Source organism: Apodemus sylvaticus, chromosome 7, assembly GCF_947179515.1.
Source record: "Apodemus sylvaticus chromosome 7, mApoSyl1.1, whole genome shotgun sequence".
In the NCBI taxonomy this organism is placed as follows: domain Eukaryota; kingdom Metazoa; phylum Chordata; class Mammalia; order Rodentia; family Muridae; genus Apodemus; species Apodemus sylvaticus.
In genome coordinates, this window is record NC_067478.1 from 17,498,666 (window position 1) to 17,787,023 (window position 288,358).

The following is a 288,358-nucleotide window of genomic DNA, read 5'->3' on the forward strand; positions in this document are numbered from 1 at the left end:
TTGAGTCTCAATAAATTCCCCAGGAAGGGCCTGAATTTGTGGTCCTTCTACCTCAGCCTCCTAATCAGCTGGGATTGCAGGCCTGTACCACTGGCTTGGCTACCCCTTGTGGCCTAAAATGCTGCTTCAAAGGGTCACTCGCCTCCTCCATCCCCCCAGTTAGCTGTGTGTCTTCACCCCCAACCCCCGCCGCCCAAAAGCCCCTCACCTCTCTGTTCCTTGGCCTCCTCATTACAGGAAACAGAGGAATTACTCTTTTTGTCCTCTTTTGATAGTGATCTTGGAATAGGAAAGTTCTGCCTGTTCACACCATCAGCTGGGTCCAGTGCAGCTTTGGTCTCTTCTCAGGCAGGGTAGCCTAAAAGATAGCACTAGGGGTAACTGTGCGTCTGTGTGTGTGTGTGTGTGTGTGTGTATGTGCCTGTGTGTGTGTGTGTAGAGGGGGCATCCCTGCAGGTGTTGTCTGTGGTCCCTGCTTTGCCCCCTCTCTGGGACCTCTGGTCCTTAAGGCTCACTCCCCGCAGACAGGCCTCCTTCCTGAGTGTCCCTTCTGTAGGAGGGGGAGGTGGCTGCCATTGCCACCGCTGAACCATCCTCCAGGTTCACACTCCTTCATGCCAAGCACATTAGTGGATAATTAAGTAAAAATAGGCCTTCCGACCAGTGTAGCTCATTAAGACCTAATTTAGTTAATTAGTTCCAGGTGTGGATGTCGAGGCTCAAGCGAGGCAGGCGGCTGTTGTTTGCTGTAATTGCGTTTTCGAAGCCAGAGCAACGGTGGCGGCGATGATGCTGTGGCAGAGGCAGTCGATTCCTCGGAGGCCTGGAAGGCTGCCAGGGTGCTCAAGAGGCTGGCCCTGAGCTGGGAGGGCCTGGAAGAAGCAGTTCCAGGGGGCTGGGCGCCCACCCACAGAGAGAGTGGCTGGAAGTTGGCCGGGCCCAGAGAGCACTGCCCCTCGCACTTGTGCACTCTGCTGGGTGAGAGGAGGTGGTGGTGGTGGGGTTGCTGGTCTTTGAGACTAGCGTTTGATTCTCTTACCCACCCATTGTGGAGTCAGGATAGTCTGTAAAGTGGCTGTTCTGAAATGGAACATGTGTCCAGGGCTGAATGAGACTCTAGTCATCAACCTAGGTTCCCTCCTGCCCACCTCCATTTAGCTAGACTCTCCAACTTTGGTCTCTTTGCAGGTATGTGAGTCTTAGAGATGTCCCCCTTTGTGGCTCAGGGCAGAAGTAGGGGTGGGGCATACACATTTGCAGAGCCTCTGTATCTACTGGCCCAGTCTGCCTCTTGCTCCAAAGCTCTCCCTGAACCCATTTTCTCCAATGGCTGTCAGAGGACAGTCCTGAGGACGATGGGTGGGACAGCCTCCCAGTCTTGACCAGTGTAATTTGTCCATTCAGCTGTGCATGTGCTACGTAGGGAGTGGGGAAGAGGAGGAGACTGTCATTTCCTCAAGGAGTATGAAGGAAATAGGAGGGGGCTCTGAGCCGTCCCTAAAAGGACTATGGTGTGGTAGGCCAAGTATTTGGGAGGCAGAATTTGGGGTGCTCATTCCTAGGCTTTTATTTCTGCTCGTGCCCTCTCACACAGCTCCTGAAAGTTATCATTAAAGACACATGGAGCTGGCTGATGGTGACACATGCCTGTAATCCCAGCACTTGGGAGGCAGAGGCAGGCAGATCTTTGAGTTCGAGACCAGCCTGGTCTACAGAGCTAGTTGCAGGACAGCTAGGACTACACAGAGAAACCCTGTCTTGAAAAACAAACAAACAAAGCCCCATCCAAAACCAACCAACCAACCAACCAAATAACCCACATGAGCATCGGGGAACTGGGGAACTGGGGAGACACCTCAGTTGGTAAGGTGTTTGCCATATAAGAATGAGGATGGACCTGTGACTGATCCCCAGAACCCATACGAAAATGCCAGCATGGTGGCAGGTACTTATTCCAGGGAGGAGGAGGACGGGGAGGAGGGGCTGAGGGAGGAGGGGAAGGAGGAGGGAGAGGAAGAAAAGATTTATTCAGGAGGAGGGATAGGCAGATCCCACAGACTCCCTGACAAGCCAGCTCCAGGCCACTAAAAAGCAAACCAACATGAAAAGCCCCCTATACCCAAGGTGGACAGCATGTGAGGTATGGCAAGTGGGTTGTCCTTGGGCTTCCACACGCATACATATACATGCATGTAGGAGAGTGTGCACACACACGAAAGGCACATGGCTGGCTAGGCATGTAGTTCAGTGGTAGCTCAGCCCAAGGCCCTGGGCTCAATCCCTAAGCGCGCGCACGCACGCGCACGCACACACACACACACACACACACACACACATACACAATGACACCTAGTGACTGAGGTGGTCCACACCTGTAATCCTAGCATTTGGGAAGTAGAGGCAATAGTGTGAGGAGTTCAAGGCTTAGTGAGTTTGAGCTTGGGGCTCATGGACCCCAATCTGAAAACAAAACAAAACAAAATCCTGGAGCTGGGTGTAGTAGAAATCTCAGGGCAGGAGGACGCAAAGTTTGAAGCTAGCCTGGGCTACACCCACCTTGAGTTACTTAGTGAGACCTATCTCAAAACATCCAGAAGGGAGAGGAGTCCCTTCTCCCCAGGGTCAGCTTTGCTCAAGGTTCTTTGTTTTTAAAATGGTTTTTGTGGTACGTGGATAGAACCCAAGATGTCACACACGGTAGCAAGCGCTCTGCCACTGAACCAACATCCCCAGCCTAACTGAAGGCGTTTTTAAAGCTTCCTCGAAGACAGGCTATATAGAGACAACACTCCCTTTTTCTGAGAGTGATTTCAGACTTGTTGAAAGAGCAAATGAGCCGTACTTGCTGCCAGAAGTACGACCTTTCCACCCTGTGACCTTTGACCTTAACTTGTTACTGTTCCTTGCTCACCCATAAACCCCAGCGGTGAACCTCAGAAACCAGCCTACGGTTTTATTTACAAAAGACACCCTGTAGGATAAGAGAAATAAGTTAAGCCAGCTCGTGTTTAATTTAATTTTGAAGCTTTGCCTAGTCTTCCAGAGTCTGATTGTAAATCACGTCCTTTGAGTGACATAGCTTCAAAAATCACACACACACACACAATTATACAACTAATAGCACTCGTGTAGGTGGGCAGGTGTGAGTGGAAGTGCTTGTTATCTGAAGATGCATGCTGGATGTCCTGAGTTCGATCCCCCAAACCCACGTTAACGGTGGAAGGAGAGACATATTTGTCCTTTGTGTCCTCAAATAATATAAAATGAAAAGATATCTTAGATCTATCCTTGTGTGCATACTGTTTTGTTTTTCTTTTTATGTTTTTGTTTTGGCTCACTTAATGACTTGCTCTGGTATTCCAGAGTGTAAGTCAAGACCATGGCCACGGGTAAGGAGGAGTAGTCCCTGAGAAACTCATATTATAGTCCATAGTATCAGGCTTCCTCTTTTGCTAATGCTCAGGAAGCAGAGGCAGGAGGACTGCTGGTTTGACGTGAGTCTGGGTTATACACTAAGACACTATTTTAAAAACAAACAAGAATGAAAAATAAAAAAGAAGACAGATACATCTCTGAAACTGGAGCCACTTCTGGAGATAGAGCAGAAAGGCCAAGGTGTACCTTACTGCTGTCAGCTGTACAGAGCCATTCTGGGGTGTCATGCCATCTGGTAGGAACTTGACTTTGATCAACATGAAGTTTCTCTCCAAGCTGAGTGGGGAGGGATTCTGGTGCTAGCCAGATCCTGCTCCACCTACAGTGGAGCTCTCAGAGAGAAGGTGAAGTTTCCTGTTCCTCCAGGTCTATGAATTCCTGAATTAAGCAGGTGACCCACCCAGCTGCCTGAGCAGTGGAGCTAACGCCCAGTGAACAGCCAGAGCAGTTCTCTGGAACACCTCCTGGAATTTGGGGAAGGGTCTTGCCCCATATATATATATATATTGAGACCTCCATTATACTTGGGGCCTCAGCAATTGGATTGTCCTCGCCTCCGTTATTTTTCCGCAGTCCCTCCTTCCCATCATCCTCAGCTTCTCTTCCAGGGACCCGGTTTGCTGTGGCTGCGGGCAGTTACAGTCAGCTCTCATCGGGGAGGCCTCGCCTCCCGCTCTTACCTCCGAGGGAACAGATGGCAGGATCTTATACTCTATGACTGAACTGAAGACCAGAGACCTGCTCCGCAATAGTCCAACTATGTCAAGAGATAAGGAAGATAACTCTGTTAAAACAAACAAACAAACAAACAAACAAACAAACCCTACATACCAGAAAGTGATGCTGGAGACATGGCTCAGCAGTTAAGAACACTGATTGCTCTTCTAGAAGACCAGGCTTCGTTCTCAGCACCTACAGGGTGGCTAACAACTGTCTACAACTCTCTCTCTTCTAGGGCCACTGCACAACATGGCGCACAGAAACACACGCAGGCACCCCTTCCCCCACCCATATAAACATTTTTTTTTTTTAAAAAGCATCTAGAAAAAAACTAGGGTTAGGGGCCTCTAATGCCAGCACTGGGCAGGCAGAGACAGACAGATGTATGTGATTTGGAAGCCAGTCTGTTCTGTAGCCAGGGCTACGTGGTGAGACATTGTCTCGAAACCACCACCACCACCACCACCACCATCACCACCACTTGGCCAGTCAAACTGGGTATATGCCTGCAAGCCTAGCTCTTGGTAAGTGGAAGCAGGAACGTCTGGAGTTTTTGTTACATAACCAGTTAGAGGCAAGTTTGAGCAACATGAGACCTTGTCTGAACAAACCAAACCAAATGAAACAATAAACAGCCCCCCCCCCTCCCGCACCCCCAGCTAATCAAGAGGATGATGGACTGTTGTCCAAAGCCCATCTGCTGGAAGGTCATTTAGAGGTGATTTATATTGATATAGAAAATAGGTTTTTGTCTAAAATTATTCCTAGGGAGATATGAGCAAATATCTATTCTTCTAAGATAGGGAACTGATGATAGACCAAAGTAAGGATACCACTGAAGTCCAACTTGGTGAATCAATGAGTTTATTAAGGACTACTTCAAGAAGCAGAAAACGGGGCTGGAGAGGTGGCTCAGCGATTAGGAGCACTGACTGCTCTTCCAGAGGTCCTGAGTTCAAATCCCAGCAACCACATGGTGGCTCACAACCATCCTTAATGAGATCTGACACCCTCTTCTGGTGTGTCTGAAGACAGCTACAGTGTACTTACATACAATAAGTAAATAAATCTAAAAAAAAAAAAAAGAAAGAAAGAAAACAGGTCTGAGAGATGGCTGTTCTCTTCAGAGAACTGACTGTTCTTCCAGAGGTCCCGAGTTCAATTCCCAGCAACCACATGGTGGCTCACATCCATATGTAATGGGGTCAGATGCACTTTTCTGGTGTGTGTCTGAAGACAGCTACAGCATACTCATATAAATACAAATAAATCTTTCAAAAAAAAAAAAAAAGAAAGAAGCAAAACCACTCAGAAACAGCTGCATCACCAAGGCCCTCCCTTCCCCCCACTGTGTGTCCTGGCTCTGGAGAGCTGGATGCCTGGAGCTCCTGGCCCAGTTACCTGGCAACTTAATAGCTGGAAAGTGTGTCAGACAGCTGAGGTGGGCAAAGCCGTTTCCAGTCAATCAGCTGTGTGGTTTGGTGACTCTTGGGCAGCTTAGTCGGTCTCTGCCTCTTCCGGGAAACTTGTGCTGATCTCCCTCCTCTAGGTAGCTGGTTTGGTCTGAGAATGTCACAGCTACAGCTTCTCTATGCCCGGAAGGGCGGAACCCATTGTATCTGGTCAGTTTCAGGGACTTCCTGAAACTTTTTTAAAAAAAGATTTATTTATTTATTATATGTGAGTACACTGTAGCTGTCTTCAGACACTCCAGAAGGGGGCATCAGATCTCATTACAGATGGTTGTGAGCCACCAAGTGGTTGCTGGGATTTGAACTCAGTACCTCAGGAAGAGCAGTGTTCTTAACCACTGAGCCATCTCTCCAGCCCAAACTTCCCTTCTTAACGGAATGTTTTAACTTAGAGCAAACTGTTTTATGACTTGCCTGATGGTGCCTTCTATAATGAAAGAACAGAAAATACAACCTAACTCCAGCCTTCTAAGGAGCCCCAAATACTTCTTATTCCAGAGCCCACTCTTTGTTAGAAAAGGTCACATTCCTGAGCCCGCCCTTTAAGACCAAGGCAAAAAGGCCTTGAATAGGTGATCCTGGCCCCACAAGGTTACTGGAAATGAGCTGAGCTTATCTTGCTTCTGTAAACTGCTTACGCCAGTACCTATCCAGGAGTTCACGCAGGTATAGACTCCAAGAAAATAAGAAACTAATTGGTCCACTGAGCATGGGGCTCTGATAATTTAAACTGATTGGCCTAAAAACTATGGATGGTACAAATCAATTGGCTCGCATTTCGTGGGCTCTCGATGCTAAGGAATGATTGGTTGGTGATTCGCAGGCTTCGTTGTGAACTTACAAAAGCTGTCCCAGTTCTGCACTCAGAGTCCACAGTGCTCTACCCCTGCGCGGTGTATGACTGTGGAACCCAGAGTTCTGGAATAAAGAAATCCTCATGCTATTGCATTGAGACCGTTCCTTGAGAGTGATTTGGATGTCGCCTTCCGAGGCATGGGGTGCTGGGGCACCCTCGGTTTTTGGGGGTCTTACACTATCAAGTATAGATTTGTGGTCAAATGGCAGATATCACATCCTAACTGCTTCTCAGGCCTGCAGACCGCAAGAACAAAGACCATATTATTTCCTGGGACTATTCCTATCCGTGATTATTTTGGCCATGTGCACAATCTAGAGGGTGTGGCTTCCCTGAGGCCCTCTCTGGTCACCAGACTCACAGCGTTAAAAGAAAATACATGCCAGCCAATTACTGAGCAAGACCAGTGTCAGGTGATCTGGTCTCAATGCTTCAGTTTCTCACCATCAAATGTCTGTTCCTCCATCTTGTAGCATTTGGATTGATACCTTAAAATAGGACACTTCTCGCTGAATGGGGACATTGCGAGGTAAAAGGGGAGTGGCACAGCCTGACCTGCACCAGAGGGACTTGAACAAGGGTCACATTGTCCTTCTGCACAGCAGAATGACCACATAAAGCAAATGAAAACATACTTTTATGGCAGTGAAGTCACCCATTGTTTTTAAGAAACAGTTACCTTGAGGATTAACTCACCTCCCTGGTGGTAAGGTTTTTGTTCCTCTCCAGGTCTTGAGCAGCTTTGGTCCGTGGTGGAGAAAGGTTGAGGGGGTGTGCCTGATGGAGGTCTGGACCTAGAAGAAACAATCTGCTGCCTGCTATTATTTGACTTTAGTTCTGGATATATTTAACATGTTCTTTTTTTTTTTTTTTTTTTTTTGAGACAGGGTTTCTCTGTGTAGCCCTGGCTGTCCTGGAACTCGATTTGTAGACCAGGCTAGCCTTGAGCTCTCTGAGATTTTGCTTGCCTCTGCCTCCTGAGGGCTGTGATCAAAGGCATGTGCCACAACATGTTATAAAAAAGTATTCAAAGTGAGGAGATAAGGAACTTATTGTAGTTGTCCAAAGGATAGCAAAGGGGCGGTGGGGACTGCTCTGACATGGAGCAGGGTAAGGGGCAGATCCAAGGGGACACTGGACTATGTTAAAGTTCTTTTTTTTGAAGATTTATTTATTTTTATCTTAATGTGTATGAATGCTTTGCCTGCTGTTGTGCCTATGCACCCACCGTATGTGCGCCTGGAGCCTGCCGAGCCAGGTGAAGGTGTCAGATCCCCTACAGTTGGAGTTTAGAGACATTTGTGAGCTACCTCGAGGGTGCTGGAAACTGAGCCCAGGTCCTCTGCAAGAGCAGCAAGCTGTCTTAAGGCCAGAGGTGTTTCTCCAGCTCCTTTTGTTTGTTGAAAGCCTGACTCCTCTTTCCAGTCTTTCCAGTGAACTGGGTCACCAAGGTGAATGAAGTCTTTGTTTTACTCTGGATTTGATTAGCTAAGCTTTTCCAGGAATCACTCTTTTAAGAAGGTCCAACGACCTCGACCTTTGCCCAACTTCCTTTTTTTTTTTTCTTTTTTGAGTCAGGATCTCGCTGTGTAGCCCAGGCTAGCCTTGAGCATTTGGTCCTCCTGCTGGAGCCTTCTGAGTGCTGGAACTGCAGGAGCTGTGTACTTGGGCTCTTACATCTCCTGGCCACTTGCTAGACTGGAGTCTCTGAAATCTGAGTCTCAACCACTTCTCTCAGGTGTTGCCACGGCGAAGAGAAACTGAGAAACACAAGGTCTGTAAACTCAGGGACAGTTTTTGAAGAAATTGGTCGTCATACTCAGGAATGGCATCCATTTCCTTTGAGATGTGGTCTCTGGAGTTTACCAGGTAGGCCTCTGCCCTCACCCTCACAATCTGCCGGTCTTTAGTTCCCCGGGGGCTGAGATTACAAGCTCATGCCACCACGCCCAGTGTTTTTATGTGGCGAGCTTTGGGGATTGAACCCAGGTCTTCACGTTTGTGCAGGGAAGGCTTTATCACTTGAGTCTCATTGCCCAACCCTGGAGGAGCTCATATCATACTTACCCTGGGGGAGAAAGAACTAGTCTAGATTGTAGGTTAGACCATGGCCCAGGAGAAAACGTTCAAAACTGTGTCTTCTGATCACCTGATACTCCAGTGGCTACAGAAATCAAGTGTTCTGCTTTTCTTCAGAGACCTCGTTGACTGGAGTCAGGTTATAGGTGGTGTCGGTCATGACTGAAATTCAAATTCAATTAGGATGCTCTAGCTGTGAATACCTGCTAGGCTCTGAGGGAGAAATGTAGATTGATTCCCAAGGAGCTTCTGGGAGCCTCCTATGGTCCTCGTGAATGTCCTGACCCATAGGTACCTCCTTGCCCATACTAGGGTCCCCATCTGGTGCAGGAGTTTGATACCCAATCTACTGTTTTAACTGTCTTCTCTTTTTAATTCTCTTCACCAAGACAGAGATTCATAATTTCCTTTATATTCTGCTCCCTCCTCCTTATTGGAGTCCCTTTCTGTCTTATTTTCATCCTTAAATTTACATTTTGTAACAATACTTACATGACTTCTGAATTTAGGCTAAATTACTTTTTCCTCAATAAATGCATTTATGCTTTTCTTCTAATTTTCTTCTCAAACCATAGCTTAATATCTTTTTGTATTCTGGGCATATAGAATCACACTTGCAAATTGGTTTTTCATATACCAACAGCTTATGATAACACTTTTATGAACAGATCAAAATACATATTGTTTTCCTAAATGTATTTGAAATTAATTTAACAATTGATCTAGCAGTTTTCTAATTACTTGGAAATAACTGGATTTTTTTAAGAAAAAAGATTTACTTATTTTTTTTATGTGTATGAGTGTTTTGCCTGCCTGTATGTACGTGAACCCTGTGTGTGCCTGGTGCCTGCAGAGGCTAATTGAGGATATTAGATCTCAGGAACTAGAACCAGTGTGTGAATGCTGGGAATCAAACCTATGTTCTGTGCAAAAGTTCCAAGTGCTCTTAACTCTCCTGGCCATCTCTCCAGTTGTTCAGATAAATCTATCTATCCACCTGTTTGTCCGACCATCTATCTGTCTATCTACCGGTCTATTTGAGACAAGGTCTTGTTGTATATCCTAGCCTGAAACATTCTTTCCTGTGGGCAGCTTATTAAGATGAGACATGAACAACTCAATATAGTTTCAGGAAGTCCCTGAAACTGACCAGACTTAAGAGGTCCCTCACTCCCCAGTAATATACAAACAGAAAAGATTGCTAAGAATCACTCTCCGAGGAGGCAGGCTGTAAAGACGCTGAGATAAGCCTGGAAGAGGCAGAGACCAGCTGAACCGCCTAGAAGAGGTTTAGACCACTGGAGCGATCTGGGAAGGACACTCTTCAACCTGTCTGCAGGCTGAGTCCTGTGCTATGACGACTTCCAGCTTTTCTGGTGACACTCTCTTTGAATCATTTCTGTTCCTATAAGTAACTTCCAAAAACCTCATTTTGGTTTGCCAAGTTGAACTTTGGTGGTATCCATAGTTTGGTCTGTCATGGGCTCTCTATTTGAGGTAAATAGACAAGTATGTGTTGTGTCCCATACAAAAGTCACAACTTTGTGTGAAAGTCCCAGGAAAAGTCACAACAACGTCACATTGTACTTTCATTTACACACCTGTTCTTAAGTCTTCAGTGTCTCATAGAGATGATAGAATCCTGTTGGGGTGAGTCAGGCATCATGATGCTACCCTGCACATCTATAAAGGAGTTCACGGTAATCTATGGTGGCTTGACCTACCTGGACTGGTTAAAAAGCAAACTGGCCAGGAAAATGGATCAATGGGTAAAGTCTTTGCTGTGCAATCATGAGGACCTGAACTAAGATCTCCAGTACCTAAGTACACCTGTAACCACAGCATGGTGGATGTGGGGAGAAGGCTGGCCAATTTAGCTAAAACGGTGAACTCTGGCTTCAGTGAAAGACCATGTCTTCACACACACACACACACACACACACCATGAAATAATCCAGGTAAAAGAATATACTAACAGCCCTGAAGACATCATCATCTCTATATTACTAGCAAATTTAAATTAACTTATTTGTGACTAAAAGACATCCAAATCAATTGAACAGTTTGAATTTTTGTGACTAGTTTGTAAAATGACAGTTGAGTCTGAATTCTGTTTAAGGTTGTTGACTGTCTTTGTCAGTGTTTCTTTTTTTTTTTTTTCTGTCTTTCTTTCCTTTTTTTTTTTTTTTTTTTGGTTTTTTGGATTTGTTTTTTCTTTTTTTTCCTCCTCCAAGACAGGGTTTCTCTGTATAGCCCTGGCTATCCTGGAACTCATTCTGTAGACCAGGCTGGCTCGAACTCAGAAATCCACCTTCCTCTGCCTCCCAGAGTGCTGGGATTACAGGAGTGCGCCACCACTACCAGGTTAGTGTTTCTATTCCTGCACGGACATCATGACCAAGAAGCAAGTTGAGGAGGAAAGGGTTTATTGAGCTTACACTTCCACATTGCTGTTCATCACCAAAGGAAGTCAGGACTGGAACTCAAGCAGGTCAGGAAGCAGGAGCTGATGCAGAAGCCATGGAGGAATGTTCCTTACTGGCTTGCTTCCCCTGGTTTGCTCAGCCTGCTCTTATAGAACCCAAGAATACCAGCTCAGAGATGGTACCACCCACAATGGGCCCTCCCCACTTGATCACTAATTGAGAAAATGCCCCTCAGCAGGATCTCATGGAGGCATTTCCTCAACTGAAGCTCCTTTCTCTGTGATAACTCCAGCCTGTGTCAAGTTGACACACAAAACCAGCCAGTTCAGTGACCAACACTTTTCAGGCAAAATAGCTGACGTAGCAGCTTGAGTAGACTTTTGGGTTTATGTGTGCTCAAGTTCGTGTTATATCGATACAGCAATTGTGTCGGGGACAGAGGTCAGAGGCCAGAGGTCAGAGGTCAGAGGATTGATCTCAGCTGTTAGTTTTCTCTTCCACCCCATGGGTCCTGGAGATTGAGCTCAGGCCGTCAGGCTTGGCACAGGCTTGGCACAGGCGTGGCTGACAGCACCTTTACCTGTGAGCCATCTCAATGGTCCAGCAGCTTGATTTATTTATTTTTTATAAAGAATTATTTGTATGTTGACAGGTGTTTCCCTGCACGTACGTCTGTGTCCCGCCTGTGAGCCTGGTGCCTTGAAGGCCAGAAGAGGGCGTCGGACGCCCTGAGACTGGAGCTCCGAATGGCTGTGGGCCTCCCTGTGCGTGTCGGGGATTGAACCCGTCAGCTCCTGAGCCAGTCTGTTAGCCCTGAGCAGCTCTTTTTGTTTGTTTGTTTTTTTTTTTTTTTTTTTTTTTTTGATTTCGTTTTTTTCGAGACAGGGTTTTTCTGTGTAGCCCTGGCTGTCCTCACTCTGCAGACCAGGCTGGCCTCGAACTCAGAAATCTGCCTGCCTCTGCCTCCCAAATGCTGGGATTACAGGTGTGTGCCACCACCGCCCTGCTCGAGCAGCTCATTTTTAAAGAACCCTTTTACTCACCTCTCCTATCTTCTTGGTCTAAATTCATTTAGTTAAAAAACAAAACAAAACAAAAAAAACAACTCAAAAGGCTTTAAATGTTTTTAAATTCAGCATGTTGATCAAACAAAAATATTACATTAGGCTCACAGAAACTAAGGTGGACTCATTATAAAAAGGCTATAAAATGTCACCATGAGCTTGGTCATGTTTAAAGGCACAGGAGAGGGCTGGAGGGGTGGCTCAGTCCGTCTGAGTTCAGGTCCCAGAATCTTTCAACTGCCTGTTATTCCAGCAGCAGGAGACCTGACATCATCTTCTAGCTTCCTTGGATACCTGCTCCCATATGTACATAGCCAAATACACAAACACACATGTAATTAAACTGTAGAATAAAGCAAAAATGCAGGGAAAATCTTTGTGGCCCACCCCCACCCCAGGTACCTCCGTTAGAGCTGAATGACATTTTGCCCAATATTGTCTCTCCAACCCAGTTAGTAAACTCTCATCTCTTGTGTGGGTGTGGTGGCATACTCGTGTAATTCCATCTCTTCGGAGACGAAGGCAGGAAGCTTCCCGACTGGAGGTCAGCCTGAATATACAGTGAGTTTGTGGTCTGTCTTTTGAACTGAAACCAAAACCAAAACCAAGCACGTGGTCTGGGGAAATGGCTCAGTGGATAAAACCAAGCACGTGGTCTGGGGAAATGGCCCAGTGGATAAAGAACTTTCCACCAAGGGTGAGGACCGAGTTCGGATCCTTAGAACCCACGGAAAAGTTGGGCAGGCGTGGTGGCTACCTGTGACGCTGACGCTTAGGGGCGCGGGTGACAACGGACAGGAATCCAGGAGAAGCTGGCTAGCGGGACTAGTCAGAATTGGTGAGCTCTGGGTTCATGGAGAGAGACTACTTCAATAAATAAAGAAGAAGACACCTGATGTATGCCCTGAGCTTCCACAGGGACATGCATACGTGTGCACTTGCATTTCTGCATGTGTGTGTGCACGTGCAGTCATAGGTGAGTAAAGGGTTTTCTTTAAAAAATGTTCTATTCCTGGCATGCACAGGGAGGCCCACAACCATCCATAACTCCGGTCTCAGGGTGTCTAATGCCCTCTTCTGGCCTCTAAGGCACCAGGTTGGCAGGCGGGACATAGACACACGTGCAGGGAAACACCTATAAACATACAAACAAGTCTTTATTAAAAATAAATAAATCAAGCTGCTTGGCCATTGAGATGACTCACAGGTAAAGGTGCTGTCTCATGCCTTTCAGAGAGAGAGGTGAGTCACGAATTCAGTATATATTTACTCTGTGTCCAAGGGGGCGATTGGGGAGACAGATGTTGAGTCTTCCATCTTTGATTTATGCACACAAGCCCACAAACATAAGCTCAAAGCTACTCCACCACAGATACAACACCGAGCACAAAACCCAACAACTGTCTCTGAGCTTAACGCTACTACTTTCAGGTGCCAGAGAAAGAAGTGTCTGACATGCATACCACAGTGTTTTTACTCAGGGCAGGAACCTTTCTGCCTACCCACGTCTCAGTTTTTTCCATTGGGGTGTGTGTGTGTGTGTGTATATGTGTGTGTGTGTAGGGAGTGACAACTGGGTATCCTGTGTTGTAGTAGGGAGGGCAAGAGAGTCCTTGGAACAAAGTATGCTAGAGATCACAGGGCTCACTCACCTCAGGCGGCAGTCCTCCTGGCTGGCTCACCAAACATCATGCACAGACCAAAGTCCACTTGCTTGAAGCCAACAGTCTAATTAAGAGACAAAGTGTTGATACAAGTCTGACTTTATTAGTTTTTAAAATATTTATAATTTTAATTTGTGTGTGTGTGTGTGCTCGCCTGTATGAATTTATGTGTACCACATGTGTGTAGTTACCCATGGAGGCCAGGAGAGGGCGGCAGCTTCTCTGGATCTGGAGTCATAGTGCTCTTTTTTTCCTTCTTGCTCTGGCCCCACTCGCTCACTCTGGCCCAAAGATTTATTTATTTATTATATCTAAGTACACTGTAGCGGTCTTCAGACACACCAGAAGAGGGCATCAGATCTCATTACAGATGGTTGTGAGCCACCACATGGTTGCTGGGATTTGAACTCAGGACCATTGGAAGAGCAGTCAGTGCTCTTAACCGCGGGGCCATCTCTCCATCCTGAACTTAGGTCCTTACGATTGCAAGGCAAGTGCTTTTCTGACTGAGCCATCTTCCCAGCCCTCAAGTTTGCATCCTATTATTTCTGGGACAGGGCAGTCATCGGCTCTGCTTCTTGCTCGACTCCACGGATGTGTCTTCTGAGTGGCTTCCCCAAGGTGCCTTCAGCTCTTTCAGCTCCAGCATTTCCAGCCATAGAAGCGGGGGACAATAATAGCCATTGCCCTCTGTCTTAGTTAGGGTTCTGCTGTTGTGAACAGACACCATGACCAAGGTAACTCTTATCAGGAAAAATATTTAACTGGGGCTGGCTTACAGGTTCAGAGGTTCAGTCCATTATCAGCATAGTGGGAAGCATGGCAGAGCGCAGGCAGACATGGTGCTGTAGGAGCCGAGTTCTACATCTTGATTAGAATGCAGCAGAGGGAGACTGCCCTGGGTTCCACACTGGGAGGAGCTTGAACACATGTGACCTCAAAGCCAGCCTCCACAGTGACTCACTTCCTCCAACAAGGCCACACCTCCTGATATTGCCACTCCCCTTGGGCCAAGCATTCAAACACATGAGTCTGTGTGGGCCATACCTATTCAAACTACCACACTCTTCTAGTATGAGGATGAAATGATATTATGGTTATGGACCTTTTGGCATACTGCTAAAATCTCAATAACCAATCTCGGGCTTACAGTACCAGATAGTGACAGAGGTAGACCTTGTCCTCTTCTGGTCTGGGTCATCCAGTGATAGAGCCTTAGTCGAGGGCTAAGAACTACTTTCGACTTGGCTATTGCCTCCTTATACCCAGCTTAGCTGTGTGGCCAGTCATAGAGGAAGAGGTTCATGAGAAGAGGAAGTGACATTATTGGACAGCACAGCTGTGATGAAATGCAGAGGCCACTCTGATGGTTTCTAGAATCTGGTTTCCAGTGGGTTCTCTGTGTTGCATCCACTCCCAGGTACAGCAGCAGGGTCAGGCCCAGACATTTGCTCTGCTCCAGGGGGAGCTGAAGACAGTGCAGGTAGGTTCATACTGAATGAAGTGTGTCCACAGGGATCTCTGGGACAAGGCAGTAGACCCTGGCATGTGTGTCTGGCATCTCTGATGTTATGGGTTCTTCCTGAACTGATGAGAGAATTCCTTGCCTGGGAAGACAGGGATGTCGACCCGTGCCTCCTCAGGTCTTAGTGACAGACCAAAGGATGATTCCATGAAGCCAGTAAGTTTATTAGGCTTACTCACAGAGCACCTATGAGGAGCTACTGACAGAAATATGGGTGACCTCTAGAGCAGACACACTGGAAAGTTCACCCAGCATGAATAGCGGATTCCTCGTGTTTGCACAGTAGTAGTTTCCTCAGTTAACTTTTCCCAGTTTCTACAGCTGCTCTAGCACCTCCTGAGACTGGAAGGAATGTGCATTTGGGGCAGAATTATATGTACACATATGGCTCAGAGGACCAGCTGGGATCTCAGGTGAGGGTCTGGTGACCCTTCCCATCCCCTCCTCTGAGGCCTGCTTCAGATGGTCATTTGCACCAGGTGGGGCGGGGGGGGGGGGAGGAAGGGAGGGAGGATGCTGATCTGAAGAAGATGCTGGCTCTGCTCCGAGGACCACATCCCACAACATGAGCCTTGCAGGGTGATGGACTCTGCGGATCACTGTGCAGGATGCCCAGAGTCCTTCCTTCCACGGCACCGGATGGGTGCTGAGCTCAGGACAGGAGGCTTGTGGGGTCTCCTGGATCCCCCCCTCTAAGCACAGAAGGTGCAATCCAGGAATGAACAAAGGGGAGCAGGGTGTGGTGGCGCAGGCCTTTCATCCCAGCACTCCAGAGGCAGAGGCAGGTGGATCCCTGTGAGTTTGAGGCCAGTCTGTTTTATGAACCAGTTCCAGGATAGCCAGGACCTTTACACAGAGAAACCCTGTCTCAAAAAACAAACAAACGAACAAAGGGTTCATCTCAATAGCTACCCTGTCGCCCTGCCCTGTCCCATCCCAGGAGCCCGCATCTGCTGGGCTGTGGCTTCCCTCCTGCTTCAGCTCAGGGATACTCTAAGCCAGGGCCATCCTAGGGGACTTTTAAGGACTCAGACAGTACTGATCTTTTCTTTACCTCTCCCAGTGACTCAGGCCTAGAGAAGGGAGAAAGCATCCACGTACGTGTGTGGGGGTGGGGCTGGGGGGTGGGGGTGGCCTGCAGAATCGTGCAGGGGTGAGGTGAGGGCAGAAGAGCCGGAAGGTAAAGGGAGGCCTCACTTGTTCTCTCCCCAGATGAGAGATTCTCTTGTTTATCACACATTGATGGGGGCTGGGTTATGATGGGAGGCAGAGCACCACAGGTCTCTCCACTCATTCATCAAGTTCTTGTATCCTCCCCAGGGAGAAACACCTGTCAATACTGTGGGTGAAGCTGGGGGGCCTGAGCCCCTGAGGACCTGGACGCCCAGGAACTCTGGATCTGTCCTCTGCTCACTGTGGGTCTGATTCAGACCAGGGCCCAGCTTTGTTTTATGCCTCAGTTTCCCCACTTGTATCGGGAGTTAAAATGCTCATTCAGCCCATGCTCATTTGCCTCTCAGAGCCACAGTGCACCATGGGAATGGGGTGATCCGTAGCTCCATTCACAGATGGGAAAAGGAGGCTGGGAGGTGGGACAGGAGAGCCTGGGCCTGAGGTCATTCCCAGGCCGGAAGCTCTGGCCCTGAGAATGTGGCCAAGCAGCTTGAGAAGAGGCTCCAGGGGGCCCCTGGGCAGCAGAGCCCAGCCTTTCTCCATCTCTAATTTTCTTTAGTCTTACCCTCCAGTCCCTTATTGCCTGGGGTTCACAACTCCACCCCAGCTGAGGCTGGTCCCTTCCCCCCACTTCCCAATTATGGTTGTTCACAAAAGCTGAACCATGACCAGACAAAGGGACAGGGATGAAAGTGTTGGTTGTCATGGCAACCTGGTAGGGTTGCTGGGACCCAGGGGAGGGGCCTGGCTGTGTGCCTGAGCCCATGCATCCTGAGGACCTCTGAGCATGAGCCAGGGTGGCCCAGGGGCTCACTGGAACTCCCCTTCTGCCCCGAGCCCACCAGAGCTGGCTGTACAATGACGACTTCACCCCTCACCCCCCCATGGGCAGCACCTGCTCCCTGGGTCTCCCCTGGTGGCCCCATTATCCTGCACCTGCTGTTCCCCACCTGCTCCCTATTCTTAGCCCCTCCCCATAGCACACCCTGTTCATCACTCGGCCCAGCTGCCTGCTCTGACAGCCAGCCAGGAAGGGGTGTAGAACCAGGAGACATATAGCCCAGAGGGCCCTAGGACAGAGGGTCCAGAGGCCAGTCCAGCTCCGTAAGACTAATAGTGTGTATGCTTCCAGTGGACTCCATTTTAGGGCCTCAGTCTCCCCACCTGTGAAGTGGGAGCAGCAATCCTCGACCTCAAGTTTTTACAAAAATCTTACTGCTTGGAAGATCTTAGGCCATCGTGTTCCAAGATCTGGGTTACAGTGGACAGCCAGGTTGGGGAGAGGAGGGAGGTGATGTGCCTTAGGCTGTATTCTCAGGGCCACGTCTGTTAGACTACACGACAGGAGGGACACTTCTGATTACGGAAGAGTCCCTGGTAGGACTATTTACACCAAGGTATGGACCCAGCCTGGGTGCCAGGCAACAGGTGAATGGGTAAGGAAAATGTGGTATGTTATGTATACACTGTGGAGACTTATCCACCCACAAGAATCAGTGCTTTTGCAGGAACAGAGGAGCTGGAAAGCCTTGTGGTACATCAAAGAAGCCAGATGCAGAAAGACAGAAGCCATGATTTCTCCCATATGGGATATGTATATATGTATATGTATATATAGAGAAAAAGAGACAGGGAGAGAGAGTAGAAAGGGGACTTATGTGGGGAGGAAGGTGTCTAAGGGGGAGGGAACAAGAGAGGATGACAGGGGGGTCAAAAGAGACATAGCACATGTTTTCATATATAAAGCCTAGATTTTAAAAGTGCATGTGAAAAAGGTATCTCACGCCAGGCAGTGGTGGTGCACACCTTTAATCCCAGCACTTGGGAGGCAGAGGCAGGTAGATCTCTGAGTTCGAGGCCAGCCTGGTCTACAGAGTGAGTTCCAGGACAGCCAGGGCTACACACAGAGAAACCCTGTCTCAAAAAACCATAGAAAAGAAAGAAAGAAAGAAAGAACAAAAACGAAAGAAAGAAAGAAAAAGGTTACTTATAGGAAGGAAAGACATGATGAAGACTGGGAGTGGGATGAGGGAGGGTGACACAACCTTCACGAGCATGAAGATGCTAAAGACCCATTATTTTATATGCTGAAGAAAAAAATCAAAAGGACTAAAACAATTCCCATAGTTAAAACAAAACAAAGCAAAACAAAAAAAGAATCATTTCTGGGGCTGGAGGTGATGTTTCTCAAAAGGGTCCCGAGGAATTGGAACTACAGCGATGTGTCACAGAGAAATGGCACTCAGCTGTAAGTTGTCACTAGCTTAATGCTCTGATGTTAAGATTAGGTGGAAAATGTGACAGGAGCTGGTATTTACCTTTGGTTGTGACAGACATGACAGTAAAACTTATCTAATGCTTTATTTTCTTGGTAAGGAGAATTCGCTAGACAGTTTGGAACTCAGTGGCCTAATAGAATAAGGTATGATGCTGTATAGATGCTGATGAGGAGGAAGTAACTGATGGATGCAGAGGTGGTGATGATGGAGGAAATGATGGTGACAATGGTGGGTGACTCCCTGGAGAGACATGAACAAGCACCTGGATAGGGCAGTGATGAGACACCATAGTCACAGTTCCATCTAAGTCCAGCTTAGTGAACCAGAAAGTTTAATGTTTCTACTTACAAGGAGCATGAATGAATCAATGCATCTGCATGGCTGAAAGGCCTGCTCCAGGCAGCTGGGCGTGGAGATTCACAAAGGCTGCATCCCTACAGCCCTCTGCACAACTCAGCATGTAAAACTTTGGGGTGGAGCCTTGTGAATCCTGTAGGTTTTAGGAACTTCCTGTGCCCTGTAAGTTTTGTTTACTTCCTGAACCTTGTGAACTTGGCTCCTCTCTCCAGGAGGCAGTGTTCAGTGGGTTGGAAATAGGAACATCAAATAAGCATCCCAAGAGTGATAGAAGGGGTGGCTGTGATGGTACTGAGACTGATGGGAGTTCTGAAGGTAAGGGCCAAAGTGGGAGCATTAGTGGTGAATATGGGAGTGGAGGGTATAGAGGTGATAGTAGCAGTGATGGTGGTGCTTGTGATGATGATATTAGTTACAGTGTTCTGGTGGTGGGGAGTGATGGAGATGATTATGGTGAAGAAGGTGAAGGTATTAATGATGGTCTTGGTGCTAGTAGTGATGGTAACAATGGCATGAAATATGGATGGTGGTGACGGTGGAAAATATGAAGCTGGTGATTTTAAAAGAAATTTTAAAAAATGGGCCATGGTCATTGTTTTAGTCAGGATCCTATAGAGAAACAGAATTGATAAAATGAATCTATCTATCTATCTATCTATCTATCTATCTATCTATCTATCTATCTTTCTATCTATCTGTGTATGTATGTATTTATGTATGTACCTATGTATATATGTATTATCATCTATCTATATATGTATCTATGTGTGTGTGTCTCTCTGTCTCTGTCTCTGTCTCTCTCTCTATCCATTAAAAGGGCTTTTACTAGAATGGCTTACAGGTTGTGCTCCAGCTGGTCAAACAATGGCTGTTAACAATGGAAGGTCGAAGAATCCAGTAGTAGTTTAGTTCCTGAGGCCGGTTGTTCAGCTGGTCTTCAGTATATGCAAGAATCCTGAAGAAAGTAAGCGCTGATGCTAGTGAAGGAGGGGACTTGCGAGGGAGAGTGAGAGCAAGCTTCCTTTCTCCATGCCCTTTATCTAGTCTGCCAGTAGGAAGTGTGGCCCTGGGCTGGAGAGATGGCTCAGCGGTTAAGAGCGCTGACTGCTCTCCCAAAGGTCCTGAGTTCAATTCCCAGCAACCACATGGTGGCTCAGAACCATCTCTAATAAGATCTGATGTCTTCTTCTGGTGTGTCTGAAGACAACTACAGTGTACTTAGATATAATAAATAAATATTAAAAAAGGAAGGCATGGCCCAGATTAAAGGCAGGATCTTCCCACCCTAAAGATCCTGCTTAAAAGTAGGTCTTTTGCTGCTTCAAATAATTTAGTTAAGAAAAAAATCCTTCCCAGGGGTACCCAGGCACTTGACTCTTAGTTAATCCCAGAGCTAGTCAAGTCAACAATGAACTATTCATCACACTTGCAAAACTTCAAGGGCTGGAGATGTAGGTTTGTAGTTTAGTTGGTAGTGTTTGCTTAGCATGTGAGAAATCCTGGGCTCCATCTCCAGCCCTGAACAAACTGGGCACGGCGGACCAATGCTGTAATCTCAGCCCTACAGAGATGGAGGTAGGAGGATTAGGAGTTCAAGGCCATTCTTGGTCACATAGACAGACAGTTGCAGGCTAGTCTGGGCTACCTGAGACCTGTCCAAACAGAACAGAGCGGAACAGAACAGAACAGAACAACAGAACAGAACAGAACAGAACAGAAATCAAACCACTGGTTTGGGTTTCCTACATTCTGCTGCCCCAAGATCTGTCCTCTAGCTTTGCTTGCACTCAGTGTGGGCTTGTGGTGGCCTCTAGGTGGCACTAGTGGACTTTGCACGGGGCTCCCACCCGTGAGGCTGATTGGGCCACAGTCAGTCTTTATGAAAAGGATGAGCAGCATTTACCAGCCCTTAATAAAGAGAAAGCTAAAACAACATTTGGAAGACTATGCCGAATAAAAGGTGTCTTTTTAGTTCCCATTGCCTCTTTCTATAAACGCTCTCTGATGTGTTCGCTATAAAAACAGCCACTAGTTGCCAGTCTCTGCAGACAGCGTGGGCTCGGGACATTGTCTGCGATGCAAGCAGGTGGGGAAGCCTTCTTGTTTGTTTGTTTGTTCTTTGGATATAGTGTCTTGGTATAGAATTCAGGCCGGTCTTGGACTTCTTACCTACAGACTACCAAGTTCTGGGATCACAGGTAACGGCTGTATTCCCAGCTGGGAAGGAAGGCTTGCTTGAAGTGTACATCAAGGCCCACCTGTGTGAGAAGCTTTTTAGAAGGTGGGATTGAAGATCCCTGAGGTCTTCCCGACCCACAGTATTAGATTCACTTCAGAGGCTATATTTGGCACCTCACCAGGGGATTAAAATATATTTGTTTATTTTTATGAACGTGTATATGTTAATATCACATACATGCATATGTTCGAGGAAGTCAGGAGACAGTGTTAGATCCTGGAGACCTGGAGTAATGGGCAGTTGGGAGGAGCCTGGTGTGTGTGCTAGGAAAGGAATCTGGATCCTTTGCAAAAGCAGTAAGTGCTGTTCACCACTGAGCCATCTTTCTAGCCTCAGACACCATTTATTTATTTATTTATTTATTTATTTATTTATTAAATCTTACTAAGAAATCTAAACATTGACTCTAGGTGATGTTGCTCTAAAAGGCTAACACATCCACACTTTGCCCTTAGTGGTCTCTCTTATCTAACTGCTACCAGAGTTTTCTGAACAGACCGTTGACAAAGTTGCCATTTGGGATAGAACCTAGGCCTTCTGGAAGAGCAGCAGTTCCCTTAACCACTGAGTCACCTCTCCAGCCCCAGGACTGCCATTCGAATGCCTCCTCTTCTCTTCAACAGCTGTTTTAAAAATCAGCAACTAGTCAGAGTTAATTGACCGTTTGCCCACCTCATTCTTCCACTCATCCTCATTTATAGCTGGCTCCGCCTTAGAACCTTCCAGATCCAGGGACTAGAAAGATGGTTCCGTCAGTAAAGTCTTAATGGATAAAAGCATGAGGGTGTGTTGGATTCCCAGCATGCGTGTAAAAAGCCAGGGGTGGCCATGTGTGCCTGCAGCTTCAGTTCAGAGACAGTGGATTGCTGACGTTTGATGATAACCCCAGCTCCAGGTTCAGGGACTGTATCAAAGGACTAAAGATAGGACTGGATAGTGGGCGTCATCCTCCAGCCTCTGCCTGCACAAGGACACACATGGACGATGGCTATCCACATATACAGTGGTTGCATTAGTCCATGTAGAAGGGTTATGCTCTTAGGGTAACCTAAGATCCTGCTTAGCTCAGGATTTCACCAACTCTGGCATTCTTTTACAAACTCTTGTAAGAAAAACAATGTTAAATTGGTTTTGCAATTACTTGTGGTGGTTTGCACCAGATGCCCCCCACAGTTCAGGCATTTGAATACTTGGTCTGTGGTTGATGCTGCTTTGTGAGGCTTGGGAGGTGTGGCCTTGCTGGAGGAAGTATGTGACTGGGAGTGGGGGGAGGGGCTTTGAGAGCTTAAAGACTTGAGGCATTTGGGGTTTGCTCTCCCTGTTTCTTGCTTGCAATGATGAGAGCTCTCAGCTGTCTCTGCCATTATGCCTGCTGCTGCTGCCCTGATTCCTAACTGTAACGGGGTGGGGTGGAGTCCTATCTCTCTGAACCATAACTCCAACGTAAATCCTCCCTTCTGAATGTTTTCTTGGTCGTGGCATTTTATCACAATAAGAAAGTAACTAGTATACTTATTTTCTTAGGCTTCCATAAGATTCCTGCCTCTGAAGAGCAAAAGTAAGACAGTTTGGGAAAACTGCAGCCTTTCTTTCCCATCTTGCAAGATGGCAGCCAAAAAAGCGAAGAAGCCCAACACAAAGGAGAAGAAACCCGCCAGGTACTCCCGAGCTGCTCTGTGTTCCAGAGATGCCTGGTACAAAAAAGGAGCTACTCAGCTGCAAAATCCAACGTGCTGTCTCCTGTCACAAGCCACTTGGTGGCAACAAGAACGGCGGCGGTACCCGGGTGGCTAAGCTTCACAAAACGCTTAGGTATTATCCTACTGAAGACAGGCCTCAGGAGCTGCTGAGCCGCGGCATAAAGGCCTTCAGTCAGCACGTGAGAAGACAGCCTGTGAGCATCACCCCTGGGTCTCTCCTGATCACACTCACCGGGCACCACAGCGGCAGGACAGTGGTTTTCCTGAAGCAGCTGCGCAGCGGCTTGCTTCTTGTGACTGACCTCTTGCTCTCAACCGAGTTCATCTGTGCAGAACACACCCGAAGTCTGTCATCGCCACCTCTATAAAAGTTGATATCAGCAAGGTTAAAATCCCCAAACACCTAACAGATGCATCCTGCAAGAAGCAGCTGCACACACCCAGGTACCAGGAGGGCGGGATCGGCCTCCCAGAGAAGGAGGAATACAAGATTCCGGAGCCCTGCAAGGCTGGTCAGAAAACCGTGGACTTGCAGATTTTGCTAAAGAGGAAAGCCGTTGCTCAGCTCCAGGGCTACCTGTGGTCTCCATTCTCTCTGACAAATGGGATGCAAGCTTACAAACCGATGTTCTAAATTGTAACAACCCAACCAAACAGCTTCGTATGTTGCAAAGCAAAGAAAGCAAAGCAAACAGAAAACCCCAGGAAGATATTTTGACTTTTGCCAGTTACTAGAATTGACATTAAAGTAATATTTCACATATTCCTAAGCCTAGCCGTTAATGGTTGAGCCACCTTTTCAGCCTTAAAGTAACCTTTCTGTAGAGTAACCAGTTAGAAAATAGATATCTTCACTTGGGATTTGAATCAATCACAGCTGTTAACAAATCAACATAGGGGCTGGAGAGATGGCTCAGCAGTTAACGCCACTAGCTGTTCTCCTAGAGGACCACGGTTTGATTCCTGGCATCCACATGGAGGTTCATAAACATCTGTAACTCCGGTCCCAGGGGATCTGTCATCTTCTGATCTCATCTCTGCAGGTTCTAGGCTTGGGGTGAAAGGATAGAAAATAATACAGCCTAATTCTAACCACCCCAAGAAATCAGTAGTTTAAAATGCTATCTCGCTTTGTTAGAAACTAGGTAAAAGGTCACATTCCAGAGCCCGCCCTTTGCTTAGACCTAGCAGAAAGGCCTTGAATAGGTGATCCTGGCCCCATAGGGTAACTGAAAATGGGCTAAGCTTATCTTGCTTCTGTAAGCTTACGCCATTACCCCTAAGCAGGAGTTCACGCAGCTGTAGACATTATAGGAAACTAATTGGTTCACTGAGCGCGGGCTCCGATAATTTAAACTGATTGGCCTACAAACTATGGAGTGGTACAAATCAATTGGCTCGAATTTCGAGGGCTCTCCATGCTAAGAAATGATTGGTTTGTGATTCGAGGGCTCTGTCGTAAACTTATAAAAGCTGTCTCAATTCGGCACTCGTGGTCCATAGTCATCTGACCCTGCGTGGTGCACGGCTATGGAACCCAGAATTCTGGAAATAAAGAAATCCTCATGCCATTGCATCGAGACCGTTTCTCGCGAGTGATTTGGGTGTCGCCTTCCGGGGTGTGGGGTGCTGGGGCACCCTCGGTTTTTGGGGTCTTACAGGGGCAGACATATGCACAGACAAAACACAAATATATAGAAGACACAGCTCACAGAGAGCACTGGAGAAACCAGAACTGTTAAACATGCAGACCTATTTTCTGCAAGGGAAGGAGATAACACCTTTTCACCCGGAAGACTGGAGTGGATGCCGTCTGACAACCTGGTAATCTTTTGCTGTTCTATGGAGCCAGCTGTTTTCTTGAATCCTCCACTCCACCCCCACCGCAAGTCCTGAGCACCGTTAAGGCTCTAATCTAGAGCTTTCTCCCTCAGTGAATAGAACCCTTCCTTATGAAAGAGGTCCCGTCTACTCTGCATCCTCAGAATCATGTGTTTATTATAAATCCCTTTACCCTGAGCTCTTGTTTATCAGTCAACAGAACTCATCATTACTGTGAAGGCTGCAGGTGCTTTGCTATAGAGATTTACTTTGCATGGGAGTCTTAATGTAGCTATCCCTGAAGCTTTTTGTGATAACTGTCATGTGGAAATCCACCCCCCCCCCCCAATTTTACGCTACTTAACTGTGCAAGGAAAATAAACCGTGATGTCAGACTGTGGAGTTTTGACCCAGCTCCTACTGAAGTGGTGCTGACCCCTGCATGGTCCATCCTTCACCTCTCAAGGATTGTCTCCCTGCTGGCCCTGACACCTGCAGGGACCCCAAACCCATACACGTAAAGTAAATAGAATTTAAAAACAAACAACAACATCAACGTAGGAAAATCAACAGCTTCGCTGGGCTTAGTGGTGCACACTTTTAATCTCAAGAAGCAAAGGCAGAGGGATCTCTGAATTTGAGGCCAGTCTGGTCTACATAGTTCTAGGCCAGTTGGGGCTGCATAGTGAGGCTCTGTCTCTAAATCAAACAAAGAAATAAACTCACAGAACAGTAGCTTTTTCCTCTACCAATAATGTAGAGGAAAAGGACTAGGGGAAAACCAGCTCATTTGCAGTAGCTTCAAATGCAATTAAAATAGGTACACTAAACCTAACCAAGAAGGTGAAAAAAGTCTACAAGGAAAATCTTAAAGTGCTTAAGGAAGGGACTGGAGAGATGGATGGCTCAGCGGTTAGAGCACTGACTGCTCTTCCAGAGGTCCTGAGTTCAATTCCCAGCAACCACATGATGGCTCACAACCATCTGTAAAGGGATCTGATGCTCTCTTCTGGTGTGTCTAAAGATAGCTACAGTGTACTCATATACCTAAAATAAATAAATAATTCTTTTAAAAAAATGCTTAAGGAAGAGTTTGAAGACACTGGAAGATTGGGAGACTTCCCATGCTCATGGATTGGTAGATTTAATGTTGTGAAGACAGGTCTTAAGACCTAAAGTGAATTATAGATTCATTGCAATCCCCAACAAAAATCACAGTGACCTTTTATATGGAGGCTTGAAAGACCTCCAACCAACCAAGGCGATCCTACACTAAAGAACAATGCTGGAGTTGTTATAATAAACCGATCTCACACAACACTACAGAGCCAGAAGTGAGAAGCAGGTGGGAGCCTACAGTGTGCTGGATAGTGTTCCGCCAACTCGACATGAGCTAGAATCCTTTGAAAAGTGGGAGCCTTAACTGAGAAAAAGCCACCACCAGCCAAGCTGATGAGAGTTCACGGGTGTAGCTAGCATCCCTGACATTTCTAAGGGAAGTTCCAGCCCCCTCTTTCTAGGACCCTGAAAATTGATTTCCATAGTAGCTGTTCCAATTCACATAGCTACCAGCAGCATATAAGGGGTCCACTTTTCTTACATCCTCACCAGTATTTGTTGTTCACTGGGCCGATGGTTTCCTGTGTGGGGAAGAAGTTTTGAATATCCTGCCATCCTATTCTTCAGTTCCTGAAATTATTTCCTGGAGGCCCAGGGCGTGGAGGGAGGCTGCCTACTGTCTTGCCCCTCATGGCTTCCTCAGCCTGCTTTCTGATGCTGTCCAGGGAGCACCTGCCTAGGATTACAGATGTGTGTCACCACAGCTGGCCGTGGATCTTTGAAGTGACTTTGTAGCAAATAGACTGAGGCCAGGAAATGCTAAGGGACTTGTTTCCTTCCTCTGCTCCAGTCCTTTGTACACCACAGAACCCAGGCCGCAGCCTCAGAGTCATCTAGGACGTGTCAGATGTACTGACCCAGGCACTCGGACTGGGCACAAGCAATGTATCTACAGCTCTCCAGCTAGGCTGGATGGCAGATACCTGTAGCTCCAGTACTTACAGAGTAGAGACAATGGGATTAGGAGGGTCACTGTGGTTTGGCAGAGGAGATGCCTGAAGGCCTGTGTGTTAGTGGTTGGGCATGGTGGAACCCTTAAAAGGAACAGCCTAGAGGAAGGAAGCTAAGCCCCGCCCCCCGGGGGTGTACACCTTTGAGTGCAGTATGATTGAATCCTCTGCCTCTCTTCTTCCTGCTCTTTGGCTTTCCGGTCACCTTAAAGTGAGCATCATTGCTTCAAGACGTGTTCCCCACCACTGCTTGCCACAGGTCAAAACATATGAGCCAACTCAACATCGACTGAAACATCTGAAATGGTGAGGCAATACAACCTTTCCTTCTAAGAAGCTGTTTGTCTCAGGCATTTTGTTACAGTAATGAAAAGTTGAAGCCCCTGAAATGGTGAGGCATGAACCTTTCCTTCTAAGAAGTTGTTCATGTCAGGCATTTTGTTACAGTAATGAAAAGTTGCCTGACTCAGGGATACTGAATGATCCTTATTTAGATTTAGGCCCAGAAGGGGAGGTAGAATTAAGAACAGCAGAAGGAAGCTGAGAGAATATAGTTTGGAAGACAAAACACACAATAAAGCTTGGTGTGTGTGTGTGTCTGTGTGTGTGTGTGGCAATAAACTTGTTTTAGGTGAAGCAGAGAAGGAAAAAAAAGTGATACTTTAAAGTTCCTTCCTCTTAGCCTCTTTTTCTTTCTCTCCCTCTCCTCCTGTCCTTTAGAAACGTAAGAGGTGCAAACATGCAGTCTCTACTTCCTTTGTGGAAGCTTTGTCTGCAATTTGTTCAACACACATCCCCAGAGGCGGGGTCTATGTCCCTTCCTTGGGATGTTGTCTCAGTGGCTTCTATGGACAGTTGTGGGCAGGTGCGATGCTGCAATATGATTTTTGAAGGTTCATCTGTTTTGTTTTGTTTTGTTTTTTTCAGAATGTCACTATGAAGGAAGTCCCACTGCCTGAGGCTCCCGCCAGGCTGAGTCTGTCCCCTCCTCCTCCCAGCTTTGATTTGCTCTTTAACTCCATGCTCCTCCAATTCTGCCTTGTCAATCAGAGGCCTCCCTCCCGAGCCCCAGCCCGGGGTCCCCTCACCCTCTGCCGGTTTCCTGTCAGTAATTACTACCTGGCAGGGCTGAGTTTGGTTTTGTTCCTCCCGCCCTGGAATAGAAGTGTAGCTAATGATTCTTTTGAAATTGCAAATTGGCAATTTACAGTTGTATAAATTGTTGGGGCCCCAAGTGACCGGAGAGTATGTGGATACAGTGGGCAACAATTAAGCTAGTTACATTGAACGTGGCTGTAAACTCTTTGTTCGGAGAACATTTAGAACATTCCTCAGTATTGAAATGTATCCATCTCTCCTCTCAATGATTATTCAGTATGAGGTTTGGAAGAACTAAAAAGAATAACCCCCTGGCCTGAGATGCTGCCTTTAGACAGCACCTCCAGTTCCCCGTGTACTCCAGCCTGGGTAACCACCTCGCCACTCTCGGCCTTGAGTCTGAATACTTCAGATTCCTGGTCTAAGCACCATTGTGTGTCTGGTTTATTTCAGTTAGCAAAGTGTCTCCAGGCCCATGCAAGTCATTTCAAATGCCAGAGCTACTTACTCTCCTGCCCCCTCCTCCTGCCCTCTTCTGCCCCCTCCTCTTGCCCTCGTCCCTTCCCTTTTTCTCCTCCTCTCCTGCTCCATGACTTTCCCTCCTCCTGTTCCCTCCTCCTCCCCCCCCTCTTACTATTCGTCTCACCACCTCCTTTAAAAATCTTAGCATACTTTCGTGTGTGTGTGTGTGTGTGTGTGTGTGTGTGTGTGTGTGTGTGTGTGTGGGTGGGGATAGAGGGGGGCTCGGAGCACAAATTTTAATAGTTCTCCGTTTGCGACTGGCCTGTCTTCTTAAAATCAATGTTTAAAATGTACTCATTTATTTAACACACATATGTGTTTGTGCCTGAGTGTGCATGTGTGGACCACATGTGTGGAAGCTGCAGAGATACAAAGGAGTCCAATTTCCTGAACCTGGAGTTACCTGTGGTTATGAGGCTTCACGCAGGTGCTGGGAGTTGAACCCGGGTCCTCTGCAAGAGCAGCAGTCACTCTGGTTGGACTGGACTATCCTTTGGCCTGAAAGTCATCATTTTCAGGAATTGTGTTTGTGATTGTCACAGCTGGACCTCTTAGAAGGGGGTTGTGGGGGAGACTCAAGGGACCCTCAGCTGAGTACCCCACGCAGGTGTATACAATTTCCTCTTAATTGCTTGTGGTCTTAGGGGAAAGGCCAGAGGACATAGTGGAGAACAGTGAGGGGAGGGGCTCCCCTGCACAGCTGTGGGGACACTGGCGGCCCTGCTGGATGCAGGCCTTCCGGAGCCGGTGCACTGTCTTAAGGTTACCCACACGCACGGCCATTACCCCACACCTTCTGCTATTGAAAAAGTCATTGGTTCTCCTGGGTGAGCTTTGGTGGGATTTGGCCTTAGGAGGAAGGGTAGACATTTGTCTTTCAAAGAAGGAATTTTAACAGTAGCTCCTAACTGCTGAGCCATCTCTCCGGCCTCCACGTCCTCCCTTTTAAGGCTGAAAGATATTCCATTGTGCATACAGGTTTTTGTTGTTGTTGTTGGTTTTTGACACAGGTCCTCACTATGTAATCTTTGCTGTCCTGTAATTTGCTAGTTTATGGACAAAGCTAGCCCTGACATTAGGTAATTCTGTCTCTGCCTCTGGTGTATGAGATTACAGGCTAGTTCTGTCACATGCAGTTTGGCTAATGATTCTTAAAATGTGACCTCCTGGGCCAGCAGCCTCAGTGGCGCCTGAGGTGGGGGTGTGGGGGGGAGGGGGGGTCCATGATGGCCGTGCAGGATTCCAAAGGCTCAGAGACCCTGGAAGTGGGACCCACTCCCCTGCGCTTTAGGAAGGTCATGGGGTTGGGGTTGGTAGCTCAGGGGTAGAACACCTGCCTAGCATGTGTGAGGCTCTGGGTTAAATTCAACAGTCAAAGATTAAACAAACAACCGATCGTCCTCCAGGTGATTCTGAGCCACTTACGCTAGTGAGACTCTGGCAGAGAGCAAAAGAGAGGGAGGGGCCTTACTGATTGTTGTTGCATCCTAGGACGCAGCTGCTCAGGGAATATTCGCTGAGTGAATGCTGAAGTTTATGGAGTGCTGCTTTCTGAGCTAGGATGACCTTTTATATAATTTGAAAGTACGTGCTTGGCTAATCCTTGTGCACTGTGCTGAGTAAGGTCCTAGGGCTATTTCCTTTAAAAACTGGGGAACCACAGAGAGACTGGGTGATGAGCTCAAAGTCAAAGTTTAATCACCCTTTTTCCTGGTGGTGCAAGATTGGTAGATAACACACTCACATACTACAGACTTCTGTAAAATGGGAAGGAGTCTGGAAAATTGGCACCACACAGGACTGTGGGCAGCTCACACAGCCTAGGACAGACATAGCTGTGTGTAAAACCACTTCCCCTGGGCTTTCAGAGGGAGCCAGATGCACAGAGGCCTGTCTCAGCCTCTTCTTGTCATTCTCTGAGGCATCCTGTCTGCCGCTCTGGGTTTGCTGCACTGTGGGATGGAGTTCATATTAGCTGAGACCCGTCTTCTCCTCATATTCCCGGGATCACCTCTAGGATGAAACACCGGTCTCCAACTTCTTGCATCTAAGGCTCTGCTGTAAGAATACACCTGTATTCTTCCAAATTGGAAAAGGGGAAAAGGAGGTGTTGGGGGAGACATTGAGGGAGGACACGTCCTCTGCTATGCACAATATGGCCAGCAGATGGCAGTGTGTCCATGTCCTTGCAACTGCGCCTAGCAGTCTGAGTTCTGGTCCAAGCTCAAATCAGATAAAGAGAGCTTTCCTCTTGTTCCCCGGGGTGACCAGCTCTTCCATTCCAGCTTTTGAATGAGCTTTATAGAGAGGTGGACGTCTTTTGTGCTCAGAAGCCCTGGCGAGAGGCTGGAATTTGCTCGAAATTTAGCCTTTATCTTTTGGACTCGGAAAAAGCCTGCCTAGAAAACTCTGCCAGTGGCCTGTGCTGGTTAGATCACAGAGATACTGCAGCTGCTGGGTCCCATGGCCAGCTGACCTTTCATCTGGTCAGAACCACCTCATCTACCAATGGAAAAAAAGAGAAGCAAACAGCTTTGCAAGAGCAAGGACGACTTCTTTGAAAAGGATCTTGAGATTAGTTCTGTCTGGCAGGGTTACCTGATTTTTAACATTTTATTAATAACCTGGAATGTGAGGTTTTGTTTTTTGTTTTTTGGAGACAGGTTTCACGTAGTCTAGGCTTTTCTGAAATTTGCTATGTATCCTTAGGTGACTTTGAACTCATGATTTTCTTGCTTTGGACTCTTGAGTGCTAGCTAGGATTATAGACATCCACAGCCCCATTTGTCTATGGAGTAGTGTTCTGTGCAATGGAGAAAGTTAAGAGAGAACTTTGGTTAGGTAAGAACATTTGTTAAGTAAGCTGGTCATGAAGGTGGCTGACTATAGATGGGTAGATGTTAGGGACTCAACTTCCTGCCAAAGAACAAAGTTAAAAAACAGTTCTGGGGCTGGCAAAAGATGGAGTTTGTGGGCCAGCCCCCACCTTGGGCAGCTCATAACCACGTGCCCTCTGGCTCCAGAGAATCTCATGCCCTGGCCTCCCAGGGCTTTGCACTCATATGCACACACCTGACAAATAATTAAAAAATAACCAAAGTAAATTTCAATTTAGCTTTTAAAAACAGATTTGTTTATTTTAAAATTCTATTTGTGTAAGTACTTGCTTGTGTATTATGTGTACTATGTGCATGACTGGTGCCTGCAGAGGCCAGAAGAGGGCATTAGATATCTTGGGACAGAAGTTGTAGGTGGTTGTGAGCTACCAGGTGGGTGCTGGGAACTGAACCCAGGTCTTCTTGGACAGCAGTTAGTGTTCTCTATCTCCATAAAAATAAAACTTAAAAAGCAAGCAAACAGAGCTGGAGAGATGACTCAAGGGTTAACAGCACTGAGTGCTCTTCCAGAGGTCCTGAGTTCAATTCCCAGCAACCACATGGTGGCTCACAACCACCTCTAATGGGATCCAATGCCTGCTTCTGGTGTTGAAGACAGTGACAGTATACTCATATACATAGAATAAATAAATAAATAAATCTTAAAAAAGCAAGCAAGCAAACAAAAACACAGAAGTCAAGACAGAAATGAAATATGTACCTCCTGTAGTCCCGCTGAACCAGTGGGGTAACATGGATGCCAATTTGCTTATGATGCTAAGAAGTTTTGTCTTTTGCAAACCGAAGGATGTCAAGTTGTATATTGAGTGTTTTTAGGTCTGAGACAATGAATGGTAAGCCAGTCAAGAAGATGGAGTTAAATGATTCTATATCAAAGACTTATCTGTGTTAACTCACTCCAAGGTCATGGTGAATTTATGCGATTGATTAGAACTATTACTTTCACTGCAAAAGTGGGGGCTGTGGGGGAGAAGGTACAGGTAGACCAGTTGGCCCAGGATCACAGAGCTTAAAGCTTAAAGAGTTCCTGTTCTCAATAACCTTTCTATAGATTTTTTCTCTCAGTGTCATTTTTTTCCCCCTAAAATTCCTCTATCTGGCTGGTAGGGAATTCAACTGTAGGTAATTACTGGAATTCTGTTTTCATCTCCTGAGGCTGAATTGGAAGAAGGAGTGGGTCTTGGGCTCAGGTTGTTTCCATGTGGGCTGTAGCTGCCTGGTTCCGTAATAGGGGCCACACTCAGAGCTGCTTCTCTCCCCATACCCCTGTAAAATGAAGAAGTGCTCCTCGGACTGCAAAGATCTGACCTCCAGATTCCCCATCCCTGGGCACATGACACATAACCCGTGGATGGTGTCCACTCTAAGGATGCTTCTGTCTCTCTTTTCAATCCCAAGTCATGGCCTTTGCTACTGATGAATACTGAATCTCCTTCAATTGTATAGATGCAGGATTTAAAAATAATTCCTAGGAAGAAGAAGGAGATGTTTGAGTTCTGGCCATTCCTGTTAGGGAGGGAGTTGAGAAAGGACAGTGTGTTTGTAAATCCTTTACCCAATTATAAATTTTCACAAATCAACCTAGGAAGGAAGTAAGTCACAGATGGCTAGAACCAGAAATGTGACAACTTTGTTCTAGACCTAGAACCACTGGGAGAGAATTGTTATGAAAACAGTGAACTGTATTTTAAGGCTGGGAATCAAAATACCCCAGAGGACTTGATAAACACTCAAATGTGAGATCCTTGAGTCTGTAGAGTCCAAAACTGTACTTCATGTATGAACTGGCATCTGACAATTGAAAAGTTAGGTGATCTATGAAGTCCATTAGGAGACACCTGGCAAGCCTGATGGATATGCCCATTGGTAATTAAGTGTTTGTATGTGGGGTCTATCTGCTTGTCCATCTATCCATCCATCCATTTATCTTTGTATGTATATAGTTTTTTTGGGAGGGGGGTTTGGTTTTTTCAAGACAGGGTTTCTCTGTATAGCCCTGGCTGTCCTGGAACTCACTCTGTAGACCAGGCTGGCCTTGAACTCAGAAATCCGCCTGCCTCTGCCTCCCAGAGTGCTGAGATTACAGGTGGGTGCCACCATCGCCCAGCGTATGTAGTTTTTTTTAATGTACATGGTTGTTTTGCCTTCATGTATGGCTATATATTACATGTGTGGCTGGTGCATGTTTAAGCCAGAAGAGGGACCTCTTAGAACTGGAGTTACAGATGGTTGGTCAGAAACTGGGAACTAAACTCAGGCTCTCTGGAAGAGCAGCTACCTCCAGACTGTTTTAGAGGGGATTTTTTTTGAAACTGTAGTCTAGGCTGGCCTTAAACTCTGCTTCTACCTCCAAAGTGTTCAAGGTGCAGTCATGTGCTTCCATGTCCAGTTTATGGGCTGCTGGGGGTCTTACCCATGGCTTGATACATGCTAGGCAAGTGCTTGCTTCTGTATTAGTACTTTACTGCCGCTGTGATGACACACCATGACCAAGGCGACTTATAGAAGAAAGTGTTTCATTGGGCACGTGGTTCCAGAGGGTTAGAGGGAATGTGTGTGGCTTTTGAGATCTCAAAGCCCATTCCCGGTGACACACCTCCTCCAGCAAGGTCACACCTCCTAATCCTTCCCAAACAGTTCCATCAGTCGGAGTCTAAGTATTCAGACACATGAACTTCTGGAGGCCATTCTTAGATAAACCACAACTAGCAACAGAACTGTATCCCCAGACTCTGTAAATAGAATTTCCCCATAGTAGTGTTTTAGGGGAGCATATTTGAAAAAAAAAAGAGAAAGGAAGAAAAAGGAAATTGCCAAGTAAAGTTACATAAAATGTGGGGATGAAGTATTAGGGTAAGTGCTTGGCATTTTAATGCCACGCTAGAGTGCTTTCCAACAAGCCTGCTTTAGGGCACTCTGACTCTTAGGAATGTCATTTTCTTTGAATTACCATCCACAATTGATTAGATCTCACATGTTTTACAGCTCTGAAGACTTAGAGATTAAATTGAACCAAAAAGGAACCTTTTCTTTTGGTCCGGTAGCGAAGCTAACCCTACAGATTAGGGCTTTGTGGTCTTATAGGAAATTAATCAGTACTGTGTCTGACTTACTCTTTGTTCATTATTCTTTTGGCCACTGATTATATACAAGTCAGGTTTCTCAGACCTACACGGAATTGCTCATGCCTGAACTAATAAGTGGAGTAACACTTTGACATGTGCTTATCAACCATGAATATGAGAATTATGTCTATTAATAACCAAAGATCGTGCTTTCCAGAAGCATCCTGAATGCTCCTAGGTTTGAGAGGTAAGTTGAGGCAATAGAAACTAGTCAAGGGACAGAATTATATTGCTAGGAATAGCTTGAGAGCTGGAATTTGGTAAAGGTTGAATGAACAGTCAGGATGAAGGTCTCACATCAGACCAGGCTGCTGGACTTCATTCTGGTCAGGCGTGGCCCCACTGGGGTCCACCGAGATGGTCTAGAGCAATCACACAAAACATTGTGAACATTCTTGTTCATTCTGTTAGAAGCCCAGAGCTAACGGTTCATGCCTGTAATACCAGCATTTGGGAGGTAGAGGCAGGAGGATCAGGAATTCAAGGTCACCTTCCACTACACAGTGATCTCAAAGCCAGTCTGAGCTACATGAGACCCACCCAAAGAAAGGAAAAAAAGCTCAGCACTAAGTCTTGGCTCACTTGCCATTTCTCCTGTTGTCAGCGGCTTCTTCTGTCATTTCTTGATTTCCTGTTACTTGGTGTTCTGTGGCTCTTTCCTCAGGGTTGTCTTGAATCAGAGCAGCTATGGTCTGATACATGGGACCCTCATAAAGTTAGGTCCACCACCACTCCCTCATGGAAGAGGGAGTGCTCTCTAGACAGATGAGGCACACAAGCCCTGCCTCTTTCCTATGGATATCTAAGTTATTTGCTATTGCTAGGAAAGGGGAGATTTTTATGAACTATGGTCCCCTGTAAGTTGACCATGCTCCTTTAAGTAACCCCAATTAAACTCATTAGTTCTCCAAGCTAGTCTTGGGAGGAATTGTCTCCTTGGTCTATCCTTGTCCCGAGTGGTATGCACTGGTGTGTGTCTTGCTCTGGCGGCAGCCATGAGGCTCTGTTAGATGTAATAAAACATGTAACTAAGGCTGAGCCACCCGCAGGTAGAGTATCTGCAGGAGTTTGGGGGTGACACTGGCTACTTTCTTTTATAGAATGGAATGATGTGGTTCTTTGGTGAATGGGGTCTATCACGTGAGTCCAGAGATACCTTGAAAAGGGCCGAGGGACTGGAGAACATATTGCTATCCCTGGAAGTCATGTGAGATGAAAATGCATGCTAGCTAAACTGTGGCCTTTGAAATGGGGGAAAAGACATATAATTGAGGCTGAGCTGTCGTGTGGATTTTATGTCGACTTGACACAGACTAAAGTTATCTAAGAGGAGAAAACCTCAGTTAAGAAGATTGGTCTGCAGGCGAACCTGTAACACACATTCTTCATTAGTGATTGATGGGGGAGGGCCCATTGTGGGTGGTGCCATCCCTGGGCTGGTGGCCCTGAGTTCTATAAGAAAGCAGTCTGAATAAGCCATGGGGAGCAAGCCTGTAAGCATCACCCCTTTATGGCCTCTGCATCAGCTCCTGCCTCTGGATACTATCCCTGAGTTCCTGTCCTGACTTCCTTTGATGATCTGTGATGTGGACCGGCAAGCTGAACAAACCCCGTTCTCTCCAACTTGCTTTTTGTTCATGGTGTTTAATCATAGCAATAGAAGCCCTAACCAAGATGGCTACCTACCCAGAAAGAACTTGCAGGGAGGAAACATAATGGAAAAATGACATGAAAATAATACTTTCATGTTGGCCTTGGAGTTGGCAGGAAGAGTGGACAAAGGCAGAAAAGAGGAAACTGAGGCAGAATTGATAGAAGGAAGCCTTCTTTGACCTTTAATACAGGGGAAGGGAAAATGATTATCATCATCATCACCACCACCATCACCACCACCATCATCACCACCATCACCACCACCATCATCACCACCATCATCACCACCATCATCATCCACCATCATCATCCACCACCATCACTACCACCATTATCACCACCATCACCACCACCATCACCACCACCATCATCACCACCACCACCATCATCATCCACCATCATCATCCACCATCATCCCTACCCTACAGAAATTCTCTACCCACCTCAAGATTCAGGTTTATTAAGGGCATGAAGGGTGCTACTGAGAGCCTGTGGTGTCTTGGGGTAAGGCTTAGCTTGTGCCTGGGCAGGTAGGGAGGGTTTTCCCAACCTACGGCTATTTGTAAGTATATCTCTCAGCTTTACCTCACCCGACTCTTCTGGTGTGAACACGGCTGAGTAGCAGGGATGGCTGAGGACTGTTTGCCTTCCCAGCCTCCAGAGGTCAGTGTCTCTCCACATTTCTCACACCTCAGGTAGGGCTGATGCTGGTCCTTGTCTGCTGGGATGACTCACTCCATCAGTAAGCTACACTTGTCACATTTGACGTCATGTGGTGTGGCCAGCCTAGTTCTGGATGAGCGGCTGCAGCTCAGAGGAAGCAGGATGTGGGCTCTGTGCTCCAGAAGAGAAGTATTTAACAGTGGCGGAATACTCTGCCTCTGGACTGCTTAGGTTAGAAAAGATGTTTTTAAAATAAAAAAATTAAGTTGCATGTAAGTATGTATGTATGTATGTATGTGGACAAAGACTTTCCACAGCACATATTTGGAGGTCCATGGGTAATCTGCTGGAGTTGATTCTCTTTCCCCATCGTACCAGTCCTGGGGATTGAACCTGGGTCAGCAGGCTCAGTGGCAAGTGCCATCTTACTGGGCCAGGACTTAAAAAGATTTTATTTTTAGCTCTGTGTGTGTGTGTGAGTGTGTGTGTGTGTGTGTGTGCACATGTGCACATGCGCATGCATGTCAGGTGGGGTATGTGTACGGGATTGGAGACCATGCATAAAGGGACCAAGAGGGCCTCAGATTCCCTGGAGCTACAATCATAGGCTGTTTTGAGGATGTCTTCTATGGGTGTTGGGAACCAAAATCAGGTCCTCTGAAGCAACAAGCATTCTTTTTTTTTTTTTTTGGTTTTTTTGGTTTTTTGGTTTTTTTGGAAACAGGGTTTCTCTGTATAGCCCTAGCTGTCCTGGAACTCACTCTGTAGACCAGGCTGGCCTCGAACTCAGAAATCCGCCTGCCTCTGCCTCCCAGAGTGCTGGGATTACAGGCATGCGCCACCACCGCCTGACTAGCAGCAAGCATTCTTAACCACCGAGCCATGTCTCTGGACCACACCCCCACCCCTAACCCCAAGGAAGACTTAAAGAAGAAAGGAAAGAGCCTCTCAAAGCTTTGCCTGGGAGACCGTGATCCTCGGACGGGTGGGATCCGTCTGATTGCTTTTGGAAGGGAAGGAACGGAGGGTTGGGACGACTTGAAGCACAGGCTGAGTACCCGGAAGCAGTTTGAGGCCCTAGTGTGGGAGCTGTGGGTGTGGCTGTGTTTAATGGATATAGTGTGCCTGTCAAATTGCCTACTAAGCATTTATACTTAGCCCGCGATATGATTGCGGAGGTCAGCCATGGTCAGAGACACTTTCTGAAGTGGGTCGTGGCCACAGCAGAGGCGCATTGCTGGAGTCAAGCTGCCAGGTCTAAATGACCATCACTGTGTCAAAGCGGTCCAGTGCTCAGCCTGAAAATAACCCTCCATCTCTTCACCCTCCCCGAGGCTCAGGGAACCTTGACAAACAGAGGGCTAGAAAACAAGGGCCAAGTGGGAGGAGAGGATTCAGTTGGCCGGCTGTTTCCTCCAGGCTGGATGTGATCGCTGCCACCATAAATCAGAGCAGCTGGGACCACTCAGCTGAAACCCCTCCACAGGACCAGGTCTGCGGACATTGTCACGGAATCAGCGAAGCTCAGCATGCCCCTCCCTCCCTGGGAATGAATGCATGAGCAGTTAACATCTGCAGGAAGGGAGGGCTCTTTGGCAGTAAGGCCGTTTGTTGCCCATGCTCTGGTGAGCAACTCCAAATGGTTCTCTGTGCTATAGACTTGAAGGAATCCTTTCTTTGATCTTTCAGGAACAGAGGGTGACATGACAGTATTATATCTCTGATCACTTTGTAGGGTTGGGAGGCCGTGCGAATGAGACGCTATCAGGGACTTGGACAATGAAATCTCAGGCATTCCCAAGGAACCCCGGGCGAGCCTCAGGCAGGCATCTTGAAGCACGATGACTATTAATTGCCTGTGTGTGTACCCTGGGCAACTTCTTACATTCCATTGGTATAAAGATGGGGGAACATCTCTAGTGGCATCAAGTCCACAGATCCACAACCTCACTGATTTTATGAAAGAAAATTAATTTCCGGTGGCCACTAAGTTAATTTTCAAATTCCTTATATTAGCTGGCGATGGAGGGAGCTGACAGACTGTGGAGACCATATGCCATGTGGGCGTGTGATGAAATGCTGCTTGAGTCCCTCAGATTTGAGCAATGTGCTTCTCCTAGGACAGTGGGTCTCAGACTTCCCAATGCTGTGACCTTTTAACATAGTTCCTCACAAGAACTATAACATTATTTTGTTGCTACTTTATAAGTGTAATTTTGCTACTGTTATGAATCAGAATGCAAATATCTGTGTTTTCTGATGGTCTTAGGTGACCCCTGTGAAAGGGCCATTTGACTCCCCAAAGGGGTCATGACCCACAGGTTGACAAGGGCTGTCCTATGGCATAGATGAGATCTAAGATCCACATGTATTATTTTGGGTAAGTGTTTTTAAAGAACAACATGAGTAGCTTTTTTAAAGTGATTTATTTGTTCGTATTTCATGTGCATTCGTGTTTTGCCTGCATGTATGTCTGCGAGGGTGTCAGGTCCTCTGGAACTGGAGTTACAGATGTTTGTGAGCAGCCATGGGGGAATTGAACCCTGGACTTCTGGGAAAGCAGCCAGTGCTGATAAGCACTGAGCCATCTCTTCAGCCCCATGGGTAGTTTTCTTTTGATAGTAAAAACTAAACCTATTAAGTTTACTTAATGTTAACTTCAGAGAGACCATTGACTGGTTGTCTCGGGTCACGTTGTCACAGGCGGTCATGATTGTTAAACTACCATTACACTTGTTATGTATCTAGGGATGGTCTTGGGCTTCTGATCCTCTTGTTACCAAAAGCTTCCCAGAGGCTGAGATTGCAGACATGCACTGTCATGCTCAGTTGTGGGTGGTGCTGGGGACTGAAGTCAGAGCTTTGTGGATGCACAGTAAATACTCTATCAACTAAACCACATCACCAGCACTGAAGAGTCATCTTTGTCACTTTCTCTTCTTTGCTGGGAGTGGGGGGCTTCCCACACGATAAAGTAGTCTGTCACTGAGTTATAGAACAGCCTTTTAAAAATTTTTTATTTTAAGCTGGGTGGTGGTGGCGCATGCCTGTAATCCCAGCACAACCTTTTTTTTCTTTTCTTTCTTTCTTTCTTTCTTTCTTTCTTTCTTTCTTTCTTTCTTTCTTTCTTTCTTTCTTTCTTTCTTTTTTTTTTTTTTGGTTTTTTGGATTTGTTTTTTTTCAAGAAAGAGTTTCTCTGTGTAGCCCTGGCTGTCCTGGAACTCACTCTGTAGACCAGGCTGGTCTCGAACTCAGAAATCCGCCTGCCTGGCTAAAATTTTTTTTTTTTTTATTTTTGAGGTAAGGTCTTGTACTTATTTGTTCTTTGAGATAGGGTCTCACTATGCAGACCAAACTGGCCTTCAACTCATAGAGCCCTCCCTGCCTCTGCCTCTGGAGTGCTGGGTTTAAGGTGTGCACCACCAGAGTCTGACTGAACTTATACATTTGTGACCAGCATTGTCTGATTTGTTTTAAATATAGATCTTTATATTCCAGAGATTGAGGATTATAACTGAATCTTAGGAATTATCTGTAGACTTAATGAATACTCTACCTTTTCTGAAGTGGGTGACCCTTCTGGTGTGAAGCCCAGGCTCTGAAACGATTTCAGTAGCATCACTGCCTTGGTAACGTCCCATTATCTTTCCTCATTTTCCTCCCTCCGTCCTGGAGGTCATCCTTCCATTCTGCACAGTCCTCTTCCTATCAGTCAAGGATGGTGGAGTTGTTCTCACCAGAGGCAGTTTCTAGGTTAAGGGACACACTGAATGGGAAGGGGTCAAATCCAGTGGACCGCAGTTACTCAGAGAGCTCCTCTGTGAAGGGCTCATGTGACGAGACTCAGGCAAATCAAACCACTATTTTTTTTTACTATTATTTTTTACTTTTTCCTGTCAAAGGTTTTGACTACATAATCTATACATCAGTTCCGGAGCTAAATTCTGTGACCATAAATGTATTTTCCTCCCTAGGTGCTGGGTCTTGACTTCAGGAGTCCTGGCAGTACAGGACGGGCTGAGGCCATGCTGTTTTATGAGGTTTGTGGCTTAACAAGAAGCATCATAACCATGCATTTTCAGGGATGGCCTGGATAGCAAGCCAGGAATCGTGATTTGCAGTCCTGCAGAAAAAGTTTCATTGCATCTGTGCAGAAATCAGATGGTGATCACTGATGGTGAGCTACCAAAATTTACTTTGATCCAGTTTAAGCAGATAAGGTCATATGCTCACTCTCATAAACAATACCACTCCCTAATAAAGACCGAACAAAACAGCATTAGAATGAAATGAAATCAAGACCTCAGAAAGGCCAGAATCTAGGATTTCAGCTCCCCCTTTTCTTCTGCGCTTTAGAGTCAGAGACCAAACTGAAACCATGGTAACAGGAAATATCAGCATGCATCTCTAAAACTTCATAGCATGAAGTGTGTGTGTGTGTGTATGTGTGTGAGTGCATATGTGTGTGTGTATGTGCCTGTGTGTGAGTGTGCCTGTGTATATGTGAGTATGTGGGTATGTGTATATATGAATATGTGTATATGCATGTGTGTGTGAGTGTGTGTGTGTGTGTGTGTGTGTGGTGGTGGTGGTGGTGGTGGTGGTGGTAATGGTAGTGGGGGTGACTAATGCAAGATTGTTATTGGCCAGCCATGACCACATGCTGATTCTCGGATCAGGTGAGCTATGGACTGTTTTCTGTGATTGGTAGTTCCTCATGATGCTGAAGGTAGAGTTTCCCATTGGTAGAGCGGTTAGCACTGTGTAGCACTGGCTGGCCTGAAGCTCGTGATGTAGATCATGCTGGTCTTGAACTCAGAGATCTGCCTGCCTTTGCCTCCTGAGTGCCTCTTTCATAAACTCATCAGGTTGTACATAGGGGCTCAGGTTTGTAAGCCCATCACATGGAAGTCTGAAGCAGGGGGACTGCTGTAAGTTCCAGGCAGGCCTGTACTTCAGAGTGACTTTGTCTCAAACAAAATGAATCATGGGCTGGATAGGTGACAGCTCTGCAGTTAACAATGGCTACTGTTTTGCAGAGGGCCCTGAGTATGATTTCCAGCACCCATGCTGGGCAGCTCACAGCTACCCATAACTGTCTCCTTAGGGATCTGATGCCTCTGACTTTGTGCCCCGCCCCCTCCTCTTCCTCCTCCTCCTCCTTATTCTCCTCCTCCTCTCACTCAGCAAGGCAAAGGAAAACAACCAGTAACAACATATTTGAAAGCCCCATGCAAATGAAATCAAAGCCTATTATACCTTGAAAGTTTATGTCTTTAAAAAATAACCCTGACTCGTTTCTGATTGACATTTACCTGCCCATTGTGTGTGTGTGTGTGTGTGTGTGTGTCTGTCTGTCTGTCTGTCTCTATCTGATTTTCATGGCAACGACTAGCAGACTAGATCCAGTCAACCATGCTGCACCCAAACTGGTTAGAGAAAAAGAAAAAAGTTCATCAGATAAAGACCATGCTGATGTCTAACAAAATTAGATTAATTTGAGGAGCCAGAGGGATCCCCCACCAGAGAGCAGAGAGGCCTTGGGGCACCTAGCCAGTTAGAGGGAGACAAGGCTTGTCAAAGCACTGGGGAGGTTTGGATGAAATTGCAGCAAAGCAGTGTGTGCTAGCTCAGGGCAAGCTGGGATGTGTATACAGAGATTGACATCAGACTTAGGCTGAGATGAGAACTTCAGATCTTTGTTTCCTTGGAAACTACAAGGTGAAGACACGAAAGCTGGGTGCCAATTCGTATCTGGTGCTGTGCACCTGCGGTGGAAATCCAGACTGTGTTAAGATGGCTTGTATGCTCTGTGCAGGAGGGAGGTGTTTCATTCTCACTGGGATTTTTAACGCTTGAGTTTCTGACACCATATTTTTTGAACACAAGTTTCTTCATGTCCTTTTGTTAATTAAAAAAAAAAAAAAAGAACGTTTTAAAGAAAAGCTTCCCAGAGGACAGCCTCCTTGGTAGAAATCAGATGTGGGGGGCACCAGGGACTCATGGAAACAGCAGCCTGGCTTCCCTAGCGTGACACCAGGAAGTGACTTGGGGTGGAAATGTCCCGACAGCTACAAGAATATGGAGAGTTCCTAAGGTGAATATCTGTTCACCTATTTGCTCTGGGAATATTTATTGAGAGCCTACTGTGTGCCAGCCATTGTAAATGAGATAATTTTTCTCCTTGAACAGCTTACAATCTGTTTCCGAGGAAACCCGAAGCAGGGAACAAGCACATGACGCCCCCAAGAGGCCAGTGGTGGGTACTGGCATTTTCAGCAGCAAAAGGTGAAGGCTGTGGACTCTAATCTGGGAATTTGGTCTCAGGCCTGGTGAGACTAGACCGTGTGAGCAGAAGGAGGAAGCTCTGAGAGAACATTTGTTTTGAAAACAGCAAGTGTGAGTATGCTGATGATCCACGATCCGGATCCTGATCTCAGAGCGTCCCTGAAGTCACTGGCCTCCCACTGGCGGCCAGAACAAGTCACAAGGATGCAGCTCCTGCCTTGAGCTTCCACACCACAGCGCCAGGACTTTCTCCATTGTGCAAGGAGTTTACTAAGCCTACTCATAGGGTAGCTTGGAAACTCCAGGCTTTACCCTTGTGGAGCAATCAGTGAGAGGCAGCAGTTGTTCCTCAAGATGTGGCCTCCGAGGGCCATTCTGTATAATTTCTCAGAGGGTTCCCAGAAGGACTGAGCATGGTAGCTCCAGGGGCGAGGAGGGCGGGGCATCATGCGCATCCCCAGATCGAGGCTGAGTGTTGACAGGCCCAGTTTTGAATGCAATGGCCACATCCTGCCTTCCAGGGTGCTCCCTGAGCTCTGGACGGGTAATATAGATGGATGCTCAAACAGTCACTCACTCTCGGCACCTTGACCAGCTGCCGAGTCTCCTGATTTATCATATTTGCTGAGAAGAAGCTTCGTGGAGCAAGGCTGAGAACCAGACTAGTGTGCAGGCAGCACAAACATTATGTATTTGGCCTTAAGTATCTGAGCCTAACTGTCTGGCAGGACTTTAGACACTGTAACTTATTTCTCTCAGGAATTCGGGGCACTTAATGAGCAATGGCTCTGTCTCACCTACATGCTAAGTAACCCTGGTCCCAATCAGAGCAGCATCCTGCTCCTCTTAGCCCCATGTCACAGGTGATGAAGGATGACCCGTTCCATCATTTGGGGCTAATTCTCCGAGTAGGAGGCTCTCTAGGTTTCTGTCAAATTTATCAAGTCTGAAAAAAAATTGAGAAATGAGAATTCAACTCTCTTAACGACAGGCTGTCTTTCAAGTGACAGTTTATTTCAGGAAACGTCATTTGACCCCATTTTCTCAAATAGTTATGCCAGAGACTAAATAGTACTTCATGCTGAGCATGCGCCCTTAGGTCCTAAGATAATGGTGATACTGATATGTCCAAACTGTAATGGTGATGACATCCAATTCCCTTGGCCCTTGTATAACCTCATGCCTCTCTCACATGATAACAGAACTGAGGCGAGAACAAGTCCCACTAATTCCTTTGTAGCTGGATGTGGTAAGTGTCCATTCTTTGACTAACAGAACAAGAGTGGAAACCATGGACTTCTGCTTTTCTTGTCTAGGGAAGTCTCTGGGCTTAGCCCTTTGACCCTTCTCTTGGCTACCTAGGTATCGCTTGTAAGACTCTTAGGTAGCAGCTGTCGAGCACAGCAGTCTGCATTAGCGTCAGTTCTTGAATGCCCTGGCTATGCCAGCCACAGGCTGACTGTCACACCTACCTGTGATGCTTCGAAAATGCTTGACCCATGGGAAATGACAGTCGGAGGAAGTGTGGCTTCCTGGAGGAGGTGTAGCCTTATTAGAGGAAGTGTGTCACTGTTGGGGTGGGTTTTGAGGTCTCCTCCTATGCTCGGTTCTGTCCAGTGTGGAATGGTAGCCTCCTCCTGGCTGCCTGCAGAAGTGAGTCTCTTCCTGGCTGCCTTCAGATCAAGATGTAAACCTCTCAGCTCCTCTCCAGAACTGCTGCCTGGATGCTACCATGCTTCCCGCCATGATGATAATGGACGGAACAGATGACACCAGCCAGCCCCAGTTAAATGCTGTCCTTGGCCATGGTGTCTCTTCATAGCAATAAAACCCTAACTAAGACGCTACCTATGTGAGAAAGAAACAAATCTTTCTCCTTTAAGCCAGTTGTTAGGTCTTCTATCAAAGCAGTTTAATTCTGTACTTTTTTTTTTTTTTTTTTAACTCACCATCCTCTGAGAAGACATTGAGAAAATGTCTTCATCAGATTGACCTGTAGGCAAGGCTGTCAGGCATTTTCTTGATTGAAGATCGCTATGGGAGGGTCTGGCCCACTGTGGGCGGTGGCGTCCCTAGGCAGGCGGTTCTGGGTTGTATAAGACAGCAAACTGAGCAGGCATGTAGGTAGTATTCTTCCATGGACTCTGATTCAGTTCTTGCTTCCAGATCCCTCAATTCCTGCCCTGACTTCCCTTCCTGGTGAGTGTAAACTCTAAGATAAAATTAACCCTTTCCTCCCCAAGTTGCTTTTGGTCATAGTGTTTATCACAGCAGCAAAAATTGAGCTGGAACAATCTAGTATAACTCATGCACACATACATGTGCACATGAATCTATTTCTTTTGACTCTGTGTGCCTCTTAACCTGATTGTCATGTATTTTCTTTTTAGAGCAGTCAAGTGAATGCTGATATTCCCTAGGCCAATGTTAGAAATGCAGGCACTGCTTGTCCTTGTCCAATTTATTATTTTTCTTTTTTTGGGGGGGGGTTGGTTCTTTTCAAGACAGGGTTTCTCTGTGTAGCACTGGCTGTCCTGGAATTCACTCTGTAGACAAGGCTGGCTTCGAACTCAGAAATCCGCCTGCCTCTGCCTCCCAAGCGCTGGGATTACAGGCTACCTATGTGAGAAAGACGCTACCTATGTGAGAAAGAAACAAATCTTTCTCCTTTAAGCCAGTTGTTAGGTCTTCCATCAAAGCAGTTTAATTCTGTATGTTTTTTTTTTTTTTTTTGTCAACTCACCATCCTCTGAGAAGAGGGAACCGGCTATTATTCTTTTTCTTTATCCATCCATTATATCATCGTGCAGAGATCAAGGATGCACAGGATTCTTTGCTAGAGGGTATGTGGGTTTATGGATGATGCAACAATGGATGCTTTCAAGAAACTTGACAAGCTTAGAGACTTCCTGGAAAGTAAAAAAACCATTAAACTAGTAATAGTTGTGATGAAATTTTTTTTTTCCTTCAGAGTTTAATTAGAATAGAAAAAAAAAGTTGGATTCATTTGTGTTATTTTCCCCATTATTATTCTTTGGAGACCGTTCTCCCTGGTATTTTGTGTATTCGTTTTTCAAGGCCGGTGTTTCCAGGGCCAATGACCATTTTTGGTGAATGGCAATAAAGCATGCACGAGTGCAGGCCCTGCATCACAGCATAAACAGCCGCTCTCCGCCCCTCTCTGGAGAGTCTTAAACACTGGGAAAGCTGGCGTGTCAGTGCTCCTCCAGGCTTCCTGTGTGCTCGGGGATTCCCAGGCTCTCCCAGGCTCTGCAGTGATGAGGATAAGGAGGGACTGAAGAAGCCAGCCTCTAGGGTGTGTCAGGTAAGAACCAGCTCCTTTTCCTAGGCTAGGCTCATTGATGTACACTTTATTTTGTTTTAGTCCCCTCCCCCCACACAAAATACCTTTTATTATGAATTACACAAAACAAAACCCGAAATCAGTAGTTGGTGAGGGTCTACAGATGTCCTATTTTAAATGACTGCAATAGCTTTATCTTCAAATTTGTCACACTATCACGTTTTACCCAACACTGAATGTAACTGCCTCGTTGGGATATTGAACAGTTATTGAAAGGGATTGCACGGAAGTTTTGACTGAATGCTGTTCCGAATCTAGGTTTCACCAGACATCACACTCTGGCTAAGTATTGATGTGGATGTAATTGTTTTCATTTGGTTTTACAAATGTTCTCTCCCTTTTCTCTCCTCTTTTTGTCTTTCTTTGCAAAGTTTGTTTATTTTGATTTTTTTTTCTTTTGAGATAGTCTCACTGTAGCCCAGGGTGGCCTTGAACTTGCTATGTAACACAGGCAAGCCCCGAACACCTCCTGATCCTTCTGCTTCCAAAGTCCCAGGTTTACAGGCCAGGTACCATGCCACCTGTGCTTGGCCTATAAAAGTATCGCTTTCATTCATGGGCAAAGAGGCGTACGGGAACAGAGGAGAGTAACTTCAGATAGCAAAGAGGTGGACAGAGGGAGAGGCGGGGTGAAGGCGCAGAAGCAGAATCCGAAATTATACCTGTCGGAGAAAGAAAGGAAGCAACGAGCGCAAAACTGTGGTAAGAAGGAACCTGCAAGTCTTTGAACTTTTATTTAGCAAGAAGATATGAAGGAGGATGGGGGTCACCCAGAATTTATCCCCTGTGTGGAAGGGGTCCCCAACTTAGTTATGGGTCTGATGTGCGTTCGGTGATTATTCAGGCTTTTGTGGATTTAGAAATTGCAGATTGGGGTTAGGTGGTAAAACCAAGGGGAGAAGAAAGCACTGACAACTTAATGATTTTAACTGGTGCGGTCAGGATATGAAACTCAGGGGAAAGACTACTGCTCTTTACTGAGCATGTTGGGGGGAATGGTGGCAACCTTGAATTAGATACTGGAGTGATTTTCTTATGTTTAGCTTATCAAGATTCGTGTGTGTGTGTGTGTGTGTGTGTGTGTGTGTGTGTGAGTTTTGTTATGAGACAGTTTCTTTTTTTAATTTTATTTTTATTTTATGCATATAAGTGTTTTGCCTGCACTTATATCCGTGTATCACTTGAGTGCCTGGTGACTGCGAGGACAGAAGAGGCCGTCAGATCCGCTGGAACTGAAGTTTTAGGCAGTGTGCATTGCCATGTGGGTGCTGGGTACTGAACCTAGGTCTTTTGGAAGAGCAGCTGATTTTTTTTTAAGTGCAGATCCATTTCTCCAGCCATCCTCTTAAAATCTACATCTTAAAAAAAAGGGTTATTAAGCCGGGCGATGGTGGTGCACACCTGTAATCCCAGCACTCTGGGAGGCAGAAGTAGGTGGATTTCTGAGTTCCAGGCCACCCTGGTCTACAGAGTGAGTTCCAGGACAGCCAGGACTACACAGAGAAACCCTGTCTCGAAAAAAAAAAGTTTTATTTTTATTTTATGTGTGTGAGTGCTTGCCTGCGAGTGTGTCTGTGTACTGTGTTTGTGTGCCTGTGGCCCGAGCAGGTCAGAGGATGGTTGTGGGTGGCCATGTGGGTGCAGGGAGCGAAACGCAGGTCCTTCAGAAGAACAGCTAATGCTCTGAACCACTGAGATACCTCTCCAGCCCCAGGCGACAGTTTCTTACACATATGTAATAGGTTTTGATCGCTCTCTCCCCTCCCCCTCTTAAGGAGTTATATATTCTGACTACCATTTAACTCTCTATTTAGCTACCATGCATAATTTGAGCAAGTAAGTTAAACAATTTTAATTTTTTATCAAAATTTCGAGGCACAGTAACATTTAACTTAGAGACTATTCATAATTTGGATTCCATGGTTTATTACTATTTAAATTTTCTTATAGTACTGGAGACAGGATTGTACCGAGTGAACTACATTCATACTGGCCTCTTTAAAGCTTTTTATTGCGAGGCAGGGTCTCAATAAGTCGCTCAGGCTGGCCTTGAACTTGCAATTCTCCTGCTTCAGCAGTCCCACATAGCTAGGGTCATAGGCCTGTGCCACAAGGTCTGGCTCATTTTATTATTATTATTTTAAGAAATCTAAAACGAAATGGTAGAGACCTTCATTGTAATCACTTGGCATTTGCTAAAGTTGAAGAAAATGATTATTTTTTTTATAAAGTACTCTAAGGAAATTTAAAGTTGATAAGAATTTGATTTTATGTATATATTTTTTAGATGATTTGGGGGAAATCCTTTCACTTCTTTCTTTTTTATTTTTATTTATTTAATTTTTTTGGTTTTTCGAGACAGGGTTTCTCTGTGTAGCCCTGGCTGTCCTGGAACTCACTCTGTAGACCAGGCTGGCCTCAAACTCAGAAATCTGCCTGCCTCTGCTTCCCAAGTGCTGGGATTAAAGGCGAGCACCACTACTGCCCGGCCACATATTTCTTAACATTTATGCTTATATTGTTTGTGTTGTGTGTGTGCGTGGAGGCCAGAGGACAGCTTACAAGAGTTGAGGGGAGCCTTTCCTTCTACCCTGTGGTTCTGAGGGTTGGACTTGAGTCACCAGGGTTGGTGAGCAGTGGCACCATGCTGGGTCCCTCAGTTTAAGTTCACTGAGTTCACAGAGAGATGGTGGGACTGTTAGGATTGACTCAGGTGGGTGAGAGCATCTAGTCCTGGCAGAGCTGTTCTACTGCATTCACAGTAGGACTAGGTATTGTCCTCTCTCTGTCTCTGTCTGTCTGTCTGTCTGTCTGTCTCTGTCTCTCTGTCTGTCTGTCTCTCTTTCTCTCTCCTTCCCTCCCTCTCTCCCCCCTTTCTCCCTTCCTCTCTCCCTCCATCCTTCCTTTATTTTTGTTTTTATTTTCAGATGCTAAGAAACCAGGGGCTACAAAAACGCAGAACGGCCATTTTTGTTTGTTTGTTTTTGCCTCTGACCCCTGAAGCCCAGTGGTTTTTGCAAAGTCTGCTCTCACGGAGTAATGCCAGGTAGTTTCCAATCTCAGAAATGGGCTTCCAGGAAAGAACTTTTGAGATGTTTATTTTGTCCTTGCCCAAGAGGAGTGGAGTCCTGTGTCTGCTCTGCAGCAAGTGCAGCATGCGGTTGCTGGGGACATGAAGGGATGACAGTTGTCTGTGGCTGCTTTGGCCTCGACTACTCTGTCTTGCTCTGACATCCCTGGTTCATCTCATGCCTTCTGTGTGAGGAACAGTTTATTACCTTACTGAATCTTGTGGTTCCTCATCCTGGCCGTATCCCTGATCCTCCTTGGTCATAGGTTGCAATGGTAGACTGATTCCTCTTCAGTGTTTGCTGGGCTCTTAAACTAAGCTCCCTTAAAATAGAGTTTCTCTATGTGTCCTGAAACTTGATATGTAGACCAGGCTGGCCTTGAACTAACATAGATTCACCTGCCTTTGTCCCCAAGACTGCTGTGATTAAACACATACATACACACACTATACATACATATACATATACATAATATACACACATATACATATATATGTATAATACATATATATGTATGTATTTATTTGAGACAGGGTTTATTTTTGTGTGTGTGTAGCCCTGGGTATCCTGGAATTCACTCTGTAGACCAGGCTGGTCTCACAAATCACAAAGATCTACCTACTTCTGTCTCCTGAGTGCTGGGATTAAAGGCATGCACAGTCACTAAGGGTGTGATTATATTCTTAATACAAATGACTTTAAAATTTAAAATTGTAGCTAAAGTATTAAAGAGGACCCAATAGGCTTCATATTTTCTGCTTACCAAAATGATGGGCGGGGCACCTCAAACTTCCCCCAAATACCTTTAAATCATTAATGTCGATTATTCTGTTTTAGCAAGAGGAGCACATTTAGGCAGGCACATTTGGAAGTCCAGCATGGGAAGGAAAGGATTCCAGTGTGCTCTGGAGAGAGAAGAAGGTGTAAAAACAGTTAAGGACCGCAGTGAGTGTCATAGCGTACATCAGCTGGTGACAAATGTGGGGTGTGACAAAGGGAAAGCGTGGCAGGGAAGGAGGGCAAGGGAGCAATTATACACAGGTGGTTTGAGGGTAACATTTGAGCACAGGTGTGCATGAGGTGAGGGGCTTGGCCATGGAGCCCTATTGAAAACAGTCCAAGCAGAGGAAACAGGAAGTGCAGAGCCTGTAACCCCCACAGGGAGTGCCTGACTGATTTGAAGACCAGCAGATAAAATGATGAGTATAAACAGTGAAGATGAGGGATGGGATGAAGGCTTAGTTGGTGGAACACTTGCTGGGCACACGTGAGGACCTGAGTTCAGGTCCCAGAACCAGAGTAAAAATTGGGTCTAGCAGTGCACACTTGTTATCCCAGTGATGGGGAGAAGCAGAGACAGGCGGATCCCAGGGTCTTACTGGCTTAGTTTATCTAACTGGCAAGCCCTGGGTTCTAGTGAGGGACACTGGCTCTTGATCTCTGGCCCCGTGTGCACACACACACAAGCACTTGTCCACACCGCGGCAAAGACCCCCTCCCTCTCCCCCGTGCTATGTTAATGAGAAACCATAGTGAGAGACAAATGAAAAGCTAGGGCCAGATCAGGTTCTCCATCTTTTCCTCCCTAGACCAGCGAGCCTCGGGGAGGTTTTGGGTAGAAGTGGCTTGCATTTCACAGCACTCCCTCATAAGTGTTGAGAACAAATATCAGGGGAAAGGGCAGAACAGGGACCCATGAAAGATGTTGCAGTCATCAGGCACGAGAGACAAGGGTGTCTTATACCAGGGTGTTGGCAAAAGAGACAGTGATGGCTAGGCCATTTCTAGATAGCCTCTTCAGAGCAGAGCAGACAGGCTTTCCTGTGTGTGGAGGAGTGTGTGGGGAAGGCTTTCGTCTGTCCAAGGAGGAGGCTTTAGCTGTCAGGAAGTTAATTATGGAGGAAAAAAGGGAGCACATTCAGGAGCGATCCACTGTGAATACTGAGTGTTATAAACAACAAAGAAAACCTGACAAATTTCGGTTATTCATTGAAATAAGTGTATAAGGTTTGGAGTCAAAGTGCAACAGGGAGTGAGTGACCCTCCAGGCGTCACCCTCCAGGTGAGGAAGTGTCCTGTGCACTGAGCTCTGGACTGTGCTTAGGAAGGAGCTTGCCTGGTGCACACATGCTCACATTAGGGAGTCCTGAAGGCTCTAGGAGAGGGAAGGGAGTTCACAATGCTTTATCCATCTGCAAAGCCGGAACCCAAACTTGGCAAATGTGTTATCTTGCAATTACCACCTCCCTGGGGTTTGTTTCCCCCTAGTGAATCTCGTGATAGAAAATGAAATATCTTATTTTTTCCAGCAGCAGACAGGTTTGTGCTATTGCATGTTTTCCTAATTCCATTTTTAGAAAGGTATTTAAGATATCGAAAATTATATCAAAAGTAGTTCAGTGTTACCGAGTTCCTTTAAGCTGAGATTCTTGAGATAGAGATGAAAGTCATTGCAAAGGCGCAGACGTCAACAGCCAAGGAGCTTACTTTCCTTGGGTGGCCTGGGACTTCCTGCGTGGTGTTGTCACACGGGACACCTGAGCCATTTTGGTGAATCTGAAATCTCACGTCCATCAAAAACACCGCTCTTTCCTGGACTGACCGAGTGGAAGATGTGGCCAATCCTTTGACAGAAAGAAAGCAATTCTCTTTGAGTAAAAAACACTGGCCTTTTGTCCCACCAGTGAGAAAGGACTCAGTTTGGGGGGATTTTATTTCATAGATTGTCACAGCTTTTTATACATCTGTCCTCTTCCGAGGTTCCAGTGTCCTCACACTGACCCTGCCACGTGGTGCTGGCAAAGAAACACACACTCCAATTTGATGGCTGAGAAACCCGAGGTGTAGAACATTCTAGAGATGTGCAGGGATCCATGAAACGGGAATGCAGGAAGACTGACGCGTGAGCGGAAAGCTTCAGCTAGCTTTGTGCGGTTCTTACTGCACTTGCCTTTCCTTCATTTCTGGAGGAAACTTGGGTCCTAGGGTTTTAGCTGCCAGTATGGATCATCACCATCACCATCACCATCAAAATCACCATCACCATCACCATCATCATCACCATCCCCATCCCTATCCCCATCATCATCACCATCACCATCACCATCACCATCAAAATCATCATCACCATCACCATCAAAATCACCATCCCCATCCCCATCCCCATCACCATGGCACTATGGTGATCTGGCACTGGGAAGATAATATGATTAGTCTTTTACACCTAGGTTCTTCCCCCTTTTCCCTTCTTCCTCCTCACCCCTTTCTGGTCTCAGGTAGTCCAGGCTGGCCTCAAATTTGTTATGTAGCCAAGGCCTTGAATTCCTTGCCTCTTATCTCCAAGTGCTGGGGTAACAGGTATGTACTGTCATGTCTATCTTACAGGCCTAGGTTCTGAGTAGTCAAGGACAGGGCCCAATACCAAGTGGCTGGGAAGGAGACAGCAACCTATTGTCCCCAGGGAACACAGAGCCATCATAGGTAGGTTGGCATGGGGATGATGAGTTACCGTGTGTGTGAGTGTAGTGCAATGATGACAAAGGCTTGGTGATAGAGGTGTAGGAATTAAGGTTCCCTGGGACAGGACACATTATAGCAGCAGCTTCAACTTCAAGGTGACACAGATAGGAACAGCTTGGGTCACAGATGGATGGCAGAATACACTATAGGCTCCTTCCCTGGAGTTGTGTAGCTATGAGACCTCTCTGCTGCTTCCCAAGCTGCAGAAGGCCTGTGTGGATTTCAGTGTTCTCTAGTGACAAAGACCACGGATGTCTGGGTGCTGCTTGGGGCCACTGAGGGCTTCCGTACTTTTTCCCACAGGGAGAGGTGTATCCTCGATTTGACTAGGAAAACAGGGTGTAGAATTGAGCTGCTCACTCCCATCTCCAAGTGACCATCTTGAACTTCTGTGTTCTGGAACTTCTGCTGTCCCCTCACCTGTACCCCAGCATGACACCTTAGTCACTTGGATTACAATGGAGGTGTTTGTTTATCGCTCTGGTCACTTTTATGTGTGGAGGTGAGCCGGCGACACCTCTAGTTGGTCATCATGCTGATGCCATTTTCAGCAAATGGCCAAACTGATGTCTGAACTAGACATCACAAGGACCGAGGTAAGTCAGCCTGTGGAGAAGACCTTGGCCGGCTACAAGTGGCCCATCCCACTCCAAAAGTTTAGACCCTTCACCAGTTGTGTGGTAGTCTTTGGATTACCAGAGGTGGCTGGCCCATGGTGGGGATTGGTGGGTACTTACTACTCCACAGAGAGCTAAGCCGTCTCCCCTCCCCCCTTGCTGGTAGGATGCTCTACATCTTGTTGATTTTTGGAGTCTAGGGAGCCATTAATTGCCATTGAGATGTTTGACACTGCTTCCCTCAAATGTTTTACAACAGAGTTGTATTTATGTCTGAGCCAAGCGTTGAGACCGGGCACAGGAAGTGGGTGTTAGTGTTTGTGCGATCTTTGTAGGCTCCACTTTAGGTTCCTTCCTGCTGCCAAACATACCAGTTGGATTCTGATGTGATGTGTGCACGTGAACCCCCTCACTGCTCCCAATCATTTGCTTTCCGGAGCTCACAGGTGTATGACACTGCAAGTCTATGCGGTAAGAAAGTTCCAGATCCAGTGCTTGTGGTAAGCCTGTGAATGTGAAGAGAGAGGGAGAATACAGAAAGAAAATGGGAAACTATGCTAAATTAATTGTGTGCACTTGCACTGTCTAGTTTGTCCAAGTATTTTGAAACTGACCTTTGACTACTACAGTCTCTCTCTCACATGCACGTATGTGCACACATACTCACACACGCTCACACACACGCACACATACTCAACACTGTGACTGTTTATTTAGCATTTTCAGTCTTTCAGCATATGGATATCTTCAAGGAACCCAGGCCATTAGTTTTCAGAGTGCCCTTAAAGTGTAGTTTATGCAATTGTCTCCCCACGATGAGATTCTTGGAAGGAATGGAATATAAGGAGTGGCGAGGCTTCTCACGCACAGTTCCAGGAACATGATGTTGCCCCATCCTTCTTCACTGAGGTTAATTGTCACCATTTGATTGTCTGCCTGCCAGGTTTCTCCATTAAAAAGGTTAGTCGCTTTTGTCCTTTGTAACTTTTTAAGAAGAGATACTTCGAGATTGTATTATTGTCTTGGTTAATTTTCTATTGCTGTGACAAAACACTGTGATCAAGGCAGCTTATAAAAGGAAGGGTTTGGCTGGGTTTATGGTTTTAGAGGGTTGGAGTTCATGATGGCAGAGCACAGGCATGAGGGGGGACAGGGAGAGCTGAGAGCTCTGTGCGCACATCCACAAATAGGCAGCGAGCGCACACTGGGAAGGGCGGTGTCTCCTGAAACCTCAAAGCTTGCAGCCTGTGGCACCCTTCCTCACCAGTCTGACCCATGCAGCCACCAACTGGGACCAACTATTCAAGTGCCCAGGATCTGTGGGAACATCTCTTTCAGACCGTCACAGTTATCATCTTGTGTCTCAACAAAACTTTATCCAATGGTTTCAGCATCCTTTGATGCATCCACTGGGATTATTTGTTCTGGTGGTGGTTGCAAAATAATTTAAGAAATGTTTTAATTATGTGTGTGTGTGTGTGTAGGTATGTGCATGTGAGTTCAGGTACCTGTGGAGGCTAAAGGCATGGCATCCCCTAGAGCTGGAGTTACAGATGGTCATAAGCTACCTGGTGTGAGGACTGGGACCTAAACCCAAGTTCTCTGCAAGAGCAGCAAGTGCTCTTAACCACTGAACCCAACAATGTAAATACAACCTTATAAGTATGCTTAGTGTTGCATGTGTATATGATTTCAGGGCTGATCACTTTGTATTGGATAGCCAATCAGGGATCACTTTGTATTGGATAGCCAATCAGGAGATTACTTTGTATTCACTACCCAATCAGGGGCTCCTCCCTGGTAGAAACTAGTTCTTCATTCAGCAGTAACTAGTTCCAAGTAGTTCTTTGTTCAGGCTTTGGTGGGCTATCATGGGTGCATCCCTGTTATTTCTAGGAGATATAATCTCTCAGCAGATTTCTTGTTTCTCTGAATCTTGTGAGCTTTCTGTTCCCTCTTCTGTGATGCTCCCCGAGTCTTAGGAACTTTAGTGTGGGGTGTAGCTGGCATCCTGTGACCAGCTGACCTTTGTATTATGTGGTTTTCTGCGATGGCTTCTGTAGTGGTCTACATTTGCTGTCAAGGGAAGCTTCTCTGATGTGGGGTGAAAGCTATGGTTATCTGTGGCTAGATTGGTTTCGGAGCATAGTTAGGAATTATGTTGGTCTAGTGTCATCTAAGGCTAAGACCCATGACCTCCCTGGTCCTGGCTGATTGGCTAGGTTTCTAGTTTCAGATATGGTTTCCTTCCTATTGTTGGGTCTTAAGTCCAATTAGATGGTTGTTGGTTACTGCCAATATTTGAGTGCCACCATTGCATCTTTAGGGATATCCAGTCATGCCACTGTCATGGTGTCTTGGCATCATGACTGTGCAGGACTATTATTGATTGTTCCTCTCCCTTGGCAGCTTGCACAGAACCTTCTGGTATTATGAAAGCTGGACAGCAGGCTTTCAGGTCAGATTCAGCTAGAATCTTCTGAGTCCTGTATTCAGAGTGTGTGGTGTCTTTAGTTATAAGACCTACCTTTCACCTTGGTGTATTAGTCGGGGCTCTCTAGAGTCACAGAACGTATGGGTAGTCTTTATATAGTAAGGGAATTTGTTGGTGACTTAAAGTCTGTAGTCCAACTCCCAACAATGATCAGCAGCAGCTGTGGATGGAAGTCCAAGGATCTAGCAGTTGCTCAGTCCCACAAGGCAAGCAGGCGAAGAAGAAAGAGTGAGTCTTCCTTCTTCCAATGTCCTTATGTAGGTCTCCAGCAGAAGGTGTGGCCCAGATTAAAGGTGTATGCCACCATACCTGGATCTGGGACTTGCTTTGTCCCAGATGACCTTGAGCTCAGAGATTTCCTTGCCCTAATCTTCTGGGATTCATAGTCACTATGCCTCAAGATCTCCATGCTGAGATCCAGGTCAAAAACTTGTATCTTCCAGCCTCCAGATTAGGATCATAGGTGTGCCTTCCAAGTGTGGATTGTAGTTCATTCCAGATATAGTCAAGCTGACGACCAGGAAGAGCCACTACACTTGGGGAAGTAGCTGCAGGCAACAGCAATAGACTATATTAACAGTTTTAGGGACCACTTGGATACCCTGACCAACACCTTAAAGGAGGTTTCTCATGCATGACCCTGGGGTTTTGTTAAGTCTGAGGCATTTGTGGGGGACATTATCAGTTCAAGTGGCACACTCAGACTCTTTATTTTTCTGTCATGGGTGTTTTGTCTGCATGCATGTCTGCACACTATGTCTGTGTGGTCCATGGGGGCCAGACATGGTTCAGATCCCCGGGGACTGGAGTTACACATGGTTGTGAGCTGCTATGTGGGTTCTGGAAATTGAAGCTACGTCCTCTGAAAGAGCAGACATCTCTCTGATGCATCTCTGATGCTGAGTTCCTCCAGCCCCCGAGGAACTCAGTTTTGGCCAGGTCACCTGAAGTGCCGTGGGTTCATGTGAGTCAACTGTCTAATACACTTTGAGAAAAGTCGTTCTCTTCTGCAATACCTTAGTTGTTATTAGACTCAATAGCCTTTGCTATTGGAATAGCTTTCCCAAACTATTCATACTTCACTTACTGGTTTTATATCCTGTTCCCATGATGGACGCTGCATGTTTAAATGCAAACTATCAGACTTAAACAGCTTCCTGAAATACTACATATAATGTAAATAAAGTCATTAATGCATAGATGAGAATTTCAGCAACACAAGCACAGCTGTCAAATGTTTATAAATGTTGACTTACTAACTAGATTTTATTTACAATTATCTGAAAATTCTTCTTTTTGTAATAAGGAGGACACAATGGGATATGAATGTAGATGCCTTCTTGGAAAGTTTTATTTTACATATAACTTTATTAGCTCCAATTAAAAATATTGAAGTACAGCTTTTTATTTTCTTTCCTTCTTTCCCCCTCCCCCTTCCTTCCTCCCTCCCTTCTTCCCTTCCACAAGATCTCACTCCATAGCCCAGGGTGTCCTGGAATTCACTCATGACCACTTTTCTGTCTTAAAAACTCCTGGGTGGCTAATTATTTCCTTATTTTGAGACAAGGATTTGCTGTTAGCCCGGGCTGGCCTAGATCTCTGCACCTTTCCTCTGGTTTCCAGGGTGTTAGGAATGAAATGTCATATGTTTTACAAACATATCTTTTTTTTCCAGGAAAGATGAGGAAAGGCTCATCTTTCCTTGTCCTTTTCATGGATAAAATGTTTTATAAGGACAGACTCACTCAATCTTGATTACGACACTTTGAGTAGGTGCTATTGGGAAAACTAAGGCACAGAGAAGAAATACAATCTGCCCAAGATGCACTGTTTAGTGGGTTTGTGATCGAAACACAAACAACCTACTGTCTAGAGTTTTATGGTTGTGAGATTGATGGGCTGAGAACGTAAAGGTGAGATGTCACCTTCTCTGCTCGGAGCCTCACATCCCATGTGGTCCCTCCACTGTTCTTACAGTAAAAAAGAATAGAGTCGAGATTTGATATCTTCTATGGATGCTGTTGGACATAGGTCCAAGCTCAGGGGGAAGAGGTTATTTTATGTTCCTTCCAGGGAATATAAAATATGTTCTGGCTAAGCTGATTTTTTATCAGGAAGATGTCCTCTAAGATAGTAGATGAATTCTTGATGCTGCAAATGTTTATCGGGTCATCTAACTCTTGTATATAAAAATACAAGTAAAATCACCCAGAGATGTTTATGCTCCACCAAATGAATTCAGTGTGCGAAGTGGGAGTTCTCCCTCCGCCCCTTAGGCTTCCCCTATCCACAAACCACATCCGCACAGCTATCAACAGCAAGTCTGAGGTGAACACTCCAGTGTTTACAGAATTCTTCCTGATCAGACTAATGGGGGCAGTTTTCTTACACAATCGAAGCAACGTGGTGAGGTTTATCATCATCATCACCATCACCACCATCATCATCATCACCACCATCATCATTATCATTTTACATATATGTGTGTGTTGTGTTAGGTGTACTTGCCTACATAGGCGTGTGTAGAGGACAGAGGTTGAAGTGAGGGTTTCTTCCTCAATCATATTTCCACATTACTTTACTTACTTATTTAGTGCGTATGTGTCTGTCGTGTGCACTCACGTGCTATGGTGCAGCTGTGGTGGTCAGAGGACAACTTGCAAGTGTTGGTTTTGTCCCTTGGTAATGTGGGTTTCGGGGATTGAACTCAGATTGTTGGGTTTGGGAGCAAGTAGCTTTACCCACAGAACTATCTTGCTGGCCCTTCCACTTATTTATTTATTGATTTATTTTTGAGACAAGGTCTCTTAATGACCCTGCACTTGCCTTTTTGGCTAGTCGGGCTGGGCCCTGAGCCTCGTTCTCTCTTTTTCCCCTTCTCTGAGGTAAGGTTGGGTTTACAGGCTACACGCTCATACCTGACTACATGAGATCCTTCCTGCCTTCCAATTTTTTTTTTCAGTAGTACTGAGGTCTAACTTGCATACAGCGTGATACACTCATTTTAAATGAAGACATACTTTTAAATTGTAAGGTCTCTTTCTTTTCTTTTCTCTCTAGGATCACATCTAGCATGGGAACTTGGAAGACATTTTGGTTGATCATCTCCCTTGCAGCAGCTGGTTTGGGCTTTGTCGAGTCACAAAGGACTGGTAATACGTGATTTTTTTTTTTTAAGATTTATTTATTATTATATGCAAGTACATTGTAGCTGTCTTTAAGACACTCCAGAAGAGGGCATCAGATCTCATTATGTCAGATCCCATTACAGATGGTTGAGAGCCACCATGTGGTTGCTGGGATTTGAACTCAGGGTCTTCAGAAGAGCAGTCAGTGCTCTTAACCACTGAGCCATCTCTCCACCCCCATGAAAAAATTTAAAAGTCCAAACGCTTGCTTGCCAGGGAGTGTGTAGTAGCGACAACCTTAATAGGAAATACATCACGAGCAGCATCGTAATAATGAAAGGGAATCTCCTCCTTGAAGGAGAATTTCCTTGGAGTCTGGACATGCTAAGTGAGGGGCGGGTACTTGATTTTATAAAAAAGTACTTAACCCCAAGCGGTAAGACAAATAGATGTATGGAAGGCACCGTGCTTCATACTGTGCTTCCAGGCTCTAAGAAGCCCGAGTTACAGGGCTTTGGAAGAGTGGCAGGCTCTGCTCTGTCTCCACGACAGAGCTGTTCTGAGGTGATTGCCATCCTGTGAGTACTTTGGCCCAAAGCTAGTGATGCTTCTGTAATTTCTTGCAGTCTTTATGTGCATATGGGTTTGTTGACACGGTGCACATAAGTGTGTTCATGTGTGCTTTTGGGTGCTTGTGCACACGTAGGAAAGTGTAGACGCTAGAGGTGTGTGTTCTTCAATCACTTCACATCTTATTTTTTGAGTCAGGGCCTCTCACTGAAGCCAGAGGCTGACTCAGGTAGGCCGGCCAGCCAGCGAGCTTCAGAGATCCCCGTCTCTGCCTCCCTCCCTTGGACTGGGTTTTCAGGCCTGCACTGCTGCACCCTGTTTCTACACAGGGGCTGAGGATATGAACTCAGGACCTTATGGTTGCAAACGCTTTACTGACTTGAGTCGTGCCTCGAGCCCGTTTGGCAGCCATTTTAATAGGCTGTGTGGAGTTTTCAAGATGAACATCTTGTCAAGGGAGCGTTGACTGAGTGCCTGAAGCCCCACCGAGATGCCTCTGAGGTTGGAAGGCTCAAAGGCTCTTGCACAGACTGGCATTTGGTGGAAATCTCCCAAGCTCTCTCCATTTTCCCCTTGGCTCTGTCTCCCCTTCTCATGACAGCAAGTCTTGTCATGTTTCAAAGACCTTCTAAAGCTGGAGAGACCTAGGGAGACAGGATGAGGAAAGTGTAAGGTAGAGCCATACTGGGAAAAACAGGCTCCAGCCAGAGGTGGTTTCTTCAGCATAGAAGGACCAAGGAAAGCTTGTTTGCTGCTGTGTGAAGTGTGTATTAGTCAATGTTCTTTAAAAAACAAAAACAAACAAGTAAAAATGGATAGAACATTTAGTGTATCTACTAAAACAGGACACGTGAGAGTGAGCGGCTTGTAGGCTGTGGTTCCAGCAGTCCAGCAATGCTGTCTGTCTCCTGATGGCAAGTCCACGAATGGGGGAGGGGGTTTAAGTCCCTAAAAACAAAACAAAACAAAACAAAACAAAACAAAACAAAACAAAAAAACAAAAGCAAACAGCTGCCTCTTCCTCATCCTTCTATAAGGGCTGCAGGCAGAAGGTGTGGCCCAGATTTAGGGTGGGTCTTCCAACCTCAAATTATCTAATCAAGAAAATCCCTCACAGGCATGCCTAGCTTCTTGGTTTTAGTTAATTCTAGATGTTGTAAGATTGACAACCAAGATTAGCCATCACCAGGGCAGAAACCGATTAGGCATTTCTGGACTTGGTGGCTGAGTCCTCTCTTCCCCGTGCAAGAGCCCAAGAGCAACAGTTCTGAAGGCCTGAGGTGTCTTACTTGTCTGCCCTTTCTATGGTCAGACGCCATCTGGCTTTATGTCAGGCAAACTTCTACAAGGTATGTCCCAGGACTCTAGAAGAGACATGGGGATTTGATGTCCTTGGATTTTACCGAGTCCCCCACAGCTGTTCTCTGATTCTGCTTGTCTTGCATCTTTGCTTTCTACAGTATGGGCTTATAATTTAACTTTTATGGGTTGGATGTTGGAAGGGCTGGGCTCTGTGTAGCTCTTTGGAGGAATGCCAGTGGGATGTTATGCAGGTCGGTTTCATGTCACCGTGACACAGGTTACAGTCATTTTGGAAGAGGGAATTATCAGTTGAGAAATGTCACTACCAGATCAGCCTGTGGCCAGCTCATTGTATATTTTCATGCTTGATGGCTGATGTGGGTGGACCTATCCCACAGTGGGTGGTGACGCCCCTGGGTGAATGAGATGTCTTATTTTATACACAATGGCTGCTAGCTGCCTGCGACTATTTGAGGTGTCTATTCATAGTTTATTGTGACTATTTGATCATGTGCATATAAAAAGGCAGTAAAAGGCAGAGTTCCATTTCTCCTTTACACTAGCTGTGTTCCTCTAGTTCAGTGATCACATGTGGCTAGTGGCTACACTAGTGTATTGGTTACAATAGTTTCTAGTTCCAAAGTGTTAATTTCTTCATTTGTTTTCATGATTGTTCAAGAGTTCTGGGCTAACAAGATGGCTCAGTGGCCATCCAATGGTGCAAGTCTGGTGAACCCACGTGATGGTGGAAGGGGAGAAGTGACTTTGAAGTCGTCCTCTGACCTCCACACTCACGCTGTGGCTCACACATACACAACATGCTGCTGCTTCCAATAGCAGAGCTCCTTCCTTGTCAATGCTGTCTTCTCTCTCCCCTTTCCTGTCTTATCACAGACGTAGACGTGCAGCCATTGTAGCAGCGAGAGGGATATGTGGGTCAGACCTCCACATAAAGGAGGTCTGCGTGTTTTCTAGCAGCGCCCACTACTGGCAGAAAGCTGGGTTTTCTTATTAAGTGTGCAGGAAGTATGGAGAACCTGGGGTGGGACCCAATTACAGGTCACGTGTCTGAGGAGAGGAGGGGAAGGTGGCGGGTGAGCGAGGGAAGGAGCAGTGTGTCTGCACTGCCTATCATCAGACAGTCACACCAGCACACCCATAAGGAGGAGGAGGGCACTGCGCTGGGTGAAACTGGCTCTCAGCTGGTAGTTGTTAACGCGTACTTCTTAACTCAAGGTAACTCTCTTTTGAAGTCTGCAGGGAGGCTTCTGTGGGAGACATCGTGTTTCTGGTCCACGCCAGCATCAACCCCCAGTATGCCCCCACTGTGCGGAACTTCTTGTACATATTGGCCAACAGTTTCCAAGTCGGCAGAGAGAACATCCGTGTGAGCCTGGCCCTGTATGGAGATACACCTACTTCCGAGTTCCTGCTTTCCGCCTATCACCGCAAGGTCGATGTGTTGAAACACATCCGTGGACTTCAGTTTAAGTCCAGAGGCAACAGGATGGGCCAGGCCCTGCAGTTCATCCTAGAGCATCACTTCCCGGAAGGAGCCGGGAGCCGGGCAAGCCAAGGGGTGCCCCAGGTGGCCGTGGTGATGAGCAGCGGTCTAGCCGAGGACCAGGTTCGCGAACCTGCCGAGGCTCTCAGGAGAGCTGGAATCTCGGTATACGCTATTGGGGTCAAAGACGCAGCTCCGGCTGAACTCAGGGAGACCGCTAGTAGTCCCAAGGATAACTTCACCTTTTTTGTTCCCAACTTCTCTGGCTTGCCGGGCCTCGCCCAGAAGCTGAGGCCAGAGCTCTGCAGTACATTAGCGAAGCTGGCTCAAGATACCGAGCAGGAGTCTCCAGGTAACTTCTCCTTCTTTCTCTGCTGGACATCAAAGAATTCCAAGCTTTGTCGTTCTCATATCCCTTTACTATATGTGTGTATAACTAACTCAGAGCTTACAAATTTCGCCGACAAGATGTATCTGTTTCCCCAACCACTGAGGGCCTGTGGTGGTGCCAATACACAGGAGTGTAGGCCCATTTTTGAAGGAAGGATTATTTGTTTCTAGAATGGTTTTATCCTTCATGGGTTTGCCTGCCTATCTTGCCTGGCCAAGGGGCAGGAGGTGAGTAGACCAAGGGTCCCCAGGGCCCTTGCTTGTTTCATTGTCAGCACGCTACTTAAGAGGACATGTTTTAGAGAGAATAAAGACCCAGCTTAGATCCTGTCTTTCATGTCAGGAGTCATCTTGGACAAGCCATTTAACCGCTCCAAATCTGAAATTTCTTCCTAGGATGATAACACCTGTATCAGAGAGTCAGAAGCATTAAACAAAATTGTCTAGTCACGAAGCTTGGCACAATGGCTACGTAACCTAGGGCTACCCGTGTGCACTACCTGCTGTTTTGCCTGTTGGTACCTGTGAGAGGTCACGCCTGTCTCCGACTTCCTTCTGCCCTCGATAGGACTCGAACAAATGAAAATCCTTCATAAGCTGGTACTCAGCCATATTGGAAAACACGCAACTTTGTTTTTTCAAAATTCTCTTAATGCATTCATTTTAGACTTGTGGACACTGGCACAGGATTTCCTTAAGGCATAAAACTTCAAGTAGAGAAAGAGATGACTGTGTACGGTCCCATCAAACTCCACAAGAGGACAGGCCTCCATTATGTCTTTTTTTTTTTTTTTTTTTTTTTTTTTTGGTATTTCCCTTCAAGAGCACATGATGTGGAAGATGTGCTAAAACCTGACAGTGTGTCATAGAACAAAGATCATATACTTTAAAAATAGCACTTCAAGGTTTACAAAGATGTCTTATATATGTAGTCATAACTATTACCAGCTTGCTGCTTTATGGTAGTGTGTTTCAACCTTCCTAATGCCATAACCTTTTAATATACTTCCTCATGTTGTGGTGACCTCCCAACCATAAAATTTTCATTGCTACACCATAACTGTAATTTTACTACTGTTATAAATCGTAGTATTAATATCTGCGTTTTCTGGTAGTCTTAATAGACCCCCATGAAAGGGTCATTTGACCCCCCCCTGGAGGGGTCATGACCCCCAGGTCAAGCCTTGCTTACATTTCTCCTTTGGATGGTCTACGGTCTCCAATTTATCAGTAAGCAGGATGGTTAGTGTCACTGCTTTTGTGTTTCTCAGATAAGGAAGCTGAGGTTGTTGGCACCACAAGGGTGTGGTAGAGCTAAAGGGTTGTTTCCAGGACTCTTAGACCCATTGTCTCTAGCAGGTCTGTCAGAGTGTTTCCAGAAGCAGAGCCCACGGCAAGGGCTGGAATGACATCATTTGAGGAGGGTTCCCTCTGGGGGGACAGTCAATAAGGCTATGCTGACAGAGACATGCAGAGGCAAATAAGGAAGGGTGTGAACTCTGCCAAAAGCTTCACACAGCCAATGCTGTCCTGACCCTTCATGGGACCCTAACAGCACATGTTTTGTGGGAACTTAAAGCAGATGTTACATCTCGGGGTTGTCTTGACCCTGAATCTAGGCCCAGCAAGAATCTGGCTTTTGTAAAATTGAGAAAAAGACAGTAGCTGGAGGGAAGTTCTCCAAAGAGCAACATTCAGAAATGGTCAGAAGGAATCAGCAGGACCTGGGCAGCATCATGTTGTCTGATATAGTAGATGGTCATTAAAATGCCCATGAGCAGGTAGGGACTGGTGTAAAGATTGCAGTGACACAGAGAAGAAAAATCTCAAAGAGGGATGGATCACAGAGTCACTAAGTGCTAGATGGGCAGTAATGTCTTACTAAAGAGAATGGGATGGTTGTAGCTCTTTGACCTGTCTGTTGGTCCCAGTGTGTGCCTGGAAAGGAGGTTTTCATCACAAGAGGGGAGACAGGAAGTAAGACCATCCCTCTTTCAGTATGCTGTTAAAATTGCAAAAGGCTTACCTTCTTGACATGAGATATCTAGAAGCATCTAGAAGATGAGGGGCGGAGGGGAAGGGATACACTCCAGCACACCTCTGTTCTCCCTCCTTTCTGTTCAGCATGGTGCTTTACTGACTCTAGGTATTTAGAACAAACCCCTCTGAGACTCCCTTCCAATTACCTCCTTTCTTACAGCATGCACAGAAGCATCCCTGGCAGATATTGTGTTTTTAGTGGACAGCTCAACTAGCATTGGACTCCAGAACTTCCAGAAAGTAAAGAATTTCCTTTACTCCGTTGTCTCGGGGCTTGACGTCAGAAGTGACCAGGTGCAAGTAGGGCTGGTCCAGTACAGTGACAACATCTACCCGGCCTTTCAGCTGAAGCAGTCCTCTCTGAAGAGCATGGTCCTGGAACAGATCCGGAATCTGCCCTACAGCATGGGGGGTACAAATACTGGAAGTGCCCTAGAATTCATCAGGGCCAACTACTTGACTGAGCTGAGTGGCAGCCGTGCCAAGGATGGGGTTCCTCAGATTGTCATCCTGGTGACAGATGGGGAGTCCAATGATGAGGTCCAGGATGCGGCTGACCAGCTGAAAAGAGATGGAGTCTTTGTGTATGTGGTAGGGATCAATATTCAAGATGTTCAAGAGTTGCAGAAAATAGCTAGTGAGCCGTTTGAGGAGTTTCTCTTCACCACAGAAGACTTCAGCCTCTTGCAGGAGCTGTCAGGAAGTCTCCTTCAGACTCTGTGTCCCACGGTGGAGAGACAGACAAAAAGTAAGACCCGCTCAGTCTATCACTGAATCTACTGCTGAACTGCAATGGAGTAATGTGCTTCCAAAGGGGAAGGAGGGTCTATTATCATGGGAGCATCTGGGGTGCTTCCTAGAGGAGAGGAAGTCCTAGCTGGCCTTGAAGGACGATTAGAGAACTCGTAGGTAGAAAAGAACGGAGAGGACGTGCTGCTGTTGTTTAGAAGAGGCAGCACGGGCTTAGGGGTGCAGAAGACATACTTTTAAAATCTTGCATCTGCCGCATCTCCATTACTGTCAGATCCAAAGAAAATTCTAATTTTCCAAACTCCAGAAGGCAGTCCATACATCCAGAATGAGCTCAACCTGGACTATAGGAAGATTCCTGGCGGTTAGATGAAAGCCAGCATTCTCCAGGAACTCGTGAAACTGGTTCCCATCTGCCAAGACGAGTCATTTCCCTTACTTCTGGCAGAAGGGACAGATGGCTGGCTACTCGTGGCGCCTATTAGTGCATCAAAGCTTCTGCTGGCCTCCAGACTCCCTCTGTATCGCAAGCACCTGTTACACATTTCAAAGTCCACGCATCCTAGCCCTTCCTCCCTCCCATCCCCTCCCCTCCATTCTACTCTCTCTGGCTCATGGGCTCCCATCCCCAGCTACTCACCCTTCTTATAATCAGCTGTTCTTACAACCCTGTGCTCTGGCTGGTGTCGCTGCGTTCTCTCTGTTCTCTCTCTCCTAGCTCCACCGTCCCACTACCACCACTATCCTCTCCCACGCTCTGCTTCCATAGCCCCAGCCATGCCAGGTCTGCTGGACACATCCAGTCTACTTTCTCCCTCTGCTCTGGATTCTTCTGGATGCCTCTAGATATCTTCTCCCCCCCCCCCTTTTTTTTTGCTTTTTTGTTTTTTTGTTTTTTGTTTTTCGAGACAGGGTTTCTCTGTGTAGCCCTGGCTGTCCTGGAACTCACTCTGTAGACCAGACTGGCCTCAAACTCAGAAATCTGCCTGCCTCTGCCTCCCAGAGTGCTGGGATTACAGGTGTGAGCCACCGCACTTGACTTCTTCTCTCCCTTTTATCCAATAAAATCCTCACCCCCCAAGCCCCAAGACAAAGTAGGTCATTTGGGTAGTTATATGAGCATTGAAATAGCTCCTCTTCTCTTCAGTGTCTTCGCCTGCATGGTGGAGCCAATGAGCTTGGAGAAGAACGCTGTGTAAGGATCAGCTGAGACAATGTAGGAAGAGCTGTGGCTCACAGAAGCCACACAGTAGGGCTTCAATTCTTGCCTTCTCCATTGGGGGAAGATAAAAATCAGATAGTAAAGAAGCAGGCTGGAAGAGGAGGAGGAAGAGAAGGGAGAGGTAGAGAAGAAAGGAAGAAGTGGCAGAGGAAGAGGGAAGGAGGGAGGGAGGGAGAGAGGGAGAGAAAGAGAGAGCATGAGAGAGCACCTGTGACAGAGTTCCATGCAGGGGAGGGTCACGTCCCGGGTGTGCACTATTGTGTAAACACACTGCCTGTCTCTCATTGCCCACAGCAAACCATTCTTGTACTCCGTTCTTCACAAGAATTTAATTTGATTCCTCTTCTCCTTTGTCTTCTCTTACCTCTTTCCTTTGCCTCTAGAGTCTACCAAGACCTACGCGGACGTGGTCTTTCTTATTGATACCTCCCAGGGGACATCACAGACCAGTTTCCAGTGGATGCAGAATTTCATCTCTAGATTTATTGGCCTCCTGGAGGTTGGCAAGGACAAATACCAGATTGGGCTGGCTCAGTATAGCGATCAAGGTCATACTGAGTTCTTGTTCAATACCCACAAGACCCGGAATGAGATGGCTACGCATGTCCATGAGCACTTGGTGCTCCGAGGTGGCTCCAGGAAGACAGGCCAAGGTCTTCGGTTTCTTCATCGGACTTTCTTCCAGGAAGCAGCAGGAAGCCGGCTCTTACAGGGTGTCCCTCAGTATGTGGTAGTCATTACCTCAGGGAAATCTGAGGATGAGGTCCAAGAAGTCGCACAGACCCTGAGGAAGAGAGGCGTGAGCATCGTGTCTGTGGGCTTGCAGGACTTTGACAGGACAGAACTGGAGGGCATAGGGCCTGTAGTGCCTGCGTCTGACCTGCAGGCAGAAGATGGAGTCAGACAGCTAATGCGGGATGTGACTATGCTGATCCAGGGGAGTCCACAGCCTCCACAGGTCATGATCGAGGTTGCGAAGGAAGCTGTAGAAGAAGGTAAGCAAGCCTTGATCCATGGCTATATGAGTTACCAGGAAGTCATAGTGTATGAAGAAAACCTAGGGGCTTGGGAACGTAGTTCAATTGATAGGATACTTGCCTAGCATGCATGAAGGTTTAGGTTTGGTGCCTGGCACCTCACATAAACTGGTGCAACCATGCATGCTTGTACCCTCAGCATTCTAGGTGTAGAGAGGCAGGAGGATCTGAGGATCGAAGTCAGCTTCGGTAGCTGCATACTGTGTATGGTGCTAGTGTCACTCCATGAGGCCATGCTGTCTTATTTTGGTTTTCTAAAAGAAGAGAACAGGAGGAGGAGGAGAGGGGGAGAGGTGAGGGGGGAGGCGGAGGGGCAATGGGGAGGGGAGGGGAAGGGGAGGAAATAGTTGGGAAAGAGCAGACGGGGCAGAGGATGCATTCTGCATCCCTCAGTAGGAAGGACTTTTCCCTGTAGACAGGGAAGTGAAAGCTGACAGGACATGGGAATGCCTCAGTGAGACATCTTGTGGTACCTGTGGTTACACTAATATGCTGCTCCAGCCGTCTGTGTCAGTGGCCGGAAATGATGATTTATCCTCACAGGTCTGGGTTAGCTGTGGTGTCCAGCGGTGCCGTCTGTTGACCTTACCTGGGCTTATTAGCAGGTCCGAGGCTTAGCCGGGGTTGGTTCTGCCCCCAATGTCACCCAGCTACTCTGAGCAAATCTCTCTGTGCCAATTGTGGAACCATAGAGAAAGGTCCAACTGTATAAGCTCTTCTCAGATCTCCCAGCATCTGTTGACATACTATTAGTGAGAGCAAGTCACATGACTGTCAGCATCCACGGAGGAAGAAAGTGTATTGTTTCCATGGGAATGAGGAGCGGGGAGAGAATATTTCTGAATAATAACCCAAGCTAACACATACCTTTTCTAGATGGACCATCAACCTTTCATTTTAGTTTATGTGCGTGGGTGTTTTGCCTGCATGTGTGTCCATGTACCACGTGCATGCCTGGAGCCTGTGGAGGCCAAAAGAGGACGTCGGATTGGAGTTACAGATGACTGGGGGCCACCCGTGGGTTCTGGGAATCAAACTTAGATTTAGGAAGAGTAGTGAGTTCTTTCAACTGATGAGCTGTCCCTCCCTCAACAAACCCCTGTTGTTTATTATTTTTATTTATATGTGTATGTGCCTGTATGAGTTTGTGTGTACCACATATGTGAAGGAGTCCCCAGAGGCCAGAACAGAGCATCGGGTGATCCCTGGGTCTGGAGTCACAGGTGAATGCGAGCTGTCATGTGGATGCCTGGAACTGAGCCTAGGTCCTCTGCGAGAACAGAAAGTGCTCTTAAGCACTGAGCCCTGTCTCCAGCCCCTCTTTTCTTTTCTTTTCTTTTCTTTTCTTTTCTTTTCTTTTCTTTTCTTTTCTTCTCTTTTCTTTTTTCTTTTCTCTTCTTTTCTTTTCTTCTCTTTTCTTTTCTTTTCCCTTCCCTTTCCCTTTCCCTTTCCCTTTCCCTTTCCCTTTTCCCTTTTCCCTTTTCCCTTTTCCCTTTCCCCTTTCCCCTTTCCCCTTTCCCCTTTCCCCTTTCCCCTTTCCCCTTCCCCTTTCCCCTTTCCCCTTCCCTTCCCTTCCCTTCCCTTCTTTTCTTTGTTTCTTTGTTTCTTTGTTTCTCTCTTTCTCTCTCTCTCTGAGACAAAGTCTCACTAGATAGACCAATATGGCCTTGAACTTGTTACTTTCTGCCTTAGCCTTCCAAGGGCTAGGATCATAGGCATGCCTTACCATATCTAGTTAGCCCAATATTCGGGGAAAGATTTTCACAAAACTTGAAGAATTTAATTTTGTCTCTGTTAAAATTACATGAGGTGGTGGTGGGAGTGATTAAATAAAGGATGTTTCAGACCCATATAGAGAATTTTGACTCCGAGTCTTCTTAAAGGAAGAAAAGCGACAGAAAAAGCCAGCCACTACCCAGAGTTTCTCAGATTGTGAGATGAACCTGAAGGTGATCTTGGGTGGTTTTATGGTGGGTGTCCATATTGGTTTTTTTGGCGAGACTTTTGGGGAAAAAAGACTTCCTCTAAATTCTAAAGCACCCAAGTAGAAGTTAGCATAATGTAGCTTCAAACCTTAGATGCATTACTGTGGCAGATGACCGCGTCCCAGCAGTACCTTTGTATACGAGTGTTTTCTTTATTCCTCCGTTCTCAGGCTGAAAACCTCTGTCTTTTGGTTTTCAGCATGTCTGGCTCCCTTCCCAGCTGACCTGGTGTTCCTTGTTGAGGACTTCAGCAGTGTTGGGCAACCCAATTTCCAGCAAGTTGTCCGTTTCTTGAAGACCACTGTCCACTCTCTCAACATCCACCCCAATACCACGAGAGTCAGCTTGGTCTTTTACGATGAGAAACCACGGCTGGAGTTTTCCCTGGATACGTTTCAAAATGCTGCCCAAGTCTTACGCCATTTGGACAGATTAACTTTCCGAGCAAGAAGAGGAAGGACGAAGGCAGGTGCTGCCTTGGATTTCCTGAGGGGAGAAGTGTTCCTTCCAGAGAAGGGCAGCAGGAGCAGTCAGGGTGTACAGCGGATAGCTGTGGTCATCATGGAAAGTCCTTCTCTAGACAATGTGTCTACACCTGCTTCCCACCTCCGCAGGGCCGGGGTCACCATCTATGCTGTGGCCATCCAGCCTGCCTCTGAGAGTAGGGACTTGGAGAAGATTGTCACATACCCTCCCTGGAAGCACGCTGTCCGCCTAGAGTCCTTTCTGCAACTCAGTGTTGTGGGAAACAAACTTAAAAAGAATCTCTGCCCTGAGATTTTGAGCAGAATGCCTCCTCTGATGAGTAGCTGCACTCCTCCACAAAACACACCACAAAGTAAACGAAAAGGTAGGAGGGCTTATCTGCATTTGGTGTGTGTATGTGTGTGTGTGTGTGTGTGTGTGTGTATGTGTGTGTGTGTGTCTCCTTCCTGTCTCTTTCCCACCATGAAAAAAAAATAGGGGTCAACTCATTAAAAAAACAGAAACCTGAACTTTGAAAATCTTAATTTAGTCCTGATTCTAAACACAACAGAGGACCTTAAGTTCCTAGTAAATAGCTTACTTTTTGAGAAAGGGTCTCTCATAAAACAGGCTGGCCTTAAATTTACTACAACCTGATAAAATCCCTAGCCTCCTGCCTCTACCTCTCAAGTTCCAGGACTACAGCCTGCATTACCACCCCTGGCTTGAATGTGTAAAATTTAGATGCCTTAGTTGTTATGAAGGTCTTTGTGTCTGCTTCTCTATTTTTCTTCTACCCTACTGGTATTTCTCAGACTCAACTTAGAAGAATAGATTTAAATTCAAATCAGTGAAATGCAAATAATTGACTTAAAATTCAAGCCTGTGATTATATCTTCAGGGGGAAAAATCACTGAAGTTCTATTTTTAAAACATACTGAATGATTTTTACATTTTCCTGATTTCTTGTCCCGAGGTTTAGAAATATGAATCATACAAATGAGTCTCCATCTTTCCCACTGACCTGTGTTTTCAGTCCCCCTCTTTCTGTTCTAGTAGTGAGAAATTTGTTAAAGAAGGCTTTCATTTCCTGGACCATTCCCCGCTTATCTCCTATTGGGCAGAAGAGGAGAAAAACTAATTCACAAACGGACTGAAGAGTCTGAGAGGTGACTTCTGTCCCAGGCTGCACAGCAGCCTAGATGATGCCTGCAGTCAGGAAAATCATCCCAAAGTCTAGAGTTTGGAGGATGCTTGTATATTAACAGAAACTTCCAAGATTTTTTTTTTTTTTTACCAGAACTCTTCCTGGATAATCATAATGATCAGAATATCTACCAGTTATGGACCAGTATGTATATATCACATATACACAGAGGCATACATGCATGCATACACATGCATGCACATGTGTGTGAGCCTTTTAAATACTTGGTGTGTGTAATACATGTAGGTGCTCAGTAGAAGCCTGACTCTAAGGAATGTCCTCCCCACCCTTGACTGAGAGTTACATGTATTTGACCAGATTGGTAAGAATGTATGATTCTATGTGGGGTTCAGGGCCCTGGGCTCCTCAGAACCCCTCGAAGAACCTGGCTCTGCTGCTATGTAAGATGCATGCAGACATTCCTTCCTGCACAGTGGTCCTTCTCTCCATCTCTGGACAGCTGTCTGTCCTTCCTTCACCTCCCGTAGGGGCATGCATCTTCCTGTAAACCACATGCCAATACAAAACCACACCTCTCATTTTAATGGTGAGATATTCTGTTCTGGAGCCAGATATGAGTAAGAATGACACAGTGTCTTAGTTATTGTTCTGTTGCTGTGAGGAGACATCATGACTTATCAACTCTTATAAAGAAAAGCATTTGGTTGGGTCCTGGCTTATGGTTCCAAAGGCTTAGCCCATGTTCATGGGGGTGGGGAGCGTGGTAGCACCCAGGCCTGCATGGTGCTGGAGTGATGGCCGAGGGCTTTTCCATCATGATCAACAGGCAACTGGCACAGAGAGAGAGAGAGAGAAAGAGAGAGGGGGGAGAGGGAGAGAGGGAAAGGGAGAGGGAGAAAAAGAGAGGGAGAGGGAGAAAGACAGAGACATAGAGACACAGTGAGACACTGACACAGAGTCAGAGAGGGACACAGACAGTCAGACAGACAGTCAGTCAGACAAACACATTGGGCCTGGTGTGTGCTTTTTGGAACCTTAAAGCTCACCCCAGAGACACACCTACTCCAGTAAGACCACGCCTCCTATCCTTCCCAATAGTCATCCAGCTGGCAACCAAGCATTCAAACAAATGAGCTCGTGGGGGCCAGCCTTACTCTAATCTCCACACACGGGAATGCAGATTTAAGCTATCCCAAACTCCTTGTTCCAACATGGTAGTGATCTGACAAATAAAGGAAGTCATAATCACAGCACTTTTCAGATACAATGATGGAAGGAAGCCTTAGGAGGGTGGGACAGAGCAATGGAGGAATCTCTGCCAAGGGTCGAAGATGCTATCTGATGACATTCTTGGGCTTTTGGATACCAGAGCCTAGTGATCCATCTAGTTAACACATTCAAAAGGTTTTCACCTGAGGCCTGGAGAGACGGCTCAGAGGTGAGGAGCACTGGGACATCATGGCTTGTCTGCAAGGCTGACCTCAGCAGACGCTGGGAGGGTGTGGGTGCTGTGGCCCCTGGTGGGGCCAGGGGGTTGGTACAGAAGGCTTCTGCATAGCCCTAATAGTAGGAGTGCCCATGTCCACTGGCATACCTCGTGACACAAAATAGAGGATCCTAGCAAACTAGTGAAACCTCAGAATGGAGGAACGGGTGGCTGCTTCACCCTTCTTTACAGAAGTCTTCTCGGTGCTGGCAGCCTGGCACCTCCCCACAGTGACCGTGGGGTAGTCGGCTACTCTGGAGCTAGTACTGCTCCTCCATTGTTCCAGAGGCTGTGTAGGAACTCTTGCTGCTGTACAATACAGTAGATCTGCACCCTGACGCTGGTCTCCGAAGTGTTTCCTCGGTTGATGACTCTTCCTCCCTCACCCCTTCCTGGATCCAGGTTCCCACACTGGAGGGGATTAGAGATTTGGGAGAATAAGAGAATAGAGTGAGTGGGGAGAGGGAGGTAGCCTAAGGTTTGGCTGCAGGAAAATTCAGACCCAGTTCTGCTGTAGCCTCAGAGAAACTATGGAGAACTCACTTAAGAGTTGTCCTACCCAAGAGTGAGGAAGCTGGGGTATGTATGTATATATGTATGTATGTATGTATGTATGTATGTATGTATGTATGTACGTATTTATATATGTATGCTTTTTTTTGTTTGTTTTTGTTTTTTTGTTTTATTTGGTTTTTTGAGACAGGGTTTCTCTGTGTAGCCCTGGCTGTCCTAGAACTCATTCTGCAGACCAGGCTGGCCTTGAACTCAGAAATCTGCCTGCCTCTGCCTCCCAAGTGCTGGGATTACAGGCGTGTGCCACCACTGCCCAGCTATATATGTATACATTTTTTTGAGGCAGGGTCTCAAACTTATGTATATCAGACTGGCCTTGAACTCTCATACCTCTGCCTCCTGAGTGCTGGGATTAAAGGGACACACCACTAAACTGTGCTAAGAGTTCGGGCATTTAACCAACTCTCCCAACTATTGGCTAGTGGCTGTGACTAGTCCCCCTCTAGCATTGTGTTCTGTCCAGGATGAGGCTTACGATGCCCCATGCCCAGGGGATTATGGGTGCTGAGGGAGCAGGGTGGTAGTCAGGATCAGTGGCTTTGGCTACATACCTCCTACTGACATTCTGTTCTAATGGGTTCTTCTCATTGGCCAGATTGCATGACAGTGGAGAAAGCAGATATTTACTTCCTTATCGACGGATCTGGCAGCATCAGACCAAATGACTTCACTGAGATGAAGGACTTCATGAGGGAGGCGATAAGGACGTTCCACATTGGGCCTGACAGAGTACGATTTGGAGTCGTTCAGTACTCAGACAAAATTATAAGCCAGTTTTTACTCGACCAGTATGCCAGCATGGCAGAACTGAGCACAGCCATTTACAGCATCCAGCAGGGAGGAGGCGGGACCACCACCGGTGAGGCCTTGCGCAAAATGGCCCCGGTCTTCGAAAGCACTGCCAGAACCAATGTTTCCCAATACCTCATCGTTATCACTGATGGTCAGTCTTCAGACCCAGTGGCTGAGGCCGCACAGGGACTGAGGAACATGGGAGTCAATATTTATGCCATTGGAGTAAGGGATGCTAATACGACTGAGCTTGAGGAAATCGCGAGCAGCAAGATGTTTTTCATATCTGAGTTTGACTCCTTGAAATCCATCAGGAATGAAATCATTCAGGACATCTGCTCCTCAGAGAGTAAGAATTAAAAAGTGATCACATATTGATTATGAATGACTGGGTTTCATTATATTCTATATATGGATATATTTTGATCATATTCACCCCACTAGTCTCTCTTGCTCCCCTCTTCTTTCCGCTGATCCCCCTTTTCCTTTCTATCTGACTGCCTCCTTTATTTTTGTGGGTTTTTTCTCCCTTTTTCTTTTTTCCCTTTTCCTCCATTTGCAACCCAGTGGATTTCATGAAAGTTGCTATGGGAACACGGGTGAGAGGTTACTTACAGGAGCACGGGCACCTTGCCATGGCCTCTACCGCTGATAGAGTAAGATTTTTAAAAATCTATTTAGTGGATCTTTAGTTACTTGAATGGTGTTTATTTGCTTATGTAAGTCACTGGCTACTGAGCGATTTTTGAGCAGAATGACAGTGACCTGGCCTAAACGAAGCTGGTCAAATTTTATGTCTCTATCCCACGGCTGTGTCTTATTTTGAGACTAGTTTGTGCTGAGTTGCAGAAAGTTTATTGAGCACTTATTATTCCCTTTAAAAACATTTTCCCACTGTGTGTATGCTACTCTTGGTTGTCCCTGGGGACTTGTAATCTGCAGGCTCCAGGTGCTGACCAAATGTCCTCTTGTGTTGCCCCTACCCCCAGACTGTAAGAAAGCTGACATCATCTTCTTGATTGATGGCTCAGAATCCATCGCTCCTAAAGACTTTAAAAAGATGAAGGACTTCATCGAGAGAATGGTGAACCAGTCTAATATTGGTGCTGATGAAATTCAGATTGGACTTCTGCAGTTCAGCTCCGCTCCCCGGGAAGAATTCAGGCTCAACCAGTACTCCTCGAAGGTGGACATGTGCAGAGCCATCGTGAATGTCCAACAGATGAACGATGGTACCCGTACTGGGAGAGCCTTGAATTTCACTCTGCCCTTTTTTGACAGTTCAAGAGGAGGAAGACCCAGAGTTCATCAGTATTTGATTGTGATCACTGATGGGGTCTCCCACGATAATGTAGCTCCCCCAGCCAAAGCCCTCAGGGACAGAAACATAGGTATTTTTGCTATTGGGGTAGGAGAGGCTCAAAGAGCCCAGCTTTTGGAGATCACTAGCGACCCACGCAAAGTATACCATGAAGAAAATTTTGAGTCCCTGCAGAACCTGGAAAAGGAAATTCTTTATGAGGTCTGTAGTTCCCAAGGTGAGTGACAGGTTATTTGGTCTGCAAGCTATAAGAGATGTCGGGGACCCTGCTTGCTCTTTTAATAATGTAGAACTCTGATCCTTCTAGCTGGGCAGGAGGTGGATGGGAAGATATCTGCAGGCTCTGAGCTCCTGACACAACAGTGGCTCAGGTTTCCCTGGGAACTCTTAGTTATTCCTGTGCTGCCCCTACCATGGTCACCTGAGACATGAACATTCTTAGAACTGTCACCGCAATTTCTTACCACTCGGCCCTTATAGCATAGACGAATCCAGATAGGAATGTGTGCACAGCTTCCTGAAGGTTTGTGGCTCTGACAGGGCAGGAGCAGAGAGACACCTCACTGAGACAGGCTCTCAGGAAGCTGAACACACTGTCTTTTCTGTAAAACTCCTGCCCACGACGACGGCAAGGTTCAGAGACAGTCTAACCCTAATTGGTAGCCTGCACCGATTCTTCTCTTCTTTCCCTAAGACTTGACTTTTAGGGGGTGATAGAGATAGGGAAAAAAACCTTCCTGAATGACTCTACAGTAAGTGAGAGGCTATCACATACACTTTCATCATCACAGGGGATGATACATGTACATGCTGATGCACATACAGATACACACACACACACACACACACACACAGACACAGATACACAAACAGACACACAAACATGGACACACATACATAAACACAGATACACACATAGATATACACACAGACACATACACATGGACACATGCACATAGACACAGATATACACACAGACACACAAACATGAACACACATACATAGACACAGATACATGCACAGATACACACAGATACATACATAGACACAGATGCACACATAGATATGCACACATGGACACACACACATAGACACAGATATAACACAGATACACACAGATACACACACACACACACACACACACACACATGCACACACACTCACACACTTATCTCCCCTACACTGCAGCTTTGAGGACTCAATTCAGGGTCTTGAGCTTTCCAGGCAAACTATTCTGCCATTAGATTCCATCTCAATCCCCTAGAATTCTTTTTTATTTTTCAAATGTTTATTTTTATTTTGTAAGTATGTGTGTCCGTGTACCACAAATGTGCAGTGCCCATGAAAGCCCATGAAAGAGGGCACTGGATTCCCGCTAGGACCGGAGTTACAGATTGTTGTGAGAGGTGGGAATTGAACCCAGGTCCACAGATGCTCCCCACCCCCCACCCCCCACCTCCACCGAATACAAGGCTTTGGGAATGCTAAGCAAATGCTCTACTACTGAACTACATCCTCAAGGTGGATGGCTCTACAGTCTGTGTGGGGCCTTTTATTTTATTATTTTTTGATGCAGGGTTTCTTTAAGCATCTCTGGGTGGCCTTGAACTTGCTATGTAGATTAGGGTGGCCTTGGTTTCCAGAGATCCACCTGCCTCTGCCTCTTGAGTGCTGGGATTGAAGGTGTGTGTACCACCTTGCAGGGCCTCTAGTTTACCTTTTGATACAGTATAATATAGCCCGGCAAGGTCTTACAAGCTTAAACATGTTGGAATCATCTGGGACAGTGTTAAAATGAAGGCTGGGAAGTCAGGGTAGGAGTCTTCATTTTAAACATTAATTAACTAATTAATTTTATCCATGTCTCTAATGCAAATAATCATTTTTATGCCATCACCCCTTTCATTCCCCTCCACTCCTGACAAACCTACTTTTCTTTCTAATGAATATCACTGTACACACGTGTGTGCATGTGCATATATGTATGTGCATGCATGTGTATATGTGTGTGCATGTGTGTTTGTGTATGGGAGTGTGCATGTGTACATGTATGCACATGCATGTGCATATACATGTGTGAGACCCACTGAGTTCAATTCAGGGGATGGGGAGAGAGGGAGAAAGGGGTCAGGGAGAGAAGAGAATCAGAGAGTATAAGAGAGTAAGAGAGAGAGGAGGGGCAAACATCTCTTTTATAGTAAGCCAGAAGTCCCTGGCTGTTGCCAGGTGACTGTGGGCAGAGCCTAGAAGGAACGCTTACATTCTCTCTATCCTGTTAACTCTTGAACATCTGCTTTTGTGAAGTGTCTTTGCTTATGCTGTTTACAGATGATCATTGCTTTGTGGTAGCCCAGTGAATTTGGAAATCATTTAAAACAAAATATGGGTGCAGTTGGGTACCCAAAATATGGGTAAAGATGGAGGATGAGGTGTAGTTTAGTGGTAGAACATACTTGCCTCAAACAAAACAAACCAGACAATACAAAACAGACCCCAAAATGGCAACGCAAAACAAAAAAGCAAGGAGCATGGGATACCCCATATGTTGTAGCTCAGATTCCTCAGGTATTAAAGTCCTATATTTTTTCTTTGCAGGTGAACAGCACCCACCTTTTCTTTGTATTTTTTTTTCAGTTGGATTGGAATTTTTGCTCATTCCAGGGTTTCTTTTAACTTTTTGATGAGATTGCACTGGACACTTTAATAACAGCCAGGAACTAATTAATTACAGAAATCTAGAGTCACAAAGCTGAAAAAGACCTTGGAGATTGTCTGCTAAGAGCCAACCTTCTCCATTAACAGAAAAGAAAATGGCTCCTCACTTTTGTTACTTATTGAATAAAACCAGCTGGGAAGGTTCTAGGGGCATGTAAATTAGAAACACAGTAATAACCATGGACAAAGAAAAAACTCTCTTGTATAAAATTGGGTCTAACATAGAAATGGGATTTATATCTGTGAGAGTGTCATTTTGTGAACCTGAACTATATTTAAAAACAAGTTATTGGATATGAAAGCAGGAGAAAGACACTTTTCATCGTGCTAGTTTCAGACACCAGCTAGTATGGGCATGCCCTCACATCTCAGCCCAGGATCTCAGATTTTGGGGAAACATTTTATTGGTGAAGGGACAACTACATACTTATTCCTCCCCAAATTGTATCCCCTAATCTGTAGTTTTAATTTTTCTGAGTCAAGTATTCTTAGGCATGAAGATTAAATAATTACATTTATTTGTGTGTGTGTGTGTGTGTGTATGTGTGTGTGTGTGTGTGTGTGTCCAGAGGATAACTTACAGCAATTTGTTTTCCTTCTATCATGAAGGGTCTTGAACTCAGGTCTTCTGGCTGGACAACAAACACCTCTTTACCTACTGAGCCATCCTACCATGTGTGAAGATTTAAGGAGGAAATGCCCACGTATCTAGCTTGTCTAAAGTAGTTTTAACTATGCATTGCCCCTGCTGAAGTAATTAATAGTACTAGCTCTTTCATCTACATTCTAAACTAGATGTTATCTGTGAGCATCAATTTCATGTTCTCAATGGAATTTTGTAAATGGGCTTATTATACACTAATTACAGCCTGGAATACCAGTGGACCTTTGAATTCTAGATTTAGTTTCCCCAGAGGTCCTTGCAGTTTTTCAGGCAGAAGAAACAGAAAACAGAGGATACCATTCAGCTCTGACCTTTTCTAATAGTTTCCTTTCCCACACACCCAAGCATGACTGATGTATGGGCGGTGGATGAGGAAGAAAATTCCCAGGGCTGCAGGTGACTCAAGACTTACTTATAGGCTCCCCTACCTGTCAGACAGCCAGTGCTGCATTAGGTCTTGGGAGAACAGATTCCATAGCTCCCACTCATAAAGACTCCTGTTTAGTAGGAGAGAAGTCTAAGCTTCAATAGACACACGGGATGTTAAGTACTCGATCAGAGGAGGTGCAGGTAAAAATAGAACACCTGGGAGGAGGGTCAGGGATTGCATGGGAAAGAACACTCCAGGCAGAGGAAATGGGATCTGCAATGACAAAGGCAAGGTACGATGTACTTTGTGTCGATGTACTTTGTATTAGTTAGCTTTTACTGTGTAACAAATAAATAATCCATATGGTGTACTTTGTATCAGTTAGCTTTTACTATGTAACAAACAATCCCCCAAACTTAACCCACCTTTATTTAAGTTTGGACTTCTGGGAGTTGCATTGAGGGCTTTTTTTTTTCTTCTGGTGTACTATCTTCTGCAGCTGCAGACAACTGATCTTGCTTTTCCATTTTCAAAGGATGCGACATGGATCTGTCCATAGGAGTGGATACCTCAACCTCTTCAGAGCGAGCTCAGCAGGAACTTAGAAGGTTGCTGCCGGGGCTGATGCACCAGCTGGCCCTGCTCTCTACCATCAGCTGTGAGACTCCTGGCCATTTGGAGCCGAGGTTCCGTTATGTGGTTCCAGGCTTCAGCGACCAGTTTGTCTTTGACTCTGGCTTTGATAAATACAGTGATGAGACCATCCAGAAGTTCTTGGTGCATCAGGGTTCTGTGAACAACCATATGGATGTAGACTTTCTACAGTCCCTGGGAGAGACTGCCATCCACCAGTCTCTTGCGAAAGTGAAGGTACTACATGCCTAGGATACATGGCATGGGGCAGGGTAGGATACAAAAGCAATTGTAACTGAAGCCAAAAGAACTGTCAAGAGGTGACTTCCATTCAATAGGCATGTTTTCATTAAGCCCTGGAGGCTCTATGCTAAACAAGGAGGGACCAAAGAGTAAAACCCTGTCTTCCAGCTGCTCACTGGTTAATTATCCAAATCCTTCCATGGCTTGATTCCTTCTTTTGCCTGTTTGAGACAGGGTATCTCTATGTAGCCCAGGCTGGCCTTGACTTTACAGAGCTCCACCTGCCTCTGCCTTACCAGTGCTGGGATTAAATGGTGTACCACCATGCGCTACCCGCACAGTTCATTCTTGAGACACCCAGAGGATGCTGTATGACCCCCTAATCTCTTATGCTCACTCACAGCTATTCAGAGCTAAACCGTTACTTTTCTGATCATTACCTTGAGCAAGCCCAATCCCCCATGAAGCGTCTTCCATTTTCCTGTTGTCTCCCAAGTGGTATAATTCAGGCTTAACTTCCACTCAGTTTTTCCCCCTCCATTCACAATGTCCCCCACCTACTTTCTCTCCTCTTGTTAATGGCACTTTGGTATTTTTTTGAATGGATAAAAGACAGAGGAGACAACTTTTGTAAAATATCTTTAAGTGGATACTTTAGACTGTTTCAACTCCCCCCATTCCCCCCCCCCCCCCCCCCCGTCAATGGGAGGGAAAGTTAAAATAAAAATAGAGTTGTAATTTAGTAACAAAAGGATAGGTCAAAAGGAATAGAGTAAAAGGCTGGGCGGAGTAAAAAAAAAATTCACTTGTATTTTAAGAATGGCCAGGTAGTGGTGGTGCATACCTTTAATCTGAGAGACAGAAGCAGGCAGATCTCTGAGTTTGAGGCCAACCTGGTCTACAGAGCAAGTTCCAGGATGGCCAGAGTTACACAGAGAAACCCTGTCTCAAAAAACATATATATATATATATATATATATATATAAATACACACACACTCACATATACATATATGTATATATATGTATACATATATTATATATCATTCATATATATATGAATATATACATATATGTTTATATATAAATATATACTGCATCATATAAAATTATATATAAATTAAAAATATAAATATATTTATAAATATATATTTACATGTACATAAAATAAAAAAGAATTGTGCATTTATAGCATATGCTTCTGCCTTCTCTTTTCTTCCTCCTTTCATCTCTTCCATTCTTCCTGCCCTCTTCCCTTCCCTTTCTTATTCTCTCTCCACTTCACCTCTGCCACCCCAGGTCCTTTTAGTGTTCACAGACGGACTTGATGAAGACCTAGAGAGGCTGAGGAGAACCTCGGAGCTCCTTCGCAGCAGAGGTAGGTGCTGTGTGCCCTGAATGGGCTGGCCTCCCCCACCTAGGCTGAGCCTCCTTATGCCTGGTGGGAATGGACTGCAGGAAGCTCCTGCCCCAGTGGGTGAAGCACAGTCCCACAGGGCTGAGGCCCGGTGTCTCGGGGGTGTGGAGCATCTCCCACTCCTAGCATTCCTGATGCTCACATGTTAATTGCCAAGAATATATATTTAAGGAATAACTGGGAATATGTACAAGATTATCAGTGGCTTGTTCAGTAGCAAAAAGCTGACTGTGGATATGATGAGTTTACTGATCTAAATATCAATAGTAATACTTGTTGTTCAACAGGCACAGCAATTCCTGGTTGAATTTCTTAACTGCCTATGTCCAGCTGGTCTTGTGTGAGCAGACTCTGCTCACCTCTCAGTGTCAATTTCATCAGTCGTTTAAATTCTGTCCAAATGCACACAACCCCGAGTCTCGCGGCTCAAGGAGGCCAGGAGATGTGCACTTTATGCCTCCCACTCACGCTCAGGCTCTCAGGGACTTTTTAACCAATGTGGCCTGGGAAATGGCAGAATTGTACACTGTCCCGTAGAGTTGTCCCTGGGAGTGACATGACTCACATCTTATTTGATGAAGCAACACTGCCACTTTGAACTTAAAACATTTTTCAAGGTAAGGAATTGAGGCTTACTCAAGTTTATAACTGTCCCTAAGAAATCAAGTCCCAGGGCTGGAACAGTGGCTCAGTGGTCAGGCATGCCGTTGCTTTTAGAGCGGACCTGGGCTTGGCTCCCTGCGCCCACGTGGTGGATCACAACTGTCTGTAACTCCAGGTCCAGGGGGTTCTGGAAATCCCTCCTCTGACTTCCAAGGGTACCTGGCATATATTTGGTACATGGACATATATGTAGGCAAAGCACTCATACATCTAAAATAAAATAACTCTAAAATTTAGAAGTACAATCTTACTGTCCATCTTCAAGAAGGGGATCAGAATATGCATAAGCAGTCACATGATTACCTGAATTCTTCCCTTCTTTCCTTACCAGGGAGATACACACACACACACACACACACACACACACATATGCATATATATATACACACCCACATCCCACCTACACATATATATGTATATATATACATACCCACATCCCACCCACACATATATATGTATATATACACACCCGCATCCCACCCACACATATATATGTGTATATATAAAATGTGTTAAGTAAGTGTTCTATCATGTATATGTATATATACATATGTATGTATATATACACACCCACATCCCTAGACATTATTTATTCATTTTAACATTTAGCATTTAACATTCATTTTAGCTTGCGTGTATTCATGTGTATGTGCACTGTCAGGTCCTAAAGAAACTTGGAACAAGTCTCACTCAGTACCTGTGCCTCCTCCCAACAATTCTCACCCCACCCCACCCTAAACCTCTCCAGCTCAGGGCTGGGCTTCCCTCCCCAGCTTCTAATTCTTATATAATCCTAAATAATCCAGCCATTTTGGGCCCCATCCTTGGGCCTCTCCTCTCTTGGTTCTGTTCCTTGTTCCTCTGGTACTCTCTTGGTCCTTCCCCTTTGGTCTGCTTGCCTTCCCCCTCTCCTCCTTCCCTCCCCTTCCCCTCCCCTCCCCTCCCTCCCCTCCTCTCCCCTTCCCCTCCCCTCCTCCCCCCTTCCCCTCCCCTCCTCTCCCCTTCCCCTCCCCCCTCTCCCCTTCCCCTCCCTTCCTCTCCCCTTCCCCTCCCTTCCTCTCCCCTTCCCCTCCCCTCCTCTCCCCTTCCCCTCCCCCCTCTTCCCTTCCCCTCCCCTCCTCTCCCCTTCCCCTCCCCCCTCTTCCCTTCCCCTCCCCTCCTCTCCCCTTCCCCTCCCTTCCTCTCCCCTTCCCCTCCCCTCCTCTCCCCTTCCCCTCCCTTCCTCTCCCCTTCCCCTCCCCTCCTCTTCCCTTCCCCTCCCCTCCTCTCCCCTTCCCCTCCCCTCCTCTCCCCTTCCCCTCCCTTCCTCTCCCCTTCCCCTCCCCTCTCCTCTCCTCTTTTCTCATGGTCTGGTCCAGTCTGGACCCTCCCTGATGCCTCTGGCTGTTCTCTCCTTCAGATCCACAGTAAAACCCATCTCTTCAGACATACCTTGGAGCAGTCACATCCTCACACAACACACATGTGGAGGTCAGAGGACCACATGTGGGAATCAGAGCTCTCTCTCTCCCACGTGGGTCTGGGGATTGAACTCAGGTTGTTGGACTTGGCACCAAGTGACTGTATTCACATCTTACCAGTCCCTTGTCAAATTTCCAAGAGTAAACTTCAAGTCAACCTCAGGGGTGGCTTTAGAAGGATGCAACATTACAAAAAAAGGCACCGGACGGCCTGGAGAGCTGGTTCTGTGGTAAGGAGCACTGGCTGCTTTTCCGGAGGACTTCAGGCACTCACATGACAGCCCACAGCCATCTGTGACCCCATTTCCTGGGAGACTTGACACCTTCTCTGGCCTCTGTGGGTACTATATGTGGTGCACATACATGTATTCAGACAGGTACTCATACGTACAAAATAAAATAAATAAACCTAAAACATACAAACAAACAAACAAACAAAGGAAGTTGGGTGGACTTGAAGGAAAGGCAGGACGAGCATTGATAGTTCAAGGTCTTGAAAGCATTGGGACAGCCAGGGCTGCATAAGTAGAATCTCAATGAAAAACAACAATAACAACAACAACAAAACCAAACAGAACCAAACCAAACAACAGCAACAAAAACAGTCCTCCTCCTCCTCCTCCTCCTCCTCCTTCTTCTTCCTCTTCTTCCTCTTCTTCCTCTTCTTCCTCCTCCTTCTCCTCTTCCTCCTCTTCCTCCTCTTCTTCTGTTAGATTCTTGCTGTCTAGCTCAGTCTCAGCAGCCCAAGTGGGCCTTGAACTCCTGATCTTCTTGCGTCTGATTGCATGCTGTGAGGCTACAGATGTAAGCCACCCCACCTGGCCTGGGAAGTGATTTTGATTTCAACAAAAATGCAGCTTGAGACAAGACAGACTGAGGATGTGGCAATGGTGGGACCGTGGGTGACCAACTGAGGCAGAGGCAGAGACAGACGGATTCTAAAGATGGGTAATAAACCTCACTATTGACATTTTGAAGGTCTCTCTGGACTCCTGCTCATCGGCCTGGGAGGTGCACAGAAGTTAGAAGAGCTGCAGGAGCTGGAGTTTGGCAGAGGGTTTGCATACAGGCAGCCTCTGAGCTCCAGTCTGCCGTCCCTCCCAAGTGTCTTACTGAAGCAACTTGTGAGTTCTCTTCCAAAGCTTTGTTCTTCACTTGCTCCTGATGATGATGATGATGGTGATGATGATGATGATGATGATGGTGATGATGATGATGATGGTGATGATGATGGTGGTGGTGGTGATGACTACAACTTTGAAAACTTGTGGGGGGTGGAATGGGGGTGGGGAGAGGAGATCTTTGACTGTCTAGTGTGTACTGTGACCCAGAAGGAAAAACCATATGTGACACAGGTTCTACGTTTCAGGACACAATTGTGGAGAGGACATGCTGTAAGGTGTGTGCCAAGTGTTATGGAGATGATGGGGCCAGAGGTGATCCTGGGAGTCTCGGGGAGGAGGTGAGAATTCTTGGGTGAGGATGGGGAAGGGAGAGAAGTGACAGCACCCAACTCACGCCAACCAACTCTTACATCCTCACAGCCTTCTTTCCAACTCTCCAGGCCTAGCAAACCTTTCAGGGACCTTGTTATTTTACACATGTGACCCTGACGTCTGAGATTGGACTGCACTCTTCCCAGATTGCATGAAAGGGAGTTTGGAAGCTGAACGCCTGTGTTTATCTGACGTCAACATAGTCTAGTATTTCTACCATATAACCTTCGTTGCCTTTTTATTTTTTAATTTGATTTTTACTGTATCTATTTATTTGTGCACATGTGTATGTGCACACGTGCAGGCTACAGTGCTCATGTGGAGCTAGGAGGACAGTCTTTGAGAATCACGCCTTTCTACCATGTGTGGCCAGGGATCAAATTCAAATTCATTTTTATTTTCTGTATGTGTTTAATTTTTCTTTTCTTTCTTTTCCTTCCTTCACTCCCTGCCTCCCTTCCTTTTTTCTTTTTTGAGAAAGGGTTTCACTATACAGTCTGGCCTAGAGCTTGTTCTGTATACTAGGCTGGTCTTGAACTCACGTAGATCTGCCTGCCTCTCTTTCTCAAGTGCTGGGCTTAATGGTATGAACTATGTCCAGACCAGGTCATCAGTTTGCTCATCACTTTTAACTATTGAGAAAGTCTTTTTCTGAACCCAGTGTTTTCCCATTTGGCTAGGCCAGCCAACTGGCCAGCAAGCTGCAGAGATTGCAGGCGTGTGCTGGGTTACCCAGCCACCCAGATGCTGAGACTCAAGGTCAGGGCTGTGGGGCAAGTACTTCACTTGCTGAGCCATGCCCTGCCCCTTCTCATGTTCATTTGACAAACACAGTTACAGAGCCGACCTCTGTACAGGAGTCTCCACTTGCAAAAGATTTAACCTTTCCAGTATTTTTTCCTTCCTTCCTTTCTTCCTTCCTTCCTTCCTTTCTTCCTTCCTTCCTTCCTTCCTTCCTTCCTTCCTTCCTTCCTTCCTTCCTTCCTTCCGTAAATTACTTTTCCCCCCAACATTCTTTTCACAGCATCAAACTTTGAGAAAAGATAACAGCCAATGGTTTCATGCACAGATGACTTCCATCCGTGTTAATTCCAACCTAACTGAGAGGAAAGTTCAGCACACTGAAGGAAGAACAGCACATGGAGATGTTACCTAGGTATTCAGGACTGGCCAGGTTCCAAGGCTCATGTTTTGTGACAGGTACACAGCCTCGAATCTGAGCCACCATCTTTGGACACGGTCCTTGAGCTCTCCAGGCAGCTAGGATGACTTTGAGCTGAAAATAATTACAGGTGTGGGCCACCATCCCTGGCTGGCATGAGGGTTTTTGTTTTAAATGTTTATTTTTTATTAGTGGTATGTGCACCCCCATGCCTATGTATGGGTGTGTGCAAACAAGAGCTGGTGCCTGCAGAGATTGGAAGAGGCTGTCTCATCCTGTCTGTTGTGGGTGTTGGGAACTGAGCTTGAGTCTTATCAAAAGCAGTCTGCTCTCTTAACTTAGAAGCCATCACTTCAAACCCTGGGATGAGTTCTTAATGGGTTTGCAGATCAATCAGTCTGATCAATTTGGAGCAGTGCAAAGTATGCAATGATTTTTGCTTTATTGATTTATTTATTTTTAAAGATTTACTTATTATTATATGTAAGTACACTGTAGCTGTCTATAGACACCCCAGAAGAGGGCATCAGATCTCATTACGGATGGTTGTGAACCACCATGTGGTTGCTCGGATTTGAACTCGGGACCTTTGGAAAAGCAGCCAGTGCTCTTAAATGCTGAGCCATCTCTCCAGCCCTATTTATTTATTTATTTATTTATTTATTTATTTATTTATTTATTTGAGACAAGGTCTCACATGGCCCAGCCTGGCCTTGAATTTCGTATGTAGGTGAATATGACCTTGATGTTTTGATTGTGCTGGCTTCAGTTCCAAGTACCAGGCTGAGCGGGATGCATCACCGTGCTTGCTTCATGCAGTGCTAGGGTTTGAACCCATGGTTTCATGCTTGTCGGGCGATCGCCCTGCCGACTGAGCTACATCCCTGGTTCTATAAAGACTTTTTGAAAAAGAAACTGAAGCTAGTCTTTAGCAACAGGTTTCTCTCTCATGTTCTTTAGACTGGAGGGTTGAATTTTGGAACCTCTTACTGTGTGTGGCAACTGAGTCACCAAGTTGCCAGTGCTAGCTAGCATCTGGAGGGTTAGAAAAGATCGACTTCCCTGCTTGGTTAGAACTGAGTGCTTGGTTGCATTGAATTTTACAAATAAAACATGTTTCACTGATTTTATTGGTGAATTTTAGGCTAAATAGACAAACCTACCTTTCAAATGGCAAGGGAACATTCCTTAGGATGTTAAGCTTAAAACTGAAAAGAAAAAAAAAAACAAACACAAGAACATTAAACAGTTGAGTCAGAAATAAACCCTTCCTTATGAGTAATCCGAAGCCTGAGCTTTTGCAGATTTTTTTGTTTTGTTTTTTTTATTAAGAATTATTTATTTTATGTACGTGAGTGCTCTATCTGTATGCCAGACAGAAGATGGCATTATAGATGACTGTGAGCCACCGGGTGGTTGCTGGAACCATGAACAGTCCTCTCCAGACCCTGTAGATTATTTTAAAAGTAAGTTGAAGACCTGCTGAGGAATAACACTTTCCTTCCCCTTAAACTTTAAACTAGAAACTGGTCTCAGTCTGAGTTTCATGGTAGAATGACTTAAAAAGCACAGCAGTAATCTGATGAGCCAGACATGTTAGCGTCCCTTTGCTCCCTGCACTGCAGGCCAAGGGTCTCCATTCCCATGCACTTCCTCCAGTAGCTGCTAGATTTTTTTTTTTTTAGTAACATGTGGACACAGTGAGACAAGGCTATCTCATAGTAGCAATTAAATAAACTATTTGGCATAGACTTGAGAAATGACAAAGGATCTAGAGTCTGAGTTACCTATTTCAGTTTCTTGTTTTCTCAGGGCGAGAGGGGTTTGGACGGGCTCCCTGGCCATCCTGGCGAAGAGGGAGACCACGTGAGTACTGGATCTTTCCTGTTCTCAGCCTCCCTTCCTTCCTCATCCCCTCTCCTCCGTGTTAACCATTGGCTAAACTGAGGAGATTTGTTACCGTTGTCAAGCCTCCATGATTATGACTGGTGTAACAAGATGAGCTGAAGAGAGAGACCATGTCTGTTCTTAATATATAACACAGTCAGTGCTTTCTTGAGTGGCAGCGAAGGTTCTGGAATTATGGCGAACCCACTTAAGGTTTGCATAAAACCCCGGCTATCTCACCCTACCCCCCAGGTTGTGCTTCAAGAGAAGCACATCTGTGAACAAAAATGTGTGTTAGCGAGAGAGTTGTAAGGCAGGAGAGCAGAATGTGGTGGGCCATCTTCATCCCAACCCAACAATACGAGGAAGACACAAGGATTCCATGGGTTTCAGTTGATTTTTAAAGTCCTTTGTCCCAGGAGCCTGTTTTAAAGTTGATTTGCAGGCACACCCCTGGTTGTCAACCTTTCTGGTCTGAAGACACTGGCCTACTCTTTATCACCCCAGCGTTATTGAGATTTAATTGACAGATGCCTGTCCTAAGGTGCATAAGCTCAAAGCTTTCATATACGCTGGTGCTGTGAGATCACCATACGGTTGAGGCCATTGGCAGGCTGGTCACGTAGCAGTCAGCCCTTTTTCTCGTGTGTGGCAAGAACATTTTGGATCAACCCCCTTAGAGAATTTTGTGGTCACTGTGGCCGCCATGCTGTGCATTAGAGCCCAGAATGTACTCACTTAAAATTGAGTTTACACCTTCTAGCCCGAGGTTCTCTAGTCCCCTGCCCTTTAGTCTTTGTGCTCTTAACAATTACTCAGGACCTCACAGGCATGTATATGTATATGTATATGTATATGTATGTATATGTATATATGTATGTATATATATATATAGTGTGTGTGTGTGTAAGTGTGTGGTGTTGGCGACTGAACCTAGTACCTTGTCACAAGTACTCTATTCTCAGTCTTTCCCAGCTTTGGGGTTTATTCTCGTGATATCTACTCCAAGTTAAAACTGAGAGAGTTTTATTTACTTATTTCTTAATGACAAAAACCCCACTAAGTGTTAATATACACACCATTTTACTTTATGAAAAATGAACATATTTGGCAAAACCAAAAGTGTCAGCATGAAAAGAACATCGTTTTACACATTTAGCTTTTAGGAGGCAGCTGAACTTGTGTGGCCACTTCTGCCTCTCGACTGACCTGCTCCCAGTTTCTGTGTAGCTCTTCCCTCTACCTCACGCTGGGGAAAGAATGAGAGTTAAAATAGAAAATAACCTTGGAGGCCTGTAGCGGCCCACAGAGCCTGAACTGCCAAACAGAAAGTGATCAGGAGATAGATGCTCTCTGCACACGTGTGACAGATGTGCACCTCGGCCTTCACGTGGGACTCCTAACAGCTGGACCAGGGGCTTTCTAGGACTCTGCCTGTCTTTGGGTTCCTTTCCCCTAACTGGGCTGCCTAGTGCTACTGCATCTTGATATACCAAGGCAGATGGATATCTGTGGGAGGCCTTCTCCTTTTTGAGGAGAAGGGCAGGACAGGAGGATGTGGGGGAGGGGAGAGGGAAGGACTGGGAGGAGAGGAGGGAGGGGACACTGTTGTAAAGATGTAGTAAAGATCTAGTATCTGGGATGTAGTAAAGAAATTAAAGTAAAAAATGTTTCCTTTGGGGCGAGGTGGGAGGGGAAGGAAATAACATTGGGGTGTAACTGGGAAAAAAATCCCCTCCGTGAGCTACTCCACATATAAGTACAGATATTTTCTTTCTCCACCTGTTTTTTTTAATTTATTTGTATAAAAGTGTTTTTCCTGCAGATGTATCTATATACTACATATGTACCTGGTACTCACAGAGGCCAGGCAAGAGTGTCAGATCTCCTGGAACTGGAGTTACAGGCAGTTGTGACTGCCATGTGGGTTCTGGGAACAGAACCTGGGACCTCTGGGAGAGCAGTGAGTGCTCTTAACTGCTGAGTCACCCATCCTGCCCCTCCACCTGTTATTTTGAACATCTATCCTGTGTGATAAGCAGAAATTAAAGGCAACATGTAGCTGCCAGGACTTGTGTAAATCAATCTACTTTGCAGTTTTGGGAGAATCGCTCAGCCCACCCCACCCCCTTTTTTCTGTAAGCAAGCCTCATGAAGTGGGTTTTTGCTGTTTCATTTAGAACTAGCAAATGTATACCTCCTAATTTTTTGAGGCTGTTTAAAATGTCCTTTAAATGTTATTTTTTTATATATGTGGGGTGAGTCAGTGAGCTGCGCCGCATTAGATATGCATAAAGTCCTTCCAGCTCACTGCGGGTTCGTGGACTTCAGGCCTGGACAGCTTGGGCTTGGGCTATCTAGCGGATAGTTCTGTTCTCAGGTTTTCTAACATCATAATATAGACTTCAGTGACAGAGTTAGGAACACAAAAGGCATTTATAATTTTACATTTTATTGTAGCAGTTTAAAGAAGATGAAACAGATGGAGCCTGTTTTTATAATATATTTCTTTCACTCAATATACCCACATGACTTCAACACAGTTCATAATATAGAACATAAAAACAACAAGATAGCTTACTTAAACATACGTTGTCTTCCACATCTTCTGTTTTCATGTGCAGCACCGTTCTCTTGGGAGCAGACACGTTTTGAGAGCTTAGTTATCTCTGTGGCTGGGACTATCGTGTCTGATAGAACAGCGCTAGCCAGTATTACTTCCTTTAAAGTGTGTGTGTGTGTGTGTGTGTGTGTGTTACATGGCGGTCACTTTCAGGACTGGGCTCTTCCTCATGTAGTTGAGGCAGGATCTCTTCTGCTTATGCGTTGAAGACGTAGGCCACTGGCTGGGATGACTCCAGGCAATTCTGTCTCTGCCTGTTGTCTCTCTACATGGACACTGGGATCATAGATTCCTATCATGGCATCGGGTTTTTTACATGGGTGTTGGGCACTCAGACCAGGCTTGCCCAGCTGGTTCTATTGCCCACTGAGTCATCTCTCCAACCCTCTTTTGTGTTTCAAGAGTTTTCTTACAGGAGAAGATGATTTCACTGGGGATTGTCTTCTGAACTGCTCTGAATATTGTTTTTCTAAAAATGGTCCCTTCTTCCTGCTCAGTGCCAGAGATATCTTTGTGGGTGGAATGCTGTCAGAGGTGTGAACATACATTTGTATGTTCAAGTTGAACATGTCTAGGAATAGACAGTTTATTCTTCCAGATATCATACCTCCCTCAAATGTGCCCTCCAACTCAATGGTATAAGCTAATGTTCTGAGGCTGGGGACAGGGCCCAGAGGGTAAAGTGCTTGCTGTGCAAGCAAGATGGCTGAGTCTGGATCCCAGAACTCATTCAAAGCTAGATATTGAGCCCGTGGTCCCAGGGCTCATATGCAGCTATGATAACTAAATTCCATGTTAAACAAGGTGGAAGGCAGGAAGGCAAGGTTGTCTTCTTCCTTCCTTCCATACCAGGCCACGGGCCAGATGTGCTTTACCTGCACAGAACACACATGAACACACAGACACACATGAACACACAGACACACATGAACACACAGAACACACATGAACACACAGAACACACATGAACACACAGACACACATGAACACACAGACACACATGAACACACAGACACACATGAACACACAGACACACATGAACACACAGAACACTCACACACAGGATTAAAGGAAAAACTCTTTTGTTATGTTCATTGACCTTGTGGGAGAGAAAACTCAAAAGGGGCTCAAAGGCCAGGAGTTCCTCCATGTTTGGCATCTCATCTGGGTTGCTGAGGCCTTCTGGGACTCTAGACACTGAGATTGGAGGACCCACTACATGTGACTGGCTTCTCTGCTGAGATGCTGGATTGACACAAAACTCAAAGCCTAGCAGGCGATTCTAATATATTAAAAGATAAAGTTGGCTAGTGAGATGCTCGCAGTGTAAGCCCTACAACCCAAGTTTGAACCCTGGACTCAACAGTGGGAAGCGGACTAACTCCTGCAAGGTGTCCTGTGACTTACACACATTTGCTGTAGTACCTTACACCTGTGCACATAAATGCATATGTACACACACACACACACACACACACACACATAGACACACACACACACACTTCAATAACAATAAACTTCAAAGAATTAGAAGACATTTGCCAGTCTTGGTAGTATGTATTTCTAATCTCAGTACTAGGAAGCAGGAACATCACAAGTTCAGTGCTAGCCTGGGCTACACAGCAAGACTCTGTCACCCACTCACAAACAACCAACAAACATGAATAAGATACATACAAAGTAGATTTCCCCAAACACTATAAGGATAAGGGGACAACTAGGTGGTCTCAACAGAATAAGTTGCTGAGGTGAGGTGACAAACAGGGACCTTAGGGACAGGAAGGGTGTCACTGACAGCAGAGTGTTAAACAATTCATTCTCTGAGAGATCACAGTTTGAGCTGTCAGAAGGGAATATTAGGACAGACCTGAGGTTTGAATTCTGAAGTCTTTCAGGCATAAGCACATCATTTTGCTTCTTATTTGGGTCTTCAGCTTGGCCAGTTGATGAATTTATAATCTGAGGACCTTGTAGGTCATGCCTGGTCAGGTGTTTGAAGGGTAAAACTGTAGGGGCCATCTATGTCCCAGTGTCTTTGATGGGCATCACTGCTGGTTTGAATTGCTTCAGTGGGTGTCTTAGTTAGATTTTTATTGCTGTGAAGAGACACCATGACTGAGGCAACTCTTATACATAAAACATTTGATTGGGGCTGGCTTACAGTTGCAGAGGTTCAGTCCATTATCATCATGGCGGGAAGCATGGCAGCATCAGGCAGACTTGGTGCTGGCGAAGGAGCTGAGAGTTCTGTGTCTTGATCCGAAGGCAGCCGGGAAGAGACTCACTTCTGCACTGGGTGGAGCCTGAGCGTGAGGAGCCCTCAAAGCCCACACCCATTGCAACAAGGCCACACCTCCTGATAGTGCCCCTCCCAATGAGCCAAGGATATTCAAACCACCACAGTGGGCATGGAGACAGAGTATCTTCATGTGTCTTTCTTCACAGGGACAAAGAGGCCCCCGAGGTCTTCCTGGACCCCGAGGTGAGGAAGGATGTTCAGGTGTGAGAGGACCTAAGGTAAGTGTGACCTTGAACTTTGAGATTCTTTGCCTCTCTTGTTCTCACCCCTTGAGTTGGAGACATACCATAATTCTTTACTGTAGCTATGGAATTTTAGCTCCTAAGACTGACAGTTGCCTGGAAGTAGAACTTCAAAGAGTTTGCAGGGAGATGATCCCAGGAGACCCCAGGAATGATGTAATGATGTAAGATAGAGGGAAAGGGACCTAAAAAGACAACTGTCAGATTCTGCCTGTGGGTGGAGCAAGTGAGGGGCTGTGGTGGTCAGTGCTGAACAGGAGCCTGAGCCTTGTGCACTCGGATGGACTTGAGGGTTCTACTCCAAATCCCAGCAGGAAAGAGTTGGGGGCTGGTCCTAAAAAGAATTAATTCCCTAGTACTTGAGCCTGACCTGCATTTGGGGACAGCAGGTTCTGGTCCTGGGCTTGGGGACAGGGTTGGGGGTGGCGGAAGAAGACTGTCAAGGGTTGAGTGTGCTGATGGTTGGGAGGTAGGCTCGAGAACCCTGACTTTCAACAGCTAAGTGGGAGATGAACAGAATGCCTCTGTTTTAAATGGTTGCATTAAATGGCTCTGAAGCTTCCAGGATTGGAGGATCTCCTTCAGGAAGCTCAGAAGAAGCATGCTGACGCTGGCCTGCTTCCCAGCCACATGGCCCATTACCTGCCAGCTTGGTCTTGCCTGGCACTTCCTTCTTCATTTGTGTCCAGACGGCAACTCTCCAGATCCCACTGAGACCCTCTCCCTGTCTCTGGGTACAGAAGTCCTGCCTTTTCCTCTCCTGCCCAGCTACATGCTGTCCGGTCCTTCATTTTAACCAATCAGAAGATAGTGGGGAACAATGTCTTACAAAGAACTGAGTCAGGGGATGCTTTGTGACAAAGACAATGCACCAAAGCACTCTGGGTACAGAAATCAGCATTTGAATACACAGTGCACAAAAGCACCTCCCATTTCATTCACTGGAGAGAGAGATACCCTCATTTTGATATGATAAGTATATTTTCTTCAAGTGAGGAAACCTCACTTTGTAAATGATTTAAGAGTTTAAAAAGCTCATCAAGCACAACCTCTCTCTCTCTCTCTCTCTCTCTCTCTCTGTCACACACACACACACACACATGATCTCACATGAACGAAACAAGCACTCTGATGCTGAGCTGTGTCCCCAGCCCTCGGTCCTTTTTATCTTAGTTTTGATTACTATGTCTGGAGTGTGTCTACGAATAGTCTTGTTTCGTTCGGTAGCTGCACACAGGGCACAGCAGCCGCGCCCAAGCCCCGCCCCTGCTTTCTGCTCTTCCCGATCACCACCTCTGGTGATCAGTCTTCTACATTTGGGTCGACTTCTTATTTTTACTTTAAAAAACTTCTGTAAATGCATTACTAGTCTTTTTGTGCCTAGCTCATTTCATTTAGCATAATGCCTTACAGTTCCAAGTGACAGAATGTTTCTCTTTTTTCTTTTGAAATGGTTAAATAACATCCAGGCTGTATCTATAGCACATTAAACAAACAAACAGACAAACAAACAGACAAACAAACAAACAAACAAAACCAAAGCCCATCCCTCCATTGATGGTACCTAGGTTGATTTCCTAACTAGGCCATTGTGAATATTGGTAAGGTAAGTGCGGGCATGCGGGTTATTTTGTTTTTTGGGTTTTTTTTTTTTTTAATTTTTTTTAATGGTAACTTCACTCTTTGGGGTCTTAATTATTTTTATTTCTTCAAAATTTCAGGGAGCAAGAGGATTTTCAGGAGAGAAGGTAGGACCGCCTCCCCTTTCCTTGCCCTGGGTGGCAGCTTCAATGGGAAACAGTACGGAGTCCGTCCTAGGGCTTGAGTGAAATGCCTGATTCTGAGACAAGGAAGCAGAGCTTGCTGAGGGCCTGTCTGGCTGCTGGGTGACTGTTTGGAAGACGGATGTTTAAGATCAAAGATTGTCATATATATTATTTTTAAGCCTATAGTAATTGAGCTACCGTATCGACCACGCGATGATCCCAGGTGTGGTGGGGAGAGTGGGGTCAGGATGTAACAGGTGAGGAGGGGTGATGGAATGCGGTCCTCACAGCCAGCGAAGAGCTTGGCTCCTGATTCAGAATCAAAGCATCTGCTGTTCATTTATTTGCTCCCCCCCTTACATGTCCTCATTTTCCTCCTCCTCTCTCTTCTATCGTATCTCCCTGACCCTTCTGCCTGGAATGGCTTGGAAACGCAGTAAGAAAGAGCTTTGGAAGACCACATTGTTCCTTTTTAATAATTGGACGTGGTGTTAACATTGCTTCAGTAACTCTGTATTCTTTTGTTAGCTGAAAAAGAACACTAGCAAGGAAATTAACCCACTGGAAGCACCCTGCCCTGTGCTTCCTGGTTCTAACTTCGGCCCTTCCCTTCCACAGGGCAACCATGGTGAGGAAGGTGTTGAGGGCTTAGATGGAGAACAGGTGGAACTATCTTGCTTTATATTTTATGCCCACTACTCCAAGAGTGTGTGTGTGTGTGTGTGTGTCTGTCTGTCTGTCTGTCTGTCTATCAAGACAGGGTTTCGCTGTGTAGTCCTGGCTGGCCTGGAACTTGCTATGCAGTCCAAACTGGCTATGAACTTAGAGCTCTGCCTGACTCTGCCTCCTGAGTGCTGAGATTTAACCACGTCTGCTCATCTTTTCACCAACCACCTTTAATTCATTAAACTTTCTCCTCTCCCTTCTGAGAAACATCGCATAGCAATATTTTAAAGTAATTATATAAATCTTTACAAGAGTGATTATTAAAATAAAATTGAAAACTTTAATTTTTTCATTGGCAGACCAGACTGAAGAACAACTACTTTTCATACACACACAAATGTGCGCGCGCGCGCGCGCGCGCGCGCGCGCACACACACACACACACACACAAGGTACTTGATCATACACCCCTTTTATCTTCTCTTATCTCCCCTATTCCACTGAAATCTGATTCTTCCCAAGTCCCCTTCCTGTCTTCCTGTCATTGTGTTTGTGGTCCACTGCTTTCAGTCAGGGTTTGCTGAATAAGCCTCGGTGGGGGTGATTCATTCAAGCAAGGGCAGTTACCAGTGGCTACAGTAAGGACGAAGATTCTCACCTCACAGCAACCATTAACCATGGCTTTTGGGGGAGGGTGTGGTCTCTCCACTGCCTGGTGGACTGTTGAGGAGACCAATCTTGTGCACTTCCACCATGAGTTCATGGTGCAACAGCCGAGTTGGGTCCCGAAGACAGCTTTCTACAGCGCTCCTCACTGTCTTCTGCCTCTCATACTCTGTCCGTGCTCCCCTTACAGTGTTCCCTGAGCCTTGGAGGGAAAAAGAATCCTTTATTTCACAGAATTCACGGTATTAATAAAAAGAAAAATTCAAGTTAGGGGGCTGGAGAGATGGTTCAGCAGTTAAGAGCACTGACTGCTCTTCTAGAGGTCCTGAGTTCAAATCCCAGCAACCACATGGTAGCTTGCTCGCAACCATCCCTAATGGGACCGGACACCCTCTCCTGGTGTGTCTGAAGCGAGCAGCATCATACTCACATACACAAGATAAATCTTAAAAAAAATTTAACCTAATGGTTCTTTTAAAAAACATTTAAGTTAGTATGTAAGAATGATGCATCTTTGTCCATATTTACCAGAATTCTTTATTCTTCTTCCCTTCCCTCTCCCACTTCCCCTCCCCCTTACTCCACCACAAATAGTCCTCCTCTCATCTTCGTCTGCCATCGACACTGTTACAATGAGGACGGCATTTCCTGATTGGTCCTTTTAACATGCATGCTTGGCAAGGTTTAAACTGAGCCGTTGTCTTCATCCGCCCACGGGCCCTTAACTTCAGTCAGCCCCTTCCCAGGCTGCCTGCTGTGACCTGAAGTTCATTTCCATCTTATATTTTGCTAAGTTCCAGCAATTAGACATTAAAAAAGAAGATTTACTTTTGTGTGTATGTGTGAGCACGGGCCGATGTGTGAAGGTGCCCGTGGGGCAGAAGTGGGCGTTGCGGTCCCGATAACTAGAGTTAAAGGACCACGTAGGTCCTGGGAACCGAACCTGGGCCCCGTGGGAGAGGACTTCACTGCTGAGCCTTAGCTCCGGCCCCAGCTTTGTTGTCCTTATTGTTTATATAGCTGGCCTTCTCCTAGCTTTACACACACATTTGTTAGCATCACAGATACCTTCCTTTTAATCATCGATATCTTAAAAAATGAAACAAAACAAAATAAGAAACAACTTGTGGACTTTCCGTTAAGGATACACAGGCTCATCGTAAACACCCTTGGCTTTTGTTTCTCTGCAATCTCTTTATTTATTTATTTTTTTCCAGAAGAAAGATAGCTCACTGAGTAAACAATTCTGTTTTGAGAGTTGTCCTCAGCACTTTGAGAATGCCTTCTTGGTCTCTCTCCTTCTTTGCCTTAGATTTTCGTTATTACTGCTAAGAAGCTGTCAAAATAATTATCTCTCAGCAAGCAGCATTTCAAAAATTTATATCAGGTTGCATAAAAAAAATCCCCATTGCTGTTAGTTTTGACGGTTTCAATAAGATGTCTCCAGGTATAGGTTTCATTTTATTTATTCTGCTTGGAATTTAAGGTTTTGATCTATTTATGCCTTCTACAGATCTTAGAAAATCCGTAGAAAATTACCTTATTGAAGTTTTTAGCTTAGGTACTGTATTTGTCAGCTTCCTGTCACGTAATTCAATACCCAAGGTGATTTGCATTTAGAGAGAAAAGGCTCATTTTCTTTCGTTCATGATTTTAACATTCAAGTCCATGGTTGGGTAGACCCCTTTCTCCAAAGCCCTCGATGGGGGAGTCCCACAAGACAATGGTGGGGAGCGTATGGTGGAGAGATCTGCTCACTTCATGTTTGGGAAGGAGGAGAAAAAGAAGAAAGGCCTGGGTGTCCCAGGGCTCAATCTGGTGGCCTGAGGACCTCCCACCAGGCCCCACCTCTTAAAGGGCCACAGCATCTCCCTGCACCCTGGCATCAAGATACATCTCTTCTAGAGAGGGGAGACATTCAAGACAGAGCACAGCATCTGTTTCCTCTGTTCCATCCGTTCTCACCCTGTGGGTCGCAACCCAGTGGGGGTTGAACAGCTTTTTCTCAGGAGTCACCTAAGACCATGGAGAAAACACACATACTTTACATTTTCAAGTTTTGGTTTCTAATTTACTATTTCTTGCTTTTACTCTATGATTTAACATGTCAGTAGAATTTTAAATCCACTTAACTTTTTTCCAGTTCAAGAAGTTCATTCTATTTGATTTTCTTAAAAGGCTCCCTACTTTTTTCTTCACTGAGAACCCTAAGAATTTCTTTTTCTTTGTCATCTTAACTGCCTAATCTGGTAACAAGATTGCTTTTGGTGTGAGGGTTACTCAGAGCCCCGAGTCTTTTTGTCAAAGGTGCTAATGCACATCCCCACTCCTGGCTAGAATGTGAAATGACGGGAAGAAAGCTTCCAGAGTGACTAATAGGATAAAGATGCCTCATTTATTTTATTTTTCTTTTCCTAGGGCGATCGTGGAGCCGCAGGGTCGCCTGGAGAGAAAGGAAACAGAGGCAATCAGGTAAAATATGAGGGTCATCTTTCTGATGCATCATCAGACACCAGCAGTTTGAGCAGTGGGAAGGAACCATCTAGTGGTTTTATTCGAGTCTGAGTGTGAAAGGCGGGTCATGTTAGATGACCCTTTGAAAGCTTTACCTGGGACCTGAAGGGTGGACTGTGAACGGAGTTGCATGAATGGAGGACTTAACCCTTGTGCTTTGTGCTGTGAGCAGGTCGCTTTGTGGCTCACAGGCTTCTCATGGGTCCCTGTCACTGATGACATAGTCTCCCACCAGGACCCTGTAGCCTCCCTCCCAGCTAAACTATGCCAGCCTCTGCCTCTAGAACATTCCTCATGCTTACCTGCCCCATGTGCTTGCCTGTGTTGGTGTTGCCCCTCCCCCATGCATGCCTTTTCCACGTTTCTGTCCTCAGTGCTCATTTGAACATTGACTTTTTTTTTTAGGGATCTCTCTGTTCTTTGTGTCTTTGGTGGTGATTACTTTCTGTTTCCTGTCCTAGATTTAGTTCTGTCTAGGGGAAGGGAGATATCTGTTGCACATACTTTACCTCTCCCATTCTGTGCCCATGGCAGACATTACTAATTGAGCATAGACTCCAACTTGCCTAGAGGAACCATCTCAGCACAGACTTAGAGTCAATGTCTATTGATTGCTAGGTTTACATAGGAGGTTAAGTTTATTTGCTTGTCATTGTCTGTACTGTGTGGAATAGAGGTAGTACTTTTATTTCCTGAGTGCATGATCAGTGGTGCGGATCAGCTTCCTGATAGGGAAACAGAAGGAGAGAACCAAAAGCCACATCTCTTTATTAAGGGTTACTTTCCAACTAGAAAGTCCAACTAAAATCTAGAACTCTGAGGGTAATAGTTTGGAGAAAAGCTTTATGTTTCAGTTAAATTGAGATAAATTCAATAAATTTTCATCAGGTACCTCCTACCCATGACAGCATTTTGCTACTCATAGGGAGTGTTATTCAACAGGGCATCAAGGAGGGGTGAAAAGGCCAAGGGCTGAGACAGTGGGGAGGCCTGGGTCCTACTGTGTGCAGAAGAATTAGTTCCTGAGGTCCTACTGTGTGCAGAAGAATTAGTTTCTGAGATATAAGAGTCAAATGTTCTGATAACTCCCACAGGGCTGGCAGAGGGAGGATTTACAGAAACAATAACTTAATGTCTACCTTTCAACCATAATGTTTGGACTGTAAAAATGTTAAGCTCCAAGGACTGCCCTTAAAACCTGGCCTCCCATCTCCCCTTTTATACTTTCCTTTTAAGCATCGAGTGATTTTATGATGTGATTTATTTTTCATCTTTTTCTTTGTAATTTAAGGGCTTGACGGGTCTGCCTGGACCAGCTGGACCACGTGGGGAGCCTGGACTGAGGGGAGATCCCGTGAGTGATGGCTGTGGGGTTTCTTCTGCTTTAATAAGAGCTGTGCAGGGGCTAAGGATCATCTGGTGTCAGTTAATGAGGCACCTGTTCAGTCTGTCTTTACTGCATTGAAACGAGCTAGGGATCGGAGGGTAAAAGCATCTTATAGATCTGGGTGTGGAAAGAGTTGGGACTTTAATTGGGTTGGGCCTCTGGGATTATTGAGTAAATAGGCCTGGACAATGGAAAGGGTCCTCCTTGATCCCTCTCCTCCCTGCTCCCCCCTCCCCCATCTCCCTTCTCCCCTGGTGCTGCAACTGGAACCTAGAGCCTTGCACATGCCATGCAGTTATTCTTCCTCTAAGCCAGCTCTCCAGCCCTTTCTACTTTCCCTTAAAGCCGTTCTTCCTATTGTCTCTACCTTTTCCTTTTTCTTTCTTTTTTTTCTTTGGCTATCCATTTGAAGAAGGCCACCTTTTGTTTTCTCAGGGGGATCCTGGAATTGATAATTTCATCCAAGGCCCCAAGGGAGAAAAGGGAAGGCGTGGACATCAGGTAAGATGGCTGCAGTTTTGTGCAGGGATGACCTCATGCTTTCTCAGAACACTTGGATACTTTGGCCGAATCTCCATTGGCTGAATCCCCACTGGCTGAGTCCCTATTGGCTGAATCCCAGTAGGAGGCGGGGCAAAGCCACAGAGTTCTCATCTTCCATGGAGACAGGAGCCCTGACTGCCAACCTCCCCTTCCTAATCCTTGAGTTCTTGTCTTTTCCTACACAAGTTCCCACCCCCTCACTCTATGCTAGTAATGTTTTAAAAGCAACCTTAAACCTCTTCATTCTTTAGGTTTTTTCCTAAAATGAAAGCCTCAATTCAGGGAGGTCTAGACCCCCTCAATTTCCTGAGTTTCCCTGTTCCTGGGATGCTGGGTTGATTTAAAAGTCATTATGCAGCTGGCTTGCTTTCCATCATAGCCGGAGCTGACTGGTGCAAATTGGGTTGTAGACAGTTGTAAAGATGAGATGTCTGTCTAGTTCTGAAGACTGGAGTCCTCACAGTGGAAGACATCAGAGAGGGAAAAGAGACTTGTCAGCTTGACAGATGCTAATGTCTTAGAAGCCAGTTTTAGATTTTTATGTCTCAGACATTAAAATGCACGATTGTGAAAAATGCCTAAGATAATGAGTGTCTCGGTCCTCATATCTCGTCGTCGTCGTTCCCAATTTCTGGTCTGAAGAGAATTACTTTGAATTCTGACTTTGGATCCTTTGACAAGGAGAACCACCGGGCATTGGTTCTCCTTAGATTGTGGCTAGCCAGAGTCCATGTTATGAATGTCCAGGTCCTGAGTGGAATTCAGCTTGGGACAAGGTCATTTTTACGTTACTGTGTGGGAAAACTGTTTTACCCTGTCATTACTTATGATTGTATTACACAAACAGCATTGAGTTGTTTCCCCTCAGTTAGATGAGATCAGAGAGCTCTGTGAATGGCTGTTCCCTGGGACTGAGCTAAGCACACATAGAGGAGTCAACCCTTAACTCCTAGGCCTCAGGAAGATGGGTAGATTAACCACCTGGTTTCTGTGAGTCATTGGTTGTCATGGTAAGAAATGTCATGAACACAGAATAGCCATAGAATGCTCATAGCTTGCTGCTAGGAAGGAATCCAGGCTTCCAAACACAGTGTTGAGTGTGGTGGCCACCCCAGCACCCCAGCTGTAGTGAGAGCCTCAGGGCCACAGCTTCCAAAGGTCTCCATCCTTGACTTCAGCCTGTTAACCTTGACTCCGTTCTTTGTGTGGAACAGAAATTGTAACTGTTTCAGATTGTGCCCTGTCTTGTTGAATTTTGTGTTTCTTGTGGTTTCCTTCCTATGCTGGGCTCAAAGAAGGGTGGTAATGAATATCCTTTGAATAGACTTAGATGATAGCAAATTGCTCCTTTGCATAAGCCATGCTTGCTTGCTTTACATAAGTCATGCCTGCGATTAGAAGACAGACCTCTAGGGGGCAGTCTTTCCTTGCTGTTATTTCTGAGAGGCCCTGGGCTCAGTGTCATAGTTAAGTCTGGAAAATTCCTCTGTGAAATAGTGTTTCCAACAAAGCAGAGAAATTATATTACATACCTAGTGTGGGAAGGAGTGGAGAACCGATTGTGCAGGACAGGAGTGTAAAAGCAATCTCAGAGAGAGAGAGAGAGAGAGAGAGAGAGAGAGAGAGAGAGAAAGAGAGAGAGAAGGAGAGGGACAGAGAAACACACAGAGACAAAGACAGGCAGGCAGGCAGGCAGACAGACAGACACACACACACAGAAACAGAGAAAGACACACGCGCGCGCACACACACACACACACACACACACATACACACACACACATACCGAGACAGAGAAAGACAGACACACACAGAGGCAGACAAAGACAGACACACACACGACAGAGACAGAAGACAGACACTACAGATAAGAGAAAGAGATATCCCATGTATGTGGGGCCAGGGTCTGACACTGAATATCTTCCTTAAAGCTGATCATGGAGCAATAGAAAGACTCAGCTCCAGTGATTATCACTGCAGTGATTTTAAAAATAACTAAAAATTAGACTAGACTGTGGCTCAGTTGCTAGAGTGCTTGGCTAGCAGTGCATAAGCCTGGTGTATGAACTGGGCATGGCGGTGCACGGCTGTAAGCCCAGCACTTACTTAGACAGGAGGACTGGAATCTGAAGCCCCTCCTTGGCCCTGTGGTGAGTGCTAGGCCACTCAGGCTGTATATGAGATCCTGTCTCAACAAGAGTACAGGATAAAGTAGTCGCACCCGTTAATCACAGATGACTCTTATACACGCTTACTTTCCCATGGTGCAGTAGTGCTGGGCAGTGGAATTATAGGCATGAGCCGCCATGCTTGAGTTTCTGCACATTCCCCTCCTCCTTTCCTCTCCCCCACACCCTTTTCTTTCTGCTGGGAATTAAAACTGGGATCTTTTGATGTCAAGTAGTCCACCAGCGAGCTACGTCATCAGCCAGACCACGGTTTCTCCATATGGAAAACATCCCCGGCACAGTAGTAAGTAAAAACAGACAAACAAACAAACAACAACAAAACAAAACAAAACAACAACAACAACAAAAGGTTTACATGAATGTATTCAATCTGAGACCGAATTTATATGGAAAAAATTCCCTTTCTATAATACAGAATGTACACATTGCATTCCCTTCCCTTTGCATTCTGAGTTATTGACAGGGCCCATGAAGAACTCACAATGGTTCTTATTTTGCAAAGTTCTAGATCTACAGGGAAAAAAAAATATTGTCGTAGGAATGAACTGTAACCATCACCATATCTGCTTTCTGTGTGTGTGTGTGTGTGTGTGTATGTGTGATGTTTTCTTGAGCCACTTGAAGATTAATTAAGGGCATTATAACACCACCATACATATCTAACAGGCCTAGTTTAAGAAAAAAGGAAACCACTCTATATTGACATGACAGAGACTTTACACTAAAGAGACAGTGTTTATACAATAATGCTTTCTTTTTAAAAGTTTTAAAAATTGAAATAGAATTACATCACTTCCCCCTCCCTTTCCTTCCCCTCAGTCTCTCCCAGCTACCTTCCCTCAAAGCCTTCTACACCCCTCCCTCTCTCAAGGGTCTTTGTTTGTTACATACATATACATGTATATGTCTGCACTATATATGCATATATGTACACTTATATACATATCTATACACTATATATGTATATATGGTACATACATATATGTGTATATGTATACATATATATATACATATATGTATATTATATACATATATAGTGCATAGATTATAATATACATACACACATATATACAGCCATTTCTGTTGCTTGTGCCACATATAAATAATATTATTTTCTAACATCCAGCCCATGTTCACATTTTCCAATCTTCCCATGCCTTCATTTGGGCTACTGTGACAGAATGCAGAAATATAGCTGACAGGTTGTATTATACAACATTTGTTTTTCACAGCTCTGGAGTCTTGGAAGTCAAAGACCAAGGCACTGGAGTCTTGGAAGTCAAAGACCAAGGTACCAGAAGACTTGGTGTGTGATGAGGGCCCAGTTCCAACCTCATGCATATTGCCTTCCTGGCTGTCACCTCACAGAGGGAGGGCTGGGGCACATCACACCAATTCCATCCTCATGACCCAGATCACTTCCCAGAGGTGGTATGTCTGATCCCTGCACATTGGGGATTAAATGTCAACATGTTCGTTTTAGGGGAAGCACGGCTTTCACAGTGCGGCAGGTTCTGTGCAGACTGCTGGGGAGAAGGCTATCGGTGCTGTTATAGCACTGACCCCTGAATTCTGCAATACCAGCTTGCCAAGTAAGATGTGCTCACTGGTTCAAGACTGACATGAATGCAATATCAGAATGGTCACCCTGTTGCTCCTGAATTGTTCTTTACACCTGTCTTTCTTGGTCGTCAGAGGATCTTGTCTTTTTAGTTGTCCTTAGTTACAGTAGTCACCCTGTTGCTTGTTTATATGACATTGAGATTCCTGACTGATTCTTTTGCTGAATACCACATCCCCCTACCCCATAGCACTGGTCTGATTCTTTCTCCATATGTAGAGACCGACTAATCATTTTTTTAAATAGGTGATTTAGTAATGCTCTTCGGGAGTTTGGCTTCGTTTTGGTGATGTTGGATTTGACCACTTCATTGAGCCCAAGCTCACCAGCTCTCTCTACTGTGAATATATTTCCTCTCCTTTCTAATGAACAAGTCGTTTGAGGAATGACACTTCTTAAGGACTATAAGTCTTCTGTTTTCCAACAGCCTTTCACCCAGTGGCTGCAGTGGCTGTCCTAGTAATTACTTCACTATGCCAGAGGCAAAATTCTGTCTGCTTTGGAAGCAAGAAGACAATAAATCTTCTAGGGAAGACTCTTTATTATATCCAGAGCTATTATGAGAAGCTTTATCTATAGTCTTCTCCCACATGTAATTCATTTCAAAGAAGAAGTCCATAGAAGTAGCATTTACTACAAAATGTGAGGCTATGGAAAACGTGTAGAAGAAAAATTATTAATATTTTGACCAAGCCAGCTCAGTCAATCAATAGGGTCTCCAGGGCAGGAGTGAGGACTGGAAAGAAAAAGACAATTAGACAGACATTAAGACATGACTCCAGCCAGTGCTGAGTCTGAAGCAGCTTTAATTTTCCCAACCAGCTTTTATACCATTCTAGGTACTAGCAGAGAATAGGGTCAGTTCTTAGATCAAAGCCAAAGTGATTAAACAAGGCAATGAACAAAGAGATCACACCAGGTAGTAATCAAACACAGCAATAAGCAAAGTCCCCAATCACTGGGTCTGGGGCTTATCAGGATTACCGAGACAAAAGGGAAGATACACATTCCTTGGCTGTGTTCTCCTTGATCCTTGCATTAGCCCAAATATGAATATTCTTATCTGAGCCTACTTTCTCCTCCAGAGCCCAGTGACAGGTACTTGCCAAAGTTCTATAAGCAGCAAATTTCTATAAGTGGCACCAACAGCTCTCCACAATATTTCCAGTAGCTGAGGACTTTGCTAACATACTATAGCAATCAGTCTCCAGGGGAAGTCAGGAAGATCCCAGGAGCTTGATTTTGTGTGTAGCATATGGCGTGTGTATATGTTGATGTGTATAAGCACCTGTGTGTGTATATGTGTGTGTGTGTGTGTGAGAGAGAGAGAGACAGAGACAGAGACAGAGACAGAGACAGAGAGAGAACATGTGTATGTGTCACTGTACACCTTGTGGGAGTTGGTTCTCTTCATTTACCATGTGGGTTCTGGAGATCGAACTCAGGTTGTTGGGCTTTACTGGCAAGAGCTCTTAGCTGCTCAGCTACTTGCCAGTGGTCTACCAAAACCTTACGTTTTGGGAGAGAATCTTTTCTGTGGCCCTAGAGCTCACCGACTCAGCTAAGCTGGCTGACCAGTGAGCTCTGGGGATCCATTTGTCTTTGTCTCCACACACTGAGGTGCTTCTGCCTTTATGTGGGTGCTGCGTCCTGACTTCAGGTCTTCATGCTTGTCTCACAAGTGTTTTACTCACCCAGCCATGACTCCAGTTCCTGATTGTCACCACTGTAGAGCTGGTGGGACCTGGGAGAGTGGAGCCTAAAAATGAGGTAGAAGAAAGTCTCACATGAGAGCCAGCTTTATTTAGAGCATCAGACAATTTATACTCTGAGGGTTAAGCGAAGCCATATGAGCAAAGTCCACAAGTTCAAGCTATATATAATCACAAGGGCAGGCCTTGCCTGGAAACAGTATCCAAGTAACAATGGTAAAATAATGGGTGTTCTGAGGTAAACACACTCCTATTTACTATACCTGGGGTTGGGGGGTCACGGCAAGAGCACATTCCAAGAACAAACCAGTGTTTAGAAGGAGCAGAGGTCCAAGAATCGCCTTGCTTTCTTAGAGATGTCTCAACAACACTCAGAATTCCCCTCACACGGCTCCATTCTTGGGCTGTGTTCTGACACCTAGTATAATATTTTTTCCTTTCAAAAATGAGGAATTGCCATTTTCCCCTTATTTGGGATAAAATTATTCTTTCATATAATTGAGCATACCTTAAAAGAGCTGTACCATATCACATATGATTTTTTATATTATAAACCAAAAAGAAAGGAAACCCTTTGACTGTCTCACATTTGTGCTAATTTGTCTTGACCCTGACCATGTCCCCATGTCCCTTCCAATTCTCTGAACACTTCCCATCATGCAACTTTCCCATCTTCATGGCTTTTCATTCTTTTATCTTTTTGAAACCCACTGAGACCAGTCAGTGTTGCCGCTGGAATGTTGGCTGGTCTTGCTGGCTTGGTCTTGGGTGGGTAAGCATATTTGCAGTGAGGCTGTAAGTACAAAGCCTCCTCATGTCCGGAAGACAGCATTTTGTGGCACTCCTCTTTACCCTCAGCTCTTACATGCTTCCTGTCATCTTCTGTTCAGTGTTGCCTTGACAGAGACCTCCCATTTAGGGCGGAGCATTCAGCAGTCATGTTCACCATTGTGAGTCTGCATTAGTTGCTGTCCATTGCAGAAGAAGCTTCTTTGGAATAGTTGACAGTAACTCCAGTCCATGGGTATAAGCAGAGGTATTTAGAGTACAGTATGACAACATTCCATGTACCAAAACATCAGTAGTAGGTTCCCCGTGGGGCTTCTGATCTCCACAGCTATGAGCTTTTGACCAGGTCTACAGTACCAGACATTGATTCCCTCCTCCTGTGGAGTAGGCTTCAAATCTAAATCTAAGTCAAAATAATTGGTTATCCCCATAACCTTCATGCCAGTATTGTGTTAGTGAACACATCTTACTTGGCAAGTTGATATTGCAGAATTCAGAGGTCAGTGCTAGGTATCATCATTGATGACATCCCCCTGCCCCCACCCGTGGGCCTGCATGGTACCTTTTATCACCATAAAAGCTAGCCATTAAGGAGGAAGTTTTCAGATCATTTCCAGGTTGATTTTTCTGTAGCCTGTAACCAAAGTGTATTATATCTTTAGTATTAGGCTGTGATGGTTTGTATGCGCTTGGCCCTGGTGAGTGGCACTATTAGGATGTGTAGTTTTGTTGAAGTAGGTGTGTCACCGTGGCTGTGGGCTTTAATATTCTTGTCCTAGCTTCCTGGAAGTCAGTCTTCTGCTAGCAGCCTTCAGAAAAAGAGGTGGAATTCTCAGCTCCTCCTGCACTATGCCTGCCCGGATGCTGCCATGCTCCTGCCTTGATGATAATGGACTGAACCTCTGAACCTGTAAGCCAGCCCCAGTTAAATGTCATCCTTATAAGAGTTGCCTTATAAGGCAGTGTTTCTGTTCACAGCAGTAAAACCCTAACCAAGACATAGGCCTTTCCTGTTTTGTTGGACAGTAAAGAGCAACAGTAAGAGTCTAAGACTCTAGTTATTGGGTTTTTCTAACCAATAACTTGTAAGAATGTATCCCCCCCTTGACACTTAGATGTTCACCTAATAACCTGTCTTCTGGGGGAAGCACTGTGTCAAAATTCATTTTTAAAAATGTTTTTTAAATTAGTTCACAAAGTAGTGACTTTCTATAAGTGATTTTTTGCACACCCTCAGTTTTAGTTAACCCACCCCTCCTCTCCTTCTCTTTCCTATCCCCCTGCCCCACCCATTCTTGAACCATCAACCCCAATACTTCCCTTCTCTACTTTGATATTTAATATTTACCATCTCCTCATTCTTATGCACTTCATAAACTAAGTCAAATGTTTTTTATTTGCCTTGACTTTAAGGATCACCAAGAAACAATATAAAAAGTAAAGGTGTAGAATGGTATTTACTGTATGATCCCACCTGAGTTTATAAAAAAAAAACACACATTTATATCTTCCTGGACAAACATAACAATTTTGAAAGTTTACCCAAAATAATTGGTTCTCTGTGGCTGCTTATCTAAGTCACTGCTCTGTTGCTGTGAAGAGACACCACGACCAACGCAGCTCTTGTAAAAGGAAGCATTTAGTTGAGGGCTGGCTTGCCTTTTCACAGGGTTAGTCCATGATCATCATAGCAGGAAGCAGACAGGCGTGGTGTTGGAGCAGCAGCTGAGAGATGCCACCTGACCCACAGACAGCAGGGAGGGAGGGAGGGAGGGAGGGGGTGAGAGCATGGGGGGGGGCAAGGGCATGGGGGAGGGGCAGACACTGGGCTTGGAGTGAGCATTTGAAACCTTACGCCCACTCCTAGCGGCTCACCTCCTCCAACAAGGCAACTCCTAATCCAACAGGGCTACACCTCCTGATGCTTCCCAACAGTTCACCAAGTGGGTCCTAAGTATTTAAATATATAAGCCTATGTAACCTCATTCAACCACACTACCATAGAGGAATGAGCTTAAGAATTTCTAAGTTTGTATTCTTTAATTTTTATGCAGTGTTTCTTTCTTCATGTGTTTGTGTATGCATTATGTGCATGCATGGGTGTATGTTGTTTACGTGCAATGTGGGCATATGTGTGTGCACATGGTTGTGGGAGGCCCAGGGCTGATACCAGGGATCTTCCTTGGTTGCTTTGCTCTCTACCTTAATCATTGGAGTAGAATCTCTCAATAGAACCCAGAGCTTATCAACACAACTAGCCTAGCTAATGGAACCCAGAGCTTGCCAATGCAACTAGCCTAGCTAATGGAACCCAGAGCTTGCCAATGCAACTAGCCTAGCTAGCCAGCTTTCTTGCTCTGGGAATCCCCTCTCTCTGCTTCTGAATTCTAGGATTATAGGAGGACTCCATACTCACCTGGCATTTACTTGGGTCCTGGTGATCTGATCTGTTATCCTCAAGCTTTCTGGCACATACTTTACCCACAGGGTCATTGGCCCAGCCCGATTGTGTGTGTGTGTGTGTGTCTGTTAGATCATAACATATTTAATTTCTTAAAAAAAAGCCTTCAAATATTTGATCATAACCATTGAAATCCTAAAGAATATTATGACGAGGAGTCAGCTGTCTTAGAAACGTAATTCAGAATAAAAAGCCAAATTGAACCATCTCCGACCCTAAACACACAGAGGACCCAGTGTTCAGTGAGTGCTTCTGTCTTTCAGGTGGTTTCTCTTGCCAATGCTGACATCTCAGCCTGTGGACGTACACTTTCATTTGTATATCTTGGCATTATCTGGACTTAAACCAAAATCAGAACCTCCTTAAATGTTGAAAATACAGCAATATTTAAAGTCCGTGAAATAGTTAATGTCAAATATTAATTTATTATATAATTATTAATTATAATATTATATAGTAATTATAATAATATTATTATCTTGAAGAGATATAACGAACTGGGCATGGTAGCTCACGCCTGTAATTGCAACACATGAAGACTGAGGCAGGGGGATTGTGAGATCTCTGTTAGTCTGGGCTAATATGAGTCTGTGTCTCAAAAGAGAAAAACAAAACCTGGGTATGATAGCACATGCCAGTAACCCAATACTTGGTTGGTAGGAAGATCTAGAGTTCAAGGCCACCCTTAGCTACACAGTGAGTTCAAAATCAGCTTGAGCTACAATAGAGAGAGAGAAAGAGAGAGAGAGAGAGAGAGAGAGAGAGAGAGAGAGAGAGAGAGAGAGAGAGAGAGAGAGAATGAGAATATTATCACAGATACAAGCTCTCATGAACCCACCACAGAATCTAAATGAAACCATCAATAATGGTTCTATTAATCCATATCCTGCCCCTCCCATGCAGCTCTGTCTTGAAGTTTTCACACTTTCTTGGTGTTTTGATAAGTATTTTAAAATTATTGCATAATGTTTCGGTAAATGTTTGTACCATGTTTGACTATCAATTCACTAGCATTGTGGGCCTAATTGTTTGAAAATTTACTCTTTCCTAAGTAACAGAGTAACAAGGTGCAGTGTTGGCTTCAGTGTTACCTTGCTTTCCTCCTTCTGCCCTCTGAGGTAGCAGGCAACTTCACAACTCCACTGAATGACTACCCGTGGCATTCTTGCTGGGGATTGTAAACATACATTTTTTTGCAATCTACTTTTAATAAAGGTGCAACCTCAGCCGAGCGTGGTGGTGCACATCTGTAATCCCAGCACTCTGGGAGGCAGAGGCAGGCGGATTTCTGAGTTTGAGGCCAGCCTGGTCTACAGAGTGAGTTCCAGGACAGCCAGGACCACACAGAGAAACCCTGTTTGGAAACAAAACAAAACAAAACAAAACAAAACAAAACAAAACAAAACAAAACAAAACAAAACAAAACAAAAACAAAACAAAACCAAACAAACAAAAAAATAAAGGTTCAACCTCTCCTCTAGCCCACCACCCAGCAGAGGTAGTGGAAGAAAAAAGTTATTAGGATATGGGGGAAGTGGATCTGTTCAGCAGTAGTTCTTTGGGGAAGAGGTCGATCTTCTTTCTCAGCAGTTCAGTTCCGTAGCAAACACCAAACAGGACTCAGCCGCTGCAGACCAGGTCTCTAGGCAGGCAGACACCAGGCACAAACCAGCAGCTGTAGTTCAATCTTGAAGGTGCCTTAGGAACCTCATGAGCAATTCTTGGGCAAGTTTCTCCCAATGGTGGCATTATCACAAGTTGAACTCAGCAACACTATGAAGGTGAACCAATACATGCATGTTGTTAGCAAAGAATAAGGAGGCAGAACAAACCAAACTAATGCTCAGTGCTCGTCTCCCACTGTCTGTGTGGTCACATTTATAATACTTCATCAAGCATTCTTTAACTGTGTTTGCTCTATCAAAACATCCATTCACCTGTGTCTGCTTCAGGACAACAATCTTTCACGTGTTTCCTTTAGCAAGACATCCTTTCACCTGTGTACCCCAGCAAACCATCATTTGACATAACTAACTTTCCAAAGATCTAGAAGTTTCCACTTCAGGGCATCCTATGGTGTTTTCAATTCTCTGGATTCTGCTCACTTCCCCACTTCTGACTCCACAGAGGTGACAGCAGAATGCCTTCTCATGGTGGCTGTGATCTTTTTTTCCTGTCACCACTTATATATACACTTAGTGTTGGTCCCTCCATGCTCAGAGAGACACAACTTCCCACCTCTCTTCTACTTGCTACTCAGGACCCTGCATGGCACCCGTATGAAGGAAAACTCTAGTATGTTTATATATTGGGCATGGCTTGTTGAAGAACATATTTGACTGCTGTCACAGTATGATGAGCTTTGTGCTATTAACAAAGGGACACTGAGCAGGGAATGGTAACAGATTGGTATTTAGAAACATGAAAATTGAATCCCATTTACTTCTTTGTGCGTGTGTGCATGTGTGTGTCTCTCTGTGTGTGTACATATGTGCACACTCATGAGTATGTGCACGTGTGTGCTCGTCAGTGTGTGCATGTGTGTGTGCACATATATGTGTAGGTCAGACGTCTGAATTTGGTGTCTTCCTCAGCTGCTCTCTACATCTGGGCTTTTGAGACAGCGTCTCTCACATACTCACAGTTTCTGCTAAACCATCTGGCCAGTGAGCTTCTGTCTTTTACCCACCAGTGCTGGGATTCCAGGCACACACCTCTGTGCTCAGCTTTTATGTGCACCTGGGGATTCACACTCAGTTCCTCATGCTCACACAGTAGGCACTTTACTCACCGAGCTGGAGATTGGTGCTTGAGCAGTGCTAACAGACATTCTGCCTCCTCACTTCCCAATATGGCAGCTACCGGCCCTATGCACTTGTCAACCCTTGGGCTGTAGGCAGGCTGGCCATTAATTGTATTTAATTTTAGGTAAGTAGAATCATCACATATTTCTGGCAGCTTCAGCATCGGACAACTCAAGCCAACGGAATAAAACCAGGAGTCTGTGGCATTTAAACAGATCTTTCTTTTATTTCAGGGAAGTTCTGGTTTCCACGGACCTCTGGGGGAAACTGGCAGTGTGGGACCTCGGGTAGGTGTAACTGCTGCAGGGGGAGGCAGATGCCTGTCTTTGCTGAAGAGGGAACATGCCTTCCACAAGGAGGGGACTTAGCTTGTTTTCTTTTCTGAGATCTTTTCTTTTGTGCTCATAGGGGTCACTTGGAAGACATGGCTTGCCAGGGTTGAAGGTCAGTATTTCTGTAGAGTTCCCTTTGTTCCACAAGTAAGGCTACTTTCATTGTTCTCGCTGAGGTCAAGGGGAGTACTGACTGGCTGTTGAGATGGCATGGGGGATCTATGGGAAGTTACTGTGGAAGAAGAGAATGTTTAAAATACCCGCCCCCTTCCCCCTTATTTCATTTGGATTTAAAAATAGTACAGTAGAGAAGAGTTCTTGGTTTTGATAAAATGAAATTTCTGACTGAAGGTGGGCTTCCCATTTGTCCATGAGCAAATGCACACCATAGAGGTGAAGGCAAGAGGCTGAGGCCATGGTGTCTCCAGAGGAGGCCCTGTAGTTTGATAGTGGGCTGGGGACCGTTCCCGGAGGCAATGTGTTTTACTAAGTTGCTCTCTGGCCCCCAGATGGTGCACCATATGCTTGTCCGTATCTCCTCAAGGAAATCTTCCCATAGATCCTTTTCTATACAGTCAGGAGAATGATCTACAGTAGTCACACTTGTGGTTTGAAATGAGCACGTTAGTAAGTACATAGCAGGTCAAAGCAAAAGAATAAATAGCAAAAGATACACAGACAGCAGACCGTCATCAGACTGGGTCCTCAGGACATCCAGCAGAAATCAAACAGGGAAGCCCCTTTCAGGAGCCATCTAGATTCCTAGAGAGAGTCCCAGGCAGAACCGATTGTCCCCTCCGGAGAGATGGCCCGTTAAGGAAAAAAGAGCAATATATAGGGATGATATTGTCATGTCCAGCACTGTCAACATCTGGCAGACACTGACAGGGGAAACTGAGACGGTGACCTAGAGTTTCTAAACCAGCTTCCCTCTCCACAGATGATCTTCCTGTGGCTGAACCTTCCCAGTTCTCTTGGGCAGGCATGTTTGTATCATGGGATAAACAATAGTAACCTCTGCCAGAAGGCTTTCTGTTTCTAAGATACAATGTTTTTCTCTCGGGGTATGTTGCTCTTTTCTTCAGTTCTCACAGAGTTGGGAGTGCACAGCCCATCCTCGGACAAGGGGGCCTCAGAGGACACCTTCAGACAAACATGCTGAGCTCTGAAGTGGGACCATGGGCTTCTCTAAGAGTTCAATCAGTGCATGCCAGTTTGCCTATGTAACGTATGTTATGCCCATCTCATCCTGGCAAGGATGGTAACTTTGAGGCTTCTCTGAGCTTTTACAGAGTGAGTTCAAGGCCAGCCTGGGCAATGTAGTGTGCCCCTGCTTCAAAATGAAAAGTAAAAACCAGGTCTGGGTCTGGCTCAGCCTTAGATCTCTCGCCCAGCAGACCAGCTTGGTAAAGGGAACGAAACAGCCAGAAATGCCACAGCGGACTGATTCAAATCTAATGTATGAATCGACAATTAGGGTGCTCTTTGAAGATTTTGTTCAAACTCAGCTTCATTCCTGTAGGCTTTTCTGGAACTCAGCTCTGCAGTGCTCCTCTCTGCAGTGCTCCGCTCTGCAGTGCTCCTCTCTGCAGTGCTCCGCTCTGCTCATGGCGGGAGACCATCTTAGCATAGCACCTAGTGCACTGTTGACTCCTTACAATCGAGATGAAGACTTTGCTTCTCCTGCTCCCTGCTGCATCCTGGTCGTGCATTTATTTTGTCCACTCTTGGTCAAATTAACTGAGTGTCCACAGCTTGTAATTTTGTTTTCTGTGACTAGAATCTCCCCTTTCTCTATTTGCTCTATGTTCTGCGAGGATTACTTTTCTTTTACTCATTCCTCTTCATCGATCCATCTTGTTACTGAAACCCAGGCTTTTCACCCTCCAGGCCTCTGAACTGTCCTTTTGAGGCAGATTTCACAGTAGGGTCCTTTCATTCTGGAACACATGTGAACTTGTGTGAGCTATAGGATGACATCGGATACATCTCCTTTCCATAGATAATTATGATGAGCCCTTACAATGACTTGCTTGTATTCCTATTCACGTTTTCAATCAACAGTTCCCCCCACCATAGATGAATTGATAAAAAAAATTGGTACATGAACAGAATGCAGTTCATCTCTAAAGAAAAATAAAATCACAAAATTTGTAGAAAAATGGAGGGACTTAGAATGTATAATATTAAGTGAGGTCACACAATCTGAGAAAGAAAAACCGTGAGTATTCTCCCTAATATGTGGATCCTATGCATGTGCACACAAATGCACATAAGGTATAATGTATAGAAATGCACACAATCCTACCCATATGCAAAGAAATGCACATAAAGGCACAGCATAACATATAGAAAGGAGAACAAGAAAGCAGGGGTCACTGTGAGGTGTAAGGGTCACCCGCGTCCAGGAATTCAAGAACTGTTTGGCCATCATGGCAAGAGCACATACCCCAACTTCAAGTGACTGCCACCCCTGGCCATCATTCTGTTTTCCTGTGAAAGATAAAGGTCCTTGACACTAGAGAGATGATTCAGAGTCTCTATTGCTATGATAAATGCCACAACCAAATTAACACATGGAAGAAGAGCTGGCTTACAGTTTCACATAACACAGTCCATCACTGAGGGAAGTCAGGGCAGGAACAGAGGCAGAGACCATGGAAGCGTGCTGCTCACTGGCTTGCTCTCCCTAGCTTGTTCCCCTTGCTTTTTCATACACCGTGGGATCACTTGCCCAGGGCGGATACTGCCCTCAGTGGCCTGAGCCCTCCCGCATCAACCACTAATCATGAAAATGCCCCACAGACTTGCCTATAAGCCAATCTGGTTGCAGCATTTTCTCAACTAAGGTTCTCTCTTCCCAAGTGACTCTAGCTTGTGTCAAGTTGACACAAAACTAGCCAGCATGTGAGCATTGAGTCCATATATCTTAAAGAAAGGCCCAAAGGAATGAAGAGATGACTCCGTTACTGAAGTGCTTGCTGCACAGATGTGGGGCCTGCGACCCATCCCTAGAACTTGTGGGAAAAGGCCAGTTATGGTTGTACTGTAATCTCACCACCAGAGAGGCAGAGACAGGGAGATCCTGGGGCTCCCTGGCCAGCTAGCTTTTCTAATTGGTGAGACTCAGGTCTCAGTGAGAGACCCTGCCTCAAAGGAAAAAGAAAGAAAAAACCCACAAACAAACAAAAAACAAAACAAACAAACAAACAGAAAAGAAAAAAGAAAAAAGAAAAAAGAAAAGATTAGCATAACAGTCCTTGAGGCAGATGACCCAAGATTGACTTCTGGCTTACACACACACACACACACACACACACACACACACACACACTCACAATGAGACACGTACCTGCACACACATGAACATATAACTCCACCCTACAAAGGAGGGCTAAGCTTTTAGATAGCAGTTCTTAGGCAAAATAGGAGTTTGGGTTATTTAAATATAATATTTCTGCCCCTTCTCTGGCTGAGGTGATGGGAAGAGTTGAGTGACTCGAGAAAGAGGGTAACAATCAGTCCCTGCATTTTCCCAGTCAAAGGGGAAACCCCTTCAATTTCTTCTCCAGCATGGATCCATCACTGGGGAGGATTGAGCACAACCTGTCCAATATTTTTTCATGGCTTCTCCTCTGCCCTCTTAAAGGTCACCTTTCAGGGAAAGCGGTCTTCAATAGAACCTCTGCTGGGTCTGGGGGCTCACTACAGGTTTTCCTTGTTTGTTTCATTTCTGCAGGGTGTGCTGGGAGAAGCTGGTGAGCTGGGCTCCCGAGGAGAGCCTGGATATCCAGGCCCACAGGTTGTATGGAGAACTGGGTTTTAATCTAAGGGTATTTGCTTGAAACCTTTTCTTTGTGTGACAGAAATCTGAATCAGAATGCCCTAACGGAAGCTTTCAGAATGCCCTAACGGAAGCTTCTTGAGCCGTACCAAAGCAAATTGCATTGCCCCTGTTTTGGGGAGGCCAAAGCACAGTACTGGTATTGATCAGACTTCTGGCTATTAGTTTACATGTTAGCATTAATTCATTTAATCCACAGTTGGGGTGTTAAGTGGGTTTATTAGTCCATTTCACAGGGACGGAATGGAGAGGAGGATGAAGAGGGTAAGCAAACTGGCCAAGGTCACACTGCAAGTGACAGAATTGCAATTGGAACGTAAACACCAGTGCTCTCAACGAGCCCTCTGGATCTATGATTCCACTCATTCCTAAGCAGAATTTAAGTCATTAAAATTGTATTTCAACAGCAAAGTGCTTGCTGGGTATCTGTTACACACGGGGCTCCCTCTTAATAGGTCTTGGGGTGCCTAGACAAACAAGACGGGGGTTAACCTCCAAGGGATTCAGTCCATTGAGGGGTTGCAAACTGCAAGTGACAAGTGGAAATTTTAAATGTCAAAACAGCTCTTTTGGAATCCTCAAAGGAGAGACTAGACCTACCATCTTATGGTCCTTCAAACTCTTTCTCTTAGAAAGCAAAGTATTTCCAAGTTCCCAGCAATGGAAGAACTTTAAACTGACAAGAAACTTTACTCACATTGAGCCTGCTCCCCATCATTAAAAATCCAGGGAGTGTCAGTTGAGATTGGAGAAGCTGCTTGCCATACCAGATGACAAGGACACTCGAGAGAGAAAAAGAGTAATCAAAGTGTAATTAGAGTGTGTTTGCTTTATGATGAAAAACAGCTTTGGGTGGAGATAATGAAGAAGCCTGCTTTCCCCATTTTCTCTTTGATCACTAACTAGCCTATTTCAAATTCGAACCCCCCACTACTGTCCTGTCCCTGCTGTCTTTTGTAGTTACAAGATCCTGCTTTTTTGAAAGGCATGTACATTGTGCAGAATGCCACAAGGGAGATAATCAATAGAAACTGTCCTCCGTTCTCACCTCCCCACTGGGCTGTGGGGGTGATGGTCTGTTGAAACAGATAATCGTCAATACCTCACCTGGGAGAGTAGAAACCCAGATCAATGTTTCTATTAGGAAAGTATCTCTCAGAAAAAACCTGAGAAAAATTAAAGTGTCAAAATCAGTCAAGCAAAATAGACCAGAGCGAAAAATAAGGAACTTCATCCTCCCCCACCCCTCCAGCAACAGAGATGGGGCCATTTAAATGCACCCCTGGTTCTTGGAAGGGTAACAGCTGAGATCTGGCTATAGGAAAAGTTCATTTCTAATGAGAAGGACATCATAGCTGCTGCTCTAGGCCCACTCTGTTGATTTCAAATTAGTTGGGTGGCTGAAGCTATGAAAACAACTCCTGTGAATGTCAGGGCTCAGCAGACCCTTCTGGAAAGATTGCTAGAAACAGATGTTGAGGACCTGTGTCCTCCATTGTAGACAATTGAGGACCTGTGTCTTCCATTGTAGACATACGGGTGTGGAATGAATATCCATGAGCACTTCAGAGTGTAGACACCCCCTGACTCAGTTTGGTAGATGGCACAGTTCTGGGTGTAAGCACCTTCGTCCAGCAGGTATCTCAGGTGACTTTACATTTACACGGGATATGAAGGGCTGTATAAAAATCAATTGACTTTCAATGTCTCTTTTGGAACAGGGACCCAGAGGAAGGCAAGGACCACCAGGACTTTTCGGTCAAAAAGGGGATCCAGGTGTCCAGGTAGGCATGTAAGACAAATAGCTACAGTCTAGCTGCTGAGTAGAAATGGCTGATTCCTGCCTTGAGGAGTCACAGGGCTAATCCCTTGTTCTAGGGTCTGTGAGTTCTGTAGACTTCCAGAACATCTGGTTTGACGAAGTTGGCATTGGTGTCTGTGGCCAGTGGAAAGGTCAGAGAGACTGGCCATGCTGTCAGGGTGGCTTCCTAAGGACAGGAGTATTTGCCACAGCATAAAGACACTTGAGCAACAGGACTTGAGTCAGGTCCTTGGTCTCTGTCCAGAGACTCAAAACAGCAGCTTTGAGGACAGAACTATGGCCTAAGTATTTTTCTGGGTAACAAAAACTAGCTTGCTGTTTTTAAAGCCTTTAAAACACATTTGTTTGTTTGTTTGTTTACTGAGGAATGGGTCTCATTATATCATTCTAGCTGGCCTGGAACCCACAGAGATTTGTCTGCCTCTGTGTCCCTAGTGTTATGAATATCACAATGCCTGGCTAACCTATTATTTAAAAAAATTCTCATTGTGATATTGTAAATCTCATTCAAACATGTTTCCAGTTTAGAACAGATAAGAGCCTAGGCTTTAGTTTTCCTGATTTTTTTTTTTTTTTGACCAGGTCCTTTCCCAGAGAGTGTATAGATAACCCTCCCCTCTTCACCCCCTTCTCTCAGAGTGTATAGATAAGTCTCCCCACCTCTTTCTCAGTGTTTAGTAGATTTGCTTCTTGCATAGTAGACTTTGCTCTTCCTTCCAGTCTCTCCCAGCCTAGAGTTTATCTGTGCCTACTTTGCATTTCACATGTTGGAAGATAAAATGAACTGGGTGGAGCTTTAAAAGCTCACCTTCCATATCCATGCCAATTCCCTTGTTCTGTGTGAAGATACAAGGAAATGCTCTGTTTCTGTAGATAACATCGCAGAGGTTCCAGGAGATTAAATGACATGCCACTCAGACAGAAAGTGGTCAGACTATCCTCTGACTTGGGTCTTTAGGTGGTTATTCATGAGCACATTGATAATTCCAGACCATTTTGATCTTGACTAATAGTAGGATGATATCCCAGTGAATCCATCAGTAGCTGAGAATGTCATGGAGTAAAAAAGCTCACTTAACAGATTGACCTGCCAACATTGTAGCTTAGCAAATACAGCACTATAGAGAATCAGTTGTTGACCCCTGTAGCTGCATGGTGATGGATCATTGCTGGTACCCAGCATCACAAGACAATACTGTATCGAGTATGATTAGCCCAGGGACAGGTCAAAATTTCAAGAATGGGTTTTACCAGATGCTTATGATTTTTCTTCTTTTATAAAGTAAAGAAACAAAACAAAAATTATTAGTCAACTGACTACAAGTCAGGTGACATCTGTAGTAAGTGAGTAATGATTTTGGTCATGATATCATTGCAGGGGAATCCTGGGCCTCCAGGGCCAAATGGCTCAAAAGGACCAGATGGACGCAGAGGATTGAAGGTGAGTGTCAGGGAACACTCTTAGGTACTCTATATGTGTTACCCTTGGTTATGACTTTAGAAGGCCTCTGGGCTTTCTTAGGCAAATATTTCCCTGCCATGTGAACATTTTCAGCATGTTTATGATATTTTGATGAAATTATGGACCACATTTTAGCTTATAGCTAGATAGATGCATATGAAGAAATAAATTATAAAATCTGACCTGTGGAGAAGTGGCTCATATATATCAGGAGGCAAAGGTATCCTGACAGAGAGCAAACATGGGCTCACTGTAAGCATGTGTACTCATCAGGACAAAGACTGCTAGTGCATTTATAATTCGCTTTATTTAATGCACACACATATAAATACAAATAATTTTAAGTCTAGCTTCTGTGTCTGAGAGGAATCATGCAGTATCTGTAAATGTGGCTTTCCCCTTACCTATCTGGTAACATAATGAGTTATGGTTACATTCATTTTTTTTCCTGCAATATTGTGATTTAATACTTTTACAGCTAGCTGTATCTAATTCCACTGTGCATTTTTACCCCATTTCCAGAACAAGCCTTAACAAGCCTGGTGAAGGTAACAGGTTTTTAAAAGGCTAACCAAACAGTCTCTAAGAAAATGGCACAAAGATTTAGAAATTCATGGGCGAAAATTAATTTCATCTCTCCTCTCTATTAAAAGGGAGAACTCGGTCCCACAGGAGAAAGAGGCCCACGGGGTCAGCAAGGGCCAAGAGGGCAGCCTGTAAGTCTCATTTCTCGGCTTTGAATTCCTGATTGAATACCTTATCTTTCTCTTGTTTGGTATGTGTTCTTGTTGCACATAAAACATAATGTGCTTAGTGATTTACACTTGGGCTTACCAATGTGACATGATAGCTTGAGCTGTTGAGGATTTAGCCAAAGGTTCATAAGTTCCACATAAATAAAGAATCCAAAAATGTGTTGGATTTCTTTTGCCTTCTCATTGTTGAAGAGGGACGTGTCTGTGAGCCTCTTCTGTTTGATAAGGAAGTTTCTCAAGTATCTGAGTCTTTTGGGACCAATGAGATGCTCAGATAAACTAAAATCAAAACAAAGCAATACTTTGTGAGTCTGTGTCTGTGTATATGTGTGTGTGTGTGTGTGTGTGTGTGTGTGTACATGTCCTTTTTGTATGTGTGAGCATTCTCATACTATGGCATGTATGTGGAGGTCAAGCTTGGGTGGTGGTCTTCGTTTTTTGGCTTTTATAATAAGATCTATTTTATATGCATGTGTGTCTATATGTATTTCTGTATACCACATGCTTGCCTTGTACCTGTGGGGGCCAGAAGAGTGTGTTGGATCCCATGGAACTGGAGTTTAAATGATTGTAAGCCTCCATGTGGATATTGTCGACTGAATCCAGATCCTCTCTGCAAGAGCAGCTAGTGCTCTTAACCTCCAAGCCATCTCTCCAGCCCCCAGCCTGGTTTGAGGCAGGATCGCTTTGGTCTTTATATCTGTGTGAAGCAGCCCAGAGAGCCATGAGCCCCACTTCCCTCTGGGAGCACTGAGATTGAAGATCGTGCTACCATATCTGGCTTCATACGAGTTCTAGGGATTTAAACCCAGGTCCTTTTAGCTGTTCGGCAGGTTCTTTACCCGATGAGCCATCTCTCCCAGCGCACAGACCCAATTTTGAAGATACCGAATAAGAATACTTAGCTAGAATTGTTAGCTTTTCAGAGTATGAGTTTAATTATCCAGAGCATAGGAATAACTTTGGAGACCAATAATCATGAACAATTTCTTCCTACAGATGAAACCTTCAAAGGCAGCGGTCTTGGTTTTTCCACATTCACTGATCTATATTCAGGGAGAAGTTCATTATTTTATATGACTATTTTTCAGCTCACTGCTTTTCTGCAGTTCACTTTTTATAAGAGCAGAGTTGTCTTCTGGAGATCTCTTCCATCAACAGTTAGGAAGGGCCTATAAAGGTGCCCCCGCCTGCAATTCTGCACTGAAATTGCATTTGTTGGGAAGGAGGGACACCTGAAGTAGACCCAGGAAGCTTAAATTAAAATGTACAAAGAGAGAGAGAGCAGAACTGTGCGCTGTGAGCCAGACAGTGAGGCAGACAGTGCCCTGTGCCCATGCTCTGAAAAGGTAAAACAGTGACACTAAAATTGTGTTGAGATAGCATAGAGCTTATGTCCCTTAACACCCTCACCTGTCTGTCTGCCTGCCTGCCTGCCTGCCTGCCTGTCTGTCTGCCTGCCTGTCTGTCTGCCTGCCTGTCTGTTGGTCTGCCTGCCTGTCTGTCTGTCTATTACCTATTTATTTATCTATCTATGTCTCTATGTATCTGTCTATCAATCATCTATATGTATGTATCTCTATATATCAATTACATATCTATTTATCTATCTATCTATCTATCTATCTATCTATCTATCTATCAATCATCTATCTATCTATCATCTATCCTCTCCCTCTCTCCCCATTCCTTCCCCCAACCCCAAAGCCAGGGAAGGATATCCTTCTTAGAGTTAGCATTTCAGGACTGCACAAGCCTGGGGACCTACATTTGAGTTTCTAGAACTCAGGTAAAGATAGATGTGGTAGCACACATCTTTAATCCCAGCACTTTCACAAGTTTCCACACCCAGGCCTTGGTCTGTCCCTGGAACTGCAGACACGGATGCTCTGTGAGACTTCAGGAGGGAGAAGACAGAGTGACAGTCAGCCAATGGCACAGGATGCAGCTTCCCCCAACCCCAGCCACTTCCCTGACTTCGCTTTCTTTTGTGTGCTAAATATTTCCTAATGTGGCCACAGGAACGGTCTTCAGTCCTTCAGCTTGGCATTTTTCCTTTCTGATGATCTACTTGATCTAGAACCGGTTTCTGGTCACATTCCCCGACCACAAAGCACCACAAGGTTCTGAATTCACTCTTTATGATAGACACTCATGATCTGGAGGTGCAGGTGTTCAGACCTCTTGTAATGTACCAGTACATGCACGTGTGTATGCATGCGTGTATGTGTGTGCATGTGTATGTTGAGACAGGGTCTCACTGGTCTCACTGAGCCCAGGCTAGCTCAGACTCTCAGTCCTCCCGTTTGGGCTTTCTGAAAACTGGAAACAGTGTGAACGTGTTCACCTGATGGTGAGCACATCTGTGAACACTCTTCCCAGCAGCTGTGTAGGTGACACTGTCCTGGTCCCCTAAGGTTTTGAGCCCTATTCCCTCCAATGTCTTGTTTGTCCTGTGAAGGCCTCTTCCAGTCTCTGACACCCCTCCCTCTTCCCCTGATTTCTTACTTTGTTGGCTTATCCAGAGGTCTGGGTATTGTCATCAGCCATGGGTTGGTCTGGGCGAATCTACAGTCAATTCATCCTGTGTTTTTTTCTTAGGGTCCTTTTGGTCCAGATGGACACGGTCATCCAGGAAGAAAAGGCAAGAAGGTGAGCTCCTGCCAAGAGCATTCCAATATTTTTTTGAGTTTTACTAGAATATAGTGACTTTTGAAGAGGTGTGTCAGGAATTTTTTATTTTCACTTTTTTAAAAATTTTTTATTTTTTGAATGATAGCTTGACAGAGTTCCCTCCCTGAGGAGTCAAAGGCTGGTCTCATCCCTCACTTCCCCACCTTTCTTCCTTCACACGAGTTCTCTACACTCACAGGCTCCCAACGATAGATTCAACCAGCTGCAGGTTAAGGCATCTGAGGAAACTCTGCATGTGAACAGAACTTATGTTCGAACTCTTGTTATCCACCTAAATAGCACAAGGCGATGCCTGTTTCATAGCATCTGGAGTTGTAGGTATTCTGTGTCATCTGGAGACTGAAGTCTAGTGGAGGTTGTGCAGCTGTCACATGTATGTGTTGGGCAGCACCATATTACATCAGAGCGTTAATGTGCTCAGATTTCAGCACCTGTGGGGCATACTGGAATCAACCTTCTGAAGATATTGAGGGGCAGCTGTAATTCCTTATTTCTTAAAAATACATATTATTTTAACTTCTTATCTGAGAACTTCATACTCTGGTTTTATTCCCTCCTCCCATCTCCCGACTCCAGCTCTTTGAAGATCTCCTTCCAACCTTGCCTCCTTTCCCTTTCAAGTCTTTAAAGCTTACTAAGTCTGCTTATTCCTGCCCATATATATGTGGAAGCATCTACTGGAGTTTTAATTTCTAGGTGGTGGTGGTGGTGGTGGTGGTGAACTGTAAAAGTTATTTATGAATTGTTGACCTCTGGGATTGAAATGTGGCCTCTTGATGACCTTCTTTCTCAGAGGAACGTTGAGGAAAAATGTAATCACCCGGCACCGAACGTTGTATAAACACGTTCAGTATAGAGAGAGCTGTACACCTAAAAGAAAACTGGTTTTCCTTCTAGTGGCCATCAACTTAAAAAGTCCTCAACTGGGATGGGGGACTTGTGTTGCTTCTCAATACACATGCTGTTGTAGTGCCAGGGAAGTGTTAGTGAACGTCCCCCCCCCCCCCCCCAAAAAAAAAAAAAACCAGACAGGAGCTGATCTGATGTAAATCGCAGCAGGGCCTTTATTTGGACTAGGTCAGGCCCCTTAGCCCACTGCAGACATGCAGGACATAGTTTTGGTGGAGAGGATCTGATTATCTTTGGCAGTAAGGCCGTATAGAAAGCAGCAAGTGTGTGTGTGTGTGTTGGGGGGGGGGCGTGTTGTGAGTGTTTCTAGCCTGGCAGGCATCTAATTGGAGAGCTACTGTGGCCTTTAGCATAATTGGCTGGTGCTGGGAGCCAAACCATAAACTTAATTTCTGCTTCCCTCTGCATTGGTGCTTGTTAGGCAGGGGGCGGGCTTGTTGGCAATTAACTTGGAAAAGCTGGATTGTTGGGGAAAACTAACCTGGAGATGCTGGTCTGTTGAGGTTAGCCTAGAAACTGGAGCTAGGCTTGGGTTTTGTTGTGGGGTAATTTGGAAACTAATGCCAGGTACTGGCCTGTTAGTTTATCTGAGTTTAAGTTTTCTAAAATGGAGTCCGAACTTAAAAGATTTGGTCTCTCACTATAATATTTACTTATTTGTATGTGCAAGAGCACTGTGCTATATGTGTGCATAGGAGTGAGGGCTGCTTGCTAGATTAGTTTTCTTCCTTTACTACCTTTGGTCTCAGGGACTGAACTCAGGTCACAGGCTTGGTGGTGAGTGTCTTACCAGCTCATTTTAAAAAAATATTTGTTTGTTTGCTTATTTATTTATTTATTTATTTATTTATTTATTTATTTATTTATTTAAAACTCTAGGTTTTATTTCCATCCTGGTCCACTCTCCAACTGTTCCACATTCCATACCTCCTTCTCCACTCCCTGTCTCCATGAGGATGTCTCCACCCCCACCAGACCTCTAAACTCCCTGGGCCTCCAGTCTCTTGAGGCTTAGGTGCATCTTCTTTGACTAAGCCCACTTGTATATGTGTTGGGGGGGGCCTCATATCAGTTTCACCAGCCTACTTTTAATTCCCTGGTCCCCTTTCTGGAATCCTGGTCCATCTCTGAGATGCTATCTTCTTCTTTGGTCACTTGGTTCTTCGGGAATGCAAGTCCTGTGGGGGTTCACTGCTGAGTCCCCAGTGATCACAGGACCACTTGGCAAACAGCAAGAGCTAACTAAATGCCCGTGGGATAGAGGATCATTTTGAAGCACACCTGTGTCTCTGATAGTTTGATGCTGCATCCTGACACTCAGCTTGATGCCCCTACCTTGCTTCCTGTCGATGCAAATCTCAGGGGCTTTAAACTGAGGAATTAAATGCTCAAGAAGGAAGTTCCATTAGACTCTGCATCAAAGATGTTGATAAATTGTTGATCTCTGGAATTAAAATGTGGCCTCTTGATGACATTTTCTTCTTTCCTGGGGGAATGTTGAGGAAAAACTTAATCACTTGTTACTGAATGTTATAATTTCTGACCCTAGGGTGAACCTGGATTCCCTGGCTACCCTGGTGTGCAAGTAAGAAGAGATCTCTGTGGGCCTGGCACCTGGTAGGCACTGTGTGTCACATGTGTACAAATCTTTCTTCACATTCACAACCCTGCTTTTGCCTTTGTTAAGGGAGAAGATGGTAACCCAGGCCGTGGAGGAGAGAAGGGGGCCAAGGGAATCCGAGGGAAGAGGGTAAGAACCAAAGTGTCATCTGCAGTCATCACAGGTGAAGACAGGGCTAGGCTATCCTTGACTGTCAGACAGTACACAAGCACACACACACACACACACACACACACCCAGAGAGAGAGAGAGAGAGAGAGAGAGAGAGAGAGAGAGAGAGAGAGAGAGAGCTATCTTGGTGACTCTAGGGAAATTTGGAAGGACATTGTCACAGACAGTACTTTCAAGCAAGTGTGGTTTGTCTGAGTCTTCCCCAAGATTCTCTGGGACTAGATTCTCAAGAACATAACTTCTGTCTTGGTGGACTTTGAGTCTAGTGTGCTTAATTGAGTCTCCTATTAAGAACCCATTTCTTCAGGTTCTATAGATTATAATTTTTTTAAAAAATTCTTTTTTTTTTTTTTTGCTTTTCAGACAGTCTCAGATAGCCCATGCTGGCCTTGAACTTGTTATGTTAAGGAAGGTCTGCCTTGAATCACTGACCTTGCTTCCAGTACTTCCTAAGTGTGCCACCACGCCCAGATATAAAGATTGGATCTTGAGCCGCAGCCAGTGGCAACTCATTTTAAAAAGAATAACTTTGTGAATATTAGGATCCGGATAGTGTTTTGCTGATAGACATTAGAAAGTGAGCTTTGGCCTGGTAGATGGATCTGGGGTGTTTTAGTTCTGTGACTGTGATAAACACCATGACCGAAAGCAGAGGGGCTTAGTCCATAAAGGCCCATAGACCATTGAGGGAAGTCAGGGCAGGAGCTGAAGCAGAAGCCAAGGAGAAATGCTGTTCCTGGTTTGCCCTTCATGGCCTGCTCAGTTTGTTTTCTTATAGAACCCAGGACCACCTGCCCAGGCATGGTAGACTTGCCTCTGGGCTATAGGGACATTTTCTCAGTGAGGGTTCTTCCCAGTGACTTGAGCTTCTATCAAGTTAACAAGAACTAACCAGCACTGTGGGTTAAGGCACTTGCCACCAAGTACAAGCAACTTGAATTTGATCCCCAGTACCCAGATGGTAAAAGGAAAGAAACAATTCCTATAAGCTGTCATCTGATCTCCACATATGCACCATGGTGTATCTCTCTCTCTCTCTCACACACACACACACACACACACACACACACACACACACATGCATGTACACACATACACACACAAATAACTAAATGTAATTTAAAAATGTTTGTTTAAAGTAAAACCTTCTGGACCGGGACATGAACTTGTGTTTGGAGCAGAGGGGAGGGAGGGCCAGAAAGTGTACGTTTTCCTTGGACTCAGCCCTGGTGTTTTATCTGCTGTCAGGATCCTACAGACAGCTGGGTCCCTGCTTGCTCAGATCACTGCTGCTTATGGCTACTCTGATCAGTTAACTTCTCTCTGCTTTCAAATAAAAAAGGCGAGGCACTGATTCAATCCAGATAATCAGTGCCATTTTACTTCGATATCCTGGAATATGAGCAGTGAGGCCCTGGCTACCTTGAACTGTCCTTGAGACACTGAGGCCCAAAGGTGCTATGGGAATTTTTCCTTTTTCTGCTGTCAGAGGCTCTATGCAGACCTTGTACATTATCACATGTCCTTGAGACTTAATCTTGAGGGTTAAGTTGACTTTTAAGGCTATATATGGAAATGTATTCGTGTGTGTGTGTGTGTGTGTGTGTGTGTGTGTGTGTGTGTGTGTGTGTAACTCGTGTGTGGACAAGCTGGGTTAGATAGGTGGGCTAGAAGGGAGTTGTTTGGTTCTCATAAAGCCTCCCTGTCTCTCCATGGATACAGAGTTCACAGGGGCAGACTCATGGGCCTTAGGTATGAAGCAAATTGATGTTTTGGGAGGACTAATTCTCCCAGCCACCAGGGAAGCTTATTCCTTTGGTTTCTTCGTTGTAGGGCAATTCTGGATTTCCTGGGCTTGCTGGAACTCCAGGTGACCAAGGCCCACCAGGAAAAATGGTAATGAGTACCCTTTCCTTTTTTATTTTCAACCTTGTGCCAAGATGAGAAAGAGCTTGATAAGAGGCCTCACTGAAGAAGAAACACACGTCTGGGACATTGAGCAGGTTCAAGGGAACTGGCAAATTGCTTAGAAAATGCTGACCTCAAACCCTACACAGCATTCTAGATGTAGTTTTTTTATCTGAATATAGAGGTGCTCTTGGAATGACTAGAGATTTATGGATCTTTATATAGATTAAAACATAAAGCTTACCAGAGAATGAGCTTATCAATGTAAACATGATGAGTAACACGTAAAGCTGGAAGGAAATCCTCATTAAATATTCCATCCATACATTCTCGACTGAACTGATAATGTCGCAAAACTAGAAGAATTTTTAGAATACACTGGGATGAAGAAAGACTTTGAAGCTTTGCCCTATGCCATGTTTTAGAGACAGGGTGGTATAGCTTGCTTCCCTGTGAGAAACCACTGACCACAAGCAAGTTGGGGAGGAATGGGTTTGTTTGGATTGTAGGTTGCAGCCTATCATTGAGGGAAGTCAGAGCAGGGTCTCAGGGCAGGAAGGAACTTGATGGCCAGGACCGAAGCCGAGACTGAAGAGAAATACTGCTACTGGCTTGCTGCCTCACCTGAGGTGGTAACATCCTAGGCCCATCTGTTTAAGGGTAATACTACCCACAGTTGGTTGGGACCTTCTTTATCTATTGGCAATGAAGAAAATGCCTCATAGACATGTCCATAGGCTAATCCGAGACAATACCTACCTCAATTAAGATTCATCCGTCAAACTAGCCAGTGTCTGTCTGTCATTCTGTGAGGAATAAAGTATTCATCAGCCAGAAGGGGGCATCAGCATGTCCCTCATTGGAGTTCGGGGTTTTTACTAGAATCAACTAAGTCAGCAAAAGCAAACATCACAGAGGTAGTTCATAGTCATCTGATGATGAAGTACTGATTCTGTGGGTTTCAGTATAGTGACCTGCCCAAGGCTACAAGTTACCACCATGTAGAGTCTAAACAAAGACAAGGACTGGCTAGGCTCCAGAGGGGCTGGAGGCAGACAGTGGTGATGGGAAGGCTTCTGGGAGGGGTCCTTCACTATGAGGGCAGAGACTGGGTGGGGACGAGAGGCCTGGAAGAGCAGGAACAGGGGAGATACCAGGATGTACTTCTGAATAGCTTGTGGTAGGACCTGGGAACTTGAATGGTTTCAAAATGACCTGGTCTTCCAAGAGTCCATGTCCCGTCCTCCTGGACTTCCTGGATCCTGAGGTTTGGGATGCACTTTGTCCTCCTGACTGGGCTGGGCAGAACTCCAGGGCCAGGAGAGGAGGGAAGCATATGTGCCCTGGTGAACACACAGCATCTCCAGAATCCGCAGTTCTAAGCATGTTTCTGTTCTTTCTAGGGCCTCAAGGGCTCAAAAGGCTTGGCAGATAGAAAGGTAGGTGGAGATTCCTAATTTGAAAATTCACCCACTTTAGAACATAAATATTTCTATACCCCCCAATGCAAGATTTGTTCATCTTAAGGCTTTTTAATTTTTCATTTTATACATTTTGTTAATACTTTAAGTTTTCAGAGTCTTCCCTAGAAATGTCACTATAAAGTTAGTAGAATATTTTAAATATTAAATGACACAAAAGAAAATATCTGGAAGCTACCTCCTTTCTGAAGAATGCTCTTCTGTAAAGCTAAAAACACTGCTTATAAAGCTATGCATTTTTAATACGCCAATTCACAGACTGGCACAGGCTTTCATGTCTAATGGGACACTCCAAAAATAATATCAGCAATGACAAGGAGTGCTTTTCTCCCAAGTGCACAGAGACTGTTAGGTGGGGTTGCAGGAAGCAGAAACAACCGGAGAACAGGAAAAGGTGGGGTCTGAGGATGAGGTGAACAGAAGAACAGGAAGAGTCAGGGTCTGAGTTGAGGGGAGAACAGAGGAGAGAGGGAAGGCTTCTAACTGCAGGCTTTCCCACCCTCTCCCTGGTTCCTGAATAGTGACTCTGGGGCTCATTATTTATTAATAAAATATGTAGGCCTTAAGCTAGGCTTGTTCCCAACTAACTCATAACTTATATTAGCCCTTATGTTATAACATACTTATATTAGTAGTTTATACTACTCTATGCCTGCCACATAGTTAGTTACCTCTCCTCAGTTTCGTGCATCCAACTTCCCCCAAGTCCTGGTGGGGAATCGTCCTACCTGACAATATCTCAGAGCTCCCTTCTCTTTGTCAGATGTCTCTCCTTCTAATCCTGCCTGCCTCAGTGTATTGGCCATTAGATGTTTATTGGCAGGTGATGCTTCCACACTGTACACAAGAGGTGATCCCTGTAAGGGATAAAAACAAACAAAAGAAGAGGTAGAATTCCAGGGGTCAGGTTATGGAGGTACCTGACTCAGCAGTCATTCTGAAGAAGTCTAGCAAATACTTCTATAAAAATGCATATTTTGACAGGGGTTCCCAGTAGTCTCTCCTGAGATTCCTGGATTTCAACCTTCCTCATCAGATTTGATCCCGTTAATTTGTGAGGTAGATTACAAAGTAAAATGGTCTACCCTACCTATCTCAGCATGACATGTAAAATCCTTTAAATGTTTTAAAGTAGTGGCTGGATCCAGAAATAATATTGTTAGGTGGTAACATGAGCTCTAACAATTTTGTGGTTTTCTGTTGTGTATTTAAGTGCTTCAACTAGGTACTGATCACATGCACACACCATTTCAAGTCACAACAATGAAATCACTCTACATTAAATGCTTATCTTCTCTCCCCGCCTCTCCCCATCTCTCTACAGCCTTGTGAAATTGTTGATTTTGTGCGAGGAAACTGCCGTAAGTTGTTTGGGAGGTGGCGGTGTGGGTGTGTGGATCAAGGACTAAGGACATAAGTCACCCGAGGATTTGACTGAGCTTTGGGAAGTGGCTTGGCCATTGTAAAAAGATCTTATAGATTAACAGACTGGGCCCGATCTCCCTTTAAGTAAGCCATCTCTTCCTCAGTGGGCTCTGAAATGAAGTAGTTTGAAAGGCACACCATACAAGACTGGATCCCCCAAATGTAACCATACTCCATACCCGTGTGCCTCCATCTTGGTGGATGAAAGAGAGCATGGGAAGCCCTGTTCTTTTTATTTCAACCAACAGTATTCACGACGATGACGACGACGACGACGACCTTTTGAAAAGAAACGTGCCCTATTCGGTTGGCATTCCCATTGCAGAAATGGAACTAGGAACCATTAGGTCTTAGGTCTGCTTTTGTCACTTTGTGCTCTCTTTAAAAACTTCTCCAGTACTCATATCCACAGAGAGCGCACATCTCTCCTTACTGGCAAAAGGGAAAGAACGCTGAGTCAAAAGCTCTTGGTGTAGAAGTTTGAGTTTTCTACACAACCCCTTGCCTCCTCTCTCCTTCTGGCTTCTGTTCACTTCCATCTGGCTGCTGTTCAAGGGGAGCCCAGGTCCCATTCTCAGGGGAGTCACATAGAGTAATATTGTCAGCTGGGATAGCAAGGAAGAGCTGGCCATGCAGAAAGGTCAAACTCTGTACACTGAGGAGCACCACAGGGTCAAAAGCAAAGAGAAAGGTGAGAAAAAATATTCTGGATAGAAGCAGGTGAAGAGCTCTGTGCCCTTGCTATGTCATGTCAAGATTACAATTGCTGCTGCAAATCATTTTTATATATAAGCATAGAATTTTGTGGAGAGCTAAATCTAAATGCAAAAAAAAATCTTTTGAATTGAAAATAGGTGAGAGACATAAGGAATCAGAGAAGAAAAAAATTACAAATTAACAATGCACCTGTGAGAATATTCACTCTCAGTGGAAATTGAAGATTATCTGTTAGAACTATGATATGCTCTTTATGGTTCTCAAACTGGAAATATATACATGCTTGCTACATATGCATACATACATACATACACTCATATGTAATATATACATACATATGCATATTTATTTATATAGTTCTGGTCTTTAGAGACAGGGTCTTGCTAATTAGCCTATCTGGCCTGAAACTCCTTATGTATACTACTGTGGCTTCAAACTTGCAATCCTCCTGCATCAACCTCCCGAGAGCTAGGAATGCAGGCTTGTACCACCAGGTCTAAGCTTCAAATTGGAAATATTTTTGAAAAGTCAAAATAATCCTTACTCCCAATTTGAGGAATGCATAAAAGTGACTTGTGGGACCATAAAAGGCTGCTTAAAGAGCAATTGGAACAATCATATAAAAGCCCACAATTAGTGCTATAGGCAGATGTACTTGGACAAATAGGCACAGGTACTTGTACATGCGTGCTTGTACTGAGAGACACTGGCTGAAGAAACCATAGGACAGCTACACAGGAGAATATGATAGCACTCAGCGTTTCCTGATAAAAAGCCACACCAAGTGTAACATGGTTCAGAGTCAAACATACTTTAAGCTCCAAGTTTTATAAAGTAAAAGTATTTTTATGTTTGGATGGTGAACTAAGGACAATCTTAATTTTTTATGAGCTCATGTTACTTACATATACATGTATATACACACATATATACTTTACCTAAGATATACATATATTTGTATATGATTTATATTATATATATATATATATATATATATATATATATATATATATATGTATATATATATATATATATATATATGAGACACATCTAAAATACAGCTTCAGGATAGTTTACTGCTTTAATCAAATTTAATTTTAGTTGAATGTAACTGAAGTCCTCGACAACAATGGAGAAACGGGTCTCTCAGGTCACAGCTCAGACATCATCAGTCTGGGTGGATGAGGCCTGGGGTGGGCATTCCAGGGGTTCCAGAATGAAGTCTCCTTTTATTTCCTTCTCTGTCCTGTGTGTGTGTGTGTGTGTATGTATGTGTGTGTGTGTGTGTATGTGTGTGTGTGTTAGTTGTTATATTTCCCAAATTATCTCAAGCTTCAGTCACTGAATCTACATATTTCATCCATCCTGGAAGGGAAGAGGCAAAGGGCAAAGGGCAAAGGGCAAAGGGTGTTCTTGCCTCTCTCTTTTAGCCTACTGAGTGATGGGTTTCATTAGGATATAAAAGATGTTTTTGTGAAGTCCTATCATTTTTCATAGTCTATATTATCCAGAATTTAGTAAGCCAGGTACTACATTTTAGGCAGCGATAGACCCAGTCAGAAACTGAGGCCCTTCTGTAATGGGGAAAAAAGACGAATCCTGGGCAAACAGAAGGGGCCTTTGCCATACCAGGGAGGAGCATCTAGAAGGTCATTCAAATTTCTCAAAAGGATTTTTCAAAGTGGGTATGGCTTGAAAATCCCAATACTTCGGGGACTGTGGCAAGAGGATTTTAAATTCAAGGTCAACTTCAGTGACACACAGAAACTGTCAAGCCAAAAAAGAGTATTTTATGTTAAAATATAAACTGCCCATACACAGACACTAACAGTGTCTTTTCCCTTCCAGCTTGCTCAAAAGGTAAATACTGCTCATTGTTTATATAAGCCGTCGCCTGTCTAGCCACCGCTCAGACATCTCAAGTCTGTGTATCCCTGTGTCAAGGTGTTTCCAGATGCCCAGCATTCCCAACCGAAGTGGTCTTTGCCTTGGACATGTCCAACGACGTCTCCCAGTCAGACTTTGAGAGGATGAGAACCATCTTATTATCTCTGTTGATGGAGTTGGAAGTGAGTGAGAGCAACTGCCCCACTGGCGCCCGAGTGGCTATTGTTTCCTACAACACGAAGACAGATTATCTAGTGCGCTTTTCGGACCATCAGGGAAGAGCCGGCCTTCTACAGGCTGTCAGGAAAATTCCCCTGGAACGCTCAACTGGGTCCCGGAACCTTGGGGCCACCATGAGGTTTGTGGCTAGACATGTATTCAAGCGTGTACGCTCAGGCCTTCTGGTGAGGAAGGTAGCCGTGTTCTTCCAGGTGGGTAGGAACTACGACACAACCTCTGTCAGCACAGCCATGCTGGAACTCCATGCAGCGGACATCGTTACTGCAGTTGTGACCTTCACAGAGGAGCACAACCTCCCAGAGGCGCTGCTGGTATGTGAGGTGTGGGATGATGGGAGGAGGTACAAGGGCTGATGGGAGGATGTAGGAGGGGTGATGGGAGGAGGTGCAAGGGCTGATGTGAGGAGGTGGGAGGGGTGATGGGAGGAGGTGCAAGGTCTGATGGGAGGAAGTGGGAGGGGTGGGGGGAGGAGGTGGGCTGATGGGAAGAGGTGCGACGGCTGATGGGAGGAGGTACAAGGGCTGATGGGAAGAGGTTCTGGAGTTAGTCTGGTTTTTACAACTCTATAAGGGATGGCGTGAACAGTGAGAGTGGTTCATGGGAAGAATTCTCCAGAAATTGCTGAATAACTAGAGACTAACTGGCACAGGTGTTATCACGTGTAATGTCCCCAAAGCTCTATTAGTTAGGCCTTGTTGGTTCTTTCTACTGCAAGAATGTGAAAATTGAGGCTTAGAGAAGGTAAGGATATTTTTGAGGGTCAAGTAACGAGTTAGTGGCAGACTACAATCTGCACTCAGGCTTGTTCACTAGAAGATGCTAAACTAACAACAGATCATTGACTTTGGCTTTTTTCCTCTTCCTCCTTCCTATTACTTGTGCATAACCTTATGTGCCCATTTAACAACATGAAAAAATGCTGTGCTTTTAAAGCACAGAGATAAAAAGGATTGTGTGTGTATATGTACACACACACACACACACACACACACACACATACACACATACACAGGCATACATGCAAAAGCCAGAGTTCAGCCATGGCTGTGGTGCCTCAGGAGCTGATTACCTTGTGATTTGAGACAGGGTCTCTCACTGTTCTGGAGTAGGGTAGGCTGGCTGGCCAGCAAGTCCCAGTATTCTCCTGACTTAATTTCTGCAGCGCCAGGGTTACAGGTTTGTGCCTTATCTGGATTTTTACTGAGTCACTAGGGATCTGAACTCAGGTCTTTGTGCTTACACGGCAAGCACTTTGCTGACAGAGCAAGCCCAGATGGATTCTTAACTATTTTACTCCTCTGTGACCAGGATGTAGTTTAAGGTTCAGAGAACCTTTGGCATTTATAAATTCTCTCTGTTCCTCACCAAGCCATCCAGCCCAAGGTAACTACCCCTTTGACTTCCATCACAGGCAGCTGTTGCGTATTTTGAGTATTGGTATAAATGGAATCACCTATTATCTAGTCTTTTGTATGTAACTTCTTCCAGTCAACATGTCTGGCCTTGCCCATCTATGTTGTGTGCATGGGCAACATGTTGTTCCTTTTGTCAGTGTGTTTCAATATGTATAGAAACTGGCAGTGGTCCAGATGTCTAGTCTCTAAAGTTTTCTCTTCTAACTAAAACCTACACAATATGTGCTCACAGAATTTCTAGGACGATTTATCAAGCTGAAGGTCGATTTTCTTCCACTGTGTGTGAATGCTAGATTTAGCTATGTGACATTACTGACACTTGACCATTTCTGACCGGGAAAAATGGAAATGTCACATGGTTCTCTTTAATAACTAATGGATTCAGTTGTGCTGGACCTCTTCATTTTCTCTTGAGATAGAATTGTGCAGCAGAACTGCTAGGTTAGAAATTTTGTTGACACCCAGTGTGCGTGTCTAAGAATCAATGGATAAGCTTGCGACAGCTTGCAAACTACCAGGAAGGAGGAGCAGCCACCTCAGGTTGAGAAACAAGGAGAAAACAAAGAGCTGGTGTTCTTTCTTGTTCTTGCTGCTTCCTGCTGGCCTAGCAGGATGTCTGGGCAGGCTGCTGGGGGGAGGTTCTTGGTAATTTTCAGAATGCTTTGATAAAGGCAGAGTATAAAGCTAACCACTTAAGTTAGAGATGAAATGTTTCTTTTTTCACTTTCATAGATGATGAGATGTTTATAGGAGCTGTCATAATAGTTGAACTGTCTGGGTTTCATTTTTCTTGGCTCAGAAATGAAACAGTGGGGTCTGAGGATATAGCTCAGTTTCTAGGGCAGTTGCCTAGCGTGTGAAGTCCTGGGTTTGATCCTAGCCCCACATAAACCAAGGAAAGTGGCATATGCCTGTTATATTAGTTTGGGTTTTACTGCTGTGAACAGTATGCATGTTTTATAAAGGACAACATGTAATTGGGGCTGGCTCACAGGTTCAGAGGTTCAGTCCATTGTCATCAAATCAGAAGCATGGCAGCATCCAGGCAGGCATGGTGCAGGAGGAGCTGAGGGTTCTACATCTTTATCCAAAGGAAGCCAGGAACAGACTAGGTATCCTCTGGCATCTAGGAGGAAGATCTCTAAACCCAACCCCACAGTGACATACTTCCTCCCAGAAGACCACGCCTTCTAATAGTGCCACTCCCTGGGACGAGCATATACACCTGTAATCTAACAGTTGGAAGGTGAGGGCAGGGGAATCAGAAATTCATAGTCACTGTTGGCTACATAGCAACTTCAAGACCAGCCTGGGCTATGCAGGACACTGTCTCCAAAAACCAAACCAAATTAAACGAAAACAACAAGCCACCCAAAGTACAAAAGGAATGGAGAGGGCCTTGTGCTGCAATTTTAAGTTGGCTTCTGTCCAGGTATAAATATCGACACCTCTGCTCCTCGACACCTCTGTTTCTCAGGAGGGTTGGCCCCTGACATTTAGGGAGTGACAGCATGTGCAACCACACCCCTCAAGTGCAGCCCCTGTGGTACCCTCTGATGGGCTGCCGGACAGCTAGTGTTTGCTTCTGATTTGTAGGTGCATCCTTAGTCATGGCCTGCTCGCCCTCTTCGCGGGTGGGCAGACTTCAGAGTGAAAGCATGGACTGTTCTGTGAGGTGACGTTGCTGGCTTGAATATACTTGACGCGCTGTGCTATCGCTCTTAGCCGCCGTCCTCTCCATCCTGTGGACATGCGCTTGCCCCAGGCTGCGGGGAGACAGCTTGGCATTTTGAAAATTTAATGGTTTAGAAAAGATGTTAAATGGTGCTTGTCAGTTCAGATGTAACGAATGACCTTGTTGCCGGTGACACTGGCAAGGAGAGAAATTGTCAAAATGACAACGGCATTTTCAGGGCCTCTCAGCCCTTGTTCTTCTCCAGTGGGTACACCGCAGCCTTCCCTCGTTCTTTATTCTTTACATGAGGGCAATCTAGTGACGCCAGTGAGTGGTTTATCTTGTGGTTCGTCTTCTGAATTCATTTCCCAAAGGCTTGCTGATGTGTGTGAGGCTTTTCTCTTTCACCTCTGTGTTGCTGTACTTTTCAGAACAGTCCCCACACAGTTCTGGGTGGATGACAGTAGCTCAAGTTGAAACGGATTACACAAATAGATATCCTAATTTCTTAGTTCATTTAAGCACACTTGGAGACTGCCACGCCTATTGGAAAGTTGTTGTTGTTTTTGTTGTTATTCATGGAATTGTTTCAGCCCTAAATAAAATTGCACTTGGACTCCCTGCACCTGATCCCATCATTACTGAGGTCTTATGCCTCGAAACACAAGCCTTCATTAGATCGTCTTTTTAAAGCAAAGAAACCAGGCATTAGAGAGAAAGCGCAGCTTGTGGGCCAGGCTTTGGATTCCATTTTTCTTTCTAAAAAGGCCCGCACGGATTCCCTTGAAACAACGCCTAGGAAAACAGCTCATGTTTATTGATCCAGATGCCATTCTGAGCCTTTATTGATTCACTTAATCCTCAGAACCCAATGAGATAGGCAGTGTGATGAGCCTGTTCTTCAGACAATGATACTGAGACACCGCAGTTAACTGAGCATTCAAGGTCTGGAGCTCTCATGGGCCCGAGGCTTTGAATTCAAAAGTTAAAAGCAGTAAAACAGAGTCCTTCAAAGTTCTAGGCCCCCTCTCTCTTTCAGGGCATTTTATCTTTATAGCGATATTGGGAGGTATGTCTGCAGACTGGTCCTACTTTTACTTCTTAGCAAATCCAAAGATTGGAAAGCTGGCTGTCACAGAAGTTCTCTCTCCCTTCATACACCGTCAGCTTTAGAAGATAAGGAGATTGGGGTGTGTGTGTGTGAGAGACTTCAAATTTGATGTAATTTGAGAATTTGTGAAGGTCACATAAAGATGTCATTTTGTGTTTGTGTATGTGTGTGTGTTTGTGTATGTGATTGTATATGTGACTTCAATTTTGATGTAATTTGAGAATTTGTGAAGGTCACATAAAGATGTCGTTTTGTGTTTGTGGATGTGTGTGTGTGTGTGTGCACGTGGAGGCCAGCAGTCAACCACGGATGTTGTTCACCCACAGATGTCCACCTTGACTTTGCTCACACAGTCTCTCAATGAGAACTGAAACTCCTCTGTTAGGCTAGGCTGGCTGGCGAGAGGGCCTGAGGGATCCACCTGTCTTGTTCTTTCTGGCTCTGGGATTACAAACTCACCCCCATGCCACCATGCCGGCCTTTTACATGGGTGCTGCGGGTCAAACATCCCCAAGTGTGACCAGTACCAATTGAGCTGTGTCCCCTCACTCAAGATAAATTCTCTACTCTTATAGAGGACCTTCTGCCTAGGGAATGGTGGCACTCATGCCCACAGGAGGCTGGATCTTCCCATATCCATTAACTTAGCTAAGATGCTCCCCCTAACACATGCTTGTAGACCAACTCAGCGGAGGTGATTCTGCATCGACACTCTCTCTTCTGAGGTGATTGCAGTCTGTGTAAGGTTGATAATAAATCTGACCATCACAAGGACTGTCTAACCCTCACAACTGTCCCACCAGTTACAAATGATAACCTCATTGCCCAGATGAGGAGAACAGAGGCAAGAGGGAGAAATGACTTATTCTAAGCCATGTAGTTCAGGAATTCTCATCCTGATATGGCAGGTTCCCAAGTCCCTCTTTCTCACTGTATAGACACTGTTTTAGGGTTTTCCTGCTGTGAGCAGACACCATGACCAAAGAAACTCATATAAGGACAACACTTAATTGGGACTGGCTTACAGGTTCAGAGGTTCAGTCCATTGTCATCAAGGTGGAAACATGGTGGCGTCCAGGCAGGCACAGTGCAGGAGGAGCTGAGAGTTCTCCATCTTCATCTGAGGGCTGCCAAGAGAAGACTGGCTTCTAGGCAGCTCGGAAGAGGGTCAAGCCCACACCCATTGAACACATGTCCTCCAATAAGGCCACACCTACTTCAACAAGGCCACACCTCTAAATAGTGCCACTCCCTGGGCCAAACATCTACAAACCATCACATACACTCTTATCCCAGTTCCAGCTCCTGGTGTTTCTGAGAATTACAGGGAGAGTGGGTTGCTTGGTTGACTTCGGTGGCACTCTGATAGTTTAGCGGAGCCAAAGCTCTACCCAAGCTCTTGGGCCAGCTACGGGTTAGATGGCGGCTTTGTCTTGTCTCTGTCCCTCTGGCCTCTTAATGCCCTCTCTCGCACAGTTTCTACTTCTTTTCCAAGCCCTTACCCCAACTCAGTGCCAGATGGTTTGTAAACTCCTTAGAGTCTAGTCAGCTCCAACCCTGTCCAAGGTAAACCTTCCTCCCTAGTATTTGCTTCCACCCTCCCTGTGTGTTTTCATTTGTTTTCAGGCCAAGAGCCCCTCCTGGCTCAGTCCCAGGAGTGAACGTTCTCTTCCTGCCTCTGACAGCTGAGTACCGCCTTAAGTTAAAGCCGGGGAGTCTCCAGGGCAAGGGTTCAGAGGAAGGTCTTTAGTATGGGGGATGGGATGTGCTGAGGTTTGAATGCTGCTCTTGAGTCATTCTGCCAGCAAAAATGTCCATGCAAACCCACAGGGTATGTGTATTCTCTCCCTGTCTTTCCCACTAAAGTGGGATAGAAAGGCAGGAAACATTGGGGGTGACGTGACAATGGAAAGAAACCCCTCAGCCTGGAATCTAGTTTGCCTTTCCTGCAGAGTGTCGGGAAACTTCAACACAACAGTTCTGAACTGCAAGTACCTGCAGAGATGATGTGTGTTTCCTTAAAACAAGACATCTCAAACAAGAACATCACAATGAAGCAATAAATTATACCTATTGGGGCCAGAATGTTTGTGACTTTGAGTTTAGCCTATCAACATTTTTCCTATCCCTAAATCTCTTGTGTGCATGTGCATATGTGTGTATGTGTGTGTGTGTATGTATGTATGTGTGTGTATGTATGTGTGTGCATATGTATATGTATGTATATGTATGTGTTTGTGTATTTATGTGTTTGTGTGTATGCATGTGTGTATTTGTGGGTATGTATATGTTTGTGTGTATGTATGTGTGTGTTTGTGTGTGTATGTATGTGTGTATATGTGCATGTATGTATCTTTATGTATGTGTGTCTGTGTCTGTGTGTGTTTGTGTGTGTATGTGTGTGTATGGGGTGGGGGTATATGTGTGTATAGTATATGCCTGTAGCCTGACTTTGGCTACTCTGTGGCTTCTTCTTTTTTCCACCCTCTCAACTCCCTAACTCTAGATAGGAGAGAAAAATAAGGCAAAAGTGGGTGTCATTATTCTTAGATTACTTCCTGCTGATTGGGGGTGTCAAGTTCCTTGTGGCAAGTTTGAACTTCACCATCAGGAGATCTAATTTCTTCTTCTTGTTTCGTCTTTGTACATGACTACTTAGTAAGCCATAACCAACAGCCACCAACCACCCACCCACAATTCTTAGGGCCCTAGCATCTATATCCCCTCTGAAGAGTCCCCAGAATTCAAACATTATACAATCTCAGGAACTAACTGCAGCTGGCAAAAATCACACCCCTACTAGAGCATGAGGCAAATCATAGTCAGCTGCTGAGGACAGTCTGAAGCAGCCCTACATCCCACACCTGGGATTAAAATGAGAACCTAGTCTTATAATATTTCTGTGTTTTTAAGGAAAGCAGAAGTCTCACTATATATGCCCATATGGGTGAGAACACTCACAGTTAGAAGACACCGAGTGCCCTATACTGCCACTCCCTTCCTTATTCCTTGGAGACAGAGTCTCCTTGGAACCTGGAGGTAGCTGGAAACCAGCAAGCTTGAGAGATCCTCTTATCTCTGGCCTATCACAACACTGTGGCAACAGGAGTCTATTGTGTGGCTGAGCTTTTCATTTTCATACATCTTGGGGATTTGAACTCTGGTCCTCATGCTTGCATGGCAAGCACTCTTACCTATTGAGCCATCTTCCTAGCCTCTTATTCTTAGATCTGAAACAGTACATTTCACCCAATAAAGCCACTTTATAATTTTATTCACAGAAGGAAATTCTTTGTGTTTGTGTGTGTGTGTTGTACATACAGGTTCACGTGTATGAGGGTGACCTGTGGTAGTCAGAGGACAACCTTGGCTGTTCCTCAGGTGTCATTCACCTTTTCCTGTGAGACAGGGTCTCTCATAGGCTTGAGATTTGCCAAGTAAGACTAGCTTGGGTGGCTGTGAACCCCAGGGATCTGTCTGCCCCTGGCTCCCTAGTGCTGGGATCCTAAGTGTGAGTCAACAATGGTTTTTTTTTTTCCTGTGAGTTCTGGGGAATCAGACTCTGCGCTCATGTTTACATGGAGAACACTTTATGATGCGCTGTCTCCCAGCCCACATTAGGAAAGTCTCCAAGGTAAGAAAAAGAAGTACACTAGCTTAAACAGACTTTAACTCTCACTTAAATTTTAAGATTTGCTTAATGTTTACACTTAATCTTAGCCAGAAGTCTGAGAAAGGATCATTTGGCTTAACCTTTAATTCCTGTGGTAGATTACATCCTTGGAGGAGTATAGACAGTTCTCTAAGGGTAAAGATACCAAAGCAGTTCTCTCTCTCAGGAGGCCCACACTGGTGCCTTGGGATTATGTCTATCCCTTTCCTGTTTCTGTCTAAATGTGTAATCACCAACGGTGCCTCATTCTAACTTGTACTGAAATCCTTTTCTATGGCGGAGTCAGGGATCCCACCTTACCAGAGTAGAGACCCCTAAGTGGGACTCACATTCCTGAGGCTGCTGTTGGCTCTGTTGTGCTGTGCAAACACCACTGGATGTTTAGGAGTGGAAGTCGGTTGTGAGGACGGCAAAGGTGCAGATCCTAAGGCTGGTTGACTTCAGCTGCCTTTGAGGCCCTCTGGCTTCCCTGCTCTGGCATGGACTCGATTCTCAGCAGGAAGAAGCAACGGCCAGTGTCCTCTCCTCACACCAGTGACCATCCCACATTCTCTCTCTGCTTGAGTTCTCAGGAAGCCTCCTTTCTCCTTTTTCACTGGCAATGGCTATGCTGGCAAGCCTAAGGTCAAAGTCATGGAAAGTTATTAATAAAACCCATATTGATGTATCTGTCCTGAGTCATGGTCTCCCTGTGGACTCCTGCTCTATGTTGTTCTTTTGTTACCACAATTATTTTGCAAGGACCGTACAGATGTTAAGTGGCATATTAAAATTATTGTTCCCAAGAAAAGTTAAAAAGTGGAAGTTGTGTATCTAGCCAACTTTCTAGTGGGCTGAATAAAATGTGGAAGAGTTATATAGGCTCTGAGATGCTCAGAGCAGAAGGTCTCATATATTGTCCTGAACAGACATGGACACAGATGTCAGTAACTTAGAACCAGGCTGCTCTGGCACAGAAGAACTCAGATGTACCCACCTCCATCCTAAAGCTGTGTTCCCTAGGAAACTGAAGTCAGATACCTCCCTGCGGCCTCATTGCCACAACAGGCAGATCAAGGACTATAACCCAGATTCCCTACAATCCAAACCCTTGGTCTAGTACTTTCCCTTGGAGCCATCTCTAAGATAGAGGATCACGAATTTGTACATATGTGGGGTGAATGTCTACATTTGTCTGAGGTATTTCATTACTTTAAAACTTCATTTAAAGTTTGTATTTTATATATAGCTTTAGCCATACTTTCTGTGTTTTAAAAATAGTTGTATACCAGTTTAAACATATCCTTACAAGGCTCTGGTAAAGCTCTTAGGGTTACCTCGGCTTCTCATTTCTCCTGGCTCACTGCCATGGATCCTGGCCCCAGAAGCTTCCAAATCTTCTCTTGTGACAGTAATATGATAGCATGTCATATTCCTGTTTACAATGGTTTAATCTGGAGTGGTGGATTGGGTACATTTGGCTAGTCCATGCTTGGATCTGTTGGCCATTTGGAGGAGATCTGCATGATGTACTCAAGAAGACTCTGTTAGTGTCTCCCATGTGTCCCAGAGCCCCCATGGCACACTGGAGGTGGACATTATCTAACACACAGGAAATGAGTCAGTGAGCAGAGTTTGGCTAGGACACCATTGTCCAGCTCTGAGCCTTGGTATGGGCCACCCCTCATGCTAGAAGGTGACCACCACTGCTTTGCCTGTTAAATTTCCCTCCGTATGCATTGAAAAGTGCCAGATGTCATTGCCTCCTTCACACCCTTACCTCCCCCCTCCCCCCCCCCCCCCAGTTCCTAAAACAACATCTATCAGAGCCCCTTCTTTCTTGAAGATCCTCTGTCTGTCTTTCCACAAGTGAAGGCGAGGCCCTGTCACCTTTCTGTCCTCTACATGGCTTGTGAGGACTTTTAGGTAGTAGCTACTGATCAGCCTGGGCACAACTTCATGATCTTTTTGCCCTGTGAAGAATGAGAGAGGATGTGATTTCGCCTTTCTTCTTAGATGTTTATCTTTTTGTTTTGGGCTCTGTGTTACATTAATATAAATAAATGCCAATTCCTCATATCTCTTTCCTCATTAAGATGTTTCCTTTGAGTGAGCCTGCTTTGGAAGGCAGCAACAGAACTCTTCTTGTGCACTGAGTGGAGAGAGCAGTGGCTCTGTAAAGTCTATGGCACAAGGTTCTTTTCCAGAGTAACCCTTGCTGGTCTGTCTCCCTGAGAGTTAGCGGGATGTCTTCATGGCCTGGCCACTTTACTACCTAGAGGAGTGCTGAGAGTTGGCTTGTTTCTGGCCATGAGCATGAAGGGGGAGGAGCAGACCCTCCTCCATCTTGGAGTGGGGCTCCATCTTTCATGCTTCTATAGAGAGTGGATAAAAAGATGGACATGAAGAAGCTCAGACCCCTGCAGGTTTGCAGACCCCACCTCAGTGTTTAAGAGGAAGGAATGGGGAACGTTTCTAGTTTTCATCAGGAGGTAGAAGTCTCAGGAACAGTGTTAGTCAAGCCTGGCTAACTGTGGAACTGGTTTGTCCCAACCTAAACGCCATGATGTGAATGCAGTCCTTACGTAAGATTGTGTGGGCAGGGCAGGTTTTGTATCTAGCCAGTTCAGGACCCTGGCTTTCTCTATCAGCAGTTTTATTATACTTTAGGGGATCAAACCCTTTCCTACTCCATCCTTTAAATCTGGCTGGCAAAGGTAGGAGAGGGAGCAAGGAACTACAATGCATGTCCTGGAATGATATTCCATTAACCAATCTGCAGTCATTTGTAGGAACTCATTGCAAAGGAGGCTGGGAAATGTAGTCTGGCTCTGCTTCTAGGAAGAAGGCACTTCAAAGGTGTTCTAGGGACCTTGTTGGATTTGCTGTTATTCACATTTTGTTTTTAATTTTTGTTGTTAGTTATTATAGTAATCATCATCAGAGAGGTACATGAAAGAGATAAACAGATTTTCTCATTTCACCAAAGCACATCTGATCCTTCGCTCTTATCTGCTAGTTGTATTTCTGGCTATGATCACCAGAAATATTCTACAGGGGCTTCCTTCATGGTGTCTACCTCTTTCCCTTTGAATGTTACAGGACTTCCTCCTTAGTACAGATGATGTGTCCCCTTGAAGCTAGGATCCTACATGATTGTAAATGTGTTACATAGTGTCAAATTATTTCTATGTATTTATTTATGTAATTGTGTATTTCCTTAAAAGTCACAAAGACAATGACTTGAAATTTCACCCAGCTGGTCATGAACTGGTGTGTGTGTGTTTGAACCAGGTGGATGGACCCAACGAATTTCACTTGTTTATGTGGGAAGCCGAGCGCCAGCAGGATGTGGAACACCTGGCCAGCTGTACTCTATGCTATGGTAAGAGCTAGGACAGTGCTTCTAATCCCACCGAGGGCTTGAGACTGGAGGAGTAAACTTCCAGCCACAGGCTAGACCTGCCCTTCAGACACTCATGTGCTTGGCATGCACAGTGTGTTAGAATCTGGAATTCTTACTAAATGCAGATTTTCAGTTTTTCTTAGGAAGTTAGCATTATCCTGAGAGGCACAAACATGACATTCCTGGGTGACCACAGACCAGAGGATGTGTGACTCCTGATGAGTCAAGTGACTGCTGTGCTCCATAGTCCCCGCTCGTCCCCTTTGGCATACCCTGACACATTCTGTTCAATTCTTCAGAGTTCCTGTATGTGTCTGAGCACGAGAGACATCCTTTAGTGTCACTTTGTGTGGTAGGCGGTCACTGAACTAAGAGTCAGGGGTCCTGGGTCCTAGATAATGGATCTACTTCTGGTTAGTAGTGAGATGTATCCCACACTGCTCACTAGCCTGTGCCAGAGGGTGCACTCTGCAGAAGTGCATGCATGCATGCATGCATGCCTAGGAGACATTCCCATGCATGCTCATGGAAGTGAACCACCCTACTCACCGAGAACCCAGGCCAGAGGTCGAGCTCCTGGAGGATGTAGTCATGCACTGGCAGGAGAGAGAAGGCAGGGTCAGGAACAGCCATGTGTGGACCGTGCTGTGGCCTAGAAGCTGCATTCACACACAGCATCTCTGGGGCACAGGGCCTCTCCTTGAGCCCTGGTTCCTCTTCTGTAGAAACCTAACCTCATGGGTGTTCCTTGAGTTTTCACTGTGCATTAGGATTTGTTCTCAGCACTACGTATATGAACTCATTTTTTAAAAAAATGTAAACACCAAAATCAACTGCACTTTTATTTTTAAATTAAGTGTATGTGTGTCTTAGAGGTCAGCGGTGTCAGGTTTCCTGGAGCTAGAGTTACAGGTGGTTGCGAGCCACACTGCATGTGGGAACTGGGCATAGGGCTCGGGTATGAAGCTGGTATGGGCTCCTAACCACTGAGCCATTTCTCCAGCCCCCGGAAGCAACTTCACAAGATAGGTGCTGTAATCTTCATGCTGTTTGGCACATTGAGGTGGGAAGAGACAGGTTCATTTACTCAAGGTCACGAGCTGAGTAAGAGATGAGCCAGGCAGCCAGGTTCATTTTAGCTCTTACACAGAAGTGTAGCCTGACCCCTTTCTCTGGAAAGATAAAGCCATGTGCCTACTCCTGCAAACAGGGCACCATTGACGAATCGCTGTGTGTTCCCATTAGCTTCCAGCTTGGGCTTACTTGTGGAGTGTGGGTGAGGAGGGGTTACTTCCAGGGTCACGGGTGACTCCAAAGTTGTCACACCATCGAAAAGTCTTATTGAAAAGTGTCACCAGGGACATATACCTTGGGGCTTTGTGGCTAATGGGTTCAGTGCTCAAGGACCTGGATGTGGCTGCGCAGCCTGGCACATCCTGGCACATCCTGGCACAGGGCACGCACACAAATGGAGCCCCCTCTTCAGTGACTTTTCACATTCTATATACAATAGCACCCCCGGAGACCAGGAGGCCACAGGTGGTTAAGACAGAATCACTAGAGTTGGCTGGGAGGAGCAGGAAGGAGCGGCTGGGATCTCAGAGGAGGATCTGTCCCTCCTCCCCACCCTTCCCTCTTGAGGGGATGTCAGTAGTCAACAGGCCCAGCCCGAGGGTCTCTTGCGAGAGCCACAAGCAGCTCTGATGAAGATACCGTAGTACACAGGACATTGCGCTTTACAATGGTGAGGCCGCGTGGGCTGTGTGGGCTGCATGGCTTTCTCTCCCTGTGCTGTGCTTATTCACTTAGCAAACGTCCTCTTGGCTTGCTCACACGTAACAGAACATCCTATTTTTTTAAAAAAGCTTAATATCCTATCATGTCTATACAATACACTTGTTAGTCAACTCATCCTGTGCTTAAAAAAGTCAGTGTAGACTGTCTGATATCTACACAGTAACGATGAATACACATAGTACTGACCTTCTGGCCCAACTGTATGTAATACGTGATTCTTTGCCCTTATGTGTAATGGGAGGAAATGTAGATTTTCATTTCGATAGATGTTGTGAAAATAAAGATGTCACTCCCCATGAATACCCTATAGATCCCATGGGGGATGGCGGCTTCAAGTCAAGAACACCAGCTGACCACCACTTTTTTTTCCTTTCATTTTTTGGTTTTTCATTCATTGTTCCTTTCATTTAGTTTTTTTTGAGACAGGGTTTCTCTGTATAGCCCTGGCTGTCCTGGAACTCACTCTGTAGACCAGGATAGCCTTGAACTCAGAAATCTGCCTGCCTCTGCCTCCCAGAATGCTGGGATTATAGGCGTGTGCCACCATGCCCGGCTTACCACCACTTCTTAATGAAAGGGTTTGTCTCAAGGGTGGGTTCCTAAAACATTGGCAGAAAGCCTGAGTGTACTTCCGTGTCAAAACTCTGAGCTCTGTCTCAGCTTTACCAAGCCAGAATCCACTTTTAAAATGGGGTGGGGTGGGAGGGAAAAGGTCCCCTATGCTTGTAGGGCTGAACCAGCTTTAGAACTCTGATCTGGTGACCAGGAGGTCACTTTAAAACCACCAACATTGCTTTTATACACATATAAGCATAAAATGTCAGTCTTACCTGGTTGCTAAGCTCACCGTTAGCTCTAGCAGTCCATGTGTGGTTTCTCAAATGGAAGGGTTGCTCTCAGGAGTGGTGTCCTAAAACCCTGGTAGAATGCCCGAGTGTGTGCACATCCATGGAAACTTACCTAGTTAGACAGTTCATCTCTAGTTCTTTTTTATGGAGAGGAAGCAATACTAACAAACCAGAGGTTAGGAATCCAGAAGACCCTAGCAGGCACATTCGACCTGATTCTGCATGCACCACGTATCCCAGGATAGCTATCCCCAGATAGCTACAGATGTGAACTGACACACTTGAAGACCCCAATATGCTTCTGCAGTGTCAATGGCCTTGACATCCCTGCAGTATTGGAGACATTAGATGTGCAGTCAGCTTCAATTCCGTCTTCTGAAAAATGGACACCTGTTTTTACACTGACTGTCAGATCTCTGTCTCGACCCATTTCTTCTGGGGTAGCACCCAGGACAGGTACTCAGCACGGGGCTGGAAGTGCCTTCTGCACGGAAAGAAAGGTTGCCTGGCTTAAGTCTGCCTCTCCCCATGATTACCCCCCCCCCCCCATTCCTGTATTTTCTTTATTTCCTTGTCAGACAAGTGTCGACCAGCCCCGAGGTGTCAGCTGGATGCTTCCAGGCCTCAGGAGTTGGACATGGACTTGGTATTCCTGGTGGACAGCTCGCAGGGTGTCAGCAGGGACATATACCTTGGGGCTTTGCGGCTAGTGGATTCAGTGGTCCAGGACCTGGACGTGGCTGCGCAGCCTGGCACATCCTGGCACGGGGCACGCGCAGCCCTCTTGACACACACAACGCCAGGCTTTTGGCCTGGTGTGGGTCGAACCCCTGTGCTTCAGCACTTCCACCTGACCTCCCACGGCCACCGGACACAGATGCTGAGGCAGATTCGGGAGGCTGCGAGTGGCCTGCTACAGGGAGCCCCCGCCCTGGGCCACGCCCTGGAGTGGACGCTAGAAAATGTGCTTCTGGCAGCCGCATTGCCTCGGAGGTCTCGGGTCATCTTTGTCATCGTGGCCAGTGAGACAAGCATCTGGGACCGAGAGAAGCTAAGGGCCCTGTCCCAGGAGGCCAAGTGTAAGGGCATCACACTGTTCGTGCTGGCTATGGGCCCAGGAGTGGGAGCCCAGGAGCTGGCCGAGCTGGCCACAGTGGCCAGCGCACCCTCGGAGCAGCACCTGCTACGCCTAGAGGGTGTCTCAGAGGCAGAGCTAGCCTATGCCAGCAGATTCACGGAGGCCTTCCTGAACCTTCTAAAAAGTGAGTAGCAAATGGAGTGGGTATGGATGTGGATAGGGGTGTAGGCGAGTGGGGTGGGTAGGGACTGGGCTATCCCAGGTGCTGTTGCCTGCAGAAACTTACAGGTGTTTAGGTCCCCCCCCCCCCTCCGCCCCAACCGAGACAGGGTTTCTCTGTCTAGTCTTGGCTGTCCTGGAACTCACTCTGTCGACCAGGCTGGCCTCGAACTCAGAAATCCGCCTGCCCCTGCCTCCCAAAGTTCTGGGATTACAGGCTTGTGCCACCACCGCCCGACCAGATGTTTGTTTTTAAGAACCCCTTATTTTATTTGTTTTCAATGTTATTTTATTTGATAGCTGAAAGCTTTTATATTCATTGGTAATTTCATACAGGAAAATAATATATTTAGATCATATCGCTCTTCCTGTTTTGACTCTTCTTGAACCTTCCCCCACCTTCTCCTCCCAACTTCATCATTTCCTCCTCCTCCTCTTCCTTCTTCCCCCTCCTCCCCTTCCTCCTCCTTTTTCTCCATCCTCCCCCTCCCCCTCCCCCTGCTCCTCTTCCCCACTGAGTTCATTTAGTGCTGTCAGTTGGCCATGGGTTCAGGGCCGTTTGCTTTAGGAACATGGGCAACCTACCACGGGGCACGCTACAAAAGAAAACCGACTGTCTGTCCCTCAGCACCTGTCACCTGTATATGGCTGTGTTTCAAGATACAGTTTCTAGAAAACTGCCCCGAGTGTGTGTTTTCCCACCCGGTGGCGTGGAGGCTCCAGGCTTCTCAGTTTTTCAGTTATCAAAATGAGAATTTCAGGATGTCTGTTCCCTGGTCCTGAAGCCAACCCCATATGGAGGGACTCTAAGAGTGAGCGCCGATGTGTGGGTGCCGCGGCCACGCCCACTGCTCCTTTCCAGTGGTAGATGGCCACGCTTCTCAGATTTTAACTCGAATGCTGGTCCTCTGGGCATTCTGGTCAGGTCTGAGCTGGGGTCTGAAGGTCTTGATTTCTCTATACTTCAGAATGGTGCTGTTGGCCCGGGGACCGCAGGCTTTGTTTTTTTTTTTTTTTTTTTTTTTTTTAGAGACAAGAGTGTTTCTTCACAGTACAAGGTGCCCTTGAACTGGCTGTAATCCTCCTGCTTCACCCTCCCAAGTAGTGGGATTGCAGACAGGTGCCAGCGTCTCAGATTCATGGAGCACAGTTTAAGTAACAAGGGTAGAGAACTTTATTTTCCTTCCGTTTTCTTATTAAGTCAGCATTCAAAGCGTGGTTTAATTATGGCATTTTAATACATATGTGTTGTTATAGTTTGTTCTCCTAACCCTCCTCTCCTGCTGCCCCACATGAGGAGTCGCAGCAACCCCCGGCTGGGTTCTTTCCTTCCCTGACAGTTCTTCTGCCTCCATCCACATATATTATATCCCAGCATCCTCTTTGCCTGTTTTCTTTTGATCTCTTCACTTTTACAGTCCTCTTTCTAGTTTCACGATCTACACATGCATATGTGCACGTGCATGATGTCCCACTGTGGGTCTCGAGGGACATCTGCTCCTTCATGACTCAGGAGATGCAGAGATGCAGAGATGCAGAGATGCAGAGATGCAGGGATGCAGGTGGACATCTTAGAAGCGCTGGCATGGCATCCGGCCTTCCGGTTTGACAGATGATCATCAGTGAGCTAATTCCAGTCCTAGCTTTGGAGCTGTGCGACGGGAAAGGCTTTCTTTCTCGGAGCCTTAGCTCCCTGGTCTCTGCAGAGAGTAACAGGGGTGGCTTATAGCTCAGGGATTCTTTGAGACCGAAGCAAGCTGAAAAACAACCGCTTCTCTCATCTGTTTAATGTGATTTTACTTTATTTTTGAGGCTTTTTATTAGATTTGCACTTTATATTTTGTTGTATTCTTTTATGTTGGGGTATTATTTATCTAACAGAATGCACTTTATGTTTTTGTTTTGCTTGCTTTTGATTCGATTTTTATTGTTTATTTGCATTTACTTTTACATTTTTGTTTCATGCTTTGTTTGAGTGCCTTTTATGAGTCTTTGATTTTATATCATGGGCTTTTCTTGTTATTATTACTGTTCAATTTGCCTTTTTGCATTTATTTTATTTTGTTTTATTTTAGATTTTGCTTTAATTTTATGACTTTTGAGTTTGATGCAGTATTTTTGACGGTGATTTTAGTGGTCTTTTGTTTTATTTTGTGCTTTATTTTTTTATTATTTTTAATACACACATATTGAGAGAGAGAGAGAGAGAGAGAGAGAGAGAGAGAGAGAGAGAGAGAGAGATACTCTGTCTATTCTTGGCTGTTCTGGAACTTGCTCTGTAGACCAGGCTAGCCTCAAACTCAGAGATCCATCTGCCTTTGCCTCCCCAGTGCTGGGATTAAAGGCGTGCGCCATCACCACCTGGCTAAATATGATATTTTTATACTTTGAGAATTTTCTACAATGTATTTTGATCACAGGCACAGCCACTTTTCCCCAATGCCTCGCAGATCCAGATTCACCCTCAGCTCCCTATTTCTTCCCAATCTCATATCTTCTTTATACTTTCAATAACCACTAAGTCCAATATGTGCTGCCATATGTGTGTGTGTGTGTGTGTGCGCTGTAGGGCTGTCCACTAGAGTATGGTTGACTACCAGTGACCACGCCCTTAAAGAAACCTGGTTTTGTCTCCATCAGTACCAACTGTCGGTATCTCCTCAGACAGGTGTGTGGCTAGGGAGCCTCTTTCCCCCCCTGCTAGACTGTGGACTGGCGTATCTCGGTGGGCTTCTGGCCAGCAACCACACGTGCTGTTCGTGAGTTCGTGAGTGGAGTGGTACTACCCTGGCAAGGAGACGCTGCTTTGCCGTGCTCATTCTCACGCCTGGCTTCTACGGTCTTTACACCTCCTCTTTCCTGATGGTCCCCGCGAATTGCAGGGTTCCCAGTGATGATGAGATATCCCGTTTGTGTGGGACACACCCAGACACTGTTTTCATTTTGATTATTTTTACATTCTTTGTGATTTTATATTGGATTTGATTTTAAAAAATGTTTTACTTTTAGGTGGAATAAACCAGTATCCACCCCCAGAGCTCATTAAGGAGTGTGGAGGCCCAAACCGTGGGGACACCTTGCTGCATTTCTACACTTCTGCCAAAAGGTAAACTCAGGGATGCTGCCTCCCTACACAGAATCCCAGTCTTTAACTTGACCCAGATCATTTGGGAAGCACCTCGGTTTGGCAACTCTGATGGTGCTTAGTATTTCTTTTGCAATTTATTTATTTATTTATTTATTTATTTATTTATTTATTTATTTATTTATTTAGAGAAAGGGTCTCAGGCAGCTCTGACCATTTGATTCTCTCCCTTCCTGAGTGCTGGGATTACAGGTGTGGTACTGTAGGATCCCCGAATGGGGAGGCCCCACTCGAGTCTCGGATCGGCGCACACCCAAGGAAACGCGAGAGACCGGCTTGATGTAAAAACACGAGGCAGTTTAATTGCGGAGCTCCGGGCCAACATGTCTCGTGCAAGAGTCTCGTGCAAGAGACAAAGTGGTCCGCCCTGAGGCTCAAAAGCTAGGGGTTTATATGGGAAAAGGCAAGGGGGTTTCGCACGCTTTACATAATTAGTCAATTCATACATTGAGGGAGTAATTGGCATACAATTACATCAGCGGGTAGTACGTGAGTCAGCAGTGTAGGAGAGTAGAATGTAGGGGAGTGGGAGACTTGTTAGCAGAGGGCCTAGTTAAACTACAGGAGAAAAGAAAGGGTGTGGGGAGGAAGCCCAGATGGCCCATGACTCAGTGGAGGTTGTTTAGGCTACTTTTTATTTTTCTGGCTGGCTAGTTTCTGGAATGTCTTAACGACCTTGGGAGGACCATCCTGCTATTCTAACAACCTTGAGAAGGCCCCAGCTTGTCTGGGTTTGCCCCTGGCCTGCCTTATGCCTGGGCCGTGGATTCTATGAGGTCTTAACTTCGTTTTTGTTTCTAATTTCCATCAGTACCATGCCCGACTCTCTTTTCCAACTATTTGGTGGTATGGTAGGATAGTTTCAAGGCAGGGTTTCTTTGTGTAGCTGTCCTGGAATTCACTCTGTGGGCCAGGCTGGCCTTGAACTCATGGAGTCCTACCCGCTTCTGCCTCCTGAGTGCAGGGACTCATGACACGCACCACCATTGCCCAGGTCTGTTGTTCTTCAGTATTAGAAGCAAGAGTGGGCGTGGAGAGATGGCGGGTGTGGAGAGATGGCGGGCAGCTAAGAGCACTTGCTGTCCTTGTGCTCAGCATCCCTGAGCAGCTCTCACACAGCTAACGCAGTTCCAGGGCCTGCAACACCATCTCCGGCCTCCATGGGCACCAGGCAGGCACATGGTGTACACAAATACATGCAAGGCAAACACTCATCTACATAAAATAAGGATAATAAAAAGCAATATAGAACCAATATAAAAATACCAAGAGCACACGGGTGCATTAAAGCACAAAATGGAAACTCCCATCCCACCATAGCAACTGTCCTCCAACCTCAAGTTTCAGAGGAAAAACTGATGCTAAGCCCTCGATGCTGCCCCTGGTCCAGTCAGAGAGTGGTGTGACTCCTCAGCTGCGAGCCACAGCAGTGGTGTCCACCCAGGGCAGAGCCGTTCAGTTTGGTCAGAGGACAAGGCTTGGGGGAGTCTCTCGTGATGCTGGAGACTGAGCTTAGGCAGGTGTCTCACTACCAAGCTACATCCCTGGCCATACAGTGTGACAAGGATGGCTTTCCGACAGGTTCTCCAGGCGCCAGCTTGGCACCTCTGCTGCCTTTGCAAATGACTCAGAAGCACTCAAGCCACCAGACATCTTTCTAGAGGAGAGGAGGAAAAGCAGGATGGCGTCCATAGCTGTGCAAGAGGTGCTGGGAAGTCCTGGAAAGGACAGGGTGGACACTGAAGAAATTGATTAGGAAACGCCAGCAAAAGGAAGACGTTTGGGCGCTGGCCACGGTGAGATGTGAGATGCCAAACCATGGCTTCCTTGTTCTCTAAGTCGGATTCACTTTTGAAAATCTTAATCTTTAAAAAAAAATTCTGTGTACTTTGTCAGCATGCATTCTTTAGCATATCTTATTTACAAATTTATTCACTAAGCTGAGGAAAGTACTTTAAGACATCAAAAAGTGGCTGACTTGCCCTTCCCTAGAATCCATTTCAGGCCCTATTACGTCACAGTCTCTCCAGGAAGTAGTGCCAGATTGCAAAGACCCAAGGGCCCGTTACAACCAACCCACCCACAGGCCAACTGATTGCCTCTTCCAGATGAGGTGAATTTACTCTTGACCTTGACCTGATCTCCCTGGTAGACTTTTTGGTCTATGAATGTTCACTGTGGGGTAGCCTCACCAAAGGAGAGATTTGTTAGTTAGTTTATTTATTATTATAAATAAATAAATAGTTCTATTTATAATATAGAAACTGTGTGTATGCCTGCAGGCCAGAAAAGGGCACCAGATCTCACCATAGATGGTTGTGAGCCACCATGTGGTTGCTGGGAATTGAACTCAGGGCCTCTGGAAAAGCAGCCAGTGCTCTTAACCTCTGAGCCGTCTTTCATTTAAGGAACATTTTATAACAGCTGTAGGTTGGTTTTAGATCACAACATGTAGAAGTGTTATGTCTTATCTGTGACCAGTGCATTAAGCTGAACAGTAAACACATAAGTGAGGGATGTGGGGAGACCTGACTGTAATGCTTTCTAAGTGTTAATTATTTTTATTTTCTGTTTGTGTGAGTGCCTGTATATATGTGTGCATGTTCTATGAGTGCAGTACCCTGGGAGGCCAGAAGGGGGCATTAGATCCTCAGTAGCTGGGGCTAGGGACAATTGTGGCCTACCATGTGGGTAGTGGGACTTGAACTTAGGTCTCCTAGGAAAGCAACCAATGTTCTTAAAAATCGAGCCATTTCTCCAGACCCCAACCTTGATTTTTCACAGGTCATAAGAGAAAGTGGAAAGAGTTTCTAATGAGTGGGTGGGGCTAGTCCTATTTAGATGAAAGGGGACGTGCTGTGTGCTCCTGGTGGCTCACACACTAGGGGGCCACAGGAAGATGTAATTGTAATGTCTTGTGGCTCAGGGCTCTGAATTAGATGAGTGCTTTATTTTTGGGTTGTCCTGAGGATAAAACTTGGAATTCTGTGCTCAGCGCCTGCTAAGCACACAGCACTCTTAGCTGTTAGGACGCAGGTGTCATGTGTAGTTAGTTACCTGTTAGATTCCAAAGCAGCGCACATCCAGGAGAAACAGTGGAACTAGGTGGCCCAAGAGTAGACTCTCAGAGCAGTGACTTCCCCTGTGTAGGTTAAAGTGAGCATCTTCTCAGTACAGACTATCTTCAGCTAACCTTACTGAGGTAACTGTTTTAGTCCTAGATATACATCGGAATCACCTGCAAATATTTTCTTATTAATTAAGCTTGTTCCTTGACAATTTTATACACATGTATCATGCATTCTGTTTACTCCCAAGCCCCGCCCTCTGTCACTTCTCTTCCTTCAACTGTCCTCTCCATCCCACAAAGTGTCCTTTCACATTCTGTGACCTACAGAGTTTAACCATGGCCATCGGGGTGAATTAAGGAGCTCTCCCTTTGAACCTGGTGGGCTGAACCATGCATATGCAGCCAAAGATGGTGACACTTCCAGCTGCTGAAAGTTCAGCATGGAGGGGCAGGACTTCCCTAGTCCCTTTTATGATTGACCATTGCTGAGAAAGACAGAACTGCTCTTTCAACCCCCCTTGCCTCAGAGTTTCTTGGGGACTCTGCCATCGATAACTGTCCCCTTCCTTTTCAGAACCCCTCTTCCCTTGGCTTTGTGAGCAGCAGTCTGCGTTGGAGTGGACAACCATGCTTGAGCCAGTCCCAGAACATCAGCCCCTCCCCATCTTTCTATTATCCTCCCTCTGTTCTCTGATAGATTTCTTGTCTTTTCCTTCGTACAACTCCGTTCTGCACCCCTGTGAGAATGCAGATTGGGTCATGCCATTTCTTATAACACGTCCTTCCAGCGTGAGGAACACAGGCCCTGATGGTTGACGCATGCCCAGAGGCTGGAGGCTTGGTGACTGCCATGTTCCTGTGTGTCTTGACACAACTGTGTGTCAAGAGTCACAGTTGGCTCTGGGGCCTGCTGCTTGTTTCCAGCCTCTGCTGCCCAGCTTGCTCTCACCTGCCTGTCCCTGTCTACCGTATCTGTTCATCCATTACCACTTGGCTCAAGGTTATCCCTCCTCAGGGTCCTCTCTGTCTGTGCCCTTGTGACATTTCCATAGCCTCCTTCATATCCTCCTGTGGTAGCTGGATTCTGCCGTCAAGCTCGCACCCCGCTCTTGCACCTGCTTGTGGAGAATTTTAGACAAGTGCTATCTCTTTTCACACATGCCAGGATGATCTTGACACATTTTCAATTTTGGCGTTATCTCCTAAGCACGCAGAGGTTCCCTCTCCCCCTTCCAAGTCGGGTTATATTGTAAAACATATATACCGGGCAATGGAACAAGCCTCGAATTCAGTGAAACTGTAATTTCGTCGTAGCTGTTCTTTACGCCCACCAGCACTCTCCTTCCCACACACCCTGCTCCGTGACATCCCTGGATTCCACAGACCTGAGTAAAATCCTGGCCACCGTGGCAGCGTCTGCCAAGAAGGCAGACGTTAATATTCCATGGGGGAAACAATGCCTAATACCTGATTAGGGGTTCTCAGTAAGTGCTTTCTCTGATGTCATGTCACACTAATAAGGAACACCAAGGCTGTAAGGAGTACTGAGTGCTCGGCTTCAGGCTAGAGCTTAGACTGCTTGGCTGGAAGTGTTGAGGGCCCGCCCATAGTTCTGACTAACATGGTAGGCACTGGGTATCACACTGGCTATTCAAGTTGAGGTGTTCACCACAATTCAGGTTTTAGTTCTGTGCCACTGCCGAACGTTCGGCTGCTTTGGCAGAGGTGGGGACTGCTGGCTCTGAGCCCGGAGTCTCCAGGTCAGGTCAAGACAGAATAGCCAGTCGCTCGCTTCTCGGTGTTTCTAGGTTGACTCCCACGAGGCTTTGGCCGAGTGTCCTTTTTCCTGCTGCCCCACCCTGAGAAGGGACCCACACAATGAGACATCTAAGTGTGCCTGCCCCAGGCTCAGTACAGTCCTAGTAGCGGTTCCTTTAGGATCAAGTGTGTTTTCATCCCCACGGGTGCTGTGCAGCTCCTAGAAAGCCTGCAGGTGTTGATTGTACCACTGAGTGGCTGGTCCACAGCTCCCGGCAGCAGGAGCATTGTGCATTGTGTCACCTCCTCTCTTTGTGGTGTCTTCACTATTTAGGGTCCTCTGAAGTCCCAGAGGGAACTACTGAGGGGATGCCAGCCAGAATTCTGTGCTTAGGAGTTGTCCCAGGAAAAGCACAAAGCGTATGATATAAAGTGTCTCCAAAGACACGTGGAAAGAGGGGGTGACACACCTGGGAAACCTGCCCCTGTCTGAAAATCCAGAAGATGCCAAACCAAACCTTGCCCTGCTGTGATCTGCTGATTCAAGGCATCAAAGCATGCCATGTTCTTTTTTTTTCTTTCTTTCTTTTTTTTTTTTTTTTTTGTGTGGCTACCTTAAGTTTTTGAGAAAAACTCAGGATGCTATAAATGATGAACAAGCTAGTTTGTGTATGTTATCAGGAGGCTGGTCAAGTTTGGGATTGAGCAAAGGCATGAGGTGTTTTATAAAAGGAAAAGAAGCAAGTAAAGAATCTTAGTATCATAAAACCATTCATTCACTCGTGTATCTGTTATATGTAATGCATCTTTATTCCACATGTATCTAAAATGATAATTACATCTGTATGTACGTTGTATATGTTGTAACCCGTGACTTAGTGTACCACCCTTGAGATATTAGGCTTAAAAGTGTTGTCTTTATGGTTAAGGAAGTCGAGGCTCAGACAGGATCATTATCTTACCCATGGTCACACAGCCAGTTGGTGGTGAGGCAGGGGATTTCAGTGTTTGAGACAATCCGACCCATCATGCTTGAGCCCTGCTCTCTCGACTCTGTTCGCTTGTAGGTCCTTGTCCCATGAAGCCTGAGGAAGGCGGGTGCCGGAATCACGTCCTGAAGTAGTGCTACAACAAGGAAGAATGAACTTGCTGACTCTTCTGGGTTGGGGACTGTGGGGGTAAGGCTGACCAGTTTGAAACCAGAAAAGAATGTGAGACATGGTATAGGCCAAGCCTTGTAACTGGGCCCATCCTTTAACAGTTAGACAATGAGACTGGCATTACCCTTGCTGAGGCAGGCTACCCACTCCTGACTGACAAAGCCCACTCCGTCGCCCTGGATATTATAGGTCCCTCCACTGAGTCCTGCCTCTGAAGGCTTAGGCTAGATCATTTGTAACTGAGAAGGATTAAATTCTATTTTTCTCTCATTTTAAAATTAGCTCTTGGAGAACTTTGTACAAAGTGTTTTGGTCATATTCACCAATACTCTGGCTCCTTCAAGATCCACTCCCTCTCTCCTGCCAATCCAACTTTGTACCATCTATACAACAACAAACCATCAAGTCCAGTTTGTGTTCCCTGCATGTGTAGCCTTCTACTGAAGTGTGGCTGACCTGCCAGGGACTACACTGTGACGACATCTGCCTCTGCTCCCCAGATGCTGTCAACAGCCAGTGCTCCCCAGCTGCGATGTAACTGGCGCCCACCTTCCCGCTCCATGCTGGGGTGCTATTTGGCTTGATCTTGCATATTCTTTAGGATTCCAATGTTTATTCTGAAATATTTGAGCTTTTTAAAAAGAAATTAAATGCGTTGTGATTTAACACAAGAGACACATACACAGAGACACAGACAGATAGACAGATATACACATGCATGCGCAGCCAGACACACACACATGAGGAGAAGCTGAATAATCTATATAGACAGGTAGACACATAGTTAGACACACATACAGTCAGACAGATGGTCTGACATATACAGATATTCAACAGACACAGAGACACAGATGGATGGACAGACAGACACATACACCTGCGCGCGCACGTGCGTGCGCGTGCACACACACATACACACACACACACACACACACAGAGCTTTTTTTCCCCTGGCCTCTGAATGCATCCCTAGTTTCTACCAAGCACTGGGAAGGAGGGGAACTCTGGGAAACTGAGGGAGTCTGGCTTGGGTTCTTTGTGATATCATGTATTATCCATCTTGGGTTTCCCTAAAGAAGCATCACAGATTGGGTACCCTAAGGAACAGACGCCTGCTTCTCAAAGCCCCGCCTAGATATCCAGCTCAGTGCGCCAGCCTGCGCGGTTTCCTTGGTGAGGGCTTTCTTCTGGCTGGCAGATGGACACTTTCTTGTGTCCTCACATGGCCTCATTGAGCCTTTCCTTCCACGTGCTCAGGGAGGGAGGGAAGGATGCGATGAGGTGGCAAAGAGACCCTCTGGCATCTTCTAAACACCGTATATATATATAAATATATTAGGGCCCCACCCTTCTGTATATCCAATTAAAAGGCTCTATATGCAAATGCAGTCAGATCTGATATTAACCTTGTCATATGAATCTGGGGAGAACAAACCTCAGACCACACACAGCTGATGGTTTTTGACCCCCATTCACCCACCCCAGGACACAGTGGACTTTGTCCTCTGGCAAGTTCCTGACACAGAAGCTTTTGTCTTAAACTTTAATTTCTTTCAAGATTTATTTTATGTGTGTTGCCCACATAGATGTCTGTGTATCGCGTGCCTGTGTGGTACCCATGGAGGCTAGAAGAGGGTATCAGATCCTCTGGAACTGGAGTTGCCGACTGTTGTGAGCTGACATCTGGGTTCAGGGCTTCAAAGGTGGCTCCTCTACAAGAGCAGCCCAAGTCATCTCTCAGAAACTGGGGTGTTTAGATTCATTTTTGTTCCCCAGAGTCTGGTGACACTGATGACATTTAGGAAGAAATGGGAATCAGCTTTTTTTTTTTTTTTTTTAAAAAAAAAAACAAACCTTAAATTTTGCTTATATATTTTCCACGTGTGTGGGTGTTTTGCCCACTCGTATGTCTGTGCATCATGTGTGACTGGTGCCTGCAGAGGCCAGAAGAGGGCATCAGGGTCCCTGTGACTGGAGTTACAGCTGGTTAGGAAGGGTTGTGTGGGTGCTGGGAACTGAAGTCCTCTGAAAGAGCAGCCAGTGCTCTTCACTACTAAACCATCCCCCCAACCCCGGGGAACCAGCTCTGCATAGAGTGGTCAAAGAAGGAAATTATATTCGATTTTTACAGCGAGATTAATTTTGTCTTATCACAGAGGGTTGACGACTCTGTGTTCCCTGCATCAAATCTGCCCAGCACAAAAGACCTGATGGCAGACCTATAATCTTTTCTCCGAACCGTTTGTGCATAGCCTAGGTTTACCCAACACCTGGAGGCCCTATCTTTCTGTTTTCTGCCCTTGTGCACTGTGCATTTCTGATTTGGGATCTGGTGTTTTTAATGAAGGAAATGAAACAGCATCTGTTCCAGCTCATTAGCGGAGCTGCTGACTGTGCAGGTGTCGATGTCTCTTTCTCAGACACAGTCCAAGCTGCCCGAGCAGAGAGGGGTATGTCTCTCTGTCCAGAGGGCAGTATCTGAGTCGTCGTGCATTTATATTCCCGACTCCTGCTCTGCCCTTCTTGAGTCCAGGAGCTGAGGATGTGAAGGCACAAATTCTCAAGCAGCCTTGGTTCCCTTCCTCTGGACACTTGAGGACTAGCTGCAATTCTCCTTGCGTTTCCTAGGTGGCAGTACAGCGCTTCCGCTTAGCTTCTTGGCTGCCTCTAAAGCCTGAGAGGCCCAGTGACAGTTATCCTGCTCAGTATACAGGGCTTGAACACACAGGCCTTCCACATCATCTTGTCTAGTTCCTCTCTCCCACCACCACCCCACAGATGCTAGCAAATGTCTTTATTTCCAGGCGGAGGAAACCATCTCAGGAAGGGAACTGGTTTGACCGAAACATGAGATAAATCAGCTTTGCATCTCTTGTATGGGCAGGCTAGGGTTCTTGTTATCCTATTCTGTTTGTTCCTACCGGGACCCAGGAGAGGATTCTTAGAGTCTCGAAGCGGGGAGGATGTTGGACTTGCCCGTGTAGTCCTGGCCCTGGAGGGTTGAACTGTCATGAAAGCCAATCCCGACAACAACACTCTCCACCCTTAAGAGATCTGTAGCACAAAGGGCTTCTGAGTGTGGACTCTGATGGCTGGGTCAGTATTCCCCGCCTCCACAGCCACTGGATGTGGGCAGATGGGGAACCATGCCTATGGTTTAGGCACCTCTGCAGTTCCAGCACCCCCCCCCCCCAGAAGATGCCCTGCTGAAGGTTTTCTGCCCAGAGCCCCCCAGCAGCTCAGGTGACAGGTCCTTCTTAAAGGTGTATCTAGGAGGTACACCATGCCTGTTAATCTCTCTCCTTGGAATGTTCTTTTTTTCCCATTTTCAGGTATCCCTCCCTTTCCACATATAGCAGGGCATAATCAATATTTGTATAACATGCAAAGCCTGAGCCCATGTCTGTCTTTGAGCCTGACCAATGGCGCCCTTCCCTTCAGCAGAACCAAATAGAACTTTGTAGCTTCCTGGAAATTCCTGCTCCATTCATCTGTGCTCTTGATATTTCTACAGGAAAATGTCTTAATTTCATTTATTTAAAAAGTACTTAGGGGTTGGGGAGATGGCACAGGGAATAAAGGGTTTTATACAAGCATGGGCATCTGATTTCAGATCCTACTTAAAAGGCTGGAATGACACATGTCTGTAATACTTGCCCTGGGAGATGGAGTCAGGAGCATCCTGGGTACCTGCTGCTGGCTGGCTAGGTTAGCCATTCCGTGAGCTCCAGGGCTGGTAAGAGACTCCCCCCCACCCCCCAATCTCAAGAAACAAGATGGAGAGCTGTAGAGGAAGACGGTTTGCTTTGCTGAGTTGATTTGCCCTGCCGCTGAGTTTTTCCACCGAGGACTGAGGACCGATGGCTCTTGGGGAGTGTGCAGTGGGACCTGTAGGACCCTGGGGAAGGAAGCTAGGTCATTGGGGTGTCCCCTTGAATGGCATTTGGGTCTCATTCTGTTTGCTCCCCGGAGGCTGTGAGGTGGGCAGCTGCCTCTGCCTCATGTTACCGCCCTACCGTCTCTACTGGCGGCAGGCTCCAAACATATGAGCTGAGTGTCCATAGACTGAAACTTCAAAATCATGACCTCGATCAAGCAGCCTTTCCTCCTACAGGTTGACTTATTTCAGTCATTTTAGCAATTTTCAAAGGCTATTAGGGATGCCCCCCCCCCCAAGACACCCTAACACTTGGTTCCTTTCTACAGCTCTTGTCCTAGAGAGAGTACTTTATAGATTCTACGTTCTCTAATGCTTGTCTTTAGATTTAACTCTATGCACGAGTGTTTTGTCTGTGTGTATGTATATGTGCCACATGCATGTCTCCTGCCTGCTGACGTCAGAAGAGGGTGTCAGGTCCCCTGGACCTCGGGTTACTGGTGGTTGTGAGTCATGACATGGGTGCCTGGAATCTAATTCAGGTCCTCTGTAAGAGCAGCGAGTGCTCTAAACTGCTGAGCCATTTCTCTGGCCCCTCTGCATTATTTTTATTTTGTATTTATTTCAAACACCACCCAAGGCAAAGCTTCATGCATTTTAAAATTCTCTTTTGGATTTGTTGTCTAGTTAATTATCACCTTGTGCTGCTTTGGGGATATTAATTCTTATGATGAAATTAAGTTATAGAAAGGTCAAGTGACATTCAGCCTCAAGTAATGAGTCGGTTGGTTCAAAACTAGGGTGGAATGCCTTTTGAGCATCTTGGCATTTGTCTGGTTCACTCCGTAAAGCTTAAGCGTTTTAGTCGTTAGGTGCATCGATTGCCCAGTGCTTTTAGACACTCAGTGCATTTCATCGATTCTGTGAAATTGGAAGGTTTGGGGTTGCTGGGCTCAGAATTTGGTTCCCAGCTGTGCTTGAAAGTGCGGAAATCAATATGAGATCCAGGTGTGGTGGTGTACAACTATAATCCCAGGTCATCTTCTGCAATACAGTGAGTGAGGCCAGCTTAGGCTACGTGAGACCCTGTCACAACCCCCCCCCCCCCACACACACACACATACACACTCCTGCCACCAAACAAAAAAGCAAAATGGAGCAAGCAGGAAAGGATAGGAGTGCGGTTCAGGGAAGGAGTGCTTTTAACTTTGATCCCTAGGACTATACCTCCACACCCGCACACACAGTCATGCACGCATGCGTGCTCACAGGTCAGGCGTGCTCACAGGTCAGGCTGAAGCAGAAAGATCAGTGACTTCAAGGTGTGCGACTGGCTACATAGTAATATCTTGTTGCATAAAACAAAATGAGTTGTGGTGACACATATCTGTAACCCAAGAGGATCAGGAGCTCAAGGTCATCCTGGGCTAGAGGAGCCTGTGTGTGTGTGTGTGTGTGTATGTGTGTGTGCATGCATATATTTGCACACATATATGCATTTTCTAAACAGAGCCCATTTTGCCTGGGTACTCTTTGGATATTATTCTTTGCTTGAGTTTTGTTATTTTGTCATCTTCTGTAATAGAGCATTCCTTTAGTTTTAAAATAGCCTCAGGGGATCTCTCTCTCTCTCTCTCTCTCTCTCTCTCTCTCTCTCTCTCTCTCTCTGTGTGTGTGTGTATTTGAGGCAGGTTCTCCTTATGTAGCACAAGTGGCTTAGAATGTGCTACACAGATCAGAAATCTGTCTGCCTTTGCCTCCCAGGAGCTAGGACTAAAGGCATGCACCACCACACCTGGTTAGATCATATGTTTTTATATTTTTAAAGATTTGTTTATTTTATATATATGATGAGTACACTGGTTTATCTTCAGATGTACCAGAAGAAGTCACTGGATCCCATTACAGATGGTTGTGAGCTACCATGTGGTTGCTGTGAATTGAATTCAGGGCCTCTGGAAGAGCAGTCAGTGCCCTTAACCACTGAGCCAGCCCCCCAACTTTTTTTTTTTTTTTGGTATTTTTCGAGACAGGGTTTCTCTGTGTAGCCCTAGCTGTCCTGGAACTAACTTTGTAGACCAGGCTGGCCTCAAACTCAGAATCTGCCTGCTTCTGCCTTGGATTAAAGTGGATTAAGTGCTAGGATTAAAGGCATGAGCCACCACCGCCCCGATGGTATGTTTTTAATGCAGCTGTTGCTATTACAATGTTATGAGATAGACCGAGATTTCCCTGGCTGAGCAGATCGTAGCAGGAACCAGTTGTGGTCCATTTATATTCTCCTTAAATTCTGCTTGCAGAGGACATCGCTCTTCCTTTGGCTCATCTCCTAGGCAGCTGAGACGTCAGAGAGCCAGAGAAGCAGGTGACTAAATGCAACCTCAGATTACGATTCACAGTATAGCAAACCAGATAGGTATCTGCTTTAAGGCACACAAGGTTTACAATTCCACAGAAGCCGTGGCACACTTGTGCGTCCAGTCTCCTGGCAGTTGGTTTAGTCACTGGCTATCTTAGAGTCACTTTCTAGACAAAGCATGCAGGTGACTGGGTTAGTAAAACATTTAGGCACAGCTGATGGTCTGATCCACCGTTCCTGACCCTGCAGTAATTTCTCAGCAGCTGGCTGTAATGCACAGCAAGCTGTGGAATGGGCTGAGAAGGAAATCTTTGTTGTTAACAGTCACTGGGACGAGGGAGTTGTCACCACATTATTTCCAAACCTGTTTCCAGGAGTGCCCCTCGGGGAACCATGGAACTACAAAAACCAGAAAGCATTGTGGAGTTTGGGGGAGGGGGATCCGGGAAAGGGGAAATCATTTGGAATGTAAACAAAGAATATAGAAAATAAAAATATTTAAAAAAAATTGAAAATTCAAACACCTTTAGTGAGCACCCAGCAATTTTGTTCCTAAACATATAACCTAGAAATTCACCAAGACATGTGCACATCCCCTACCCTATTCTCAATGACCCTTAAAAAAAAACCCAAACAAATGTGTGAACAACCCCACATGTTATAAGAATGAGTAACTGGCTCAGTGGAAAAGGGCACTTGGTATCAAACCTGACAGCTTGAGTTTGATCCCCAGGACCCATATGGTGGAAGGAGAGAACTGATTGCAGTAAATTGTCTTCTGACCTCCGCATCTCTGCTGCAGCAAATGTACACACACACACACACACACACACACACAATTTAAAATCAGGATAAGCAAGGCTGAAGACAAATGAATCAAACTGAATCTTAATTCATCAACAAGACTAGATCTGAACAGTTACATTTTTGGCAGGAGACAAAGATAGATCGCGCATATTTAGCAGCTGGGCCCAGAGCCACCAAGGTTCCTCCTTCAGCCATCTTAGCTGTCCACTGTGGCCAGCTGGAGCAAGATGCTGCAGGCCTGGGGGTGATGGAGGAGGATTCGTATGTAACATTGGTGTCTTAGCATGTTTTATCTCTCCAGATAGATATTTATATTACCTACAAAGGCATATTTAATTTTTTCCCCTTTCAATCCTTTTACCTCTCAGTGTTCTCTTTAAGCTTCAAAACAGACAGCAATTAAATAATGTTATCCTTTATGTGGTCAAACTGGGAAAAAAACAACAAAGATGTGGTTGCCGTGCAAGTCAGGATGTGGGTGTGATTGGGGGCTCTCACATTCTGCATGCGCGCGCGCGCGCGCACACACACACACACACACACACACGCCAGGAGTGAAGAACTTGCCCCTCTAGCTGTTGTGTAGCTCCTGGCAGGCGACCCCTAGAGCAGCCATCAGGAGGATGTTACCATTTAAAGAGGAGTCATATCCTTCTGGGAGCAGCTGTGTCCAGATGCTGATCAAAGCTGAGTTAAAAATGTTCGCCTCCCTGTGTGAGGCCGGTCAACCCCAGAGCTGCCTGAGGGGATGGATGGAGTCTGTGCTCTAGCCTGACTCAGCATCTCTGCCGGCTTCTTCCCTTCCCACCCACAGATACTGATCTTCAGGCAATCCCATATAAACATCCGTCACGCCTGCCTCTGTCAGGACCGCTTCCTGGGCAGCCTGCCCTGTTCCTTATGAGGAAGGAAAAGCGTAGAACTGTGAAGTGGAACATGGGTGTTGACATTCTCTAGTCTATCTGGAGTTGGGGGTAGCCATTGGTATTCACCTGGTATCTGTGCATTATGCTGCACATTTATGTCTTATGGACCACAGTAATCTAGAATGCTCCCAGAAGCACATATCTAGCACACGTAAGCTGGATATCATTTTGCTTGATTCAGGGAAACAGGGACATTTCAAGTCAGTTTCAGTCTTTGGGTGTGTCAGGGCTCTTCACCATGTATCTTAGTTCTAAAGGATCAAGTGCTGGTGGGAAGTAAGTGAGCTTGTGCTCAAATTGCAGCTTAGCTCCTCAGTCTTTTCGTCCAGAATGGGTGCGTGAGGCTGGAGGGTGCAGGGGCTTTCCCGAGCATGGGAGAAGGAAGGTTTAGGTTCTTGGTGATTGCCTTGGTTTTGTCATAGGTATGATAAAATCCTCACCAAAGATGGGTTTGTTTTAGTGTCAGGGAAAGCAAGGGGGTAGGAGGTGACTGGCTACTCCGTGCTCACAGTCAGGGACCAGAAGAGATGGGGACTGGCGCTCAGCTCACGTACTCAGTGACTCTTTTAGTCTGTCCAAGTACAGACTCTTTAGGTATCTCCTGGCTGATCCCGAACCCAGTCAGTGTCATGGAAGATGAACCACATAGTGGCGTAAACCTCCTTGCCTTGGCCACCTGTCACTTACACTGTGCCTTTACAGACATCTTCAAGCTAATGTCTCCCATAGCCAAGGCTAGTCTTGAACCCTCTGTGTAGCTGAGGCTGACTTTGAGCTCAAGATCCTGAGCTTCCTCTATTTATGTGATATAATCACAGGCATGTGTTGCCATGCCCAGCCCCAGATATGAGACATTTTCCTTATTTGATTGAACCATTCTTTATTAAGTTTGGACTGCAGATGATTCCTGGGTACTCAAACTCCTTTCAATATCTAGTTCACATCTGAGTACACACCACGTGAGTGTAGATGTCTGTGGAGACCGTAAGAGGGCGTCGGATCTCTCGAAGCTGGAATTACAGGCAGTTCTGAGTTGAGGAGCATGAATGTTGGGAAGTGAACTTAGGTCCTCTCGAACAGCAAGCAAGTGCTCTTGTCGTGCCTGTTTTGTGAACTGCAAAAGACCACCAAGGAGCCGATTCCGATGCAATCGCACTAGGGTCTTTATTGAAGCACAAGCTTGAGCCACACGGCCATCTTCTGACTCAGCAGGATGGGAGGCTGAAGCCCTAAGCCTAGTTCCCAGGACACATTTATAGAGACAAGCAAACAAGCCAGGGGTCTCTAGCCTAACACACATCTGATCGGGGTCTGTCTATATGGAATTTTGTTGCCCTTTAAAATAATTGGCTGGTGACAGGAGCCAAGCCATAAACTTAACTTCTGCTTTCCTCCTCATGGGCGGTGGCTAGGAAGGGCTGGGGGTGGGCTTGTTGGAGCATCATCTGGAAACTGGTGCTAGGCACAGATTTGATTGGGAATAACCTGGAGACTGGTATTAGGTACCGGCTTGTCTAGGTACTGGCTTGTCTTCGGTTAACTCGAGTTCAACCTTAGGTCAGGTTCTCCAAGATGGAGTCTGAACTCAAGATCTGGTCTCTCTTAATTGCTGGTCTGTTTCTCCAGCCCTCGATGTTTTTACCTTTAATTCTGCTTCTCTTTGTGAGTCCGGTTCAGTTTTTCAGGCCAGACATCTCCAAGAGACCTGAAAAACCATCACAGCACTTTCCAAAAGCCATTGGACACAGGAATCAGAGAGCTGGCCACTTCCTCCTAGAGTATCAGCTGTCACCCAAATCCTCCCACTTAGGAGCCTCTTCCTTGACACCTGGACTTGAACAGTAGAGAACAGAGTCTCCCCTGCCTGCCACCTTGGTCCTTCATTTCCAGTTCTGGTTTCCTGTTAGAAAAACTTCCTCTATCTTCTGATTGATAGTGACAGGAGGGTGGTTTATAACTCGAGGTACTAAGAGTGCATCTTATGTACCTACTTACAGTCATATCCTGTAACTGTTGTTTGATTTCTAGGTAGGGGCAAGGAGGTCATGGTCTTATAAATGTTGCCCCTACTGCCTGACTCCAGATTATGCAAGAAGGACCTTTCCTGGGGGAAACTAGGAAGGAAAATGAAATCATTTGTCATAAACCGAGTAATGCATAACAGAACTGGTCAAAGAATGTGGTTTCTGGATTCACATTTGAGCTGGGATGTGGAAAAGTGGTAGGGTTTTAAACATTTCCCTGGCATCCGCAGAGACGGAATGAGGCTTAAGTAGAGAAACACAAAGGTGTGTGGTACTACAAGCTGCCACAATTTACAGCATGAGTGCTTTAACACAAAACAAGGTGGTAGAAGACATCTAGTTAAGAAAAGAACCAAGAAAACCCAGCTCTATTCTCACTGAAGCCACAGAAACCAAGCAGAGTGTTGGTACGAAGGGAAAAGTTTCAAACCACTGTGTATCCGATGTTGCTGCAAAATATTGTGGAATCTAGAGCATCCTATTTTCAGTTGTAGCAAACTGTTTCATCTCCTATCATTCCTAATCCTTCTTCCGATGTTGGTCCCCACAGGTATTTATCACTTTTGATCATTGTATATAATTTATGGGATATATATATATATATATCATCTGTCCTTTTCTCAGGCCCTCATAGTATCACATGGACAGATATTGACACTGTTTTGATTTGCTGAAGTGGAGCAGGCTCTCCCCGCAGTTCTGATTACTGTGAATTCAGTTGTCTGTGACTGGCCATGGTTAAAAAATAGTAAATGGCTGGGTGGTAGTACACGCCTTTAATCCCAGCTCTGGGGAGGCAGAGTCAAGCAGATCTCTGAGTTCAAGGACAGCCTAGCCTACATAGTGAGTTCTAGGATAGCCAGGGCTACCTAGAGAAACTTCTGTTTCCCAAACAAAACAAAAAAGTAACCCATAAATCAACACTTTCTGAGTACAATGGACTCATACCGTTCTGTGCCACAGTTCTCAGAGTGAGAATCTTCCCTTGGTCTAGAAGATCTGTATGGTATTTGTTGCCACTGAGTAGCTATCTCAGAGATCAGGGGACACTGCAGTGCTCATGTCTGAGTGGGAAGGACAGGACAAAGCAATGCTGTGGTGAATATCTGCCTTGAATGTCCCCGGTTGCACATAAACATTGTGTCATTCCACAATAAACATAATCTTTTTACTGTATGTGGTGTCAAAATTGCTCTTTTTATTAATGGTTATAATTCCTAATCTTTCACTATACCCGATTTATAAATTAAACTTTACCACAGCTGTGTAAACAGGTATATGTAAGGTTTGTATATGTAAATAGTAGATGTACAGTTTGGTTCTATATCTGGTTTCAGTCATCTTTTGGAGGTGGGGCTTGGAATACATTGTTAACCTCAGAGACAGGCTTTATGGTCCCTGGTTGCCTCCGAATCCAGCAATGACATCACTCCTAGGTGACAATGACCCATGTGTCTGTTGTCATGGTAACCACATTCCCAACGTGCACTTCGACTGCTCACTTTACCTGGCGTGTCTCACCTGTGCTTGGTGGTGCACATGATCACATCACAGCCCGAATAAAAGGCAGAGACCCCCAACCCCTCACCCCTTCTTCTTCGCCCCTTTCGTCTTCTTTGCTTCCACGCTTCCCCCCAATAAACCTCTTCTCGCGAAACTAGCCTGCTGTGATCTGTCCGGATATGAGTCGCCTTCTAACACAGCATTCTCCATGGATAAAGGGGGGCTGATGGAGTTCAAATGCTTCAGATGGTTCCTGGAACTTGTTTCCTGTTCAATAAATATTTTGGAATAAATGCAGTTGCTTCTGCATACCCCACGAGCACACAGACCTCTCCATGAGTAGGTGTTAGTGAGGAGAACAAACTGTTGGTCTCTGGCCTTTGAACAGTCAGCTCTCTGGACAGTTCCTGACTGCCATTTTATTACAAAATAAAGTTCAGACTCAAAGAATAGGAGATATATGGTCTCATGAGAAGCAGCTTGTGTTGTGGGGGTGGGGGCAGAAGGGAAATGTCGAGGGGTAAGGGGACTTAGAGAAATGAGCATGAAACCCAGAAAGATTCATGCACTTGGCATCACTGAGTGACATATGCAGCTCTCAATTGTTGAGACAAGAGGTGCAAGAGCAGGAACTTAGAGGATGAATGTCTCCCGTGATGCAGACCCTGCCTGCCGCTAGCCCTGCACCCAGCCTGATGCCTGACACCCCATCAGGTCCTTTAGTGAGCCACACAGGATTGTTTCCATGACAAAGAGGTACACCAGAGACAAAGGAGCCAGCAAGGAAACCAGAGAAATATCAAGAGATAAAAATGGAAAAAGTTACTGTGGCGGGGACCTGAGAAAAACAGGGCATGGTGGGTGTTATGATTATAAAAAGATAAATGGTATAAGAATGTGTTAATGGGGGTGTGGTGAGGTGTGGGAGTAGAGAAGTAGAGACTGGCCATGACTGTGGAGAAGTAGAGGCCGGCCATGACTGTGGAGAAGTAGAGGCCAGCCATGACTGTGAAGAAGTAGAGGCCGGCCATGACTGTGGAGAAGTAGAGGCCAGCCATGACTGTGGAGAAGTAGAGGCCGTCCATGACTGTGGAGAAGTAGAGGCCGGCCATGACTGTGGAGAAGTAGAGGCCGGCCATGACTGTGGAGAAGTAGAGGCCGGCCATGACTGTGGAGAAGTAGAGGCCGGCCATGACTGTGGAGAAGTAGAGGCCGGCCATGACTGTGGAGAAGTAGAGGCCGGCCATGACTGTGGAGAAGTAGAGGCTGGCCATGACTGTGGAGAAGTAGAGGCTGGCCATGACTGTGGAGAGAGAGAGAGGGGAAGAGAAGGAGAAGAGAGAAGAGCCCAAGACGGCAAGAGAGAAGAAAGCAGGAAACCGGAGGGAGGCAGAGGCAGGAGGATCACTGAGAGCTTGAGGCCAGCCTGGTCTTCATGGAAACTTCCAGGCAAGCAGAGTTACATAGTGAGTCCCTGTCTCAAACAAACAAAAAAAAAAACAATAGAACCCCCAAACAAAACAAAACAAAAAAACAGAGAGAGATCAACCAAACAGCAAAACAAAAACCAGCCCGCCAAAAAATCCCCACAAGAAAAATGATGTTACCAAGAATAAGAAAATATGGAACAAACACTTTTCTTGAAATAAATTCAGTAGGAGAAAGAAGAACAAATGTGTTCTTTGTAATAAGAGCTCAAAGAATTGATGCTAGGGTACAAAGAAGATACTTTTCATGAATTCTAGGATGAGATAAAAATGTGCTGGAGGAGGGGAGGAAAGGAGAGATTGAAAGCATTATATGTTAGAAGCAGAAAAAGGGAAAAGTCATCATAATAGTCAACGATACAAAACTGTAAGCTACGAAGATACAAAGCACACGTTTAAGAAACCGGAACAAACCCACAAATGAGCTTAAAATGATAAAGAGCAGAGTGGAGACAGTGGAAAGAGAGAAGAGTCTTTATTTCTATCCTACACAATTGGCGTCCACGGCTAACATTAGAGAACCGTGGATTGAAAAAGGCTCAAGGACACAGAGTTAAGAAAATCTGTGTGAAACAAAAATATTAAGCTTGATCTTGACAGCAACACACTCTTCTGTAGTGTAAATCCTCACACGTGTTTCCTGGGCAGGGGAATGGTTGCTGTCAGGAATGTCAGACACTATGTATCGTCCTTTATCACTGGCAAAAATATCACAGAGGACACTTTACAGGAGGGATGAGGTCCTAAGGTTCCAGAGGGTTTACGGTTCTGTGGTTACTTGGCTATGTGCATTGGGCAGTCTGTCATGGCAGCAGCGGTGTGCTGTGGAAGAGCTCTGTTTACCTGAATGACCCGCAGAGGCTGGCAGGAATCAGGCAGGAGCAATAAAACCCAAGGACCCACCCCTCACCCACCGATCTTCCTCCATCTGGGCCCTGCCTCCCAAAGCTTCAGAACCTCCCTAAATAGCACCCCTGGGGACCAGTGTTCACAGTCTTAGTTCACAGTCTTAGTTCTAATGTTGATCAAATTCAAGTTCTCACCTAAGAGTTAAGGCAAACTCTTAGCTGTGAGACCCTTTACATAAAATATTCATACCCCTGACATCCAACAGCAGAGTGTAAGCATACCCATTCCAAAAGGAAGGGTTTTGGAGAATAGCAAGGAAAGACTGGACCAAAGCAAGACAGAAACCTGAATGACAAGCAGAAATAAAGGAGAAAGGAAAGGCCATGACTGCTCCTAGGTGTGGTGGAGGAGAAACTTTATTATAGATATGTGGGAGAGCATAGGCAGAAGTAGGCACATCTGGGAGAGTCCAGACTGGACATGAAAACTGGATGTGGGGAGAGGGGGGAGGGGAAGGGCACGAGGGGCCATCAAGCACAGCACCCAGGAGGCCAAAGGTGCAAAAGATACCCAAAAAGTTGTGGGTAACCAAAATGTCTGGATTACATAAGGAAGAACCTCTGGGGGAAGGGCAGCCCAGACTTTAGGATGGGAAGTTCAGGGTAGAGGGTTGCGTATGTCAGCCATTCCCTAGATAGGTAGGACTGAGGGATGCTGGGAGAACCTGGAAACAGGGTTTGTGTTAAATAGGCACCTCAGCCCTTTGTTCCTGGTTTGAAATGTAACAAAAATTACTTTTCCAGCCAGGAAAACAACAATCTTCAGCTCTGTAGCAAGCAGGAGAAGTCTGTGGGGTCCTGATGTGGACTCCAACAGCCTTGGGTAGCCCTCCACCTATGGCCTTGCCTTTGGCAGGCCACAAGGCCACGTGGTGCCTCTCTTCTGGCTGACTCCTCGCATTGCCCGCGGCCTTCCTCAGCAGCTGTCTCACTGTCCTAGCATCTTCAGCTGCCTGGGAAGCGGCTCCTTTGAGGCTTTAGCTTCATCCTTTCAGATCCATCCGTTATGCTTTTGGAGGTTCCCTGCTAGGAATCTGACCCTGCTCACCAGGACGGGAGGTTCCCTGCTAGGAATCTGACCCTGCTCACCAGGCTAGGTAGTTCAGGAGCAAGGATGTAGGAAGAGTTCCATTATTGTTCTTGGCCTGAAGCAGGGAGTTTCCTGGATTCTCTGCATGTGATGCCAGAGGGAGAGGATGCTATCTTCTCTCCTAAGTGAGTAGCCCTGTCTGGACGCTGCATGTGCGTGCCCTGCTGAAACTCCAGTTTAGATTCTAAGCTTTCTGGTGAGCAGCTTTTGAATTAGGTCTCTAGAGGATTGTGGTGAAAACTTGTTATATTTGTTCCCCAGTTCCAGCCCATCTTATAAATTATTTTTGGGTTACCTCTTCAGAGGGGCCAATATTATAATAGCTCTATTGAGGTCCATTAAGGGGAAACTCTTTCCTTTTGGTCAATATAATGAAAACTACCCAAATCCTGAGTGGAACTGTGGAATTCTGATCTACATTGAAGACGACATATCACTGTTTGCTTACTTATGAAAATGCAGCTGGGCCTGTCTGTCCTTGGCTAAGTAGGACTTACAGGTTAGAGACATTTTGTTTTATAGATTTCTTAAGAACAGAAATTAAAAATTTAAATATAACTTAGCCCCCGTTTCTTGACAGCTAACATTCTGGACATGATAATATGAAGACAAATAGAAATTTAACACTCACAGTCTGTAGCCTGCTCCTAACAGGAGTCCTTGTTCCCATCTGAAACCCGACAAAGGCTAACTTTACTGTCTACATGTCTGCTAGGATTGTGGTCTTCTGAGTTCTCCTAAGAGTTACCTATTAAGCCCTGATGACAACATTCTAGGTCTTCTCTAGCTCACATCTGCAAACTCTTCCAAATTTCTCCCACAAACTAGCTCCAAAGGCCTAAGACCCACACACTTGATTTATTCCCTGAAATGATCCCACTCTCCTGCTATCAAATAGTCACTTTTTATTCACTGTGACCAAATGCTCTACAGAAACACCTTAAATCAGGAAGATTTACATTCAAGCTATGGTCACTTGGATTCATGCACTTGGGAAGAACATCATGGCCACAGCAGTGATTGATTCGATGGCTGATCAGAAATCAGAGAGTGGGACAAAAATATGCATGGGCTAACACCCGTGGTGGTTCAAATGAGAATGTCCCCCATAGTCTTGGGCATTTGAATACTTCATCCCCAGTTGGTGGCGCTGTTTGGATAGGCTTAGGAGGCATGCCTTGCGGGAGGAAGAATATCATGAAGGGTGCCGTGCTTTGAGGCTTCAAAGCCTTGAGCCAAGCCCAGCTTAAACTCTGCTTTCTGATTTCTGTTCAAGATATGAGCCCTTAACCTCTGCTCCAGCCACCAGGCCACCAGACCACCAGGCCATCATGCTTCCTTGTCACAAAGGACTTTTATTTTTTATTCCTCTGGAACATATAAGCTTTTTTTTTTTTTTTAAGTTGCCTTGGTCATGTTTTATCACAGCAACAGAAAAGTTACTAAGACAAATCCCAATGACTCATTCCCACTGACTGAGATTCTTTAGGTAAGTTCTGCCTCCCAAAGGCATGAGAACCTCTCAAATCATGATTATCTGAGGATCAAGTATTCAAAACACAAGCCTGTGGGGACATCTCAGATTCAAACTATGACAGTATGAGTGTATTAACTATGCTATGCTTTATACTGTAAAGTATAACTGTCTATAAGTGCCTATAATATGTCTATAAAGTTTATAGACATTTGGGATTGGAAAGTCTTTGAAATCTTTCTACAAAATCCTTCCTACCAAGGGCAAGTACAACAAAAAGCTCCTAGCCAGCTACTAGAAAATTCTTACTAACTTTTATCATGGCCCAAGCACAACCTGTACAGGTTGAAGCCTGTACAGTTTTCCTTAGTAGTTTCTTGCCTTAATTAGTTGGACTAGTTTCCTTTTAAAGAACCTAGGCTGCAACAGCCCATAAACGTATGTATCCATCATGTATCCATCTATATATCCATCTATGTATCTATGTATCCTATGTATCTATGTATCTATGTATCCTATGTATCTATGTATCTATGTATCTATGTATGCATCTGGGACATCTTTGGTGAGCACTGATGTAAGTCATCCTGATAATATATATCTGACTTGTTCACCAAGAAGAATTAGCATGGAGAACTTGAAAGTCCTCATTTTTAATATCCTTTAAAGACATCTTTACACAATTAAGCTTATGCTTGACAGATGTTTGCTGATCCTGGAGTAAATAGTGGTGAATTCAAATATGTAAACATAGCTAGACTTACTCAATAAGCCACAGAGAGAATCAGTTTCCCATGAGAAATGAGAAGCAAGCAGAAAGAAACTCAGAACTTTTGGTATTTCTTTCAAGTGTTTAACTTGAGTATATACATGGGCCACACAATGTGTATTAGTTTCTTCGGATTTTTGACTTCTATAATATAAATTATGTTGGTAAATTATCACGTGCTATTTGAGCTCACTGTGGGGCTGGCTCTGGAAGTGGGCTGTCCTCCACCCTGCCCCATTTCAGACTCAGGCAGGCTTGTGTCAAAATGTCTTTTGAGGCCTCTTGTCTGGGGAAGGGTTGCCTCCTTAACAAGGGTGGGAAAGAGACAACAAAACAGTCCCCAAATAAAAACTTGGTGCCCTTAAAGGCAGCAGAACACCATGTCCAACCAAGGTCATGTTAATTCCATAAAATGTTTCTAGAGGAAAAAAACGAGATGCTGGAAGGCCAGCTGTGGGAAGGTCATTCATGGAGAGAAAGCTCACCCAGGAACTCTGACTGATTGCTCTGGTGTCCCCAGCTGATTTCTACTAGATGTTCTGAATAGTCAGTTTAAGGATGTCTGTCTATCTATGTATCCATCTATGTATCCTATGTATCTGTATCTATGTATCTATATATGTATGTATTATCTATTTATCTATGTATCTATGTGTCTATCTATGTATCCTATGTATGTATCCTATGTATGTATGTATGTATGTATGTATCTATCTATCTATCTATCTATCTATCTATCTATCTATCTATGTATCCCTCTATGCATCTATGTTTATGTATGACCTATCTATCTTTCTACCTATTTGTCACTTACTATTTATTTCACTTGAATGTAATAGGTTCTTAATAAATTAATTCACTTGAAACCCAGAATATGGCTTCAGTAGATCATTCTCCAAGCAGTACAAAGTGACACACAGATTATTGTTAAATTTTAGTGTCACCAAAATGAACTTTCATGTTTTTTTTCTTTTTATATTTCTTTTTCTTTCTTTCTCTTTCTTTCCCCCCTTTCCTCCTTGTGGTGCTGGAAATAAAAGCCCTGCTCTCCCACAGACTAGGCTAGGGCTCTACTCCTGAGCTATGGCTCATCTCAGGAGACTTTCATATAAGACATTAAAATGAGCTCCAGTAAGCTCAGATTTTAGTATGATTTATATAAAAGTCCTAGAAATGATATACCACTAAACAAATTAACTAATTAGCAAATACATATGTTTGCAAACAGACATAGGAATTAAAATTATTTTATTGGTTTTTCTTTTCTTTTCTTTTCTTTTCTTTTCTCTTTTGAGATAGAGTCTCACTATGCCATTCCTGCTGTCCTGGAACTTACTATGTAGACCGGGTTAGCCTTGAACTCAGAGATCAGCCTGCCTCTACCTCGAGTTCTGAGAACAAAGGTGGGTGCCACTATGCCAGACTCAGAAATAGAAAAATTTAAAGGACCAGGAGCTATTAAAAAAATCTCTAGAGTGGGAAACCATTGCCCAGCCCCTTTGTGAGGAAATATTATGCAGGCAGATGGGAGGAGAACCAGGAATGACTCATCCTGATAAAGAACAGGAGGCTCAGGAACAGGGTGAGAGCTGGGATGCCTAAGAGGGAAACCTGAAGGAAGCTACCTCAGGGATGGCCAGATGGCCGCACTAGGGGAGTCCCTCCGCTCTAGGTGGCAGCTATCTCAGAGATTGTCTTCATTCTGAAAGACACTTGGGGAACATATCCCATGCCTCCCCACCTGGCACTAAAACCAATATGGTGGACCAAAAGGGTACTGGTTGGTTTTTTTGTTGTTGTTGTTCCTTCTCCATAGGGGTTGGTGAAAGGGAATCTCAACCACACAGGTAACTTCACAATGAAAAACTATCAAGGGTTCAGAGAAGTGAACTCCACTATTGACTGCCATTACCCAGCCCTACCCAGAGTCTGTATTATCATACTGAGCCCCAGTAAAGTAAAATAATCTAATTTACCTACAGATGGTACATCAGCTTCCAGATGTGCCAGCCTCTTCCTCTACCTGGCAAATTCCCACTTAGTCCCTTCTTACATTGTGTCCTCATAGTGACCTCCATCGGTAGCCTGAACCACACCTTGCATCTCAGTCTTGTGAGAATTTCAGTATCTGCTCTACCAGGCTGCCTCACAGGACCTCATGACTCCTTACCCTACTCCTCATCCTTAACGTCACTAAAGCATGTTCTCCCACATCCAGCACGATGGGTTGGGTCCTAGAGCCTTGTCGCCAGGCAGTGAGGGAATTAAGAAATAACACATGTAAGCCCCCTTCTCTTCCCCTGTCCTCCCACCCACCCCTTCCCACTTCCCTGTTCTGGTTTTGCCGAATACTGCTTCACTGAGTCTTTCCAGAACCAGGGGCCACTCCTCCTTTCTTCTTGTACCTCATTTGATGTGTGGATTATGTTTTGGGTATTCCAGTTTTCTAGGTAAATATCCACTTATTAGTGAGTGCATACCATGATTCACCTTTTGAGTCTGGGTTACCTCACTTAGTATGATGTTCTCTAGCTCCATCCATTTGCCTAAGAATTTCATGAATTCATTGTTTCTAATGGCTGAATAGTACTCCATTGTGTAGATATACCACATTTTGTGCATCCACTCTTCTGTTGAGGGATACCTGGGTTCTTTCCAGCATCTGGCAATTATAAATAGGGCTGCTATGAACATAGTAGAGCATGTATCCTTATTACATGGTGGGGAATCCTCTGGGTATATGCCCAGGAGTGGTAGAGCAGGATCTTCTGGAAGTGAGGTGCCCAGTTTTCGGAGGAACCGCCAGATTGATTTCCAGAGTGGTTGTACCAATTTGCAACCCCACCAGCAGTGGAGGAGAGTTCCTCTTTCTCCACACCCTCTCCAACACCTGCTGTCTCCTGAATTTTTAATCTTAGCCATTCTGACTGGTGTAAGATGAAATCTCAGGTTGTTTTGATTTGCATTTCCCTAATGACTAATGAAGTTGAGCATTTTTTAAGATGCTTCTCCGCCATCCGAAGTTCTTCAGGTGAGAATTCTTTGTTTAACTCTGTACCCCATTTTTTAATAGGGTTGTTCGGTTTTCTGGAGTCTAACTTCTTGAGTTCTTTATATATATTGGATATTAGCCCTCTATCTGATGTAGGATTGGTGAAGATCTTTTCCCAATTTGTTGGTTGCCGATTTGTCCTCTTGATGGTGTCCTTTGCCTTACAGAAACTTTGTAATTTTATGAGGTCCCATTTGTCAATTCTTGCTCTTAGAGCATACGCTATCAGAATGTCTCTCTTGGATATTTTGCAACCTTCTGTTTCAGTTAAGACATCTGTGTGTACACTCACTGATAAGTGGATATTAGCTGAAATGTTCAGAATACCCAAGATTCAATTCACAGACCATATGAAGCCCAAGAAGAAGGAAGACCAAAGTGTGGATGTTTCAGTGCTTCTTAGAAGGGGGAACCAAATACTCATAGGAGGAAATATGGAGACAGTGTGGAGCAGAGAAAGAAAGAAAGGCCATCCAGAGACTGCCCCACTTGGGGATCCATTGCATATACAGCCACCAAATCAAGACGCTATTGCGGATGTCAGAAGTGCTTGCTGATGGGAGCCTGATATGGCTGTCTCCTGAGAGGATCTGCCAGAGCCTGACAAATACAGAGCTGGATGCTTGCAGACAACCACTGGACTGAGTGCAGGGTCCTCGATGGAGGAGTTGGAGAAGGGACTGAAGGAGATGAGGAGGTTTGCAGCCCCAGGGAGGGAGCAACAGTGTCAACAGGCCAGATCCCAAGGAACTCCCAGGGACTAGAACACCAATCAAAGAGTACACACGGAGGGATCCATGGCTCCAGCCACATTTGTAGCAGAGGATGGCCTTGTTGGACTTCAGTGGGAGGAGCAGCCATTGGGCCTGTGGGTGTTAGATTCTCCAGTGTAGGGAAATGGCAGAAAGACAGGAATGGGTGGGTGAGCACCCTCATAGAGGCAGAGGGAGGGAGGATGGGATGGGGGTATCTGAGGGGGAAACCTGGAAAGGGGTAAACATTTGAAATGTAAGTAAAGAAAATATCCAATAAAAAAGTTAAAAAAAAAAAAGAAATAACATATGTGCAGGCGCATGTATAGAAATGCTAAGGACACTCAATGTCTTTGTTCTATATGGCACCATGGGGGAAGGGTGAGTTAGACTCAGTGGGAGGTCTCTAGCCCAGCCGGCTCAGGCTGTAAACACCAAGAAGGCAGCTGTAGTTGCTAGTTTCTGTACACATTGATCAGTTGTTCATAAACAGATGTACTTGAACACACTGTCGGCTCTCACATTTAGACCGGAGGAAGGCGTTGCCATGGCAATGGGTCTGAGACTTTGGATGCTTGACAGGGCTGTTCCCACGTCGACAACACACATCCACCTAGGACTTCATCTGCTCTTAGTGCGTTCACCCCAAGCTTCTTCTCCTCCCTGCAGTGGAAGTCCCTTGCACAAGGATTTGATTCTAGTGCAGAGCCCACCGGACATCTTCAGATGTTCTTGCTTTCTTCCCACAGACACAATGTTTAGTAGTTGAGCTCCTTAAACCTGGTTGTTGTGAAGGGCATTGGGAGGCTGTGTGAATGTAGGCCAATGGAAAAGGCCCAGTAAGTGCCTGGTGGTGTGTGGGTCAGGAGTCTGTGCATTTGAATGCATGACTCAATTCTTTGGCTTGTTAGCCGCTCATCTTTGCCAATAATGTTTTTAGCTAAAGAATCACCTTTGGTGTCTTATCCTATCCACGTTCTTGGCACCATTCCTTAAGAATTCTGATTGAGTCAACCTTAGATAGGGTGCCATTCTCTGGAGCCTGGGCAGGCAGCCTACCAGTGGCCACACCCCCAAATACACGTGATGTGACTCTTTCTTTCCCCCAGGAACCATCAGTTCTGATAGCTCCTCCACTAGGTGTCAGGAGACCCCTCCTCTAGTTGTGCTGGAATTTTGATTGACTTGCTCTTGTACAGCCATAGACACTTTGAATTAAGTGTGTGTCAGTCTGGAACCCCTACTCCCCCCCCAAACCCGTTCAAGCTGGGAAACCCCTCCTTCCCCCAACCCAGCCTTTTCAGAGAAAACTCCCCCTCCCCCTTGGAGAAAGCCTTTGGCTAACTTGTCTCCGAGTCACCCCTGTCTCCGAGTTTCCGAGAACCCACCCAAGACTGCCCACCCAGGGGCTCAGTTTTTGACAGAATCTTAGCTCCTGGCTGGCACGTCACCATCACTCCTTGCCTAAGCTCTGAAAACCCCCTTGCTTTAGCCTGGATGTGTGACTTCACTGACTGCCTCCTAATAAATCTGGTTTTAATCCAGTCTAATCTGGCCTCTCTGCGTCACTGAAGGAGAGAAAATGCCTGTTAGTGTGCATCCACCGTGTTGGGTCCAGAGGACAGCATTTCACAGCTTTCCGACTCCCCTAACTTATCCTCAGAGGAAGGAGGTTCATACAGGTGACCTACCTATGGCTCTGCGAGGACTCGCCGTCACCATCACAATCTCAGCATTTTGAGCAGATTGAGTCTGCATTACCCACTGCCCATTGCACATGCCTGTCTCATAAAAGTGAAGTCGGAAACCTGAAGTCTGGATCCCAAGAACCTGTCAAGTACAGCGGTCTTGAAGCTTGTCTTCCGCCAGTGAATTAATTGCCTTAACCATTTATCACACAATTTTACCGGCCAATGGAGTGGCGTTGGGGTTGCCTGCTTTGTTGATTATTTTGAGCTAACTCTGATCCCACTTAGGATCTGACCCTTCATAAACTTTCCCACCTGCTGGGGAAAATGTGCTGAACCTTGGATGGGAGTATGCTGAAGTATTTGGTTCCATATGTTGAGTGGGATTGGAGATGAAGTTTTCTATGCTTGGCTCTTTATTTGAAATGCAGACAGAGAATGCATTTCACTGTTTATTCTTTTACTGTGGTCCTATTTGTAAGTTGATTTAGGACAGTTCTAAAATGCCAAAATGACTAAGACATAGCCTCAGTAATCAAACATAACCAAGATTAAGAGAGAGAAATAATCATTCTTTTAGTCAGGCCTCTTTTATTGAGCAAAACTCAGCTTAAGTAGCTTGAGACAGGCTATTTCCTGTTCAGTGTATTTATGGGAGGAGCACAGTCTCAAAGCTGACTGGAACGCAGGGTTCCAATGCCCCCCAAAGTTTCCCTTTCTTCTTTGCAAGTCAGCACTAATCTTTGAAAGATCCTTTCAGAGTGACTGGAACGTGGCTTCTGTCACTTTAGACTCACATTTATCAAAAACCAGTCTCTAGTCTCCTTGGACTCAGGATCCTAGGGTGGCCGGAATTGTAGTTAGTGATCCCCCAAAACAGACAGAGATCTAATGCAACTCACAGCAGGGTCTTTATTCTATTTGAGCTAGCTCAGGCCCCTCCAATGCACCTCATGCACCACCATCATACAGGATGGTTTTGGTGGTGGTGGGGAACCCCGAATGTCTTTATAAGGCAAGACTTTATAGTAGGCAGTAAGTGTGGGGGTAAGTATGGAAGCATCTAATTGGGAAGTTAATGTGACCTTTAACATCATTGGCTGGTGCTGGGAGTCATATCATAAACTTAATTTCTGCTCCCCTCTGCGATGATGGTCGTTAGGCAGGGGTGTGCTTGTAACCTGGGGTGCTGGGGGAATAACCTGGAGACACTGGTCCTGTTGGAGATTAGCCTAGAGACTGAAGATAGGCTTGGGCTTTGTTGGGGACAGCTTGGAAACTAATGCTAGGTACCAGCCTGTTAGTTTACCTGAGTTCAAACTTACGTCATGTTCTCTATAATGGAATCTGAACTTGAATGAGATTTAGCCACTCAGAAAAAACTTTGGCAGTTCCAGTCCCTAGATCAAGAACTGTGGGCTAACGATGTGCCCCCGCCCCCACTACCACCAAATGACATCTCTTTTTACAATAATACAGTTAGAAAAACCGGTTCCTAAGATAGAGAAAGGAAGATTCAGGAATTCAAAGCAAAATTGAGGTTCAGTATGGAAATGGGGGGAACTTGCTATAGTAGTATTTGTGTGTACTTATATGAAAATGTATATATATATATAATGAAAATTAAAATAAAATTATATTACGATTCAATTTGATATGTTGTGGCATGTGTATGGAAGAGAAAGGAGAAGAGAGAAAGGGAAAGGGGGAAGGAAGGTGGGAGAGCGAGAGAGCAGGAGAGAGCTTGCTCTACAGAGACTGGAGTGACTCGGCTGAGTGGGCATGGTGGTGGGAAGAGATCTCTCTCTCTCTCTCTCTCTCTCTCTCTCTCTCTCTCTCTCTCTCTCTCTCTCTTTTCTGAGACAGGGTTTCTCTGTTGAGCCCTGGCTGTCCTGGAACTCGCTCTGTAGACCAGGCTGGCCTTGAACTCAGAAATTCACCTGCCACTGCCTCCCAAGTCCTGGGATTAAAGGCATGCGCCACCACTGCTCAGCTATCTTGATTATTTTATTTTCATTTATTTATGTTTTTTACTTGATAGGTATTTTGTTTTGTTTTTGTTTTTCTGGATTGGATATTTTCTTTATTTGCATTTCAGATGTTTTCCCTTTTCCAGGTCTTCCCTTCAGAACCCCCTATCTCCTCCCCCCTTCCCTGCCTATACGAGGGTGTCCCCCCCCAACTCCCATCCCCCTGTGGCATTCCCCTACACTGGGGCATCAAACGCCCTCAGGCCCAAGGGCACTCCCACTGATGTCCAACAAGGCCATCCTCTGCCACATATGTGGCCAGTGCCAAGGGTCAATCCATGCTTCCTCCATGGGGCTGCAAAACCCCTCAGCTCCTTCAGTCCATTCTCCAACTCCTCCATCGGGGACCCCCGCACTCAGTCCAATGGCTGGCTGCGAGCATCTGCCTCTGTCTTTGTCAGGTTCTGGGAGAGCTTCTCAGGAGACAGCCAGCAAGTGCTTCCAGCAGCAAGCACTTCCCGGCATCCACCATAACGTCTGGGTTTGGTGGCTGTATATGGGATGGATCCCCAGGTGTGGCAGTCTCTGGATGGCTGGAAAGGGAGCTCCTCCGGGAACATTTGAATGAGTTTTTAAGGCTTGGTTTGGTGGCATGTTAGCAGGCACACATATGTATATATAGCTTTGTGAAAGAGTGAAGGTGTGTGTCATGTGGAGTGTGTGGACATACCAACCTAACTTTGATTTCAGGGTAAATAGGGGAAGTAGGCTTGTGGCTACTTTTTTTTTTTTTTTTAATTTAAATCACTCCCTGTTACATTCCTGCCTCTATATCGAACTTCACTCTGTTGTTATTTAGATCCCTGGTTTGGGCTGGTTTGGAGGTTCTGCAGCTGAACGTGCTTACTGCCTTGCCTGAGTTCTTGAGGTCAACCCTGGGGACCCTCACTGTGGAAGCAGAGAACCTACTCCCTCAGATTGTCTTCTGGCCTCTACACGTGTATGGTGGCACCTGCACCCCCACACCCATACCCACCACGCCAGTGCACAGTTAAAAATGCAGGGGTAAAGGCAGGCTTCCTTTAGAGGTAGACTTAGGCATCTTTAAAATTCAGCCCTCCATCTGGAGCCTGAAACTGGCCTGCTGCTCTGAGCTCACAATAGCTTAGCACATCCTCACCAAGCTCTTCATTCTCCACTGTGCTGTGAAAGGTATGGTCTATCCCACAGAAGGAGCACACTTCATGAAGGTCTGACTCTTCCCTGAAGGCCAGTGGGACTTCTCTCTATAGTACGATGGTGGGCACAGGGTCAGAGTTGGGTTCGGGGTATCTGGTAAGAAAATGAGACTTAAAGATTTAAATCGCTGCTTAGGGTACATCAAAGAAAAACGGATGCTACATTAGGGGACAGTATGTGTCCCATAACCATCACCTGAGTCCTTCAAGTGGCCTTCCCTTTCCTGTGTTGTGTCCTTTTCCAGACTGGCTTCTCTCATTCCTGCACCAGCAAGCAGGATTCAGACAATGGAAGGTTTGTGGCCCTGAGCACTTCCTATGGAAACCCAGACTTGCTGGGGTTTGTCCAGATGGCTAAGGAGGCCACCTCGCCAGCGAGGACCTGGTTTCTTTACCTTCTTTTTAGTTACTGATACCCAGAGTTTCATAGGCGAAAGGACTCACCACCTGGCCAGTGAAAGGAGATGCTCAAACTCCAATCAGATTCTTCATCTCTGGAGATGGGATGTAACTGATTAGCCTCCGAATCTATTTAGTAAGGTGAGCACATTTTTTTTTTTTTTAATTGAGAGCACGCAAGTATTACAATGAAAAAAAATACCTGGGATTATGGCTAAGTGTGAAATTGGTTCTGCTAGCGTATTGTTTAGTTTGAGGTTCACTTTAGAGATGAAGGGAAATGAAACAGTGAATGAAGAGAGGGAAAAGTTCAGCTGCTCAGGGAAAACCACCCATGGATGAGCTGACCAGGCAGATGGGTTTCCAGGAACCTGGGAGATTCTGGGGAACATGACACTGTGTTCCCGTGCCTCCGGGAGGCACTATTGAGGGATGTAAGGATGTGGGGGAAACTAGCCAACATGGCCTCATGGTGACAGGCTACCTGCTGTCAGCTGTTCCTCCGCAGAAGACAGGGAGAAGCAAGGATCAGCCTAATACAGTGTCGCTAAGTCATGACCCTGAAGGCAAGGCGTTCATCCTGGCTCTCACCATGAGTTGGATACCCAACATGCTGATCACTAGTGCTCTGACATTTACACTGTCACCCTTTCCCCAGCCCGGTGTCCCACCGAAGCCCCATCAGCTTTCCCATCATCCATCAGGCCGTGCACCCTCCCACACTCCCTCCCTTCCGCAATGCTTCCAACACATTCTTCAATAAGTCCCCCCCAAATTCTTATAAAACCCACATTTTTATTATAATTGGCAAAGTCCAGCTGGATGTAGCCCCAATCACTCGTTTCTTTCGTTCTGCATGCCAATTTCTCGCCCACACTATCCCAGCGACCCTGGGCTCTGTCAGTTCCTCGGAATTGCTGAGGTCTGTCCTGTTCCGCTGCCTGTGTACTAGGAGATCTCAAACCTGGCTCTCGCAAAGCTGGGCCTACTTTAGCCAAACTTCAGGGTCACTGCTTCTCAGAGGAGCTCTCATCCCAAAGCTTCTCCTCGCTCGTCTCCTGTGCCAGAGAGAGAATCCTGTTCTTTTGTGGCAGGCGCAGGACTCCGAAGTCCTTCCGCTGTTTACTATCTCCGTTCTCCGAGATCAGGAATCTAGTTTATCACTCAACCGAGTCTCTAGTATGTAAAGCAGAGACTGGAACCTAGTAGGATTTTAATCCATTTTGGAATGAGTGAACTGGCATTCAGAGAGAAAAGGATTGGGGGGGTTATATAAAAAATATAAGGGTACAGAGATATATGGGGCTGATGATGTGTTTATTAAAAATCATATAAGCACAAGGTATGGTGGTAGATGCCTTTACTCCCCAGTAACTGGGTGGCAAAGGCAGGTGGATCTCTTTGAGTTCTAGGCCTGCCAGGGCTATACAGAGAGACCTTGTCTTAAATAGGAATAGAAACAAAAACAAAATTCCAAACAACCAACCAAAACAAACAACAACAAAACAACCCCCCCCCCAAAAAATCAAAACCAACCAACCAACCAACGAAGAAGCAACCCAAATCATATGAGGCATTTGTAAAGCCCTTGAAAGCTCACTTGAAGTGTTAAGCTGGTTGGAAATCATTAAGCACAAGCCACATGGGTTTAGCATTGTCTGAGCTTCTGTTCCACTGACTTGCTTCCACGTTATCTCGGCCTTTTATGTGTCCTCTGCGACTTTTTTTTTGAGGTGCTGGTATTGAACCCAGGGTGTGCATTCTAGGGATGCATTCCACCACTGATCCACATACTCAGCCCCTGTCCTCTGCATCTTAAAATTACATGCACATATTTTTCTGGGGTCTGCCTCGGGCCTTTCTTGACAAAGCCAATTTCCCTCTCTAGACTACGCAGTCCTAATCTCACTGTCCCGTCTGGTGGACTGTGGAACCCGTGAGACCCACCTCTTGCTGCTCACCTCGGGGGTAAGGAGCAGAAATCCAAAGCCGTAAGTTGTGTCTGGATCTTCTGCATGGTAGTTTCCCCTTTTGCTTGGCATATTCTTCCACCGCCGTGGTGCTGAGTGAGGCGTGTCTAGAACCGACTCTGTTTTCCTGTGTGCCCTTAAGGAATGCGGTCACAGGTTCCAGGGAGTAACAGGAATGGCCTGCCAGTCAGTGGGCATAGTACAAGTGATGGGCCAGCTGTGACACTGGTGTGCCTTTCCTGTGTTTGGTCACCTCCCTCCCACCCCACCCCCCATCAGGAAGTGTAGCACTATGATCTTTCCTTTCTGCAGGGCCATCCTCTCTGCCCTTGCAGTTTGTTTTAGAATAACCCTGTGTCCCGTAAGCTTTTGGCAAATGTTACCATGAGTCATCCCAGGATTCTGCAGTGCCTAAAATACCCCACATAAGGAATGCTTTTCTAAAATAACAGTGTCTGGCTTTTGGTGTGAAATTGTTAATTATTACATCTTGTGCCTCCGGTGAAATGTGCTATCCTAATAGACAGGGGGATAGGTCGATCAGCGCGGTTTTTACGACAAGGCATCGGGGGAGCAAATGAGAAGGAAGCAGTGTTTGTCCAGCATTAACTACACGATGCACACCGGGCTCTCAGAGGTGACAGATCTATACAACAACAACAAACAGTGACATAAATATATTGTATACTTAACAATTCGGGGAACTGATCTAGAAGAAAAAAACAAAATCAACTAACTTGTCCCAAATCAGACAGTGGGTAAAGTAGAACACATAACAGAAGACGCACTTCACAAGCACATCATTTTGTTTTATTCTGAGGTATTGTGTGGCAAATAGTATTATGTTCATTTTGCCAGCAAAACAGATCGGCTTGCCTGGAATCCTCATTTTAAATCCTCATCTCACCGATTGCGAACTGAGAGCTGCTATCTCCCCAAATTCACATCCTAGTTTGGAAGACGTTGTGTGAATGTAATTGTGCATTTCCCAACAGCTTAGCAATATATAATGGAGTTGTTATTCTCTTTCAGTAAGATCTAAAAGAAATATTGTTTTATTAGCTTTAGAATCAAAGCGAAGACACACACCTGCAGTGGGGATGGAGGTGTTTAGTGAGGCCTGTGGCTATTGTTCTCACTGGCTGACTCACGGAGGCTTGAGGTTTGCAGTCTTGGAGAGAGGGAAGGGAAGGGGGAGGGGGCACTTTTATTCACCTCCCCCTCCCCTCCCGCAGGATCTCAGAATCTCTTCAGGTTTCTTGCATTTCAGAGATTTTTTTTTTTCAGCATGAGGGAGGCTGGAGTTATTGCTCTTTTTTCAATTAGGAATCCATGAACTTTCTATTTCCGGTGGTTCCTGGGGGATGAGGGTTTCTCTTTATGACATAGTTTCCAGTCTTGCAGCACTGGACTCGAGACTCTTGAAGACCTAGCTTGTGTCACGGTCCCATGAGCCTCTCTTGACTGTGTTGTGCCAAGCCATCCTCAAGACTGCCTTGACCTGACCCTCCCTCCTCTGTGCTTCTGCAACACAGAATAACTCACGTGATTAGAGTGTGCTGCCGGCAGCTGGATTCCCTAGAACACCAACAGACCGCCCTGATTATCAGACTTTTTATTTTTTGAGACCTGTAACCTAGTCCAACCTCAAAGTCTATGTAGTCACATTCAGGTGACAGCTGAAGATGACACTGGCCTTCTGACTCTTCTTGCTTTCATCGTCTAGGTGCTGAGATTTCAGGGTTGTGTCACTACAATCAGTTTGGGCAGCGCCAGGGATCCAACCCATGGCTTCGTGCTCGCTGGGCAAGCACCCCAGCAACCGAGCTATGCCCTGCTGATTAGACAAAGGTGATTAGTAAAGGTGACATCCGTGGAGACAGAACCTTCAACATCTTGCTGAAAGGGAGTAGGGGTGACTGCAGGAATCAGGTCCTGGCCTGGATGATGGGGTTTGTGAATTAGGGAAAGGGTTGCATTTGGGTAGAGTTCATGGCATGTTTGCTTTGGGTTGTTGGAAATGGGAGATGAAGGAGTTGAAGCAAGCCTTTGGGTAAGCTGGTCACTATTGATAAGCCAGCTATTTTGGTAAACTTCACTATTGATAAGCCAGCTGTTTTGGTTAGCTACAGCCTTGTCTTTCAGGAGCAAGCCTTTCCTGGAGGAAGCAGCTAAGTCACCTGTACTTGTTTTCAGTGTGCCTTAAACATAGAGAGAGAAGAGAACAAATTACTTTCTAATATTATTTAATAATGAGAGGAGAGTAGGTTGGCTTCAGTTATGAATAAACATTTGTTATTAATTTTAAAAGTGTGTGTGTGTGTGTGTGTTGGGGTGGGAAGTTAAGGGATAACCTTGGGTTTGGTCTTTGCCTACCACCGTACTTGAGTCTGGCTTCTTTCCTCATTCACTGGAGCCTTTGCCAGAGTAGCTGGCCTGCGAGGTTTTGGAGACTCTCCTGCACTTACTCTCCATCTCTCAGCAGGTTTGCTGAGATTAAAAACACATGCAGCTGCTTTCTCTTGGGTTCTGGGGATCTGAACTCAGGTGGTCAGTTTTATATGGCAGATGTTTTACAAATGGGGCCATGTTCCTGCCCATTATTAATTCATCTAATTTATCACAGGCGTGACCAAGTGACACCAAGACAGCGTTTCCTGTTCTTTTTGTTTTAAGAGTTCTGATTGCATCATAGAGAAAGTCATATTCCACTCAAGCCATCTGCATCCAAACTCCTCTTGCATATTTCTGATAATACGGATCTTAAACTTCACCAACGTTTCCCGTGGGGACCAGAGAGCAGAGAGCAGAATTTAGTATCCACCACTGTGATGTAGCTCTCAACTTAAAACATTTGCAGAAGACAGGCACGATGCAGGCTGGGTTAACGAACAGCAAAGGATAATGTCTGGGAAAAATTTAAAAGGCTTTTTATACTTGAAGAATCTGGGTTTCTTTCCCTTTATTTAACACCCCCCTTTCTTTTCCAGAGAAAAGACAATGTGTAGCCCAGGTTAGCAAAGTCATTTAGGGTCATCAGAGTCCCTCCCCTGTCTTAGGGATCCAGGCTTAGTGTTCCTCCTGCCTGTCTGTCTTCATTTGTTCAGCTCCAGACTCTACTGCTTTGGTCTGAATTCAGCTAATGCATCTTTACTAGAATGAATACAATTCTCGAGAGAGGATGCGTTTTATATTACGGTTTCTTGGGGGGGGGGGAGGATTTGTTTCAGTTTTAGAAGAAGAAAAAGGAAGCAGGAAATGCTGATTTCTCCAGAAAACGCAACAGATCCCCGAAGACAGTTGATTTCATACGGTGATTGTACAACTTAGATCATAATTGTATCGCTTGCATCGCAAATAAACCTCCCATAATAATACTTTCTAGAGAGTTTCCTGATCCAGGGCTTCTTTTCTCCTTTAAATAACTTTTGCTTGGAAAAATAATCCCAGTGAATAAATCTTTGCTCCCCGGGAATGTGGAAAGCAACAGCCGGGAAGCTTCCCTTTGGGCCTGCCCTGCCCGAGGTTGAATTAGAGGCTGATTTTGTCCTCCGGGCTCTGGCTTGCCAATATTGTTGCCCCCAGGTGTTACTCTGAGCTTCACTGTGTGGTCAACAACTGCTAAAGCCTGGACAGGATCGAGCTGCCTCTGTAGAGTAAGCTGTGACCCTCACATTCAGGATCCTGGGACACCCTGTGCGGATCACTTGCAACTCTGTAGTGAGTGGGTTCAGAACAGAAGGGATACATTCTTTGGAGACAATCCGTTTTACCCTCACATAATAATTTGTTTCTTATTGATGCAAACCAAAACAGGTATTGGTTTGCAGAATTTTGTGTTCTCTCTGTAAAAAAGCAAATGACATAATAAAAGAAAAAAAATTCTTAGTCATCCTGTTTCCAATCTCATTTCTTCATTCTTTGTGGGGACACATATGGAAACCTTCTAACATTAGAAGCAATGGCTTCTTAGCACCCTAGTCTCTCATGGTAGACTTTAATCATTGCAAGAAACTCCAGCAGGTGTCTGTTGTTTATGTGTGTTAAGGTGAAATCTCAAGGACAAACAAAAGCCCAATGTTAACAACACCTTTTCTTCTGTCACCCCTCGCTCCCTTCCCCTTCTAAAAATCCCAGGATAAAACCTGCTGCTGCTTCTGAGGTTAGCTTTTTCTCTTTAACCTGCTCTCCTTAGGGTATGCCCTCCCAGGAGATTTTCTCTGGTTCCCTGCTGGCTACCTCTGAGGAACTGCAAACATGAGGAATCATAAAGCTACTCTGCAGCCCCAGTAGCCACAGTGACCTCACAGCCAGCTGAGGTGGTTGAGGATTTCTGAGAAACTCTGCCTTGCCAAGTTCAGGCGGCTTCCCTAAGACCAGTGTAGTGGGCCAAGCCAAAAGACAGCTGGAGGCCTCTGACTGCTGGAGTTCAAATTTGCCAAGCTTTAGAGAGTCCCTGGGGGTTGGGGTGGGGGTGGGGGCGGGCCAAGGGCACGAGTCAGCGCTGATTTAAAAGAGCTCACTCAGCACCTGCCCCTGAGCAGCCCGAACCCAGCTGAGCAGAGAGACGCATGCTCCACGGGAGACACACGGGCACTGCAGGCTGCCCTGGGATCCTCGGGGACCTCAGGAAGCCTTGGTGAGTGTGGGGTGCAGGGCTTCCAGCCTGAGACTCAGGGTGTAAGGCGACTCTCTCTCCTCTGCAGATTTTGCTTGGGTTCCATGATCGAGGCTCAGACACTATTGTCATTAGAGGAAACTGAGGTCCCTAGAGCAGCAGTTCTCAACCTGTGGGTCGTGACCCTCCCACCTCCGGGTGGTGGCCAATGACCCTTTCACAGGGGTCGCATACAGATATCCTGCATATCAGTTATTTAAAAATTAGTTATGAAGTAACGAGGAAAATCATTTTACGGTTGGGGTAATCACAACATGAGGGACTGTATTAAAGGGTCTCAGGGTTAGGAAGGTGGAACCACTGCCCTACAGGCTAGAGTCTTAGAATGGAAGGGGACCTCAATGCAGTGTGATTTTCCAGGTTTTAGAAGCTTCTTTGAAATGCCTGCTCGCTGGGGATGGGGTTGGGGGCTCTCAGACCTGCTGAATGTGAATCTGAGGGAGTGTGAATCGGGAAGGTGGGTACCCACGGCTCTTTCATTAAATTAACCCATTGATGTCTAAGGCCCACATAGAGAGCCCTCATAGAGAGTAGTGGGTGTACTGTGGGTGGATTCCACAATGATCTGATACGCTGTGCCATGGGAATTGGTGTCTGGCCTCAAACTTGAAACTGCCCTGTGAGAGCTTCTAACAAACACTGCTGAGTTTCTAGTGTGTGTGGAATTCCAGCGAAGATTCTGAGTGAGTTAGCTGCTCTCAGAATCTCCACATTGAGGCCTGCTTCGTCTTCAGTGGTGGAAGCCTCTTAGGTGCAGGGTTTCCTAGCCCATGTGGATGCTGGTTTTCAGCCCTCAGCTGTCTCTTCAGAAGTTAATTTTCATTGTTGTTGCTGCTGTTGTCCATTTAGCCTGATTGGTTAGAAATTTTGGAAGAGATGTGTTTTATGAATTCTGAACAAAATCTCTTAAGAAAACCCCACATTTGCAAGATATACTTTTGGATGTGTATACTTTTGTTTATTGTGCTTCTTAATTTGTGTGTGTGTGTGTATTGTGTGTGTATGTCCACACGGGCCACTGGTGTACGGGCAGAGATCAGAGGACAAGTTGTGGGATCTAATTCTCTCCTTTTACTAAGCAGAGTCTGGGGATTGAACTCATAACTTCAGACATGGGCAGCAAGCCATGTTACTAGCTGAGACATCTTAGTGGTCGCTAGGGTGTCCTGAGACTTCTAAGGAATTGACGCAAAAACACAATTCCCCAAGATTCTGAATCATCCCTTCAGATGAGCTGGCTCTTTGTCTTTGCCCAGAACCCACCTCAAAAAATAATTGATAACGGAGGCTCACATAGAGTTTGTGGTCGGTTATTGACTTCGTACTTTTTCTTTTAGTGGTTTAATTAAATTAAGCGTACCTCTTCTTTTTGGTACCAGTTTCTTGGCAGGTCTTTCCCAGATTCCCCTCTCTTTGGATGCAGCAAGTGGGTGGTGTTCTGGTTCAGCATTTGCCAGGTTTATTTCAGAGTCTCCCCAGTATTCCCTACCAGGCATATTGACGCTGAATGACCGTCACCGTCTCAGATAAAACAGAACGTACCCAACACAAGATTAGATACTGCTCAGGGTTGCTGGAAAAACAGCTTTAGTGATGTCAGTAAAACCAGAAGGCTTCTCGAGAGTATTGGAAGCCTGCAAAGATGGTTTGTGTCTTAGTTAGGGTTTTACCACTGTGAAGAGACACCATGACCAAGGCAACTCTTATAAAACATTCAGTTGGGGCTGGCTTACAGTTTCAGAGGTTTAGTCCATTATCATCATGGCAGGAAGCATGGCAGTGCACAGACAAGCATGGTACCAGAGGATCCGAAGGGTTCTACATCTTTATCCAAAGGCAGCAGAAGGGGACCGTTTCACACTGGGCAGAGCTTGGGCACTAGGAGATCTCAAAGCCCACCCACTTTCCCCAACAAGTGTAGCCCGAGGCTACATTCGAATGGTTTACCGGGTCACCTGGAAGGAAAACTGGGAATGGGAACAGGGTGACAGGAGAAACATGGAGTCAAGACAAGATTTCCTGCTCAAGACTCAAAGTTTAATGGGGGTCTCCAAATATATATAGGCGGGGCAAGAACCTTCCCCCAAATTCCAGGGTGTGTTCTGGGGAACTGGTCTGGCTGTTCACTGGGCGTTGGCTCCACTGCTCAGGCAGCTGGGTGGGTCACCTGCTTAATTCAGGAATTCGTAGACTTGGAGGAGCAATGAACTTCACCTTGGTCAATGTCAAGGTCCTACCAGGTGGCCTGACACCCCAACAGGGCTCTCTACAAACAAGGACTCATCTACTCTAACAAGCCCACACCTCCTGATAGTACCACTCCCTACTGGCCAAGTATTCAAACACATGAGTCTATGGGGGCTATACCTATTCAAGCCACCATAGTTTACAATGGTTAATTTTCAGATCTAGGCTGCACATGGTTTGTTCTGGAAGATTTCAATGAGTATGTGCTCATATGATGGTCCCAGAAACGTCAAGCCCATTCTCTTAGCTTGGAATGATGTGTTAGGCTAATGATTATTATCTTAGAAAGTAGCAGGGTCATAGAGAGACCATAATGATAAAAATTAGAATTTTAGAAGGATGAAATAGTGTATTGGAAAAATATCTTTGTAGTCAAGAGACTGCAAGCCTTTGGGCAAGGTATGATAAGTGTTTGATCCTTTGTCTCTTTGAAAAATGGGTGTAATTATAGTTACTTTACACAACTACAGGAAGAATTGAGCTGAATAGATAGTGTATAAAATGTTTTCCATATAGTGGATATATTGACCATGTGCTAACATTTATTAACATTATAATTATATAACTAATTTTAGGCTAATTTTTTAAAAGATTTATTTGTTTTATATATGAGTACATTGTAGACACACCAGAAGAGGACATTGGATCCCATTACAGATGATTGTGAGACAACAGGTAGTTGCTGGAACTTGAACTCAGGACCTCTGAAAGAATAGTCATCACTCTTAACTGCTGAACCATCGATCCAGCCCAGGCTAATTGTTTTTAACAACTAGGAAACTAAAACATAAGTTTGAGTAAATTGTAATGTATATTTTTAAAGGTCTGGCCAGACTTCTTGATTAATAGGAAAGAATAATCTATAATTTACATGCTAATTATTTATATATGAGTATTGCTAAAAGCTGATTCATGTGCCCAGTGACACTATTTTTTTTTTCACAGAAACCAGAGAACTAACACACTGAGAAAAGATCTATGTTCTTGCTGGGTTACAGGCCTTTTTCATCTATCTATAAGATAATTTTAGCTTCCAGAGAGTTTGCAGTGTGTTTTCCTAGCCTAGCATATCACTTTGTCTATCAATATAAGGTTTTCTTTTTCCTTTTTTTTTTAAAGTTGTATTTATTATGTATACAGTGTTGTGTCTGTCTGTATGTTTGCATGCCAGAAGAAGGCATCAGATCTCATTACAGATGGTTGTGAGTCACAATGTGTTTGCTGGGACTTGAATTCAGAACCTCTGGAAGAGCAGACAGTGCTCTTAACCTCTGAGCCATGTCTCCAGTCTTCTCTTTACTTTTTTCCCTAAAGATTTATTTATCTACTTATTTGTTTATTTATATTTTATGTGTGAGTTTTGTCTACATGTGTGTAAATTCATTGTGTGTGTGCAGTGCTTATGGAAATTAGAAGAGTGTGTCGGATCCCTTGAGGCTGGAGTTATAGATGGTTTTGAATAGCCATGTGTATAGTGACAATTTTGGAGTTTTTTAAAAAAACAAGTATTACAAGAGTATACTTTTGTTTTTAATCCCAGGTGTAAGATATGCAGTTGCCTCAGATTGTCCACGGCAGCTGACTATGATTTGCCTCGTGCTCTCGGAAAGGTGTGATTTTGTCAGCTGCAGACAGTTTCTGCAGTTGTGTGACATTTGGAATTTTGGGAACTTTTGAGAGGTTATATAAATGCTAGGTCCCTGACAGGTGGGATTGTTTTTGTTGTTGTGTTGTTGGTTGCTTGCTGTTGGTTATGGTTGGTTATGTAGTATGAGCAAAGAAGAAACGAGGAAAAAGAAATTAGATATCCTGATGGCAAAGATCAAACTTGCCCCAAAGAATTCAATGCCCCTAATCAGCAGGACATGGTCTAATGATAACATCATCCCCTTTCTCCTCTATCCTTTCTCTCCTATCTAGTGTTAGGGGCTGAAAGGGTAGAAAAAGGATGGAGAACAGTGAAAGAAAGAACTTACAAAGTAGCAAAGGCTGGCTGCATCCGTGGGCATCCTTGCAAGAGGAACAAGGGCTCTTAACTGCTCGACCATCACTCTGGCCTCTATAGAGCTTTTCCTAGTAGAGAAAACAACAACAAAACCCGAGAATGTTGGAATAATGAACAGGAAACTGAAAGTCTGCAATACTGACACAAGATGAGAATAGTTTTTAGTTCTTTGGAGAATAAAGTGGGTTTGTGTGTGTGTGTGTCTATGGACACATACCCACATGCACACAAATGTGCATATCAATAAGTAGGGGTGTTGGAGAGAATGTCTTAATACCAGCCTTCTAGGTAACTGGTGGTTTAAGGGCATTCAAGTAAAACAGACAATCCTCCCCGGGAGAAGTACTTCAGGCATGAAATAGAGTAATAGTGATATTTTTGCCTAGGCCTCGATGGAGGCTGTGTAAATTGCTAGCTTTAAACCCCATAGTAATTCTGGGAGGTAAAAAAGGCAGGCTCTTGGCTAAGACGACGTGCTCAGTCAGCCGACAGTCATTCTAAACTTCTGGTCCCTAGTCTATTTCCTTAAAGGGTGGGCAGGGTTATGTTGTAGAAGAAATGAGAGAGTAAAGATGGATTTACACATTTAGCTTTGCATCATGATGAGATTTAAAAAAACATATGTGCAAAGAGCTATAATCAAATTCAGCAACCATCGTCTGAACTTGATTATTCAGAGATTCGTTGTCTGTCCACTCAGGTTAATATCACAGAGCATGCTAGCTGTGGGCCATGTAGGTGAGATACCAAATGTTAGTTCATTCTGTACACACCTAGGGAAAGTGGTAAAGACAAAAAAAGATGAAGAGTGTAGATGCCACATAGTAAGAGATGTGAAAGTGCTGCTGTTCTGACCTCTCACAACTAAGAAAGTCAAAGAAAAGATAAGGCCAACACTAAGCTAATCAAGACAGCTGACTAGTAAATAAATCTAGAAAAAAATATATATTCATCTGAGTGAAGTAGCAACAAACACTTAAAAGCAAAATAAGGGGAAAACTTTGATTCTCAGTAGTAATGAGTGTTAACTTATCTAACAATTATGAATGCTGAGTGGGAAGATCCAAATCTTGTTGGATGCTTTCTCCTTCAACATATTCCCTCCCACAGTATTTCCAAAGGTTTCACAGAAAACTCAAGGAACTAGAATAAGCCTCATCCAAAAAATTTCCCATAAATTTTTTTTCAAAAAAATTTAAAACATTTGTAGGGTTCTGTCTTTTTCTTTTATTACAAAGCAGATTCTTTAGTTTATGGCTTGGCATTTGGGACTTCCTGTATTTTATCTCTTTGCAAATTATTCTGACTCCTTAAGTGACTCATATGGTGTTGGAAGGATGCTTTTTTTTTTTAAAGATTTATTTATTTATTGTTGTATGTAAGTACATTGTAGCTGTCTTCAGACACACCAGAAGAGGGTGTCTGATCCCATTATGGATGGTTGTGAGCCACCATGTGGTTGCTGGGATTTGAACCCAGGACCTTCAGAAGAGCAGTCAGTGCTCTTAACTGTTGAGCCATCTCTCCAGCCCTGGAAGGAGGCCTTTTAATGCACGTTGCTCTTTGTGCCTCAAAGCCTGGAATAGTTCCATGAATTATCTATACACTGTGGGGCCAGCTGGCCAGCAAGTGACAGATGGCAGAGTTGTTAACTTACCTAGAGCAGAGTTTCTTTTAAGCCTTATTCATCTTTTGGCCTTAGAAGACAGAGGTATATATAGAGCAAATCCACTCTGTTCTGGTGAGTATGTCCTTAGAATGAAATATTAGATATTGTCTCCTCCTGCAGAAAGGAGGAAGCTTGTGGGACAGTTTCCTTGTGCTAATGGGCTGTGTGGTCTAGTTCTTGACTCCTCTCTGTCCTCCATCCTTGATTTCCTCCTTTTTGTGCATAAGATGATTTCAGTATTGGAAAGTGAACTCAAAGGTTCCTTCCAGGTCTATGTGATGCAAAAAAAAAAATCATCCTTTGCATGCACCCTAAGCATCTCTGTACAACTCTTCTCCCAGCCAAAGCCCACAGGCATGTATACACATATGCACACACACTCTAGTGCACATACATGCATGTACACATGCACGTACATGTACATGCACACACATGTATGCATACACACACGCACACACATTTTAGTGCACACACATGCATGTACACACATGTACACATAAACACAGATGCACACATATACATATGCACACACACTTGTGCACACACATGCATGCACACATACATGCACACATGCACACACATGCACACACACTCAAGTGCACACACACATGCATACCTCTATTGCTTATTTCTATCTACAGGACTCGCTGTCATTCTGATCTTTGACACTTCAGCCTTTCATACTGCAGGAGGCTTTCAATCCCTCTCAAGATGCCACCTCTTCCTTGAAGCCTTTCCCAAATACTATGCTGTTTCCCAAGTGTTTTGCTGTCTTCTTACACAGCTATTCGCTGTCTACCTTTCTCATTTACTTCCTTTGGTACTTTGTATTCTGCACCAAGCACTGGAATCAGAGAGACTTGGTCTCTGCTCTAGAAAAGTTTGCCTTTCAGAGAGTAAACAAAGAGGTCAGAAATCTTGCAAGCTTTTTGTCTGTTTTCTCCTGCTTAATCTAAACCACGTTCAACAGTGCCAAGAGTATAGCTGATTCTCGAGATAAGTTTGCTGAATGGGTAATGTGTCAGAAGTATGTGTGTGGGTCTGTGTGAGCACATATGTACATAAATGTGTATGCTTGTATATATAAATATTTTTGAGCTATATAAAGTCCAATGACATCATGGAGAAGAACGGATACCCTTCTCTAAAGCAGGAGTTGGACTCAGCCTGGGAAGTACACTGCTCTTGCCTTATGTAAAGATTGGGTTGTCATTTTCATTGTCCTATGTTGCAGGCCAAACTTCCCTTTTATTTCTCCTACCCTGAGCCAGCCATTTATTGCAAAGGTGAAGCTAGGACTGTCTCTGTACTCCTATATCCTGCTAGAGTCACCCTATCCTCCAGGGATAGTTTAAGAATGGTCCAATATGGTAGAATGGTGTATTCATTATTTTGTTTGTTGATATGGCAAGAAACCCGACAAGAATCAACTTAAGGAAGGAGGGGGTTATTTTTGTTCACAGTTTTGGGTTGTAGTTCATCATGGTGAGATATGAATGGTGAAAAAGAGAGAGACCCCTGGGCACATTGCATCTGGAGTTAGGAAGGAGAGATGAACATCGGTGCTCAGACTACAGCTTTTGAGACTTTTTTTTTAAACATAGCTCTGGTTGTCTCTTGAACACACAGAGATCCACCTGTCTCTGTCCCCTAACTGCTGAGGCTAAAGGCATGCACCGCCATACTTGTCTACATAGTTATGTTTTTAAAAGTATGTGTGTGTGTGTATTTGTGGAGGCTGGAGGATAACCCCTGGTGTTACCTTCAGCAGCATTGCTTGCTTCCTTTGAGACAGGATCTCTCATTGGCCTGGAACTTACCAATGAGGCTGGGCTTGCTTGCCAGAGAACCCCAGGCATCTTCCTGTCTCTGCTTCCCTAGTACTGGGCTTACAGGTACACGCTTGGCTTTTTACGTGGGTGCTGGGAATCGAACTCGGGTCCTCATGCTTGCAAAACCACCATGTTAGCAACTGATCTGTACTTCTAGCTGCTTAGTTTTTCCTTTTTATTGAGCCTGGAAGCCCAGCCCACAGAGTAGTGTCACCTACATCCAGGTAGTCTTACCCCCCTCATTTAAACCTCTCAGAAGCACTCTCAAAGGCAAGCCCATGTGTTCTTAGGTGGTTGACAATAAAGACTAAGCATCACGTGGGCTTGGTGTAGCATGCCTAAACTGTAGAGTTGACTTTTCAGAGAACTCCTTTGTCATCCTCGAGATACTCAAGACATGGCCTTTGGTCCTGGAAGTGCCTGGCTTTGCTGCAGAGGGAGGTTTGCTAGGCCATTGAGTGGCAATGGCTGGGTGGGCAGAGCCTCTTATCATTTCCTAATTAACTCAGTTCAACAACTCTTTCTTGAAGACCTGGTTTTGAGCAGATTCTGAGCTGGACAATTAGAACTTTCAGCGGTGGGACAGGAGGCATCCAGTCCTGCCATCAGTAGTTGTTCAAATTGGGAAGAAAAGATGGGTTAGGAAAATCCTGTGCAGTCATAGGACATGGTGAAATGTGCTAAGTGCTCGATGTGCAAGAAGCTTGGACCCTTGGTGCGCTGATAGATGTGGGGTCTGATGTGGGGTATGGAGGAGATCACACAGTCTCTGAGGAATGGAGCCATAGAAGAAACAAGAAAGCCATGAGAACCAAAGATCGCAGGACCAGGTGGCACCCACAGAAAGGCAAGAAAATCAGGCCGGACCCCTCGTTGTCCCTACTGATGGGAAAACCAAATATGCATTCCAGATGTCCCCAGAAAAGGGCCAAAGCACCAGAGGCCATGTGACCTTGGATTTGCTGTTCCACGTCAATAGATCTCAGATCCCCAGCTTTCTGGAAAAGCAAGCATATGTGGTCTGGGGCCTTCAGCAACTGGAGCTTCTGGGTCCGAAAATTGTGACCTTTGCCCCTTTGCTTGAGCTTCTTATTCTGGTCTACGCTAGATCCTGGTCTGTGCTAGATCTTGGTCTGTGTGTGTATGTGTGTGTGAGGTACTTATCCTGGGTGATGGATGATGACCCAGGGGGAGATGGAGGTAGATCCTGGGAGAAAGGAGTCAGTTGCAGATGGGAGGGGTACCTTCACTTTTATTTTCTACTCTCATTCATTTCTTCTTGTTCCTTTAGCTGCAAAAGGAGAGGAAGAAAAAAAAGTAAGCCATTTAACAAGCTGTTTTAGTGTTAGGATTTAGCTGTGTAAACTTCCAATAAACTGTTTACATAAGCAGTTGCAACCCAGAAGACTCAAGACCCCAACGCCTTTGTTGTGTTAATAACTTATTAAATAATTTCTGTTTTTTTTTTTAGTGTCTTGACTCTGCCAGAATATCACAAGTCTTACCATGTGCTTAAAACAAAACAAAACAAACACAAAAAGACTTTGTTAATATTCTTTTTTCCCTGATTTACCAAATTGCCTCAAGACCCCAAACTGCATGTTTCAAAACAGACCCTCTCAGAGTGTGACAGGAGAGTAGGGGCTGGAGAAGGAATGGTCAAGATTCCCTCCAGGAAAGGGGCTGGAGACCATTCTCTACCTGAGCTTCATGCGTCAAACAGAGCATGCTCAGACAGTATGCAGAGGGAGACTGGAAACCAGTCTTCACTTGGGCTTCATCTAATGAACAGAGCATGCTTGAAGGAGGCCCTCTAAGTACAAACTAGAGAGATGAGTACCATTTAAAGGTCCTATAAAGTATGGTCTGCCTTGTGATCCAATGCATTCTGGGCTCCTTCCTTATCCCACCAGCCGCTTCCATTCTTGGGAGTGTTTTTCCCTTTCCAAATCAGCCATCTCTGCTTCTTACCCTGCGTCCCTGGAACACAAGTTCCTGGAATCTGGTGCCCTCTGAACTCAGACCATACGCACAGCTCTAAGCACATTTTTCTTTTTCCTTTCTTGGTATCTTTTTCAGATACTGGCCAAAATTCTAAGCATGCTTTCCCTGGGCTTTCTCGCCTTTTTTGTCCAAGGCTTTGCCACCCTTTGGCCCTTGGTTTTCTCTTTGTCCCTTCTCCATCTCTCCTCCAGGAAGCTGCTAAGATGTGTAGTTTGTCCTGTTGTGTTTCTCCTGAGCTCCAGTAAAGCTGTCCTTATGCTCCATTTTAATAAGATGGAGAACACAAAAGGAAACCTTGGTTTCCATGGTAACAACAGGTCAGACTGAGCAATGCTGCCCAGTATCAAATGTGTGGACTGCTCCCTCCTGATGGTTTAGCTATTCGTCCACAGGAGATGTGGGGTTCCCTCCTTTCAGAGGCCATGCCCATTTGAATTCCCATCAGGGCTCTCAGAGTTGGGAAGCATGTGGACTGGGTTGGTTCTCTTGGAAGCTTTCAAACTCGGCGTTTCTTGAGTCCCCAGTCTGGTTTGGGCTATCTCTACTCCAGACAGAGATTAAAAATTTCTAAAATATAATTTGTTTACCCTACTAAATTCTTTCCAACCTAGCATTAAAGGATCATAGAATTTTAGGGGGGAGGGTCTTAGACATGTATGACATTGACCCACTCCCAAGTACTGAGATAACCTACAGCCAATCGGCTGGCTCTATACAGATGCTCACCCCCTTTCGTTGCTGCTAAGGCTGATTTGAGTGCTGAGGCTTGATTGGTGAGTCAGAGGCTCACATCTCCAAACTCTGAAAGCCAGGGGCCTATAACTTCGTGCTTTAGAAGACAAAGATAGAGACCCCCAGACACTCAAGTTTTAGGTGTATGCTTTAGGGAGGCGGTTGCCAGCAGTAGCCCTGGTTGGCAGGTACTGCCATTCTTGGCTTACAGTCACAGCAGCAGGTAACAGCAAGTGGCCCAGAGATCACCATCTTATAGCTCTTAAAAAGGCTTGGCTGCTGGGACCCTCAGTCCCACAATGAACGTTTCTTAGGCCCAGAGTGTTGGGAGTGTTTCTCTGGGGCTAGGCAGTGGCTGTTGACAGTGACTAGCCCTTACCTATGTCTCACACCCTTGGCAGCTCTCTGGGACTTTCCCAGCCTTCCTTTCTCTTTTCCAGGTCAGTCTTTCTTCTGCCTACACTCACCACTCTCCCTGCCCCTCTCCCCCACCTGGAGCACTCTCTGGAACCTGACAGCTGCTAGTGCTGCTGTTACTGCAGTTGCTGTCACCTCCACCATCGCTGCCTTTGTGGTCACTACTGCTCTACTAGTGCCACTCATGCTGATTCTATTCCACTGCTCTCTCTCCCCTCCATGTTTCCAGTTCAGCCCGCTCTACTAACAACAAAGACCTATTAACTGTGCACACCTCCAGGGAACAGGGCAAGCCCCAGACCCTCGGAGAGAAGAAGCCTTATAGTGTTGTAGTACTGAGGGACAAGACTCTAGTCTACTTAGAAGGAAGCATTTGGGATATTCTTTATCACAGTGGAGTGGCCCACAATGCGTTGAATACTATACTAAATGCATAAGAAGTGGGTTTGGAGAGATGGCTCAGTAGAGCCACTTTTCCAGAGGATCAGGGTTCAATTCATAGAACCCACATGGCAGCTCACTACCATCTATAACTCCAGTTCTGGGAAATCTCATCCCCTCTTCTGATCTCTGAGGGTAATGTATACTTGTGATGCACAGACACGTGTCCAGACAAACTACCTACACACATAAAATAAAAAATAAATCTTAAAAGGATAAGCCACAAAATAAAACACAGACAAATTGGGCTTTGGAAAAATTGAAACCGCTTGTCTTAAAGCGTGTCTTAAGAAGGTGAAAATATAACCCACAGAGTGGGAGGAGAGTCTCTTTGCAAGTCATTTATCTGCAAAGTGTCTGGTATCGGGATATGTAAGCGATTCCTGCTACACGGCAACCAAAGCCTGCCTGAAGGTAGGCATGATATAAATGTTTCTGCAAGGAAGATATATAAGTGCCTGACCTGTACGGGAAAAGATATGATCAGTTTTCATAAGGAAATGCAAATCAACACCACAATAAGACACTATTTATACTAAGCAGAATGGCGATCTCGTGCAGCTGAGGCTGCCTTGGAGTCATGTTGTAGCAGAGAAAGAAAATGAACGATTCTACTGCCTTCCCCTCCTAAATTGTGGGATCACAGGCATTACCACTGTACCCAGCCCTGGTCACAGGTGTTGCCACCGTACCCAGCCACATTCAGGGCTCAACTTACATCAACGTCTGTTTTCCACATGCTTGACGGATGTCTACTTTAAAACAAACAAACAAACAAACAAACAAACTTTTCAGTATACCATTCTGTAAGTAGTTCCTGGTATTCGATATTGCATATAATTCATATTGCAATTTCTTTTCAGAATAAAAATAAGAAACCCTGTTAACAGAATGAAGCTCCGACTGATTGCGTTTGTCCTAATCCTCTGGACTGAAACCCTGGCCAACCAGAGCCCAGGTATCAGTATATTTTTTGTTCATAATTATTTGGGAAAAATAAACATTTTTATGCTTTATCAAACTTTAAAAGAATACTTTATTTACTAACAGAGCAAAGTAATATCACATAATAAAATATAATAATAATAATGATGATGATGATGATGATAGGTCATAACATTCAACAGACTTCATCCCTTAAAGATAGTAAAAGTTATGGGTAAAAAAAAATCATATAGCCCTGGCTGGAAAATCTTTATTCATTGATTTGCATAACTCTCAGTGTCTTATATCTCTGGGAATACACTAAGCCTACTTGTGAATAGAATAGTTCAACCCTTATCTTTAGAAATATTGTAGAAATGCTGACAGTAGACATCTGAGCAGGTGCTTGGAGGCGAGTAGAATTCAGCTTTTGATGTGAGTATCCAAGGGTGTCTTTGGATCCTGTTACCACCCAGGGGACTCTCCATCACAGTTAAACATGATCACCAGAACAAACACTGTACGAAGAGATTCAAGCATTCCTTCCTCTGCAAGCTGGGTCTGTGGAGTGAGCAGACCTGTGGCGACCATCTCTCACTGCAGTTTCCAGCAAGCGTTGGCTTTCCTAAGAGGAAGGGCTCCATCAAGCTTGCAGAACTCAGCATACTAAACTATTTCAGACGTAAAACTTGAATTCACTATTCCTACATTTTCCCTATAGTTTCTAGGTCTCTTCACTAGGGTTTCTATTCCTGTGGTAAAACCCCATTGGCCAACATCATCTTGGAGAGGAAAAGGTTTATTTGTGTTGACAATTCCACCACACAGCGTGCTTCTGAGGGAAATCAGGGAAGAGATGCAGAGTGGGAACCCGGACACAGGAGCCGATGTAGAGGGCACTAGAGCTGCTTAGGTTTTCCATGGCCTGCCCAGCCTGCTTTCTTATAGAACCCAGGACCACCAGGCCAGGGTGACATTCATTGCCCTCCCACATAAGCTGGGCCTTCCCATATCAATCATCAGTCAAGAGAATGGATTGCAGGCTTGCCCGTGGGCCAGTCTGGTGGAGGTATTTTCTCAATTGAGAGTCCCTGTTCTTAATTCATCCTGGTCTGTGATGTTGACATAAAAGTAGATAGCAACCAGGCAGCCATCATCATGAGGCTATCATAGTACAGAGTGGTGGTTTGATTTTGTTAGGTGCATATATAAAGGTTCAATCTGTCCATCTATCTCTTTTACTAATACATGTTTTCTTATGTGTATCTATATATATGATATGTAATATATTGTATATGATATATATATATATATATACTTTCCCTTTAGTAGATGGAAGACAAAGAATCCCACACAGAAAACATAATCTAAGTGTTTTTGTGACTAAATCATTGACCCTTTCCTAATTACAATATGAAATCTATGCGCCCAGTAGCCCCAGAGTGAACATCCTCCGTTTGTAATGGTTCAGGACCCCATACTTTTTAAATCTCAACACACCAAAGGAGGAAGGTGCACCACAGCCTCTCACTTTCCCAGATCCCCTTTACCAAAGAAGCCATACCTATATTTTTTTTCTTCTATCCAATTTTTGGAGATGGTCTGTCAATGGTGGACCCATAGGGGAGTTGAAAAGCAGACCCCTTGGGCTCTACGTGGGGTAGCTGTGGCACTGTATGGTTCAGCTACTTCAGAACAGACCTGGTGATGTATTGGTGGCCTCTCTTTGCTTCATGCTCATGTCTGATCCCAATTCTCCTGTTCCATGGTCCCCAGAAGATTCCATGCCTCTAAAATCGTTCTTCATTCCCCTCTGAAGTTCTCCAGCCCGAGACAAACTGCTTATTCTATGTGGGGTCCAAAAATAGGTATTAGCCCTCAGACCACATTGGGACCTTCTGGAGTGTTATTAAATTTGTAGTACAATATCATAGTTTGGGGCTCCTGAAATAAAAAGAAAGTCAATTACCTTCAGAAATTTGAGGATGAAAGATCTGTTGGCTAACTACTAACGTCCCCTTGACATGTCAGGCAGAAGTAGTGGTTTCCTTTGTTTGACTTCCAGGAAAAATGGTCTTTGGGATTACGATAAAGCTTTAACACAAGGACATAGTATGTCTTCAGTGAATACTAAGGTTTAAACTGTGAAGATGGAATAAGGTGGTGTGTTTGCTTGCTCTCTTCTTGTGCAGGGCCAGGCCCCAAGTACGCAGATGTGGTGTTTCTGGTGGATAGCTCCGATTACCTGGGAGTTAAGTCCTTCCCATTTGTGAGAACTTTTCTCAACAAGATGATCAGCAGCCTCCCCATAGAGGCCAACAAGTACCGTGTGGCCCTGGCCCAGTACAGTGATGCTCTCCACAGTGAATTCCAGCTGGGCACCTTCAAGAACAGGAACCCCATGTTAAACCACCTGAAGAAGAACTTGGGGTTCATCGGTGGGCCCCTGAAGATAGGGAATGCCCTGCAGGAGGCTCACAGGACCTATTTCTCTGCTCCCTCAAATGGAAGAGACAAGAAACAGTTCCCCCCAATCCTGGTGGTGCTAGCTTCAGCGGAGTCTGAGGATGATGTGGAAGAGGCTTCGAATGCCCTTCGGGAAGATGGGGTGAAAATCATCTCTGTGGGGGTGCAGAAGGCTTCTGAGGAAAACCTGAAGGCCATGGCCACCTCTCAGTTCCATTTCAACCTCAGGACTGCCAGAGACCTCAGCATGTTTGCCCCGAACATGACACAGATCATCAAGGATGTGACTCAGTACAGGGACGGAACAACTGTGGCCCTGGTCACAGCTGTCGTCCCAAACACACCTGCAGCTGTAACCACACCTGCAGCTGTAACCACACCTGCAACTGTAACCACACCTGCAAACAGTGTTGATAAGACAGGTAGGAAGGCCTGAAGGTGGCATCCTATCCCTGTGGGCTCTGTATCTATCCGCCCTTACCCAGGGCAGCTCCCATCTGTGCTGCCTCGGTACCCTAGCTGTATTGAGCTGCCTGGACTTTCCACACACCAGCCTTTTCTTTGCCTCTGTCTGTGCCATTTCTCTGCCATCAATCCTGTTGCCTTCCATTGCCTCCTTTAGGCAGAAGAGAGCCCTCATTTAAATCTCAACCCCGTATTCCTCCTCTTCTGGGAGGCTTTCCTTTTGGGTCCCAGTATTCCTTGGGCACATTTTATGACAGCCACCATTTCCATGATTTTCCATCTCTCTTTGTCCCTGTCCTGTTCCATGAGTGGGCAGTGCCGTACGGGTAGAGTTGGCAGCTTGTGTGTTTTGCTCTGTCTTCTTGGAGCCTAGACAGTGAGCTGGTGTCCTGTTTCTTGTTATGAGTAAACGGATGTCTGGCTGTCATAGATTTCAGAATCCCATCTAGATGGTTCCTTTGTCTTCATAGTCCTGGTGATGTGAGGCAGATGGGCAGAAATCCAATAGGTGCCAGTCAGCTTAGCTATCCTAAGTCCTGGTGGGAATGAGGACTGTGGGACGGGAGGCGTGTCTGCACGTGTTCATGCTTTGTGTCACACAGGCAGTATGGGGTGACTTGTCTGGTTGGCACTGTGGTGGGCTGCAATCTTGGGCTTGTAGCCTGGTCCCTTCCTGCACCATTTCTTCTAAGCTTGTGTCTAGTGAGTTCCATCCAGTACCTGCTCCAGAGAGAAGACACTTGTTACCGCTCCAGCTATGTAGTCTGCCGTCCTATCATGATAGCTTTTACATTTATAACTAAATATTTCACGTTTCCATAGATTTAATATTAGTGTATGTATATACACTATATTATATATTATAATGTATATACACTATATTATATATATTATAATGTATATATATATAGTGTATGTATGTATGTGTGTATATATATATATATATATATATATATATATATGCATTAGCAGTGCTTTTTTAGGGAGACTCTGAAGTGCTATTAAATCACAGTGTCTCTCCCAGTAGAGTTTATCTTTAAACTGAAGGAAGACTAGTAATATTTATCAAAGGCTTGTGGATAAAAATGAGAGCAATTAGAAGCATCTCAAGGCAAATTGGCTCAGTGTCTCCCTCACTTACGTAATTCAAGATCTCAGCTGTTATCTTGTCCATGTGAATGTTTTCCATTTTTTTTCCTGAGAACGCCCCCCACCCCCAAGCACATCTCTAGGGACCCCAGCATCCATGTTGATGTTTATGTATTCAGAGCTACTCAGGATCCGTATAAACCACAGCTATCAAAGTGTGTCCTTTTAGGGTTTATGAGCCCAGTCACTGTAGCGTGTCCTTAGGTAAGTTCTCATTTCCATTCCAGAAGCTCTCTCTGTTACCTTCCAGCTTCTGTCCAGCAGGTCCCTGGACTGCCCTCCCTTCAGCTCCTGGAAAACCCTGGTATTTCATGTAGAAACACACAGGGCCTTCTCTTCATTTGCATTGATTCTTGACAGCCTTGGAGGAATGCCAGGGCTTCATTCACTCACACCTTCTTATCGAAGGATGCTGGACTCGGGTCTTAGGTGAGCTTTCTATGATGACTTCAAAGCAGAATACCCTTGAGTCCAATAGTCACTGGGGTCATGGGCATAGAAAGCATCAGTAAGCAACAGGGAAAACAAAAACAGGAGGTTGCACACACTGTCCTGGTGATGAGGTGAACAGGCCAGGCACAGCTCTAGGCAGGTTTGCAGTAAGAATGCTGCTCAGGTGAGAAGCCCAGCCATGGGGGTGGGGGTGCACGAGGTGGGGCACACCTCTGGAGCACAGCAGGACATCCCCAGCATGGCAGACTCCCCTGGCTGCTCACTGACTCTCTGGGGATCTCTTAGTCTGGTCTCTTTGGGACAATGGAGCTCTGTCTTTCTTAGAGGGTCTCATATATTGATCACATTTCTCTTACTCCTTGTAGTACAAGACAGGGCACTGCACGGAAGTTAAGGTTAGGCTGTGTTATCAGTGATTTTAAATTATGGCCCAGGTGCTTAGGACTGTGGGTAGTTTTAGTTTTCTTTTTCTTTTCCTCTTCCTCTTCTTCCTCTTCCTCCTCCTCTTTCTCTTCCTTTTCATCTTCTTCCTCTTCCTCCCTTTCTCTTTCTCCTCTTCTTCCTCTTGTTTCTCCTCCTCTTCCTCCTCCTCTTCCTCTTCTTCCTCCTCCTCTTCCTCTTTCTTTTTAACTTTTTATTGATTCTCTGTGAGCCTCACATCATACTCCCCAGTCCTATGCATCTCCCCATCCCTTCACAGCCTCTTCTCTCCCTTGCAACTTTCCCACAAAGAAAACAATATACAAAACCAAAAAGAATTAAACAAAATGAAGCATAGAAAATATCTCATCATGGAAGGTGCAGCTTTGGAGTCCCAGGTCCGGCCCGTTCACACGCTCCAACAGTTCACGGATGAGATCGGTGCTAGGGTGGGTCAATTCAAAGCCCTGGATCTGGCCTGGGTGGCAGCTGAGTTGGATAGCCTGCTGGTTCTCCCACATTTGGGTAGTTTTCTTAACCTGTAGACTTCTGTTCCCTTCCTTGTAAAGCAAGGGGAATAGAGTCTATCTGCTAACAAGGGTGAAGGGACTTGCATGATGTTTATTTATTGCTATTGATAGTAACAGCTGATGGCAGATAAATGCTGACTTGGGTAAGTGATGCTGGGACTTCAGCATATTCAGTGGGGTGGGATTCCAAGTGAAGTTCATGCGAATTAGTTTTAATTAATTCTTTACAAATATTCCTGTTCTCACCAGGAGCCCTACACTAGAGGGACAGAGATGAATAAGACATGTTTTTCTGTCTTCTGGGGTCGCCTGGCAATGTGTAGCACTTGGCGAGATTAAGCTTGTCTCTTGACTCCACTTTCCGCAGATGCAATTCATCCACCCGTGTTTGCTGTGAACATGGTGCACTTTGCCCGAGACTCCAGATTCTTGCAAACAACTGCTTGCATGACATCTGTTCTTGGATGGTCATCGCTAAGTGGAATCTAGCATGTTTGGGGTGGGACTCTCGGATCATACCTATAACTCTCTCCCTACTATCTTAGAAGGGCACACTGACCCCATTCATGCATACGCACAAGCTCCGAGCCCAGGAGTTTCCCTCTATTTCTTTCTTCATTTGTGTCCAGTCATTAAGCTTTCTGCTGACTCTAGTCATGCATCAGAACTGATCTTGTCACTCTGTTTCAGGGCTGTTGTCCTGTCTCTTGCTGGGCCTGGAACAATTGCTTCTTGGAACCTTGAATTCATAATTTCCTTCACACCTAGAGCGATACTTAAGACTTTTGAAACAGGTCATGTGACTTCCAGGTGATCTGGGCCTGCTCCCCTCTGAGCTCGTCACCATGGCTTCCCTTCATCCGTTGGCTCTAGCCACTATGTATGTCTTGCCTGTCCCTGCCTTTTGCTATTCTTTCTCCTAGAATTTCTCTTTCTTCCAGATTTTCTATGACTGAATCCTACAACTTTCATCTAAATGGGACCCTTTCAGAAAGGCCTGCCCTGGCTTTACGGATCACATGGGTGAAAGTCAGTTCCCCAACCACACCTACACTTCCAGTAGAATCAGTCAAGCCACCTGCTTTTGCTGTCACCTCTTGAAAGAATATAATCTGGCCACTGAGTGTGAGTTTGTTGAGGTCAGAAATATGTCTGCCAACCCATCCCTGCATGTAGGCATGTGAGGGGTGACAAAGGTGGTGGTAGCCATGATGGCTGCATCGCTGGGGAAAGGTGGGGGTGGGGACCATGGTGGAGGCAGTCATACTGGTGATCCTGGTGATGAGTTTCATGTGCTGGTAGTGACAATGACTGTGCTGGTGACTGTGGTCACACTGGCAGTGGGAAGAGGGTTATTGTAGAGGTGGTCACAGGGGTGACCATGACAATGCTGGCTGTAAGCAGCTGGCAGGAAACTTGCTAAGCACAGAAGAAAGTATACACATGAAACCTCTGAATTCAATGACCCTGCCAGTCTTATTTAGAATTTTGATGTTTTGTTTAATAAGAGGAAGCAATTTGGACTCTGTCTGGGATAACCCCATCCATTTTAATTAGCGTCTCAACCATCCTGGAAGTCCTCTCATCCTGGGTCTCTCCTGATCTTACAACTTTTCTGTCTCCACAGTTCCCTTTCCCACATCCTGCCAGAAAGACTCCCTTGCTGACCTTATATTCTTGGTGGACGAGTCAGTGGGGACCACACAAAATCTGAGGGACCTGCAGAACTTCTTGGAGAATGTCACCGGCTCTGTGGATGTGAAAGAAAACTGCATGCGGCTTGGGCTGATGAGCTACAGTGACAGGGCTCAGACTATTTCTTCCCTGAGGTCAAGCACCAACCAGTCTGAATTCCAGCAGCAAATCCAGAGGCTCTCCCTCCGGAGTGGGGCGTCTAATGTTGGGGCTGCCATTGAGCAGATGAGGAAGGAGGGCTTCTCAGAGTCCAGTGGCAGCAGAAAGGCACAGGGGGTCCCCCAGATTGCTGTGCTGGTCACCCACAGAGCATCAGATGACGCAGTGCGGGAGGCTGCACTGGACCTGCGCTTGGAGGGCGTAACTATGTTCGCACTGAGCATTGAAGGGGCCAACAACACACAGCTAGAAGACATAGTGTCATACCCTTCCAGGCAGAGCATTTCCACACACAGCTCCTACAGTCACCTGGAATCGTACAGTGGGAACTTCCTGAAGAAGATACACAATGAAATCTGGACCCAAGTTTCTATCCATGCTGAACAAATGGAGCTGGATAAAACCGGTATGTCTAGGAGACTTGTTATTACTGGTTAACAGGAATGGTTGCCTAGGGTTGGGGCAGGAATGGGCATTGAGCAAAGCTCAGTCAGGGGCCTTTTAAGGGTCAGGAGAATGTTAAAAATAAACTGAATTTGGGTAATGGTTGCATAGCTATAAATATGCCAACATCCATTGAACAGCATACTTAAAATGGATCGATTTTTATAACGCACCAATTGTGCCTCAGCGAGCTGTAATAAAGCCATCCACATTTATACATAAAACATTTTTATGGTGTAGATGGACACAGAGAAGAAAAAAATAACCTATAGTCTTACCTTCAGATAACACTGGGCTTGGCTTGGTTTTTAATGATGTCTCTTTGCTTGTCACTCTGTCTCTGTTGTTTGTTTGTGAACTAGAGCATTAATAAATCAAAGGGTGTTTACATTATCCAAACTCCAGATACTAAACGGTTAGACCTGTCAGTGTCCAGGAGCCTGGCCATTCATGTCCTCTGAGCAGAGCATTTTCTATTCCTAGGCACAATGAGATAGAAACTAAATTATAATTAAAACACTGCTAGGGGTGTGACATCCTTGCTGAAAGCTGGCTTTGTGACTGAGAGGTCTAGTGCCACCCAGTTGACAATAAACATTTTAGAAGCCAAATCTACACATCGGTAGCTCTGTCTCTGTCTAACTGAACTGTGAGGCCTTATGTCAAGGGACAGACTTCACCTCTGCCTAATCAAATGGTGGACATGTTCTGCAGCTGTCATCCAAGGGTTAGTTACTGCCAGTCAGTGAGCTGTAAACGAGATGACTTTTGATTTTATTTAAGAATGCATTTATCGTGTGGGTAGGAGGCATTTGAGGTACAGGCACGCATGTGGCCTGGCACCTGAGTGGAGTTGAGAGGACAGTGTGTGCGTCACTTCCTGCCTTCCACCGTGGGTCTGAGGATTGGACTCAGGGCGTCGGACTTGCATGGCCATCGCTTTACTTACTGAACAATTTTACTGACAGTCACTTTTATTTAATTTTAAAGTATCCTTAGTATAACGGGTGGGTTTTTTGTATATATACATGTGCTCCTGCGTGTGTACAGACTTATGTGTGTGCCTGTATGTAGCGATCAGAGGTCACTCTCTGTGTCTTCTTCAGGAGCCCTCAGGTTTGGCTAGACCGGCTGGCCAACAGACCCTAGGGGTTTTCCTGACTCTACCTCTCCAGCACTAGGATTACAGAAATGTGTGCCCCCCTCCATGCTTAATGTAGATGCTCACACTTGGGCAGCGAGGGCTTTCCTGGCTGGGCGATAAGTCAGTGTAATAAGAACATCAGTGACTGGTGATGAGAGCAGTCCAGTGTCTGTGTGAGAGGGCGGAGGTGCAGGCACCTGCTGTGCTCCACGTGCTCTCTCTACCATCTCTGGCTACTGCTGCCTGACTTCTCAGCTATTTATTGATTATGCACCGGCTCGCTCTGCCTGCTCTCAAGGTTTGCAAGCCCAGAGCAACCTGTGCTTTGCAGAGGATCCTGATCTCGGCCCCCAAGCTTTGTGTATTGATTTCATAGTTGTAATTCTTTGGGTTGCACTTGTTTTCAGGATTATTTATTTCTTAAGGAATGGTTGCTCAAAGACTACAGCAGTATCAGGAATCATTAATTGCCCCAAAGCTACCAACAATGAGAATTCTAAAATAGCCAAGTTGCCCTGTGTTTAGAAGATTGGCTCATTTACATATGGAGAAACTTACAGTGTGAAAATGTGTTCTTCATCTACTGGCTGTGTGATCTTAGATAAATCACTATGCCTTGCTGTGTTTCTATGTGTTTCTGTGTTTTCCCAGGATGGTGATACATTTCAAAGGTTAAAATGGGCAGAAAGATCCAGGCTGTTCACTAACACAGAGGCTTGGTTTTTTTTTTTTTTGTTGTTGTTGTTGTTTGGTTTTTTGTTTTTGTTTATGCTTTTGTTTGTTGGTTTGGAGGCTGGCTTCTCTGTGTAGCCCTGGCTATCCTGGCCTCCTCTGTGCTCGAATTAAAGGTGTGCATCATCACTGCCTGGTTCTGAGGCCCTGTTCTTTAGATCCTGTCCAGCTTCATGTTCCCTCACAAAGCCTGGGACAAACTTCCCTCGAGATGCTCTGTGATTGACGGAGCGTGCACAGCTCATACTCACGTGTTCCTTTCCTTTTTAGGCTGTGTAGATACAAAGGAGGCCGACATCTATTTCCTCATCGATGGGTCATCCAGCATCCGTAAGAAAGACTTTGAGCAAATCCAGATATTTATGTCATCTGTAATAGACATGTTTCCCATTGGCCCCAACAAAGTCCGGGTGGGAGTTGTGCAGTATTCACATAAGTATGAAGAGGAATTCCCCATCTCTCGCTACACGGATGCTGTTGACTTGAAGAAGGCTGTTTTTAACATCAAGCAACTCAAAGGTCTTACGTTCACGGGAAAAGCCCTGGATTTCATACTGCCAATGATAAAGAAGGGAAAGTCTGAGAGGACCGATGGAGCGCCGTGTTACCTCATCGTACTGACTGATGGGAAGTCAAACGACAGCGTTCTAGAACCTGCCAACAGACTGAGGGCCGAGCACGTCACCATTCATGCCGTTGGGATTGGCGAGGCGAACAAAACACAACTGCAGCAGATTGCTGGGAGAGAGGAAAGGGTTAACTTCGGGCAGAACTTCGATTCTCTGAAGGACATAAAAAATGAGATTGTTCACGGCATCTGCTCTGAGAAAGGTAAGAAAACCAAAGCGAAACCCAGAAAGGGGCTGCATGAAAGTCCGGTGTGGATGGGACGGTAGCTTGGTGGTAGAACACTTGTTTGGAATGGATGAGTTCTAGGTTTGAGCCTCAGCCCTGCAAAGCGAGCAAGGAAGCGAGCAAACGCACACAGCGATAATAAAACCAAAGCTGGGTATTTAGAAGGTGGCTGAGGTTCTCACTGGAAAGAGAGGACAGGGATGCAAAACATGCGTGATTTTTTTTTTTTTTTTCTGAGCCATTGGAAAGAAAAGCAAAGAAGGAAATGTGTGGTGCTCCGGGTAGAATTCCATGTCACAGGACTCATCTTCCCCTTGCCCCTGCTGGTGACCATAATACAGTTGTCATATACAGTTGAGGTCTAAGAGCAAGATGGGAAGGAAAGGTCCCCAGTGTTGACTCCAGGAAAAGAAGAGCGTCAGGAAGCACAGTATAGATTCTTCTTTAGAGAAGAAGGTTCTAGGCTGATGTGAGGAGGCTGCCATATTGTTTGTGGTTCAGGTATCGAGTCACAGACAAGAAAATGAAACCTAACTAGTGAGTGGAGCTTAGAGTGCCAAGGAGCCTGAGGGACAAGAGATCAGTAGTCTGCCCAGAGCAGGGACTGATGGACCGAGACAGTATGTCTGTGTGCTGGACTAAAGTCCTCCAGCAGCAACAGTTCAGCTCACAGTTATGGAATGTTACTGCCTGTTTTTCTCTTCTGCAGCAGTCTGGGCAGTTCAGGTCTAGTGGACAGGCAGGGGCTTCCACCTTAGATTGGAACTGAAGCTGTACTCATCACCTCCAGATGTGGAAAGTGAGACCTGAAAGGAGCATGTCGTACCCAGTTGCTTTGGTGGTAGCACCCAGGAGAGGCTGGGCTGCTGTTTCTCAGTTTACTGGTTCAAACTTATTCAGGGGTGGGTCATGTCTTGTTGCAAGGAAGGCTGGGACAAATATTCTTCTGCTGGGAAAACTTCTGCCTGGATGCAACTTGATTAACAGGTAAAAATGGGAACACATATTAATTAGCATTCTAGAAGCAGACCCTATCACGTGTAGAAATAAGGGAGTCGCTTCTATGGATATCAAATGCATATGAAAGTATCTAATCCTTTATATGTGACACACAGAAGCGTTGCTAGCAGTTCACTTTACCTCGGGGCTTTGGCAAACTTTAAAAAGTTTTGTATGTATGAGTATTTGGTCTGCATATATATGTGTGTGCCATGTAGATGCTGTGCTTGCAGAGGTCAGAAGAGGGCAGCAGAACCACTGGGACTGGAATTATGAATGGTTGTTAGCTTCTGTGTGGGTGCTGGGAATTAAACCTGGGTCCTCTACGAAGGCAAGAAGTGTTCTAAACTGCTGAACTGTCTCTCCAGCCCTAATATAACTCATTTTCAAAAGTTTATAGGAGTTGTAAACTTTTGAAAGTATGTATGTATGTATGTATGTATGTACACCCAGTTCTTATAAGGGCTATATGTGTGTGTGTGTGTGTGTGTGTGTGTGTGTGTGTGAAGGAATACCATGGCGAGTGAATATATGTGTGCACTAAAGCATGTAATATCCTAAAAAAATAATTTTCACTACTATTTCTAGAGTTGACTTAATTATTAAGTAATTTAAAATTATCCCAGAAAAATAGATTTAAGATGTAAGATTACTTAAGACTGCTTTAAGATTACATAGATTTATGTTTTTCATGACTATTTTACATTAGTTTCATGACTATGTTTAAATGAAACATTAGTCTCAAAATGTTAAGAATTGGTTACTTTGGCTCTGTTTAACTTTTCAAATTAACATTTACATCTTTAACATTTGTTTACCTTGAAGCTTGGTATTTCTATGTACGTAAGAGTTATGAATGAATGAATAAGTGATGAATGGATGAATGATGAATGAATGAATGATGAATGAATGGGTGATTGTATGGATGAAGGATTGGCATTTGGAAGTGGCATTTTCTTTATAAAATTCCTTGGGTTGTCCTCAGTGAATTTCTGATGCAGGTTTCTTGTCAGGCTTCTTCTACCAAAGTGACAAGTAAGAATGTCCAATGCAACCGCCATGCCCTGGGTCAACTTTACATCTTTCTTATATGTGCATTTATTATTGCTTACTGCGTTCTCCTATATAAGAATCACCGTGAGGTTCTGATCTTTTTCTCCTAAACAGGATGTGAAGACATGAAGGCGGATATCATGTTTTTGGTGGACAGTTCTGGAAGCATAGGGCCTACAAATTTTGAGACAATGAAAACTTTCATGAAAAATCTGGTGGGGAAGATTCAGATTGGTGCCGACAAATCCCAAGTCGGTGTTGTTCAGTTCAGCGACTATAACAGAGAAGAATTCCAGCTTAATAAATACTCCACACACGAGGAAATTTATGCCGCCATAGACGGGATGTCTCCTATCAACAGTAACACTTTGACCGGAAGTGCACTAACCTTTGTAAGTGAATACTTTGATCTTTCCAAGGGGGGCCGCCCCCAGGCCAGAAAGTTCCTCATCCTCCTCACAGATGGAGAAGCCCAGGATGAAGTTGGGGGCCCGGCCATGGCTCTCAGGAGCAGAAGTGTGACCATCTTCTCCGTGGGTGTGTATGGTGCCAACAGGGCTGAGCTGGAGGAGATCAGTGGAGATGGCAGCCTGGTTTTCCATGTTGAGAACTTTGATCATCTGAAGGCCTTAGAGAGTAAGCTCATCTTTCGCGTGTGTGCTCTGCATGGTAAGTGCCCCCACCCCTTTTCCCTTTAAGCCCCCAGGATGTGAGATACTGACTTGACTCATACTAAGAGGGCTGCGCTGTGGTCTCAGCCTCTTCCCAAATTTCAGTGTTTTGGGTCTTACCATTTTTTTTTTTTATGTGTATGGTTGTTTAATCTGCAAGTATGTCTGTGTACCACATGCACCCACAGAGGTCAGAAGAGGGTTTCAGATCCCCTGGAACTGGGGCTTCAGATGGTTGTGAATTGCTATGTGGGTGCTGGGAACTGAACCTAAATGTTCTAGAAGAACAATCCATGTTCTTAATTGCTGAGACACCTTTCCAGCTCTCTTTTCTTTGGTTTTAAAAAGTGCTTTATTTTACAAAATATAGAATTGAGCATGTCCTCCCATACCCATATACCCTCTCTGCTCTTCTCTTCTTGGATCCCTTCCCATTAATCCCTTTTGTTTCCATAGATATTTTTACTTCAATTTTATGTCTATTATAACGCTTTCATATATCCATAAAATCATCCAGGGCAGGATGAATTAGAAGCACATGTGCATCTTCCTTTCAGCTATATTAAATGGTAACCTAAACAGTCTTGACCTACCAAGAACATCCTTTACATTTAAAATATAAAGTGCACACTTTTATTGATTGGTAATCTTAACTTCTGGCAGCTGGGTAGTTGTCTGTTCATGTATTTATCACTTGTGAAGTTGTAGTGTGAAACTTTCTCCCTGACTGCTTACCACATTTCTCGAATAAATCATAATGCTTTTTTAAAAGTATTGAGCAATATTCAGTTTGAGCCAAAATCTTTTTATTTTCAGTGCTGGGAACTAAGCCTCCTGCCTCACAGATGCTGGGCAGAAGGTCCGTCACTGAACTGTGTCCCAGGCCGGATGCTATCAGAGTTAACCTCTCTTGAACTAGAGCGAGCTATTGATCTGCATGAGGCCTGAAGACGCACATTTAAAAACCTGCCATGTGCTGTCATCTGTTTTGGAAACAGCTAAGGGAGCAAAGGAAAACATCAGAAGTCTGTTGTGTGATCTCCTGGCAACATAGAAACATTCAAGGTTTTATCCTTCAAAACTGGGTGTTTAGAAAATTTAGAACATTAACAAATGAAACTGAGCTCTAGGTATTATCTTGAAACTTTCTAATAACAACCTAACTGGAGTCTTTTTTTCTCTTCTATATGCAGCAGTGATTTTCAAGTTCTTGATACCATTGAGAGGTGTACTAAAGGACCAGACCTTCAGCTTTAGACATTTTTTTAGTCTTAAGTATTTTTCATTTTGATAAATACTAACACTGGCAGAGCCCTGCCTGGGGCGTAAGGTGAAACTGCCTCATGGAACAACTTACCCATAAATGTTTCTCAAGCCAGGCACAGTCACTGCGTCTCAGTGAAGCCATTGCCGCAGGTTTGCAGAGGGATAGCTTGATCTAGGACTTGAATAATTGAGAGCCTCACTGGCTGAACGGAGGTAAAATAGGCTGGTGGGAAGTGAAGGATAAAGGACACTTCAGAGGCAGATACCTAGGTTATCAAGGGAAGGTAAAAAATTACCATGAGAGTCTAGACGTTGAAGACCGCCAGAGTAGTCTGTTGGCTTTGGAAATGGAATAGGGCATGGGGTCAGGCAAGCAGAGATGGGCGCTTTCATTCTCCCATACGTATATCTACCCATTCCTATGTTTGAATTCTGGAGGCCAGGGTGGAACACACACAAAGTGGGGGAGTCCCATGATACATCTGGGGAGATTTGTGCACTGGGGGCACAGAAGACAGCTGGAGAGAAAGAGAGACGGAGGGAGGGAGGGAGGGAAAAAGAGAGGGAGGAAGAGAGAGAGAGAGAGAGAGAGAGAGAGAGAGAGAGAGAGAGAGAGAGAGAGAGAGAGAGAGAGAGAACAAGAACTCCCAGCCTACACAATGAGCCCCTGAGCTCTCCAAGACAGCAGGCTGTTTTAGCTAGCATGTCTCCCATTATTATTGTCCTTGAATTGGTTTCTGACATTGTTTCTATGCTGAAAGCTAATTAGCAAAGGCAGTATTGGGTTGGAGACGCAGCAGAACCGAATGGTGTGGTACAAGGGCCACCAGCCATGAATCCCCTTAGCTAAGGGGACATGCCCTTAGAATCCTGCTCTGTAACTTGCTCTTGGCTGAGCTTTGGTTTCTTTCGCTGTAAAAAAAAAAATGACAGCAACCACCTTGAAGAATCAAGTGAGACGAGGGCTCAACTGGCAAAGTACTTGCTACAAAAATATAAAGATCAGAGCTTGATCTCCAGCTTCCATTTGAAAAAGCCAGATTTTTTAATGTGTGCCTGTAACCTCAGTGTTGAGGAAGTGGAGACAGACAGAGCCTTGGGGCTTGCTGGCCAGCCAGCCTAGCCTACTCGGCGAGTTTCAGGCCAGTGAGGGACCTCATTTCAGAACCAAGCTAGGTAGTATTCTGAGGAATGAAATCCGAGGTTGAATTTTGGTCTCCATATGTACACAGCTGTGCACATATGAGAGGCGAGTCATGGGTGATGAGGTCGGGGACCATGCACCTAGAATGCTCATGGCAAATGTTGACCTCATTCCCTCAGTGTATTTAGGTAGTGTGGTGGAGTTTGTAAGGGTCTGTTGTTTGTTTATTTTTTTTTCAGACTGCAAGAGGATCGAACTCTTAGACATTGTGTTTGTGCTGGACCACTCAGGCAGCATAGGTCCACGAGAACAGGAAAGTATGATGAACCTCACCATCCACCTGGTGAAGAAGGCAGATGTTGGCAGGGACCGAGTTCAGTTTGGAGCTCTCACGTACTCCAACAATCCCGAGATCCTTTTCTATCTTAACACTTACTCGAGCGGATCGGCCATCATTGAGCATCTAAGGAGGCCCAGGGACACCGCAGGAGAGACCTACACTGCCAAGGCCCTTCAGCACTCCAACCTCCTGTTCACAGAAGAGCATGGCAGCCGCCTGAAGCAAAACGTGAGACAGCTGATGATTGTCATCACAGATGGCGAGTCCCATGACCGAGATAAACTCAATGACACGGCCCGGGAACTCAGAGACAAAGGCATCACCATCTTTGCAGTAGGTGTAGGAAATGCCAACCAAGATGAACTGGAGACCATGGCAGGGAAGAAAGAAAATACCATCCACGTAGACAATTTTAACAAACTGAGAGAGATTTACCTGCCTCTGCAAGAGACTCTATGCAATAATTCACAAGAGAGTAAGCCGCTATAACTGTTGCTTAATAGTTTGTTCTTTGAGACTCAATGATGATATGCATTGATTATATTCACACCCACCTCTCACATACATCTCTAGTCCCCCATCTTCATGTTTTCTTTTCCAGTTGGGGTTGCCCAAATACTTACGGATGTGGGGGCTAGCTGTTGGAGCTACATCCTTAAAGAAAACTGAGTCTACCTCCTCCAGAAGCTACCCACTGCAAATAGCTCCTCAGTTAGGGGTGGAGACTCGTGATCCCTCCCACTTCCATGATAGAATGTTGACTCACTGATCTCATGCACGACTCAGTCACAGCTACTCTCCTACCAAGTCTTCAAGACGATGTCTTATCTGGTCCTACAATCTTTCCACCCCCTGTTCCATGATGGTGTCTGAGCCTTTGGGTGTGTGATGAATGCATGTGTACCTACTCATGTGTGTGTGTGTGTGTGCGCGCCTGGGTGTGTGTATCACAACTCCCCCATCTTTCCTGTTGCCATGCAAGTCATTCTCAAGAATTTGTAATGTTTCTTTCACATACTGGACTATGTCACACCACTGTCTACAGTGTTTTGGAAGCTTTCTAACTCTAACCGTTACACACTTCTCCCATCTCATCTGTTGCCCCTGCCCTTCTTCCTTGTCATTCTGAAATTTCTCCACCTCTTTGTGCACTTCCTTCTACCTCCTGTGAACACCCAGCCTATCACTTTCCTGCAGCCAATCTACCTAACACGTTTAAGCTCTGTTTGCTCCATGCTCCCAGTCTCTGGCGCTTGTCTTTCTCTTGGTGTTAGTACATAGTGCATAAATTATCATGATGAGCTTGTCTCCTCTGCCCCCATCAAAAGACTGTAGGTTTCTCGGCCTCTTGTTCATTACTGGGTCTCTGCCAAATCTAGTACATCACTAACACTGGTCTTGTTCTAGGAATATGCATGCTACTTAGAAGAAAAAGGTAGTATGCATATTCCTAGGAATGGGTTGCTGAGATGGAGTTTGGGGGCACACAACGTTTTAAGGAATCATATTTATGAAATAAAAAGGAAGGCAGGGTAGGCAGAAGTCAGCCAGTGGTGCATACCCAATGTAGCTGTAAACTTAGTAGTGCCGGTGCAAGCATTTCCTAGGATGGCTGCCCGTGTCAGGCTAAGATGGCAAGGATGGGGTGAGGAGGGAGTGCGAATTGCCCTGGGAAAGACATGTCATTTGCAAGATATCTCTATACGGAAATCAGACCTGAAGGAGCTGACAGCTGGAGCCTCTACCAACTGCAGGAAGCTTAATCTTTCTTGAAGGCTTGTCTGGGCAGCTTGGCTCTGTATCTGTCCTTCTGCTTTACAGGGAATTCTGTGACACTGGGCAACCAATGTTACCATGTGTGATTGCCCTTCTGCTGTTCAGAGCCAGGGAGTCTGACTGGAAGTGGAAGAAAGTTAGCCCTTGGTTTTAGAATATTTCACACTGAGCTTCAGGGAGAGATAGTCCTGTGTACCGCTTATGAACAGTACACACTTGTCTCATACATGTGTAATGTTGAGACATAAAAACTGCAGTAGAAACTTTTATGAATTTACCCAACTCTGAATTCCCTTTTCTATACATACACAATTAGAATAATGTGTCATGAGCTGGTTGGGACTAGTTACTATGTTATTGCATGCCCAAAGTGTTTTAGAAATGATACTATTTAATACACATGTAAACTGGCAGCATCAGCAACAACAGAAGTTTCGACAATACACTGTGGTGTTGCTACCTAGCCTGTTGCGAAATGCAGACATTGCAAAGACTTCCAGGCTTGCAAAATATCTCTTCATGGGAGTATTCAATCTGTTCAAATTACCTACTTCCTTCCTGAATAGCCTGCAGTATCTTTCTCAATAATTCATGCAAATATAATTACACTTTGAAAAACATCTATTATCTTCCCCTTTCCTGATATTTTTCCTTCTCTTTAGAGTCCAATCATTGAGTCTCTCTTCTGTTAATTTATCTCAATTCACTGCTAATGCAAAACAATTTAAGTATTTAGCAAAGCAATTTGAGTAGCCCAGTAACGGAACAATTTAGAATGATGCATGAGGAAATAATTTACACTTCTCCTTTCTGTTCCAGCTTGTAACCTTCCGGAAGCTGATGTGATTTTCCTTTGTGATGGCTCTGACATGGTGTCTGATTCAGAGTTTGTTACCATGACAACTTTCTTGTCAGACTTAATTGATAATTTTGACATTGAGTCTCAAAGAATGAAAATCGGGATGGCTCAATACGGGAGCCGGTATCAGGAGATCATTGAGTTGGGAAACTCTCTGAACAAGACTGAGTGGAAATCTCAGGTCCACAGTGTGGCCCAGAGCAAGGGGTTTCCACGAATTGACTTTGCTCTCAAGCATGTGAGTGACATGTTTGATCCATCCGTTGGTGGGAGAAGAAACGCTGGTGTTCCTCAGACTTTGGTTGTTATAACATCTAGCTATCCACGATATGATGTGACAGCCGCAGTAAAGGTCCTGAAAGACCTTGGCATCTGTGTCCTGGCTTTGGGCATAGGAGATGTTTATAAGGAACAGCTTCTGCCCATCACAGGCAATTCAGAAAAAATAATTACTTTCCAAGACTTTAATAAACTACAGAATGTGGATGTGAAGAAGAGAATGATCCGTGAAATTTGCCAGAGCTGTGGGAAAGCCAGTGAGTGTCTTGCTGTTGTTTGGTTTTACCACAGGCTTTGTTTCCCAAGGTTGTACTATGGGCTAGCCCCTGTGGAGTCTGTTTAGAACAGTGTGTAGTGAGAGGAGACAGCGATTGCTGCTTCTTCCTAGAAGCATGTGATGAGTCAGCCTTCCTCAGTGGCAGGATTGGGTACAGAGCACAAGGGGATAAGGCTGGCTGTGTCCTGTAGACATTCTTCCCCCTCACTACAGCCAGAGTTTCTGCTCCTTTCATACACAGAGCTCTGTCTCCTGTACAAGTGCCCTGGACCATGTCCTTCATCTGGTAGGATATAAGGAAAATGACAATTCACTGTTGAAATTTTGGACTGTTTCAACATTGTTAAACTAGTAAAGGACTCTTTGTGTGTGTGTATGTGTGTGCTGTTTATGTGTATATGTGTATGCATATATATATGTGTATACAGTAGATTTGTAAAAATGTTATTTTATTTTTATGGTTTTGGTTTTGTATGTGGATGTTTTGCCTGCATGTATACCTGTGGACCATATGCATACAAGTGACCTTAGGGTCTAGAAAAGGGCATCCAATCCTCTGGATCTTGTCTGCATGCAGCTACTGTGTGGCTGCAGTGACCCACAAAGGTCAGAAGAGGGTGTCAGATCCACTGGAACTGGAGTTGCAAATGGTTGTGAGCCAGCCTCTGGGCACTGGAAACTGATTCTGGGTCCTCTGCAAGAACAACAAGTGATCTTCATCACTGAGCCGTCTGTATAGCCCTGCCTTGTTTCCTTTTTAAGAATCTCATCTTCAAGATTGTAACATAGTAAAAATTTTAGTTGTCTTTACAGATTCCTTAATCTACAAATATAAATGGTTGCAAAGGCCTCTTGGATGTTGTAGAGGAATCTGCTTGGCAGGGTGTGAGGTCAGGAAACTGTAGAATAGCGTTCCACCCCACAGGGATTTCATTCCTCAGCGGTGGCTGGCAGTAGCCACAGGGCACGCAGGTTCCATGCATTTGGGCCTGGGAGTTGTGAAGACATCACAACGGCAGGCGTTTCTCACTATGTGGAATTTGTGCACAGGCAGGAATTCTCCCTTGTGCTGTCTCCGGAGCCATGATGCAGGAGGCTACTGCCTCCTTTACAGCATGTGTCAGGCTCTCCAAGTGCTCTGTGTTTTTTGTGACCTGATTGGGTACTGGTGTAGAGGTAAGATGAAGGAGGAGCCCTGGGGCTGGAATTAGAAAGCCAGAGTTCTTAGTCTGGAGTAGCGCCATAATGTCCCCTCGTCTGAGAAGGAGCAACTGGCAAAGGTAGCTGGGGTCACGTATTCGGTTAGTTGACTGCGCTTACAAACTTGAGAGTTTGTGTTAAAGGTATAGCTTTCAGGCTTTACTTCAACAATGGATCTGACAACACGGGGCCTCACTTACCCCTTGGCCACTCTCAGTTGGAGCTGGACAGGCATGCGGCTCCAACTGCTCTCCAGATAATGGTCTTCACTCCCTGGCCATTTGACCTACCTACATTATCCACCTGGCCTTTGCAAAACTTTACATTTATGACTGCTAGAAATTGAATAATCTCCAGGACAGTTAAAAATATTCAGGATATGTCATCATTAAAAGCAGGAAAATTCATCCATATATATATATATATATATATATATATATATATATATATATATATATATATATATATATATATATGTAGCTACAATTTACATTGAAATTGCAATTACGTATGAACGGGGCTGGAGGAAGCATTTGTTTTATGTTGGTAGACTAGCCTATAGCTTCATTTCCTTGAGCATCCTCTGCATACCCCCGGGAGCATGACAAAACCATCTTCCCTATTTCCTAACCCCCTCTGCAATCCTTTGTTCCCACTTGCTGATTAACCTAGCCTTGTTTCTTTGGTCTCCAGATTGCTTCGTGGATGTAGTGATTGGGTTCGACATTTCCACTCACCGTCAGGGCCAGCCTTTGTTCCAGGGTCATCCTCGCTTAGAGTCGTACCTCCCAGGCATCTTGGAGGATATCACCTCTATCAGAGGGGTGAGCTGCGGTGCAGGTGCAGAGGCCCAGGTGAGCCTGGCCTTTAAGGTGGACAGTGACCAAGAGTTCCCAGCCAAGTTCCAAATCTACCAGAAAGCAGTGTTTGACAGCTTGTTGCAAGTCGCTGTCCGTGGACCAACTCATCTGAATGCACAGTTCTTGCAGTCACTTTGGGACATGTTTGAGGAGAGATCTGCGTCCAGGGGCCAGGTATACAGCCTACCTTCCATTCTTCACCCCATATCTGTTCCTCTGTTCCCAGTTATACCTCTGGTTTATATCATCCCATCTCTCTCTCTGTCTCTGTCTGTAGGTCCTGCTCATCTTCTCAGACGGTCTCCAGGACGAAAGCGTCACCTTGCTGGAAGAGCAGTCAGACAGGCTCAGAGAAGCAGGTAATGAGTTGAAAACGCACACAGTGGAGTTTGGGGTGTGGGACCAGGTCTCTGCCCTCTGTGCTCTAGATCTTGGGATGTGAGTAGCCATTTGCAGAAGATACTGCTGGTGATGTGCTCGACGTCCTTTGATCGGCCCCATGTTTCTTCCCATAGCGATTCAATGTTACAGCCACCCATTTGCATTTGCAACCTTCCTCAGACAGGTGCTCTTGGTGGACCCCAGCTGCTTGGACTCAGGGTAGTTTGGTGTTAGGGAGGAGTTAAGGAAGGAGATGTTTATCTTGGCTCACATTTGGGGGGGGGCTACAGTCCATCATGGTGGGGAAGGCAGAGTAGAGGCATGGTGGCATCGTGATGGCAGATGGCTCTGTGGTGGCAGCTGATCGCTCATATCTCAGTGGAATAGGAAGCAAAGAAAGAGGAATTCTGGAGATCCATTGACTTTCTCCTTCTCTCCAGGACTTCAGTCTATGGGGTGGAGCTGTCTATATTGAGGGTGGGTCTTCCGCCCAACTAGAAACATTCTCACAGACATCCCCAAGGCTGTGCCTCATTGACGTCCTTGGTGCTTGTTAAGTCAATCAGGTTGACAACAAAGAGCATCCATTACAGGAGGGGTTAGACCAAGTCCCATCCCAGTGACTGTGGCTTTCAGTGAGGTAAGCATGCAGAAGTCCGGTGCTCTTGCCTCGAGTGGGTCGACTCTGGTACAGTTAATATTTCAGAGTCTCTCAAGATGCAGCCATGGCTGAGATAAAACCCTGCTCATGGCTTTCTCTTTGCTGATTCATTCATTCATTCATTCATTCATTCATTCATTCATTCATTCATTCTCTCTCTCTCTCTTTCTCTCTCTCTCAAACACACACACACACACACTTGCTCCCACTTTCTCCTCTCAGATTAGGCTTCTAGAGTGTCTGACCTAAGATGCCTTTCACTGTTTCTGGTTATCCCTGTGAAAGGTAGTAGTGTGGGCTAGCACAAGCACGACTCACCCTACATCTGTATCCACCAGCATTGGCCTAGCCTGGGGTGAGATGGAGAAACTGAGAGGAATCTACATCAAAAGGAAAAGTCCCTTAACTGTCAAATAGGACTCATCTTCTAAGACTGCCTTGGAGGAGCCCCAGACTGGCTTTGAGGATTCGGTTTTCATAGATAACCTCCTTAGAGTCAGAATGTTTCCTGCCTTACTGCTGGGTGACGATCCCTTCAGCACCTTCTCATTGGCCCTTGGCTTATGTAGCAACTTCTTTAATACGACACCCGGGACTGCAGAATCTTGCCTCTGCTCCTGTTCCAGCCCAAGGGCATCCCTCACACTCGATGCTCCAGCACACAGAACTTTCCTTCTTCAAGGTGTTTACATTCTCGCTCCTTCTGGTCTCCATTAGAGCTCTGCACACACCCCTCCATTCTTCGTCCTCTGTTGCTGCATGTCTGCTTCTTTCCTCTCACCAACTTCTGTTCATCCTCAGAGTTAGCTTAGATACCACTTTCTCCAAGAATCCTTCCACATCCCCTGAGGTTCTCCTCCCATATTCCATGAGACTGTCCTCCCACATCTCCCGAGGCTGTCCTCCCATATCCCCTGAGACTGTCCTCCCATATCCCATGAGACTGTCCTCCCATATCCCATGAAACTGTCCTCCCATATCCTCCAAGATGCTCTCTCCCAGAGAACTTGGAATTTTCTGATTTTGTCCATCTTACTGATCAGTCCAGGCACATGGACACAGGAAGGAATGTGCAAGACCATCCTGGTACAATAATCAGCATACAACGGGCTCCTAAGAAGCAAATGCTTGTTTAATAACAGAATGGATGTGTCAACAGGTAGTGGAGGAACTAATTACTGAATGAATAAATGAACTAATACATTTATCTGAGATAGCAAACACCCAGAGTCCAGGCCCCTGGAGGATAACTGTTATTAATACTTATTCCAGAAAGTTCAGAGCCTGACCCCAAAGATAGACAATGCACTTCTTAAAATCACATTTGGATGTCCAAGGTTGCATCAGAATTGGTGTGAGATATTCAACACTACTTTCTGCTGGCGTTTTCCAGTTGATTTATCAGTAGTTTCTCTTGGATGTTTTTTTCTTGTGGGAATTGCAAGCTAAGTCAGAGACAAGAGTCTAACATGATTTCAGGAATGCAGGGGAGTCTGCTATTTGTGTATGGAGAATCCTGCTTCCTCTGATGATTGACTTTTCAGTTTTCTGCTTTTGAATGATGTTTTCTGCTTTTGAATGAGTAGTTGGGCCCCTGGGTTTCACATGGGTTACCTTTACTAACTAGGACTCGATGCTCTGTTGGTGGTGTCCCTTAACACATTCGGCCACGATGAGTTTTCCAGCTTTGAATTTGGAAAAGGATTTGACTACAGGACTCAGCTGACCATTGGAATGCTAGACCTGGGCAAGAAGCTCTCACAGTATCTGGTGAGTCATCAGCTACCTCAAGAAGCTGGCTGGAATCTCCATCTTCCCAGACCGCTGTTGTTTGTACTATTAAGTTAAAGGCATGACATTTAGGATATTAAAACATGCACAAGTCTGTGACATTGTATTTTCCCCAGTGTTCTCAAGCATTGAGACTGACATGTCTTTGGTTATTAGATTAAAAATGTTTCTCAGTAACTGCATTTGGGTTTTGTTGTTATGGTAGAAATGTTGAATTTCTCATCTCAACAATGAAGCATACAATATATGGTTGTGTTAGTTTCTTGTCTTGTAGTTACAAACAAAATAACCAGCAAAAGCAGCTAATACAGGAAGGGTTTATTGGGGCTCAAAGTTGGAGGATAGAGCCTATCATACTGGGAAACGTCAGCCAGAACCTTAGGCAACTGGTCATACGGCATCTACAGTCAGGAAGCAGAGTAGGGGGTTACTGTGATTAGATTCCTCTTTTTTGTCCCACCTATGAGACGGTGCTGCTGCAGCTCATGTGTAGTGTGGGTCTCCCCACCTTAATTAACCTAATCTAGAAAAAGCTCTCAAACAGGTCCAGAGGTTTGTGTCTACGGTGATTATAAATATCATCAAGTTGACAGTCAAGGCTGACAGCTGCACTAGCTTGTGTGCACATTGCTGTCCAATGGACCTCTAGGGAGTTTCCACCTTATAAGACTGGAACCCATAGATCCTCAACCAGAAGTATGGCCTCTTTCTGCCCAGTCTCTACAGAGTCTAGCACCCCACTCCACTTTCTGTTTCTAAACATTTCCATACTTAAGATCCCTGATATCGGCCTCAGGCAGCATTTGTCTACTTGTGAGTGGCTTAGTGCGCTGTTCTCAAGGCCCTGCCAGGTTTTAGCCTGTGACAGGATTCCCTCTTTGTGCACTATCTATCCATTCTCCTCGCCCCTGACACTTAGAGGTCACTCCCACCACTTAGCAAAGGCGAATGACACTGTGATGAATGCGCATGAGCAAACATCTCTTCAGGATCGGGGTTCAGCTCTTGGGTGTGTACCCACAAATGGGATTACAGAATGGATAACTCTGTAGTGCTTTGACGAACACATCTACTGTTTTCCATGTTTCACAAGTTCTGTTTTCTCTGTCTTCCTGGACACTCGATGTGTTTCGTTTCCTCCCTTCCTCCTATATTTCTTTCAGTCTTTCCTGTCATTTCCCATCATCTACTCCCTTACTGCATCCTTTCTTGGAGAGTAGCCATCCTACTAGGTATGAGGTAAGGCAACATTAATGGTTGTCTTCTGTCTGCCTGCCTGCCTGCCTGCCCGCCCGTCTGTCTGTCTGTCTGTCTGTCTGTCTGTCTGTCTGTCTGTCTGTCTGTCTATCTATCTATCTATCTATCTATCTATCTATCTATCTATCTATCTATCTATCTATCTATCTTTCTTTCTTTCTTTCTTTCTCTCTTTCTATCTATCTATCTATCTATCTATCTATCTATCTATCTATCTATCGACCTACCGACCTACCTACCTACCTACCTACCTGTCTGTCTGTCTATCTATCAACTAAGTCTCACTGTGTATCTTTGACTCTCCTGGAACTCTCTATGTAGACCAGGCTAGCCTTAAGTCAGAATGCTCTGCCTGCGTCTGATACCTGACCACTTTGCTACCTTAAGGTTTTCATTTGCACTCAAAACATCATAATTTGTTTTTTCCCTACTCTTCCTTTCATTTGTCATATCACTCAATGAATGCATAGGGTATCAACAGATCAACCAGTCTCTAATGTCATTAAACAACTCCCAATAATTTATACAATAGAAATGTCAGGAGATATTCAGATAGAAATCAATATGTCTCAAGTTAACTTGGCTTGTGGCCGTGCCTGTGTTTGGTACCCTTTCCATCAACTGAGGTCATTCCTTGAGTGGGGACACTCTGCCCACACCATCTGTTGGTCTAGTACTCTCTCTATAAGTCATAAAGCCCCATTATTGCTTGTAACCCCCCCCCCCCCCCAAGGCAGGGCCTGGGTTTGTAGGTAGCTATGATGTGTCTGAGCAGGGTTCTCATGTGAGAAGATCCCTGATTGTGGCACATCCCACTTTGCCTTCTTTAATGTCTTGCTCTGTTTCTGTCTCTAGGGAAACATCGCAGAAAGGGCTTGCTGCTGTACCTTCTGCAAATGTCCAGGGATTCCAGGACCTCACGGAGTCCGGGGACTCCAAGCCTCGAAGGTACCATTTGGCTGTGATTCTTTTTTCTCTAACATGCCTTGCTTTGTTGAGTGGGGCAGAAATGCAATAGTTGAATTTGCAACCTTTGTTCCATATAATGTAATTGCCTCGGGCATTTTCTGTAATTTCCACAGTATAGGAGTGGGATCAGAAGGGTTCACTCTGGATACGGAGAACAACTCCCCCTTTCTCTTCCATATCTCTAGTGAGGTTATTTTGGAGGTTTGCAATTTATCCTTTTTAAATCTGCTTTAGACAGTCTGAAAGTGTTAAAATAGTGGAGAGGGTTGTGGGTTTTCAACAGTAAATGAGACCGAGCTGCAAAAATAAAAGAGGATTATAGAAGATCAATTACAGGGCAATAGAATGCAAAAATGCATCATGGCATTTTCAATGGAAGACTGTGTCAATGCAAACAAATGAACTACATTCATTAAAAAACATGAATGAATTTTACCTACATTGTAATGACCACAGAAAGTAGAAAAGAGGAAGCAGGAGAATATATAGGTAGGGTTCTGTTTATTAAAGTGGGCTGTTCCATCCGAGAATGCATATTTAAGCATAGCATATTTGACATAGCTTTAAAGTCCAGGAAGTGTTATCCTAAGTGTTAACTGCACTCCCGAGGTAGGCTAGGGTATAGGGCTCTGGGTGCTTGTGATGGGGTGGCCTTGTGCCTGGGACTGCCAATGTTCCAATTCTTGGCTGGGTGATGACTGCACAGATGTCACATATAATTGTGGCACAAAACTCACTGTAACAATTAAGCTGTGTATTTATATTGTATTCACTGGATATGCATTTTCAAATGGATTGTAGATGTGTTAAAAGGACTTTTTGTGATCAAAGTATTTATTTTCATTTTAACAATTTTAGCCTTCATTTCTTCCCCTCAATATTTCAAAAAGACTTAAATTATTTACTTTAGAGGGGTAGAGGGCATATGCAGTGGTGTACCTGCGGAGGCAGAGGACGGCTTGCAATAACCTGGTCTTTCCTTCCACTTTGTGACTTCTGGGGATGGAACACAGGTCACCAAGCTTGGCAAAAAGCATCTTCATCCACTGCGCCTTCTCTTCGGTCCCAAACAGAGCAATTATAATACTTGCTGGCGATTTCTGCTTTGTCTCTCCATGTTGAAGGATAATTTACACAGAATGTTTTGCTGAATTGTGATATTCCGTTTATTGAACTTTCTTCTTGCATGTCAGCGCTGTGCTCTAGGGCACAGCAAAGGTCTGCAGTAGAGGGTAGGGAAAGCAAACCTCAACAGATCTTTGTTGCAAGTAAACGAAGCCACTAAACTGTGGACGGCAGAAAAGTGACTTGGTTTAAGGATGGCTCTCATCGAAGCGGAAGAAAGTCAAATGAGCTCTGCAGGTGTTTTTGATTTGCCAAGGATGGAGCTGGAGAGGGGGCTCAGGCGCTTGCCAGAGTATCTGAGTTTAGTTCCCACACTCACATCAGGGTGTTAATCACCACCTGAAACTCCAGCTCCAAGGGCCCTCCTCTGAACTGCACATGTTCCTGCATCCATGTACACATACATGCACTCGAACACAACATACAAACACATATACATACAAACATGTGCACGTGTGTGTGCACACACACACACACCCACACACAAACATGCATGCGCATACACACACAGTCTTATGGTTGCTATTGCTGTGATGAAACACCACGATGAAAAGCGACTTAAGGAGAGAAGGGCTTTTTGACTTACACTTTCATATTGCCATTTACCACTGAAGGAAGTCAGGGCATAAACTTAAATAGACCGGAGCATGGAGGGGTGCTGCTTACTGGCTTGCTTCTCGTGGCTTGCTTGGCCTGCTTTTTTATGAAACTTAGGGCCACCAGCCCAGGGTGGCACCACCCACGTGGGCTGGGCCTTCCCCTATTAAACAATAATTAAGGAAACACCCTCTAAGCTTCCTACAGCCTGATCTTAGGAAGGCGTGTTCTCAGCTGAGGCTCCCTGCTCTTTGATGATTCTAGCTTGTGTCAAGTTGACGTAAAACCTGCCCGCACATACAGAAAACAATACAAATACATATTAAAAATGGTGACCATGGGTATAAGAGTGGACCTTCAGTCTGCAGATGTTGGATCCTCTGCACCTCATGGCTTTATTGGCACAAAGTCTATCCAATGTGCAAGGGAGGGTCTAACCTGGAACGCCTGGTGACTTACTTCATGAGTTTGAACTGACAGAAAGAATATGGTTAAATGGCCTTCTGTCTTTCCTCCCAGGGTTCTTCAGGTCTAAAAGGCAGCAGAGGACACAGGGGAGAGGACGGAGACCCTGTAAGTTGGCACTGCCCACATCCCTGGAACGCACACTTACTGATTTTCTTTGTTGTGGAAAGCTTTATGAGGTAGAGGAAATTTGTGTGTGTGTGTGTGTGTGTGTGTGTTTTCTTTTTAAAATAGTGCTGTGGAGGAAGGGGCTGCTTTCCTTCCCCTTCATTAACTTTAAGCTGTGGATAGGAACAGCTCCCATGCCAGGGACTGGATTGTTGTTGTTTTTAAATCAGGGTTGGGTGTGTGTGTCTGTGATTCTCCTCTGTGTCTCTAAATAGAATGCAGCAGTTTTTCTGCTAAAGAGCTCCTTTTAGGCCCAGTACGGGAGCACATGTCCTTCCACCATGGAGAGGAAGTGGGCAGGCTGTCTCCAAGAGCATGACTTCATGCCTAAACACTACCCAGAGGTTTGGAAGCCTCAGTGTTTGACTCTAAAACCAGAGCCTCCATGTGGCCTCTCACCCTTGAGTAGAATGTGGAGGGCCAGAAGGCCCTTGGGTGGCTTTGCTGGGCATGGGGACTGCTCAGTTCAAAATGTTTATAATGCTTAAAAGCTCTGACTCTGGAATGAGACTTGCAAGGAGTGAGACCTTGACCAGGACATTTAGCTTTCTGATAATTTTTCTAGGACTCAAGGCCGGTCTAGTTTGCTTTGAACGGATCACTAAGGGGATACACTACCTGGCTCATTTTGTACCCCAGTGGGTCTCAAACTCTTCTAAGCCAGTATAAGCATGCCTTTGTGTGTGGCGAGTCACCTCTCTGCCTTGCTGAGGGCCCATAGCAACTGAAAGCACAGGCTATGGGACATTAGGAAGCCTAAGGTCCTCTCAGCTGCCTGCGGCTGTGGGCAACACCTTGAGGTTGTGTAGGGCCCACTCGATCTTCAGGGTAAAGGAAGCAAGACAGATAAAAGAAGGCTCACTTGCCCCTTCCCTCACGAGGACGCTGTGTTAGCTATTTTTCCTATTCTTCTAAAAAAAGAAAAATACCCAAGGTGGAACTGGAGAATGTCATCCTGAGTGAGGTAACCCAATCACAAAAGAACACACATGGTATGCACTCACTGATAATTGGATATTAGCCCAGAAGCTTGGAATACCCAAGAAACAATTCACATATCAAATGATGCCCAAGAAGAAGGAAGGAGAGGCCCCTGGTCCTGGAAAGGCTCAGTGCAGCAGTGTAGGGGAATACCAGGACAGGGAAGCAGGAAGGGGTGGATGGGGAAGCGGGGAGGGAAGAGGGCTTATGGGACTTTCGGGGAGGTGGGGATCCAGGAAAGGGAAAATCATTTGAAATAAAGAATATATCGAATAAAAAAAAAAAAGAAAGGAAGGCTTTATACTGGCTTATGATGCAAGGGGACAGTTCATCACAGGGTAAGCCACAGCTCAGGAACCTGAGGCACCTGCTTACACTGCATTCACAGTCAGGAGGCAGAGAGTAGCCTCTTCTCCAGATAGCACCCCTGTCGGTATTGCCCCCTCCTGATGCTTTCTTTTCTTATGCAACTGAGGACCCACACCCAAGAAGTGATATCTCAGGCTGTGATACCTTAGGGTGAGTGGGTTGGTTTGTTTGCTTTTGTTTGTTCAGTTTTTTTTTAAACTTAACCTAATCAAGACTGTTCCTCACAGGCATACTCAGAAGATAACTTAATCTACATAATCCCTCACACGCCTGTCCCAGATCCCAGAGACAGTATGTCCCCACACTCAAGTAGCACATGGTTGTTTTCTCCAGATGTGTTTAACTCTGGCTCTTGGCTGTTTCTAAATATTTCCTGAGAAAATTAGAGTTAATGAGAAACATATTGACCTTGAATGTTCCTCCTGTGTGGAAAGTCTGACTTTGGACAGACTGTGAGGAATGACTGTGTGTGTGTTTATGTGTGTAGAGGGTGGGTCTATGTGTGTGTGTGTGTATGCATGTTTATGTGTGTAGGGGGTGGGTCTTTCTGTGTGTATATTTGTATGACTCTGTATGTGTGGGTCTATGTGTGTTTGTGAGCATGTGTATGTATGTGTGGGATGGGTCTGTGTGTGTATATATTTGTGTGTATCTCTCTGTATGTGTGGGTCTGTGTGTGTGTGGGTCTGTGTGTGTGTACACGCACATGCTAGAGGTTAACCACAGGTGTTGTTTCTCAGGATCAATTTACTTTATTTTAGTTTATTCATTTTTTTGAGACATGGTTTCTCTGTATAGCCCTGGCTGTCATTGAACTTACTCTGTAGACTAGGCTGACCTCAAACTCAGAGACCTGCCTGTCTCTGCCTCCTGAGTGCTGGAGTTGAACATGTGCACCACCACCACCTGGCCTGCACTTTACTTTTTAAGACATGGTCCCTCACTGACATGGAGATGTGGGTTTGGAGCCAGCCAGCCAGCCAGGAAGAACAGCCAGGTTCCACTGTCTCTGCCCCATGTCCCCCGAGCTGGCATTAAACACATACCACCCCATTCTTGGATTCTTAAAATGTGGGTTCTGAGGTTAAACTCAGATCCTTCCTCTTTTGGAGGAAGCACATTCCTAACGGATGCTTCTCCCCAGCCTGAGGACAGGCTCTTGGGCCTTTGTGCTCCCCCAGCCCGAGGACAGGCTCTTGGGCCTTTGTGCTCGTTCTTGTAGTCATTTGTCTTCCCCTCTCTTTCCGCTCAGCTCTAGTCCTGGGCACTGAACTGTTTTCCTAGGAAGGCAACGCTGACTTCCCCAGAGTGGCATCAGTGCCCTGGGCGTGATATCATGGGATCACTGAGCAATTAGGCTGTGGCTAGGAGGCAAAGTGACTGCACTAACTGACGAGAGAGTGGAGCAGCCCAGTTCACCATCAACCTGTTTGTAGCTCGAGAGGGAACCTTGAAGGCTGACAGGGAAAGCTGTGAGGAGCTGGAGGATCCACCCCGGGAGGAATCGCTTTGTCTGAGGTGGGAGCACTCGGTGCTCCAAGAGCGAAGTGCAGATAGCTTGTGGCAGAAGTATAACTTTGGATATATGATTGGATTCACTTCTTAGGGAAGACGAGGAGATACTGGGCTTCAAGGAGACAGAGGACTCATGGGATGCCAGGGGACTCGAGGTCAAAAGGTAAGCCTCTGCTGGCTCATCCTTCTCTCCCCATGTGACAACTTCCAATCTCCTCCATTTTCTTGTTCATTTTCTCTTTCCCATCTCTTCCTCTCTCCCCCATCCCGCCCTGTGCCTCACCCCGTGCTCCCCGACTCTGTGTGACCTGTTATATCTTCTGTTGGTAGATGAGTCTCCAACATGCATCTAATTCCACTTGTAACTTTTATCTGAGGGTGTGAGGGCAGAAGTAATTAAAAAGATAATGCAGGACAACACTCTCAAGGGAGGCATCCACTTCCTGCTGCAGAGTTAGAATTCCCATTCTGCCTTTGACCCATGCAGTGACAGATGTTTAATCTTTTGCAGGGAGTCAAAGGATTTTCGGGAGCTCAGGTACTGTATCTCCTTCTCAGGCGAGTTTGAGCTCAGACCTGGGATTCATTTCCTAGCAGAGGCCTCCTGACTGCTTCAGTACTGTCACCTGCTGTGCTGACTGCTGACTCTTGTCTTCCTCAGGGAGAACACGGAGAGGACGGGCTTGACGGTCTGGATGGAGAAGAAGTGAGCTTCCAGTCTCTTCTTTGAGTTATCATGAAGCCATTCTGAGGCCGATTGTTCTAAATGAGATTTTGTCTTATGTTTATTTAGGGATTTTACGGACTTCGTGGAGGAAAGGGACAAAAGGGTGACCCTGGCTCTCAGGTAACTTTTCAGTAATTAAGTAGTCTCTGGTGACAGATACAGACTCATTGGCTGTGTTGGCCAGTTGGGGATAAAATTGACAAAGGACTTTTCTACCATCATAGTTACCTTTCTTCTGGCTGTGACCAAATGCCTGGTACCACCCAGAAGCCCCCAGGAAATGACTTAAGGGAGAAAGTGTTTATTTTGGCTCACCGTTCAAAGGAATACCGGTCTGTTTTGGTGAGGAAAACATGGTGGTTGGATGGTCCTGGCACATGGCATTGACTAGGAAACAGAGAAGGGGGGTGGCCATGTTCACCCCTTTCTTCTATTCCTATTTTACGTAGCCAAGGACCCCAGCCCATGAGGAGGTGGTGTCCCTTCTCATGGCGTCCCGTCTCATGGCATCCCTTCTCATGGTGTCCCATGGGAGGGTGGGTCTTCCCTTCTCAGCTTAAACCTTTTGGGATTGGCCAGCAACCCTCAGAGACACACCCAAAGGTATGCCTCACAGTGTCCTGAATGTTTCTTAAACTCAATCAGGTTGACAAAATTAGCCATCCCAATCACATAATGAAAGCCCATGGCCAACAAACAAGATGGTACTCTTCTGTTTGGGCCACGCGGACTACTGTATTAGTTCTTTTTCTGTTGTGGTGATAAAAATTTCTTGACCAAAAGCTCCTTAAGGAAGTACAGGGTTTGTTTTAGCTTATCGGTCCAGAGAGACTGGGTTCACATGGTGGGGAAAGCCTGCCTGGCAGCCAGCAGAAAGCTTGGCTGATCCCATTCATCTATATACAGGAAGGACAGAGAGCACAGGACATAGGGCAAGACTATAACTCACAGAGCCAGCCTGCAGTGATGTGCACCAGCAAAGTTCCACCCCCCAAAGGTTCTAGAACCTTCCCAAACAGTACCACTAACTGGGGCGGGGCCAAGAGTTCAAATCTGTGAGCCTCCAGGGCAGGTTTTTCATTCAAGCCACCATGAGTACTGTGTGATCGACAAGAATTTCCAGCTTGAAAGTTCACTGCGCGAGGTCCTTTTGCAGTTATGCTTTTCAGGGGTCTGTAAGGGAACATGTTTGGCCACTACTGGCCTTTGCATTCTTTCCTAACATCAAAACCAAAGAGAATGGAAAAAGTCAATTTGGGCATCTTCAGAGTTATAAATCATAGTGAAATACTTTGCCTATTTTAAATTCATCCCAACAGCCGGCTCCACCTTTATGTTCTGATCCATTTATTTATCTAATATTTGTGAGCATCTCTAACATACCAGACACTGAATTATTTGTCAAGGATCCAGAGATATGGGTGAACCACATGCCATCCTCACCCTCAAGGATCCCATAGTCCACAGAAATAGCTAGGACCACTTGGGGTCCTTCTAATACCAGTCAGCTTGGAGGTGGGGTGTCAAGGAGGTTCTTTTGAAATCAGAAACAAACTACAGTTAGCGAGGTATAGATGTGGAGGAAGAACATTCTAGACCAAGAGTAAGCAAGTGCTTGAAGCTGGTAGCCACTGGCAGATGTTCTGCCTGGAAGGTACAGAGTTCAGGTATAGGAAGATGGCTTTCAATAGGTTGTAAGAAGAAACTCAGGTCCAGTGAGCCATGAGTCAGTCAGTCAGTTCTCTCTCTCTCTCTCTCTCTCTCTCTCTCTCTCTCTCTCTCTCTCTCTGTATGCATGTGTACATGCATGCATATGCGTGTGTGCAAGCATGCATACATGCATGCATATGTGTGTACATGCATGTTTAAACAGAAAGAAATACATTTATGTTTCAGAAATCTCATTTGGAAGCAGTGCAGGGACTGTTAGAGTTGCCATGGATATAAGGAAGGTTTAAGGGTGGGTCTGTAGTGATTGAGGTGAGACAGGATGAAGCTTTGAAGCAAAGTAGTCACAAAAAGAATAGGCACATGATAGTTAAGATAATGCAGGGACCAGCCAGGGATGAGGCAGTGGGCATGTTAGTACAAGAAGCCACCCTCAGGTTATTCAGAGTGAAGCCTGTATTCCGGTTGCTCCCTAGAAACCTCTGTCATCCCACTGTAACCCTGGCTCAGGGAATCAATCAAGACACCTCCAGGGACCCTAGTGTGGGTACATTTCACTGGAAAGTTGTCTGAGGTGACAGGAGAAACCCATGGTGTGGTTTATGGTGAAGAACAAAAGTGATAAATGTGCTGGACAGTCCAACTAGAATAGCATTGTTCATTAAAATAAAACGTTCCACCTTCCATTTCACTAGCCACATTTCAAGTGCTGCATAGCCAGAGATGGCGAGGGGCCACATGGAGTTCTCCCCAACTGCTGAACGTCCTGTTGCACAACCCTGTGCTCGACCATGAGAAGAAGGTTTCCTGCTTCTTAGCCTGACCATGGCTTACGCTTGAACTTGGGGAGTTTAAGGGCACCTGGGGGAGTCAGGAAAACATGAATTATTTCACGTGATTGGTCATCTTCTCCATGTGGCATTTAATGCCATTATAAAAGTTACCTACGGGCTGGAGAGATGGCTTAGCAGTTAAGAGCACTGACTGCTCTTCCGAAGGTCCTGAGTTCAAATCCCAGCAACCACATGGTGGCTCACAACCATCTGTAATGAGATCAGATGCCCTCCTCTGGGGTGTCTGAAGACAGCTACAGTGTACTTACATATAATAAATAAATAATAAATAAATAAATCTTAAAAAAAAGTTACCTACAGGATAACACAGAGGCTCATTTTGTTCTGTCTCTTTGTCTGTCCATGCGTCCGTTCGTCCATCCGTCCATCCATCCATCCATCTTTTTCAGGGCCACCCAGGTTCCAGAGGCGCTCCTGGGGAAGATGGTGAGAAGGGTTTCCCAGGGGATCCCGTAAGTTACCAGATCCTACTTAACTCTGAACTTTTTCTCAGCACAACTCAGCTCCTGTTCTCCTTAGTGATTTCCACTGAAGCGCAGGCAAGGGCTGGCCTTGGGAGCTGGGCAGGAACTGTTTGTTCCCTGGGGGTTTCTTATTTTGGGGAAACCTATCCAAATCTGACATGGACCGATTATTTTAAAGGCTTAGAATGAAGATCTAAAGTTCTGTTGCAGAAATTTTGCCTGATGTATTCTAAGCCATGGGTTTAATTCTGTGTACCACACAAGGAAGAAAAATAAAAAAAAGGAACAAAAGGGAAAAGAAAGCCTGATATGGGGCCCACACCTGTAAACCTAGAACTCAAAAGGCTGAGGCAAGAGGCTAGCCTGGGCTCCTTAGCCACAAACTCAAGGCTAGCCTGGACTCTATAGCAAGGCTCTCGGGCCGAACTGATGTATTCGCTCCCTCACTTTGGTATTTCTGGAATCATTTAATCATTTCTGAAATCATCTCCTAGGGTGACCCCGGACAAGACAGCGACATCAAAGGACAGAAGGGCACCAAAGGGGACCGGGGAAGACAAGTAAGTGGGTCTATGTTACATAGATAAGTTCACTGATTCTGTTGTTGCGCTAAGTAAATTTAATAGGGTATATGAACAAACACCCACCAAGTCACCTATAGATAGAAGAAAATAAAGTATGTCTGAAGTAGGCTATACATTTGGGGGCCTTCTTAATGTCTAGGAAGTGATACTGTTCCTCACTTGTCACCGTTTACTTATACATGATGCTGCCCCCATCTGGGTCCTGCTGGCCATTTTACCAGCACTGTCCTCTGCAGACTGGTTGCAGCATGCCTTCCTCATTCTGCCATCTTGATGGCATTTGATATTTCATGTTGACAGCTTTATAACCTACTCAGGACTTATAACCTGCTTTTGACTTACAGCTTTGGGAAATTATTGTGTTTCTAGGGGAGAACTGGGCAGAAGGGGACACATGGCAGTCCTAGCTCGGCAGGAATCAGGGTAAGTATGTCCTAGATATTTCGCTCCCTCCTTATCATTTGTGATGGGCACAGAGACCTAGCCGGAGACAGCAGACCTGTGCCTGGTAGGTACATTTTCAGGCATTCTAAAATCTCAACGCTACTCACTGTTTGGGCCTGAGAATCCTTTTTATGAAGGTCTGTCTTACGCCTTGTAAGCTGCTTAGTGATACTCCCAAGATCTGCTCATCTGCTTACCCACTAGTAACATCCAAAAATGCCTTTTCAGATCCCGCCAAATGTCTACAGCTGGTGGTTGTGGGAGGCAAAATCATCTGTGACTAAGAGACACCATTCTCCTGTCTGCTTTTGCCTCTTAGCCTTCAAGGTGTTTCCGAATGCCTTTGAAGAGAGCTGATGACTTGAACATACACACTCTCTTTACCTATCTTAGCATCTGGGAGCCATGTCAGAACATTATGGACTGGGTGGACATAATCTCAAGGTCTTTACACATTGACAGTGGAAAGGGAAAACAGGAGTGGCTTCTTCCTGAATAGACTCTCAAATCCTGGCTACTAGGGCCAACACTGGCAGCCAACTCAAGCTACTGGGGTAGCTTGTAGCATCTTGTGATATCAATCCTACCTCCCTCCAAATAAGACATTAGATTTTCTTCAAATTTTAAGGACTAACAAAGAAACCATATTACCTTTTGTGGATTACTGGAATTAGAGATGATGATTATTTATTTTTCCGGGGTTGGGGCAAAGAAGAGTCCTGCTACATACCCCTGGCTGGCCTGGAAGTCACTATTGAATAGACCAGGCTGGCCTAGAACTCACCATGTAGATCAGGCTGGCCTCAAACTGACAGAAAATCCTCCTGCCCCTGCCTCCTGAGAGCTCGGATTACAGGTGTGCCCTGCCACAACTGGCACAGGGGTGGCATTTGTCTTGAAAGCTCCTCTGTCCCATACTCAGTATGGATGTGAGAGCAGAGAATATTCGGAGTCCTGGGTTTGGCCTTATTTTTTTCGGAGGGAGTAAAAATACTTGGCTTTCTTTTCTGAGTGTTGGATGGTTCTCATCCCTTGGAGTCAGAAGCCTGCTGCCCCTCTCCCTGGGAACAGAGGCTCCATCCTAGCCTGACTTGCCTTTGTTTATCCTGAGTGGCAAAGATCCTAAGCCAGAGGGACTTCCCAAGCCGCTGGGACCTTTCCCTTGGATGGTGCGTTCCAGACTCAAGTGGATTAAGATGTAATTGGGGGAAGGCAGTGGAGCTGTAAGATGAACTAAGTGTTATAAATTTTAGAGATAAACATATTTGTTGGCTCAAGAGCAAAAGGATTTTAGTTTGAAATAGGTTTATAGCTGACACATAAATCATGCACTTTAAAAACAGAGCTGTTGGGGAGCAGGATAGGGATGAATCCTTGGAAATGCTAGTCCGTGCCTTTTAAATCACTGTAAGGATGGAAGGACCTCAGCCTCGTCCCTATCTTTGACCCATTTCCCTGCTTTGCAATTCCTTTTCTTTGGAACTAAAAAAAGGCAACATTCATATTCGTGTTCATAATCAAGCAACCTGGGGCTTTTCTACCCCTCTCCCCATGTTTCCAATGTAGGCCAGAATTCTGTCGTGCGATTCAGAACATCTTAAGTAGATAATGGATTGTAAACAACACACCCCAAACCCAGACATGGGCTCCCTGTGTAACTGAACTTCAACCTACATAAATTAATCATCACAACAGCTGTTGCTAAAACAATGGCTCAACGTACAACCACACAGGAAGCCACGTTCCAGACCCATGGCCTTTGGTGGCCACGTGCAAAGAGTCTTTATAAGATCTGTATGTCTCATCTAATCACTTTTAAATACTCATTTAGTTAAAACCTATAAGATCCCTGCCAGGTGGATTATATCATCATATCCACATTAGACACAAACCAATCATGGAGACTTAGGCAACTTGCCCTAGGTCACAATAGCTAGTAAGTGACTGAGCTGGGCTCCGTGTTCTTACTTTAGTGTCTATATTCCTAACGACTATGTAGTGCTCATTGTGCACTTTCTTTGGGCCACATAAGCTTTAAACAGTGGGGCCAAAAGCAAGAGAGTTTGATATTTCTAAGGCCATGTCTCTAAGGACAATGTTGTACAAAAACAATTACACACAATAAATATTATTCTTCCTTTCAGCCTTTCTTCTCTACACTCCTTTCCCCCTTTTTATCCTGTAGCTCAGGCTGGCATTTAACTTACTATGTAGACCAGGCTGGTCTTGAACTCAAGATCTTTGTGCCTTGGCCTCTCAAGTGGTGTGATTATAGGCATGTACCACTGCGACCATCTTATCCTTGCTCTTCTTATTCCTTACTTGTGTGTGCATGTGTGTGTGTGTGTGTGCACTTGCATCCAGGTGCCCATGGAGCCAGGAGAGGATGTTGAGTTACAGGTAGTTGTGAAGCCCCTGGAGTGGGTCCTCTGTAAGAGCAGCAAACACACTTAACTAGGAAGATGCCATGCTAGTCCATATCCTTACTTTTGGGTGGAGACAGAATGTGGGGTTATGCCAACAGTACCCACGTTCCATGGCTTTTCTCTCTTCTCCATTTTCCTATGTGAAGAGTATTAACTAGTCAAATCCAGAGGCAGACAGCTGATGAGTTACTATGGGTAACTTTCTTCCCATAGGCTATTTTAAACATTTAATACCTGGTGGAAATGAAATAGGAATAAAGTAGGCACTTTAACCTAAGGAATTGTAGGAGGTGGGCAACTCAGAGAAAACGGCAGTTCTGCAATAATTCCTTCATAGGGGGCTGGAGAGATGGCTCAGCTTTAAGAGCACTGACTGTCTTCTGAAGGTCCTGAGTTCAAATCCCAGCAGCCACATGGTGGCTTACAGCCATCTGTAATGATATCTGATGCCCTCTTCTGGTGTGTCTGAAGACAGCTACAGTGTACTTAGATATAATAATTAATAAGTCTTTAAAAAATAATTCCTTCATAATAATTGAATAAATGAAATTGTTGAAAATAATTATGTTTGGCTTTCACAATACAGTGTAAGTTGGTGGTTGAGAGTGTTCCACGGCTTTACCAATGAGAGTAATGCCAGCAAATTTTTATCGCTGTAGATCAGGGAAAGTAAGTTAGGATCTGGGATGCAGGGCATAGTCCTCTGTCCCTCGAGCTTGCACTGGTGACATGGATGGCTTCCTAGATAAGTGCAGACAGAGCTGAGGGGCCAGCCTGGCTTTATTGTGATAAACTTGATCAGTAGCATCGAGATCACACAAAGAGTAGCCTCACCCAAGAGACTGTCTAGAGCCAAACCTCGCGGGGCCCATGTGGCACGCTGTGACATACCCCATGTCCAGAAAATTTACTTTGCCCTCTGTTCAGCATGCATCACTTCATGGGTTTGCAGGGAAGAAAGCAGTTTTTCAGTGTGCCCTGAACCTCCAGATAGCCCATTCCATAACCATCAGAGCGTATCAGACTAGGGTAGAGACTGTAGTGACTTTTACATTGGGTTGCTATCAATCCCCTAAATGTTAAAGTGATTAAAACACCCAATGGGAAAACCTGCCCTGACAGGGTCCCCAGAGAACCCTCTATGAGCAAGGAATGGGAGAGACTGGTTTGCCTCAGAAACCATCCTTCTGTCTGAGCATGCCGACTGATGCTTTGCCTTTGGCGTTTCAGGGAATGGAAGGCCGGAGGGGGCCCCAGGGTCCCTCAGTAAGTATTCCTTTTATTTTTTGTTCTTTGTGGTAGAGGACTATGGATATTTCTTCTATGTAGATGGTGCTGGATAAATACCACTTGACAGGATTTTGTAAGGATGCCCAGCCCTGGTCTTGAACCCCACTGATTAGTAGGAAACACAAGCAGCTATTCAGTCAGCTTCCATAAATAGGACAGGCTCAACTATGGCAAAATTTCCCTCAGAAACAAACGTCCTAACAAACAAACAGAACACGAACAACCCCAATGCTTACTCCCTTGGTTGACTTTCACATGTGTTGGGAACTAGCATGAAACAGTGAAATTTTTGCTTCTTCTTAGCTTTTATTCAAGTTGTTATTATTAGCTATATATTCTGGGTATTCCTTCCATGTGTTTTTTCCTTTTAAACCCATTTTTAATTAGCATGCTAAATATTTGATATCATTAGGGCAGTTTCAAACAGAATTTGTGTCTGTTTCACTGCTGTGAAGAGACACCATAACAAAGGCAGCTTATAGAGGAAATCACTTAGTTGGAGACTTGCTTGTGGTTTCAGAAGATTGGTCCATGGCTATCAGGGTATGGAGCATGGTGCTGGAGCAGTAGCTAAGAACTTCTTCCTGATCCTAAGGCAGCAGGCGGAGAGAGGGTGAGACTGGGTCTGGTGTGGGTTTTAGAAACCTCAAAGCCCACCTCCTCTGACACACTTCAACACTTCCTTCAACAAGGCCACACTTCTTAATCCTTCCCAAACAGTTCTCTCATGGGGGAACTACACATCCAAATATATGAGTCTCTGTGGCCATTCACATTCAAACCACCACAGCTTGTCTGAGTCAATGTCCTATGCACCCCATCCTTATGATAATTAGAAACATACTTGAGTTTATTCCTGACAGCTAGAACAGTAAGATTCCAGGCTGCATAAGGGGTGAGCCTGGCAGACGAAACAAATGATCTATGGGAGCCATGCAGAAAAAATCTTAACACTGAAAATTCTTCTTCATTAGGGGCAAGCAGGAAACCCGGGGCCTCAAGGTACACAGGGACCTGAAGGACTGCAAGGCCCACAGGTATGCTGGGTATTTCATAAATGTGGGCAAATAGTGTGGGGGTCATTCTGTTTGTAAGAAGGCGGGTAGCTCAGTACAAAGGCACACAACCAAGATGGCTCTGTGGTTAAGAGCACAAATACTTAGCCATGAACCAGAGTTTGACATCCAGCACCAAGGTTGGGAGACTCACAACAGCCTATAACTGTAGCTCCAGAGGATCTGATACCCTCTTCTGGCCTCTTTGAGTACTTGTGCGCGCGCGCACCCCCCCCCCCCACAAACACAATTAAAAATAAATAGCAATTTAAAAATATAAACAACTTGTGAAGCATCAGTCTGCAGACATCCATCACCATGTACATTTCCCACTGTGGGAGATGATTTTGAATTTTGATTTTGTTCCATCAAAACTATTCTAATATTTGCAGCTCATTAATGACCCTTAAGAGGGGAAGTGCACTCTGTGCTCACATTGCATTGTACTAGGTACTGGTAAGAATGATAACTTCATAGCTCAATAATATATTAATATAATTATTTTACATTGGGCTGCCAGCAGTCTCCAAATGCCATTAGTGGCACAGGTGTCAGAGGTGAGAACATCTGCTCCATCTTCTCTGCCTGGAAGAAGCCGCGACTGTCCCTTGAGGACAGCTTTGTCCGACCTGGGTGTTGTCACTGGTGAATCTCACTATGTGTTGAGCTTACTTTAAACTTGGACTTTTGAAAGATTCTATGTGGGGTTGGGGATTTAGTTCAGTGGTAGAGCGCTTTGCCTAGCAAGCGCAAGGCCCTGGGTTCGGTCCTCAACTTTGTTTAAAAAAAAAAAAAAGAAAAGACAAAATAACAAAAAGACCCCCCCCCAAAACAAACAAACAAACAAAAAAAAAAAACAAGGTAACTGAAAGAGTCTATGTAGAAATGCCCATTTTAAGGCCTTTCAAGGACCTCATTTTTCTTCTAGAAAATTCAAGATTATTAACTCTAAACAAATTTGGATTTTCTTGATTATTTCTGAGATCTAGTACATTTGCCAGGTTGAGTAACCATGGGATTAGTCTAGAACTGCCCTTTTGGGGCTGGGTATGAGAAGGCAGTTGTTTCAGATGCTCTTAGATCCTTTGATATTAGTGACTTGAGGCTTACTCAATGATTGTCTGCTAGACAGGGGCCATTTGAATTCTAGTCTCCCCTGTTATACAAGAGAACTAACTATGTGAGACCTACATATAAGATATGGCAAAGAGATAAACTTCCAGCCAGCAGACAGCTGCCACCATGCGTTCTTTAGCCCCAACTTGAAACTACCATTTCTTGTAGTTTACACATTGAGAAAGCACCTGTGGTCCAGAGAACCATCAATGAAATACAGTCAATGGCTGTTTGTATCTCCCTTTCTTCATGGGTTTATTTTATTTTTCCCTTTTGATTTAGTTTTATTTCTTCCTGTAGAAGAAGGATGAGACTCTTTTGCCAAGGCAGAGAATCCTTTAATAAGATCTGTGCCACTGTGTCTGGGCTTGTCTGCAGTTATTCTTCTAAAAAGAACTTAATCTCACAGCAGTAAGTTGCTTGAAGGTGTAGACCATCGCTCTGTCTCCATGGGAACGTTTCAAAAGCATCTACTAAGAGAGTGAGTTTCATTGACATCACAGCACATCAGTTTTTGTTCTTGTTTTTTGTTTTTTTTTCCAACAAAAAAAGGGGTCAAGTGGAAATCGTGGCGGGAAAGGAGACCAAGGAGGTCAAGGGTATCAGGGACCTCAGGTGAGTGACCTGGAAACATCAGGGCCAGTCACTTGCAACCTTTAGTTTGTTCTTACTGAAAAATGCCCGAGTGTGTAGTATATTTTATGCCATCTGTGGGACATTTCTTTCATCTTTTTTTGTTACTATGGATACACATATTTAGCTCAGCTCAGATCCCTTTACCTCACTTATCCATTCCTCTTTCCCATTTGGTGATCTTTTACTCTGAAAGCATAGACTCATTCCCTCAGCCCAAGGAGGCATTTAGAGACCTAAAAATGCCACCAAATGATGGACATGTCTAATACAAATGAATTGTTCTTCCTGCATTTTTAAATTTTCTCTGCGTCATGTGTCTGTCCCTCCGCTGACCACAGACATTGGGCAGTGCAAAGATCCATGCTTATAGAGTTCTGTTTGATTCCTAAGCCTGGTTTTCTAGTTCAGCACTGGAATGAGTTCCCCAAGTGAGGAATGAGAGTTTGGATGGTGAGGGGTTTGTACACAGCTCTTGATTCCAGTGAGTTCTTTAGTTCTACCAGTGAGAGCTCAGAAGTCAAGGGATGCCTGAATGTGCCCAGTTATATCTTCCTAGAAGGTTGGTGAAGGATGCTTACACCCAGCACATCATAATGGATGTATCTGTAGTTTTATGGGACTTGCATGTGGCAGTAGAGTGTTTTATTCTAACACTGCAGTGAGCTTTCCCTCACTTATGCTGGCTGAGTCAAGCCTTTTGCCTCCTCCTAACCCCCAAGATCTCATATGGACCAGTGAATTTCTGTTAGAGGCCGAGTGTGGTCTATTCCCTAGGTTACCCTCTCCCCTGGCTAGCCCATCTCCTGGTGTCTTCTGGGCTCTGCGACTGTTGGGAAAGATGTGAGCTGGTAACTTGTTCCTGGTGGATTTCCAGGAACTGTGTAGCAGTGCCTTTTTCATCTCTTTTACTCTTTATTTTCAGGGTTCTCCTGGGCCAGTAGGACCCAGAGGGGACATTGGGAGACCTGGATTTGGGGGAAGAAAGGTAAACATTATTTCTTGTTGGTTTCAAATACAAGGAACAAAAGCAGCAACATTTTCTCTTGAGCTCTGTGAAAATTCTTCACATGCTCAACCCACCTGCATTCCGCCAGTGTGTTCTCTCTCACCCCCTGAACAGAGAATTCCCTGCGGCTCCTTTTTAGGAGGCTGTCCCTATGACAAGGAAAGGTAGTTAACGTGCCCATCACAAAACACTGCTGAGAAGCCTCTTAAGTTCCTATATTCCCTGAGCAGGACTGAGATGAGTGTAACAGATGGTTTTAAGCTCATCTTTTTGTGCCTTTTGGTCTCCCCCAGGCCCGCTCTGACTAAGGCAGCTGTGTGGGAGACTGCCAGAGAGTCAACGATTGGCCTCTTGTCCACCTGGCCCCTTTGTTTTCATCTTGCAGGGACTGAGGTCTATGTGGTCACAGCAGTGCCCTGCCAGGTTTTCTGCTCTCCTGCCAAGGCCTCAACTCTTTCATAGTTGAGCCAAGGATCTAAGGTTTCATTTTATACCGAGTCCAGAAAACTAGGTTGTCAGTCTTCTGCTGGGAAAGTCTTCAAGCTTTAACGGTAATAGGATAGGGCTTGGGAGATGGCTCAGCTGGCAAAGGACTTGCTGTACAACATGTCTGATCCTCTAGAACTCATGGAAAAAACTGGTTACAGAGGTGCTGGCTATCCAGACTGTTTAGCTGAATCGGTGATCCCCAGGTTTCCAGAGAGAGCCTGTCTCACAAAATAAAAGGAGGGTGACTGGGGAAGGCACCTGATGTTGACCTCTGACTTCTACATGTGTGCATATGTGCATGTATGTACATATATACATACATACATAAATACACACATCTGAACATACACACACTACAAGATATATCCAACTCAAGTAGAAGAATACTACCAAGCAGTGGTAAGAGATGTGTTAATATGATTCTGACAATTATCGCAAAATACATATGCACACATGTAATCATACTGTCTGCCTTCAATTTACTTATAGTATTATTTGGCCATCAACTCTGGGCCTGCAAAGAGGGGAGAAGATCACAAAGTCTTTTGCATTTTTCCCTATTTAATTCCAAGGTTTCTCAGCTCAGTTCCGTCCTGACCCCACACCCCACTTCTCCAGAGCCAACTGTTCCCCTCTCCCAGAGTCCCTCTCAGCCTCCCTTGCTCCTTCCACAGCGCATACAAAGTTCTTTGGGTTTCAGCCTCTTTGTCTCATTGGGAAACCTCACTGGACACTTGAGTCTCTCTGTTCTCACACAGGGTTGTAGTTGCCCACCCCATTCTTTCTCTTTCTAACCACACTGCGCTCAGTAGGGGCAGGACTACATTTATCCTATCAAGTTATTCATTTTCCAAGACAATAAGCAAATACTGTGTGTGTAAATACACTAGCAAATGAGCCCGTTTTCCCTGGGTTAAGCTTTCTACCCCCCCTTTCCTTCAGTCCTTTGACACTAGGGAAGCAGGAAACATTGTGATATGTGTATGTAAACAAATATACAGTGGAATACTATGCAGCCTTAAAAAGTCTTCAGAACTCTCCCCTGAGCTATGTGCTATGTGTGCCCTGCTATCCTCTGGGCAGACTGTATTGTGTCTTTTACCCCAGCCCTACTAGTGCTGGCTGCTCACTGAGGCCCTTGTGTCCCCTCACTCAGCAGACAGAACTACCTGAGGTGGGTTTGACTTTGCTGACCTCTTTTACTCTTTGACTAGGGGGAACCTGGAGTTCCTGGAGGCCCAGGACCAGTGGGGCCCCCAGGACAACGAGGAAAACAGGTATGAGGCTTTGAGTACTTGGTTCTGAGGCAAGGGGAAGTGGAGACGGTATGGGCCCAGCACTTGGGGTAGGAAGATGTGGGCCAGTTCTCCATCTGTTGCTGCTCTCCTGTGCACCTGGCCTTTTGATTGTGTGTTTGGGGGAAAGTGTGTGTGTGTGGAGGAGATGAGGTAAAGGCAGAGGCAGTGACAGGTGAATGGAAACGAGGCATTTCCATATTTTAACAACCAGCGTGGCTATGTACATTCATTTTGGTTGAACCATAAAGCAGTGCATCTTTCTCTCCTTGCAAAACCCTAGGATGATAACAAACAGGAGGGTCAAGGAATAGGCTACTGCCTTTTACACAGCTTGCATGGCCTAGTTGCTCCTACTGAGCCAAAATTCCAGTGTTCGGGCAGCCCATGGAGGGAGAATCATTTCATGTCAATTAGACAATTATATGTAGATGTTAAATAGGAGAAAATTTACCAAGCATAGCGAAGATAAGGAGTCAACCCAAGTGTCCATTCGTGGATGGACAGAATAGAACCACTGTGGTATAGCCATGTGATGGAATATTATTCAGGCTTAAAAATAGTAGGGAAATCCTGGCACATATGGCAACATGACTGAACCTGTAGGCTGTTACATAAACTAAAGGAATAAAATAAAAAGAATAAAATAAAAGAATAAAAAAAAAATAAATACAACTAAAATAATTCAAAGAAGGCAGGTGCCAAAAGGCAAACACCAGGCCACAGAATCTTACATATATTAAATGTAAAAAAGATGGACTCAGAAACAGAAAGCGAAATCCCGAACTACAGGAGAGCCCATCTCAAACCAACCAAACAAAAAGTGTGCCTGTCTTTCTGTGGTACAGTTTGGAAACATGAATATTCAAAAAGAAAGGAAGAAAAGGGGAGGGGATTTAAGTTTCCTAGGCATGAATGTGGAATGCAATGGGAAGGAACCTTACCTTTTCTGGCCATTTTGAAGTGTTTACCCTTAACATCCCAGAGTGAAGACAAAAAACTACATGACTCTTCCCAGTGTGGCTGCAGAGAATAAGTCTCCTTCTGAGCATCCCACTATTAATTTGGCTCTTTTAATTAATTTTGACTATTAATTTAGCTTACTGAGGATGAGAAGAGGAACTCAGTTTGGGCACAGGCTGTGTTTTTGACTTATCTCTTATTAGATACTTGTTTTAGTTTCTTGCTGTCTTTTGGAAAGAGTTAAGGGCTGGGGATAGAATCCCAGGGTTCGTATGTGCTGGGCAAGGGCTCTACCACTGACCTACATCTCTAATGCTATAATTAATTTCTGTGTAGAAAGCTCAAGAATTTTCAGTTAAGTCAGATAAGTATGTATTTAATTAGGCCTTTGAGATATAGCTTCAAGCACTCTTAAAAAGATTTAAACACTACATGGGTTGATGTGTTATATGCAGGAGCCCGATTGTCTTAAGGCAGCAGTTCTCAATACGTGGGTCATAAACCCTACAGAAGTCACACAGCAGATATTCTATATATGAGCTATTTACATTATGATTTGTACAGTAACAAAATTACAGTTATGAACTAGTAATGAAATAATTTTATGGTTGTGGGTTACCACAACATGAAGGACTGTATTAAAGGGCCACGGCAATAGGAAGGTCGAGAATTACCTTTTAAGGTCTCCATTACCAACAATGGCTATTGTAACTTTTTCTTTTTCCTCTTTACTATGGGCAAAACTGCTAACTCAGTTTAGATTACCAATGAGGATGAACATATTTCCCCACTAACATCTGTTCACCATTTATAATTCATTTTTAAAAAGATTTATTTTAATTTATGTCAGTATAATGAAAGGCTGCTTGTATGTATGTACACCTCGTGCTGGCCATTAATCATGTATCAGATCCCCTGGAACTGGAGCTAAAAATAGTTGCAAGCCACCATTTGGGTTCTGGGAATCAAACCCAGGTCCTCTGCAAGATCAGCCAGTGCTTTTTAACCACTGAGCTGTCTTTCCAGCCCATTTATGTTTTTGGTTGAATTCCTCAGTCATATATATATTTTTTTTAGATCAACTCCTAATTTTCCAGGTAAGAAATTGGTGAATGCAGAAATCCAGAGCGGTTATCCTCCTGCCTCCTGCAGTGGCTGGCCAAGGAAGTAGAAGGGTACACCCCAGGCATGAGAGGCTGGGATTATAGCTCAGTGGTAGGACATTTGCCTGGCATGCAAGAGGCTCTGAGTTCAATCCCCAGTGCAGGGGAAAGAGATAACAGGAACTGAGAACCCTTCCACCATCCCTAGCTCATTCCTAACCCCACAGTCTCCCCATCTAGATAGCTTTTGAGAAACTGAAATTAACTGACGTATTTGCAGGGAGATTATGGCATCCCGGGCTATGGTCCTACAGGAAGAAAAGGAGTTAAGGTAAATATGCTAAATAATTATTTTCTCAATTGATAAATCAAAATGATGGTGTGAAGGAAGTAGACTATTGACTTATGTAATGTTCTCTGCTGAAAATTTCAGGGCCCAACAGGATTCCCTGGGGACCCAGGGCAGAAGGTGAGGTACACATGAATTTCTTCTCTTGCCATGACCAAGGCCACCTTGAGAAATTAGATGAGCCATTGGTCTGGGTAGGATTGGAAGTGGGGGAGGAGCAGGGACACTGGTCGGTTGCTTCCCCTGGGCCTCACTAGGAAAGACTATTTTAACCCCATGAGTGTTTATATCAGAATCCATCACATCCTGCCCTTCGTTACCAGATGTCCTCCCCCCACCTTGCCCCAGTGACCCACATCCCTGACTTGAACCTTAACCTCTCGGCAGCCATCTAGATTAGTTCTCCAGCCTGGTGGTCTAATTCACTCAACAGCTTAGTTTCTGTTATTAATCCAGCATCATTGGACTTTGATTCCTCTCTCCTGAAAATCCCACCTTCTTCATGGTCTCCTATTCCCACCTTCTCTCTGTCAGCTGACCACAAACATCGTGTTCCCTATATTTTTGTTCATAAAGCTAACCTAGTTATTCTGTCTTCTTGATCCAACATCTTGCAAGGTCCTCACTGTCTATTAGATAATCTGTCTGCATGCCTCCAGTCTGTGGTTTCAGCAGGAGCTGGCCTCATTACATCAGTGTACGCTAGGGTTCTGTACAGTTCCCAAATCCCAGCCTGGCTTGTCCCTGTAATGTCCCAGTCAAGAAGAGACGTCTGGGTCTAAGGGAGAATAGCTAATGAATCAACTCCAGGAGAACAGCCAAGCTTCAGAACGTTTGAAAAGTGTTCTTCACTGATGGATTGCCTGAGGCTGACAAGAAGCTACATAAATAACTCTCAGGAAAGAGTTCTCATTACAGAGGATCAATTTTCTGATTTATTTTTAAAAGGGAGAAGTGTAACAATGATCGATGTGATATCAATAAATAACTACTACCAAAGTCAGATTGATTTTTTTTAAAGATAAACTTCTGTTTTTTAATTTAATTTAACATCTTAGGTTATTGACTTTTTCTCATTGGTTCTTTGAGAAATTTGTGTAGCATATCTTGATAATATTAACCCCTTTTCCCCATTTTCTCATAGATCCACTCCCCTTTCATACCCACCAAACCTAGCCTCCCACTTAAAAACAAACCACCAGATACAGCCTACATTGCCCTATACTTTTAGATGTGTGGCCTTCCACTAGGGCAGAGTCAGTATACCTAGGGTGGCATCTTTAGAGAAAATTGACTCTCTATCCTTGAAAAGCTATCAATTGCCAATAGCACCTTAGGTAGTATTGGAACTTCCTGTCTATCCCCGCTCCATGCTGGAGTTTTGTCCTGACTTGAGTTTGAGCAGGTCTTGTGCCTACTTCCACAGCTTTTAAATACATTCTTAAACTTTAGAAGTTTAGTGTGCATGGAGGGAGAGGCATGTTAACACAGGAGTGCTAGCATTCCAGATGTGTGCCTCTACATCTGGCTTTTTACATAGATTCCAGGGGATTGAACTCAGGACCTCAGCCTGGGGCCACTAGCACTTTTGCCAGCTGGAACAACTCCTTACTCTAAGATTAATGTTTTTTATCTTCAGTTTTCCCAGAAATAACTCATAGAACTAGGTAGTCATTCTTTAATACCTTAGGTAGTCAGTACTCTGTGTTTTCTAGCATAGGATCTGGTTCCTTTTAGCAACTGGATGGTCCCTGGGTTGATATTTATATATAAATATTTGGATTATTAGAGTACTGGAAGTAGTTTTGTGCCAATAGTTTAGTTCTGAATTTATGTCAAGATGTAGTTATTGTTGTATTAGCCTTCATTACACAATAATGACAAGATCAGTTTAAGTATTGATTACAGAGAATTTTTTAATCCTTTCATAGCAAAGATTTTAATATCTTGATATATGTGACCAGGGTGATGCTGGAGATCCTGGAATTCCTGGGGGGCCTGGACCCAAAGGATTCAAAGGACTGACTGTAAGTGGCCAATGACTCCAGAAAGAATAAGCGTTTCTTTTGGAGACCTTAGCTTTCCTACTGTGATGATAAATGTGTACTTTTGATTTATCCCAAGGGCATCTTGGAAGCCACCAACAAGTCATGTGACCTTGGGCATACCCTCTTAGGGCCTGTATTTCCTGAGTATCAGAACTGAACCTAGTGACACACATGGCTGCTTCAGGTTACTCTTGGAGCTGAAGCAGATATCTTCCCTGGGTCCCAGGGGATGTCTGATGATTCCTTTGGGTGGTGGAACAGAGTATTGGTTTAAGGGAGGACACTGAGGACACTCTGCTTTCCAATCAGCAAAGCACAGAGTAGAAGACTATGCTTTTTAAAATACAACTGGCTGAGACAAGCATCCTTTTACTTTGAAGTCTGAGTGCAATGCCTGTTACCCTGGGTGTGGAAGGGATGTCAGTATCTCTCCATCACTTCGAGTCTGGGGAATAAACATAGACCTCAGGCACCATCTTGTATGTGGGAAGTTATTTTTGTTATTTGATTTAAAATATTTATTTTTAAAATTCGATTGAAAATAGGTTTTTCATATAATATATCCTGATTTTTGTTTCCTCTCCCTCTACTCTCTGTTTTTTCCCACTTCCCCTCCCATTCAGATCCACCCTCTTCTGTCTTTTGTAAGAAAACAATCAGGGTTCTAAGGAATATAATATGGTATGATATGATATAATATAATGAAACAAACAAATTGAAATAAGACAAAACAAACTTGTTTAATTATTTATATTTTATGTTATGTTTGCTTGCATGTATGCACATGTACCAACTTTATGCCCTTGGAGGCCCAAAGAGGACATTGGATCCTTTGAGGTTAAAAATAATTGTGAGAGACCATGCTGGTATCAGGAACTAACCCTGGTTTCTCTGTAAGAACAGCAAGTGTTCTTATTCTCTGAGTCATCTGTTCAGTCCTTATTTTTTGATCTTTACAGATTAAGAATTTTTTACAAAATCTTTGTGTGCCCTGTTTTTCCCCTTAGCACCCATCCCAGCTTATGACTAATTTAGATTTAAGTTTACAGCCTGTGTCCGAGTCATGTATGCCACTAAATAAGGGGGCAGAGGGAGATGAGATGGATGCTCATCAATGTTTATGGGTCAGTGTCTTATATTATGGGCAAGGAATTTAATGTATATGAATTAGCTGCTATCTTTTACTTTTAATTAAATCATTATTATCACCATTATTATTTATTATACTAAGGATGGCACATACATTCTACATAAGCCCCCTGACACAGAGATAGCAGCCCTGTTCCATCTGTTCTTTTAAAAACAATTTTTGAGAAGTGTAACACATTATTTAAACTAAGATAATCATCGGGCTGGAGAGATGGCTGCGTGTCTAAGAACACTTGCTGCTCTTGCAGAGCTGCCGGGTTGAGTTTTCAGCTCCCACATAATTGGTTCACAGCAATCTGTAGCTGTGTTCCAAGGGCTCTGACGCCATCTTGCCACTGTGGGCCCTGCATGCTCATGGTCTGTATCCACAGGCAAAACACTGACTCATACAAAATAAAATATGAAATTAAAGCCTGAGATAGTCTCCATGGGTAGAAAACGTAGAGACTACATTTGTGTGTTCCTCTTTTCAGCTCTCTCAAGGCTTGAAAGGCGGGAGTGGACTTCAGGGGTCTCAAGGCCCTCCTGGTCGGAGAGTGAGTATGTGTGGGAACAGACTGGTGTGTCGTGGTTTCTGGTATACCCAATGGAACGGATGCAGAATTTCAAGGCGCAAGCACTGTGTCCAAGAAGCCAGTCACTGTGTCTCTCAGCTTACTATTAAGATGAATATGACATGTCCATGTCCTAGCTGAGAAGGTAGCTGTGGCATCAGATGACCAAGAGGAGATGCTGTAAGCGGCAAGAGCAATGCAGATGCTCTGTTACTGTGACTGATCCCTGAAGCCTTTGTAAGAGGTGTTGGCCTGCCTGCGTTTCATAGAGGTCTCCTGACAGAGGTCCAGCCTGCAAAGCAGGTTGGCAGATAGAGTTTTCCAGAACCACCCTCGTTGCCTTTTTGACCTTGACTTGGATTAGAGAGAGATTTGGAAATGTAACCACAACTTCCACTCTGGTTCCATTACAAGAGAAACGTCATCCCTGGAGGCACTTTCAGGCTCGCCTCCGCAGGCAGACCTGCATCTGTTTCACCTCTTCTCAAGTGGTTGGTGATTTGGTGTCTCTCCCCTCCCAGGCAGAGTCAGGGCAGAACTAAATATGGCTGGCACCTACTGTGTGCAGAAGACCCAGACAACACTGTGAAGAGTACATGAAAAAAATGCTCATCTTGCGTTAGTCATTGAAGCATTCTTGAACTTTGGAGCTAGCAAAGCAAACTTGCCTATGGTTTCTTAGCCAAATGACTCTATAGTAGAATAAAATAATAATTTGTAAAGGATACTTTGCTATACACATTGGGGAATGGGGGAGCAGCTAATCTGTGGGCCAGTTTTCTCTATTGGGGTTCATCTCTCCAGGCTCTAGGGCTATAATTAAGGTGTCACAACTCAGTCTTGTGCTTGGCTCAACTGGCATGAATGGGGTGTGTCCTTCTGTCTCCAGTTATTGGTTCTTTGCCTTTGTTAAGAACTTGCTTGGAGTTACTGTAATATTTGTGTATCTGCATGTGTGTGCATGCTTTTGTGTTTATCTATGCACCATATGCATGCAGAAACCAGTGAAGGTCAGAGGGGCCTTGGATACCCTAAAACTGGAGTTAAATAGGGTTGTGAGATACCAGTGGGTGCTGTGAACTGAACTTGGGTCCTTTGCAAGAGCGGCAAGTGCTCTTAACCTTTGAGCCATCTCTCCAGTCTGCAGAGTTACTCTTAAGTTCTCTCTTTTGGGACAAACTCTTCCTACTTTTGACCTCCTGAAAAAAAAATGTAGTTCCTACTATACATGTTACCCAGAAATTGTTTCTCTGTGTGAGTAGTCAGACATTCTTTACTGTTTTCTGTCCTAACTTGAAAGGAGGCTAAGCCTTTGAGATTCTTAGTGACATCTCCACTGGGCAGAACCATGGACAGCGCATAGTTCTGGTTAAATCAGAAATGTACCACCTTCTATCCTAGCACTTAGCAGGTATTCAACCGTTGTCGCATGGCTAGATGGATGGGTGATTGATGAATTGATGGAGGGATTGATAGATGGATTGATGGATGGGTGATGGTCAGACAGGTTACTCTGTTGTCATATAGAATAGAGGCTGACTTTGCTGACATTTCTGCTTAAGCAGCTTGGAGAGGCAAGTGCCCAAGGGAATGCTTGAGTTTGAGTATGTAAAGCATCTTTTCCCCAAGACAAACACTATAAACACACTGAAAGCCACTGCTAATGAAAAGTCCGATGCTGGGAAGAAGAAGGAGGGGGCAAAGGGAAAGACTCCAATGGAAGAGAACCTGGGCTGGTGTCTCTCCATAAGTCATCTCTGCTTGATTTCACCCAGCTATTTGTTTCTTTATTTTTTATTTCTGAGATTCTAATATAATTACATTTCACCTTCCTTCTCTTCCCTTTATACCCTCCCAAATACTTCTCCTCATTCTCTTTCAAATTTATGGCCTTTATGTTCCTTAATTGTTATTGCACACACAGATACACACACACACACACACACACACACACATTTCCTAATATGTATTGCTGCATACATATATGTATATATTCCATATATGAATATACCATATTATATGGTATAGTTATTATACCATAGTCAATATGTTATTATATGTTCCTAAATATAGCCTCTTCAGTCTGTATTATGCTACCTGTATGCATGTTTTTGGAGCTGACTATTTAGCACTGGATAGCCAGTTGATGTTTTTGCCTCCTTGGGAGGACCACTTTTCTCACTCTCAGCTTCCCTCAGTTGCCTATAATTCTTTGTGGGTTGAGGCTCAGGACCTTCCCCCTATTCACTTTGGTGTTCTATTGGTTTCATTCTTGTTCAGTCATGTTAATGAGACTTTATGGGTGGAGCGTCTGACATTACAAGGAGACACAGTCTCACAGCAAACTCCCTCCCTGTCTGTTTGTATTCCTTTGTTCCTCAGTCCTGTGTCATTTATGAGCTTAGCATGTATGCCCTTTTTTTGTGTAAATCTTATTTGCTATGCAATTGCCTTTGGTTCCTTTATATATACCAAGGCTTATTGTCTTTTGTGTTTTAAGCACTTTGGCTCTTTTATATATACTGAGGCTTATTGCCTTTTGCATTTTGATTTGTAAGATAATCTGTCTGCTCAGTACATCCATCTCCTTTGTTCTGCCCTGTGGAGAAAGTCTGCTGCCTAAAATTAGAAAAAAGAAAAAAGAAAAAAAAATAATTTAAAAAGACTCCTTTAGAGAAATATCTTCTAAGGATTGCATCTTTGATACAAACAAAGACTAATATACAACCCTGATGTTAATGGGAACAGCATTGTAGCTGACACACCGGGCCCATAGTACCTGGTGTGAATGGGAATAGTGCAGTGTGATTGACCTACCAGGCTCCACAGTACTTTAAGCACCTTCTGTCATTTCTATGTCCAAGAAAGGAAGAGAGGTCTAAATTTTTATTACTAAAGACTATAGTTCACAAGTCAATAACTTGCTCTTTTCCGTCCTTAGGGTCCTAAAGGCACAGCAGGGCAACCTATATATTCCGTATGTATCTCTTTATTCATGAAATATTCCCAGTTCATCGGGAACTAATCACATCTACTGGAAGGTCGCCGTACTCATGTTTATCCTTTCTCTCTTAAACTTTCCAGCCCTGTGAATTGATCCAGTTCCTGAGGAACCATAGTTGTGAGTATCTGAATGTTACAGTCAAGAGCATCAGTGGTTAGCAGGAACTTGGGGCTGGGTATGGAGTGGGTCTGTGGAATCAGAAGACTGAAGTCTTTGGAGAGGAGCCTCTGTAATAGGATTGCTTTGGGACTGGAGGGACATCTCATACCCAAGGAAAAAGAAAAGGCATAAAAGCATGGACTCATAATGTGTAATGTATATTAGAAGAGAAAATATGTACATGGAAGATAAGAGCAGCTCAAGGGCATATGAATTAGCTTTATTATGATGAAATTATATATGAATTATCATTATTAATATAACAATTATGAGCAAAATGATGGATGGCAAAGTACTCAAGGGATGGACCCAGAGATACAGTGCATGTTCAAGTACTTGAGTATTGAGTTTGGGTCTCTGGCATCCACATAAAAAGTAGCTAGGCACTTTCTTGTGTACATATTATGTGCACAGAAGGGGACACTACAGTTATATGCATCTTTAGTTCCAGCACTGGGGATTTTAGGGAAAGAAGATCACAAATCTAGCTGATGGCCACTGGGCTGTGCAAAATAATGGTAAGCTCCAGGTTCAAGAGAGACTTATTCCCAAGGAATAAGGTATGCTCCCATCCCTGGCTTCTGCATGCATACAAGTTAGTGTACCTGCACATATACATGTGTGGAGGAAGGGTTAGAAGTCTCTTCAGCACAGGACAGGAGGCCAAGAGGAGTGGTAACAGGGGAAACAAATGCTCAGTTTTTCTAGGCATTGCCAGTCTTTTCATGGAGACCAAACATCTTCCTTAGGAAGACCCCAGGTGAGTGAAGGCTAGTCACTGCAGAGTTCAAGACTTGGAGGGATTTGTTTTCCAGCATTGATTGAAGTGAGTCAGCTGGTAGTTACCTGGAGAAAGGGTAGGTGGGTTGCATAATCTGGTAGTGTTGAGTGGGTTGGCACTAAGCTTGTAAAGATAAAAGTTGGATGACATACCTTTGTGAGTTGGTAGAAGGTATCACCAAGGCTAGCATGAAGTTGAATCCTGGTCTCACTTCTGTGGATCCCCTGTTCTGCACCAGGTCTCTTTCACCCAGGGACTAGAGACAAGTTCTAAACTGGTAGTTGGGACCCTCCCCTGAGAATACAATTAATTTAGGAGGGTAGGGGGCAGGCAGAAGATGACTGACAATAGAATAGGAAGCTGAGCAAAGGCATATAAAGAGAATTTTAGGAAAATAAACCCACTAAATAATATTTAGTGATTTCTCCCAAAGTCATCTAGAATGTCTTGTGAATCCAAAGTCAATACACAGAGAGATGTTTTCAGCCTTGGGATATGGAGAAGGTTGGAAGTTACATGTTTGATGTCATCAGCTGTCTGATGGCTAGGGACATCTTAGTGACCACAGGATTAAGACAGATATAAGGTGTTAGTATGGTTGATGTAAGGGTTCATATGCCAGGATGGAAGGCAGCTTGTCACCAGTGCTAATGAACTTGAAAAAAAGAAGCCTGGAATGGTTCATTCGCTTCCTCGGAACTGAGTCAACTGAACATGGAGACTGTCAGGCCTGTGGTTTATTAAAGCTTTTTCAGCACTCTCCTTGATGTGCCTGAGATTTACAGTGAGACCAGATGCCGCCCTGCTCACAGAAATCCTTGGGGAAACTTCTGGAAGTTAAAAAAAAAAACAGTTGTATTTTTAATCAGAGACAAAATTCATTTGAAAATCCCTGCCCTCCTTGGTTCTACAAATAGAGAATCCCAAGGCATTCATCAGGAAAGAAAGCCAGACCCCATATTTTAGCCTTGTGTAGTTGAATGAGTCTCAGAAGGCTTTAAGACGAGAGACAAAGCAAATTGGATTTCAGCTCTCTGGCCATTTAATCAGAGCTGGATCTATTCTGTTTCTACAAGTCACCAGTCTTTCAACTTCAACTACAATTCTGCTGAAGCCGGCCTGCTCTGGTTCACAAGGGGAAATGGTCAGAGATGCTCCCAGATGAATACAGCTGCCCGGACAGCTCCCAGTTCCTTTAACCATGTTTTCCTGTAACTTAGAAATTAGCTTCATTTTAAGTGAGAACCCTAATCTTCATTTGGTTGGGATTCTATTGTTTAGATTTTTTTTGGGCTCCATGTTTCAAAATTATAATCAATCAATCTCTCTCTCTCTCTCTCTCTCTCTCTCTCTCTCTCTCTCTAGCCTGTTGGAAAGGTAAGTCTTCTGGCCATACTGTTCTTGATGAAATAGCTACTGTCTTTTGTTAAGACCAATTTGAAGAAAGTCTTCCTCCCCCAGGGAAAAGGGGACTTTCATCTTCTATGCAGACATTCCTCTTTTGATGGTGGCTGTGCCTGTAGTGTCATATTTTCTACCTGAGTGCAGTGACTCCAAAATCCCTCACACTATTGTCCCTTCTAGGGTCCGTCATGGTTTCCTACTCATTACAGAGTAGTTCCTATTTTGGGTGTAGACAGGAAGGTCCAGGGAGCAGGGCTCCAGTTCCTCTTTACTGTTCCCGTAATCATTGTCTTCTTAGATGTGATCAATGTCTTGCCTCCCTCTGACTTACATTTCGGCCTGCCATTTTACCAAGTAAAATGCACAAACCTTATATATAAAGGTGTGTATATATACATGTATATATGCATTTATACACATATATATATATATCTCACTATATATGTATGATACACACACACACACACACACACACACACACACATACACACAAATGACCAAGCCAGCTCAGTCAGTCAACAGGTTCTCCAGTGCAGGAGTGAGGATTAAAAAGAAAAAGAAAAAGAGGAGTGAGGATTTAAAAAAAACATTGTAACATGACCCCAGCCAGTTCTGAGGCTGAGGCAGGTTTATTTTTTCCCAATCCACTTTTATACTATTTTAATTATATGCAAGCACCAAGGGTGAACAATAAACACAAATAACCAAGGAACAAGCCAGGCAATAAGCAAAGTCCCTCGATTGATCAATTGATCGCTGTTTCTAAGGGCTTATCAGAATAACTGGAATATCTGAGCCCACTTCCCTGTCCTTGGCCAAAATCAGATTCTTGCCTGAAGCCTACTTCTTTTGTTCCTTCCTAAGATTAGGATTCCTGCCTGAACTTACTTCCCTGTTAAACCCTAAAATTAGATTCCTGCCTGAGCTTACTTCTTTGTCATGGCCTAATGTCAGATTCCGTGCCTGAAGCCCACGTCCTTGTCCTTGGCCAATGTCAGATTCCTTCCAAGTGGCCCCCCAAAGGCTTTCCACACATAAACCTATATATGTATCATACATGTATGATATATATACATACATACATAAATATGCATATATAAAGCTATATATGTATATCATGCATATACAACACCCCCCACACACACAAACACATACAAGACACAGCTACAAGCTACATACAAGACTGAGGCCTAGGCTCTACCTTGTCTGAGCCAACTTCACTGGTGTAAAGGTCATGGGAATAACTGTGATCTAGTGAAATCTTTTTAATAATTTTGCTTTTCATTGTCACAGAAAAGTGTCCCGTGTATCCAACAGAGCTGGTATTTGCTCTGGACCAGTCCTCCGGTACCACAGAAGGGAGATTTAATGAAACAAGGGACACCATCACTTCAATTGTCAATGACCTCAACGTCAGGGAAAACAACTGTCCCGTGGGAGCGCGGGTTGCTGTCGTTTCTTATGACTCGGACACCAGCTATCTCATCCGTGGGTCTGACTACCATAGCAAGAAGCATCTCCTGCAGCTTCTTTCCCAGATAAAGTACCAAGTGCCCCGGAAGGCCAGGGACATTGGCAATGCAATGAGGTTTGTGGCCCGCAATGTTTTCAAGCGGATGTCTCCGGGAGCCAACACCAGGAGAGTTGCTGTGTTTTTCAGCAATGGCCAGGCAGTCAACAGAGCATCCATCCTCACGGCCACAATGGAGTTCAGTGCCCTGGATATCAGCCTTGCAGTCTTTGCTTATAATGAAAGAGTTTTCCTTGATGAGGCATTTGGGGTAAGAATCTCCCTTGTTTATTTTTAAGATAGTAAACACTGCTAAGGCAACAGGAGAGCTGTGTGGAGTCCTGGGGGCAGAGGTGGATCCTCCTTACAGTGTTCTTCACGAGTCAGTACCAACCAGTTTGCTTGACCCTGTTATATGCCAGGCCCTGGAGCGAGAGTTTTATGTAACATGTTCATGTATTCACAAAACACTGACTTGAATGCATGCGCCATCTCCAAGTTAAAACTCAGAGAGCTGGAGTGTCTATGAACAGATTTACTTCTAAATGACTACTAAGTGTCTATCTGAGATATTAACTCAGGTCCATATGAAATAAAGGTATGTGAGTGGGTGCTCTGCTGTGCCTGTGGGTGTTCTGCTGTCACTGTGGGAGCTCTGCTGTCCCCATGGGCGCTCTGCTGTCCCTGTGGGCACTCTGTTGTGCCTGTGGATGCTCTGCTGTCCCTTTGGGCGCTCTGCTGGTCCTGTGGGTGCTCTGCTGGTCCTGTGGGTGCTCTGCTGGTCCTGTGGGAGCTCTGCTGTCCTTGTGGGAGCTCTGCTGGTCCTCTGTTGTCTAGTACTTCTCAGAATAGCCATCTTCTTGCTGTTGATTCATCAGTCAATAAGTCTTAACCTCCAATGGAAAAAGCTTAGGGGAGCTGTGAGCCCCTAAAATGGTTCAGGATATTTTATATATATGAATATTTTCCCCTAAAGATGTTCTTCATCTTGGGTCCCACAGATGTTAAAGGAATCAATATTCCTCCATCTTGCTTGCTTATCCAAAACAAAACAACCTAATCCCAAATCCTCAAAAACTGCAGACCCTTTTCATCTACTGTCCAGTGACTTTCAGTATATTGATTACTTGTGAAACACATATTTGTGTGTGTGTGTGTGTGTGTGTGTGTGTGTTTGTGTGGTGGGGAAGGAAGCACAGGGCAGCTGCAGTGGGGAAGAAGGCAGGTGACAGGACGTGATGTTCAGCCTGCAAGCTCCAATGACTCATTTCTTCCAGCAAGGCTCCGCCTCCTAAAGATTAGCAGCTTTACAAAACATCACTGCCAGCTGGGGGCCAAGCGGTCAAACACAGGAGCCAGTGGAGAGTATCTTACATTCAAACCACACCTGGTTCTGGAGCTGGGTGGAGTGATTTCATTGCTCAGGAGGCTACAGAGATCTCTTCATATGCATGCATTTCTATAATAAAGGGGGGGGTATGCTTGCTCCTGACTCTCACACTCACACACACACACACACACACACACACACACACACACACAGGCAAACAGACACACACAAACACACAGACATATACAGGCAAACAGACACAGACAGACACATACACACAGAACACACAGAGACACACATACAGACACACAGATATACACACACACAGATACACATAGAGACCCACACATACAGACAGACACACACACACACACACACACACACACACACACGGCACAAAAGTTCCTGATAAGAAAGATCTTAGAAGTCAAGGTCTTTTGGTTCCTGGTTCTAAGTTTCCCTGCCTCCATAATTTTACTCTCTCTGCAAAAACAAACAGCAACAACAAAACCCAAGTGACACCTCTGCTCTGAGAGGTACAACTAGTTCTAGGATAGGAGAAATCTGAAGGATGTCAAATTCAGTTTCCAGTCTCTGCTGGCACCACTTCCAACCCCCACGGAGGCCTCAGCCCCGGAGCACTCCAGCTGCTCCCCTCAGCACCCTATCCCAGCAGCTATTTATCACCCTTCTCTTACCACAGAGCACCCTTCCTGCTAATGCTCGCTGCAGCCCAGGCTGGAGCAATGCTTCTGACAGTCCTTCCGTGCACACCTCTGCCTCGACGCTCTTCCCCACTCTGGAGACCTCCCTCCTCCTCCAAAGCCCTCTCTCTGTACTTTTCAACTTTGGATTTTTATGTGTGTTTAAAAAATGTTGCCACTGTGAGAGGCTGGAGAGATGGCTCAGCAGTTAAGAGCGTGCGTGCAGAGCAATGCTCTTGCACAGGACCTGAGTTCAGTCCACAGCACCGTGTCAGGAAGATCCCAACCGTTACTCCAGAGCCCCAGTTATCAGATGCCTCTGGCTCCTGAAGGCATCTGCCCTCAAGTACCCATACCCCCACACAGATACACACCCACACTCGTAGTTAACACAAGAAATATTACTGTTTTTACTGATATTATAGCAAACACCCCACTGCTATAACCAGTATCTCTGTGTGGAGATAAATATTTTTATGTGGTTTTGGCCACTTTTTACCCTTCTGAGCCACCACAGACTCCTCACACTATTTTGAAATAGCTTCTTTGGACAAATTGATTTGAAAATACTGTCACCTCTTTTTCATCTCTGCGATTTGCCTCAAGTGGAAGCCAAATTTGCAGCACCCCTCCCGATGTTTCAAATGTTTAAATGTATAAAAATGTTTCAAGTTTTGGACCGAGTCTCTAGAAAGTTGTTCTGCTCTGTGGAGTTCCCTCCTGTGAGCTGAACAGAATGGACAGCTATTAAGTGCTCCGGCCTTCCCCTAAAGTGCTGCAGTTTTATGCTTGCTAGAGGACTCTCTGTCCATGATAGATCACTTACCCACTTCTGCCAAATCATTCTAATCAAGAGAGGAAGAATGCATTTCCTTGACCCAACTTCTTGCTTTAGTTATGACCCCATTTCTTAGTTCCCCATACAGTTATTTCTCAGGAAAATTGCCTGTTTGCAGTCTGCAGCGCCTCTTCTTGCATATTCTCCCTCTCTCCTTCCTCCTCCCCTCCCTCTCCCCTGTCCTTCCCTCCTTCTCCCTCCCTCCCTCTCTCTCTCCTCTATTTCCTTCTCCCCACCTCCCCCATTTCTCCCTCTTCCCTCCCTTTTGCTCCTTCTCCCCTCTCTTTTTCCCCCCTTGATCAGTTTCACTCCCGTCTTGATATGCTGTTTAGCTTGAACCCATGGACTCATCTTGCTTCAGCATCCTGGGAGCTGAGAGCAGGCACAGACAACAACCTGGCTCTCACGTTCTCTCTTGAACAAATCCTGGTTACAGATTATTCCTGCTCCTTTTCAGATTATCCTTCTCTCCCAGTTTCTAGGTGAGTTTCATTTCAATGGTACCTAGCATTTATCCATTCTTCCTACCCAACTCTGTTTTGAAAAGAAATGACTATTTCTCAATGTAGAGATGATGTACTTAGTTTTATGTTTACGGTGGCTCTACCCCACTAGAGCATAATGCAGAGACATTTTTATCTATTCTGCTCCTTTCAGTACCCCAACATCAAAACTATACCTATACCATTGTTGGCATCCAATACGTATTTGCTGAATCTAACCCATAATTGTTGGATGTGTGAGTAAATGAAGAACATGGGGTTCAATCCCGTGAACTAATTCATTGGTTCACAGAGTGAGTGTGTAGGTTTTAGATGTGGGGCCAAAAATGATCAGCTGTAGAGTAACACCCAGAGTGTCTAGTTTTCTAAGAATTAGAGGAATAGCATATAACTCTCATTCTAAGGCTGAAGCCATTACAAGTATGTTCAGACACTTAGCCCTTTCCAGAAAGGCAGAGGGCCTGGCTTTCCTCATCTTTCTGTGATCTGAGGGAGCGAGAAAAACAGCCCTGGACAAAGCTGTGGATTGAGGGGTTGTGTGTCGCCAACAGGAAATGGTATTGCTCCTTTCATTGTAATAAAGGCATCTGATTTGCATAGGACCACAAAAATAAAGGACCCCAAATTAGGTATTGACTCAAAGAATTAATGAATGAGCATTACACGTTGCTTATTTTGATGAATATTAGAGCAAAAACAGTAATCAAGAAACAGATGGGTTGAGAATGAGGGGTAGTCATGGAGTGACAATGGAGGACAGAGGGGTCACAGCAAGGATGCAAATAAGATCAGGGACTTCAGTCTGTTGCTGTTTGAAAGAAACTTCTTTGTTGTTTGTGATTGAGAAGGTCCAGGAGACATGAGGAAGACAAACCCTTCTGATGGAGTGCAGTAGGAATGCCCTGGCATCACCACCTTAAGTGACTGGTGGAGATCTACAAATCAACAGTTTCTGAAGGGCCCAAGTGTAGACGCTGGCGACGTGTGTATTCCATTGTTGAACTGAGCCCAGCTCTGCAGCTATGGAAAGGAGGTCTTAACACTGGGCTAGAGAAATGGTTTGGCAGTTAAGAGCACTCTCTACTCTTTCGGAGGACCTGTGTTTGCTACCCAGCATCCTACAAGATGACCATTTGTGATTCTAATCTCAGAGGCTCTAACACCTTCTTCTGGCCCCAGGGGCACAGGCCATGCATCCACAGACACATGCATGCAAAGCATCCAAACTCATTTAAAACATCTTTATCATGAAATAGGGATGCTGATTGTGTGTGTGTGTGTGTGTGTGTGTGTCACACATGCAGGGGTGGGGAGGAGAATAAACCAAAGGATTACAATACAAAGTTATAATGACTGTGAGCATTTTTCAAGCTTTTCCTCATAATCAGCACATAATAATTCTCTAATAAAGGTTTAAATTGCACAAACAATGTTTGCTTCTCTTTTTCAATGCAGTTTGATGACACTGGGACATTTCAGGTGATTCCGGTTCCTTCAGTTGGAGGTTATGAGCCACTGGAAAAGCTTCAGCGCTGCACACTTTGCTATGGTAAGATCGATGGGAATGATTGACTGTGCAGGAGGCTTAATGCTTTCCCAGTGGCTGTTGGATTGGGCTTTAGAGAGAGATTTCTGTTTATGACGGTAGGTTCTATTTTCAACTTTCCAGTTTTGGAAGGTGCACTATGTCAGGATTCCAATCTTTATTGTTTATAGAGTTTCTGTAGAATGTGAAAACTGTTTTTGAGAATTACCTGACTGGTGTAGTCTCTCCTGGGACAGTGCTATAGTTTGTATTGAGAGTCTCTAAACTACTGAAAATACTTTCTATGTGAGTTTGGGTATGATTGTGGATTTCAGAGACATATGCCACCTAAATCTGCTTTCAATATAGACCCCCTGTCATTAGTTGTTAGTTGTCACAACAGTCCTGGGATACTGGCCACTTCTTGTTATTTTAAATATGAAGTATTGATAAGTTCATTATTTCTTGGAAACTCTGAGTGTCTTGTGCTGTTACTGATCCCATGATGCATCTCTCTGTATGTTTTCAGACAAGTGTTTTCCAAATACCTGTGCGGAAGAGCCTTTCTTTCCTGAGAATTCCTACATGGATGTTGCATTCCTCCTAGACAATTCCCGTAATATCGCCAGTGATGACTTCCAAGCTGTGAAAGGGCTGGTGAGCTCGGTGATTGACAGCTTCCAGATCACTTCAAACCCTTCAGCCTCTGAGTCTGGTGACAGGGTTGCTTTGCTGAGCTATTCTCCCCCAGAGAATTCCAGAAGGAAGGGCAGGGTGAAGACAGAGTTTGCATTTACAACCTATGACAACCAATCAGTCATGAAGAACTACATCCACACTTCCCTCCAACAGCTCAATGGAGATGCTACCATCGGTCTTGCCCTACAGTGGGCCATGGAAGATCTCTTCCTGGGAACCCCCAATCCAAGAAAACACAAGGTCATCATTGTGATTTCAGCTGGAGAAAACCACGAAGAGAAGGAATTTGTGAAGACGGTGGCTTTGAGGGCCAAATGTCAGGGATATGTCATTTTTGTAATTTCTCTGGGCTCCACACAAAGAGATGAAATGGAAGAATTAGCCAGCTACCCACTTGATCACCATCTGATACAGCTTGGGAGAATGTACAAGCCAGATCTGAGTTATATTGTGAAATTTCTGAAGCCCTTTGTATACTCAGTCAGACGTAAGTCATTATTCGGTTATTTTCATTTGTTTTAATGGAGTAGTATTTGGTAGTAGTATTGATAACCTAAGATCAATATCATGAGATCTATAACTAATCCAAATATACAAATTTGGTAGTGACTGGAGCCAAAGCAGGCACATACCCTGAGTGGATCCCTTGGGTATAAGATGGTGAGACTTTGCTATGGTAGAACAAATCTATGGAGCAAAAAAAAATCACAGAGTGACTGGTGGTCTCCTGAGCTATATTTTTTCACCTAGAAGAAGTTCTAGCAGCTCTTAGAAAGTATGGTTTGAACATTTAAATGAGTTCATTTCCCAATCTTGGCCCAGAGTCGAGAGCTATGGGAGGGTGTGGTGATGACCAATCATGTCTCACAGGGATCCTAAAAGCATGGAGGCAGCTCCTGTTCAGAAGGGCTCGGGTGGAGCCTGAGCCGGTTGGTCGAAGGCGCCTGAGTCATGCCAGTGTTGTGGTTCACAGGCCACACTTTAAGCACCCTGGCTCTAGTCCAGCATGCTGTAAAGTGTTACCCTTGGGATACGGGCCAACCCACAAAGTGACCCATGAGGTACAAAGTTCAAAGACTGAGAGCAAGCACTAGAAAGCTTTTTAAGAACTTGACAATGATTGCTGGACCATAAAAGTACAGGGTCAGTGGACTCTGTGTCATCGAAGATGATAAAGAGCAACAGTGTTAGCCTGCTGAGGTTTAGAAATAGCACCTTGTCTTGTCCAAAAATGTCTGGAACGGTTTTCTGATTCTTATGGTTTGCAAGTACTATTAATGTCAAGTAGGTAAAGCTAAGGATGATGTAATTGCTCTACCGTTCACAGGATGGAAATCCAGCCCTCTGACCAAAAATAACCTAAGCCTGAAGTACCAGGAAGTTTGTTGAGGAATCCTTGTGTTATTCTTCCTAACACAAAATTAAATACCTAAGGCAATTAACTTATAAAAAGGAAAGGTTTATTTTTGGCCATGGTTGTGGAGTTTACTCTTCAGAGTCAGGGAGCCTGCGTTTTGTGCCTTTGGCATATCATGGCCGAAGTGTGAGAGAAAACAAATTTGCTTCCAATAGAAGCCAGGAAACAAGGCAGACAAGGAGGGGTGTGACCTAGGAGGGGTGTGACCTAGGGACCTCGCATTAGGCCTTACTTCCTAAGGAGTAGGGTGTCTCCCAGGAACCCTGACCAAGTTCAAACTCAGAGACTTCTGGGGGACATTTATCCAAACCATAGCACTGTCTTCTGGAAGATTCCAGAAAATGGAGCTGAGCCTGTTCTTTCTGGAATTCTGGCAGGTCTATCTAGAATGAGGTTTGGCCCCCTCTGTTTCCCTAGTGTTGAAGGAATGTCCCCACACCACAGCGGGAAAGTGTCTCCCATGATTCATATTCAATTGTTGAGCCCATTACCCGTTTCCCTGGGGATGCTAGATTATTGCCTTTAAACCTAACATTGACTCATTTGGATGTCATAGGAAGGAATTGAAATAAATGCTTTCAAATACATTTGATGCCAACCTTTCAACTGGAGTAGAACATTTTATTTTATAGTAATTCTTTCAGGTGTTACATCACTGTATGTCACCCCCGTGCATGCATATGAAGAACCCCTGTGCAGTAGACTTCGAGGTCATCCTCAAACAGCTTCTCATCTGAGACTCTTGCAAATGCTCAAAGTTTAGAATTTTGGCTTCTCCACCCCAGAGGCACGGCTGTCTGTTGTTCCCCACACCATATTGTCTTTTGTGCTCTCCAGATGGCTAACAATGTCAAAAGTTTTAAGAGCGTCAGAATAACTCAGGTCTGCAGGGCTGGGAAAGTGGCTTTGCAATTGAGCAAAGCTTTGACCCCCACGGTCCCTGCCTTCCTGAAAGAATGCACTTCATCTGTTGGAGTTAAATGACTGCTCTCAGATTTTCGGGTCCTCGAGAATCTTTCCCAGAAGTGCAGGCTCCAGTTCTGGGAATTTTTGCTTTTCTGTTTAAAAGAAAATTTTTGCTTTTCTGTGACATGATCCCTCCTTCCGCCCATAGCCACTGTCAAAGGAACTAATCAGAGACACGGTCTCATTTTAGACAAATAGAAAATAAAAGTGTATCCTAGAACCAGAGAAATGAAACTACAGAGATTCTTTGAGATGCTTTCATGCTTGAGTCTTAGCTCTTCAATAACCAAGGGCCTTGTTTCATCAAAATTGTTCTCCTGCATGAGAGAAAAAAATTTATAGTCCATGGTACACTATATGGCTTATAGACAGTGCAGAAAGAGCTTAAAGAGATGTATTGTGTTGGCAGGAAGTTAAAATCCTTTCTGAGGCCCCTTTTCTCATAGGAAATCAGTGCTTATTGGTGCAGAAGCAAAGAAATAATATCATGTAATAAGACACCGTCTTTTCTATGTTTGAGGTAGTAGTTTTAAGTCTGGGGAAAAAAGCCACTGAGAATCAGCATACATTGTCTTTCAGATTATGTTATCGAGGGGATGCAGTATTCACGTGTTTCTGCATTACAATTAACCCATCCCTGAAGGGTTAACCTTGAGCATATTCCCGTGATCCTATAACTCTTTGGCTCCCAAAATCCTCAGACGCCGAAGCTGTGAATGCCGTTTCTAGTTATCAGTATTTTCCATTTTCACCGTGGCCAAATGCTCTTGAAATGTGTTACTAAGGTTTGATTGCCTTGAGAGGATTCCTGTTCGGCTCTTCTTTGCCTAGAAAACCCAATTTCTCGTTTGGAAATCAAACTATAACTTTGTTCCCTCCGTAGGCGGATTTAATCAGTACCCGCCGTCGCTGCTGAAGGATGACTGCAGACTCGTTGATTTAGAGAGGGGAGATGCGTCGGGCCATGGCCTCCGGTGGGTAGCAGGGCGGCCATAGTTACAAGCACTTGTTAATTGACTGGACGGTGTGTACCTGGCTGAGGTTGTTAGGCAAAGGAACCTAACAAGGTCTCTGAGGCAAAGGCTCTCCATGGCCCCTATCTTCCACAGAAGCACCCTCGCTCAGTTCAGTGTGCTTTCCACTTTGAAGGTTTTTTTTTTTTAATTTTATAAAACTGTGAACTTCATTAAATCTCACCTTTAAAGGCATGGTTTCCTCCTAAGTGTCTGATAAACATTAACCCTGAAAAGCAAACAAACAAACAAACAAAAGTTCACAGCTCATCCTTAACTTCACTGCCCAGAGCCCGAGGCTCTGAGTTCTTTTTGAATTGGACTGAGCTTGTGTGAGCTACACCTGTTCACCTGTCACCTGTCACCTGGTCAGCTGCCTGGGCTCCCATCCCTTTGAGTAAGGTCCCATTTATACTTAATGGTCCTGACTAAAGCAGCTCCCTCTTTGACACTGATTCTTACCCCACACACTGTTCACAATCCACAGCCTTGGTTGGGCATGGTGTCCCACTCCTATAACCCCAGTTCTCTGGAGGTGGGTACAGGTTCAAGGCCAATCTGGGCTTCATAGAAAGACCATGTCTTTTTAACTTAACCAACAATGCTCTTTTTGAGCCCTTTATACCTTCTCTAAGGCACCACGGCAGCTGACCCCAGTGTCTCATCTCACTAAATCTAGATCTGCATCTGAGCTATTATTTCAACCTCAAAGCATCCAGCAGAAGACCTTATAGGACAATTGCACATGCAAACAGTTTTCGCTCATGTTGTATCTTAAGTGCAAATATGACAGTTGGTTGAATCTGGCCCCTCAAATACTGTGAGCCCAGCCCTTATCGGTTGCTTTTTAGCTGGAGCTTCGCTGAGCTTGGGTCCCTGGCCAAAGCTACTCCCTTATCTGACTGCACTAAGCAAGATTGCTTCTTAGAGGAGATATGACTTCTTCCAGGTATCCAGGAGCAACTAGAATTCATGTGCATGCATGCTTGTTTAATGCCAGATTCTCGTTTATTTGGTAGTTTAGCAAGGACGGGTCCAGCAGCCAACCCCTTGGAAAGACAGGGCAGCATTAAGGTCCAGTTGAGCAGCTTCCCTTGAATAAGCCACACAGACTTTTAAATAGAGCTGCAGACAGGATATGTCGTTACTTAAGCACATACAGACACAAGCCCAGCTGTAAATATCGTAATGCTTGTGATTCTTTCCCAACTACTAAACCCAAACAACTTTACACATCAAATCTAAACAATCAAACAAAACAATGCCATGCTAACTTCAGGCGGCGAATGCTTCTGGTTTTCTAAAGCTGAAGATTTGAAGACCAAAAGTGTACCCTATGGCCACTCTGCAGATTCACCTGGGCCTAGCTGGGCTCTGTTGTTGCCTGATAGCCTGGCTTCTTACCACAGACTCACAGACACACAAAAACAAGACATCTATGCAATGTGTCATGATGTCATTTGGCCTTCATGTGTTGCAACAGTACTATTTCATAGGTTACATCTATCTGTTCTGCCTTACAACTAAATAATACTTCTGGGTCCCAAACACCAGTATCAAACACAACTGCAAATGGTAAGTTAAGAGTGACATCGTCAAGAATATGCTTGTATGTGTTTTCTGTTATCATCTAAATAAAAACATAATTCTAAACTATCACAAAGAGCCCTTAAACCACCCATCTAAATGGTGGGCCCATTCCAAGGGTTTCATCCACAGCCTCGTTCCTCTACAGACAGGGCCTTGTCCATTAAATGACTGTTTTCTATGGTAATTGGTATCAGTCTGAGGTATAAGGTTGTTCCAGGGGCTGCTTAGGGAATGACTTCCTCATAATTTATTGACAACTCTATGTATATCAGACTTGGCTTATCCCAAAGGAATGTTCCATTGATTAGAAGTGAATGAGAGGAAAGGAATATCAAATGGAGATTAATTCATGGATTGAAATTAATTCAGAATTTTCCAGAACCCAGTTTTTTCTTTTTTCCTGTGTATGTATGTGTATGCATGTGGATGTTCATATGTGTGGGTGTGTGTGTGTGTGTGTAGGCCAGAAGACCACCTTGGGTGCTGTTCCAAGGGTACCATCTTCCCTTGTTTGGGGTTTGGTTTTGAGTCAGGGCCTCTCACTGGCTTGAGCTCTCTAAGTGGGCTGTGCTGGACTGATGGAGAGCCCCAGGAGTCCACTCAGCTTTTCCTCCTGGAGCCTGGATACCAAGCAAACGCCTGTATGGTCAGCTTCTTCATGGGCCTTCTTGGGGACCAAACTCAGGTCTTAATGATTGCAAACCAAGCCCTTTACCAACTGAGCTATCATCCCCTTTTTAAAATAAATAACTAGGGAACCATATTAAAATGTTTGGATAATTTTTTTGCATCTTTCCAACTTATTTGGACTCAGCCGGAACTTATCTTTTCTATGTCTAGATTGACTGCTACGCTGCATGAGGTTTCGGCAAGCAAGAACAGCCTGGCCAGTCAAGAGCTGAATGCTAGGAAAGACACATCTTTTATGCTAGAGGGTCATGGAGGTGACCATTTGGTTTACATTCCAAACCAAATGCTAGAGCCACATAAGTTAGCGAGTCACCGTGGAAATGACCAGGAATGTGTTGCAATGGCAAGTCTCACTTCTGGTAAGAACTTGAACCAAATGATGGACTATTTTCAGGCACCTAGAGCCTTGTCTTTTAATACTAGCATAGAATTAACGGAATTGAGGCTGGAATCTGAAGCAGTTTAGAATAGTGGGTTCAGTGGCAATTAACACAACAAAAGTAGTAGCGGATGACAGCTACAGCCCTGGGAATTGCCTCGCAAGGTCTCAGAAATGTCCACGATGCAATTAAAGAGATTAGAACATCAATATGGAAGTTTGGTATGGTTCAGAACATGAAAATATAGTGATTATCAGAGCAAGCATGAGATCAAAACAACCTCTAAAACTTGGCTTGGCCATTGCCCCAGAATTTGTGCTTACACAAGAAGGTTTAAGTTTTATTTTTGAGATACCCAGAAATGGCAGAGTGTGCAACTCCCCCCATGGCTTACTCAAAATATTTTAACGTCAACATTTTAATGGCTTAACACAAACTAATATGTAAGATAATGAACATGTAAGATACATAAATAGATCTTCATTTGAAAATGTGAGGGGCTGAAGGAGCGTCCCTTGCTCTTGCAGAGGCCCGGAGTTTGATTCCTAGTACCCACGTGGCAGCTCACAACCATCTGTCATTTCACTTCCAGACAATCTGTTGCCCTCTTCTGGCATCCGCATGCACTGTGCACACATGATGCACGGTCATACGTGCAGGCAAAACGTCCATACACATAAAAGAAAATATACAGTTAAAATAAAAAAATGTGAAATTTCAAACACACTACTCAGTCATCCAAACTCTGCATCTATAATCTTCCAAAATAACCATTTGGCCAGAATGTTGGCATTTTAAGTATTGTATCCAATGTATCCTATGCATGACTCGAATATGCAAATATAAAAGAAAAAAGGTTGAGCTTCATGCCATATTGCTGATTCTCAGCAGCTTCCTGGATAGCTCTTCTTTTTCTTAGATTTAACACTTGTGTCCCCATAAGTATTTTGGAAGTATAAGTATTTGAACTTTACTTTTAATATAGCCAAACTAGCTTTTGTAAAACTACAGTAAAGAATTTAAAAGCTAATCAATTATTAGTTGAAAAAGAAGCTGTGTTCGCTTTAAAAAGAAGATTCTCAGTAAACTTGGACATGTGTCATACTGTGGTGTCTGTGTATTAAACCTGTATGCGACTTCATTAAGGCAATTTTAAACTCTTATGTCGGCATAGCCTGAACAAGAGAGTTAGATGCTCTTTTAATTGGATAGTGTTGATTTTGTTTGTTCACTGAATGGTACGGAGATTACAATTTTCCTCAAGGCACAGGAATCCATTCTCGCTTATAGAGAAGAATAAAGTGCATTTTGGCAGAGGGTCAGAGTGGGAAAGGGTGGTTTGTGATGGCTTTGTTAGAGGCAACCATTTTGGAAATGGATCAGAGAACGGGGAGGGGGAGGGAGAGAGGGAGACTTCCTTGCAACCATCAATAGTGAGACAATGACAGCAATTTAAGAAGAAAGGCTTTTTGTTTGGCTTTCCAGATGTCTGAACAATCAAGACCCTTGGCAGCCACTGTGGGTTCAGTTTGGTTAAAGAAATAACCTGTCCACATTTGTATCAGGAGGATAAAAAGTAAACAGTTTCCCCACCAAAGTTCTGAAGTGTGGGGGGATTCCTGTAGAGGACTGAGGTTGTGACAGCCTGGGAATAGTGCCTCAGACCCGGGGATGGCATGTTTATGTCTTTAATCCCATAAATAAGTCTGAGTCACAAATGCTGTCTGTCTGTCTCTGTCTCTTCCTGCCCTGCCCTGCCCCGCCCCGCCCCACACCACCCTTCTCTTCTCTCTTAAATCTTTTGTAACCAGTTGCCAAAACCTGTTAAGGACTTTCTGTATGATGGACTGTCCTTCTGGGGTCAGTTGTGATTCCAAACCTTTACTCACAGAGCAATAAGCCTTCATAAGTTCCAGATGCACGGTACAAATTAGTTGGTAACTTCGATGAGTGCCTCCATATGCCGAGGGCATTGCTCACTTAGCATGTGATTCCTGCACTGATGGCTGACCTTTCTGTCCTTGAATGGAGAGGCCTGAGAGAAAGTCCTCAGTCTCAGCCATTTAAGAATTTTATAGTGCCTGCACCCTGTGGGCTGGCAGCGGGCTATCACCATCTTCCACAAGATGCCCGAACCCTGCCCGCCTCCCCCAGTTAGCCTCTCCGCCTGCTGCTTCTGCCTGCTCTGGCTTGCACCAGACTCATCCTCAGCCCCACTCTGTGAGGCTATCTGGATTCTATATGGCCTCTGGTTTGAAACCAACTGTTCACGTGACTCTTACAGTGAGGTTCCTCCCTCCTGGCAGCTGCATCTGGGGAGTCACTAGAAATGAATCCTCTAAGTGTTCATCCTGGGCCTAGTCAATCGTTAGTTCAGGAAGTGGAGCCCCCAAAATGATGGATTTAAATTTTTGTGCATTTGTTTCTTTGTTTTGTGTGTGTGTGTGTGTGTGTGTGTGTGTGTGTGTGTATGTGTTGTATGTAGAGGGTTAGAGAACAACTTGGCAGGAGCTGGATTTTCTTATATCATGTGGGGTCTGAGAATTTAACTGCCGTATCTGGAGACCTTTATTTATTGCCACAGCTGAAGGGTGATTCTAGTATCTGGTATGGGTGGAGGCTACAGCATCTACATCTGTTCATTGCTGCTACCACCATTACCCCAGGATCTTAATTTAAAACAACAACAACAACAACAACAAACTCAAAGGAACCATAAACTAATAATAAAATTTTGAGCATAAAACTTCAAAAGCATTTATCAAACTGAGCTTTTTTCAGTGTTGGATGCATCCTTTGTCTCCCCCACAGGCATATTGCTTTCCACAGCTTTATTCAACTGCATGTTCTATTTTTTTTCCCCACACAGTATCGTGTCTAACATTACCCAAATTGCTGTAAACTCTGTACTGATTTTTCTAAATACTCTCATAATGTCCCTTCAATGAATGGATATCTTTAGCTATTGACCTCTTCTTGAGCATGTTAATTTGATTTTGATTTTTGCTGCCACATATTCAATTTGTACATACATTCGATTAAACTCAAATCTGCACTGGATGGCAGAGTTGGCTTCCGAGCCATCCTTGGAATGTCAATCTGCTGATGGTCTGTGTCGCATCAGCCTCTGGTCATCTGCACCAAAGACCTGACCGGTTTTACCAACGCATGTCATGTGGTTGGTTATGGCTATGGGATCACTTACAAATGATAAATGATGAAGTACATTCATTTACCAAACCTGAAAACAACGTAAATGGAATCATTATTTTGGAGAGTTATTTTCAAATAATTTTGGCAATACAGTTCTGCTATTTAAATTTTTTTCAATTTAATTTTTAAAACTTGCTTATAATAAACACCCCTAGAAAACATAAAGCACACAAAACTTTATTAAAACCGGAGGGTGAGTTTGCGGGTGCTTTGGGTGTAGTGATTCTTGAAGGAGGTAGTGCTTTTCCTCAGGAAGCAGGCCTTTTCTTCTGACTCTGGTTTCTGAGCACAAAAAGGTTTGTAAGTGATGTTCTGACAATCTGAGAACCACCTAGAAAAATCAAGGCCAAGAAGAACATTTGTTCTTTCTGTTTTAAAGCTATTTCTGCTTTAATGAGAAGAGGTTCTTACATAGAAAAAAAAAAAAAGAGGGTTGCAAGGGTTTTGGTTTTCCCTCGGCGTGTTAATGGCATTCAGTGCTGTGCACAGACTGTGCTGCCTCCCCTACTTTCCCGGCTCTGGAACCCTCTAGCCTATGACCTCACCAGACAGAGGGGAGGACAGGCCTGGGCCGCTGCGTGAGATGGGAGAGGTTCGTAGAGTGCTGCCAAGTCCTCTGCAGATAAGCGCGCAGTGGACTCGTCCTTTCTGGGGCCCGTGTGAGTGCATCTGTAAGTGAGGCCAACAGGCTGCATTTTCTTTTCTTATCGAAATTCTGCAGAATTTTACCATTGCAGGAAGGATTTTTGTAGCCCTAGGAGTTTTCTTCTTGTTTACTTATAAAGATTAAATTTGTGTAGCACTTTATAATTTGTTGGGAACTGTGCAAATTCCTTTTTTTTTTTTTTCAAAACCTTGTGAGAGTGTCAAGTATTATCATGGCATTTTGTAGAGAGGAACTGAGGCTTAGAGACGAGCCGGGGTCGGGGGTCACTGATTAACAACAGGCAGAAATAAGACTCAAACTCCTAAGACCTGTCCATAACCACTGCTCTGTAAGGCCCACTGGAGGAAAAGGAAGGCTAATTTTATTTATGTCATGACATACTTTTAGAAGAAAATATTCCCTGATGGCTTCTGTCAGAAGGAATACCAATAGACTGAAGACAACTTTCTTCAGATCAGGCCCCGGAGCCTTTCTCTACCTGGTTAGTGTGCACTTTACTGTTTCTGGTCTACCCTGACGTTTGATGACTCCTTCATCTGAAGGAGTCTGCCATTGTGACAGATTGGGAAAGATTCTACTTATAGGCTTTTGTTTCTTGACTAAATCACTGGACATCTGCATGCTTAGGTCTGCTCAGGTATGAATTGGAGCAGTGGCTATCCCAGTCTCATGCTAAAAGGAAGATTTGATGACAGAAGGTAGGTGGAGACCTGAACCCAAGACCTAAAGTAGATGGAATGCTTGGTTTAGTACCAGAAAGCAGAAACAAAAAGAAAGCACCGCCAATTTCATGGGTTACAGTTGGGGAAACGTTGAGCTTGAACAATACCTGCTCCATGGGGATCTAAGGGCTGGTTTGGGGGTTAAGAGCTTGCTGCTCAGTGGCTCAGACGACCTGGGCTTTATTCTCAGCATCACATGGTGGTTCATAATCATCCAGTTTCTGGGGGTCTTGCACCTTCTTCTGGCCTCTCTGAGCACCAGGCATGCATATGGTGCATAGACATGTATGCACAAACACACACCACATACACACACACAAAGATAACACACACATACAAAGATAACACACACACCATTTTTTAAAAAGAAAAAAATCAGATATTTTTCACACGAATAGAACTCAATACATAAATTACCTTTGTAGCTTATTCAAAAAAAATCAAACAAACCAACAACCCTTGACTAAGATGTGAAGTTACTGCAACATGTTTTTAATTCCAACATTCAGGGGGCAGAGGCAGGCGAATCTCTGAGTTTGAGGCCAGCCTGGTCTACAGAAGGAGTTCTAGGACAGCCAGGGCTACACAGAGAAACCCAGTCTTGAAAAATAAACAAACATAAAGCAAAACAAAACAAAACAACAATAACAACTGAAAAGAAGATGAAAAGAAAAAACCCATGGCTTATTTTGGCACTGGCTGCGGTCCAAGGCAGGCCACTGGATCCCTCACAAATGCCTATGAGATTTCCCACAAGTGCCATGACCGACAACCCTACTGATTTAGCACACTCATCCTGTACAGAGGGCTCATTTCTTCAGATGCTCCCCGCTCCCTAAATTTCCCTCCCACCCCCGCTTGGCTCCAGGCTCACCATCCTTGGTTAAAGATGGGCTTCTCTCTGGAGAGCACTTCCTAGGAAGCCTGACCACATCATTGGTTCCATCCAAGTCTTGCGCGTGGCGGTGAGCCAGATCTCGGCCCCTCTGCCCTTTTAACTCTGTTCTTCCTCAGAACCGAAGGCAAGAATTTAGTTACGTTGACATCTGGGGAGAACGTTGAGCATTGCTGCGAGCTGTGTACATGTTTTATTTAGGCTCCCGCCAGGTTTTCTTAAAAGAGAAATATTTCCAAAGCCTGAACCTTCCCAAATAACATAAATTTAGACTCAAAAATAGAACAATCCTACTTTAAGGTTGGACTAAATTTTAGAGTTTTCAAAGTACGGTCATCTATATTTAGTTTTTGGGAGGTTTTTTGTTTTTTTTGTTTTTTGTTTTTTTGTTTTTTTCATGAAAATCTAAGTACAGAGGGAGCCTATTTTTAAGGGTTTCTTGTAGGTGGTTTTTGCCTCTTTGGAAAAGGATTTGTTGCTGGGTACTTGGAAGGGGGAAATGAGATTTTAGTTTATTATAAAAACAAAACTAAAAATGAGAAAGTGATATTTCTAGGCATACATGGAATGGCATTTGACAACTCCAGTCAGTCAGTCAGTCCTTCCTCTCCTACTATAGCATCGGTGTGATCATGGCCTCTATGTTTATGGAAGTCGGCTGGTTGGCCCCTAAAAAGACTGGTAACTGAGAGTTGGAAACCGAGCTCTTGGTGATAACACAGATAGAGGTCAGTCAGGCCCAGAACTGTGAATCCCCAAAAGGCAGGAAGCCCATTCTCTCCTCAGCACAGTCAGGCCCTCCTGTGCTGTGGCTGTGAACCCCAGATATGGTTTGATGGCGCTGTGCATGACGTAGTGCCGACAGCGAACAGCACTACAGGACACACTTATTTTCTGCTGATATTTAATCAGGACCATACGTTCCATAAGAATGTCACACTGGGGTTCTGGTAGGGAATGGGAGCCCTGTACATTTCAAACAGGCGTATGAAGTGCCAAATCCTGCCAGTTTCTATAAATGTACTAAGAACCTAGCACATGTGTGGCCAGTTGTTTATGCTTTGAAAGAAGCAATCACCACCACCTTCTCAATACACACACACACACACACACACACACACACACGTGTACTGATCAATATTTTGTAACAGAACCTCCTCAGGTAGAATAGAGGGGCCAAATCCAGGAAAAGAAATCCACACAGATGAGGTAACAGTGGCTAAGAACACATACTGCTCTTCCGAAGGTCCTGAGTCCAAATCCCAGCAACCACGTGGTGGCTCACAGCCTTCTGTAATGGGATCCGATGCCCTCTCCTGGTGTGTCTGAAGAGAGTGACAGTGTACATATACATAAATACATTAAAAAGAAAGACACTGGACTTTAGGAGGCAAAAGTCAGATCCTGGGAGACCGAGACACAGGAGGTGAGCAGCAGAGTCTCTGCTTCCCATACCTGAGATTCTGTGTGAAGTGAGAATTTTAGGTGAGCCCATGAGTTCCCAGAGATGAGGAAAGGGAACTGAGAGCTCAGGGAGCCCGAGGTCTAAGCTTCGCAGACAGAGAAGAGAGCTGTGCAAGAGAACTCCAGAGATCTGTAGGTGCTCTCCCGACATGACTCACCAGAGTACAGTGCCTGTTTGTGTGGCGTGTGCATGTGTGTGTGTGTGTGTGTGTATGAGCACACTCTCACAGAGTAGGACACTTGGTGAGTAGCAGCTAGTGAGCCCCAGAAACCTCCTGTCTTTGCACCCCACAGTGCTAGGATTACGGGTGCAGTCATAGCCAACCTTCTACCTGGGGGCTGGGATTCAAACTCAGATACTTATGCCAGCACAGCAGGAGCCTTTAGCCACTGAGCCATTTCTCCAGTGCTCAAGTAAATAGCAGGCTACTTGAAAATATAGCAGTGGAAATTACTCAAATGAAAAAAAAGTTCAATAATTAGAATAAAAAAAAATCAGTGATTTTCTATATTCTCTCCCAGTATATGATAGAAAAACACAGAGAACAGACACACGGTAACATTATCAACTAATGTAAACTACTTGGCATTTCCAGAACATTCCACCCAAGAGCAGAGTGAACATTCTCTTGAAATGCTCATGAAATACTTGCCAAAATAGACCATGTTGTGTCCATGTGTTAGAACAATGCTTGAGAATGTTGAAGGATTCAAGTCATAGCAAAAACATTTTCTGACCCAAATAGAGCTAAAGTCAAAATAATTAGAAGGGTCTTTGAAAAATCCCCAAGCCTTTAGAAAATAAATAAAACATTTTAAAATAATCCATGGCTGAAAAAAGATATCAATAAAGAAATCAGGAAAGCATTTTGGAAGAAATACAAATTAAACCGACATTCCAGAATTTTAATATTAAATGCTTATGCTTAAATGAATAGCTTCCAATCAGTCACCTCAATTTCCATCTTAAGCCAGAAACAGAAAGGCAAGCAATCCCAGAGTGGGCAGAAGGAAGCCAATGAACAAAAAGTGATAAAAATCAGTAAAGCCAAGAGTCAGATCTCTGAGATCAATAAAATTGATCAAGTTATAGAATCAGATTCACCAGAAAAAGTAGTCTCAAATAACCAGTGTTAGCAAAGAGAGTGGAGGCATCTTCTGTGTTCTACAGCTTTCAAAAGGGTAACGGGGATGTAATGAGCCACTTTTGCATATAAATTAGACACAATGTCTTACAATATGAAAATCACCATAGTTCATTCAAGAAGAAATAAGCTAACTAGCTTGTCAAAATGATTGAATTTGTACTTGAAGTTTTCCCATGGTTTTACCACAAATTCAACAGACCTTCTAAGAAATGATGAATATCAGTTCTTTTTTAAAATATTTGAGACAGGGTTTCTTTAACACACACACATACACACACACACACACACACACACACACACATACATGCAGAGATAGATAGACACACAAGTGTAAATTGGGGTATTAATTTCTTCTCTGAGAATTTGTAGAAAGAAATTAGTGTTAACTGATTTAGGCAGTGCTTACTGATACCATTTGACCTCCCTCATGATGTGAGTTCCTTATCTAGTCATGGGCCAAGTCTTAAAGATTGCCATATCTTACATAGCAGCAAGGTTCTAAAGTCAGTGCTGACTCATACCTGCCCTATGATGTTGCTTTTATCTACCATACATTCCAGCCCATGAGTTATAATTTTGACATCTGTATTTTCTCTTGTGTTTACTCCTTGTAATTAAATAGTCAGTAAATGTGAATGAGTGCTGGGATTTGTAACCACGAGGAAGAGCTAAGACTAGACATATAGTTATTTCTTTTCTTACATTGAGATATTTTGGAGTCAAATCAGTCATTTCAGAAGTTGGTAGCAAGTAGGTTTCTTATGTGACACTATGTGTCAAATGGAAATAACTCTGAACCAAGCAAAGGCAGATTTGAAGAATGCATTTCAGGACAAGTGCTGAGATTGATTAGTGTGCCTGTCATGGTGTGGGAATGAAGAGCAGTAGCATCCCATGGCATGTGTTTACATTGATGTCTTAGAGTTTCAAGTTAGCCCTTTCACTGTTAGTGACGAAAGCTTCTCTATTGCAGAACATGAGAGTCATGGCAGAAAGGAACTGGGTCTTGCTTATGAGCCTGGGGATGCTTCTCTTCAAGAATATTACATGGACGTGGCTTTCCTCATTGATGCTTCTCAACAAGTAGGAGGACGTAATGAGTTTAAGGAAATGAGAACTTTAATAACTTCAGTACTTGATTACTTTCACATCGCCCCAGCTCCACTGACCTCTGTCTTAGGAGACAGAGTGGCTGTCCTGACCTACTCTCCTCCAGGCTATCTACCAAACACCGAAGAATGCCCAGTCTACCTAGAATTCGATTTGGTCACTTACAACACAGTTCACCAAATGAAGCATCATCTCCAAGAATCTCTTCAGCAGCTCAATGGAGATGTTTTTATTGGGGATGCCCTTCAGTGGACAATTGACAATGTCTTTGTAGGAACTCCCAATCTGAGGAAAAACAAAGTTATCTTTATAGTAACTGCAGGTGAAACAAACCCTTTAGACAAAGAAGTTTTAAGGAATGCATCTCTGAGAGCCAAGTGCCAAGGCTACTCCATATTTGTATTTTCCTTTGGTCCTATACACAATGACATGGAGTTAGAAGACTTAGCAAGCCACCCTCTGGATCATCACTTAGTCCGGCTTGGCCGGGTACACAAGCCAGATTTGGACTATATCATCAAGTTCATCAAGCCATTTGTTCATTCAATCAGACGTAAGTCACTCAAGCTTCTCTCCGTTGTTGCTTTATTAATGTCTCAATGTCTCTGTGTGCAGTCAATCAGAGAGTGGTAGGATGTGAACAGGAGGCAGTTGGAGAATCTCAGGAAAAGCCTGTTCATGTTGGGCACAGGTCTAGGCAGGAGATCCTCAAATAGTTGAAAGGTTTCCTTTAAGCCTGACTTCTGAACATATGCTAAGTGTTTTGTTCTCTTACTGGTTACATCAGTTAATCTTTAGTATAGCCCTTAGAGGGAAGAATTCAGATCCCTTTTCTATAAAGGAAAAACTAAGGTTTGAATACATTAAATAAATTGCTCAAAAGCTCATAATTAATGCCTGGTAAATTCTAGACTCAACCCCACACATTCTGACCTTAGGACTATGTTCTTTTCTATTAAGTTGCACTGTAGTTACTCAACCCTTAACAAAGTGTACTACTATAATGAATAAACCCCCCACTGTCACTACCCTCCACTTTTACCAAGGACATCTGGTCTACCTTGTCATTTTTAACCAGTCTTAGTTATGATTTGATTTCTTTTTTTTTCTGATTTGAATTCTTATGACTTCTATGTACAGATATTTTCTAGAGCCTCTCTTCAACATCTAGCTTAAATGCAGCCACACAGAGATTTGAAATGTGTCTTTCTACTGTGGCACTCTGAGAGTAGCTACTTTGGTTTCTGTCCTTGGCATTGTAATTTTAGGCAGAGGTATGGAATAGACTAAGTTTTTAGAGTATTAACCAAGTCCTGGACTGTGCTAGGAATCAGGGACAGAGCGAAAGCCATGCTGTGTGGTTATTTGCAGTGGCTGGGAGCTTGCTAGGGTTACCCAGGATTTTAGGGGTTCTGGCACACACACAATCCCAGGACTCAGCTTAGAGTTAGGAATCATGGAATTCAGGCAATATATTTACTACTGAGTCAAAAACAGTACCTTCTTTCAACCCCAAGGTAGAAATAGGGAAGACAACTTCAGTGGCTAACAGGAGCCTATTGAGAAGAGCCTCAGTTTCTTGGGTGTGTAGATTGAGGGTGGAAGAGATAACAGAAGGAATTCAGAGATGTCCTTGAATTGTATCACAGAGCATGGGAACTTTTAATTAAATTATTGCTGTATCTCATTGACTTGGCAAGAACAAGATCTTTCAATGCCAGCATGCCGACTTTGCAAAGTTCCTCACAAGACAAATTTGTTTTTTAAGTGACTTCCATCTGCAGGAAAAGATGAACCAACTTTTGGGGTGATAGGCATTACATGGGAAGGTAAAAACTAAACTAAGAATTCCACTCTGTCTCCAGGTGCTATCAACAAATATCCCAGCAGAGACCTGCAAGCCAAGTGTGCTAATCTCACTTTCCCTGGCCCAGAGAATACTGGCACAGAAGACAGTGTGTTGTGAGTTAAGAAATTTCAGATGTGGGGAGTAGAGCTCAGGAAATGATTCTTAAGAATGCGAAGTGATAGCTAGTCTGGCGTTAGTGGGCCATAATCTAAGAATGTGAAGTAAATGACATTTTCATTTCAGGACACAGGATTTGGGCTGGGCAAGGGTTTTTTAAATGTTGTGTTGGTGATGATATCATTGGCTAGCAGAAGACAGAACAAGATCTGTATTATACAGGACCGCATTTTATATTACAACCATATATGTTGCTTTTATTAAAACTATCTCATATTGATAACTACATAATGCAACTCAGATTGGCTAGTTCCCAAGCAAAGCTTACAGTTTCAAAGGTTGGAACTAAAACATGACAGAGAAAGCATTCTGCCTTTCAGAAAGCATGTGTCAGAGCTGCAGGAATGATTCTGACTTTGCGAAGCAAAACCCCAAGTACCCAATAAAACTTCAGCGATGAAAACAACACTGGTGTGGAATCCTAAACCTCTGAGACAAATACGCATTTAATTCTCCTTCTGAATATTAGAAGATTGCCCCTGCATGCATAAACCCCACTAGGACTATTCCTATCACGTGCATAAGATGGATTTCTGTTCTGGTATGTGGCTAGATTTGCACTTAATCTTACAAGGGACTTGGCTAACCATTTTAATTTCTTTTCTCTTTTACCCCAGACTCATCCCCGAGGTGTACAAAATCGAGGTCGGAGAGACTGAGCTGTCTGGAGACATTGGCTCTCAGGAGCAGCATTTCTTCCTGCTAGGGAACAGTCACGGCAACTTTTCAGAGAGCACTGCTGATCTGATGCAGAAGTTGTACCTGCTCCTCTCCTCTGGGGAACTGATGGTGAAGGATCAGGAAGAGCCATGCTCCGAAGAGACGGCAGCTCCAGTGAATGACAAACAAGGTAACCTGTTGAAGACCCTGAAGTGCCTCTTGTCTGGCTGGTCTTTTCCCATGGGGTTGAAAACCATGGGGTCAAGGAGAAGTAGACAAGACATAAAAGAGCTGCTGCTTATCCAGGAAGCCAAGGAATGCCCTGACATAAGAGGGCAAAGGAGATAACATCTCGGAAAGGTAGGAAGGGAGCTGATTGTGTTCAGAACAACCAAAGAAGGGAGCTCTGAGGATTTAGTGTGGAGTCAGGGAGCTGGGAAGCAGGAGGAAAAATGAGGGTGAGGGTGAGGGTGAGGGTGAGGGGGATGGTGAGGATGAGGATGAGAACCACAACCTTCTAGGAAGGCAGGAGTTGCATCCTCTGGCAGATGGGGCGCCTGCCTTCAGCTCTGCCTTTCTAACCCAAGCCATCCAGCTTTGAGCTCTTGCCTACTTGCTGAGTCAAGGTTTCAGTGCCTGGAGAGGACAAGGCTGTTGTGATGGAATCTGAGATCTATGTGAGGGCCAAGGGCACCTTCTTTCCCAGGTAAGGGTGGGGCTTAGTTATGGATCTGTAGTTAAAGAGGAAGTAAGGAATGGAGAACAGAAATCCACAAAGGTCTCTAGAGTGGCAGCCCAGAGTTCTGCTCTGCTCCAGGATCTTGCAGGGAAATTATTGTCTACTGAATATGTATGGATCACACTGAAGTTAGAAACATGACTCTACTTGTTCTAGATTGTTCTACTGGCTAGTTTTTAGTTTCAACTTGACATGGACTAGATTCATCCCAAAAGAGAGAATATCAGTTAAGAAAATGCTGCCACCAGATTGGCCTGTAGGTAAACCTATGGTCAAGTGTGGAAAACACTGCCGTGAATCCTGCCTGGATCGTTCCTGATGCGTCTCAGGGTTGGTCACTGTTGAATACCAGATTGGCACAATCTAACCCCAGCAACATCAGCACCATCTAGCCCTCACTGGTTATGCAGATTCTCAGATCCCACCTTAGACAAACTGAACTAAAGTGTCAGAACTTTCGAGGGAGTCTCATGCAGTCTGATGCTTGAGACCCACCCACCTAGTGTTGTAGATCCTGAGTGCGAATCAGCCTTTTCAAATAGGAGTCCCTCAACTAGATATTATGATGTATAAGATCCAATGCTTCTGAGAAACTACAAGTAAGTAGTCTGTGTTTGCAGGAGATTTCATTGTTCTTCATGAATCGGTAGACACTGAGTTTGAGAGAGAAGCCATAGTCAAATCTGTCCAACCACAAACACTATCTGAGGAACCAGCTTACAGAGGTAGTGTTTTGTGCGTTTTGTGCGCACTTTGGAAACAGTACTTGAAGGTTTCTTCAGTCACTGAGTATCTGACGTTGGGTGTGCTGCTCTGCCTATCTGGGCCTCTGTTTCCTTGACTGCAAAGTAAAGATGTTAACAGAGCTTACATCATAGCCTAATGCAAGCACTAAATGTATGTGACACACTTCAAACGGCATGTGGCCTAAAGTGAAGATTCAGTGAGTACTAGCTTTCTGTAGCTTTGATGACAGAGCTGATGGATGGCTGTATGGACAGGAGGAGTCCCCAGTGCCAGCTTGGGTTCAATTGTCAACCTAGTTCACAATCTCTAAAGTCTGCCCAGCTGCTGTGGTCCTCCATCTCTGAGGAGCTTGGGTAAGGTGGGTATTTTCCCCTCTGGAGTGCATACATCATCTCTAATGGGGACACAGAGAGACTTGCCAGAGTGTGGCTATCTAAAGAGCTAGTCTTAAAGAGCATGTTGTATGTGTGAGAAATCTTGGAGGCCTTCTTTCATCTCTTACCAATGCCCTGCCCCACCCCTACCCCAGGAGTATGGCATGTCTCTTAGCCGTCCTGCATCTGATCAAGGTACTGTAGCCCAGATATAAGATCTTCCTAGGAAGCTTTGGAGATTGGGTGGAAATGGTCAGACCATAGTTAGAAATACTATGAAAATTATCCATATAATTAATAAATTTCCAATATAATGCTTACTTTTCCCTGCTAAAATGATCAAAGTTTATACACACACACACACATTTGTGGTAAATTCTAATAATATCCCATCTTGACAAAAATTTGATACCTAGACTTATAGACATAGGAAATTAAACACACACACACACACACACACACACACACACACACACAGAGAGAGAGAGAGAGAGAGTTCCCCAACATAAAGGTATGATTGGAAAACTAATTTAAAGTTTAATGCATACAAATTTTTACAGTTGGAATGAAATCCAATGCTGGAAGTG

General features: G+C 44.9%; 2 protein-coding genes and 1 pseudogene across 2 annotated transcripts in view; all 3 read left to right on the forward strand.

Annotated features, from left to right (window-relative positions):
• Window positions 1–22,894: 22,894 nt before the first annotated feature.
• Window positions 22,895–23,623, forward strand: LOC127689533 (60S ribosomal protein L6-like; annotated as a pseudogene).
• A 35,636-nt stretch (window positions 23,624–59,259) lies between these two features.
• LOC127689594 (collagen alpha-4(VI) chain) lies at window positions 59,260–158,740 on the forward strand. The gene is made up of 37 exons (XM_052189282.1): window positions 59,260–59,342; window positions 62,444–63,046; window positions 65,285–65,872; window positions 67,480–68,091; window positions 70,318–70,968; window positions 74,406–74,951; window positions 75,592–76,140; window positions 80,208–80,542; window positions 81,847–81,925; window positions 85,066–85,211; window positions 85,457–85,549; window positions 88,558–88,611; window positions 93,701–93,772; window positions 95,518–95,544; window positions 96,181–96,225; window positions 99,313–99,366; window positions 100,700–100,762; window positions 101,231–101,296; window positions 113,148–113,201; window positions 113,323–113,358; window positions 116,986–117,048; window positions 118,812–118,874; window positions 120,291–120,353; window positions 121,028–121,090; window positions 123,731–123,781; window positions 126,282–126,317; window positions 126,420–126,482; window positions 128,358–128,420; window positions 129,836–129,871; window positions 131,238–131,274; window positions 133,904–133,915; window positions 134,000–134,493; window positions 145,330–145,420; window positions 148,665–149,348; window positions 152,393–152,489; window positions 154,110–154,324; window positions 158,424–158,740. The coding sequence occupies exons 1-36, from the start codon at window positions 59,264–59,266 to the stop codon at window positions 154,282–154,284; spliced, it is 6,843 nt and encodes a 2,280-aa protein (XP_052045242.1). The 5' UTR covers window positions 59,260–59,263; the 3' UTR covers window positions 154,285–154,324; window positions 158,424–158,740.
• A 32,625-nt stretch (window positions 158,741–191,365) lies between these two features.
• The window catches only part of Col6a5 (collagen type VI alpha 5 chain), a 99,910-nt gene continuing 2,917 nt past the window's right edge, over window positions 191,366–288,358 (forward strand). The window contains exons 1-40 of the mRNA XM_052187443.1: window positions 191,366–191,448; window positions 203,698–203,792; window positions 205,951–206,646; window positions 210,869–211,501; window positions 213,686–214,246; window positions 216,437–216,991; window positions 219,643–220,218; window positions 222,339–222,914; window positions 224,828–225,168; window positions 225,272–225,353; window positions 227,664–227,806; window positions 229,940–230,032; window positions 232,295–232,348; window positions 235,365–235,436; window positions 235,785–235,811; window positions 235,935–235,979; window positions 236,067–236,120; window positions 238,912–238,974; window positions 239,481–239,546; window positions 239,940–239,993; window positions 243,671–243,706; window positions 244,705–244,767; window positions 246,454–246,516; window positions 247,460–247,522; window positions 249,247–249,309; window positions 251,674–251,724; window positions 251,827–251,862; window positions 253,707–253,769; window positions 255,413–255,475; window positions 258,435–258,470; window positions 258,578–258,614; window positions 260,803–260,814; window positions 262,135–262,622; window positions 267,182–267,275; window positions 267,781–268,437; window positions 271,217–271,307; window positions 273,777–273,985; window positions 283,089–283,778; window positions 285,091–285,187; window positions 285,869–286,101. Coding sequence (XP_052043403.1) covers window positions 203,726–203,792; window positions 205,951–206,646; window positions 210,869–211,501; window positions 213,686–214,246; window positions 216,437–216,991; window positions 219,643–220,218; window positions 222,339–222,914; window positions 224,828–225,168; window positions 225,272–225,353; window positions 227,664–227,806; window positions 229,940–230,032; window positions 232,295–232,348; window positions 235,365–235,436; window positions 235,785–235,811; window positions 235,935–235,979; window positions 236,067–236,120; window positions 238,912–238,974; window positions 239,481–239,546; window positions 239,940–239,993; window positions 243,671–243,706; window positions 244,705–244,767; window positions 246,454–246,516; window positions 247,460–247,522; window positions 249,247–249,309; window positions 251,674–251,724; window positions 251,827–251,862; window positions 253,707–253,769; window positions 255,413–255,475; window positions 258,435–258,470; window positions 258,578–258,614; window positions 260,803–260,814; window positions 262,135–262,622; window positions 267,182–267,275; window positions 267,781–268,437; window positions 271,217–271,307; window positions 273,777–273,985; window positions 283,089–283,778; window positions 285,091–285,187; window positions 285,869–286,101 — 7,903 coding nt within the window. The 5' untranslated portion in view covers window positions 191,366–191,448; window positions 203,698–203,725. The remainder of the gene's footprint in view (window positions 191,449–203,697; window positions 203,793–205,950; window positions 206,647–210,868; window positions 211,502–213,685; window positions 214,247–216,436; window positions 216,992–219,642; window positions 220,219–222,338; window positions 222,915–224,827; window positions 225,169–225,271; window positions 225,354–227,663; window positions 227,807–229,939; window positions 230,033–232,294; window positions 232,349–235,364; window positions 235,437–235,784; window positions 235,812–235,934; window positions 235,980–236,066; window positions 236,121–238,911; window positions 238,975–239,480; window positions 239,547–239,939; window positions 239,994–243,670; window positions 243,707–244,704; window positions 244,768–246,453; window positions 246,517–247,459; window positions 247,523–249,246; window positions 249,310–251,673; window positions 251,725–251,826; window positions 251,863–253,706; window positions 253,770–255,412; window positions 255,476–258,434; window positions 258,471–258,577; window positions 258,615–260,802; window positions 260,815–262,134; window positions 262,623–267,181; window positions 267,276–267,780; window positions 268,438–271,216; window positions 271,308–273,776; window positions 273,986–283,088; window positions 283,779–285,090; window positions 285,188–285,868; window positions 286,102–288,358) is intronic.

What these genes read in the sequence shown, in the direction of transcription:
- LOC127689594 (XM_052189282.1), top strand. Translation starts at nt 59,264, where the DNA reads ATGGGAACTTGGAAGACATTTTGGTTGATCATCTCCCTTGCAGCAGCT. An exon ending in CTGGCAGTGTGGGACCTCGG is followed by an intron (nt 113,202 to 113,322) that starts GTAGGTGTAACT and finishes TTGTGCTCATAG; the next exon opens with GGGTCACTTGGAAGACATGG. An exon ending in CAGCTGTACTCTATGCTATG is followed by an intron (nt 145,421 to 148,664) that starts GTAAGAGCTAGG and finishes TTTCCTTGTCAG; the next exon opens with ACAAGTGTCGACCAGCCCCG.